The following is a 288,358-nucleotide window of genomic DNA, read 5'->3' on the forward strand; positions in this document are numbered from 1 at the left end:
CTGATGGAGGTCTGTATAGATGGATTAATAGAACAAGTCCCACACACAGCTAGAAGCCCAATATTTTTTCAGAGGTAGATGCAGAAAAAAATATATTCAGTTTGCAACCTGATGGAGGTCTGTATAGATGGATTAATAGAACAAGTCCCACACACAGCTAGAAGCCCAATATTTTTTCAGAGGTAGATGCAGAAAAAAATATATTCAGTTTGCAACCTGATGGAGGTCTGTATAGATGGATTAATAGAACAAGTCCCACACACAGCTAGAAGCCCAATATTTTTTCAGAGGTAGATGCAGAAAAAAATATATTCAGTTTGCAACCTGATGGAGGTCTGTATAGATGGATTAATAGAACAAGTCCCACACACAGCTAGAAGCCCTATATTTTTTCAGAGGTAGATGTAGAAAAAAATATATTCAGTTTGCAACCTGATGGAGGTCTGTATAGATGGATTAATAGAACAAGTCCCACACACAGCTAGAAGTCCAATATTTTTTCAGAGCTAGATGCAGAAAAAAATTATATTCAATTTGCAACCTGATGGAGGTCAGTATAGATGGACTAATAGAATGATGCTATGCCCAAAAGATTTTACTTCACTAGGTGCAGTAAAAAAATTGGTATTCTATACACAGGTGGTATATCTTGCAACACAGATAGGCTACTCCACTGACTAACACACTCTGCAATAGGCCAAAAAGGATTAGCTTTGCTAGATTCAGCCAAATGCTGTGAAAAAAACTTGCACAGCACTGGCACAGACCTGCCTGGCAAAAACTGATAGGAACTGATGTAACCTAGTCCTGAAAAGGACTCCAATTACAATTAGTCTTTACTCCCACAATCTATCTATTTAAGAGCACAGACCTGCCTGATAAAAGTCGTAGGAAATGCTGTAACCTAGTCCTTAAAAGGACTGCAATCACAACTATTCCCTACTCCCAAGCTATCTGTAGATTTGTGCGAAAATTGGCTTGAAATTAACAAGGTATAGCGCACACAGCAACAGCGCTGCCGTCTAACACGCAGCTGCAGCAGTGAGAAAATGGTGGCGACGGGGAAAATGGCTTGGTCTTATAGGGCAAGGACATGTGACATACACTGCCAATGACACATGCCCTTGCTTGTGTGAAAAAAAGCACTTCGCTCCGTGTGTGCGCTGCTGATAGGCTGACAGATTGCACCTCCCCACTGCAAATGCGGGAAAGAGAAAAAAAAATGGAGATCTTCATTGTTCCTGCAGAGATCCATCCCCTGCCCCTCCCCCCACCCCGCTGTACACTCAAACTGCGTATTAACATTAATTTTCATCATTACTGAGAAAAAATCCAGTTATGATTTTGGTGCACGAACAGTTATCGAACATAACCTCGAACAGCCGAATTTTTCTCAAATTGTTCGTGTTCGCCGAACGGCTCGAACACCGCCCAAAACAGCTCGAATTTGAGATTGGCGAACAGTTCGAGTAGAACAACGCTCATCTCTACTCACCACAGGAAGAGTGTAGCTTCAGGGCAGTGCGGGTGGATGATGGTGGTTGTAGTGCAGGGAGTCAGTAATGAACACAGAGTCCATGTGATGCAGTCCCAAGATCTTTACTCACAGTTGTTGCAGTCCAGATTACAGGTACCAGAGCAATCTCACCCGTCGTGCTGTGCGTACTCAGTGAGGGGCTAAGTCCACCCCCAGATAGCTCCAGAGTACTTAGCAGGACCTCCTTCTGTGTATCCTTTCTCAGGCCTTCTCCCTGCACCTCACACCCAGTGACACTTCTATCCGGTATCCTCGGGCCTTGGCGGGCGACTTGTGTTCCGTCCCCTTGGTCCTATGTGGCTACCTTCTTAGTGAGACTGGTGTGGACTTTTGCCTGCAGTACATGAAATGCTGCAGCCTCCGGTTTCTAGTTGAGCCTTGCTGTTTCTCCTCTAGTTGAGTGACCGGTTCCCCTTATCTGGCCTGACCTCTCTACCTCCTGGTAGCAGCGGGATTACGGGTGGCCTTCAGCACATCCCATAGCCCTAGGGTCCCTTCGGTTCCTGGAGCCTTCCTGCTCCCACTCCTCTCTTCTCTCCTTCAGTCCTGGGCCTCCCAGGCTTGGCCCGCCACCGGAGCAGAGCTCATGCCGAGCCTCTGCTCCAGTCACTTTTCCTCCTCTGACTGGCTTGCTCTTTCTAAGATGGCTTCCTATTTATACTCTCCCTGTCATGTGCTCCCCTAAGCTGCTCCCCTAAGCACCCACTACATAGGACCCTCCCGCCAGCTAGGGACCTGGGACTGTGCGCTCCCTTAGGAGCAATCTCGCCCTACCCCCACTGCGGGTATGTGTTGGATGCAGTTGTTAGGGTCCCGAGCCATACGCCTTCCTTACCTGAGGGTGAGATACCACACCTCTGTGTGAGATGCAGTAACTCTGTGGCGACTGAACCCTCAGGGGCGCCACACACCCTTCTGCACAGTTTTGAAATGGCGACGAAGATGTTTATTACTGATGACGATGCCATTATCAGCATGACTATTCTGGTGATTTACATGCTGTAGCACACATTAAACAGAATTCAGAGTCAGGTGGTGGGACAAGAGGAGGTAGAGGAAGTAGAGGAGGAGTCGTATGCGGAAGGGATAACATCTCCAAGGTCCAGACGGTTGGCAGCAGCAAGGCGGCAGGCATGGGAGGGTGGGGGAGAGGGATTAACCAGGGCGCATGGTAGCAGCCAAACTGTTGAGGAAGGTGCAGGAGCCGAGGAAGAAGTGGAGGATGAACTGGCGATGGGCATGGAAGACTCATCTGATGAGGGAGACCTTGATCACATTTCTGTTGTGCGAGGTTGGGGGGAGAGGGCAGAGGAAGGAAGCATGATTCTTACCTCGCTACCAACACAACAAGGACTTGGTCCTCCTGGATGCGCAAGACACATGAGTGCCTTCTTGCTGCACTACCTGCAACATGACCCTCAGATTGCAGAATTCGAAGTAATCCCGACTACTGGGTTGCCACACTCTTAGATCCCCGGTAGAAAAGTAAATTTGCCAAAATAATTCCTGCCATAAAAAGGGATTGACGCATGCAGGAGTATCTGCAGACGCTGTTGCAGAATCTTACATGTGCTTCTCCACAAAACACCAGTGGTGCACGAAGTGAATCTCACAGTTCTAACTTGCCAACCGTGGGACTGTCGAGTCTTCATCACTCAAACCGTAACAGTAACACAGTATCTGCTGGTAACAGCAATTTTGTGGAATCGTTTCACCACTTTTTTAGACCATCCTTTGCAAGGTCACAGGAGACAAGAAGTCTGACACATAGTCAATGCCTAGAGAGGATGGTGCAGGAGTATCTCCAAGTGAACATCGAAGCCATGACTGTGTCACTGGACCCTTGCTCATTTTGGTATTACAATCTGGAAAAATGGCTGGAGCTCGCCACTCACGCCTTGGAGATCTTGTCATGCCCTGCAGCCAGTGTTCTCTCTGAACGTGTGTTCAGCGCTGCTGATGGTGTGCTGACAGATAAGCACACGCGGCTGTCCACTGAGAATGTAGACAGACTCACGTTCATAAAGATGAACAAATCATGGATTCGCAAGGACTTTTCTACCCCTGTGTTATCCTTGGGAGACTAAAAGCTTGAGGATTTGGTAATATCACCTCACCAACCGTTTTAAGCAACTGTGGGGCAATTGATGCCACTTAACCCTAGAATGCATGACCATAAAAATCTACACTTTCATATACCTGGGGCCTTTTAGGCCCGTGTGCAAATAACATGGAATAACTCAAACTCAATTGACAAACAACTATATACATGAAGAATACCTAGAGTTTCAAAATTCTAACTAAAGTAATCTTGCAGAAAATAGAAAACACTTAACAGGGCGGGACTGCGAGGCCTCAGGTATGCGTTCTAGGGTTAAGTGGTGTCTGTGCCACAATTTTGGGAAAAAATGGAGACTCTTTTTGGAGTCCCCTTGCTGTGTCTTACATGAAGTTGGCCTCGTCAATTCCAGGTGGGTTGGGTCGCTCCCCCCCCCCTTTTAACTGTAAGAAGCTACATACACTATGACTTGGGGTAACACAGATGGTTGAGTCTGAAGAGCTGTTTACTCAGAGGTCTGCTCCAAATCTTCAGTGTCTGCTAGTCAGCGTAGAATTTTTAACTGCATCTAGCCTAGGCAATACTGTGGGCGTAGTAGCCCAGCTGCGAAGCAAGCTGCACCGCCTGTGTATCTAATAAGAATTTTTTAATGCATCTAGCCTAGGCAGACTGTGGGGACCCCCAACCAAACCCAGACGCTCAGCCCCCCCTACCGCTCCCCTTTCCTTGACAATACAATAATGTAACTCTTACAACTGGATGGTTGAGGATTGGTCACAGCTTTATTAACTCTTTAAGCTCATTCCATTAGAAAGGCATTTTATTTCTAAAATAATTCAGCTTGTTGCAGCATGCCCTGGGTCTCCACTCCGGCAACTTGGCCAACAAGTGTAACTCTCCAACATGTCCTTTCTATTTCCAGGCCACGGAGGATCCTGCGTACTCGTATGCAGGACTCTGACCCCCACCCATCACTCTTAACGCTTGTTCCACTCCATCCTGGAGTCCTGACAGGAATATGTCCAGTCCAATAACCATTAAGTGAACACCGTCGGGCAGTATGAGGCCTGCTTTATCTCCTTCCAGTTGTCGGTGTCGTACCACTACACCGCCTCTGTCTCTTCTAAATTTTGCCATGCGAATATTTATTACCCGCCTTGTCCGTTCGATGGGCGTGATGTCTCGCGCACCTTGCCATACCGCTATCGGCACAATCTCTGACCATACTATAGCTATTTTTGTGAAAAATTCTCTGAAACGCTCAGTGTCTAGTTTCATTATTGCTATTAGTTATGCGCTCTTGTGATGACCTAGGTTGTTTCCCCCGGCCTGTATAACTAAGATGACCGGACATCTTTCCTCTCTCCCTACCTTGATTACCTCCATTAGTACCTGTGGCCATAGCAGGCCTCTAATACCTCTCCAGTTGAAATATGTGTTATGAAACTCTGATTTCCTCCCGCCTGGGTGGACTTTCGCCCTTTTTTCTGCCCAATATATATACGAGTGGCCTATCACCCACACTGTTGGCTTAGCATCACCTGTAAAAGAAACAAACCACGTTAGGATAACCAGTCCGGTCTTATGTATCTTGCCAAACACGTGGATCGCCATCTCCCTATCCTCTGAACTTCCGTTTCTGACAGTCCTGCTCTTGCTGCTTCCGTGGCCGCACCTATGCGGAATGAGTGTGTCCCGTAATCCTTGGGGTGGTTCCCTGCCGATGTTATGCATTTATTAAATATAGCTTGGAACTGGTATTTTGATAATGGCTTTCCATCAATGTGTGATAGGAAGAAATTACTTTGTGATCTGATGGTTATGTTTTTACTATTGTTACCCGACTCAGGGTACCGTTTGTGGGTTGTAGAAGTACCCAAGTGCCCCTGCCCGCTGGAACCGTTTTCGATTTGTGTATGCGTAGACGTATTGCATTATTGGCTATGACTACATCCTTGTGTAATAAGCCTCCACTGGTGGTAATTTTGGATTGAGGGACTAATTCACTTATGCATAGCGCCCCGAAGAAGGCGATCACAAATGCAATAGACAGTAGTGTTGCTTCAAATTGTGAGTGTCATGTTAATGGTGTTCGGGATATGATGTGAGAAATCAGTTTAGTGACACGGGACGGGACGTCTACACTCCTGACTTGGCTGACCCCTTTTCCACCCTTTTATGGATTGTCTGATGATGAATCTTTGTCACATCTCCCCAATTCAGTAGTTGGAAGTGAAATGCTACTCCGGTCAGACACCGCTGCGCTGACGCCCCTGATATGCCCCTCATCATTAGCTGGTGGAGAAATTCTATGGTGACTTGTGATCTGGCTTGTTCACATTGGTCAACCCGTCTGCCTGCTACTAGTCGTGTCCACTCTTACCATGCCTTACCGTATGCTTGCCACGTCGACGGGGCAACTAACGCTCTGATTAATGGCATCAACTATTCGCCACTAGATCCCATAGGGAAGGTGGGCAACTGTTGCCCGATGGGTGGGCGTTGTGGAAGAGATCTGTGAAAATCTGCCAATTGAATTGTTCTAAAGCATTAGCAGTAGCTTTAGACCCCTCAGCATAGTGGCTAGCGCGGACCCATACATTGTGTTTTAGGCACAGGAATGCTAGCCTGGGAAGCAGGCCTAGCACTGGGAGAGACGTTGATGCCATCTTATTAATGCAGTGCGCTAGGCTGGTGTTTTTTGTTATGAAGCGTATATTTTTTGTAAGCCAGGAGCGCGCCCCATATTTATATTGCTACCACTATTGGGAAGAAAAATTATTTTCAGGGCTAGACGCAGCTAAAAATTATTATTAATTTAAAAGCTGGTGGAGCTTGGTATAGATGGCCTTAAACAATGAGTCCCACACACAGCTAGAAGCCCGAATATTTTTTCAGAGCTAGATGCAGACAAAAAATTATTTTGAATTTGCAACCTGATGGAGGTCAGTATAGATGGACTAATAGAACAAGTCCCACACACTGCTAGAAGTCCAAATATTTTTTCAGAGCTAGATGCAGAAAAATATTATATTCAATTTGCAACCTGATGGAGGTCAGTATAGATGGACTAATAGAACAAGTGCAACACACAGCTAGAAGCCCAAATATTTTTTCAGAGGTAGATGCAGAAAAAAATTATATTCAATTTGCAACCTGGTGGAGGTCAGAATAGATGGCCTAATAGAACAAGTCCCACACACTGCTAGAAGGCCAAATATTTTTTCAGAGCTAGATGCAGAAAAAAATTATATTCAATTTGCAACCTGAAGGAGGTCAGTATAGATGGACTAATAGAACACGTCCCACACACTGCTAGAAGGCCAAATATTTTTTCAGATCTAGATGCAGAAAAAAATTATATTCAATTTGCAACCTGATGGAGGTCAGTATAGATGGACTAATAGAACAAGTCCCACACACTGCTAAAAGGCCAAATATTTTTTCTGAGCTAGATGCAGAAAAAAATTATATTCAATTTGCAACCTGATGGAGGTCAGTATTGATGGACTAATAGAACAAGTCCCACACACAGCTAGAAGCCCAAATATTTTTTCAGAGCTAGAAGCAGAAAAATATTATATTCAATTTGCAACCTGATGGAGGTCAGTATAGATGGACTAATAGAACAAGTCCCACGCACTGCTAGAAGGCCAAATATTTTTTCAGAGCTAGATGCAGACAAAAAATTATTTTGAATTTGCAACCTGATGGAGGTCAGTATAGAAGGACTAATAGAACACGTCCCACACACTGCTAGAAGGCCAAATATTTTTTCAGATCTAGATGCAGAAAAAAATTATATTCAATTTGCAACCTGATGGAGGTCAGTATAGATGGACTAATAGAACAAGTCCCACACACTGCTAAAAGGCCAAATATTTTTTCTGAGCTAGATGCAGAAAAAAATTATATTCAATTTGCAACCTGATGGAGGTCAGTATAGATGGACTAATAGAACAAGTCCCACACACTGCTAAAAGGCCAAATATTTTTTCTGAGCTAGATGCAGAAAAAAATTATATTCAATTTGCAACCTGATGGAGGTCAGTATTGATGGACTAATAGAACAAGTCCCACACACAGCTAGAAGCCCAAATATTTTTTCAGAGCTAGAAGCAGAAAAATATTATATTCAATTTTCAACCTGATGGAGGTCAGTATAGATGGACTAATAGAACAAGTCCCACGCACTGCTAGAAGGCCAAATATTTTTTCAGAGCTAGATGCAGACAAAAAATTATTTTGAATTTGCAACCTGATGGAGGTCAGTATAGAAGGACTAATAGAACACGTCCCACACACTGCTAGAAGGCCAAATATTTTTTCAGATCTAGATGCAGAAAAAAATTATATTCAATTTGCAACCTGATGGAGGTCAGTATAGATGGACAAATAGAACAAGTCCCACACACTGCTAAAAGGCCAAATATTTTTTCTGAGCTAGATGCAGAAAAAAATTATATTCAATTTGCAACCTGATGGAGGTCAGTATAGATGGACTAATAGAACAAGTCCCACACACAGCTAGAAGCCCAAATATTTTTTCAGAGCTAGAAGCAGAAAATAATTATATTCAATTTGCAACCTGATGGAGGTCAGTATAGAAGGACTAATAGAACAAGTCCCACACACAGCTAGAAGCCCAAATATTTTTTCAGAGGTAGATGCAGAAAAAAATTATATTCAATTTGCAACCTTATGGAGGTCAGTATAGATGGACTAATAGAATGATGCTATGCCCAAAAGGTTTTACTTCACTAGGTGCAGTAAAAAAATTGATATTCTATACACAGGTGGTGTAGCTTGCAACACAGATAGGCTACTTCACTGACTAACACACTCTGCAATAGGCCAAAAAGCATTAGCTTTGCTAGATTTAGCCAAATGCTGTGAAAAAAACTTGCACAGCATTGGCACAGACCTGCCTGGCAAAAACTGATAGGAACTGATGTAACTTAGTCATGAAAAGGACTGCAATTACAATTAGTCTTTACTCCCAACCTATCTATTTAAGAGCACAGACCTGCCTGATAAAAGTCGTAGGAAATGATGTAACCTAGTCCTTAAAAAGACTGCAATCACAACTATTCCCTACTCACAAGCTATCTGTAGATTTGTGCGAAAATTGGCTTGAAATTAACAAGGTATAGCACACACAGCAACAGCGGTGCCGTCTAACACGCAGCTGCAGCAGTGAGAAAATAGTGGCGATGGGGAAAATGGCTGGGTCTTATAGGACAAGGACATGTGACATACACTGCCAATGACACATGCCCTTGCTTGTGTGAAAAAAAGCACTTCGCTCCGTGTGCGCTGCTGATAGGCTGACAGATTGCACCTCCCCACTGTAAATGCGGGAAAGAGAAAAAAAAATGGAGATCTTCATTATTCCTGCAGAGATCCATCCCCTGCCCCGCCCCCCGCCCCGCTGTACACTCAAACTGCGTATTAACATTAATTTTCATCATTACTGAGAAAAAATCCAGTTATGATTTTGGTGCACGAACAGTTATCGAACATAACCTCGAACAGCCAAATTTTTTTCAAATCGTTCGTGTTCACCGAACGGCTCGAACACCACCCAAAACAGCTCGAATTTGAGATTGGCGAACAGTTCAAGTCGAACACCGCTCATCTCTACCTATGAGTCTTCATATAGCCTGCAGTACAAATATGGTGGTAGTAAAGGGTATCTTCCCAGTATTTACTTATTTATAATATTCTTACCACCTACATGTGTATTATTTTTATTTTTGAGTTCTTTGTTTGTTAATGTGATAGTGCAAGATATAGTAGCCATCTTTCTAATATTTTGTGGGTGAAATTCAGTTGTATGCACAGTAAATAAAATATATTTTTCTGCTGCTAGCCAGACTATAAAAAATAGTTTTTAAAAGCCACCTACTACTTTAGTGGCGTTGAACTTCAGTTGTATTCAGAGTAAAAAAAAATATTTTTTCCGTTGCTAGCCAGACTACAAAAATATTTTTTTCTGTCGCAAACGTGATACACTCTGCTAAAAACCACCTACTATTATTTTTTCTGCTGCTAGTAGTGATGAGCGAATATATTTGAAATCCGATCTCAAAAGTTAAATTCGGCAAGAATGTGGCACGTTCGGATTCGTGATCGGAAAGCCGAGCATTTTTACTTAAATTCGGGAAATTCTGCAATGGTCGGCGAATAAGTGCGGGAACATGATTGCGGGGCAGCTACAGCATTTTTAACAGTTTGGCTAGCATAGTGCTTGTGTATGATGAGCGGGGGGACGTGATAGATGAGTGAAGTGGCTGGGGAGAGCTCAGAAGAGGTCAGAGCTGTGACAGGCTTGTAATTTTTTTTTTCCTGTAACATTAAGCGAGGAAAGCACGTTTAGCCAATCAGAGCGCAGAAAGCATCCAGACACAAGGGCTCTGCCATTGGCTGCTGAAATAACATGTCCTCTTTATTTAAAAACTGGCCATGTTCCCTGAACGTCATTTTATGGATGTCACTGGTCACAGACGCTGCTCCTGCACCCAGCTCCTGTTTAATGAGAGATATTAGTTAGATAGCTGGGCGGTTGTTTGGAAGTCAGATAGTGTAGATAAGTCCTGTTCTGTGTACCTGTTCAATCGACCTTGCAGCACATTTTTTTTCTTGTGCAATTACTGGGATTCAGACAGAAACAGCAGGGCCCATGCAAATGTGTTGTGTACTGCTTGTATTGTGCTGTATGCACTAGTATCCATTCAATCTATTTTTTTCACTTGCTAATGTGATAAAGCAAGCAAGCCCTTGTAACCCACCTTTTGATTTTGTGGGGTTGTAATTCAGCTGTATGCAGACTCTTCAGAGCTTCTCAGTGAAAAGCACAAAAACCTTTTCTTTTTCATTTGTTAATGTGATAGTGCTAGCTATAGTCACCCACTTTGTCATTTTTTGCTGGTGAAATTCAGATGTATGCACAGTAAGGAAATACATTTTTTCTGTTGCTAAGCAGATTCCACAAATATATTTTTTTGTGCGTCAAACGTGATACACTCTACTATAAGACCCCTACTATTTTAGTGGCGGTGAACTTCAGCTGTTTTCAGAGTAAAAAAAAAATTTTTTCTGCTGCTAGCAATACAAAAAAAAATATTTTTATCTGGCGCAAACGTGATACACTCTGCTAAAAGCCACCTACTATTTAGGTTTTGGTCCCCATTATACTACTTCTAATCTAGTGAAATTGATGCCACTTCGGTGGTGTTAGGCCCTAATTTAAGGACATGTGAACACTCCTGGTTAGGTCTCCATCTCCTGGGTTGACTGTACTGGAAGAGGTGTGGGTCTTATTTACACTATTTCTTCTGTACTGAAATTGATGCCACTTTGCTGGTTTCTGCCCCTAATTTTTTGAAATGTGCAGACTCCTTGTTGGGTCTTCATCCAGTGTGTTTCCTGTAGTGGAAGGGGTGTCGGTCCCCATTATACGATTTGTACTCTGATGAAATTGAAGCCACTTTTGTGGTGTCTGCCCCTAATTTTTGGAAATGTTTGGACTCCAAGTTGAGTCTTCTTCATGTGTGTTGCCTGAAGCAGTAGGGCTCCCAGACCGGCAGGCCCGCACTTACTTTGTCAACTACCTGTGTTACTACCATTACATTTTTCTAGCAATAGTAGTCTACAAAACTGATATTTGTGCCACCTGAGTGTGGATGAGCAGAAAAGCAGCATGAGTTGTTGCATGAGGTATCAGGACTCCCAGCGCAGCAGGTCTACACCAATTCCTCACTCATCTAATCTTAATTTGAAGTTTAATTTAAAGCTGTAAATGCAGGCCCAGACCCTGATACCTCATGCATGGCCCATTGTTGACTGCTGCTGTGTCATTATAAAATTTGTACTGTGGGTCAATTGATGTCACTTTTCCTTGTATCTGCCCCTAATTTGAGCTGTTTTGGCAGATTTTGGACCCCTTTGAAGGTGTTGTGTATGTGTTTGGTTTTGCCTCCCATTGAATGCAATGGGGTTTGGATATGTTCGGCGAACATTGGGAAATTTGCTGGTCTGAACCTAATCGAAGCTTGAAAGGTTCGCTCATCTCATCTAGGCAGTCGCTTCTCCCCTCTCCCCGGTTCTAACCTGCAGGCCCTCATCACCTAGCAAGTTGGTGCTTACTGCAGTCTTGTAGTTTGTGAGCACTTAACATTACAGATCCCATTTCCTGTCAACATACTGCCGAGTGAGAGAAGAGACAAGGTGGTGACAGGATCACAGGATTTAATGGCCACCAACAATGTTCAGGCAGACTGCATTTTTAAAACTAAACAAAAGAATCAGCTTTATGAAAGAAAAGAAAGAACACTAACTGGAGAGTTGACATTGCATTACCTCTATAAACTCTACTTTTTTTTTACCCCACATTGTGCAAATATAAAAGCTGCCACAATTTTGGAGATATGAGGAAAAATTTAGTTAGCATTTTTCTAACCTTTAGAAGCACATTTATAGACCATGCTCACCATATGTCATCAATTTCTGAATTAATTAATTTTTTCAAATGAAATTGAAAAATGTCTAAGTTTCACCTTCTGATGTGAGTGCTATGTTCCGATGTACCATTGTGAATAAAATAAGGAATAAGACATTTCCAAATCATTCCATTCTTTTTCCTTTACATTTTATACAGCCAATTTTCTGGAATCGGGACTAGTAGACAACCCCTTTAAGGAAGGCTCGCATTGATGTAGCACAGTGTACAGTGACCCCCAGAAGAAGGCTTCATATGCCGAAATCATCTATAATTTTCTTCTCTTGGATTAGAGTGCACAATGCACTTGTACACTATGGTGTTTGCTAAAATACTCATGGTCATGTGTATGAGGCTTAACCCCTTCACGACATATGACATATAAATATGACATATGTTCTGTCTTTCCCTTTGATGAGTGCTCTGTTGCTGAACAAGAATCTTTTCCTGTACATGACAGCTGATATGAGCAGCTGTCATGTGCCTTTAACAGTTGCAGGTGGAATCGCGATCCACCTGAGGCTGTTAACCAGTTAATGCCGCTGTCAGTCTGTGACAGCGGCATATAACTCGCGCAAACAGGATGTGCGTCACTAACTCCGCCCATCGGGGCCCCTATTATATGATCACAGGGTGCCAATGGGTTGGCATGACAACCCAGGGTCTGCAGGAGACCCCTGTGGTTGTCATTGCTGATTTGCTATGAGTGCTGCCCCATGACCGTCGTTCATAGGAGATGATGATTTCTGCTACACATAGCAGGGCAGAAGCCCTGCTATGTATAGCACCAGTGATCGGATGATCGCAGCTTCTAGTCTCCTAAGGAGACTATTGAAGCTTATAAAAAGTAAAAAAAAATGTTTTTAATAATATAAAAAAATATATATATATATGAATGTTCAAATCACCCCCCTTTTGCCCCATTCAAAATAAAACAATAAAAATACACATATTTGGAATTGCCACATTCAGAAATGTCCGATCTATCAATATATAAAAATACTTAATCTGATCGGTAAAAGGCGTAATGAAAAAAAAGCAAATCTCCACAATTATGTTTTTTTGGTTGCCGCAACATTGCATTAAAATGCAATAATGGGTGATCAAAACATCGTATCTACCCCAAAATGGTGTCATTAAAAACATCCTCTCGGTGCACAAAAAATAAGCCCTCACCTGGCCCCAGATCCCAAAAAATGGTGACATTTATTTTTTTTTGTAAAGTTTGGATTTTTTTCACCACTTAAAAAAGAACCTATACATATTTGCTATGTACGAACTTGTAATGATCTGGAGAATAATATTGCCAGGTCAGTTTTAGCATTTAGCGAACAGGGTAAATAAAAAAAAAAAACAAAGAATTGTGGAATTGCACTTTGTTTGCAATTTCACCGCATTTGGATTTTTTTCCCATTTTCCAGTACATTATCTGGCACAATCAATGGTGTTTTTAAAAAGTACAACTCATTCCACAAAAAACAAGCCCTCAAATGACCATATTGATCAAAAAATAATAAAGTTATGGCTCTGGGAAAAAGGGGAGCAAAAAACGAAGACGCAAAAACCGGAAAATGACCCGGGGGTGAAAGGGTTAAAATAAAAAAAAAATATTATGTATAATATTTTAATATAGAGTGGGTCCATAGAATCAATTCCACTGGTGATCATTAGCACTCCAGTCTGACATTCTTTTTTGTTGTAAATACTGGAAACGTTGCCTTCAACAAAACTGACTTCAAAAGCATTGGACATGATGAACTCTTCCCAATGTATTTGATAACATAGTTGATACATCTTTCCCAATGATGACTGTTGTGTGTGAGATAACCACTATCAATAAATTGGTTGCTTCCTAATTGTTCAAAAAAACATAGCTAATCTCAGATATGACATCTTGACTTAAAATGTTAAATGCACTACCATCTGCCTAAGATTTTGCTCCATTGGTTCAGTAGCAATTGGAAATTTTTAATTCTAATTGACCAAATCAGGAATATGTTTGTTCTTTTTCAGATGTTTATGAAATAGTCAGGAAAATCAACCTTTGGCCTAGTCTACCGAATGGATCCACCATTGCAGAGACCTAATGTAATCAGGCAGTGACCAATAGTTGGACATTAGTTGAATTTTAGCAGTGATCAACCATATAAGACTTTTTAATGTTAATATTTGCTATAGGTTGATACTATGAATTGTTCCCACTTCTAGATAACCTCTTTTTAAATATTCATAATATACATAGAGTATTGTGATTGAATATTAATGCATGTTATATTTCATGTTTAATACTAAATGATATGCAATTCCATGTTCTTTTTTAAGAAACTATGAGCAGAAGACTGAGAAACATTTTTAATACATTAATCAAAGTAATTAATCTTCTATTAAACTACCTACTTGAAATGAATTTGCTAAATTTTGATAGTAGCTTTTCATGTTAATAGGAGTTACTGACCTCCATATACTGGAATTTCTTTTAAAAACAGCTCTTACCGTGTCCCCAGCTCACATTTTGGCTATGTTACATGCATCACGGACATTTTTTTTCTATTGAACCTTGAAGTCTTAGCTAAAAATTATTCTTGTCCAATAGAAAGAGGTTACTTTGTAACTTCTACCAAAATGATACTGTAAGGTGCCCCAGCGAAGTAGTCGTGGGCGAGCTGTAGCCCCTGCTCGCTTTGACACCCTACAGACAATTTGTGTCCTCCCTCTCATGTGTGGCTGGGTATGTGACATTCTTCACTTACTTCAAACCATCCGATCACGGCTGTCTACAGGCATTTCTCTTCTGGGACCAGGGCAGCAATAAATTCAGAGGACGCTGAGTTCTTAACCATAACTGGGATTTTACTTGAGGGAGAGGAGTATGTACAGTATTTACAGTCAGGTTCATTGGATAAGGTCCAACAGGTTTTCATCTCCCATACAGGTGCTAGAAACATCTTCAGCTCTGGTGCCCTCTTTAGGTGAAGCATCTCTCTAATTCTATTCTCTGTCCCAAGAGACGTTTCCTCACCAGCGACGGTGTGTCTGGATCCTATATCTCCCTCACAGTTTAACGTAGAGTCCTATCTTCCTTTGCTATCTGCAGACTAGAAGTGCCCCGGGGTCATCAATACCTCTGTTGAGTTTCTCCGGCCAGCTAATGGGACTCTTGCGTATGGAGATATTTACACTGCTTATCCACTGTCTGAGGGTAGGGAGCCCCAGTCTACCCTAGCAACCAACTTCCCTGGCTGTTCGCCCGTAAGGCTTCCTATCACAACTCTGACAGGACTCCAACTGACACTTTCTGGAAAATTCTCCAGACGTTACCTAGGATGCCCCACCCTCTGCGGCTGTTAATTCCTCGCTGTCATTCTTGTAGCAGGCTGTCACTAATAGATGCTCCCGACTGTGGCATTTTGTGGCCAATTAAAAGTACTACAGCCCCATAAGGAAATATGTCAAACTAAACCCCAGATTGTCACGGGTGTGTCGCCACGAAGATCGTCATGAGTACACAGCCTGACTTCTCGCAGCTGACTTGTTGGTGCTTTGTGTTTTTCGGCAGTAAGGGAGTTAATTCTCTCTCTCCAGCCTCGCCCAGCTGCAATCAATACTGCTGTAGTGAGACTCCTTCAAATGCCTGCTGGTCTGTTTGGGAAGTGTCGGTGAAAGCATTTCATTCAGACTAACAGAGTGGATCGTGGTGTTTGGAGTTTCTGAGATAAGTGTATTTGGAGTGTTTTTTCCCTTCCTCGCTTTATCATTTATCTCCTTTCCCGTTGGTGTTCCCTCTGTTGTAGTTGTGTAGTTGTTGTATGCAAGGTGGTTTTGGTTTTTCCCTTGTACTGTCTCGTTCGTCTAAGTACTGTGTGTGGGCATATTATTACTTGTCCCCTTTTGTTGTGATCGGGGTCCTTCTCAGGACTAGATTACTTAGGTGCAGGGATCCTCAGGAGGTAGGGGTTACGCTGGCGGCCTGGACCTCTGTACCTTTAACAGTACCTCCAGGTTGAGGGACTAGTCAGGGCCCCAGCTTAGGGTCAGCTTAGGCCCCCTACCTCCAGTATACAGAGACAGCGTGACATTTTCACCGACCCACTTAGTTTTTCTCCAGCTACCATGGATCCAGTAGCCGGTCTAGCTCGGCAGTTGCAGAGTTTGTCCATGGAGCGGGCGGACGTTAGGTCCAAGGTTTTGCATCCTCAGGAGCAAGCCGGACCAGAACCTAAAGTAGCTCTCCCTGACAGGTTCACTGGGGGGCGGGACAAGTTTTTTGTTTTCCGGGAGGCATGCAAGTTGTACTTTCGGCTGCGGCCTCGGTCATTGGGGAGTGAAGAACAAAGGGTGGGAATTGTCATCTCGCTCCTTCAAGGGGACCCACAATCTTGGGCGTTCTCTCTTCCCCCGGGCTCCCCGGCTCTCCAGTCAGTGGATAGGTTTTTCGCTGCTCTGGGACTCGTATATGATGACCCAGATCGGATCTCCCTTGCTGAGTCTAAGTTACGTAGGATCCAGCAGGGAGATCGTCCGGCGGAGGAATTCTGTTCGGAGTTCCGTAGGTGGGCCACGGACACCCAGTGGAATGTCCCGGTTCTTAGGAGCCAGTTTTGTCATGGTTTATCCGACAAATTACAGGATGTGTTGGCACAGTATGACTCTCCCGCGTCACTGGAAGCCGCTATGGCCCTTGCTATTCGCGTTGACAGACGGCTTCGGGAGAGGTGCGGGATAACTCTACCCCCTGTGATGACTCCACCTCCTACAAGGTCCCCTCATATGGTGGTTCCCCTGGTCAGTCCAGAGGAGCCTATGCAATTAGGAGGGACATCATTTCGGGGGAGGGGACCGGTGGTGCGCCATAAGACAGGAAGGTGTTTCTTCTGCGGGAGAAAGGGACATTTTATTGGGGGGTGTCCATCCCGTCCCTTGCAGAGTGAAGAGTCGTCGGAAAACTGTTGATCCCAGGTTGTGTGGTGGACGGCAATCTGGGAGTAGGTATTTCGTCCCTAGGTTCGTCTCAGTTTCTCGTACCGGCGGAGGTGGTGGTGGGTACGAGAACTGAGAGGATATCTGTTCTTCTGGATAGTGGGGCCGGGGCTAATCTGGTTGATGCTCGGTTTGCCCGGGTTCAAGGTATGCGATTGAGTGAGTTGGCTAAACCCATCCCCATATTCTCGATCGATGCCAGGCCTCTCAGTCAGGGAAGTTTTTTGCAAGCTGTGCATGACGTAAAACTTCAAGTGGGGGCGATACATAAAGAACTGTTGTCTTGCTACGTGTTGGAGGGTCTTCCCACTCCTATAGTGTTGGGCCTTCCTTGGTTAGCTAAGCATAACCCGGTTATTAATTGGCAAACCAGAGAGATAAGCCAATGGAGTAAATTCTGTAATAAAAACTGCATGAACACGGTCATCGGTGCGGTTACTCCTTGGGTCTTACCTCCATTTCTGGTGGACTTTGAGGATGTATTCTCGGAGAAAGGGTGTCAGGAACTACCTCCTCATCGCGAGTATGACTGTTCTGTAAAACTGCTCCCTGAGGCCAAGTTACCTAAAGCTAGGTTGTATAACCTTTCTGGTCCTGAGAGGCAGGCCATGAAGGATTATATTTCAGAAAGTCTGACTAAGGGGCATATTAGACCTTCATCTTCACCGGTGGCTGCGGGGTTCTTCTTTGTTAAGAAGAAAGATGGAGGCCTACGCCCTTGCCTGGATTTCCGTGAACTTAATCGGATTACGGTCCGAGATCCGTATCCGCTCCCACTTATTCCCGATCTCTTTAATCAGATCGTGGGCGCCAAATGGTTCTCTAAGTTGGATCTCAGGGGGGCGTACAATCTGATTAGGATGAAGGAGGGGGATGAGTGGAAGACGGCGTTTAACACTCCGGAGGGGCATTATGAGAACCTTGTCATGCCATTCGGTCTGACTAATGCCCCGGCGGTGTTCCAACACTTTGTTAATGACATTTTTCGCTGCCTGGTGGGACAGTTTGTTGTCATATATCTGGATGATATCTTAATTTACTCGCCGGATCTGGTGTCTCATCAGGAGCACGTTAGGCAGGTGTTACAGATCTTGCGGGATAATAAACTGTATGCCAAATGGGAAAAGTGTGTGTTCGCCGTACAGGAACTCCAGTTTTTAGGCTTCCTGGTTTCAGCGTCCGGTTTTCGTATGGACCCTGGGAAAGTGCGGGCAGTTCTTGAGTGGGATCGGCCAGAGAATCTTAAGGCACTACAACGTTTCCTGGGGTTTGCTAATTATTACCGGAAGTTCATTCGTAATTTCTCGTCCATGGTTAAGCCTCTCACAGACATGACTAAAAAGGGGACGGATTTTTCTAGGTGGTCTGACAAGGCTTGTCAAGCATTCTCCTCCTTGAAAAAATGTTTTGCCTCGGCACCCATACTCATTCAACCTGATGCGTCACAGCCATTCATTGTAGAGGTAGACGCTTCCGAGGTAGGGGTGGGAGCAGTATTGTCACAGGGTTCGTCCCCTGGTAAGTGGCATCCATGCGCCTTTTTCTCTAAAAAATTGTCGTCCGCTGAGAGGAATTACGATGTCGGCAATAGGGAACTCTTGGCCATTAAGTTAGCTTTTGAGGAGTGGCGCCATTTTTTGGAGGGGGCAGTCCATCCGGTCACCGTCATCACCGATCACAAGAACCTGCTATATCTGGAGTCCGCGAAACGTCTGAATCCCAGACAAGCTAGGTGGTCATTGTTTTTTACCAGGTTTAATTTTGTCGTTACATATCGTCCTGGGTCAAAAAATGTAAAGGCGGATGCCTTATCTCGTAGTTTCCCTGGGGCCGGGAATACGGACGACCCGATTCCTATCCTTCAGGAGGGGGTGGTGGTTTCGGCAGTATGCTCTGAGCTGGAGGAGGAGGTATTGGAGGCTCAGGGGGACGCCCCTGTTGGACCTCCTGGGAGACTGTTTGTTCCAGATCAGTTGCGACAAAAGGTGATCGAGGCACACCATAACTCAGTTTTTGCAGGACACCCGGGGAGTAAAGCAACTGTGGATCTCCTCTCGCGTCGGTTTTGGTGGCCTAACTTACATAAGGAGGTGGTAACTTTTGTCGCGTCCTGTGGGGTTTGTGCGCGCTCTAAGACCTCACATACCCGTCCGTCTGGGGCCCTCTTACCTTTGAAGATCCCGGAGCGTCCTTGGACTCATCTGTCTATGGACTTTATTACGGACCTCCCTCCGTCTTCGGGTAAAACGGTCATACTCGTTGTAGTGGACAGGTTCAGCAAGATGGCACATTTTATCGCTCTTCCGGCTCTCCCTAATGCTAAAACTCTTGCGCAGGTGTTCATTGGGGAGATTGTGAGGCTTCACGGGGTACCCTCCGAGGTGGTGTCTGATCGGGGGTCTCAGTTTGTGTCCAAGTTCTGGAAGGCGTTTTGTGCACGGCGGGGGATGCATTTGTCATTCTCATCGGCTTTTCATCCTCAGACCAATGGTCAGACGGAACGTATGAACCAGAGCTTGGAGACATATCTCCGGTGTTTTGTGTCAGAGAACCAGGAGGACTGGGCTTCTTTCTTACCTCTGGCAGAGTTTGCTCTTAATAATAGGCGGAGCGAGTCCACTGGTAAGTCCCCGTTTTTTGGGGCATATGGTTTTCACCCCCAGTTTTGTACTTTCAGTAGGGGGGGCTCTTCGGGGGTTCCTGAGGAGGAACGATTTTCCTCATCACTCGCTTCAGTATGGAGAGGGGTGCTGAAGAATCTGAATACTATGGGGAACCGATACTAACGTATGGCTGATAGGAGGAGAGTGTCTGGTCCGGACCTAAGTGTGAACGATCGGGTATGGTTGTCTACCAGGATTATTAAACTTAAGATTCCCTCCTGGAAACTGGGTCCCAGGTTCATCGGGCCGTACAGAATCAGTTCTATTATTAATCCGGTGGCATTCCGTCTTGACCTCCCCCCTACGTTTAAAATTCACAACGTGTTCCACAGATCGTTGCTTAAGAGGTATGTGGCGCCGGTGGTACCGTCACCTTTACCTCCCCCTCCAGTGGTGGTCAATGGTAACTTGGAGTTCCAGGTATCGAGGGTCATCGATTCATGCTTTTATCGCCGGTCCCTTCAGTACCTGGTTCATTGGAAAGGGTATAGTCCTGAGGAGAGGATGTGGGTTCCTGCGTCGGATATTAACGCAGACCGATTAGTTCGGGCCTTCCACACGACTCACCCGGATAAACCTGGCCCTGAGGGTCCGGAGGCCCCTCGTAGAAGGGGGGGTACTGTCACGGGTGTGTCGCCACGAAGATCGTCACGAGTACACAGCCTGACTTCTCGCAGCTGACTTGTTGGTGCTTTGTGTTTTTCGGCAGTGAGGGAGTTAATTCTCTATCTCTCTGTGCTAGACGAGGTCCAGCCTCGCCCAGCTGCAATCAATACTGCTGTAGTGAGACTCCTTCAAATGCCTGCTGGTCTGTTTGGGAAGTGTCGGTGAAAGCATTTCATTCAGACTAACAGAGCGGATCGTGGTGTTTGGAGTTTCTGAGATAAGTGTATTTGGAGTGTTTTTTCCCTTCCTCGCTTTATCATTTATCTCCTTTCCCGTTGGTGTTCCCTCTGTTGTAGTTGTGTAGTTGTTGTATGCAAGGTGGTTTTGGTTTTTCCCTTGTACTGTCTCGTTCGTCTAAGTACTGTGTGTGGGCATATTATTACTTGTCCCCTTTTGTTGTGATCGGGGTCCTTCTCAGGACTAGATTACTTAGGTGCAGGGATCCTCAGGAGGTAGGGGTTACGCTGGTGGCCTGGACCTCTGTACCTTTAACAGTACCTCCAGGTTGAGGGACTAGTCAGGGCCCCAGCTTAGGGTCAGCTTAGGCCCCCTACCTCCAGTATACAGAGACAGCGTGACACAGATATACTCAACAGCTGACTGAGACACTGCGTTCCCCCCTCTACTCTACTGACCATACCACTGAAGGTAACCCCTTGCCTTGACCTAACAGCAGTTCAGAGAGACCTAACTAGGGGAACATGTTATTCTAACTACTTTAGTACCAAAGGAAGGTTACACCCTTCTTCACTATTACAATACAAGCCTTTTTAATAGATAGACATCCTCCTGTATTTTACCCATGCAGATGACATCCAAATATCCTCTTGACTATGGTGCACATGCTCATCACAGCTGCAGCCAATCGCTGATCTCAATGACTCTGCGAATGAAGACAGCACAAGCTACTGAGTCCAGCGACTACCTGTAGTGGTCAAGTGCTCTGTAGTCGCTGAAGTCTATAAACAAAGTTTGAAGCATTGGTGGAGAGGCATTGGTTGACCTAAGAGAGCATCAATATTGCTTTAGACATGTTCAAGCCTTTATATTAAAATGTGTATTCCCAGACAACTCTTTTAATACATTTAGTACCTATGGGCAGGGGCATAAATAGATACCATGAGCTGCAAATCAAAAGTCCAAATTGGGCATCACCCCTCTCCTCACACTTAAAAAAAAAAAACTATTCCATGAAGTAGACAGGGTCATACCTCCTAACTTTTAATAATTAAAATAGGGACATATATTGTGCCTCGTATGCAGCAATTATAACCCTTCAGAAGCTCCTTGGTGGTCTATCCCACTATAATACCCCTTTTTTTTTATCCTTAAAGAGTATAATGTCCCAAAAAATGACTCCCACATACAGTATGATATCCCCACCGTGAATTCTCACCTGCAATTTTCCACTACAGTCCAGAATATAATGACACCACAGTGCCATCAGCAAAGTATGATTCTTCCACAGTGCCCCCCATACATTATGTGGATGATGTCATAGTGCCTCTAACATAGTATGATATCCCCATAGTGACCCTTAACACCATATAATACTCTTCACAGCATGTGACCTTACACAGAGTGATGTTCCCATAGTTCTTCTACACATCATGGCCCCCACCGCCCCATAGTATGATAACTCCCAAACAGTATGATGGCCCCTACAGATTGCCACTTAGTAGTATGGCCCTACAGCATAATGTACCCAAGAGCCACTACAAGTACTGACATTACCCAAAGCACTGATTCACTCTGTGCAGCATGTGTGAACTGAGGCTCCACAAAGCAGGCATGATCTAGTGATGTCATTATACCTGCTGTGCTAATTCTCAGATGCACAGACTGAAGACCATTTAATTCAACAGTATCTGATTTATGCACAGTTAAATATTTCAGAAAAATACCTGCCAGGAACTCCACAGGGACGACACTGGGGAGATCATGCAATATCTCGCCGTTGCCATCACGCTGTCATGGATTTTGTCCGGAATCGCAAGCACACGATCCAGACTACTCACTCCTTAGGTATCGGCAAGTGACCAGTGAGAGTATGGCGTCACACCTCTGGATTCCAAAGCATGGAATCCGTGTTTACGCTCCCATTCTGTCACTGTCAGCTTCACGATAGCCCGATTAATAATAATATTCTCTGCCACCACCATCCAGATTTGAAATATAATACAGGCCTGGGTGGACGCCTGTGTTTTGGTAGCATATATGGCTTTGGGGAATGGAACAATTACAGTACAAAAGAAACAGAATTATTCAATTTTATATTTAATCCAAAAGGGAGGCAGTGTTTAGGAAAAATATATACAAGGATGTTACAAAGGAGAGATTAAAATACATAAGCAGTTACACAAAATAATAAAGATTAAGGAAGAAACTTACACTATCAAGATCGCTGCGATGATTCAATATAGATGTAGGGGAGACGCTCCGTTTGCTGTTATCGAACAGGGTCCTCTGCTATGATAGACATATACTCCCGGACAACGAACATGGCTCCAGCCTCAGCAAATTATCTTATGCTGAAGGGAGAGACCCCCCTGTGATGACATGCTTGTATTAAAAACCTGTTTTTTGGGATAACTTATCACGCGTTGATCCCAGAAGCCCAAAAGTGATACCAAATTTTCTATTATGATTTTACCTTCATTTAGAGACCACGCATGATGTATTTGCGACCCATCATTCCAGTGCTTCTGCGCTATAGCTTGACGGAGGGTTTTTTGGCTACGAAAAAAATGAGCATATTGCTCCTTGGCTGATCCTGCCACTAAAAATATAGGTCCCATTATTATCGGAGTTATGAAACTTACAATATTCCAAATTCCGTATCGGAGTCGGCATGTCAATAGATTTTCTTTTAAAGCTTGGGATGCAGCCTCAACAGTTTCACGCAAATTATTGCAATCCTGCGTTTGCCAGGGACAAGATGCTCACATTTAAAGTAGTTTGGCAGCACCTCTTGGCTGCCAGCGTTTATTTAAGGCCTTGCTCATGACTGTGTTAAGCGGGTTTTTGTGCTGAGATTTACATGGAGACAGCTTTTGTGCTGACTAAAAGGGGAATAAGGGAGGGGGTGAAGAGAGGCTTGGGAGAAATGGTCAATATCTATGACAGGGGGAGGAAGAATATTTTCAATATTCCTCAATATTTCCCTGACACTACCCATAAAGAGTAATAAATCTATAAACATTATTTAGGTAAAACTGTACTGCAGTTTCTTGAAGAAAATCAATTTGATAATTGTAGTCACTAAAATTATGGGCACTCTGTCTCATTATGATAACCAGAATTGCTACCTTAATAGTGAACTTAATATAACATGAGAGGATGAGTCTATTTAAAATAATATATTATTATAATATGTCATTTGTCATGGCATTTCACACAATTCACACAATTGGCTTATCAGTGTTACTAATAGTAGCTGTACATAAATTCTAAGTCCAAGAACAGCCTATTTGTCAAAAATCTCACACAAGGAAAAACATTTTTGCCTATCTTTAAGGCATAACCAGTGCAAAGCTTCCAGTTATGGGGAAAATACAGGACTTAAGATGACTGTCTAAAATCATTCCAGAGTCAGCCACAGACTAATTGCTGGTACCTGAAGCACTTTTGGAAAGGAAGAATCATGTGTAAAACCAGTCAGAAACACTAAAGTTAACAACTTGAGTTTCTCCTTACTAAGGAAGATATAATATAGAATTACACAATTATTTAAAATGCACACCCCATTACACTTATTTAAGATGAGATTTGGAAGTATATCAAATTGTCCTAATTCTGCAGCTACAAATACCAATTTGTTACATGTGCTGTTACTATGTCGTAACAATAACTATCAAGTCATGTTGCTACCATACGGGGATAGTAGAAAAAGGATTTTAGTGCTAGAAAAACTGGAAATGTATTTAGAATATGTTTTTTGGTATTGGGAAAAGAATTTTCACCCCTTAACGACCTTGGATGTATGAGTAGGTCCAAGGTCGCATCACCCTCTTTGGTGTGGGCTCGGGCGCTGAGCTCGCACCTTTCTGGACACATGACAGCTGATCTGATCAGCTGTCAAGTGCCCCTAACAGCTGCAGGTGGAATAGCAATCCACCCGCGGCTGTTAACATGTTAAATGCTGCTGTCAATCTCAGACTAATCTCGCCCCTGATACATGACCGCAGGTTGGCATGGTAACCCGGGGTCTGCAGGAGATCCCTGCGGTTATCATTGCCGGGATGCTATGAGCACCGCCCAATGGTCGGCGCTCATAGCAAGTGAGCACTTTAGCTACACACAGCAGAGCTGAAGACCTGCTGGGTGTAGCACTGGCAATCAAATGATTGCAGCTTTTAGTCTCCTATGGAGACTATTGAAGCTAGTGAAAAGTTAAAAAAAAGTTTTTAAAAATATTAAAAAAATAAAAAAAATATGAAAATTCAAATCACCCCCCTTTCACCCCATTCAAAATAAAACAATAAAAAAAATCAAATATTCGCATAATTGGTATCTCCGCATTCAGAATCGCCCGATCTACCAATATATAAAAATAATGAATCCAATCAGTATACGGCGTATTGAAAAAAAATATCAAAACGTCAGAATTACATCTTTTTGGTCCTGCAACATTGCAATAAAATGCAATAACAGACGATCAAAAGATAAAATAAAGATAAAATAAGCCGTCATCTGGTCCCAGATCACAAAAAATGGAGACACTACGGGTCTCGGAAAATGGCGCCTTTTTTATTTACATACTTTGAATTTTTTTTCACCACTTAAAGAAAAAAGAACCTATACAGGTTTGATATCTCCGAACTCGTAATTGACCTGAGGAATCATAATGGAAGGTCAGTTTTATCATTTACTGAACATGGTAAAACAAAAAAAAAAGCAATTGTGGAATTACACTTTTTTTTTGCAATTTCACCACACTTTGAAATTTTCTCCTGTTTTCCAGTACATGATATTGTAAAACCAATGGTGTCATTCAAAAGTACAACTTGTCCCACAAAAAACAAACCCTTACATGGCTTTACTGACAGAAAAATAAAAAAGTTATGGCTCTGGGAAGAAGGGGAGCCAAAAACGAAAATGCAAAACGGAAGAAATAATAATAATAATAATAATTTTTATTTCTATAGCGCCAACATATTCCTTTACATTTTAGAGGGAAAACCCAAGGTAGTGAAAGGTTAAGGGAAGTTGTGAAAAATAGTTGAAGTCTAACTGTCATTTTAATTTTTAGTTCATAAGTCATCAGTACATGTGAAAATAAGAAACTTTGTAATATATCTATTAATGAAATCTGCTTCATTCTCCTATTGAAGGATAATTTATTTTCAAAATTCTCAATTCTTAGGTAAAATATGTCTTCAGTGAATACAGATTTTCCCACTACTGAGACAGGAAATGAAAGTCGCTACTGAAAAACACCACCTAGATGGGAGAGGGTGGTAAGGTAGAGGAGCTATGGCTCTTGCTCCTCCCTGTTCCTCTCCCCTACATAGAATTTCATCAGTAGCAGCTGCCATCTCCTATCTCAGTAATAGGAATGTCTGTATTCACTGAAGACACATTTTACCCATGAATTGAGAATGTTGAAAATAAATGATCAGTCCTAGAGGAGAAAGAAGCAGATTTATTTCATAGATATATTACAGAGTTTCTTATTTTCATGTGTAGCATTGCTTTATCAAATAAAAATTAAAATTATGGTTACTCTTTAAATAAAGAATCTCTGGTATGGTGGGCATTTGTTCTAACATTTGTGCTACTATTTTTCTCTGTATAGCTACAAGTTGGGAGAGGCGCTGGATAAAATGGCTGAAGTTAAAGGGACAAGGGAAATTGGAGGTTGAAGCAAATCTGTGAGGTTTAATAGTTCTGGTATTTTTTGAAAGTGGTAAATAAATAATAAAAAAAAAACATTAAAATGTAAAAAAAAGAGATACAATCGGATGGTGCCTAAATTATTGCATGATTCATTTAATGCTGAAATAAACTGCAATAGATAATAGTTGAAGTATATACAAACTGTCCTTGGGGTGGAAAACACAGGAGACATAAGGCAGGCTGTTTTATAGAAAATGAGAGCTTTAGTTCCCTTGCTTCTCATTACTAGACAATGTGTTTGGTAGGGTCTTTGGGATGTGAATTACCAACCTGCTGATATCCTGGTATGAATTATAGCATTAGAAGTGTTGGTTTTGCTTTATTTCTTGTATGTGATTTTTTATACAGTGTGTTGAAAACAATCACAAAGTAAGCTCAGTCCTTCTGCTGCTATTTACAATTTCAATTGTCACCATCCCTAAAAATGTTCTCTGTGGTATAGGAGCTTCATTTGCTGAATATAAATTATTAAATAAAACGAAATCTAGGCATGTCTTACCGTAATTTAAAATGCAGCATTTTCTTTATGGAATTGAGAATCATGCAACCACAGGATAAGGTTAGGAAAACAATTTTCTTGTTATCTCTAAACTATCTCTCAAGTCTATAATCCACTAGGTATTAGAATAGAATAAACTGATATCTATGGTTTACTGTTAGTGTGCTGGAACTGCTGCATTTTATGACTGTTTGGGCTTGTGCACATGACCGATTATATCAGACGAGTGTAGTGGTTTTCACGAATAACACTCATACCCATGATACTCTATGGGGCTGTTCACATGTCTGATTTTTTCCTCTCAGACATGTCTGATTTTGATCCGAGTGTTGGGTCAATATTGGCAATGCAAGTCTACAGGTCCGTGAAAAATATCGGACTGCACTCGGGTGACTCAGACTGACAGAATGGAGAAAAAATTTTTTTCTCCACCTCCAAGAAAAACTGATGCGACTTTGATCAAACTCTGATCAGAGTCTGATTAGAATAATCGAACCGTTCTTCTTGGATGGAGATAAAATGGCTGTGTGCATCTACCCTTTAGGCATACTATGGACCTGGTCTTTGCAAAGCTCTGCTTAGTATATGACTAACTTCCCTTTCCCACTTTCTAACCACAGCCTTCTTTCTCTGTCAAGAACTGTCACCCCACTCGGGACCCACTCACTTACCACACATACAGAAATCTATATGCCATCAATGCCCAGCAGTTTGTCAACAATCTACACCCATCTTTAACTCTCATCTCCTCCCTCTCATGTCCAGACTTAGCATTGTCACATTATAATAAGACATTGGAAAGTGCCCTGGAAGAAGCAGCACCAGCTACACGCAGAACAACCCAACACAGACAACAGCAACCCTGGCACATGCTGCAAACACGTTTCAGGTGTGCTGAGCGTCAGGGGAGAAGTTCACTTTCAGCAGAAGACTTCATCCACACTATAAGTTCATGCTCAAAACTTATAATGCTGCTCTCCATCTGGCAAAACAAGTCTACTTCACCTCCTTTATCACATCACTAGCTGAAAATCCAAAAGAACTCTTTAAAACTTTATTCCCCTTCCTGAGCACTAAATTACAGGACATCAGGACATTTTCTCCCAATTCATCCAGGGCTTGGATCCCCTTCCCTCCTGCACCTCAATATACAGGTGCATATCACTAAATTAGAATATAATCAAAACGTTTATTTATTTCAGTTCTTTAATACAAAAAGTGAAACTCATATATTACATATAGTCATTACAAACAGAGTGATCTATTTCAAGTGTTTATTCCTGTTAATGTTGATGATTATGGCTTACAGCCAATGAAAACACAAACATCATTAACTCAGTAAATTAACATAATTAGCAAAAAACACCTGCAAAGTCTTCCTAAGTGTTTAAAAAGGTCCCTTAGTCTGTTTAAGTAGGCTCCACAATCATGGGGAAGACTGCTGACTTGACAGATGTCCAGAAGGCAGTCATTGACACTAAGTATTTGCAAAGTAAATTTTGCATTTCATTTGGAAATCAAGGTCCCAGAGTTTGGAGGAAGAGTGGAGAGACACACAATCCAAACTGCTTGAGGTCTAGTGTGACGTTTCCACAATCAGTGATGGTTTGGGGAGCCATGTCATCTGCTGGTGTAGATCCACTGTGTTTTATCAAGACCAGAGTCAGCCCAGCCATCTACCAGGAAATTTTAGAGCACTTTATGCTTCCCACTGCCGACAAGCTTTTTGGAGATAGAAATTTCATTCCCCAGCAGGACTTGGCCCCTGTCCACACTGCCAAAAGTACCAATGCCTGGTTTAAAAACAACAGTATCACTATGCTTGATTGGCCAGCAAACTCGCCTGACCTTAACCCCATAGAGAATCTATAGGGTATTGTCAAGAGGAAGATGAGAGACACCAGACCCAACAATGCAGACGAGCTGAAGGGGAGAAGTCCTGAGGAGATAATTTGCATATTCCCACTGCATTTTGGGGTAAGTGAAGAGTCTCCACGAGCTCAAAGAACACTAGATTTTGGCTGTTGGAGCTGAAAAGAGGACATCAGTAAACCAGGGGTGAAGTCCTGAGGAGATAATTTGCATATTCCCACTGCATTTTGGGGTAAGTGAAGTGTCTCCGCGAGCTCAAAGAACACTGGATTTTGGCTGTTGGAGCTGAAAAGAGGACATCGGTAAACCAGGGGAGGAGTCCTGAGGAGATAATTTGCATATTCCCACTGCATTTTGGGGTAAGTGAAGAGTCTCCGCGAGCTCAAAGAACACTGGATTTTGGCTGTTGGAGCTGAACAGAGGACATCGGTAAACCAGGGGAGGAGTCCTGAGGAGATAATTTGCATATTCCCACTGCATTTTGGGGTAAGTGAAGAGTCTCCGCGAGCTCAAAGAACACTGGATTTTGGCTGTTGGAGCTGAAAAGAGGACATCGGTAAACCAGGGGAGAAGTCCTGAGGAGATAATTTGCATATTCCCACTGCATTTTGGGGTAAGTGAAGAGTCTCCGCGAGCTCAAAGAACACTGGATTTTGGCTGTTGGAGCTGAAAAGAGGACATCAGTAAACCAGGGGAGGAGTCCTGAGGAGATAATTTGCATATTCCCACTGCATTTTGGGGAAGTGAAGAGTCTCCGCGAGCTCAAAGAACACTGGATTTTGGCTGTTGGAGCTGAAAAGAGGACATCGGTAAACCAGGGGAGAAGTCCTGAGGAGATAATTTGCATATTCCCACTGCATTTTGGGGTAAGTGAAGAGTCTCCGCGAGCTCAAAGAACACTGGATTTTGGCTGTTGGAGCTGAAAAGAGGACATCGGTAAACCGCGCGCCTACCGGCGCACGCATTTTGAAGCTTTTTTTTTAAGCTTTTTTCACTGTTTTCAGAACATTAACAATAAGAACATGGAAGAGTCCAGGAGCCATTTGGTGAACTGCATATCCTGCTACATGTTCACAGACTTGCCAGTGGAAAAGCCAAACTTCACATGCCAGAAATGCAAGCTTGTGTCCCTGTTGGAGGAAAAGTTGCGAAATCTAGAAGAGAGGTTAACTACCTTGAAAATCATTAAGGAAGGTGAAGAGTTCTTAGACAGAGCAGAATTATCTCTTCATGATTCAGAAAGAGAAGAAATTCGAACTGCACCTGAGGAAACAGAGGAATGGAAGCATGTGACCCACAGAAGCAGGAGGATCGAGAGGCAGTCAGCACCCATACTGCTCAGGAACCAGTACCAGGCTCTCACGCAGGAGAACCATGAAGAAATACAGCAAAATAAGACTTTGCCAGCAATGAATAACCTTGTAAGCCCTCAAAATCCTCCTGGATGGAGAAAGAAGAATGTTGTGAAGAAAAAACGGAGAGTGGTGGTCATGGGGGATTCCCTGTTAAGAGGAACAGAGGCCGCTATCTGCAGACCAGACATAACCTCAAGAGAAATGTGCTGTCTTCCAGGAGCAAAAATTAAAGATGTGTCTGACAGGATATCAAGACTCTTCAGACCTACAGATCACTACCCATTCCTGCTAATACATGTGGGGACAAATGACACCGCAAGAAAGGACCTGGAAACCATCTGCAGTGACTTTGAAGACTTAGGCAAGAAAGTGAAAGAATTGGGAGCGCAGGTGGTCTTCTCATCCATCCTCCCAGTGGATGGCCATGAAACAATGAGGTGGAATAAGATTCTACAGGTGAACAACTGGCTACGTCGATGGTGCCGTCAACAAGGATTTGGATTTCTGGATCACGGAATAAATTACCTATACGATGGACTACTTGCTAGAGATGGGGTGCACCTTACGAAGACTGGAAAACATGTATTTGGAAGTCGCCTTGCTACACTCATCAGTAGAGCTTTAAACTAGAACAATGTGGGAAGGGAAGCAAAAGGCCAGAAAAAGCCATACAACTGACAAATACTATTGAGATCTCTGCTACTGGAAGTGGAAAGGAAGAACAAAGACAAAACAATTTAAATAATAAAAATATGGGAGGAAGAGAAACCAATCACAAACTAAAATGTTTTTATACAAATGCACAAAGCATGGGCAACAAACAAGGAGAATTGGAACTACTAATGCAGGAAAAGGAATATGATGTCATTGGAATCACTGAAACTTGGTGGGACGATACACATGATTGGAATAAAAGGCTAAAAGGATACAACTTATTTGCAAGAAACAGACTTGATAAACGAGAAGGAGGTGTTGCATTGTATGTTAGAAAAGCGTATATCTGCACAGAGATTGAAGCATCAGAGACTGGGAGTTCTGTGGAAACTGTTTGGGTAAGAATACAAGGAGAGAACAACGGAAAGGACACCATTGTAGGCATTTACTACAGGCCACCTGGGCAAGCTGAAGATATGGATGAACTCTTTATGTATCAAATGACCAAGTTCTCCAAAAAATATGACGTAGTGGTCATGGGAGATTTCAACTATCCAGACATTTGTTGGGAATCTCTCTCAAGTAAAACTAACAGGTCAAGCAAATTCTTATCCTCTCTTGCTGACAACTTTATCTTCCAAAAGGTAGGGGAGAAAACAAGGGGATCTGCTACTTTGGATCTAATCCTTATAAACAGGGAGGAAATGGTTGAGGAGGTAAAGGTGGCTGGGACCCTAGGAGGCAGTGATCATGCTATTATAGAATTTTGGATAACTAGAGGAGGAAGACATGTGAAGACTCAAACTTCAAGGTTAGATTTTAGAAAGGCAGATTTTAAGAGACTCAGAAAGAGAATAGGAGGGATCCAATGGCTGGATGTCCTTAAGGACAAAAATGTCCAGGAAGGATGGGAAATTTTTAAAAATGAGATTCTCAAAGCACAATCGTTAACAATCCCGAAAAGTAGGAAGAATGGGAAGCATTTAAGGAAACCAGGATGGATGAACACAGAACTTAAACACATGCTAAAAAGAAAGAAAGAAATGTTTATTAAATGGAAAGAGGGAGGCATATCTAAAGAAGATTATAATGCAGTCTGCAGATCCTGCAGGGCACGTATCAGGTTAGCTAAAGCTGACAATGAATTAAGGCTTGCAAGAGATGTCAAAAGCAATAAAAAAGGATTTTGGGGGTATGTCAAAAGTAAAAGAAAAGTCAAAGATGCTATAGGATTTTTACAGGATGAAAATGGAGAAATGGTAAGAGAGGATGTTGAGAAGGCCGAACTTTTTAATTCCTATTTTGCATCTGTTTTCTCTCAGAAACAAAATGTAACATCAACTGATCTTCACTGTCCTTTTAAAGGAATAGAGGAATCCAAGTTATCTGTAAACAGAAAGATTGTGAGGGAATTTTTAGCTAACATAAATGAGTTCAAGTCTCCAGGTCCAGATGAATTACACCCCAGAGTACTGAAGGAGATCGTAGAAGAAATTTTAGAACCACTCTCCATAATCTTTGAAAATTCTTGGAGAACAGGAGAAGTCCCAGAAGACTGGAGAAGAGCAAATGTTGTTCCTATCTTCAAAAAGGGGAAGAAGGTGGACCCAGGGAACTATAGGCCGGTGAGTCTGACTTCTATACCAGGAAAGATCTTTGAACAAATTATTAAACAACATGTATGTAAGTACATGGATAAGAATGAAGTGATTAACCAGAGTCAGCATGGGTTTGTAACTAACAAGTCATGTCAGACTAACTTAATTTCCTTCTATGACAGAATCACTGACTGGGTGGATCAGGGAAATGCTGTAGATATAGTATATCTTGACTTCAGCAAAGCATTTGACAAAGTATCTCACACCATCCTTATTGAAAAAATGACCAAGTATGCAATGGACCAGGCAACTGTTAGGTGGATTCATAACTGGCTTAGTGATCGGACTCAAAGGGTGGTTGTAAATGGCTTCACATCCAGCTGGATGAATGTCTCAAGTGGGGTACCACAGGGCTCCGTCCTGGGACCTGTATTGTTCAACATCTTTATCAATGATTTAGATGAAGGAATTGAGGGTAAACTGATTAAATTTGCTGATGACACAAAGCTAGGAGGGATAGCTAATACTAGAGAAGAGAGAGAGAGGATTCAAAAAGACCTAAATAAACTGGAGCAGTGGGCAGCAACCAACAGAATGGTTTTTAACAGGGAAAAATGCAAAGTACTACATCTGGGCAATAAAAATGAAAAAAGCATATACAGAATGGGAGGAATAGAGCTAAGCAACAGTACATGTGAAAAAGACTTAGGTATACTAATAGATCATAGACTGAACATGAGTCAACAGTGTGATGCAGCAGCAAAAAAGGCAAATACAATTCTGGGATGTATTAACAGAAGCATACAGTCTAGATCACGTGAAGTCATTATCGGTCTTTACTCCTCTTTGGTCAGACCTCATCTGGAATACTGTGTACAGTTTTGGGCACCACATTTTAAAAAAGACATAGACAAACTGGAGCAAGTTCAGAGAAGAGCGACCAGAATGGTGACTGGTCTGCAAACCATGTCCTATGAGGAACGGTTGCAGGATTTGGGAATGTTTAGCTTGCAAAAAAGAAGACTGAGAGGAGACTTAATAGCTGTCTACAAATATGTCAAGGGCTGTCACATTGTAGAAGGATCATCTTTATTCTCATTTGCACAAGGAAAGACTAGAAGCAATGGGATGAAACTAAATGGGAGGAGACACAGATTAGATATTAGAAAAAACTTTTTGACAGTTAGGGTGATTAATGAGTGGAACAGGCTGCCACGAGAGGTGGTGAGTTCCCCTTCAATGGACGTCTTCAAACAGAGGCTGGACAGACATCTGTCTGAGATGATCTAGTGAATCCTGCTTTGAGCAGGGGGTTGGACCAGATGACCCAGGAGGTCCCTTCCAACTCTACCATTCTATGATTCTATGATTCTAAGGCTGCTATCAAAGCATCCTGGGCTTCCATAACACCTCAGCAGTGCAACAGGGTGATAGTCTCCATGCCACACCGCATTGATGCAGTAATTGATGCAAAAGGAGCCCCAACCAAGTATTGAGTGCATTTACTGAACATACATATCAGTAGGCTAACATTTTGGATTTTAAAATCATTTTTCAAGCTGTTGTTATAAAGTATTCTAATTTACTGAGATAATGACTTTTGCGTTTTCATTGCCTGTAAGCCATAATCATCAACATTAATAGAAATAAACACTTGAAATAGATCACTCTGTAATGATTCTATATAATATATAATAAATTATCTTTTTGATGATATTCTAATTTAGTGAGATGCACCTGTAACTTCCCACCTTTGAGTTACCAGTCTCCTCATTTCTTATTGCACTATAATCTGCACCATTGACCCTATTCCCTCACATCTTCTTTAGTCCCTCTCCCAGGCTGTCACTGCCCACCTAACTAAAATATTTAACCTTTCTCTTTCTTCTGATATCATTCCCTCTTCATTCAAACATGCCTTCATAACCACTTTACTAATAAAAAACATCCCTCGACCTGAACTGAACTCCTAACCACAACCTGTCTCTAATCTCCCATTCATCTCTAAACCCCTGTAACACTGGATCCACTCTAATCTAATCTGCTATCTTTCAGATAACTCTCTTCTTGACCCTTTAGCATCCGGTTTCCGCTCATTTCACTCTACTGAAACTGCCCTTACTAAAGTCTCTAATGATTTACTAACAACTAAATCTAATGGTCACTACTCCCTGCTGGATGCATCATTTGACACTGTGAAAATGAAAGAGATTGTCTGTCTGCTGCCTTTAACTTGGAAGAAGCAAAGAATATTACCGGCTCACCTTCCTATGGCTTCAGTCAGCGCAGAAATATGGATAGTAATATTCCCGTGCTCTCCCCGCTTTCTTCTACAGCATGGATTACAGTCCTCTGCTTTTGTAACTATGTCCCAGAGTTACTGGCTTTTTATCATGGATTTGAAATAAACAAACTTTTTTACTATAATGTGGTGTCCCAGGATCTGGATCATTTCTTCTTCTTGCTGTCTTTAACATCATGTCCTGCCTCTGTCTGAAGCTGAATCTCTTCAAAACTGAACTTCTTGTGTTTCCTCCCTCTACTAACCTACTTATAACCAATATTGCAATTGCTTTCGGTGGTTCAACTATAACTCTCAAACTGCAGGCTCACTGTCTTGGGGTCATATTTGACAAGAACTTTCCTTTATTCCCTATATCCAATCACTCACTCGCTCATATTACTTGCATCTTAAAAACATCTCCAGAATCTGACCTGTACCAAAATTTCTCCTCTCCAATTCATCCTCAATGCAGCAGCCATGGTTTACCCAATACCCCCCAGTCTTTACCTTGTGCGGGTAATCGCACTGGTTATCCATTCGCTATAGAATAAAATGCAAACTTAACTCTCTCACCTACAAAGTTGTCCACAGTTCTGCTACGCCCTACATCTCCTCCTTAATCTTTGTCTTTCACCCTACCCTTGCTCTCCATTCTGTAATTAATCTAAGATGTACATCCTCCATAATCTGAACCTCCTATGTCTGTCTCCAAGACTTCTCTTGTGCTGCAACAGTTTTTTGTAATGCACTACCCCGGACAATCCAATTAATACCTAGCCCCCACATTTTTAAGCGTTCTTTAAAAATAAATTTCTTTAGACAGGCCTATCACAACACTTCACTAATTTAACTCTTCCTTGCTCCCCTTTCAAAATTTTCCTCAGAATCTGTTCCCTTCAATTCATCTGTCTCCACATCCTCCATGCATCCAATAGGTAACCAATAAGTAACTGTATAGACAGACACTGGCTGATGACCGGATCATGCAGCTTATTAGAAATGCCCTATTTATTATTATGATGACTAACCAAATATGACAAGTGCTTTATTATTACCTATTGTGTCCCCTCTCTCCTACTGTAACTGATGAACTATGTGTTACTTTGTAATGTCTTTATTGTCTGTACATGTCCCCACTTAATTATAAAGTGCTGTGGAATATGTGGGCGCTATATAAATAAAATAATAATTATTATTAATATTATACTCGCAAACTCTCTTGAAAGATCTGGAAGTCTCTCGAAAAAAAAGAGGATCCCTCCGAGAGAGTTGGCAAATCTCCCAGGCTTGGAGAAAAAGGCTTCTCAGGTATGGTGGAGTCTGTCATCCAAAAGTATGTTAATGGGCATGCCCAAGACATGAAAGGCATGACAGAAAGGTGTGGATAAAGTAATTGGGCCAAAATTTCAGCGCACCTACACAATTTAGTTTCCAAAGAACTTAAAGAAAAGTTAGCAAGTATGTTTCATACATGCATGGGATTCCACTTGCCCTTCATGTTGCAGTTAATACAGTCAAACATTATCATATAACACATGATAATTCCTTCAATATGCAATGAAACTGTGCTCCCATGTGGAATTATGAACTGTTACATGGTATCTGACCCAATATGCTGTATACTGAAAAATTACCTATACGTGTAGGAATTATCCATGCAGAAAATCAAGTGTAGACACTGCCATAAAATAAAATTGACTCCATATGCAGCACAGTAGCTCATTAGCTCTTTAGCTTAACAGTGCTGGGGTTCTGGAGTTAAATCCCACCAAGGACAGCATCTCAAAGGAGTTTGTATGTTCTCCATGTGTTTGTGTGGGTTTCTATCCACACTCCAAAGACATACTGATAGGGAATTTAGATTGTGAGCCACATTGGGGACAGTGTTGATGATCTCTATAAAGTGCTAGGAATATGATTGTGCTTTATAAGTGAATAAAATAAATATTCTCTCATCTAAAATGTAGTTGAAGTCTTAATTTTTTGTGCAACAAATTCAATACAGTATTGTGACATGCTGGCAAATCCTTTTATAGGCTGCAACACACATGATGACCACTAGGTGGCCATTGGCCACACATAGAAACATAGCACTGACATACTGTGCTAAACTTTGTATTTGAAAAACTGGTAATCTATTGCCACACATTTTCAGATGTTTTTGCCAAGAGAAAAAGTAAGGAATTTTCATCTGTATAGTATGTGAAAGCTTTCCATTACAGGTATTCATCAGCCCACTCCTGACATATACCTCTGATGTAAGACTTTGATATGATGTAAGATGGACCACAGCAGTATGTCAGGACGTCAAATGATTAGCTAGTTTAAGGCTTATCTTCCTTACATTTCTCAATGATTTTTTTTGCATCTCATTGCGTCTCATTGTGATTGCTATACTTGAAAGTTTGTTTCAATAGTCTTTTATACTGTGTATATATATATATATATATATATATATATATATATATATATAGTACAGACCAAAAGTTTGGACACACCTTCTCATTTAAAGATTTTTCTGTATTTTCATGACTATGAAAATTGTACATTCACACTGAAGGCATCAAAACTATGAATTAACACATGTGGAATTATATACTTAACAAAAATGTGTGAAACAACTGAAAATATGTCTTATATTCTAGGTTCTTCAAAGTAGCCACCTTTTGCTTTGATGACTGCTTTGCACACTCTTGGCATTCTTTTGATGAGCTTCAAGAGGTAGTCACCGGAAATGGTCTTCCAACAATCTTGAAGGAGTTCCCTGAGATGCTTAGCACTTGTTGGCCCTTTTGCCTTCATTCTGCGGTCCAGCTCACCCCAAAGCATCTCAATTGGGTTCAGGTCTGGTGACTGTGGAGGCCAGGTCATCTGGTGTAGCACCCCATCACTCTCCTTCTTGGTCAAATAGCCCTTACACAGCCTGGAGGTGTGTTTGGGGTCATTGTCCTGTTTAAAAATAAATGATGGTCCAACTAAATGCAAACCGGATGGAATAGCATGCCGCAGCAAGATGCTGTGGTAGCCATGCTGGCTCAGTATGCCTTCAATTTTGAATAAATCCCCAACAGTGTCACCAGCAAAGCACCCCACACCATCACACCTCCTCCTTCATGCTTCACGGTGGGAACCAGGCATGTAGAGTCCATCCGTTCACCTTATCCTCAGAAGCAGAGGTGACTCTTTGTCTTTCTTTCCTGGGGCGGTCCTCATGCGAGCCAGTTTCTTTGTAGCGCTTGATGGTTTTTGCAACTGCACTTGGGGACACTTTCAAAGTTTGCCCAATTTTTCGGACTGACTGACCTTCATTTCTTAAAGTAATAATGGCCACTCATTTTTCTTTACTTAGCTGCTTTACTTCTTGCCATAATACAAATTCTAACAGTCTATTCAGTAGAACTATCAGCTGTGTATCCACCTGACTTCTGCACAACAAAACTGATGGTCCCAACCCCATTCATAAGGCAAGAAATCCCACTTATTAAACCTGACAGGGCACACATGTGAAGTGAAAACCATTTCCGGTGACTACCTCTTGAAGCTCATCAAGTGAATGCCAAGAGTGTGCAAAGCAGTCATCAAAGCAAAAGGTGGCTACTTTGAAGAACCTAGAATATAAGACTAGTTTTGAGCGAGCATGGTCGACACTGCTCGTTACTCGCCCGAGCATCACGCTATTCGGGATGTTCGGCGAGCACCGAGCATTTCTGGGTTACTCGGGCGGGAGCTTGGGTCTCCGCCCTGCACGTTTGTCGCTCTTTACAGAGCCAATGAACATGCAGGGATTGCCAGCCAGTCACTGTAGTGATTGGCTGGCTGCACAGCATCACCTCGAGTATTTAAAACCGGGTGCCACCATCTTGGACTCAGTCGCTCCGGATCTGCCAGTGTAGGGTCAGTGCTGCTGAGTTAGGGAGAGATACAGTATATAGTGCGAAAGAGGTAGTGTAGGTTCTCTAAAGGCTGCCAAATCAAACAAACAGTCCTTCTCAGGACTAATATCCATCCCAGATAACAGGCAGGCAGGCAGGCTGTATAGGAGACACAGCGGTTATACCAGCAAACACTGCATTACAGTCCTGTGTGCTCCTGTTGGTCAAATTGCTCGACTTATCACCCTGGTCTCCGGGGCCAGTAAAATTTTTTTTTTTTTTCATCTAAATCCTGCTTTTTTTTTTCCTCAGTCAGAATGTACAAATACCAGTCTTATTAACCTTTTGGTATTTTTCCCCCTCCCCCAAAAAATTGAGTATGTCTGTAACTGTTCAGACACAAATATATCTGTTTAAAAGAGTCTGGTGTAGGCCAGAAAAATAGAACTGTGGTTTTGCATTTCCACGGGTCAAATCTCTGTATTATCCTGTTTTTGGCATTTTTTGCCGTAAAAAAACTGTAATAGTGTCTCCCTGACTGGTCAGACACCAATATATCTGTTTAAAAAAGTCTGGTGTAGGCCAGAAAAATAGAACTGTGGTTTTGCAGTTCCACGGGTCAAATCTCTGTATTATCCTGTTTTTGGCATTTTTTGCCGTAAAAAAAAACTGTAATAGTGTCTCCCTGACTTGTCAGACACCAATATATCTGTTGAAAAGAGTCTGGTGTAGGGCAGAAAAATAGAACTGTGGTTTTGCAGTTCCACGGGTCAAATCTCTGTATTATCCTGTTTTTGGCTTTTTTTGCCGTAAAAAAAGCTGTAATAGTGTCTCCCTGACTGGTCAGACACCAATATATCTGTTTAAAAGAGTCTGGTGTACGCCACATAACTATAACTGTGGTTTTCCTCTTCCACGGTTCTAATCTTCTTTTTGTTACCCTTTTTCCATTAATAGTGCGAATGTAAGCTATTTTACTTCATTTACAATGGGCAAGGCGCATGGCAAGGGACGTGGAACTGGACTTTCTGGTGATGGTGCGTGTAGAGGACGGGGCAGTGGCCAAGGTGAAAATGTGCTACAACCAACAGCCACATCTTCTCGCTCCCACTTCTTGACCGAATTACTAGGGAAGCACACTACAACACCAGTATTGCGAACTGATCAGTGTGAACAGGTTATTAATTGGATAGTAGATAATACTTACAGTTACCTGGACACCACCACCTCCGGTCTGTCTTCCACACGGTCTAGTTTTAGTAGCTGTGAGTCTCGACTGCATACTCCTCCTCACCCTCATGCTCCTTCCTCCCACCATGCCGAGTATAGTCAGACAGCAACTGATCCCACACTTGGACACTCTGAATAGCTGTTCACTGGTCCATTTCCATATTTGTGCCCCTCGCCTGCTCCACTTGAAGTGGTGGAGGAGGAGATCCCATGTAGCGATGCCCTAATATTTGAACAGCCATGGCCAGATGAAGTTGACGCTGGCAATTTTTCACAAGAGGTGGATGATGACGAGACACAATTGCCACGAAATGAAGAGGAGGATCGTGGTGCGCAAGTGGAAGAGGAGGAGGCGGTGGACGATCTAGTAATTGACCCAACATGGCAGGAGGACACGCAGAGCGAGGCCAGCAGCACACAGGGGGAGGGAGGCTGAGTACCCCAACAGGCAGGAAGAAGCAGTGTGGTGGCAACGCACAGAAGGCGGGCAACAGATCCCCGTAACCCCAACACGAGGGACGTTGCCAGTACAACCGGTAAGTCTTCCAGAGTCTGGAATTTTTTTAAAGACTCTGCTGATAACCCCAAAAAGGCCATTTGTAACACCTGCCATGCCAGCATCAGCAGGGGTGACAAAACTACCAGCCTGACCACCACCAGCATGATCAGGCACATGGCAGCAAAGCACCCGACTTTGTGGGGAGAACCCCAGAGTCCAGGACCAGTGTCAGCGGGTGTCACCACTGCTTCTTCCGCTGTTGTGCGTGTAATTGAACCCCCTGTTGTGCGTGCAAGGCAGTCCCCTGTCCATACTGCATGCAAAGATGCCCCCTCCTCTCAGTCTTCACTTGTTATGGCAGTTTCTCAAGAAACAGCATCAACGTCCACATCCATGTCCCACCGCAGCGATCAATTGTCCATATCCCAGAGCTTTGAACGAAAGCGCAAATTCGCAGCCAACGCCCCACAGGCCACAGTCCTAAATTCGCACATTTCACAACTGCTTGCGTTGAAAATGCTGCCTTTTAGGCTGGTGGAGACTAAATCCTTCCACAACTTTATGGCGGTGGCCATCCCTCGGTACTCTGTCCCCAGCCAACACTATTTTGCCCGGTGTGCCATCCCAGCACTACACAAGCACGTGTCCCAAAACATCTGCCGTGCCCTCAACAACGCAGTTACTGATAGAGTCCACCTGACAACGGAGACGTGGACAAGTGCTTGTGGCCAGGGACGGTACATCTCCCTGACGGCACACTGTGTAAGCATAGTGGAAGCTGGGACCCAGTCGGACCTTGGGACGGAACACATCCTCCCCACACCAAGGATTGCGGGCCCTATGTCAGTCAGAGTTGCCCCCACAGTGTACAGCTCCTTCGCATCAACCTCCTCCTCCTCATGTTCAGCCTCCATCTCAGATATCACCACATCAGTTACAAGCTGGAAGCACTGCAGTACTGCCTCTGCCAAGCGGCAACAGGCTGTGCTGAAACTCATAAGCTTAGGTGATAAACCTCACACTGCTTGTGAGTTGTGGACAGCTATGAAAGAGCAGGCAGATCTGTGACTGAGACCGCTGAACCTACATCCAGGCATGGTCGTGTGTGACAATGGCCGTAACCTGGTGGCGGCTCTGAGGTGAGGCGAGATCACACTTGTACCATGCCTGGCTCATGTGCTTAACCTTGTGGTTCAGTGTTTTCTTAAATCGTACCCCGAGTTGCCAGATCTGCTCGTCAAAGTACGCCGCCTGTCAGCTCATTTTTGCAAGTCGGCTACAGCTTCCGCCGCCCTTGCTGTTTTGCAGCAGCGTTTGCAGCTTCCGGCACACCGACTGGTGTGTGATGTCCCCACACGTTGGAACTCTACCCTCCACATGTTGCAAAGGATTTGTGAGCAGAAGAGAGCAGTTGTGGAGTACCAGCTGCAACAAGGCCATCGATATTCAGGTCAGACTCCATACATAAGACCTCAGGAGTGGGCCTGGATGTCTGACATATGTACCATCTTGACAAACTTTGAGGAGTCCACCAAGATGGTGAGTGGCGATGATGCCATAATTAGCGTCTGCATTCCTCTTGTGAGGGAGAGGAGGAAGAGGAGGAAGAACAGGATCTGGTATCATGCGCTGTAGACGGTAGTACCTGTACAACTGTCATACAGTCGGTTCAGTGTGGGTGGCCTGAGGACAGGGGGGAGGAGGAGGAGGAGGAAAGCATGGTCTGTCGTCATCTTGGTGAGGACACGGAAGTCTTGCCCGTTACCAGTCTGGCACACATGGCTGACTTTATGTTACGCTGTCTTAACCATGACCCTCACATTGCCAAAATGTTGGGTGACAGTCATTACTGGTTGGTGACACTTTTAGACCCCCGCTACAAGGAGAACTTTCACTCTCTAATTCCTGAGGTGGAGAGGTCTACAAAAATGGGGCAGTACCAGAAGGTCATTGCTGCAGAACTGTTAAAAAAATTCCCATCTGAACACGCTAGCGACAGAGGTTACAGTTCGTTGACCAACCAAGGCGTACAGGCAAGAGAGACGCAACTCCAATCCAGCAGAGGCAGGGTAACACTGTCATCATTCTGGGACAGTTTTCTCAGACCCGTCCAGCTTACAGGCCCTGAGGCGCAGGGTACTCTCACAAGGAGGGGAATGTTTCAAAAAATGGTGAGGGAGTACCTTGCTGACCGTACCAGCGTCCTCCGTGATTCCTCTGTGCCTTTTAATTATTGGGTATCCAAGCTGGACACTTGGAATGAACTTGCACTGTACGCCTTGGAGGTCCTGGCCTGCCCTGCCGCTAGCGTGTTATCGGACCGTGTTTTTAGTGCCGCTGGGGGAATTATAACTGCTAAGCGCACTCGCCTGTCAACTGACAATGCTGACAAGCTGATCCTTATCAAAATGAACAAGGGCTGGATTGGGCCAAACTTCTCATCACCACCAAATGACAACAGAGTAACATAAAGTCAAATCCACTGTGTTATTTCGGGAGGTGTATTCCCATGCTCCACTTCACACCCACACATGGGTATACGCTTCCTCAATACGACTTTTTTTTTCTCTTCTCCTTATCCTCAGCCTCCACCACCACTATACCACCAGTGTGACCGTGGTCCGTGGTGCCAGCATTGCAAGTTCCTCCGTCCTAATTTTTGGCTGCTTTTGCTTGGAAGGCATAGGCAAAGACTATGGGAGACCCACTCCCCAATAATGGGAATAATGTTTTTAATATGCTGTACTGCATGGCTCTTGTAAGGGGCATTAAAACCTTCTTGTTAAACCACTCTGACCTCCACGTCTCTTCCAAGGGGCATTTAAACTGTCTTGTTAAGCTACTGCAACCTCCACGTCTCTTCCAAGGGGCATTAAAACCATCTTGTTAAGCTAATGCGACCTCCACCACTTTTCCAAGGGCCATTAAAACCGTCTTGTTAAGCTACTGCGACCTCCACGTCTCTTCCAAGGGACATTTAAACCATCTTGTTAAGCTACTGCTACCTCCACGTCTCTTCCAAGGGGCATTAAAACAGCCTTGTTAAGCTAATGCGACCTCCACCACTTTTCCAAGGGGCATTAAAACCATCTTGTTAAGCTACTACGACCTCCACCACTTTACCCAGGGGCATTAAAGCTGTCTTGTTAAGCTACTGAAACCTCCACCACCCTTCCAAGGGGCATTTAAACCATCTTGTTAAGCTACTGCAACCTCCACGTCTCTTCCAAGGGGCATTAAAACCGTCTTGTTAAGCTAATGCGACCTCCACCACTTTTCCCAGGGGCATTGATACTGTCTATTTATTCCACTGTGACCTCCACGTTTCTTCAAAGGGGAATTAAAACCGTCTTGTTAAGCTACTGTGACCTCCACCACTCTTTCAAGGGGCATTAAAACCATCTTTTTAAGCTACTGCGACCTCCACCACTTTTCCCAGGGGCATTGATATTGTCTTTTTATTCCACTGCGACCTCCACCACTTTTCCAAGGGTCATTAAAACCGTCTTGTTAAGCTACTGCAACCTCCACCACTTTTTTAAGGGGCATTGATATTGACTTATTATTCCACTGCGAACTCCACCATTCTTCCAACGGGCATTGCATTTCCTCCTAATTTTAGTCAGCTTTTGCTTTTCAATGCATAGGTGAACACTAAGGGAGACCCACTCCCCAATAATGGGTAGAAAGTTTTTAGTATGCTGTAATCCACGTCTGTTTCAAGGGGCATTGCAGTTCCTCATAATTTTTGGAAAGCCTTCCATTCACTGCTTAGGCCAACAGTGCACAGGAGACCCAGTTGCTATAAATGGAAAAAACGGTTTAGTTAAGGCCCTCTGACCTCCATGTCACTTCAAAGGGGCATTGCAGCGCCTCTAAGTTTTTGGTAGGCATTGCACTCACCTGGGGGCGGCCGGGGACCGTTTGTGGACACCCGGCCGCGGGGCGGCTGGGGACCGAGTATGGACACCCGGCCGCCCCCTGGCAGCTGAAGACCGAGCGTAGACACCCGGCCGCCGGGCGGCTGGGGACTGAGTATGGATACCTCGCTGCCGAAGCAGACATGAGGTAGTGGCCAGCTTCGGCCTCCTCCAAACTAAAAGGCCCCATTTCAAGTGTATGCAAGCTAGCAGTATGGTATTGCAGCCTGGGGGTGGGTGGGTGGCAGGTTGCACACTTACGCTTGCATTCCAAGAAAACAAAGCAGATGCTAACTTCTATCATCATCATGCTCCTCACCTTGGCACTCTCAACTCCCCTGATGGAGAAGCCAGGGCCCACCGGAGGAGTCTGGTTCTCTGGTGGGCTCGTCCAATGCTGCCCTAAAGCAGGCCGGGCTAAGAAAGTGTGTGGGGGGATGTTCCAAGAAGAAATAGGGGCGGCTGGGGACAGTTTATGGACAGCCGGCCGCGGGGTGGCTGGGGACCGAGTATGGACACCCGGCCGCCTCCTGGTGGCTGGGCACTGAGCGTGGACTGAGTATGGATACCTCGCTGCCGAAGCAGCCATGAGGTTGTGACCAGCTTGGGCCTCCTCCAAGCTAAAAGGCCCCATTTCAAGTGCAAGCAAGCTAGCAGTATGCTATTGCAGCCTGGGGGTGGGTGGGTGGCAGGCTGCATACTTGGTACAATTGAACACTGCCCTGGGACAAGGACTTGCACGTGGATAGTTGCAAGTCTGCATCTTCTGATGCGGAAAGGATCACTTCTGATGGGCACACTTTTAGACAGTGACCTAGGTGTCAGAGATGCTTCCAGAGGTCTGTATGCTTGTGTCACACAGCACATGGCCAGATAAGATTGTAAAATGTTAAAATGACATTTCCCGGTGAATGCGTTTGTCATGGTTGAAAGCAATACAAAAGTGGAAAAATGCATAAAAAATGCTACTTGTGAACATAGCCCAAGGTGTGGAGGAGTATTTTTGTTTTTGGTTATTTATTTTACCTTATACACAAGTATTTACCCTGGAAATGAAGTTCCTTAACATATTTCACAGGAGACGCCATGCGCTCTCACACAGAGATGCTGTGCCGGCAGAGTCACTGCTCCCCACGCCTGGACTGTGTGCTTGGGGAGCAGTGACCATTGATTCTCTAATAGCGTGCACATTGTACCACAGCGTGGCTCCTGCAGCAGCCAGCGGTCAACGTGCCCACTATTAAAGTTCATGAATATTCACTACAACCCACTCCCATGGGAGTGGTGAATATTCATGGCCTTTAATAAGCAGGTACGCTGACCACCGGCTGCTGCAGGAGCCGCGCTGTGATACAGTATGTATGCTGGTTGTGGGGTGGTCTGAGTGATCAGCGTACATGGGGTCTATATATGGGAAATGCCGCCTGTCTCTGCTGTACATGTGGTGATCTATACTCTGTGTTCCAAATTATTATGCAAATAATAATTTCTCAGATTTTCCCAAATTACCTATATGATTTGCAGTCATTGTAATTTTCCAGTCAAATAACTATTAGAGTACAATTGAAAGGTTTTTGTACAAACTGCCTATGATAACATTATATTTTAAAAAAAATAAAAACTCAAACTGCACTCAAAATGCATGTTCCAAATTATTATGCACAGCAGAGTTTTCAACCTTTTCATTTTAATAAAGAACAAAAAAATGGTCATTTTTCAAATTATAAGCATTAGCAGGTTATTAGAAACTGAAATCAAACAGTTTTCAACTCAAAACTTTATTCTAGGTGATGTTACATTTGCACATAGGACCCCTTGTTCGAAAGGAGCTTCTGAACTCTCTCGTCCATTGAATTTGTCAGGTTGTGGATGGTTTCTGCTTTAATTGTTTTGCATGAGGACAGAATACCCTCCCAGAGCTGTTGCTTAGATGTGAACTGCCTCCCGCCATCATAGACACTCCTTTTGATGATGCTCCAGACGTTCTGAATGGGGTTGAGGTCAGGGGAGCATTGGTGTCACACCATAAGTTTGTCCCCTTTTTTGCCCATAACAGCCAGAGATGCAGATGTGTTATGTGCAGCATGAGACGGGGCATTATCATGCATGAAATGATCTCGATGGTCCAGATGGATGGAGTGGAGGATGGCTGGTTGATGGACACCCCATGCAAACACAGCTACGGCGCTAACAAGGAGGAGGTGGAGTAATGTTTTGGGCTGGAATCATGGGGAGAGAGATTGTCGGCCCTTTTAGGATCCCTGAAGGGGTAAAGATGAACTCCATAATGTATGTTGATTTTCTCAAACAGCACTTCCTTCCATGGTTCAAGAAGAAGAACCGTGCATTCCGCAACAAGATCATTTTCATGCATGATAATGCCCCGTCTCATTAGGTAATTTGGGAAAATCTGAGAAAATATTATTTGCATAATAATTTGGAACACCCTGTATAGGAGTATATGTATTTAATCTCTATTGTCACGTGTGGCCATGACACCATAAAATAGTACTCCCCATTTTTGATCAGGACACTGGGAAATGCTGGTCTGTCTGCAGCTTTTTTTTAACTGGCTTTTTGTCACGCATGCCAAGAGCAGGACCAAGGGGCAATCAGTTTATTAAAGACCATGAATATTCTCTACAACCCACTCCCATGAAAAATAGTGAATATTTATGGACTTTAATGGAGGGCTCACTGACTGCCTGGAGCCGTGCTGCGGTGCAATGTGCCGGCTATTAAGGAAAATTAATGTTCAGTGCTCCCCACGCCCATGGGCATTGGGGAGTAGTGAATACTCATATTCTTTAGTAGTGGGCACAGCATAGGCTGCAGCAGGCGGCTCCTGCCTCCTGCGCCAGCTCCAATGCCACTGCCGCTCCCCCACACCACCCACAGCCACCATATATACACTATATTTATGAGTATACATTCGGACTATAAGACGCACCCCCCACTTTCCTCCAAAATTTTGTCTTATAGTCCGAAAAATACGGTATATATATATATATATATATATATATGTGTGTGTATATATATATATATATATATACACACATGGATACTCACACATATATATATGTATATATCTATGTGTCAACAACACTTCAGTGAAATCTACCTGTCCAGTTATGAAGCAACACTGATTGTGAATCAATTTCTCCTGCTGTTGTGCAAATGGAACAGACAACTGGTAGAAATGATAGGCAAGCAAGATACCCCCTATAAAGGAGTGGTTCTGCAGGTGGTGACCACAGACCATTTCTCTGTTCTCATCCTTTTTGGCTGTTGTTTTGGTCACTTTTTCATTTTGCCATTGCTCTCACCCCTAGAGGTACAGTAGCATGAAGCGGTGTCTACAGTACAACCCACAGAAGTTGCTCAGGTAGTTCAGTTCATCCAGGATGGCACATCAGTGCGAGCTGTGGCAAGAAGGGTAGCTGTGTCTGTCAGCACAGTGTCCAGAGCATGGAGCAGATACCAGGAGATGTGGAGGGAGCCATAAGAGGGCAACAACCCAGCAGCAGGACCGTTGCCTCCTCCTTTGTGCAAGTAGGAACAGGAGGAGCACTGCCAAAGCCCTGCAAAATGACCTCCAGCAGGCCACAAGTGTGCATGTGTCTGCACAAACGGTTAGAGACTGACTCCATGAGGGTGGTATGAGGGCCCGACGTCCACAGATGGGGGTTGTGCTCACAGCCAAACACCATGCAGGACGCTTGGCATCTGCCACAGAACACAAGCATTGGCAAAGTCGTCACTGGCGCCATGTGCTCTTCACAGATAAAAGTAGGTTCACACTGAACACATGTGACAGACACCTGGAGAAGTCTGGAGACGCCGTTGAGAGCGATCTGCTGCCTGCAACATCCTTCAGCATGACTGGTTTGGCAGTGGGTTAGTAATGGTGTGGGGTGGCATTCTTTTGGAGGGCCGCACAGCCCTCCATGTGCTCGACAGAGATAGCCTGACTGTCATTAGGTACCGAGATGAGATCCTCAGACCCCTTGTGAGACCATATGCTGGTGCGGTTGGCCCTGGGTTCCTCCTAATGCAGGACAATGCCAGACCTCATGTGGCTGGAGTGTGTCAGCAGTTCCTGCAAGATGAAGGCATTGAAGCTATGGACTGGCCTGCCATTTCCTGAGACCTGAATCCGAATTAGCACATCTGGGACATCATGTCTCGCTCCATCCACAAACGTCATGTTACAACATAGACTGTCCACACACACAATACTGAGCCTCATTTTGACTTGTTATAAGGACATTACATCAAAGTTCGATCAGCCTGTAGTGTGTTTTTCCACTTTAATTTTGGGGTTGACTACAAATGCAGGCCTTCATTGGTTAATAAATTTGATTTCCATTGATGATTTTCGTGTGATTTTGTTGTCAGTACTTTCAACTTTGTACAGAACAAAGTATTCAATGAGAATACTTCATTCATTCAGATCTAGGATGTGTTATTTGATTGTTCCCTTTAATTTTTGAGCAGTGTATACATATATACTGTATATATATATATATATATATATATATATATATATATATATATATATACAGTTAGGTCCATATATATTTGGACACAGACAAGATTTTTCTAATTTTGGTTCTAGACGTTACCACAATGAATTTTAAACAAAACAATTCAGATGCAGTTGAGGTTCAGACTTTCAGCCTTCATTTGAGGGTTTCCACACTAAAATTGGATGAAGGGTTTAGGAGTTTCAGCTCCTTAACATGTGCCACCCTGTTTTTAAAGGGACCAAAAGTAATTGGACAATTGACTCCAAGGCTATTTCATGGACAGGTGTGGGCAATCCCTTCATTATGTCATTCTCAATTAAGCAGATAAAAGTCCTGGAGTTGATTTGAGGTGTGGTGCTTGCATTTGGAAGGTTTTGCTGTGAAGTAAACATGCGGTCAAAGGAGCTCTCCATGCAGGTGAAACAAGCCATCCTTAAGCTGCAAAAAACAGAAAAAACCCATCCGAGAAATTGCTACAATATTAGGAGTGGCAAAATCTACAGTTTGGTATATCCTGAGAAAGAAAGAGAGCACTGGTGAACTCATCAATGCAAAAAGACCTGGACGCCCACGGAAGACAACAGGAGCGGATGATCGCAGAATAATCTCCATGGTGAAGAGAAACCCCTTCACAACAGCCAACCAAGTGAAAAACACTCTCCAGGAGGTAAGCGTATCAATATCCAAATCTACCATAAAGAGAAGACTGCATGAAAGTAAATACAGAGGGTTCACTGAATGGTGCAAGCCACTCATAAGCATCAAGAATTAAAAGTCTAAACAGGACTTTGCTAAAAAACATCTAAAAAAGCCAGCACAGTTCTGGAAGAACATTCTTTGGACAGATGAAACCAAGATCAACCTCTACCAGAATGATGGAAAGAGAAAAGTATGGCGAAGGCGTGTTACAGCTCATGATCCAAAGCATACCACATCATCTGTAAAACACGGTGGAGGCAGTGTGATGGTTTGGGCATGCATGGCTGCCAGTGGCACTGGGTCACTAGTGTTTATTGATGATGTGACACAGGACAGAAGCAGCCGAATGAATTCTGATGTATTCAGAGCCATACTGTGTGCTCAGATCCAGCCAAATGCAGCCAAACTGTTGGGTCGTCGTTTCATACAACAGATGGACAATGACCCAAAACATAAAGCCAAAGCAACTTAGGGGTTTATTAAAGCAAAGAAGTGGAATATTCTTAAATGGCCAAGTCAGTCACCTGATCTCAACCCAATTGAGCATGCATTTCACTTGTTAGAGACTAAACTTCAGACAGAAAGGCCCACAAACAAATAGCAACTGAAAACCACTGCAGTGAAGGCCTGGCAGAGCATCAAAAAGGAGGAAACACAGAGTCTGGTGATGTCCATGAGTTCAAGACTTCAGGCAGTCATTGCCAACAAAGGGTTTTCAACCAAGTACTAGAAATGAACATTTTATTTACAATTATTTAATCTGTCCAATTACTTTTGGTACCTTTAAAAACAGGGTGGCACATGTTAAGGATCTGAAACTCCTAAACCCTTCATCCAATTTTAATATGGATGCCCTCAAATGAAAGCTGAAAGTCTGAACTTCAACTGCATCTGAATTGTTTTGTTTAAAATTCATTGTGGTAATGTCTAGAAGCAAAATTAGAAAAATGTTGTCTCTGTCCAAATATTTATGGACCTAACTGTATAAAAATAAATATACATATACAGCCCCTGGCAAAAATTATAGAATCACCGGGCTCGGAGGATGTTCATTCAGTTGTTTAATGTTGTTGAAAAAAAGAAGATCACTGACATGGCACAAAACTAAAGTCATTTCAAATGGCAACTTTAGGGCTTTAAGAAACACTAAAAGAAATCAATAGTGATGAGCGAGCACTAAAATGCTCGGGTATTCGTTGCTCGGGTTAAGCAAATTGGAATACTTGGATGCTCGACCCGAGCAACGAGCGCAGAGTAAATCTATGGGAAACGCAAGCATTTTTCAGGCGGTTCCCCTCGGCGGTCTGCAGAGGGCATAAAAATTGTCCAAATCGATGGGAACAGTGCTCAAATGACATGGCAACAGCATGGGGAAGACCCCTGGAAGCATCTCTGACTCCAAGATCACTGCTGTCAGCAACGTGGTCAGAGTATTAAGCCACTTTTACGGACTCACAATAAAACATACAAAAACTAAACCAAAATGGATTTTCCTGGGAAATATGTTAAGGAACATCCTTTCCAGGGTAATGACTTGTATATAAGGCAAAATAAATGACCACAAACAAAAATACTCTTCCACAACTTGGGCTATGTTCACACGTAGCGTTTTTGATGCGTTTTTGCACTTTTGCATTGCTTTCAACCAAGACAAATGCATTCACCAGGAAATGTCATTTTAACATTTTACAACCTTATCTGGCCATGTGGTGTGTGACACATCATCAGACACATGCATACAGTGCTGAAAAAACATGGGAACAGCATGGGGAAGACCTCTGGAAGCATCTCTGACTCCCAGGTCACTGCCTAAAAGTGTGCCCATCATAAGTGATCCTTGGCGCATGCCAAGATGCCTCCCGCCATGCACCTGTCGTTGCAGACTTGCAACAATCACCATCCATGTCCTTGTCCCACTGCAGTGTTCAGTTGTCCCTACCCCATTCCTTGGAATGCAAGCACAAGTATGCATGCAGCCAGCCACCCACCCACAGGCTGCAATACTATACTGCCAAATTTTTGACAGCTGCTTGCCCTGGAAATGTGGCCTTTTAGGCTTGTGGAAGTGGAAGCTATTCATAACCTCATGCCGGCGGCGGCCGGGTGTCCATACTCGGTTCCCAGCCGCCACTATATTTCCCGGTATCGCCTCCGCCTTCCACAAGCACGGGTCCCACAACATTACCCGTGCCCTCCCTAGTGCACTCACTGGGAAGGACCGCCTAACCACAAACACGTGGACAGGTGAATGTGGCCAGGGACGGTACGGAGCCAGTCCACAACTTTTTTTGCTGAGAGTTGAATTTAGCTCGGTGAAAGGACTGGCATAGAGGGAAACAGTATCTACCCTGCGTGTCATTTCTCCCAGGAAGTCCTGTAATTGAGCTTGTTGCAGAAGCAATGGCAGGCCGTCCAACATCAACTCGCACTTGTCGGTGGTGCTTTGACACACACACATCTTTCTTTGCGCATTTAATGTCTTGAATACAGAGTTGGACAATGGCCTGATCTGTAATGCATTTTGAGAAATATCATGCACAAGCATGGCCGATCCACATTAAAAAAGCAGCCATAGAGTGTCTGGGAACCTTCCCCCACTTTTCTTAGCCAGGGCTGCTTTTCGGCAGGGTTGGACGGGCCCACCAGAGAACCGGAGACTCCTCCGGCGGGCCCTGGCGTCTCCTTCAGGAGAGTTCATAGTGCCGAGGTAAGGCCATGATGATGATAGAGGCCACCATCTGCTTAGTTTTCTGTTACTTGGAATGCAAGTGCAAGAATGCAACCAGCCACCCACCCACCCACAGGCCGCAACACTAAACTGCCAGATTTCTGGGCTGCTCTTTGCACTTGAAATATGGCCTTTTAAGCTCGTGGAGGCGGAAGCTTTTCACAACCTCATGCCGGCGGCGGCCGGGTATCCATACTCGGTCCCCAGCTGCCACTATATTTCCCGCTATCGCCTCCACCTTTCACAAGCACGGGTCCCACAACATTACCAGTGCCCTCCCCAGTGCACTTACTGGGAAGGACCGCCTAACCACAAACACATGGACTGGTGAATGTGAACAGGGACGGTATGGAGCCAGTCCACAACTTTTTTTGCTGAGAGTTGTACTTAGCTCAGTGAAAGTACTGGCATAGAGGGAAACCGTATCTACCCTGTGTGTCATTTCTCCCAGGAAGTCCTCTAAAGCTGCTTGCACTTGAAATGTGGCCTGAACATTACTGCTGGTACTTTTCTGTGGGAATTTGCTTGCCTCCTACTAGCCTGGAATATTTCCAGCAAAATATGGTACAATGCCATGGTATTAGCACTGCCCCCAGTACCAGTAGCGAAGCCATCCCCAATTTCTTTCTCAGGAATTTTATTTGGTAGACTGAGTGGCTGCCCAAATATATTTTCTCACAAAGGAGCTGATGATAGAGTGGCAGTAGGTGCAAGTTTCTCCATCCTGTTAGATATTAGAGGGTGAACGGCAGCACATTGGATCAGTGGTTAGCACTGAAGCCTTGCAGCGCTGGGATCCTGGGTTCAAATCCCAGCAAGGACAACATCTGCAAGGAGTTTGTATGTTCTCCCAGAGATTGCGTGTGTTTCCTCCTCAGTAAAAATAGAGTGTCTGGGAACCTTCCCCCATACTTTTCATAGCAAGGACTGCTTCTCGGCAGGGTTGAACGGTCCCACCAGAGAATCCTCGGGTGTGCCTTGGCTTCTACCTCAGGAGAGTTCATGATAGTGCTAACTTTGCAGCTGCTATGGGGCTCTTGAGCGGGTGAGAAAGGTTAGCCCTCAGAATCAAATCCTCTGGTGGGCACAATGTTTTTCAATCTACAACAGCTTCTCAGTGGGAGTTGTATTTCACCACAGCCATATTCTTTAGCTCGGTGAAAGGACTGGCATAGAGGGAAACCGCATCTACCCCGGCTGTCATTTCTCCATCACCAGGATCCACCCATTGTCACACACTACCATTCCTGACTGCATGCAGTGAGAGCCACAGATCAGGCTGCTGTGTTACAGCTTTCAGCAACTCTGCAGCGCTGGGCGGTTTGTCAATTAAACATTAAGCATGTTATCTTCAGCACAGCCTGTTGCCGCTTGGCCAAGGCAGTGCTGCAGTGCTGTCAACTTGTGACTGATGTAGTCATTTCGGAGACGGAGGAGGAGGTGCATGAGATGAACAATGTGATTACATTGAGGTTAAATTGGTGACGCTGTTTTTTATACAAAAGAAAGATCCTATTGTTTTGGTTTTTTTACATTATTTTTTAAGACAAATGCATTCACCGGGAAATGTCATTTTAACATTTTACAACCTTATCTGGCAATGTGGTGTGTGACACATCATCACACACATCCTGTTTAATTTATGACGGAGGGACTCTGAAAGTCATAAAACCTATTTTTATAGGGCCATCAGACGGCCCTTACTATTCTTAAAAGGCCAGCAGTCGGCCCTCCCTATTGTTAGAGAGCCATCAGCCGGCTATGCTTTGATGTTCCCATTATTAACAAGTGGGTCTCCTATAATGTTATTGCGTATCCAGTGACTGCAAGGGCTGCCAAAAATTTGGACGCAACCCAATACCCCTTTGAAGAGACATAGAGAAGTGTCTCAGTAAAAAAATGTTCCCATTATAAAGGAGCGGGTCTCCTATAGTGGTAATGCCCATGCTGTGACTGCAAGGGCTGCCAAAATTTGTGAAAAATCTCACTAAGAATTTAATGACACATGGAACAGGGCCACAGTAACAAGTATGACATGTTCCCATTAGAAAGGAGAGGGTCTGCTATACAGTTATAGGGTATGCAGTGAGTCCAACGACTGACCAATTTTAGGTAAAACCCCAGTAAGAATTTAAAGACACATAGAGCAGGGCCACAGTAACGACAAATTGCCATTAAAATTTGGAGGCACTTCGATGACCCTTGGAAGAGACGTGGAGGAGGGCCTCATAAAAAAATGTTCCCATTAGAAAGGAGTGGGCCTCCTATACTTGTAATGCCCATGCGCAAAGTGTATGGGCTGACAAACATTTACCCCTGGGGGGTATACATGAACATGCTGTATAAAAATTTTTTTTTACGGGCATCATAAACACCCTTTAAAAAAATTATGTGGGTGTTGCATCACGGACCACGGTCACCCTGGTGATATGGTGGTGGAGGATGAGGAGAAGGAGGAGTACAAGAACAAGTAGCCAAAATCAGGAAGCGTATACCCATGTGTGTGTGTGAAAAGGTGCATGGGACTACACCTCCCAAGAAAAGACACTCAATTTGAGTTTATGTTATGCTGCTATCATTCGGTGGTTTTGAGAAGTCTGGCCGAATCCAGCCCTTGTTCATTTTTATAAGTGTCAGCCTGTCAGCATTTTCAGTTGACAGGCGGATGCGCTTATCATTTATAATTCCACCAGCGGCACTAAAAAACCCGCTCTGATAAAACCCTGACGGCAGGGCAGGCCAGGACCTCCAAGGCATAGACAGCCAGTTCATTCCACGTATCCAGCTTAGATACCCAATAATTATAAGGCACAGCGGATTTACGGAGGATGTTGGTATGGTCGGCAATGTACTCCCTCAGCATCTTCCCAAACTTTGCACTCCTTGTGAGAGTACCCCGCGCCTCAGGGCCTGTGCGATGGGAGGGTCTGAGAAAACTTTCCCAGAACTTTGACAGTCTTCCCCTGCCTCTGCTGGATTGAAGTTGTGTCTCTCTCGCCTGTACTCCTTGGTTGTCCAACGAAGTGTGCCCTCTGCCACAAGCGTTTTCAGATGGGAATTTTTTTAATAGTTCCGCAACAAGGGCCTTCTGGTACAGCCCCATTTTTGTAGACCTGTCCGCCTCAGGAATAAGTGATATAAAGTTCTCCTTGTAGCGTGGGTCTAGAAGTGTCACCAACCAGTAATGACTGTCACCCAAAAGTTTGAGAACGCAAGGGTCATGGGAAAGGCAGTGGAACATAAACTCAGCCATGTGTGCCAGACTGCTAACAGGCAAGACTCCGGTGTCCTCACCAAGAGGATGACTGACCATGCTCTGCTCCTCCTCCTCCTCTCTGTCCTCTGGCCATCAACACTGAACAGACGGTATGACAGCTGTGCAGGTAGTATTGTCTATAGTGCATGAAACTAGCTCCTGTCCTTCCTCCTCCTCCTCCTCTTCCTCATTGTCACCCAATCAATATTGGGATGAGATGAGGCTGGGCTGTGTGTAATCACCATGTATGGTTCCTTGCTCCATCTAATCGTGCTCCGCCTGCAATGCATCCTGTTTGATTGTGAGCAGAGAGTGTTTCAGAAAACAGAGAAGTGGAATAGTGATGCTAATTATGGCGTCATTGCCGCTCACCATATTGGTGGAGTCCTCAAAGTTTTGGAGGATGGTACATATGTCTGACATCCATGTCCACTCCTGAGGTCTTATGTGTGGAGTCTGAACTGAATACCGACGTCCTTATTGATGCTGGTACTCAACAACTGCCCTCTTCTGCTCACAAATCCTTTCCAACATCTGCAGTGTAGAGTTCCAATGCGTGGGGACATCACACACCAGTCTGTGAGCCAGAAGCTGCAAATGCTGCTGAAGCACGGCAAGGGCGGCGGAAGCTGGATGTGACTTTCTAAAATGGGCACACAGGCGGCATACTTTAACAAGCAGATCCGGCAGTTCCGGGTAGGATTTGAGAAACCGCTGAACCACGATGTTAAGCACATGGGCCAGACATGGTACGTGTGTGAGCTCGCATCACCTCAGAGCCGCCACCAGGTTCCGGCCATTGTCACACATGACCATGACTGGCTGTAGGTTCAGCGGTGTGAGCCACAGATCTGCCTGCTCTTTCAGAGCTGTCCACAACTCTTCAGCATTGTGCGGTTTTTCAGTTAAGCATATTAGCTTCAGCACAGCCTGTTGCCACTTGGCCGAGGCAGTACTGCAATGCTTCCAGCTTGACTGATGTGGTCATTTCGAGATGGAGGCTGAAGAGGAGGAGGAGGCTGAGGAAGATGAGGAGCAGGAGCTGTAGACTGTGGGGGCAACCCTGATTGACCTAGGGCCCGCAATCCTTGGCGTCGGGAGGACGTGTTCCGTCCCAAGGTCCGACTGGGTCCTGGCTTTCACTATGTTAACCCAGTGTGCCGTCACCGAGATGTATCGTCCCTGCCCACAAGCACTTGTCCACGTGTCCGTGGTTAGGTGGACTTTCCGGTATCTGCATTGTTGAGAGCACGGCTAATGTTTTGGGACACGTGCTTGTGTAATGCTGGGACGACACACCTGGAGAAATAATGGCGGCTGGGGACCGAGTACCGAAGGACCGCTGCCGCCATCAGGTTGCGGAATGCTTCGGTCTCCACGAGGCAAAAAGGCAACATGCAAATGGCCGTTTTGGAGTTATCGGCAGAGTCTTTAAAAAACAACCAGACTCGGGAAGACCTTACAGTTGTACTGGCAACTTCCTTCATGTTAGTATTACGGGGAACAAATGGCTGCCTTCTTTCTGCGGCCACCACACTGCTTCTTCCTGCCTGTTGGGGTGCTCTGCATCCCTCCCCCTGTGTGCTGCTGTCGTCGCTCTGCATGTCCTTCTGCCAGGTTGGGTCAGTTACTATATCATCTACCACCTCGTCTTCCACTTCTGCACCCTTGTCCTCCTCCTGACTTTCTGGCAATTGTGTCTCATCATCATCCACCTCTTGTGACACTTTCTCACTGTCACTTTTGTGTGACTGTGGCTGCTCAAATATTTGGACATCGCTACACGCGATCTCCTCTAACCCGCTTCAAGTGGACCAGGCGAGAGGCCCGAATCTATAAGTGGAAAAGTGAACAGCTCTTCAGAGTGTCCAAGTGTGGGATCAGTTGTCTCTGGGTACTCGGCATGGTGGGAGGAAGGAGGATCAAGGTGAAGACTATGCGGTCCAGATTCACGGCTACTGAGACTTGACCGTGTGGAAGACAGGGTGGTGGTGGTGGTGGCTAAGTGACTGGAAGCATTATCCGCTATCCAACCAACAACCTTTTGACACTGCTGTGGGTTCAATAGTGGTGTGCTGCGGTCCCCTAGAAATTGGGACAGGAAGGTCAGGCAAGAAGATGTGGGTGTTTGTTGTGGCACAATTTCAGCTTGCCCACGGCCTTGTCCTGGGCCTCTACGTGCACCATTACCATCACGTCCAGTTCCCCATCCCTTGCCACATGCCTTGCCCATTTTAAATGGAGGACAGTATCTTCCACGCTCACTACAAATGACTGAGTTTGGAGAGAACTTATATGTGATCCGTGTGACGGAGGAAACAGAGTTTTAAATACCAGGCCTGTAGGTAAGTAGTTTGAACAGCAAACTGCTGTGAATTGCTTCAATGACAAACTATAGGAAATTTTTAATGGAGGCCAGAAATGGCAGTATTTTCTGACAACGTATATGTGATCTGTTTGACGGAGAAAACAGAGTTTTAAATAGATGGATTTCTAGCTCTCTAATATGGAAAGGACATGACTGTATTCTGTAGTGCCAACAAGCAAATGGCACAGAAAAAAAGGTATTCCCTGGATTGCTTTTTAAGCAAATAATGAGAATTAAGATCCAAAGAAAAGTATTCCTGGCTCCTGGGACCTGAGCCTTTGTATAGAAATATCTAACAGCAGCAGTAGGCAGAATTGGAATGGAGCCTCTTGTGCTATATGCACTGCAGTCTGCTATATACACTGCCTGCCTATACACCCTGCCTGCCTGATATCTCTGCAGATGGATTAGTCCTCAGAAGGACTGTTTGTTAAGTTGGATATCTGTAATGTACGCTTTTTCTCCCTACACTACCTAATACACAATCAAATCTGTCCCTGACGCAGCAGCAGCTGTCTCTACACTGTCTGATCCGGAGTGACTGTGACGAGCACCGAGCAGTAGCGAGCATGCTTGCTCATCACTAGAAATCAAGATTAAAAATGTGGTACTCAGTAAGGGTAATATTTTTCAGACCAAGCAGAGGGAAAAAATTATAGAATCACTCAATTCTGAGGAAAAATTATGGAATCACCCTGTAAATTTTCATTTCCAAAACTAACACCTGCATCAAATTAGATCGGCTTGTTAGTCTGCATCTAAAAAGGAGTGATCACACCTTGGAGAGCTGTTGCACCAAGTGGACTGACATGAATCATGGCTCCAACATGAGAGATGTCAAGTGAAACAAAGGAGAGGATTATCAAACTCTTAAAAGAAGGTAAATCATCACGCAATGTTGCAAAAGATGTTGGTTGTTCACAGTTAGCTGTGTCTAAAATCTGGACTAAATACAAACAACATGTGAAGGTTGTTAAAGGCAAACATACTGGTAGACCAAGGAAGACATAAAAGCTTCAAGACTGGAAACTTAAAGCAATATGTCTCCAAAACAGGAAATGCACAACAAAACAAATGAGGAACGAATGGGAGGAATCTGGAGAAAATGTCTGTGACTGAACTGTAAGAAACCGCCTAAAGGAAATGGGATTTACATACAGAAAAACTAAACATAAGCCATTATTAACACCTAAACAGAAAAAAACAAGGTTACAATGGGCTAAGGAAAAGCAATCGTGGACTGTGGATGACTGGTTGACAGTTGTATTCAGTGATGAATCGTGAATCTGCATTGGGCAAGGTGATGATGCTGTAACTTTTGTTTGGTGCTGTTCCAATGAGATTTATAAAGATGACTGCATGAAGAGAACATGCAAATAGTGTTTCTTAAAGCCCTAAAGTTGTCATTTGAAATGACTTTAGTTTTGTGTCATGTCTGTGATCTGCTTTTTTTCAACAACATTAAACTGAATGAACATCCTCCGAGCCTGGTGATTCCATAATTTTTGCCAGGGGTTGTATATGTTCTGTTTTTTTTAAGTGGTATTGGTCCTGTAGTTCGGACTTGGACTTGCTACTTTCCATAAATGTATTACTTCTAGAAGTTTCATTGTATAAACTGCATTAAGTCTCTTTTCTGCAAACTGATGGCCAGACTGTCTTCTACTAATCTCTTGTGTTTTTCATATACTTGATTATTGGATTTACACTATATACTTTAGATTTATACTTTAATGTTTATCAATATTTGTTTGCAACCAGATTATGTATTGGCTTTTATTTGTGAAGAAAAATTGAACTTACATGTAGATTAACATAAATGAAATATAATGTCACTTTTTCAAAAGGATTAAGTCTGAGGTTTAAAATCTTACCTGGAAACATCACAATTATTGATTTAAACCATATGTACATATTCCTTTTATTTCTTAAGGAAAAAAGAAAAAAATATATATTTTTGATACATATAGCTGCTGAACGTGTCAACAGTACTGCGTATTATGTGATATATTGTATAAACAGTATATACCACAAGAGGTATATCTCTGTAAAAGATTTAGGCAGGTGTGGAATAATGCCACATAGTAAGAATGCTTTAAAAAAAGAAATGGTAGTACTTTATTTTTATCAATTAACAAAATGCCAAAGTAAAATAAATCCAAATCAAAACAATATTTGGTGAACCACCAAACACCATCAATTTTTCTAGGCACACTTACACAGCTTTTGAAGGAATTTCGCAGTGAGGTTTTCCAAACATCTTGGAGAACCAACCACAGATGTTCTGTGGATGTAGGCTTCTGCAAATCCTTCTTTCTCTAATTTTATACCAGACAGGTGCAATAATGTTGAGATCAGGGTTCTTTCGGGCCATATCATCACATCCAGGGCTCCTTGTTCTTCTTTACGCTGAAGATAGTTCTTAATGACATTGTATGTATGCTTGGGTCATTGTCCTGCTGCTGTGTAAGTTTGGAGTCAGTCAGACACCTCCCTGATGGTACTGCAAGATGGATAATTATCTGCCTGTATTTCTCTGCATTGAGGACACAATTAATCTTGACCAAATCCCCAACTCAAGGAAGGATCCTCCATCCTTCTTCACTATTCCTGCAAACATTCACAATTGTTCAGCTCTCTTTGGGAAACAAAATGCCTTCTGTATTTTCACATTTTGACTCATTGGTCCAGAGAACCTGCTGCCGTTTCTCTGCATCCTGGTTCCTAGGTTTTCATGCATAGTTGAGGCGCTTGGCCCGGCTTCCATGTCGAACGTATGATTCTTTGGCCACAATTCTTCTATGAAGACTTCTGGCAAGACTTCTTGGAGCAGAAAACGGGTATAGCTGATTCCCATTAGTTGGTGCCAGTTTTGAGCTGATGGCACTGCTGGAGATCTTGCAATTTCAAAGAGAAGTACGCATGCTGTGTTTCTATTTTGTTAATTCGCTTTGCATCTTATTAATTGATAAAAAATAAACTATTAACACTTCTATTTATGAAAGCTTTTTTATTTTTCAGCATTTTTTTGCACAACTGGCTGAAATTTTTCTACAGTATGATCTGTTTTTAAGTATATTACTTTACATAAAGTGTGTATTCCTACATAGTATGTAGTATATGTATACATAGTATATAGTAACTATAAGAACTACATGTACTTGCACAGATTTCTATTTTAGTATAGACCTTATTCGCAGTGGGACTCAAGGCACTTTCATATCCAAGAGTGAATTTGTTTGCGGCAGATTTGATGCATACATTTCTGCTCCTGTCCTATTAGACTGAACGTGGTTTGGGTTTGCAGAAATTCATGTGCTTGCTGCCTAAAAAAACTCATTAACAACCCCATTAACATCAATGTGATTGATTCACAGAAATTGCTGCAACAAGTAATACTTTCTATTTTATAACCTTTGATCAAAATGTTGCAAAAATAGGAAACTGCTTGCACCTAATGTTTATGGGTCCAGCCCATGCACAATCGTTTTTAAATAATCAATCTGCATAGACCGACTTGGATAATTTGTAGCTCTTGACTGCTCCTATTTTTTAATGACAGAGCTTTCAGATGTTAATCTGTCTTGTGATTAACTAGGAGAAATGTTTGCGCACTCATAAAATGTCTGATGAAAGCAATCATTGCTAATTGTTAAATGCAATTTGTATTATCATTTGCACAGCTAAAGTAAGAATATGAACAGTATTGATCTCAGAATCACAGGTTAAAACAGAAAATTAAACTTTAAAAATTTAGACCGGTTGTCTTGACCTTATAGAATTGCTAGATTTATTCTGTACCACTTTCTGTAGAATCAATGTAATTTTTCCATTTTCCTGTGTGTGGAAAAATAAAGAAATTGACTGAAATAAAAATTAATTATTAAGCTTTTAAATCCCTTGAGGAGTTCAGAATGATTATTAAATTATCCATGATTCTCCTGGCTTATTCCTCTGCATTTAAATTAATTTAATGCCTTGCTCTTATTTGCATTTTAATATCGTCTACCATTTAACAGGAAACAAACATGCGTCTTTTCAGAGTTCTTGTTTTGCTGTTTTCTTGGTAAAATGTCTGACCTTGAAAACATTTAAGTTTAACCTAAATAAGGCTAAACTTCTGTGCCATGGAAAATATCGCTAATATTAAGCGAACTTCCTGCAATTCGTTTCAGGTTCAATTAGTCGAGAAAATTCAATTAGTCACGAAACAAAAGTGCTCCAAAGCCTTCAGTTGCTCTGAAATGTTGTATATAATACTATGAGGCCTCCTGAGTTGGATACCGTCATATCCAACCCATTTCAGACCTTTTAATGCAAAGATAACTTTAATAATGCCAAGGTGACCTCAACATATGTGGTTATAGGTAAACAAATGGCAACCAGTGGTAATAAACAGACTGTTTAAAACATACACTGTCAGACTTTTTATGCTTTAAAAATGTCAAAACAGTCCAAAAAATGTTTTTTGGGGCATAGAGTAAGGTGCCTGTTGGTGTTTATACATATACAGAGGTATAAGAAAAAGCAATGGCTTTATAACAAGTGGTGCCAACATTATCCTTACTGGGGAGTACAAACAGGTTTGGTGTTTAGAAAGTGAAAAAGCAATGGCATCAATTTAAAAAAAGTATTCCTTTCTTTGGAGGACTTTCAGGTTTCTTATACTTACTCTGTGTAGGGTTCAGATCCCAGCAGTAGAAGTACAGTATGGAATCTAAGAGTATGTGCCCACGATCAAGAGACGCTGACGCTGGCCCTGACGCTGGCCCTGACGCTGGCCCTGACGCTGCAGAATAGCCGCAACCCTCCACCCTCATTATTCAAATGAGCGGCCGTGAATTTTTTTTTTGTTCACATGCAAACTTTCCTCATTGATGCAAGTCTATGGGGAAAGTCCACATGTGGACCTGCAAGAGAAATTGACATGCTGCGGTTCTGAAAGACGTACCGCATGTCAGTTTCCGCGGCGATCAGCTGACTCACATGCACGCAGAGTGGACATGAGATTTCTAGAAATCCCATCCACTATGCTGTAACACCTGGACACTGAGAGTTTGACGCTGCATAAATACGCAGCTTCAAACCCGCAACATTTCCTGATCATGGGAACATACCCTAATAGGCAGGAGTACCAGCAGGACCATGAAGAAACAATCAGTCCCTTTAAGGGTAGGTTCACACGAACATTTAAAAAATCATTCAAAGTTTCAGCTAGAAAACTCAGGTGATTTTTTGCTCACTTTTCATAAATATGCAGTCCATTTTTTACAGCAGCAGCTATTAATCATTTACAAGATTATTTACATTTTCCTATGTTACAGAATTGCAATGTATCCATAAAAATCTTAAGCTATACTGTGGCTCCTTATGAGATTGGAATTTTTTTATGCACCCATAGACTTGAATAGGGGAGTCTCATCCAATTTACGGAAGAAATTAGTGCATGCTACCATTTTTTTCACACGCAGATTCAGTCAGTAAAAAAAATTGCTCATCTGCACTTCCAAATTGAATAACATCTGTCTGAGCGATATCTGTTTTTTTCATTGACAGCACTTGAACCAAAAATATGGTCATGTGCTGTAAATTCAGGTTTGTTGTCCCATTTTTGCTGTGTAGGGAAGGCTTTCAGTATTGCATCAACAAGACAGTATGGACAATCCAGAAGCAATGGCTTATTTTAGAAATGAAAAGCCATGTATTATATTTGGTTCATTTTCCCTGTGTGAGGTAGGTACTACAACCCCTGGCAAAAATTATAGAATCACCGGGCTCGGAGGATGTTCATTCAGTTGTTTAATGTTGTTGAAAGGTCCCCCATCCAGGTCCCCATATTGCAGACATGTCCCCCATCCAGGTCCCCATATTGCAGACATGTCCCCCATCCAGGTCCCCCATATTGCAGACATGTCCCCCATCCAGGTCCCCCATATTGCAGACATGTCCCCCGTCCAGTTCCCTCATATTGCAGACATGTCCCTCATCCAGGTCCCCCATATTGCAGACATGGTCCCCCACATTGCATACATGACCCCATCCAGGTCCCCATATTACAGACATGTCTCCCATCCAGGTCCCCATATTGCAGACATGTTTCCCATCCAGGTCCCCATGTTGCAGACATGTCCCCCATCCAGGTTCCCCATATTGCAGACATGTCCCCCATCCAGGTCCCCCCTATTTCAGACATGGTCCACATATTGCAGACATGTCCCTCATCCAGGTCCCCCATATTGCAGACATGGTCCCCCATCCAGGTTCCCCATATTGCAGACATGTCCCCCATCCAGGTCCCCATGTTGCAAACATGTCCCCCATTTAGGTCCCCCATATTGCAGACATGGTCACCATATTGCAGACATGTCCCCCATGCTGGTCCCCATATTGCAGACATGTCCCCCATCGAGGTCCACATGTTGCAAACATGTCCCCCATCCAGGCCCCCCCCTACTGCACACAGGGTCCCCCCCTTACTGCGCACAGGGTCCCCCCCCATACTGCGCACAGGGTCCTTCCCATACTGCGCACAGGGTCGTCCCCCCACACTGCGCACAGGTCCCTTTTGCTGTATTTCACATAGACATGACAGAGAGAAAAAAAAAGATTATTCTCACCTGTCCTCCGTTCCCTCCGCGTCCTTTCTGCACCTGTGGCCCGCAGGCACATAGACCCCGTAATGATCGCGGCTTTCTCCAGCAGCCGTAGATATCAGCGCTGTAGTGCAGTGTATTGCTGGGCAGAGACCGGCTCTCTGCACAGCAATACCAGTGCCAGCCGCCGGCCTATCAGCGGCCAGCAGCTGACATCTGCGCATGTCAGTGACGTCATACGCCGCTGCACAGGGACGCGGGTGGGAACTGGTAGGCCGGCGGCTGGCACTGGTATTGCTGTGCAGAGAGCAAAATATATTGCACAAAAATTTTCAGTAACATAAAGTACAATGTGTCACAAAACACAATCTCAGACTCACTTGGATATGTTGAAATATTCTAAAGTTATTACCACATAAAGAAAAACAGGAACTTCCTTATCAACTTATCAAAGTATAGTTTGTTAAGGACTTCAGAAATTCCTGTTTTGTGGCCTAAATTCATGCAAAATGATAGGAAAGTTTGGTAGTGAGTAGTGATGAGCGGACATCTCACTGCTCGAGATGCTCTGCACTCGCCGAGTATTTGCGGGGTTGCTCGGGTCCTTCCCTGCATGTTTGGCGCTCTTTACTGAGCCAATGAACATGCTGGGATTGTCTGCCACTCACTGTAATGCCGCAGCCATATTGGTTGTGGCATTACAGTGAGTGCCTGGCTGCACAGCATCATCAGATCTATATCCGACCTGGCGCCACTATGCTCGTCACAGTCACACCGGAATCAGACAGTGTAGGGAGAGGTGCTGCTGAGCTAGGGAGAAATTTGTTTGTTTCTAGTTAGTGTAGGTGTACCAAACTATATTAGAGACACATAACCATCTCAACAAACAGTCCTTCTGAGGACTAATCCATCTGCTGAGATATCAGGCAGGTGTATATAGGCAGGCAGGCAGTGTATATATCAGACTGCAGTGCATATAGCACAAGAGGCTCCATTCCAGTTTTGTCTGCTGCTGCTGTTTGATATTTCTAGACATAGGCCCATGTCTCAGGGGCCAGGAATAATTTTTTTTTGGATCTTAATCCTCATTATTTGCTTAAAAAGCAATCCAGAAAACACCGTTTTTCTGTGCCATTGCTTGTTGGCACTGCAGAATACAGCCAGGTCCTTTCCATATTACAGAGCTAAAAATCCAGCTATTTAAAACTGTGGTTTGTCCGTCACACGGATCACATATAATTTTTCAGAAAATACTGCAATTTCTGGCCTCCATTAAAAATTTGTTTCAGTGTGTCAGTGAAGTTATTGACACCAGTTTGCTGTTAAAAATAGTTACCTACAGGCCAGCTATTTAAAACTGTGGTTTGTCCGTCACACGGATCAAATATAAGTTTACTCCAAATTCAGCCATTTGTAATGAGCGCAGAAGATATTGTCCTCCATTTAAAATGGGCAATACACGTGACAAGGGATGGAGAACTGAACGCGATGGTGATGGTGCATGCAGAGGCTGAGGCCGTGGACAAGCTGAAATTGTGCCACAACAAACACCCACATCTTCTCACTCGACCTTCCTGTCCCAATTAATAGGGGACCGCAGAACACCACTATTGAACACAGAGCAGTGTGAAAATGTTATTGGTTGGAAAGCAGATAATGCTTCTAGTCACTTAGCCACCACCATCACCACCATGTCTTCCACACGGTCAGGTCTCAGTAGCCGTGAGTCTGGACCGCATATTACTCACCCTGAACCTCCTTCCTCCCATCATGTTGACTGCCCAGAGACAATTGATCCCACACTTGGACACTCCGAAGAGCTATTCACTTTACCATTTTTATATTCGGGCCTCTCGCCCTGTCCACTTGAAACGGGGCAAGAGGAGATCGCATGTAGCAATGCCCAAATATTTGAGCAGCCACAGTCACACAAAGGCGACAGTGGGAAAGTGTCACAAGAAGTGGACGATGATGAGACACAAAGTCAGACAAAAGAAAGTCAGGAAGAGGACCAGGGTGCGGAAGTTGAAGATGAGGTGGTGGATGATATAGTAAATAACCCGACCTGGCAGGAGGACATGTAGAATGAGGAGAGCAGCACACAGGGGGAGGGAGGCAGAGCACCCCAACATGCAGGAAGAAGCAATGTGGTGCCTGCAGACAGAAGGCAGGCAACCGCTCCCCATAACACCAACACTAAGGAAGTTGCCAGTACAAATGTTAGGTCTTCCCGAGTCTGGTTGTCTTTTGAAGACTCTGCCGATAACCCCAAAAAGGCCGTTTGCACCAACTGCCAGGCCAGCATTATCAGGGGTGGCAAAACTACCAGCCTGACCACCACCAGCATGATCAGGCACATGGCAGCAAAGCCTGACTTTGTGGGCTGAACCCCAGGGTCCAGGAACAGTGTCTGCGGGTGGCACCAATGTTTCTTCCACTGTTGTGCATTCAAGCCAATCCCGGGTCCATGGTGCATGCAAAGATGCCTCCTGCCCTGTACCTGTCATTGCACACTCTCAAGTAGCAGCATCATCAGGAAGCACGTCCACGTCCTTGTCCCAGCGCAGCGTTCAGTTGTCTATATCCCAGTCCTTGGAACGCAAGCGCAAATACTCAACCAACGCCCCACAGGCCACACTACTAAATTGCCACATTTTGCGACTGCTTGCGCTCGAAATGTTGCCTTTTAGGCTCGTGGAGACGGAAGCATTCCGCTACCTGATGGCGGCGGACATCCCTCGGTACTTGGTCGCCAGCTGTCACTATTTTTCCTGGCGTGCCGTCCCCGCATTACACAAGCACGTGTCCCAAAACATTAGCCATGCCCCCAACAACGCAGTTACTAGGAAAGTCCACCTAACCAAGGACACGTGGACAAGTGCTTTTGGGCAGGGATGGTACATCTCACTGACGGCACACTAGGTTAACATAGTGGAAGCCGTGACCCAGTTGGATCTTGGGATGGAGCACGTCCTCCCGACGCCAAGGATTACAGGCTCTTGGTCAATCAGGGTTGCCCCCACAGTCTACAGCTCCTTCACCTCATCCTCCTCAGCCTCCTCCTCCTCTTCAGCCTCCATCTCTGAAATGACCACGTCAATCACAAGCTGGAGGCACTGCAGCACTGCCTCGACCAAGCGGCAACAGGCTGTACTGAAGCTAATATGCTTAGGTGACAAACCGCACAATGCTGAAGAGTTGTCGACAGCTCTGAAAGAGCAGGAAGATCTGTGGCTAACACAGCTGAACCTACAGCCAGGCATGGTCCTGTGTGACAATGGCCGGAACCTGATCATGGCTCTGAGGCGAGGTGAGCTCACACATGTACCATGCCTGGCCCATGTGCTTAAGCTCGTGGTTCAGCGGTTTCTCAAATCATACCCGGAGCTTCCGGATCTGTTTGTTAAAGTACGCCACCTGTTTGCCTTTTAGAAAGTCACCTACAGCTTCCGTCGCCCTTGCCATGTTTCAGCAGTGTTTGAAGCTTCCGGCTCACAGACTGGTGTGTGATGTCCCCAGGCGTTGGAACTCTACACTGTACCATCCTCCAAAACTCTGAGGACTCCACCAAGATGGTGAACGGTGATTACGCCATAATTAGCATCACCATCCCACTTCTCTGTCTTCTGAAACGCTCTCTGCTCACAATTAAAGAGGATGCATTGCAGACAGAGCATGATGAGATGGAGCAAGGTACCATACATGGTGATTACACACAGCCCAGCCTGATCTCATCCCAACGTGGATTGGGTGACAATCAGGAAGAGGAGGAGGAAGAACAGGAGCTAGTTTCATGCGCTATAGACAGTACTACCTGCACAACTGTCATGCCGTCTGTCCAGCATGGATGGCCTGAGGACAGAGAGGAGTAAGAGGAGGAGAGCATGGTCACTCATCCTCTTGGTGAGGACATGGAAGTCTTGCCTGTTAGCAGTCTGGCACGCATGGCTGAGTTTATGTTACGCTGCCTTTCCCATGACCCTCACGTTCTCAAAATTTTGGGTGACAGTCATTATTGGTTGGTGACACTTCTAGACCCACGCTGCAAGGAGAACTTTATATCTCTTATTCCTAAGGCGGACAGGTCTACAACAATGGGGCAGTACCAGAAGGCCCTTGTTGCGGAACTATTAAAAAAAATTCCATCTGAAAACGCTGGCGGCAGACGTCACAGTTCGTTGGACAACCAAATATTAGAGGCGAGAGAGACACAACTCCAATCCAGCAGAGGCAGGGAAACACTGTCAAAGTTCTGGGAGAATTTTCTCAGCCCCTTCCATGGCACAGGCCCTGAGGCGCGGGGTACTCCCACAAGGGAAAATGTTGAGAGAGTACCTTGCCGACCTAACCAGCATCCTTCTAGATTCCTCTGTTCCTTATAATTATTGAGTATCCAATAATGGCTCTCTACACCTTGGAGGTCCTGGGCTGCCCTGGCGCTAGCATATTATCAGAGCGGGTTTTTAGTGCCGCTGGTGGAATTATAACTGATAAGCGCATCCGCCTGTCAACTCAAAATGCTGACAGGCTGACTCTTATAAAAATGAACAAGGACCAGATTGGGCCAGACTTCTCAACACCACCGAATGATAGCAGCGTAAATTCAGTTTTTTTGGGGGGGATGTGTATTCCCATGCACCTCTTCTCTCCCACACATGGGTATACGTTTCCTGATTTTGGCTATTTGCTATTTGCTCTTGTCCTCCTCCTTCTCCTCATCATCATCCTCCACCACCATATCACCAGGGTGACCATGGTCCGTGATGCAACATCCACATAATTTTTTTAAAGGGTGTTTATGATGCCCGTAAAAAAATGTTTTTATACAGTATGTTCATGTATACCCCCCAGGGGTAAATGTTTGTCAGCCGATACACTTAGTGCATGGGCATTACAAGTATAGGAGACCCGCTCTATTCTAATGGGAACATTTTTTTATGAGGCCCTCCTTCACGTCTCTTCCAAGGGGCATTGGAGTGCCTCCCCATTTTTGGCAACACTTGCATTCACTGCATAGGCAAACACAATGGAGACCCACTTCCTAATAATGGGAATATTGTATTCAGGAGGCCCCCCTCTAAGTCTCTTCAAAGGGGTATTGGGGTGCATCCAAATTTTCAAAGGGGTATTGGGATGCATCCAAATTTTGGGCAGACCTGTCTCTCACTGCATACGCAATAACAGTATAGGAGACCCAATCTTTAGTAATGGGAACAACAAAGCATAGCCGGCTGATGGCTCTCTAAGAATAGCGAGGGCCGACTGCTCGCCCTTTAAGAATAGTAAAGGTCACCTGATGGCCCTATAAAAATAGGCTTTGTGACTTTCAGAGTCCCTCCTTCATCAATGAAACAGGATGTGTCTGATCATGTCTCACACACCACATGGCCAGATAAGGTTGTAAAATGTTAAAATGACATTTCCCTGGAGTGAATAGAATCATAGAATCATAGAATGGTAGAGTTGGAAGGGACCTCCTGGGTCATCTGGTCCAACCCCCTGCTCAAAGCAGGATTCACTAGATCATCTCAGACAGATGTCTGTCCAGCCTCTGTTTGAAGACGTCCATTGAAGGGGAACTCACCACCTCTCGTGGCAGCCTGTTCCACTCATTAATCACCCTAACTGTCAAAAAGTTTTTTCTAATATCTAATCTGTGTCTCCTCCCATTTAGTTTCATCCCATTGCTTCTAGTCTTTCCTTGTGCAAATGAGAATAAAGATGATCCTTCTACAATGTGACAGCCCTTGACATATTTGTAGACAGCTATTAAGTCTCCTCTCAGTCTTCTTTTTTGCAAGCTAAACATTCCCAAATCCTGCAACCGTTCCTCATAGGACATGGTTTGCAGACCAGTCACCATTCTGGTCGCTCTTCTCTGAACTTGATCCAGTTTGTCTATGTCTTTTTTAAAATGTGGTGCCCAAAACTGTACACAGTATTCGAGATGAGGTCTGACCAAAGAGGAGTAAAGACCGATAATGACTTCACGTGATCTATACATTCAATACATTTGTCATGGTTGAAAGCAATGCAAAAGTGCAAAAATGCATCAAAAACGCTATTTGTAAACATAGCCCAAGGTGTGGAGGAGTATTTTTGTTTTTGGTTATGTATTTTGCCTTATATGCAAGTCATTACCCTGGAAAGGATGTTGCTTAACATATTTCCCAGGAAAATCCATTTTGGTTTTGTTTTAGTATGTTTTATTGTGAGTCCGTAAAATTGGCGTAATAGCTCTGACAACATTGTTGACATCAGTGACCTGAGAGTCAGAAATGTTTCCAGGGGTCTTCCCCATGCTGTTCTCATGCCATTTGAGCACTGTTCTCATCGATTTGGGCAATTTTTAGGCCCTCTGCAGACCGCGGGAGGGAGTCGCCAGAAAAATGCTTGAGTTTCCCATAGACTTACATTGGGCTCGTTGCTCGGATCGAGCACCCGAGTATTCCAATGTGCTCGACCTGAGCAATGAGAACCGGAGCATTTTAGTGCTCGCCCATCACTAGTAGTGAGGCCTGTCATTCCCTTCTTGGCCTAGCTTTCTAGGTGCTGGATTCATTTATTACTGGGTTTAGAAAGGGGAGCAATATTCATTATATTTGAGGGAAAAGCTGTCTAAATAGACAGAAGGTATCAGCTCAAATAACTCTGTCACTGAGGTCTCCTAGCCTTTAGTTGTTCCTATTGATCTGAGGCAACACACACCATTTTTGTTTCTTCTTTGTGTGGTTGGTCATAAATCACCTGTAGAGTCATCTAAACTAATGTTTAGACCGAACAGGTGCCATTGAAGGCACCTGTTTGGTGCTGAAATTTACATCCTTAATAAAGTAATCATTCCTCTACCTATGTGCCCTCATCTGGTTCAGCAGTGACCACTCGTTCCTCCTTTTTCTTGCTATTGTATATAACTAGCGCAAAAAGGAGCAGTAGCTGGTCTACTCTTCAAAAGTTTTCGGACTGAGTTGAGCCTGTTATAAGCACATCTTGCTTAAGCGAGCAGTTCTGTTTACTCTTAGAGTTACTTTATTTAACCAAAACCTCTACACTTTGGAGCTCCATTTTTTTTTTTATTTAAACGTTAGTGCTCAACCCAGCAGGGTTTAATGTTTGTTTTTGCCTGGATGTAAATATATTAGTATTGCAGCGTCTCATTCAAGTGGACGATACCGCACACAATCTCTGGACAAATGTGGCAATGTTTTTGTAAGAATGTAGTTATGTTTTTCTAACATTGGAAAACCTACTTATTTACTTTTATTTATTTATTTTACTGACTTATATAGCATCATCATATTCCACAGCACTTTACAGAAATCATAACTGTCCACATTGGGGCTCACAATCTACATTCCTTATCATTATGTCTTTGGAGTGTGGGGGAAACCAGAGAACCCGGAAGAAACTAAACTCCTTGCAGATGTTGTTCTTTGGTTGGATTTGAACCCAGGACCCCAGCGCTGCAAATCTGCAGTGCTAACCACTGAGCCACCATACTGCCCTCAGGATGCGACTGTGCATTCACAAAGCTCTTTTTTTTACCTATAGGCATAACGCTGAGCTAATAAAGAACAATAGTATTAGGATATGTACTATTTTGAAAGCAGACTCAATTGACATGGTGATCTCTAATTTCCAGTTGTCTGTGCTAATGTATGGATTCTACCTGCTATGATAACTCCCATATACTGTATTCTGAGATATTCTTGCTTTTCTATTTCTTTGTAGCTCAAGATCAGAAGCATTTTCCATGTCAGTACTGAGCAGTGCATCTTTGAATCTATCTCTCGGGTGAGGATAAACACTTACTAGAAAGTATAAGCATCAGTTTGTCTCTCTGCCTCTCCCTCTGCTCCTCCTCCCTCTGGTCTCTACATAGATCTCAATAGGCGATTATATCCGGATTCCCCAGTGAGCTGGCTACCTATTCTGCTTTGAGCAGAATTAATTTTATCAGTTTTTTTCAGGTGTAGAAATGGCTCATTAAATGGAAAAGTATTTGTTTGGTAAAATAGATTATAAAGTATTTTCTTATATTCGTGGGTATTATTGATTCATGCAGTTTGTTAAAACAAGTGACTATTTAATAGGGCAATAGATAGTTGAATTATACAAGCTAATCGTTTATTATTTTCATCATAAAGGCTTTGATAAGTTAATATTAAGAACTCAGAATAATTTCTTTCCATATAGTTAATATTGTTGTCAATTGACTTTAACCCCCTTTGAAGCTAAATATATGCACTTGAAAGGTTCTCTTGCTTTTCGAGCATTGAACTTGTAGCTATATGCACATTAGGAGAGTGGCCGATGCTTTCGGATTATAACTGTCATGTTATCTCTCATCTTTCAGTAAATCGGCGTTCTCTTTCTTCGGAGGAGAAATGAAGGGATTGTTGTGAGAAGGAGGGATGCCTGTTGCCTGGTGACTGCTCTGAGATGGTCACGACACAGAATTGTTGCAGTTATTTACAAGCTTTCATTTCTTCACCTTGATAGGAAATGTACTACAGAATGTGGAAGATCTAATAATGTTGTCAAGAGATTGTGTGACACTTTGGTAAGACTTTTGGCAAGTATACTATTAGGAAGTTGCAATTATGAACCAGAAATGTCTGTCATCCAGGACAAAAAACTTATTTGAGGACGTGTTAACGGAATATATGTGTTAAGAGAAGATATTCAGTAGGAGTCACATAATCTTTCTGTGTTTTGTGTTGATTTCTATTCTGTGTGTTGGGTAATGACTTGTGAAACCATTACCTGTAAGATGAGCAAATTTATTTGAGTTGAATTGAATTCTCGAATTTAGCAAAAATCCTAAATTCTAAAATGCGGATTCGCTCCTTGTGAATTCAGCAAAATGGCAGCTAGTTGCGGCCACCATTTTGCTAAGCCATAGAGGTCCAGGTAAGTGGTTAAAAAAAACCTCCCTGTTCATCAGTCCTGCCATCTCCGCAGCCTGCAATTTGATCCTTGGTGCATCTTCTTTTCCTTTTTGCTCATTGTGTGTGTATTCTCTTCGGTCTATTCAGTCCAGGCCAGGACTACCACTTCAACCAGGCCTCAGACGTCACTGCACGTCACAACCTTACGATGAATGTTGCCTGAGTGACGACATAGAGTAGAGGTACCGTTAAGCAGATGGAAAGCTGTGGGGATGGTGGGAAAGGTAAATGTCAAGGTAAGTATTCATTTTTTTTTTATATTCTAATTTTATTTTGCTCTAGGGTCTTGTGAGACCCCAGAGCATAATAAGAAAATTTAAATTCACAGAGAATACTTTTGCTAGGATTTGAATTGCCCTGTAAAATCCACACAATTTGGCAAATTAGAATCTTGGCAGGTTTAATCATCTATTATTAGCAGGGATATTTATCATGCTGACATGTCCAACATTGGTGCAGGTGCTATAGTGATAGATCAAATTTCTTAACTTTGGTTGATTTGGAGGCCTTCCCTAAATGCAGGCTCTGCTTATTTCTAGATCAAGGCTGTGTCTACTCTCCGTACATATGATGTAGGGAATATTAAGCAATACTTAAATTTTTCAATATCTGCTAGAGCAGTAACTCTGCATAGGACAAGGGTCAAACTGATCCACCTGACTACAAAAGATTTATTGGCTGACACAATAATGGACGTCTAATTTAAAATGACCTCAAAGTATCATTAGAAGGTTCTTTATTCTCTGATGTAAAAGTAAGGTTGCAATGTGTGTGCAAACACTCTACATAAATAAATTGGTTATATTTGTCATTAGAGTCGAGAGTCCCCTATATATACTAGAGTGTTGGATTATCCCGTCATCATCGACTGACTGTAGACTAAAGTGCATGGGGGGGCCTTAATGAGTTTTTCCCAAGAACAAAGTTCATAAAGTTTCAAAATTGGATGTATTTAAAAAAAATGTCCCTGTACTGAAATAATCTTATAAATGTGCCCCTGCTGTGTACTGTGTAATGGCCGTGTCTGACCATACAGTAACATGGTCTGTACATACCAATGCTCCTGGGGAGAGGAGGAAGAAAAAGAGAGTATACAGACAGGACAGTATGGGATCGAAGCTGATTCTTTTGTGAGGTAAAACATTTCCCTACCTGTTATTAAGAAAAGTTTTACGTTAATGAAAGGTTCATTTGAAATCCCGTGCTGTAATGTCTGCATACTCTTTTGCTTCCTCCCCTGCCCAGGAGCTGTGGTATGATCAGACCATGTTACTGCATGGTGAGACACGGCCATTACACAGTACACATCAGGGGCACATTTATAAGATTATCTCAGCACAAGGACATTATTTTTAAATGCATCCAATTGTGGAAGTTATTATTATTCAAAGATAAATTGATTTAAAATGAACTTTGTTCTTGAGAAAGCCCCTTTAACATAATCATACAGCCACTACTACATCAATAAAAGGAATCCTTCTGGACCTACACTGTAGGATTTTAGGAACTTTATGGACTTTTTAACTTTATAAGCTAGTTTATATTAGTATATCTATTAAGACTATGCCTCTTAAAAGTTTAAAAATACTATTATACTTAGTAGCCGATAATTGGCTTTGAATAGTATTATTTAGTTGATGGCCTTTGATAGTTTTTGGTGAATGAAGTTCGCATATACATACATTTATATTTATCCACATTGAATTTCGTTTGAGTTACAAATGCCTGAAATGTGTCCAGGTCAATATGTTGAGGTCAGCTTGCAACTGAAACAGTGAATTTATTAAAGGGGGTGCATATATTGGCATATAGGCCATAATTCATTGATTTTTTGGTGTAAATGATTAGACAAGTCACACAATTTTTGAGCAACTCAAGATTGTGCAAAAAAATTGCAACTTTTGCCATTATCACGCCAGTTTTGCCCAGCTCTGCCTTAATTGGGGTGGCTGGGGAGGAGAGGAGGTGCAATGGAGGAGTGATGCCATAGCTTGTCCAATTCATGACAAGCTGTGGCATATCTTAAGCAAGAAATCTTGCTCCAGTTTTCGAGTGGAGTAAGGTTTGTGGAAAGACGCATTGAGGTGCTGGAATTATTAAGAAGCAAGTAACTCTTAATGGATCAGAAGTATCTGACTCTATCATGTTCCTTCATCAACACTGGTGGTGTTCACGCCGGTCTTGATAAATCTGGGCCACAATATCTGTTTATAACAATTTTTTACTATCACAGGTGAATAGGTAGACGAGAACTGGTTGAATAGCCAAATGGTCACTTTTTCTTTTGAGGAGTTATCAAAGATTAGGTCTATTCAAGGAAACGATGCCCAGTTCATAACATGATTATGATTCAACTAGATGGTGGCCCGATTCTAACGCATCGGGTATTCTAGAATATGTATGTAGTTTATTCTGTCATCCTTTTTGGTGTATTTTCACTTACGACCCATTGGAAGACAGGAAGCGTAAATCGAGATAGCGTACAGTAAAGAAGTATCTGTTCAGCGCGCTGTGACTGACAGAACGTTTCCAGTAAACTTGAGTGAACTATGTCGCACTGTGACTGACAGAACGTGTTCAGTAAACGTGACTGAACTACGTGGCACTGTGACTGACAGAATTTGTTCAGTAAACGTGAGTGAACTATATGGCACTGTGACTGACAGAACTTGTCCTGTAAACGTGACTGAACTACGTGGCACTGTGACTGACAGAACTTGTTCAGTAAACGTGAGTGAACTACGTGGCACTGTGACTGACAGAACTTGTTCAGTAAATGTGAGTGAACTACGTGGCACTGTGACTGACAGAACGTGTTCAGTAAACGTGACTGAACTATGTGGCACTGTGACTGACAGAACTTGTTCAGTAAACGTGACTGAACTACGTGGCACTGTGACTGACAGAACTTGTTCAGTAAACGTGACTGAATCATGTGGCACTGTGACTGACAGAACTTGTTCAGTAAACGTGAGTGAACTATGTCGCACTGTGACTGGGGGTTAAATTCCACGCCAATATCTCTGATTGGTCGAGGCCGGCCGGGCGCGACCAATCCGCGAAGCGGAGTTTAAATTGTGCACCAAAATCGCTGATCGGTCGCGGCCGGCCGGGCGCAACCAATCAGCAAAGCTGGGTTTAAAGGGGTTGTCCACTACTCTAAATTAACCCCCCAATGTATCCCCCCGGGGCCCTTAATGAATTTCATAAATACCTCATGTTGCCAATACTGCCTGTGCGCGGCGCTATCGCTGACCACGCACAGGCAGCATGTGACCTCCGGCTGCAGCCGGCTCTTGCTTCCACTTACATCACGACTATTTGCGGCTGCAGCCAGGGGTCTCCTGTTCCGCGTTCCATGATGAGTGACAGGTTGTGGGCGGGGTTATCCCCCATCGCGTCACACCCGGCATCCACCGCGCGCCCATTCATTGAGAGAGCGCGCGGTGGATGCCGGGTGTGACGCGACGCGGGATTTCCGTTACAGACAAACAGAATTAGACGATTATATATACAGATGATTATTTAAACTACATACCTACGTCTGGACTCCACCATGTGTATTTATTTTTTTTTTAAAAAGTGGTTAAAAAGTGATTCACAGATCAAAAACGGACAAATTAATCTATGCAAAATGCATTTTTCCATTTTGTAAACTAATTTGCAATCCACTTGTCATTATGATAAAATGAATAATTGGAGAATAAGATAAGACAATTGTTTAATTCTACTCTTATTATTTATAAAAAGTCATATAAAAAAATTAAAGGGCTTTAGCAAGAAAAAAGTGTAAAGAAACTATCTTGAGCTATGAACAGAGGGAATTGTACTTTAGTGATATTTTACAATGAACATCTTTACATCTTGCTGGTAATTACCTGAGTCACATAGTACGGTGTAATTTCATCTTTCCAATTTTATAATTAGACAATGCTTTATATTCTCTTTACAGCTCAGCTCTGTACAGTCACACAATAACAAGTAGGACGACCAGAAAATTGAAAGCAATTAATCCTAATGATAATTCAGTTAACAGCTTTAAATTCCAGCGTCAGCAGATCTTTGTATATTTAATCGTCTAAGTGTTTGTAGCCAAACTAGCAAAGATATTTCAATATCACATTTAAAATGCTTTGAGAATGAATTATGGCTAAAATTAATTCTAATCTACCTTTTATTAAGGGAATTGAATGAAAAAAAAGCGAAATGCTAAAAGTTAACATAATGCTCTGTACTAAAGATTTTAATTGTCATGCTTTGTAGTACATTGGGGTCACTGCAATAAAAGGGGCTCACAATGTTTAATTTCAAGGGCACTTTTGCTATTAAAGACAGAAGGACTTTCTTTTTATAAGACATTACATAAAGTGAAGAGTTGTTAAGTAATTCCCTATATCTCAGAGGTATTTTATTCTTGACTGTACAAAGCTCAGTGAAACCAAAGTTTATTTTGTGTCAGGAGTAAATGATATTTTAATGCATTTCAAAAAACAAAGAAAGAACACAGACTGTGTCACAGATAATTAAAATATCTAAAATATACAGTTTTCAAAACATAATATTATCAAGATTATTACTGACATTATGGTATCAAAATTATGATAAGCTAATAGGCAAAAAAGTCTACTCTGTAATACAAACCATGGAACAAACATACCTATTTTCAACAGAGACATCCTAATCTCCATGCAAACTAATGATACCATACAACCAAGCCAGGCAACCAGCAGGTTATGTACTGTAACCAAAAAGAGATAGTATTTGGCCAGCTAAAATGATTGGGCATATTTTATATTGTTTAACACTTTTAATAAAGAACCAGTCAAAAATTTGTAGACACTTGTTCATGCAATTATTTTCTTGTTCTCATTGGAAAGTGCACATGGTAGACGCAGACTGAATGCAGCAAAATTACAAAGGAACACACAAGTGAATAAGGGGTAGAGAAACACATAGAAGCAAAATAGAATATGTGTTAAACCTTAAATATCTCAAAATACCCTCCGTTTACTCTAATGACAGCATTTCACACCCTTGACATTCACTTGGAATGGCTATGAACAGGTACAGTAGGGAAAACAAGTATTTGATCCACTGCCGATTTTGCTAATTTTCCCACCTACAAAGAATGTAGAGATCTGTAATTTTTATCGCAGGTACACTTTAACTGTGAGAGACAGAATCTAAAACTAAAAAAAACAGAAAATCACATTGCATGATTTTTAAATAATTAAATTGCATTTTATTGCATGAAATAAGTATTTGATCACCTACCAACTAGCAAGAATTCTGGCTCTCAGAGACCTGCAAGCTTTTCTTTAAGAAGACCTCCTACTCTGTGCTCATTACCTGTATTAATTGCACCTGTTTGAACTTGTTACCTGTATAAAAGACTCCTGTCCACACACTCAATCAATCACACTCCAACCTCTCCACCATAGCCAAGAAAAAAGAGCTGTGTAATGACACCAGGGACAAAATTGTAGACCTGCATAAGGCTGGGATGGACTATAGGACAATATGCAAGCAGCTTGGTGAGAAGGCAACAACTGTTGGCACAATTATTAGAAAATGGAAGAAAGACAAGATGACTGCTAATCTTCCTCAGTCTGGGACTCCATGCAAGGTCTCACCTCATAGATAAGGATGATCTTGAGAAAGGTCAGGAATCAGCCCAGAACTACATAAGAGGATCTGGTTAATGACGTGAAGAGAGCTGGGACCACAGTCGCAGACATTACATCTAGTAACACAATACGCCGTCATGGATTCAAATCCTGCAGGACACGCAAGGTCCCCTGCTCACGCCAGCACATGTCCAGGCCCATTTGAAGTTTAACATCCAGCTGATCCAAGGAGGAATGGCAGAAGGAATGGCAGAAGGTCATGTGGTCAGATGAGACTAAAATAGAACTTTATGGTATCAACTCCACTCGCCATGTTAGGAGGAAGAAAAAGGATGAGTACAACAACCCAAGAAAAATGTACCAACCATGAATCATGGTGGGGGAAACATCATACTTTGGTGGTGCTTTTCTGCAAAGAGGACAGGACAACTTCAATGTTTTGAAGGGAGGATGGATGTCGTCATGTATCGCGACATTTTGGCCAACAACCTTCTTCCCTCAGTAAGAGAATTGAAGATGGGTCGTGGCTGGGTCTTCCAGCATGACAATGACCCAAAACATACAGCCAGGGCAACTGAGTAGTGGCTCCGTAAGAAGCATTTCAAGGTGCAGGAGTTGCCTAGTCAGTCTCCAGACCTGAACCCAATAGAAAATCTTTTGGAGTGAGCTCAAACTCCATGTTGCCCAGCCACAGCCCCAAAACTGTATGGCTGAGTATGCCAAGATCCCTGCTGCAGTGTGTGCAATCTTGGTCAAGAACTACAGAAAATGTCTGACCTGGGTAATTGCCAACAAAGGTTTCTGTACCAAATATTAAGTTCTGTTTTTCTATTGTATCAAATACTTATTTCATGCAATAAATGCAAATGAATTATGTAAAAATCATCAATGTGATTTTCTGGATTTTTTTTAAGTTTCTTTCTCTCTTAATTGAAGTATACAATAAAAATGACAGACGTCTCCATTCTTTGTAGGTGGGAAAATACTTATTTTCCCCAGTGTATATCTATTCTAAAGGTAGTTTGTGGGACCATCGTCATTAAGAAAATGTTTGCAACCATCTAGTGTGTTTTGCAGAGGCAGTGTTGGTATACAGTTGCATACAGTGCTAAGCCACATTCCACAACTTTTTTAAGCAAAAATATTACAAGAACAACTCAACTATGTAAAGAAAAATTACATACCATCATTACTTTAAGACATGAGAAATGACAGTCCATCACTACTTTAAGACATGAAGGTTAGTGAATATGGAAAATTGCTAGAACTGTGAAGAAATCCTCAAGTGAAGTTCTAATAATCAACAAATGCTGTGATGAAACTAGTTCTTATGAGGCCTGCCACAGGAAAAGAAGACCAAGAATTACCTCTGCTGCAGAGTATAAGTTCATCAGCGTTGCCAGCCTCATAATGCACAAATTGACAGCACCTCAGATAAAAGCCCTCATAAATGATGAATAGACATCAAGTAACAGACATATCTCAATGTCAACTACCCAGAGGAGACTGCGATAAGCATGTCCTTATGGTTGAGTTTCTGTATAAAATCTACCACTGAGGGCCACAAATAAGAAGAGACTTATATCTCACGAAAATTCAGTGAACTGTTTTTTGTCATTGGGTAATTAACCTGAATAACAGCATTGATGACATCTTTGGAATTTAAAAGCAGTAAAAAGGTCCACAAGACATTCATAAAACCCAATGAAAGTACCCATCAGGGTTATATTGTTGAGACTTATCTTTACACTGCAGTTGGTATAGACCAACAATATGGTACTGGGAGCAGCTAGACAATAGCTTGCTTGGAGGCCTGCAATATAGATAATTGGTGGAAAGTTGTTTGATTAGCAATGGATAAACTAAAGGTTTTTTTTATTATCTTTTTTTGGCAAATGACTTAGGACAAATAAGAGATGTATCCAAGAAATATTTTCAATAAGCTTATATGTCTTAGCCTAAGGGGTAAGAGATACTAAAGTTTAAGAGTCCTCACAGTAGAAAAAATTAGGAGCTTCAAACTAAATTGAGCATATTGTTTTACCTCATAATTTACCATGACACGTTAATACTTTTTTTAGTAGCTTGGGCATTAGTAGTGCAACCAAAGATGCATAAGGCACATTCAGGGTAGACAATGGAAATTCTTAAACTGTTCTCAGTTGTTTCCTTTAGTCTTATAGGCAATGAATGAAGTGGCAATGAATGAAGTGACAAATGCTTGTCGATTGCTTTATGCAGCTGGAAAACAAGAGACTGAGGCCACTAGTTCTAGCAATCATTGGGGGTCCCAGTATTTAACTCACCCTTGATCTATAATTTATCAATTTAATGTTTAACATAGTATGACCTAAATTTGTCTGCTGTCATGTAAATATAACTTTGTTAAAGAGTAAGTAAACTTTATTTTTTAATTTTTAAACTTAAAATGTAATTTTGATATATTTTATAATAGGAGCAATTTCCTTATTTTGTTGACTTTTTACAGAAAATAGTTGTTAAATGTGTTTTACTAGGTAGATAGATCTGTACACCGTAGCCTGAGTATAGATCTCCCAACTATGAGTGTGGTGGAATGGGAGTTTCCAAGGTGTGCACGTTTTGTATTTTTACATAGAAGCCATAGTGAGAGAAGTGCAGAAGCTGGGTCTGTGTTACATGCTCTCAATGATTGCAACATTTCCTTCTCTATGCATCTTTATATAGACAAGAACACAGTACACTCTTGCACGTCACCAGGCATAGACTGCCTGTCTACTTTTCTCACATATTTAAGAGAGTACTTTGTAGGAGTGGGAGAAGAGCATGCTGCAGTCACAGTGAGAACTCTGTGCATATGAAGCTCCTGCACTTCTCTATATACAAACAGAATGAGCACATACTATGAAGTCTCTGACCTCCTCCCACACCTAACACTAGATGACAATATATTTTTTCTTAGAAATCAACAATAAATAACTGCTGTCAGTATTACCATACTTCTTACCAACAACTCTCATTTTTGCCCCCCCCAGCATAAATGAATCTGTAACTATTTCCTTTTTTGTTTTTAGATTTTTTATTTCTTTTTCTGTAAATGTCATAATAATTTCCTAATTTCTTATTTTCTTAAGTTTATAAATTGCACCTAGAGATTTTTGTACTGGTGACTATTTACACTTCTCTGACCTTTAAATAGATTGGAGTAAAAACAATAAAATGGTGGTGTTTTTGGACTTATTATTCAATTTATTGTGGTGATAGAAAAAAAAATGCAGGAATATTATTTCTTCATGTGTGCGAAATGTAACAGCGTATATAGCATTGGTGTGAGCCATATTTGCTTTTACATGTGTTAGAAAAATGCTACTACAGAGGGGTTAAGGTAAATGTTATTATAAATTGCTGTGGACTGCAATCATGTATCACAAATCTCCGTGCATTATTCACTAAACTCTGAATTCCAATTGCACTTAGTAATTATTTATGGATTTTCATCTATTGCCGAGACTTTACGGTCAATCTTTCCTTTTTATTTTTTGAAAATCACTATTTGCTACTGTATAAAAGTGGTTTGATAACTTAAGTGGCTTAATTAGGAAAATTCAGCTTTTCACCCGGAGGAAATAATTTTCTTTTGAGTCAAAGACTGGTGGTCGCACCCAGACATCACATAAACCTCTGTACCATTTAACATGATTAATGGTCTCTGCTCAGAGACTTATGAGGTGTTTTACAGGGTAGAATGAACCAATTTCACACAATGTTAATGAAATAATTGAATGCTGAATGGCTTTAAATTTTATACAGGCACATATTAGGGTGGGCTATCTGTGTATATATGTAATATAGTTTATCTGTATTTTCCAAAAAAAAGTGCATGTACTGTCAATTTCTAAAATGATCTAAAATTAGATATGACTTACAATTAATATAATAATAAGGTCATACTAAGAAAAATTATCTGGAGTGGCAGATAATGGAATAGGTAAGCAATTATTATTTTTTCATTGTAACTCAGTTGCAAGTTTTAGCCATTTTTTAAAACATCTGGACTAGAGATGAGCGGTGTTCGACTAGAACTGTTCGCCAATCTCAAATTCGAGCTGTTTTGGGCGGTGTTCGAGTTGTTCGACGAACCCGAACGATTTGCAAAAAATTCGGCTGTTCGAGGTTATGTTCGATAACTGTTCGTGCACCAAAAGCGTGTCCTGCATGTCTGGCGCTATTTAGAGCACCAATCATGCAGGGATTGTCTGCCACTCACTGTAATGCCACAGCCATGGTGGTTGTGGTGACGCGCCCCCTGGGCCATATTCTTTAGGGGAATACCCGGAGCCGGATCAGATGGGGGTTGTAGTCTCCGAGTGGCTGTGACCCGGTCCGTGCCCAGGGTGTCAAACTCAGTTGTATGTGGCAGTCCTACAGATGTTACTAAGTTCTTAATGTCGACTACGCCACCCGTTGTATTGCGGTCACTGTGGCCGCCGCTGCAGCAGGGTCCGCTGAGGCTGGTGGTGTAGGTGCAGCTTTGGTGATATAACCCCCAACGGGTGGGGTATAGCCTCAGGGGATCAGGTGCAGAGGATGGGGGTTGTGGTGGTGCAGCATAGATGGTAATGAGGCCAGAGTCGGGTTATGCAGTTTAGGATGTTTACTCACTGCTGATGTTCTGGTCACTCCAGCTTCGAGTGACCTCCCGAGCCGTGCTGCGTCCACCAGGTTCTGGATCCAGCCAACACCCAAATAAGTCCGGAGCGTGACCCTGAGCTCTCCTTCTGTCCTTTCTCTGGCCGTCCCCACTATTGATCCACCCAGGTCCAGCTCCCTCAGGCCTTCTGTTGGGAGACCCTTGGCCTTGGGTTCCCTGACCCTCCTCGTGGTATGCCTTCGTGGTGGATGTGGTGGGTGACCGTGACAAACGCTGCCCACGGTCTCCGGTCTCTGGCTGGGGAGTGTTTTTGCCCCCACCAGCTTGGGTTCCGGTACCCGGTGCCGACTCTTCACCCGGGGATTTAAGTTGGGTTCTTGGAGTCCTTTTCTTCTGTTTCCCCCTCTGGGTCTCTCTTTCTCCTCTCTCACTCTGGGTCTCTCTTCTCCTCCGCTCGCTGACTTTCTCTCTGCAACTGACCCTGTTCTTAGTTGGTGCCCACCTTATATACACCCTCTATGTGTGAGCTCAGGTGACCAGCACCCAATGAGCTCCTATCTTTACCCAGGCTGCTCCCCCTATCTGCCCCTACACTACTTGGGATGTACCACCCCCCTCCCACTCCAGCCAGGAACAGACTCGGTCGTACCTGCACATTTCTAAGTGGGAGTACCGTCGGTCTGCTCCTCGGAAATGGGATGTGTGTAGTGCATGCAGCCTACCGAGCTCAGGTCCACACTCCATCCTTACCCGGGAGTGGAATATCACACCTCTGGGTTGAGGTGCAATACCCCTGTAGCAGCCGAATCCTCAGGGTGCTACAGTGGCATTACAGTGATTGCCCAAATCGATGGGAACAGTGCTCACAGTGAAACATGAAAAGCCGGCAATTCAGCAGCGGCATACACCGGTACCCGACAATTTAGAACCGAAAGAATAGAGCATCACAAATAGATTAGATAGATAGAAACATGTCAGTCACATATATATGAAGTACAGTGACAGTGTTGATTACTGTACTTGTCATTTAGTGTAAAGGATTTATAAAAAAAAATATTAGTGTTTTCATGCACCGTCTCTTTAAAAAAGCCGGCCGGCAATTCAGCAGCGGTACCCGACAATTTAGAATGGAAGCAATAGAGCATCACACATAGATTAGATAGATAGAAACATGTCAGTCACATAAATATGAAGTACAGTGACAGTGTTGATTACTGTACTTGTCATTTAGTGTTAAAATAAAGGATTTATTTTAAAAAAAATTGGCGTGGGATCCCCCATAATTTTAGTCTCTAGCGGAGGTTAAGCAGACGGCTGGGGCAGATGTTTGAAGCCTGGGAAGGGGTAATACCCACGGAGCTTCCCAGGCTACTAATATCAGCCCCCAGCTGAATGCCTAGCCTTTACTAGCTATTAAAATGGGGGACCCCCCAAAAAATTGACGTGGGGTCCCCCCTATTTTAATAGCTAGCAAAGGCTAGGCAGACAGCTGGGGGCTGATATTAATAGCCCAGGAAGGGAGCCATGAATATTGGCCCCCTCCCAGGCTAGAAACACCAGCCGTCAGCCGCCCCAGAAATGGCACATCCATAGGATGCGCCAATTCTGGCACTTAGCCTCGCTCTTCCCACTGCCCTGTAGCGGTGGCAGTGGGGTAATAGGGCTGGGGTTGATGTCAGCTTATAATGCCAGCTGACATTAAGCCCAGGTTAGTAATGGAGAGGCGTCTATAAGACACCCCCATTACTAACCCCATAGTCAAAGTTAAAAAAACACACAAACACCCAGAATAAAGTCCTTTAATTGAAATAAAGACACAATTATTTATTGTTCTAAATTAAACTCTACTTACCATCACGCCCATTCCAGCTGAAGCCAACGATCCCCTGCAATAAAAGAAAAATAATAAAGCAACATAATCCTTACCTTCCCATGGTTCCCACGACAGCTTCAGCTCTGCTACATCGAGATGACAGGCTGGACCGCAGCAGAAAGCTGCCATCCAGCCTGTCATCCCGCAGACACTGAGAAGCGCAGGCATGCTTGCGCTCCTCAGCGTCTCTCTGTGACGGCATCCAGATGAGCCGAGTTCATGTCCAATGAACTCGGCTCACCTCATGCACGTCACTGACAGCGTGGGAAAATTCTCACGCTGAAGCGCTGAGTGCAGGAGAATTCTCCCACGCTGTCAGTGACGTGCATAAGGTGAGCTCATGTCCAATGAACTCAGCTCACCTCCTGCACGTCACTGACAGCGTGGGAGAATTCTCCTGCACTCAGCGCTTCAGCATGAGAATTCTCCCACGCTGAAGTGCTGAGTGCAGGAGAATTTTCCCACGCTGTCAGTGACGTCCATAAGGTGAGCTCATGTCCAATGAACTCAGCTCACCTCCTGCACGTCACTGACAGCATGGGAGAATTCTCCTGCACTCAGCGCTTCAGTGTGAGAATTCTCCCACGCAGAAGCGCTGAGTGCAGGAGAATTTTCCCACGCTCTCAGTGACGTGCATGAGGTGAGCCGAGTTCATTGGACATTAACTCGGCTCATCTGGATGCCCTCACAGAGAGACACTGTGGAGCGCAAGCAAGCCTGCGCTTCTCAGTGTCTGCGGGATGACAGGCTGGATGGCAGCGTTCTGCTGCGGTCCAGCCTGTCATCTCGATGTAGCAGAGCTGAAGCTGTCATGGGAACCATGGAAAGGTAAGGATGATGTTGCTTTATTATTTTTCTTTTATTTCAGGAGATCGTTGGCTTCAGCTGGAATGGGCGTGACGGTAAGTATGGTTTAATTTAGAACAATAAAGAATTGTGTGTTTATTTCAATTAAAGGACTTTTTTCTGGGTGTTGTGTTTTTTTTAAATACTTTACTAGAAATTCATGGTGGTCATGTCTAATATTGGTGTGACCACATGAATTTTGGGCTTAGGGCCAGCTGATAATGCCAAGCTGGCCCTAACCCCTTTATTACCCAGTTAGCCACCGCATCAGGGCCCTGGATGAGTTGGGTACAGCGCCAGAAGATGGCGCTTCTATGAACGCGCCATTTTCCGGGGTGGCTGCAGACTGCAATTTGCAGCGGGGTGGCCCAGAAAGCTTGGGCCTCCCTGCGCTGCGGATTCCAGCCCCCAGCTGCCTAGTTGTACCTGGCTGGACACAAAAACAGGGCGAAGCCCTACGTCAATTTTCTTTAAATTATTTCATGAAATAATTAAGAAAAAAAGGGCTTCCCTATATTGTTGGGTCCGGCCAGGTACAAAAAGGCAGCTGGTGGTTGGGGGCAGCCCGTTCCTGCCTGCTGCACCTGACTGGACACAAATATAGTGCGAAGCCCCACGTCAATTTTTTTTTAATTATTTCATGAATTTCCTGAAATAATTTAAAAAAATTGAAGTGGGGCTTCGCACTATATTTGTGTCCAGCCAGGTACAGCAGGCAGGAACGGGCTGCCCCCAACCACCAGCTGCCTATTTGTACCTGGCCGGACACAACAATATAGGGAAGGCCTTTTTTTCTTAATTATTTCATGAATTTCATGAAATAATTAAAAAAAATTGAAGTGGGGCTTCGCACTATATTTGTGTCCAGCCAGGTACAGCAGGCAGGAACGGGCTGCCCCCAACCACCAGCTGACTATTTGTACCTGGCCGGACACAACAATATAGGGAAGGGCTTTTTTTCTTAATTATTTCATGAATTTCATGAAATAATTAAAAAAAAAATACGTGGGGCTTCGCCCTATTTTTGTGTCCAGCCAGGTACAACTAGGCAGCTGGGGGCTGGAATCTGCAGCGCAGGGAGGCCCAAGCTTTCTGGGCCCCCCCCGCTGCAAATTGCAGTCCGCAGCCACCCCGGAAAATGGCGCGTTCATAGAAGTGCCATCTTCTGGCGCTGTACCCAACTCATCCAGGGCCCTGGTGCGGTGGCTCACTGGGTAATAAAGGGGTTAGGGCCAGCTTGGTATTATCAGCTGGCCCCAAGCCCAAAATTCATGGGGTCACGCCAGTATTAGACATGACCGCCATGAATTTCTAGTAAAGTATTTAAAAAAAACACAACACCCAGAATAAAGTCCTTTAATTGAAATAAACACACAATTCTTTATTGTTCTAAATTAAACTATACTTACCATCACGCCCATTCCAGCTGAAGCCAACGATCTCCTGCAATAAAAGAAAAATAATAAACCAACCTCATCCTTACCTTTCCATGGTTCCCACGACAGCTTCAGCTCTGCTACATCGAGATGACAGGCTGGACCGCAGCAGAACGCCGCCATCCAGCCTGTCATGCCGCAGACACTGAGAAGAGCAGGCATGCTTGCGCTCTGCAGTGTCTGGCTGTGACGGCATCCAGATGAGCCGAGGTCATGTCCAATGAACTCGGCTCACCTCATGCACGTCACTGACAGCGTGGGAAAATTCTCACGCTGAAGTGCTGAGTGCAGGAGAATTCTCCCACGCTGTCAGTGACGTGCATGAGGTGAGCTCATGTCCAATGAACCCACGCCAATTTTTATTTTAATAAATCCTTTATTTTAACACTAAATGACAAGTACAGTAACCAACACTGTCACTGTACTTATTATAAATGTAACTGACATGTTTCTATCTATCTAATCTATGTGTGATGCTCTATCTTTCTGTTCTAAATTGTCGGGTACCGCTGCTGAATTGCCGGCCGGCTTTTTTAAAGAGACAGTGCATGAAAACACTATTATTTTTTTAAATAAATCCTTTACACTAAATGACAAGTACAGTAAGCAACACTGTCACTGTACTTATTATATATGTGACTGACATGTTTCTATCTATCTAATCTATGTGTGAAGCTCTATTCTTTCTGTTCTAAATTGTCGGGTACAGATGCTGAATTGCCGGCCGGCTTTTTTAAAGAGACGGTGCATGAAAACACTAATATTTTTTTTAATAAATCCTTTACACTAAATGACAAGTGCAGTAACCAACACTGTCACTGTGCTTCTTATATGTGTGACTGACATGTTTCTATCTATCTAATCTATGTGTGATGCTCTATTCCTTCTTGTCTAAATTGTCGGGTACCGGTGTATGCCGCTGCTGAATTTGCCGGCTGGCTTTTTTAAAGAGAGTGTCTTCTGAGCAGTTTGTCAGCTTTTGGACACCTTTGCAGGTGTTTTCTATGTGTTTCTATGTGTTTTTGTTTGCCTGCCATTGGTTTTAACGGTGTTCGACGGTGTTCTAAGGTGTTCTACGAACAGTTCGACGAACAGTTCCTCGAACATCCCGGTGTTCGACGAACCGAACCGAACCCGAACACAACGGGGGTGGCTCAACACTAATCTGGACATCTCCTTTAACCCTCTAACAAGGGTTGGCCAGTACTTAGATAATGATGACCTTAGGATAAGTCATTAATATCAGATTGGTGCAATTCCGACACCCCGACTGATCAGCTGTTTGTAGCTTCTGTATTGGCCATATGTATTAGTGTAAAGAATAGGAACAGGATAGGTGTGTACCCTTTGTAAAGGATGTTCTCAAGTACAGCAGCTCAGCCCCTATTCATGCCTAAGACCAGGTCCATGCGCTGAACTCGCAGGTACACTGACATCACTAAAAAAGGATTATCATTACATAATAATTATGGTACTTACAGCGGGCTGTTATTTTACCATAACCTATAAAAAAAGAGAAAAATTATAGCTTTGCTGCCCTCATCCCCTACAAGCTAAAAATTTTTTGCTGCACATACCAGTCTAATATGTCCAGGAACTTTCACAATTCTTATGCTCTGTAATTTGCCTTCTACCTTTTTACAATGAGTTCCTTTTCATCTGATTTTGTTCCACTATAGGTGCCAGATCTACCTTTCCCTCACTTCTCAGTATATGTTATGCTAGAAATTGTCCAATCGTTTGTATGCCTACACCTAAAGAGACAAGTAATGGGCAGCACTTTGGAGTGATTTATCTATGATAAGTCAACATAATTTTTAAATAAAGTCACTTGTCGATTGTCCAAGTGAGCATTTTTGTTGTTAGCCATGTTCTACAAAGACTATCATAGAATTAAAGGGAATCTGTCAGCAGTTTTTTTGCTATATAACCTGAGAGCAGCATAATATAGGGCAAGAAAGCCTGATTCCAGGGATGTACTGAGTTCTTTAGTGCAGTTTTCATTGAATATCTGTTTTTTTCTGATGTAGATGTAAGAGAGCTAAGTCTTGTGATCTGTGCATAACCCTGTCCACACCACTGACTCGCAGCTTCCTGTGTATACTATGCATTGTGAGCAAGCAGCCAATCACTGGTGAAGGCGGGGTTATATAGATTAACCTGACTGCTCTGCACATGAGCTGTAGTCCTGGCAGTATTAATCTCCTGCTGATAAAACACTGTTTTCAAGGAATATACAACACATAAGCTAATAAGTGATACATCTCTGCAATCGGGGTCTCGTGCTCTATATTATGCTACTCTCAGATTAAATACCAAAAGCCTACTGACAGATTCCCCTTAACTAGCATAGAGCTTGTAAAAGAAAAACACCTGAAAAGTAAACTTAGAGTCTGACAAAGGTCACAGCCCCAGTATTTGGTCAGTTTTTAGTCAGTATTTTTTCTCAGGAGTGGGAGACAAAACCAGGTGAGGAACAATCTGAGAAAAGGTATAATAGAAACAAGTCACCAATTCTGCATTTATCACCCACTCCTGGTTTTGGCTCCCACTCCTGAGAAAAAATACTGACCAAATACTGATAGTGGGGCCGTGGCCAAATACTTGCTGTTGTAAGGAAAGTAATGCACACTTGAATGCCAGCTCAACTGACAAAAAATCAACATTCATTGTAGGTACTAGAATATATACTACAGACAAATGAGGGGAAATGAGTAATACATGGCCTGCTACCTAGTATTCAGCAAATGCAATGAAGTGTTAAAATAGATCTAATACCATAAGAAACACCATCATTTACCATACACACTAATGAATGTAAAAATATTCCAACACAATTATACAATTTGTCATTCTCTCTTTACATGAGGAACCTAGCCCTGAATACACAGTATTCTCCATTTATCAAGAGCTGACATTATTACAGACAATAGACACAGATTCGATGATGGCAGAGCTGCAATTAGACCTTATGGACCTGACGATAAATTGCTGAGCAACAATATGCTATTATCTACATTATTAAGTTGCAATTATCTCTTCAATATTCCTGAAACTTGACTATTATAATACCTAGTTCTCCACTGTTTTTTCTCATCTTCCGTCTGCATCACATGTGATTATAGTCTTTATTATATATTAGATAATATTACCATTCAAGAAAAGTATTCCTGAAAAGAACTGCTTTAAACCATCACATTCTTACTGAACCACAGTTCTCAGGATAGTCCTATATTGACCAAGCACCACCTATTTTTCTTGACTGTCAGCTGATTTCTCACACTTCTTCACTCCCTACTATTTTTTCTACATGCAATTGGCAAAAATGGAAGCTGAAACATGTGGAGAAACAGAAAAGCAGCGCCATTGAGATATGGGTAATAGCCCAAGGAAAAATTGCAATTTTTACGCAATTTTCTTGGTCTATTACCCATATCTCAATTGCGCTGCTTTTCTGTTTCTCCACACATCACAGCAATCCATCTGATGAAGGTCGATGTTAGTGACCGAAACGTTACTTGATTTGGATTGCCTAACTAAATAAACATTCATTCTATATTCTTCATATAAGAGTGCCAGATTTAGTTTTCTATATATTTAAGGAGTGGAATCCTATCTGAGCACCTTGGGAATAACGGAGTGATGTGTATCCACATTTGTTAATGGCCTCTTTTTACTTCCACATCCCTGACAACTCTAGTGGTAGATCAATATATTCACTATGAGTGCATCTCTCTACCCATAAAGTGAAGAGTTGGAAAGTTCCAACTGTCTATATTCACAGACACCTGTCTTATTATTATTCTAGGAAGGCTCCACCAGTGTAACCAGATAATGGCTAATTTAAGTCTGTGAGTGATTACCTCCTAGACAAAACAAGTTTTTAATAAGGCGATAAAGGAATTTATTTATAATAACTAGTGATGAGCGAACGTGCTCGCCACTGCTCGGTACTCGCCCGAGCATCTCATTGCTCGACAAGCTCGACGCTCTGCAAGTATTTCCTTTTTGCTCTGGTGGGAGCTCGGGTCTCCTCCCTGCATGTTTGGCGCTCTTTAGAGAGACAATGAACATGCAGGGATTGCCTGCCACTCACTGTAATGCCGTAGCCATGTTGGTTGTGGCATTTCAGTGATTGGCTGGCCGCACAGCGTCATCAGGTCATCACCATGCTCGTCACAGTCACTCCAGAATCAGACAGTGTAGGGAGGGGTGCTGCTGCATCAGGGAGAGATTTGCTACATTATAGCTAGTATAGGTATTCCACAACATATATATATATCAAACTGAACTAACAGTCCTTCTGAGGACTAATCCAGCTGCATATACTCAGTGGTGATAACAAGAATTAGGCAGGCAAGCAGTGTATGTGGTAGACTGCAGTGCATATAGCACAAGAGGGCCTATTGAACGTCCTGTTAGTCTAGGTATTCCACAACGCATATATATATATATATATGTAGCGCCCCGAGGGTTCGGCCGCTACAGGGGTATTGCACCTCTGCCAGAGGTGTGATATTCCACTCCCGGGTAAGGATGGAGTGTGGACCAGGGCTCAGTTAGCTGCATGCATCACACACACCCCAATTCCGGGGGACAGCTCAACGGTGCTCCCATTTATACAGTAATGCAGGCACGACAGACCATGTCCCTGGCTGGAGTGGGGAGGGGGGAGGAAAACCCAGTGATGTAGGAGCTGAAGGGGATGGTTTCTGGAGCATAGGAAGGAGCTCATTGGTTGCAGGTCACCTGAGCTCAGACACAGTGAAGCAGATAAAAGGTGGGGGCCATCTTAGGAGGGAGTTCAGTGTTCTGTGAGAGGAGAAGGCAGGGAGCAGAGCTGCTGCATGGGCTCTGCTCCCTGGGCAGGCCTAGCACAGAGGCCGGAGCCAGAAGGGAGAAGAGGAGAAGGAGAAGGAAGAAAGGTGGAGAGACAGAGGAGTAGAAGGGCTCCAGAAACAAGGAGGCAGAAGGGACCCTAAGGACCCAGGAGATTACGAGTGACGGGTCAGGCAAGAAAAGGGTACCGGATCCCAAGTTGGTGGAGGCAAATAATCCTCAGCCAAGAACTGGAGGTCGTGATCATCACTTGGTGCGACACCCTGCTAAACCTTGCTAGGAAGGCACCATATAGGATAGCGGGAAACGGGGCCCACGTTTACCTGCATAGAACCGCGGCAGCTGGACAAAAAGTTTGGTCACTGGTGGGGCACGAGCCACAGGAAGGATAGAAGGGAGTCCTGTGCCATACTCCTGAATGGCCTGGGGGTTGACCGAGCCCCTCACCTGGTGGACGCAGCACGGCTCGGGCGGTCATTACCGGCGGAAGTGACTTGGAGTATACGAACTGTGAGTAAAAGACCCTGGACTGCACACGTTGTCTTTGTGCTTCTTACTTCGCCAGCACTAACGGTACTGGGACTCCCAGCACCATCTCCCCCACCATCTACTACACTGCCCTGGGGCTACACTCTTCCCGTGGGGAGTTATACGATCTCAGCTGCACACACCATCAGCCTCGGGGAACTGCCTTGCAGCGGCGGTTCATAATAGCCGCAATCCACGGGTGGCGTAGTCGGACATTACCTAAAACATATAAAAGGCTGCCACTGGTCTGACCACCCTGAGCCACGGGACGGGGTCGCCACTACTACTCCCAGCATTGCCCTGAAGCCCAGTCCCGAGTGCCCCACGACCCAGGGGGCGAGTCATATACACTGTGTTCCAAATTATTATGCAAATAATATTTTCTCAGATTTTCCCAAATTACCTATATGAATTGCAGTCATTGTATTTTTCCAGTCAAATAACTATTAGAGTACAATTGAAAGGTTTTTGTACAAACTGCCTATGATAACAGTATATTTTCAAAAAAATAAAAAACTCAAACTGCACTCAAAATGCATGTTCCAAATTATTATGCACAGCAGAGTTTTCAACCTTTTCATTTTAATAAAGAACAAAAAAATGGTCATTTTTGAAATTATAATCATTAGCAGGTTATTACAAACTGAAATCAAACAGTTTTCAACTCAAAACTTTATTCTAGGTGATGTTACATTTGCACATAGGACCCCTTGTTCAAAAGGAGCTTCTGAACTCTCTCGTCCATTGAATTTGTCAGGTTTTGGATGGTTTCTGCTTTAACTGTTTTGCATGAGGACAGAATACCCTCGCAGAGCTGTTGCTTAGATGTGAACTGCCTCCTGCCATCATAGACACTCCTTTTGATGATGCTCCAGAGGTTCTGAATGGGGTTGAGGTCAGGGGAGCATGGGTGCCACACCATAAGTTTGTCCCCTTTTATGCCCATAGCAGCCAGAGATGCAGATGTGTTTTGTGCAGCATGAGACGGGGCATTATCGCTGTGAAAAATAGTAACCTACAAGCCAGCTATTTAAAACTGTGGTTTTCCGTCACACGTATCACATATAAGTTTGCTCCAAATTCAGCCATTTCTGGCCTCCATTTAAATTTTGTTGCAGTGTGTCAGTGAAGTTATTGACATGAGATCGCTGTGAAAAATAGTAACCTACTGGCCAGCTACTTAAAACTGTTTTTCCGTCACACGTATCACATATCACTGCGTTTCAAATCCAGCCACTTGTAGTGAATGTGGAAAATATTGTCCTCCATTTAAAATGGGCAAGATGCGTGGCAAGGGACGGGGAAGTGGACGTGATGGTGATGATGGTGCATGCAGAGGACGAGGCCGAGGCCGTGTGCAAGCTGAAATTGTGCCACAACAAACACCCACATCTTCTCGCTCGACATTCCTGTCCCAATTAATAGGGGACCGCAAAACACCACTATTGAACACAGAGCAGTGTGAAAATGTTTTGGTTGGATAGCAGATAATGCTTTCAGTCACATAGTCACCACCACCACCACCATGTCTTCCACACAGTCAAGTCTCAGTAGCCGTGAGTCTGGACCGCATACTCCTCACCCTGAACCTCCTTCCTCCCACCAGGAGACAACTGATCCCACACTTGGACACTCAGTAGAGCTGTTCACTTTTCCATTTATAGATTCTGGTCTCTCGCCCGGTCCACTTAAAGCGGGGCAAGAGGAGATTGCATGTAGCGATGCCCAAATATTTGAGCAGCCACAGTCACATGAAGGTGACGGTGGGAAACTGTCACAAGAAGTGGATGATGATGAGACACAATTGCCAGAAAGTCAGGAGGAATACCAGGGTGCGAAAGTACAAGATGTGGTGGTAGACGATGAAGTCACTGACCCAACCTGAAAAGGTGACATGTACGGCTAGGACAGCAGCACACAGGGGGAGGGAGGCTTAGCACCACAACAGACAAGAGCAAGCAGTGTGGTTGCCACAGACAGAAGGCGCGAAGCAGTTACCTGTAACATCAACACGACGGTAGTTGCCAGAACAACTGTTAGGTCTTCCTGAGTCTAGTTATTTTTTAAAGACTCTGCCGATAGCCCAGAAATGGCCATTTGCACCAACTGCCAGGCCAGCATCAGCAGGGGTAGCAAAACTAGCAGCCTCACCACCACCAGCATGATCAGAAACATGACAGCAAAGCCCCCGACTAAGTGGGCTGAACTCCAGGGTCCAGCAACAGTGTCTGCAGGTGGCATCACTTCTTATTCCACTGTTGTGCGTGCACACCAATGCCCTGTCCATGGCACATGCCAAGATGCCTCCCGCCCTGCGCCTGTCGCTGAACACTCTCAGCTAGCACCATCAGCAAGCACGTCCACATCCTTGTCCCAGAGCAGCGTTCAGTTGTCCATACCCCAGTCCTTGGAACGCAAGCACAAATACGCAGCTAATGCCCCACAGGCCACACTACTAAATTTACACATTTTGCAAATGCTTGGGCTCGAAATATTGCCTTTCAGGCTTGTGAAGACAGAAGCTTTCCGCAACCTGATGGCGACGGTCATCCCTCGGTACTCGGTCCCCAGCCGCCACTATTTCTCCCGGTGTGCCATCCCCACATTATACAAGCACTATTCCCACAACATTAGCCGTGCCCTCAACAACGCAGTTACTGGGAAAGTCCACCTAACCACGGACACGTGGACAAGTGCTTGTGGGCAGGGATGGTACATCTCAATGACGACACACTTGGTGAATATAGTGGAAGCTGGGTCCCAGTCAGACTTTGGGACGGAACTCTTCCTCCCAAAGCCGAGGATTGCTGGCCCTGGGTCAATCAGAGTTGCCTCACATTCTACAGCTCCTGTACTTCCTCCTCCTCTTCAGCATCCATCTCTGAAATGACCACATCAATAACAAGCTGTAAGCACTGCAGCACTGCCTCGGCCAAGTGACAACAGGCTGTGCTGAACCTAATATGCTTAGGTGACAAATCGCACAATGCTGAAGAGTTGTGGACAGCTCTGAAAGAGCAGGCAGATCAGTGGCTCACACCGCTGAACCTATTGCCAGGCATGGTCATATGTGACAATGGCCGGAACCTGGTGGCGGCTCTCAGGCAAGGCGAGCTCACACAGGTACCATGCCTGGCCAATATGCTTAACCTCGTGGTTCAGCGGTTTCTCAAAACCTACTCGGATCTGTCAGATCTGCTTGCCTGTGTGCCCATTTTAGAAAGTCAGCTACAGCTTCCGCTGCCTTTGCCGTGCTTCAGCAGCGTTTGCAGCTTCCGGCTCACCGACTGGTGTGTGATGTCCCCACGTGTTGGAACTCTACATTTCAGATGTTGGGAAGGATTTGCGAGCAGAACAGGGCAGTTGTTGACTAACTGCATCAACAAGGCCGTCGGTATTCAAGTCAGACTCCACACATAAGACCTCAGGAGTGGACATGGATGTCAGACATCTGTACCATCCTCCAAAACTTTGAGGACTCCACCAAGATGGTGAGCGGCGATGACGCCATAATTAGCATCACCATCCCATTTCTCTGTCTTATGAAATGCTCTCTGCTATCAATTAAAGAGGATGCATTGCAGGCGGAGCACGATGAGGTGGAGCAAGCACCATACATGGTGATTACACACAGCCCAGCCTCATCTCATCCCAACGTGGATTGGGTGACAATGAGGAAGAGGAGGAGGAGGAAGAACAGAAGATAGTTTCCTGCGCTATAGACGGTACTACCTGCACAACTGCCATACAGTCTGTTCAGTGTGGATGGCCTGAGGACAGGGAGGAGGAGGAAGAGGAGGAGGATGAGAAGGAGAGCATGGTCAGTCGTCTTCTTGATGAGGACACCGAAGTCTTGCCTCTTTGCAGTCTGGCACACATGGCTGAGTTTATGTTACGCTGCCTTTCCCGTGACCCTTGCGTTGTCCAAATTTTGGGTGACAGTCATTACTGGTTGGTGACGCTTCTAGAAACACGCTACAGGGAGAACTTTGTCTCTTTTTCCTTTGCAGGACAGGCCTAATAAAATGGGGCAGTACTAGAAGGCCCTTGTAGCAGAATTAGTGAAAAAATTACCACCTGAAAACTCTGGGGGCAGAGATCACAATTCGTTGGACAACCAAGCAGTACAGGCAAGAGAGCCACAAATGCAATCCAGCAGAGGCAGGGGAACACTGTCAAAGTTCTGGGACAGTTTTCTCAGACCCTCCTATCGCACAGGCCCTGAGGCGAGGGGTACTCTTACAAAGAGTGCAAAGTTTTGGAAGATGGTGAGGGAGTACCTTGCCGACCGTACCAATGTCCTCCGTGATTCCTCTGTGCCTAATAATTATTGGGTATCCAAGCTGAACACGTATCATGAACTGTCTCTCTACGCCTTGGAGGTCTTGGCCTGCCCTGCTGCTAGCGTTTTGTCAGAGTGGTTTTTTAGTGCCGCCGATGGAATTATAACCGATATGCGCATTCGCCTGACAACTGAAAATGCTGACAGGCTGACTCTTGTAAAAATGAACAGAGGCTGGATTGGGCCAGACTTCTCAATACCACCGAATGATAGCAGCTTAACATAAACTCAAATACAATGTCTTTTTTTTGGGAGGTTTAACTCTATTCCCATGCACCTCTTTCTTCACACTCAGACATTGGTATACACTTCCTGATTTTGTCCATTTTCTCTTGTACTCCTCCTTCTCCGCATCCTCATCCTCCACCACCATATCACCACCATATGTACCATATCAACGTATCTACGTCTCTGGTAAGGGACAGTGGAGTTCCTCCAAATTTTTGGCAGCCGTTGCTTCACTGCATAGGCAAACACTTTGGTAGACCCACTTCCTAATAATGGGAACATTGTTTTTAGGAGGCTCTCTGACCTCTACGTCTCTTGTTAGGGGCATTGGAGTTCCTCCAAATTTTTTGCAGCCATTGCTTTACTGCATAGGCAAACACTATGGTAGACCCCCTTCCTAATAATGGGAACATTGTTTTTAGGAGGCTCTCTGACCTCAACGTCTCTTGCAAGGGGCATTGGAGTGCCTCCAAATTTTTGGCAGCCCTTGCAGTCACTGCATACGCAATAACAGTATAGGAGACACACTCATTAATAATGGGAACAACAAAGCATAGCCGGCTGATGGCTCTTTAACAATAGCGAAAGCCGACTGCTGGCCCTTTTAGAATAGTAAGGGCCACCTGATGGCCTTATAAAAATAGGTTTTGTGACTTTCAGAGTCCCCCCATCATAAATGAAACAGGATGTGTCTGATGATGTGTCACACACCACATGGCCAGATAAGATAGTAAAATGTTAAAATGACATTTCCTGGTGAATGCATTTGTCTTGGTTGAAAGCAATGCAAAAGTGCAAAAACACATCAAAAACGTTACGTGTGAACATAGCCAAAGGTGTGGAGGAGTATTTTTGATTTTGGTTATTTATTTTGCCTTATATACAAGTCATTACCCTGGAAAGGATGTTCCTTAACATATTTCCCAGGAAAATCCATTTTGGTTTTGTTTTAGTATGTTTTATTGTGAGTCTGTAAAAGTGGCGTAATACCTCTGACAATGTTCTTGACATCAGTGACCTACCTGGGAGTCAGAAATGCTTCCAGGGGTCTTCCCTATGCTGTTCCCATGTCATTTGAGCACTGTTCCTGTCGATATGGGCAATTTTTCGGACCTCTGCAAACCCCGTGGGGAGCCTCCAGAAAAATGCTTAAGTTTCCTAAAGACTTACATTCGGCTCGTTACTCGGACCGAGCTGTCGAGCATTCCAATTTGCTTGACCCGAGCAACGAGCACCCGAGCATTTTAGTGTTCGCTCATCACTAATAATAACTTATTTTAATTTAGATTTTTTAATTCTAAGAGAACCCCCTTAAGTAATATCTTGCAGATACTAAATAATGTTAGGTCAGCTTCATTTTTTTTTGACAATTGCACACATGTTGTGAGTGTTTGAATATGCTAATTGCCAATCCCTCTCAATCCAATTCCACTGAAGAAAATGTCTAGCACTCTGAGGATGTGAGGACCTACTTTACATATTTTAACAATTTGCATGTGCATGGTTTCTATAATTTCCCACTGCTACAGTAGGTCTGTATATTTTTTATCTACTACAATAGGTGTCCTTTCTTTTACGCCACCAGCATGCACATCTTTCTAACTTAGCCCAAGCAGGTTTGTCAATGTAAATTGTAAATGTAATCTAATTTACTTCAACACAGATGACATAGCATTTATTGGCCCAGCATGTACCAACATTCTGACCATCGGAAGGGCAAAAAGAATAAAGCATTCAGCTGTTCTTTCTTTTTTTTCCAGCTGATATATTAACCTGTAAGAAAGTCTTATATTTGCCATGGCTGAATATGCTATTTTATATTCTGAAAGCTAATTATACATTTTGTATTTTTTATTTTGTGTATTATTTTACTATTATTTTATTGTTCTACTTATAAATGTTTTGCTATTTTCATAGTGTACAGTTGGCCTAATATTTCAATAGTTCCCTCAGTAAGCAAGTGGAAATTTTCCCAGTAACAAGCAAGCAGATTCTGGCTTTTTATGCAAAAACTATCATAACATATCCTCACCACCACCAATGGCCATACACCACCCCTAGAAGCAGGCATGCAAGCCGGCGTCAGCACCCGGCGCACCCGGGCAAATTCCGGGGCCCTGAGCAGGCATGGGGGGCCCCTCACCATCAGCGCCCGCTCCCCTCGCTTGCTCAGGGTCCCGGCACCCGGCACAATACTTGCCTCTCCCCGTGCCTCCGCAGCAGCTCCTGCATCCTCCGCGGCTGCTGCACTGTGACATCTCAGGTCAGAGGGCGCGGTGACATCTTTACACCGCGCTCTCTTCTAAGCAGTCACAGCGCAGAGCGGGATGAGGCCGGCGACGCTGGAGCCCAGAACAGCACCAGCAGGTGAGAAGTGAGGTGAGTATTTGATTTTTTTTTTATTGTATAGAGGCCTGTGGCAGTATAAGGGAGGTGGGTGAGGTGGGGGTGTGTGACATCCTGCATGGGGCATTATAAGGGAGGGGGTGTGTGTGACATCCCATCCTGCATGGGGTATTATAAGGGGGTGTGTGACATCCTGCATGGGGCATTATAAGGGGGGTGACATCCTGCATGGGGCATTATAAGGGGGGGTGACATCCTGCATGGGGCATTATAAGGGAGGGGGTGTGTGTGACATCCTGCATGGGGCATTATAAGGGGGGGTGACATCCTGCATGGGGCATTATAAGGGGGATGACATCCTGCATGGGGCATTATAAGGGGGGGTGACATCCTGCATGGGGCATTATAAGGGGGGGTGACATCATGCATGGGGCATTATAAGGGAGGTGGGGTGTGACATCCTGCATGGAGCATTATAAGGAAGGGGGAGTGTCATCCTGCATGGTGCATTATAAGGTGGGGTGACATCCTACATGGGGCATTATATGGGGGGGAACAGCCTGAATGGGGCATTATGTGGGGGGAACAGCCTGCATGGGGCATTATGTGGGGGGAGCAGCCTGCGTGGGGCATTATGTGGGGGGGAGCAGCCTGCGTGAGGCATTATGTGGGGGAGAACAGCCTGTATTGAGTGTTATATGGGGGCCAGTATTTTGTATGGAACGTTATATGGGGGCCAGTATTCTGTATGGAGCATTATATTGGGGCCAGTATCCTGCATGGAGCATTATATGAGGGCCAGTATCCTGCATGGAGCGTTATATGGGGTCAAGTATCCTGTATGGAGTGTTATATGGGGGCCAGTATTCCATATGGAGCGTTATATGGGGGCCAGTATCCTGTATGGGGTGTTGTATGGGGGCCAGTATTCCGTATGGAGCGTTATATGGGGGCCAGTATTCTGTATGGAGCATTTTATATGGGCCTGTATTCTGTATGGAGCATTATATGGGGGCCAGTATCCTGTATGGAGCGTTACATGGGGGCCAGTATTCTATTTGGAGCGTTATATGGGGGCCAGTATTCTGTATGGAGCATTATATGGGGGCCAGTATCCTGTATGGAGCGTTATATGGGGGCCAGTATTCTGTCTGGAGCGTTATATGGGGGCACGTATTCTGTATGTAGCGTTATATGGGGGCCAGTATCCTGCATGGAGCGTTATATGGGGGCCAGTATCCTGCATGGAGTGTTATATGGGGGCCAGTATTCTGTATGGAGCGTTATATGGGGGCCAGTATCCTGTATGGAGCATTATTTGGGAGCCAGTAATCTGTATGGAGTGTTATATGGGGACCAGTATCCAGTATGGGCATTTTATGGCGGCCAGTATACTGTGTGGAGCGATTCGCTGGTTTCTGAGCTATTGTGGAATTTACAATAGATATCACTCATGTAATGTAGGAAGTGAAATCTTTGCATTGTACTATATATATATTTCTCTTCGGTATCTGTGACCATGGCTTGCCCCCCCCTAGTTTTGATCCGGGGTACGCCCATGCCACCATCCTTAATTACCTAGGTTTTTTCTCCCCTCTAATAGAAGATTTATATGGTATGCTCCTCTGGGGACATTGGCTGATGCACATTTTTACAGTTTGCTTCAACAAAATAAGGTGCTGCAAGTGATGAACCTTAAGTCATAGAATTATAAAATGTTAGGGTTGGAAGGGACCTCCGAGGTCATTGTCTCCAACCCCCTGCTCAATGCAGGATTCTCTATACCATCTCAGACAGATGTCTGTCCAGCCTCTGTTTGAAGACTACCATTAAAGGAGAACTCACCACCTTTTGTGGCAGCCTGTTCCACTCATTGATCACCCTCACTGTCAAAGTTTTTTCTAACATCTAACCTGTATCTTCACCCTTTCAGTTGAATTCCATTGCTCCTCAAGTTTCCATATGCAAATGAGAAAAAGGATGATCTCTCTATACTGTGACATCTCTTCAGATATTTGTAGACAGCTATTAAGTTTCCTCTCAGTCTTCTTTTTTGCAAGCTAAACATTCCCAGATCCTTTAACCGTTCCTCGTAGGACATAGTTTGCTGTCCGCTCACCATCCTGGTAGCTCTTCTCTGAACTTGCTCCAGTTGCATTGGTGCAACCTGTGCAGCTGCACATGGGCTCACACACAGTTCGTGCATAAGGACCCTCTACTCTCTACATCCATCCCTATGTGCTGCCATATAAGCGAAAGGACTGTGAAAGCCAGTTGAACCATAGTAGAGTGCTTTTGAGAAGAGGCTGTCCCAAAAGGTCTTCTATTTGGAAACTTTCAAAGAAATATCACAGAAGTCATGACTCAAAAACATTTTAAAATAATTAAATATCAAAGATATTAATAGAGTGTCAAAGCTTCACACTTTATCCAAACAAAAACATGTAAATGGTGTTTTTTCTAATTATAATTCTAAAAGTAAGGCTAAAACTTGTCCATTTAGAAGTTCTATTTATGTGTTCTGGGAGCAGAGGTACTCCATTGTATATTATTGGTCCATTTGGTTTTTGGAAGAATTTTTGCATGCTGGGCTTTTCTTCTGGTCTAAAAAGAGGCACATAAAAGAAACCAGACAGACTTAATAAATAATATTAAACAATGGGAGCCATCTGCTTCCATTTTTATCAGTAAGAAAATAGATCCATTTTGGGTAAGACGAATTCTATTTGTCTGTCCCTAAAATGGATCAGACAAATGGAACTCTCAAATGTACATGTAAAAAGAGCATAAATTAGGATGTGTGGTGCCCGTGTCTATAACACCACAAAATGACTGCATGTGTAATATAATTTTATATGTATTGCCAGCTATGGTGAGGGCTGGCTCTTTGCTATCATAATTGCATTTAAACATTGTTACCCAATCCCTTACTGAAGGACTGTGCACTTTTGCCTAAACCAGGAAGTTGTGCATGATCCCTGAGAGAGGGGAGGAGGTGCTTTTGAAGTGTAGTCTTAGGATGATGGAGCATCATGGAGGTGCAGGGGAGAGCAGTGTGCTCTCTGCAAGTACAAGCTGCACAAGGTGGGGTATCAGTCCCTAGAGTACAGAGACTTCCAGAGTCTGTGCAAAACTGAAAGACTGCTCTGTCTTTATAACTAGCTGAAGAGTGCTTTTGCCCAGGGGCGCAGCAGCCGTATAGAATCAAGAACACTGTTGCAAGAGAAAGTAGGTTTTGAGCTGCCTGCTCCCTGGAAGAGATCACACATCCAGAGACTGTTTACCTTGGACCGCTTAGGATCTAAAGAATCGTTTATCAGAAGTATAATTAGCAGGAAGGCTACATTACCTTACAGCAGAGAAACTGAGCTCTCATCATGGAACTGTTTGCAAAACTTCAGTAAAAGGTACAAACTGGTTATTACCCCATCTAATGCCGATTATTTTCTGCTGAGCCATTCCTGCTCCAACTTCCCTGGGAGCCAGTCCTGGTTGGGAAGGGTTGTCATCTGACACTGCTCATCACCATCTAACTCCCACGGTACTTCATCAGTGCCCAGCCATACCAGGCCAAACATCCCAACTGGCCTCACAAACCTTTTGATCATTTTATTATTAACCCCCACATTTAACAAAGACTGTCGCACACCCCAGGTCGGGCCAGCCCAGCACTTGGACTGCCGTGCACCAGTACTGTGACCGCAGCAGCCGGCAGGGGCGGAACAGATGCAAGAATTATCCACCAATGACATAATAGTACATCATGGGGACTATGTAAATATGCCTAAGCCATCATTTCAAAGTGTCAGCTGTACCATACAGATGAAAGAGCACTTAATCTAATCAGGATCAGAGAAAAGTCTAATTGCAGAAATTCAAGCCATTAGTCAAAGAAAGCTGGACATACAGGTGCTTCTCACAAAATTAGAATATCTTCAAAAAGTTAATTTATTTCAGTTCTTCAATACAAAAAGTGAAACTCATATAGTATATAGAGTCATTACAAACAGAGTAATCTATTTCAAGTGTTTATTTCTGTTAATGTTGATGATTATGGCTTACAGCCAATGAAAATACAAAAGTCATTATATCAGTAAATTAGAATACTTTATAACAACAGCTTGAAAAATGTTTTTAAAATCCGAAATGTTGGCCTACTGAATGGTATGTTCAGCAAATGCACTCAATATTTGGTCGGGCTCCTTTTGCTTCAATTACTGCATCAATGTGGCGTGGCATGGAGACGATCAGCCTGTGGCACTGCTGAGGTTTTATGGAAGCCTAGGTTGCTTCGATAGCAGCCTTCATCTCGTCTGCATTGTTGAATCTGGTGTCTCTCATCTTCCTCTTGACAATACCCCATAGATTCTCTAGGGGGTTAAGGTCAGGTGAGTTTGCTGGCCAATCAAGCATAGTGATACTGTTGTTTTTAAACCCAGTATTGGTACTTTTGGCAGTGTAGACAGGTGCCTAGTCCTGCTGGAGAATGAAATTTCCATCTCCAAAAAGCTTTTTGGCAGAAGGAAGCATGAAGTGCTCTAAAATTTCCTGGTAGACGGCTGCGCTGACTTTGGTCTTGATAAAACACAGTGGACCTATGCCAGCAGATGACATTGCTCCCCAAACCATCACTGATTGTGGAAACTTCACACTAGACCTCAAGCAGCTTGGATTGTTTGCCTCTCCACTCTTCCCAGACTCTGGGAACTTGATTTCCAAATGAAAATTGGAACTCTGGGACCTTGTGAAGTGTGCCAATGACTGCCTTCTGGACATCAGTGAAGTCAGCAGTCTTCCCCGTGATTGTGGAGCCTGCTGAAACAGACTAAGGGACCTTTTTAAATGCTTAGGAAGCCTTTGCAGGTGTTTTTTGCTAATTATTTTAATTTACTGAGTTAATGACTTTTGTGTTTTCATTGGCTGTAAGCCATAATCATCAACATTAACAGAAATAAACACTTGAAATAGATCACACTGTAATGACTCTATATAATATATGAGTTTCACTTTTTGTATTGACGAACTGAAATAAATTAACTTTTTGATGATATTCTAATTTAGTGAGATGCACCTGTATGTAGATATTTATTAGGGCCTGACAGATTTTAAGTAACAGGTATAATACTCTGAATTCCAGAATGCACACAATTTAAGCTAAAAATGCTTTTTGTAAATACTCCCTTAACACACACAACATTTTAAATGCAGCAAATCAAAAACAAGTTTGTTTGTTTTTTAAAAAAAGTATTTTTATTGTGTAAAAATGGAAAAATAAAAAAATATGTAAAAATGGTGAACAACCTATATATGAGAATTGAGAAACTGCCACTTTATCAAAATCAGTCCACACATAAACAATCCCTCCTAATCGTGGGTGACAGTTCCGTTGTAGCCCAGCAACATTAAACAATTGGAAAAAAAAAGAATTGACGGCATAACCACTGAAAATACAAAAGCTTTGCTTCTTTACTAGAAATCCATTAAAAGGGTATAAATACGCAATCACCATTGTACTAATACCAATGGTGATTACATTTTTTATACCCTTTTGATGGATTTTCAATAAACAAGAAGCAACGCTTTTGTATTTCAGTCAATTCCAAGACTTAAAAGATAATAGAGAAATTAATGGAATACGAGTACAATAAATTGAATGCACCCTAAAATGGTATTAAAGTACATTTTGTCATGATAAAAAGGAAGAAAAAGAAGGAAAAAAATTGCTGAATTTCAAAATGTTAAAAATATAGGGCGTTTTCTTATAGAGTTAAAATTGTAATTGATGAATAACAACACTTAAGTACCTAAAACCTGGCTGATAAGTACAAAGATAAGGGCAATCGAGGAACAATACAGCAATTTTTTCACATGTTCAATCTATAGCACTAGACGTTTGTGCGACAAGACCAAGCACTTTTACAATCTCTATGTTACTATTCATCCTTCCTAAATTCTGCAAAAGATGTGCAATGAAGTACCATTTACAGTATTTTAATTCCCCACATGTATTTCTTTGTACAGTTGATAAAAGGAAATGATTGTGCAAACGGAGGCTGCAGGGGCTTGTCCTTGAAACCTTTCTTTGAATAATTTCCATACAACTATAAAAGAGATCAAACATACATACAATTGTGGGTGACAAGACAGCCCATGCCGCCACTCCCACCTGCCACCAGCAATCTATCAGATGAGCTGTTTGAGATGGAACATGTTTGTGTTATGTAATGCTCCAACAGCCTGAACATGAATCCATTTTGGTCATCAAAGCACTGGCTCAATTTCTAGATTAGTTCATATTTTCCAAAACCTTGGCTTAAAAAAACCACTTGTATCTGTAATTAAAAACAGGTCGCCAACCGAGGCACATTATTGTTTATTATAGGAGTGTAAAGGAATGAAGTGTCAAATGATGTCATTATAATTAGATACATTTCAATATGACTTCAGACATGGCATACACATTTATGCTACAAGTGGCAATATTAAGCAAAACTGAAAAAAATATTTAAAAAAATCATTATTAGTGATCAAGATTAGTGTTGAGCGAATTTGTTCAGCATTTCAAATTCGGGTTCGTGTTCGGGGTTCCGGCTTGTTGGCGCCAAAAAATCGGCTCCGCCCACGAACAAGCCGGAACCCCGAACACAAACTCGAATTTGAAATGTCGAACAAATTCGCTTAACACTAATCAAGATTGCCAAAATTAGTTTTTCATAGAGCACAAATTTCTCCAAATAGTGCACCAAACTGTGCGAATGTTCCTAGTAAAAAGACTCTGCAATGAAGTCACATGTTTGGTGTGGGGTATTGAGCAGAACCTGGAGCTCAGTCAGCTCCATGCCCTGCAGGTTCTGGCTGTATTATTTGAGGGGAATCTCTTAGCAGGTCTTGAGAGCAGGATGATGTAGGGACAGAGAGGCTGATTCCATTGATGTATTACTTACTGGACAGCTTGGTGCAGTTTTGATAGAATCCTCATTTTCTCTTTTGCAGATGTAGCAGTGGTCAGAAAGCTGAACTGTGTAGAACTCACCCACACCTCTGATTGGCGGTTTCCTGTGTACACTGTGCATCATCCACAAGCTACTAATCAGTGGTGGGGGCGGAGCTACACAGATTAGCTGGACTGACCTACATGTGAGACCTAGTCCTGTAGTGATAATTTCCTACTGATAAAACACTGATTGTTTTGAAACTACAACACACAGCCTAAAAGGTGACATATACATGGAATCAGGGTCTCTTGCCCCATATTATGCTGCTCTCAGATTAAATAGCAAAAACTTGATGATAGATTCTCTTTAGGAGATTAGTTCATGAGGATCAGATGCCTTGTTGTTGGGAAATCAGCTTTTATCACTTTATTTTTAAATAAGTTCTTCCAGGCTATGGGGAGGACTCTACCCAGAAGATAACTCTGCCTCTGTACTTCATTATCATGTGAATTGCCTCCCACAGCATCACTGTGTGCCTGTGACATCACATTTTTGTCCTGTAATCTCGCGCCTGTGCAGTCCCTGTGCCATCATTCCTCTTCAGAGTTCCACCCTTCTCTGGGCATTGGCTTCACGCTCCTACTGCACAAGTGCCAGTGAGTCACTTGTACTTCCGCACCCAGTGTTTCTGCATGCTGGAAAACACTGAGAGTGGAAGTACCAGTGTCTCGCCTGCGCCTGCACAATAGGAATGGGAAGTCAATACCCAGAGAAGGGAGGAACACTATAGAGAAATGATGGCACAGGGACTGGGAGGTCCGGGATTACAGGACGAAAACACAACATCACTGGCACACAGTGATTTACATGATAATGAAGTACAGAGGCAGAGTTATCTTCCGGGCAGTGTCCTCCCCAGAGCCTGGAAGAGGTCATTTACACAATGCATCTGATATGGGGCATACAGATAGGACTTTTTTCAGCAGTCTATAACCTGTATGCCCATAATAAAAATTTAGATAGCTCAAAAGTGGTAACATATATCCTTTAATTATATATAATATGAGATTTGTGATGCAAAATTACCATTTTCTTTTTTTACACATGATTTTGCAATATATATTCTATATGTGTCCATGTGTAATCACCATTTACCTGTCATATAAATTGCAACCTGTCATGGCTTTGCTAGTGAAATTATGGTATTGCATCTAATTGTTATATAGCAGGAATACTTTCACCACCATTTAAGTTTTTTACAATTATTGTCAGTATAGAAAAAATAAACCCTGCATTTTTCCTTGACAGGAGATTTGGACACCCACACTATCTCCTTATCAAGCCATTGCTCTTTACATTTTTTATTTATTAATATCCTGTTCTGAAATCTTGTATGAAATTGAAGCAGAGCAATGTCAGGGGGCAGTCCAAATAATTTACTAATGCACCCTACGGAGATGAACTAACGATATGTACAATATACTTTACTAGAACTAAAGGGTAATCACTCGATTTGATGCAAATCTATATTGTTTCGAATTTAATGTGATTCACAGTTTGAGATTCGATTTCTGTCGCCCCCAAAAATATTTAAGGCCATTAAACAAATTGTTGAAGATGGCATCAGCCAGAGAAAACACATGAACTCAGGTGCAAGCTACCCCATAATGCCTTGCAGCTATCACATTACATTAGTGCAGACAATCAGGGGGAGCTATCAGAGCCACTATAAAAACCGAGGCAGGGAATGCAACAGCCATTTTAATTTGTTTCAGGCTATTCAGAGGAGAGAGATATGGATAGCATTAAAGATAGGAATGAAAAGGGCTAAAACATTGAACAACTACTCTAGTCAGTGTTTTGGAGTATTATTCTGTGAATAATGCATGGATTTCATTCATAGTGAATGAAAGCAAGAGGAGAGGTGCAAAAAGCAGCACAGAAGTGTGATTGATCAGTGATATAATCAAGGAAGGTGTTAGGCGTCGGTCTGGTGCTGGATTTGAAATGGGTCCAGGACCTTCTGTAGTCTCCCATTTTAGTCCAGCCAGGGCTGGTGCTACTCAGCATCGCTGTCAGCCTCAACACCTAGCTGGTTCATGAGCACTGTTTAATGCCCAGGTAGTTGTGCCTAGAAATGTTAAGCCTGGGTTGCAGCGCTTGTGGAATATAAGTCCAGGATTTGCCAAACTGAGCATGTCCGTGACATAGCAGATCATGATTGGTGGGTTGGCACCCACCTGACCCGGTGACCTGGCACCGCCTGATTGGTCCACGGGTAACGTCACCAATGGCGCGTCGGTGGGCAGGGCTTAGTCTTTAAAAGGCCCGCCCACAAACATGGCGACGCGCTCAGATAATTTTGCAAGTGTTGCCCTTGTGTAGACGAGTGTATTCCACGTGCTCTCTAGCTGCTCTCTCCGTGACCTGCCGATGCCAGAGTTAGCTCAGCTAATTAGCACAGGTCACTCAGGCAGGCTTAGATTCGCTTAGGCAGGTAGCTACGTCTTGCAGCCTGGCTCAGCCAAAGGGGTCGCCTAACACCTCGAGCAGTCTGCAGACACCCTGTCCACGGCTATCGCCTGTCAGCCACGTGGAGTAGTACCCTTCAGTCCGGTGGCACGCCGGCTGGAGGCACGTGTACCCGTCGAGTAGTCACACACGCATCTTAGCGCCAATCCCTACAGCGTAGCGCCTGTATCGAAGACAGGTCTACTGCTTTCCCTCCGGTCGCACGTCTCCCTGTGGTTCTTGGAGATTGTGTGAACCGCTGAAACCCGCTCCGTGTGCATTAACTCGGAGTGGTTCTTCAGTTAAGTAGGTGCTATCCCGGTCACTCTTCTCCTGTGCAGTTAACGGAGATAGAGCGAACCGCTATACCCATTCCTGTGTGCTGAAACACGGAAGGGTTTAACATTTAAGTTGGTTACTTTACTTTCCACCTGGAAAGTGTTCGGCAGCAGCCCTCCAGGCTGCATCGCGGACCCCGGGGTCGGTTGCGTTCCATTTTAATAAAGTTGTCTGCAACCGCCCTCCTAACAGAAGGCTTGGATCTAGTCTTGCAGCTTTTAATTTGCACTAAAAAACAATGAGCCAATGCAAGGTATTAGCCCAGCTTTTTTCTGCTCAAGAAAAAAAAATTATGACTATATGATGACTTTTTGGTTAATTTTTTACTCAGCATATTTTCGAAAAAATGCATGTAACCTATTTTACATAATAGATGCAGAAATGGTGCAGAAAATTTGCAACATCAAAAACTCTCCAAAAGCTCATTGTGGGAACATAGCCTAAATGAATGCTATTCAGAAGAATTGTGCTTGCTTGCAACAAGCACAGTAACTGTTTTGCGTTTATGCATTTCTTTTGTAATCTGTAAAAGAAAGTTCCCAATACTTCAGATATTGAAATACAGCTGTCTACATCACAAAATGTGTGTGTTGCAAAAACAGTTTTTATTTTTGCATATTTGTTTTACTAGTTAAATTTCATATCTGTATACACCATAGCAATATTGTGTCCTGTTGCATGTACGGCTTTTGAGATGTGTATTTCCCTAGCATTTCTTGTTATGTCTTTTTTTGGAAAAATGAGCTGAATCTATGCATAGTAACTAGAGATGAGCGTTGTTCTACTCGAACTGTTCGCCAATCTCAAATTCGAGCTGTTTTGGGCGGTGTTCGAGCCGTTCGGCGAACACGAACAATTTGAGAAAAATTCGGCTGTTCGAGGTTATGTTCGATAACTGTTCGTGCACCAAAATCATAACTGGATTTTTTCTCAGTAATGATGAAAATTAATGTTAATACGCAGTTTGAGTGTACAGCGGGGTGGGGGGAGGGGCAGGGGATGGATCTCTGCAGGAACAATGAAGATCTCCATTTTTTTTCCTCTTTCCCGCATTTACAGTGGGGAGGTGCAATCTGTCAGCCTATCAGCAGCGCACACACGGAGCGAAGTGCTTTTTTTCACACAAGCAAGGGCATGTGTCATTGGCAGTGTATGTCACATGTCCTTGCCCTATAAGACCAAGCCATTTTCCCCGTCGCCACCATTTTCTCACTGCTGCAGCTGCGTGTTAGACGGCACCGCTGTTGCTGTGTGCGCTATACCTTGATAATTTCAAGCCAATTTTCGCACAAATCTACAGATAGCTTGGGAGTAGGGAATAGTTGTGATTGCAGTCCTTTTAAGGACTAGGTTACAGCATTTCCTACGACTTTTATCAGGCAGGTCTGTGCTCTTAAATAGATAGATTGTGGGAGTAAAGACTAATTGTAATTGGAGTCCTTTTCAGGACTAGGTTACATCAGTTCCTATCAGTTTTTGCCAGGCAGGTCTGTGACAGTGCTGTGCAAGTTTTTTTCACAGCATTTGGCTGAATCTAGCAAAGCTAATCCTTTTTGGCCTATTGCAGAGTGTGTTAGTCAGTGGAGTAGCCTATCTGTGTTGCAAGATATACCACCTGTGTATAGAATACCAATTTTTTTACTGCACCTAGTGAAGTAAAATCTTTTGGGCATAGCATCATTCTATTAGTCCATCTATACTGACCTCCATCAGGTTGCAAATTGAATATAATTTTTTTCTGCATCTAGCTCTGAAAAAATATTGGGCTTCTAGCTGTGTGTGGGACTTGTTCTATTAATCCATCTATACAGACCTCCATCAGGTTGCAAACTGAATATATTTTTTCTGCATCTACCTCTGAAAAAATATTGGGCTTTTAGCTGTGTGTGGGACTTGTATTAGTCCATCTATACTGACCTCCATCAGGTTGCAAACTGAATATATTTTTTTCTGCATCTACCTCTGAAAAAATATTGGGCTTCTAGCTGTGTGTGGGACTTGTTCTATTAATCCATCTATACAGACCTCCATCAGGTTGCAAACTGAATATATTTTTTTCTGCATCTACCTCTGAAAAAATATTGGGCTTCTAGCTGTGTGTGGGACTTGTTGTATTAGTCCATCTATACTGACCTCCATCAGGTCGCAAACTGAATATATTTTTTTCTGCATCTACCTCTGAAAAAATATTGGGCTTCTAGCTGTGTGTGGGACTTGTTCTATTAATCCATCTATACAGACCTCCATCAGGTTGCAAATTGAATATATTTTTTTCTGCATCTACCTCTGAAAAAATATTGGGCTTCTAGCTGTGTGTGGGACTTGTTGTATTAGTCCATCTATACTGACCTCCATCAGGTTGCAAACTGAATATATTTTTTTCTACAGCTACCTCTGAAAAAATATTGGGCTCCTAGCTGTGTGTGGGACTTGTTGTATTAGTCCATCTATACAGACCTCCATCAGGTTGCAAACTGAATATATTTTTTTCTACATCTACCTCTGAAAAAATATTGGGCTTCTAGCTGTGTGTGGGACTTGTTCTATTAGTCCATCTATACTGACCTCCATCAGGTTGCAAACTGAATATATTTTTTTCTGCATCTACCTCTGAAAAAATATTGGGCTTCAAGCTGTGTGTGGGACTTGTTCTATTAATCCATCTATACAGACCTCCATCAGGTTGCAAACTGAATATATTTTTTTCTGCATCTACCTCTGAAAAAATATTGGGCTTCTAGCTGTGTGTGGGACTTGTTGTATTAGTCCATCTATACTGACCTCCATCAGGTTGCAAACTGAATATATTTTTTTCTGCATCTACCTCTGAAAAAATATTGGGCTTCTAGCTGTGTGTGGGACTTGTTCTATTAATCCATCTATACAGACCTCCATCAGGTTGCAAACTGAATATATTTTTTTCTGCATCTAGCTCTGAAAAAATATTTGGCCTTCTAGCAGTGTGTGGGACTTTCTCTATTAGTCCATCTATACTGACCTCCATCAGGTTGCAAATTGAATATAATTTTTTTCTGCATCTAACCCAGCCAATAGTTTTGGCCTAATACCACAGTTTGGCCACTCAGCTCTGCTCGGTTCCCATCCATTGTTTTTTTGTCCAAACAACTCCAGAGTTCTTAATTAGTTAACCACCAAAATGAGTGGAAAAAGGCCTGCTGCTGGTGGAAAGGGGAATAGGCGTGTTGGGAAGGGGAAAAAAGGTTGTGTCCGTGGGGTAGGTGTTAAAGCAACAGTAACATCTGCAGAAGAAAGACCATCTTCCAGCCAAACTAAAATGCCTACTTCTTTTAGCAGACAATGTGATAAGATCCCTTTCTTATGGCCACGCCAATCGCTACAAATTCCAGATGAGGCACAAAAACAGCAGGTGCTTCAACGGATATCAAGTGCTCCATTAAGTGGGCTCTCCTCCTCATCAACTTCAACATCACAAATACTCCAGTCCTCAAAGGTGTCACCCCAATCGCACTTGCTTCCTCACAGCTCCCAAATCTCCAGCTGCCCGTCTGAGTATGAGGTAGAACAGATGGTTGAGTCTGCAGAGCTGTTTACTCATACTATAGCCTGGGAATCAGAGGTCGACTCCAGCGCTTCTGTGAATCCAGACGAGGAAATGATCTGCACTGATGCCCAGAATCTTTATGAGTCGGATCCAGGACCAGACGCAGAAGGTTCTGACCATAATGTAGACCCTCATTCCCAAACTGTAACTCCTGTTGGTGGAGACAATGAGGAAGACGATGATAAGACTCAAATACCTGATTGGAGCGACAACTTTAGTTTTTTGTCAGGGCAGGAACAGGTTGGCTCTGAGGACGACGGGTGTGATAACGCACAGGGTGATGATGATGAGGTTGGAGATCCCACTTACTGTCAACCCACAGTCAGCCAAGAGATGAGGTCAGCAGAGGAGGTGGAGGAAGATGCTAGTGACGAAGAGGTCAGGTTGCACCTTCCTGGACAGAGACGTAGTACTGGAAGCACGTCAACAACTGCATCCTCAAACACAACTCTGCCTCTCACCACAAGTCGTGGTGGCTCTTCAGGTCGCATGGGTGCTAAGCCTTGCATAGCCTGGGCATTTTTTCAGATCGATAAAGATGACCCAACTCGTGTTATCTGTAACATTTGTCAGCAAAAGCTAAGTAGAGGCCAAAAAATACATAGTTTGAGTACTTCATGCATGAACCGGCACATGGACATGAAGCATAAGTTGCAGTGGGAAGCTCAGTGTGCTACAATGCGGCCTATCCGGACGGGCCAACCACCGTCTGCCATATCTTGTGCATCCGCGGCCTCTTCATCCTCTGTGACTGGGGGAACAGCAGTCACACCTGTTTTGGGACGCAGACCTGCCACCTCTTTACCCGCAACAGCCAGCGTGATTGGCAGGTCATCATTTTCTTTGGAGGTGGTAACACCAGCTGGTGTTGAGCGCTGTCCGACATTGATAGCACCACCTTTGGATCAAGGCAACCTAACATGTCCGCCTGCATCTTCCTCACAGACCGGCAGTTTGCCGGGGACACCCTTATCAACCCCGTCTAAGCACAATAGCCAGCCCTCGGTCCCTCAGATGTGGACAAGTAAAAGACCATTTCCTCCTAGCCATGAGAAAGCTAAGAGGTTGAATTTCACCATCTGCAAGTTCTTGGCTACAGAAATGCTGCCTTTCCGCCTGGTGGACACAGAGGATTTTCGAGACCTTATGTCCGTCGCAATGCCCCAGTACCAGATGCCCAGTCGGCACTACTTCTCAAAGAAAGGTGTGCCTGCGCTCCACCAGCATGTCGCACACAACATCACCGCTTCTTTGAGAAACTCTGTGTGTGACAGGGTGCATTTCACCACAGACACTTGGACGAGTAGGCATGGACAGGGGCGTTACATGTCGCTGACTGGGCACTGGGTAACTATGGTGACAGCAGGACAAGGGGCTGCTGTCCAAGTCTTGCCGTCCCCACGAGTTGTGCGTCAATCCTCTTTATGTCAAAGTTCCTCCACTGCTTCTGCCTCCTCAACCTCCTCTCGGTCTTCCACCTGCACCCAAAGCCTGTCTGGTCATGCCACAAGCTTTCTAACTGCGCAGAAGGGATCCTGCACACCTCCTTACTATGCTGGCAGTAGGGCTCAACGTCATCAGGCGGTTTTTACATTGAAATGTCTGGGAAATGTGAGTCACACAGCTGAGGAGTTGTGGTCAGCTCTGAAGAACCAATTTCATGAATGGTTGTCTCCACTGGACCTGAAACCTGGGAAGGCCGTGTGCGACAATGCTGCAAACCTGGGTGCGGCCCTTCGCCGGGGCAATGTCACACACGTGCCTTGTATGGCTCACGTGTTGAACCTGGTTGTCCAGCAATTTTTAGCCCACTATCCCAGACTAGATGGCCTTCTGCAGAGGGCACGGTCGCTGTGTGCTCACTTTCGCCGTTCGCATCCCGCAGCTCAGCGACTTACATCTCTACAGAAGTCATTGGGCCTGCCACTTCACCGGCTAAAATGCGATGTGCCTACCCGGTGGAATTCAACTCTGCACATGTTGCAGCGACTGTGGCAGCACCGACAAGCCCTGGTGCAATACGTTCTGACGTATAGCCTGGGCCAACGAGATCCAGAGGTGGGGCAAATCACGCTGGAGGAGTGGTCTCAGATCAGGGACCTATGCACCCTTCTGCACAGTTTTGAAATGGCGACGAAGATGTTTAGTGCTGACGATGCCATTATCAGCATGACTATTCCGCTGATGTACATGCTGGAGCACATGTTAAACAGAATTCGGAGTCAGGTGGTGGCACAAGAGGAGGTGGAGGAAGTAGAGGAGGAGGAGTTGTATGCGGAAGGGCTAACATCTGCAAGGTCCAGACGGTCGGCAGCACCAAGGCGGCAGGCATGTGAGGGTGGGGGAGATGGTTTTACCAGGGCGCATGGTAGCAGCCAAACTAGTGAGGAAGGTGCAGGAGCCCAGTAAGAAGTGGAGGACGAACTGATGGAAGACTCATCAGATGAGGGAGACCTTGATCACATTTCTGTTGTGCGAGGTTGGGGGGAGAGGACAGAGGAAGGAAGCATGATTGTTACCTCGCCAATAACACAACAGGGACTTGGTGCTCCTGGATGCGCAACACACATGAGTGCCTTCTTGCTGCACTACCTGCAGCATGACCCTCGAATTGTGAGAATTAGAAATAATCCTGACTACTGGGTTGCCACACTGTTAGATCCCCGGTACAAAAGTAAATTTGCAGAAATTATTCCTGCCATAGAAAGGGATGCACGCATGCAGGAGTATCAGCAGAGACTGTTGCAGAATCTTACATGTGCTTTTCCACAAAATACCAGTGGTGCACGTAGTGAATCTCACAGTTCCAACTTGCCAACCGTGGGACCGTCAAGTGTTCAGCACTCAAACCGTAACAGAACCACAGTATCTGCTGGTAACATCAATTTTGCGGAATCATTTCACCACTTTTTTAGCCCATCCTTTGCAAGGCCACAGGAGACAAGAAGTCTGACACATAGTCAACGCCTAGAGACGATGGTACAGGAGTATCTCCAAGTAAACATTGAAGCCATGACTGTGTCACTGGACCCTTGCTCTTTTTGGGCTTCCAATCTGGATAAATGGCCAGAGCTAGCCACTTACGCCTTGGAGATCTTGTCATGCCCCGCAGCCAGCGTTCTGTCTGAACGTGTGTTCAGCGCTGCTGGTGGTGTGCTGACAGATAAGCGCACGCGGCTCTCCACTGATAATGTAGACAGACTCACGTTCATAAAGATGAACAAGTCATGGATCCGAAACGACTTTTCTACCCCTCTGTCATCCTGGGGAGAGTAAAAGCTTGATGATTGGTTAAAATCACCCTACCAACCGTTTTAAGCTTTCAAATTACTAATCATGTTTATCTGTATCTTGGCTGGAAAATAATTTGGGCTTTGTAGCAGTGTGCAGCACTGATTCTATTAGGCCATCTATAATAGGCTCCACAAGATTTAAAATTACTAATCATGTTTATCTGTATCTTGACTGGAAAATAATTTGGGCTTTGTAGCAGTGTGCAGCACTGATCCTATTAGGCCATCTATACTAAAGCTTCACCAGATTTAAAATTAATAATAATTTTTAGCTGCATCTAGCCCGGAAAATAATTTTGGGGCTCCGAGATGCGCAAGACACATAAGTGCCTTCTTGCTGCACTACCTGCAGCATGACCCTCATATTGTCAGAATTCGAAGTAATCATGACTACTGGGTTGCCACACTCTTAGATCCCCCAAACTTTTCGATCAACCTTTTCATTCTAATAAAGACCAAAAAAATGGTCATTTTTGAAATTATAAGCATTAGCAGGTTGTTAGAAACTGAAATCAAACAGTTTTCAACTCAAAACTTTATTCTAGGTGATGTTACATTTTCACATAGGACCCCTTGTTCGAAAGGAGCTTCTGAACTCTCTCGTCCATTGAATTTGTCAGGTTTTGGATGGTTTCTGCTTCAATTGTTTTGCATGAGGACAGAATACCCTCCCAGAGCTGTTGCTTAGATGTGAACTGCCTCCCGCCATCATAGACACTCCTTTTAATGATGCTCCAAAGGTTCTGAATGGGGTAGAGGTCAGGGGAGCATTGGGGTCACACCATAAGTTTGTCCCCTTTTATGCCCATATCAGCCAGAGATGCAGATGTTTTATGTGCAGCATGAGATGGTGCATTATCATGCAGAAAAAAGATCTTGCTGTGAAATACACGGTTCTTCTTCTTGAACCATGGCAGGAAGTGCTGTTTGAGAAAATCCACATACATTATGGAGTTCATCTTCAGCGCCTTCAGGGATCCTAAAGGGGCCGACAATCTCTCTCCCCATGATTCCAGCCCAAAACATTACTCCACCTCCTCCTTGTTGGCGCTGTAGCCGTGTTTGCGTGGGGTGTCCATCAACCAGCCATCCTCCACTCCATCCATCTGGACCATCGAGCGCTGCACGGCACTCATCCGTGAACAAAACAGTTTTGAAATCAGTCTTCATGTAATGTTTGGCCCACTGGAGCCGTTTCTGCTTGTGTGAAGTGGATAGAGGAGGTCGACAGGATGGCGTATGCACAGCTGCAAACCTCTGAAGGACCCTGCATCTTGTTGTTCGGGGGACGTTGGAGGCACAAGCAGCTTCAAAAACTTGTCTGCTGCTATGACAAGGCTTTTTTGCCGCTGCTCTTTCAACCTGACGCAATTGCCTGTAGGAAAGAGTCCTCAATTTGCCCTTATCAGCACGCACACGTGTGTACTGTGAATCAGCTACATACTTCTTGATTGCCAAGACACTTCATCCTGATCATCGCACAATGTTGATTGTAGTCATGCCTTGACCTAAACACTCCACAATTTGTTGCTTCTCAGCAGCCGACACATCCTTTTTCTTTCCCATTTTGGCAGAAAATGTAGGCTGCTTAATAATGTGAGACAGCCTTCTTAAGTAGTCTTGCCTTTCATTGGACACACCTGCCAAACTAATTAGCACAGGTGTCTGCAATTGCTTACAGTGATATAAAGAGCCCTGACACACATCACCATCAATGAGTTTAACTGACAAACAAACAAATTCTTCCCTTATCACTCCTAAACACTTTTTGCATAATAATTTGGAACACAGTGTACATGTGCTTTTCCACAAAACACCAGTGGTTCACGTAGTGAATCTTACAGTTCTAACTTGCCAACCGTGGTCTGTATGGAGTTGTTCAATAAAGGGCCCAAAATTAAGCTAACATAGATGGGAGAGGTCTCTATGAATAGGAATTCCTAAGTATTTGATACCCTGTGAGGGCCAGGCAAAGGGAAAGTTGGACTGGATGGAATCCTATATGGATTTGGGGAGGGAGAAATCGAGGGCCTCAGACTTCGCTGCATTGATTTTAAAATTTAACCATGTAACAAAGTGATCTATTTCAGCCATAACAGCATGGATGGATATATGTGATTGAGTGATATATACTAGGACATCATCAGCAAATAGAGAGCACTTGTACTCGGTGCCTTCCACCTCAATCCACCTAATATTGGGGTTATGGCGAATTGATGAGAGCAGGTGCTCCGTCACTAGGATGTATAAGAGAGGGGACAGAGAACATCCCTGCCTTGTCCCATTGGTGATTGTGAAAGGTGATGAAAATGTTCTGACGCGCCCCCTGGGCCTTGGGACACCCGGAGCCAGACCCTTTTTGGTGGATGCTGGTGGTTGTAGTCTCCGTGGCGGCGACCCGGTTCCGTGGCTCAGGGCGGTCAAACCAGTGGCGGAACTATTTATGTGGTTTTGATGTTTAAATGTCCGACTACGCCACCCGTGGATTGCGGTCAGAGTGAACCGCCGGTAAAGGGCAGACCGCTGAGGCTGGTGTTGTGGGTGCAGCAGAGCGTAGCATAACTCCCCACGGGAGGAGTATAGCCTCAGGGCAGTGTATGCGGAAGATGGGGGTGATGGTGCAGGGCAGCAGCAGTAATGACACGCAGTCAGTGATGCAGTCCAGGGCCTTTACTCACAGTTCTTATTATCCAGACCACGTCTGCAGGTAACGGCTGCCCACGTCGTACTGTGCTCACCAGGTGAGGGGCTCAGACAACTCCCAGATAACTTTGGAGTGCTTCACAGGACCCCCTTTGTGTGTCCTTTGTCTGGCCTTTCTTACCAACCCTTCTGTCCGGCTGCCTCGGGCCTCCTCTTGGTAAACTTGGCGCCAGTTTCCCTGACCCTATGTGGTGCCTTCCTAGCGGGTGTAGCGAGGGGCTGCACCACATAAAATGTCACAGCCTCCTGTTTCTAGCTGAGGGTCCTTTCCTGCCTCCACTAGTTTCGGGGACCGGTCTCCCCCTTTGGCCTGACCCCTCCACGCAGGTGGATTCGGGCGTGCGGTGGTGACTCACCCGTCCGCACCCTGAGATCCCTTCGTTCCTCGTTCCTGGAGCCTTCTCCGCTCCTCTTCCTTCCTTCTCCCTCTTCCAGGCCTGGGCCTCTGTTACTAGGCCCGCCTCCGGAGCAGAGCTCATGCAGAGCCCCTGCTCCCTGCCACTTCTGCTCAGACTTCTCTGCACTGAACTAAGATGGTGCCCACCTTTTATACTCCCTTCTCAATGCACCCAGGAACTGCTTCCTCCCTGCTCCTGCACTACAGGGTTCCGCTTCCTCAGTGTTCCCTCCCCCCACTCCAGCCAGGGACAGGGACTGTCGTGCCCATCTCAGGGGCATATTGGTCGCCCTGCCCCACGGCAATGTGGTGTAATGCATGCAGGTGTCGGGTCCTGATCCACACTACATCCTTACCTGAGAGTGAGATATCACACCTCTGGGTGAGGTGCAATACCTCTGTAGCAACCGAGCCCTCAGGGTGCTACAGTTCCATTTATCTTCAGCCTAGGTGACGTATTGCGATACAGGGCCGTGATTTTGGCTATAAAAGGGTCCCCTAGACCCCTACCCCAAGCTTTTTAAGAGAATCATATATGGCGTGCCAGGAGACTCTATGGAATGCTTTCTCAGCATCCAACGAGAGTATCTAATTACAAATTTTTAACTGCATCTAGCCCAGGAAATACTTTGTGCCTAGTAGCAGTGTCTGCTAGTCAGCGGATTATCCCGGCTGTTAAGCAAGCTACACCACCTGTAGTTTGGACACTTAATTTTTTCAAAGGAAATGCTTCGGGACCACGGGATACTCAGTGAAGAGCATCAGGAGGCACCCCAAGGCATAGGGGCTCGGACTGGCAGTAGGATGCCTTGCGGTGGACAGCCGAGCTCGATCCTTATAAAAGCTTTTTAACTGCAGCAGCTTTAGTGGACGCTACTGGAGCTGAAATTACGCGGCTGCTGGCATGAGACTTGCCCTCCAATAGATCCTTGTAAATGGATTTAAAGTGTATTTATTCAAATTAGAGAGACAATTTAAATTAAAAAGCTTAGAGCAGCCTCCACCACAGGGGGGCTCGCTCGACCCACCAGCGGACAGGCACCAGTATTGGGAGAGGGGGGCTGGCCGTCAGGGTTCACCGCGGCTCTGGCACAAACCCGGCGACACGGAGGTGGCATGGGCAGGAGCGGACTGGCCGTGTCGGCTTCTCACTTTTTGGATTTTAGAAGGGCATTACATGCCTATATCTGTGTCTCCCCCTTCTTTTACTCCTCCACCTCTTTTCTTTTCGCATGACTATATGTACTTGTCACTTTTCCATGTGTTAGTTGTGTCTTCTGAGCAGTTTGTCAGCTTTTGTACACCTTTGAAGGTGTTTTCTATGTGTTTCTATGTGTTTTTGTTTGCCTGCCATTGGTTTTAACGGTGTTCGAAGGTGTTCGACGAACAGTTCGACGAACAGTTCGGCGAACACACGGGTGTTCGACGAACCGAACCGAACTCGAACACTACGGGGGTGGCTCAACACTAATAGTAACAGAAAAAAAATAAAAAAATTATATAAATTCATCATTTTGCGTACACATTTCACTAATCTAATTCACCTACTGTACACACACAATAATACTGCCGTCTATTGCTACATTTTGCTGTAACCCCTTTACCCCTGGTGGTGGTTTGCGCGTCAATAACCAGGCTAATTTTTACAATTCTGACCACTGTCACTTTATGAGGTAATAACTGAGGAATGCTTCAACGGATCCCGTTGATTCTGAGACAATTTTTCGTGATATATTTTCTTCATGATAGTGATAACATTTATTTTATCTGACTTGCGTTTATTTGTGAAAAAAATGGAAATTTGGTGAAAATTTTGAAAATTTGGCAATTTTCAAAATTTTAATTCTTATGCCCATAAATCCTTAAATCTGAGATATGTCACACAAAATAGTTAATAAATAACATTTACCACATGTCTACTTTACATCAGCATAATTTTGAAAGCAATTTATTTTGTTAGGAAGTTATATGGGTTAAAAATTGACCAGTGATTTCTCATTTTTCCAACAAAATTTACAAAAGCATTTTTTTAGGGACCACATCACATTTGAAGTGACTTTGAGTGGTCTGTATGACAGAAAATACCCCAAAGTGTCACCATTCTTAAAACTGTACCCCTCAAGGTACTTAAAATCACATTCAAGGAGTTTAAAAACCCTTAAGGTGCTTTACTGGAGTTTTTGGAATGTTAAAGAAAAAAATTAACATTTTTCAAAAATGTATTACTTTAGACCCAAATGTTTTTATTTTTGCAAGAGTACCAAGCGAAAATGGACCCCAAAAATTTGTTGTGCAATTTCTCCTGAGCATGCAGATGCCCCATATTTGGAAGAAAAACATTGTTTGGGCACACGGCAGGGCTCGGAAGGGAAGGAGCGCCATTTGACTTTTTTGAATGCAAAATTTGCTGGAATAATTATCAGACACCATGATGCATTTGGAGAGCCCCTGATGTGTCTAAACAGTGGAAACCCCCACAAGTGATACCATTCTGGAAACTTGACCCCTCAAGGAATTTATCTTGATGTGTGGTGAGTACCTTGAACCTACAGGTGCTTCACAGAATTTTACAACGTTGATCTGTGAAAATGAAAAAATATATATTTCCCACAAAAATGTTGTTCTAGCCCTCAATTTTGTAATTTTCACATTTTAGCAGGAGAAAATGGACCCCACGATTTGTGGTACAATTTCTTCTGATTCGCCAATACCCCATATGTGGTAAAAAACTACTTTTGAAGCATAGGGGAAAGTTCAAAAGGGAAGGAGCACCATATTGGAGTTCATATTTTGCTTGACTGGTTTGACAATGCCATGTCACATTGGCAGAGCCCCTAAGGCGCCAGAACAGCAAAACCCCCCAAAAGAGATCACATTTTAGACCTCTCAATTAATTTATCTAGGTGTGCAGTGAGCCTGTTGACACCACATGTGCCTCACAGAGTTATGCACAATTGGGCGGTTAAGAAAGAATAATTACATTTTTGCCACCAAAGTTTTGTTTTAGCCACAGACTTTACATTTTCACACTGGGAAATGTGTACAAATGGCATCAAAATTTGTCACACAATTTCTGCTGAAAGTAGAGATTCCCTATATGCGGCTGTACAGTACTGCTTAGCCATACAGCGAGACTCGGGAGTGACAGAGTGCTATTTGCCTCCGGGAGCGCAGATTTTTCTAGATTAGTTTGCGGTCTCCATATACAGAACCCCTAAGTGCTAGAAGAGCAGAATCCTCCCTCAAGTGATCCCACTTTGGAAATTATACCTCTTTGTGAATTTATGTACATTTGTGATGAGGATTTCAACTACATGTGTGTTTTCAGTGGATGTTGCTAAGTCAAAATTGCAAACTGTCATTGTTGTGACCAGTGCATTGTAATGACCAGTACGTTAGGCCCAGCGTATTCTTCTGGAAACATGCACCCATAAATTAGGCGGGCTCTCATCGCTACAAAAATGCCAAACATGTGTGCGCTAACCTTGGTATAAACACAATGTGGCTCTCAGAAGGCAGAGGGGAATTAAAATTTGGGAACACAGAATTTGCTGAACTGCTTTTGGGAGGCAAGGGCGATTAAGCTTTTCCAGAGCCTTTGTGCTACCAGTAATGTGGAAACCCCCTATATTTCCATTAACAGATGACGGACCTGAGTGGGGACTTGCTATTTTTGTGGACTGAGTCAAAGCTTTTATTGTGATCCAAAATGTTATGTAAAATGTTCCCATTTATCCTGTGCTCTATGCTGAGTACTGATATCAGGGTTTCCATTTAAATCTCTGAGTGATGTAATTCAGATGAAACCCCCAAGGGAACCTTTTACTATAGTGTGGCAGCAGAGTTACTCTGGACTCCATCTGGCATCTGTTCAGAGTTGTCTTTTTTTAGAGGTGGTCAAAACTGTGACCGACAGCACTTTTATGCACGCCTAAAAAAGATGGGCACCGAAGGATCACAGGGCAGACGGTGTCCACATTGCCTCCATCTACCTCAGGAAATCTTCCACCGGGGGTTTCATCTGAATCGCGTATTTCAGAGATTTACAGAAAAACCAAACTGTAAGCGCTCAACGCAGAGCGCAGGATGAATGTGAGTCGAGCCTTACTGCAATCTTTGGGAGGCAGAATAAACAAATCATCAGCAGGTGAAGAATTGGTTTTATTTATTTTTTTTTATGCCGTTACTCATGTGGTATAAGTGATTAGACGACTTTATTCTTCGGATTAGTGCGATTACAGTGATATCAGATTAATATTGGGTTTTTATGCTTGGTTCCTGTCTCACACTAAAAGAGGTGTTTTTTTTTTTGCAAAAAATAATTTTTGCATCACCATATTTTGAGAGCTAGAATTTTTACATATTTCTGCCGAGTCATGTGAGGGCTTGTTTTTTGCGGGACGCATTAATATTTTTATTGGTGCCATTTTCGAGCACATGACATTTTTTGATTGCTTCCTATTCCATTTTTTGGTAGGCAAAATAAACAAAAACCAACAATTCAGGAATTGTTTTTTTTTTTTATGCCGTCCCGCATATGATAAAATTGGTAAGACAGCTTACCACATTTATATATTTTTTTATGTTTTAGCGCTTTTACACAATAAAAACTATTTTGTATAAAAAATAATTATTTTTGCATCGCTTTATTCTGAGAGCTATAACTTTTTTCATTTTTCCGCTGACGGAGCTGTATAGAAGCTTGTTTTTGCGGGACAATACCATTTTTATTTACATTTGTATTTTTTTTTCCTTTTTATGGTGTTCAGTAAAGGGGTTAATTAGTAAGACAATTTTAAAGGTCGGGTAATTACACACTCTGCGATACCAAATATGTGTACTTTTATTGTTTTTGTTTTTGTTTCATAATAATTTTTATTTATGGGTACAATATACACTGCTCAAAAAATTAAGGGAACACTCAAATAAAACATCTTAGATTTGAATGAATGAAATATTCTCATTAAATACTTAAGTTGAATGTGCTGACAACAAAATTTCACAAAAATCATCAATGGAAATCAAATGTATTAACCATTTGAGGCCTGGATTTGGAGTCACCCTCAAAATTAAAGTGTTAAAACACACTACAGGATGATCCAACTTTCATGTAATGGCCTTAAAACAAGTCAAAATGAGGCTCAGTATTGTGTGTAGCCTCCACGTGCCAGTACAACCTCCTTACAACGCCTGGGCATGCTCCTGATGAGGTTACGGATGGTGTCCTGTGAGATCTCCTCCCAGGCCTGGATTAAAGCATCCTCCAACTCCTGGACAGTCTGTGGTGCAACGTGACGTTGGTGGATGGAGCGAGACATGATGTCCCAGATGTGCTCAATCGGATTCAGGTCTGGGGAATGGGTGGGCCAGTCCATAGCTTTAATGCCTTCATTTTGCAGGAACTGCTGACACATTCCAGCCACATGAGGTCTGGCCTTGTCCTGCATTAGGAGGAACCCAGGGCCAACCGCATAGGGTCTCACAAGGGGTCTGAGGATCTCATTTCGGTACCTAATGGCAGTCAGGCTACCTCTGGCGAGCACATGGAGGGCTGTGCGGCCCTCCAAAGAAATGCCACCCCACACCATTATTGACCCACTGCCAAACCGGTCATGCTGAAGGATGTTGCAGGCAGAAGATCTCTCTCCACGGCGTCTCCAGACTCTGTCATGTCTGTCACATGTGCTCAGTGTGAATCTGCTTTCATTTGTGAAGAGCACAGTGCACCAGTGACGACTTTGCCAATCCTGGTGTTCTGTGACAAATGCCAAGCGTCCTGCACGGTGTTGGGCTGTGAGCACAACACCCATCTGTGGACGTCACACCCTCATACCACCCTCATGGAGTCGGTTTCTAACCGTTTGTGCAGACACATGCACATTTATGGCCTGCTGGAGGTCATTTTGCAGGGCTCTGGCAGGGCTCCTCCTGTTCTTCCTTGCACAAAGGTGGAGGTAGCGGTCCTGCTGCAGGGTTGTTGGCTTCCTACAGCCCCCTCCACGTCTCCTTTTGTACTGGCCTGTCTCCAGGTAGCGCCTCCAGCCTCTGGACACTACGCTGACAGACACAGCAAACCTTCTTGCCACAGCTCGCATTGATGTGCCATCCTAGATGAGCTGCACTACCTGAGCAACTTCTGTGGATTGTAGAGTCAACCAACATTCAAAAGTGTCCAAAACATCAGCCAGAAAGCATTGGTACTGATATGTGGTCTGTGGTCCCCACCTGCAGAACCACTCCTTTATTGAGGGTGTCTTGATAATTGCCAATAATTTCCATCTATTGTCTATTCCATTTGCACAACAGCATGTGAAATTGATTGTCAATCAGTGTTGCTTCCTAAGTGGACAGTTTGATTTCACAGAAGTTTGATTTACTTGGTGATATATTCTGTTGTTTAAGTGTTCCGTTTATTTTTTTGAGCAGTGTATATATATGTTGTTGAATACCTATACTAACACAACTTTCAATGGACCCTCTTGTGCTGTATCAATTCTCTGCAGTCTGCCACATACCCTGCCTGCCTGCCTAACTCCTGCTATCACCACTGAATATATGCAGCTGGTTTAGTCCTCTGAAGGACTGTTAGTTCAGATAGATATATACTGTATATATGTTGTGGAATACCTATACTAACTATGAAGAAGCAAATCTCTCCGTGACGCAGCAGCACCTCTCCCTACTCTGCCTGATTCCGGGGTAGACTGTGACGAACATGGCGGCGCTCGGTCTTATATACAGCTGATGATGCTGTGCGGCCAGCTAATCACTGTAATGCCCACAACCAACATGGCTATGGCAATTACAGTGTTAGGCAGGCAATCCCTGCATGTTCATTGTCTCTCTAAAGAGCACCAAACATACAGGGAGGGGACCCGAGTTCCCACCCGAGCAATCCGGAAATACTCGCCGAGCTTGTCGAGCACCGTGTGGCTCGGGCGAGTACCGAGCAGTGGCGAGCACGTTCGCTCATCACTAGTGTTAACGCATTCAATGTAGTATCTGAATATAAAGTGTACTTACATTTATATTTGCAAGTATCATTCCAGGTGACTTATGCCAAGATGTTAAATGCACACAATAGCTGTATGTCATAAATCTATTTAATATTTTGTGTTATGATAACATAGCTGGCATAGTTATGATTCATTAAATTAGAAGGAGAAAGAACAGCACACTGTCCTAATAAAAAATGGTGTGCTTGAGGATGGGACTCATGGTCCAGACTTGTTGAGGAACAAACCTCAGTACCACTATTGATAATGAGACTGTAAGTCTTGCTGCAGTGATAGTTTATTTTAATCCAGCAAGGAATTAAAAACAGATATGGTCCAAAGCTTCGACCGGGAGCGGTCTTTGTCAAGGACATCTGAAGTGCGTGAAATTACAAAATAGATACATATTATACAGTGTAGAAAATTATATATACAAAATTATATACAAATATATAAAAATATGTACAAAAATTATACAAACTATGATCTAACAAGAATATGCAAAACTAAATATATAGACATGGACCAAATGGGGGGGGGGGAGCAATGAGCAAGAGGTCCAGTGGAGACTTAGTCACTATCACCTGTGTGGGTGCAGGTAGACAGAAATCTAGTAGAGCTATAACGAAAATCATAAGATCTCTTTCATATAATGAAGTACAGTCAGTAATCTGTGTAATACACATCATATGAAGGAGGGAGTATCTGAAGTAGAAATAGTAAATCTCAAAACCCGGATAGAGGGAGCTAAAGCAAAAGAAAAGAAGGGGGGAAGGGGTGAAGCAGAAAGATATCTTGAGCAGGGTTCTCCAACTTCAGTCCTCAATGCCCACCAACAGGCCATGTTTTCAGGATTTCCTTAGTATTGCTCAGGTGATAATTGCATCACCTGCACAGGCAATAATTCCATCACCTGTGTAATACTAAGGAAATCCTGAAAACATGATCTGTTGGTGGGCCTTGAGGACTGGAGTTGGGGAACCCTGATCTAGAGGATTGGTAGACAAGCACTGCTTCAAAAATAATATATATTTCATTAAATGGCTTATCCAGTACTTTTCTATTGATGGCCTATCATATTTGTGGGGATGTCGTATTCAGTACTTTCATTCATTAGCTGTTCCTGGTGCTGGATGTGTTCAGTCGCAGAGCTGCACAGCACAGGTCCGTCAACACTTTCCGGGTTAAAAGGAAAGCGACAAACTTAAATGTTAAACCCTTCCGTGTTTCGGCACACAGGAACAGGTATAGCGGTTCGCTCTATCTCCGTTAACTGCACGGGAGAAGAGCGTCCGAGATAGCAGCTACTTAACTGATAAACCACTCCGTGTTAAAGCACACGGAGTGGGATTCAGCGGTTCACACAATCTCCAAGAGCCGCAGGGAGACGTGCGACCGGGGGAACAGCAGTAGCCCTGTCTTCGATACAGGCGCTACACAATAGGAGTTGGCGCTAAGATGCATGTGTGACTCACGCCGACGGGTACGTGCCCTCTGCCGGCGTGCTACCGGACAGAGGAGTATTTCTCTACGTGGTCCACAGGTGCCTACAGGAAGTAGGATGTCTGCAGGCTGCTCGGGGTGTAAGGCGACCCCCTCTGACAGAGCCAGACTACACGGCGAAGCTACCTGCTTCTATGGAGCTAACCTGCCTCTATGGAGCTAACCTGCCTAGCAAAAACTACACGTGGAGCACAGATGTCCACACAACAGCATCATGCTCAATGATCCAAGCGCGCCGCCATGTTTGTGGGCGGGCCTTTTAAATACTAAGCCCTGCCCACCGACGCGCCATTGGTGCCGTTACCCGTGGACCAATCAGGCGGTGCCAGGGCACCGGGTCAGGTGGGTGCCAAACCACCAATCACGATCCGCCAGGTCACAGGCATGCTCAGTACGGCGAATCCTGGACTTAAACTCCAAGCACCCTGTCTCCCTCTGCAACCTATGCTTAACTTTGCTAGGTGCCAATACATGGTAGACAATCTGTATGTCTCGTGGACCAGCGAGGCATTGGGGCTGATGGTGATGCTGAGTAGCATCAGCCCTGGCTGGATTGAAATGGGAGACCCCAGAAGGTCCTGGACCCATTTCGAATCCAGAACCAGACAGACGCCTAGCACAATGCCTTTAACAATAATAAATGAATTAATGAAATTACTTACGATCATAACATAGCAGATTGTACACTTCTTATATGACACCAAACAGTGAAATCACCAATAAAAAGTATTTACTTAATCACTTGTGTACCATGATTAATTAAGTGTTTCTGCAATCAGAGCTCCTAAGAGATTGGAAATTTTCCTCTCCTGATGCTAATTACAACTAAAGTTCAATTAGGGAGGATGTAACAGTGATTATATCTGAGGAGAGCTAGATGGAATTCCTTTAAAAACAGATTGCTGAGAATTCTACTAAATGCCAAGATTATACAGACAATGAAAATTCTGTACTACTAGAAAGCCATTTTTCCAAAAATTGTCATGTGATTACCTCACTTTGCTCCAGTAGCCACTAACATGATGACATCCGGATCACCAGGCACTAGCAAGGTAGTTAGATCATGGCCAGCGAATGATCTAATTAACTTATGTCTGCACGGTTAACAGCTATAAGGCATAGGAGTGATCCTGCATTGCTATGCATTATAACTGCGATCCGACTTCAGAATGTAAAAGTCACATAGTGGGACAAATTAAAAAAAAGAAAAAAGTTGTACAAATATTTTTAAAAAAATCACAAAATAATAAAAAAATATATATATACTGCTCAAAAAAATAAAGGGAACACGCAAATAACACATCCTAGATCTGAATGAATGAAATATTCTCATTGAATATTTTTTTCTGTACAAAGTTGAATGTGCTGACAACAAAACCTTTCAAAAATCATCAATGGAAATCAAATTTATTAACTAATGGAGACCTGGATTTGGAGTTAACCCCAAAATTAAAGTGGAAAAACACACTACAGGCTGATCTAACTTTGATGTAATGTCCTTAAAATAAATCAAAATGAGGCTCAGTATTGTGTGGCCTCCACGTGCCTGTACGACCTCCCTACAACACCTGGGCATGCTCCTGATGAGGTTGCGGATGGTCTCCTCTGGGATCTCCTCCCAGACCTGGACTAAAGCATCTGACAACTCCTGGACAGTCTGAGGTGCAACATGACGTTGGTGGATGGAGCGAGACATGATGTCCCAGATGTGCTCAATCGGATTCAGGTCTGGGGAAAGGGGGGGGCGGGCCAGTCCATAGCTTTAATGCCTTCATCTTGCAGGAACTGCTGACACACTCCAGCCACATGAGGTCTGGCATTGTCCTGCATTAGGAGGAACCCAGGGCCAACCACACCAGCATATGGTCTCACAAGGGGTCTGAGAATCTCATCTTGGTACCTAATGGCAGTCAGGCTACCTCTGGCGAGCACATGGAGGGCTGTGCGGCCCTCCAAAGATATGCCACCCCACACTATTACTGACCCACTGCCAAACCGGTCATGCTGAAGGATGTTGCTGGCAGCAGATCGCTCTCCATGGCATCTGCAGACTTTCTGTCACATCTGTCACATGTGCTCAGTGTGAACCTGCTTTCATCTGGGAAGAGCACAGGGCGCCAGTGGCGACTTTGCCAATCCTGGTGTTCTGTGGCAAATGCCAAGCATCCTGCACGGTGTTGGGCTGTGAGCACAACCCCCATCTGTGGACGTCGGACCCTCATACCTCCCTCATGGAGTCGTTTTCTAACCGTTTGTGCAGACACATGAACATTTGTGGCCTGCTGGAGGTCATTTTGCAGGGCTCTGGCAGTGCTCCTCCTGTTCCTCCTTGCACAAAAGTGGAGGTAGCGGTCCTGCTGTTGGGTTGTTGTTCTCCTATGGTCCCCTCCACATCTCCTGGTGTACTGGCTCCAAAACATCAGCCAGAAAGCATTGGTACTGATATGTGGTCTGTGGTCCCCACCTGCAGAACCACTCCTTTATTGAGGGTGTCTTGATAATTGCCAATAATTTCCATCTGTTGTCTATTCCATTTGCACAACAGCATGTGAAATTGATTGTCAATCAGACTTGCTTCCTAAGTGGACAGTTTGATTTCACAGAAGTTTGATTTACTTGGAGTTATACTCTGTTGTTTAAGTGTTCCCTTTATTTTTTTGAGCAGTGTGTATATACACTATTATTATATATATATAAATATATATATATACGGTATATATATACATATATATATATCCCTCTGAACTAACAGTCCGTCTGAGGACTAGTGTTGAGCCACCACCGTAGTGTTCAAGTTCAGTTCGGTTCGTCGAACACCCGTGTGTTCGCCGAACTGTTCATCGAACTGTTCGTCCAACACCTTCGAACACCATTAAAACCAATGGCAGGCAAACAAAAACACATAGAAACACATAGAAAACACCTTCAAAGGTGTCCAAAAGCTGACAAACTGCTCAGAAGACATAACTAACACATGGAAAAGTGACAAGTACATATAGTCATGCGAAAAGAAAAGAGGTGGAGGAGTAAAAGGAGGGTTAGACACAGATATAGGCATGTCATGCCCTTCTAAAATCCAAAAAGTGAGAAGCCGACACGGCCAGTCCGTTACTGCCTGTGCCACCTCCGTGTCGCCGGGTTTGTGCCAGAGCCGCGGTGGACCCTGACGGCCGGCCCCCCTCTCCCAATACTGGTGCCTGTCCGCTGGTGGGTCGAGCGAGCCCCCCTGTGGTGGAGGCACCTCAAAGCTTTTTAATTTTAATTGTCTCTCTAATTTGAATGAATACACTTTAAATCCTTTTACAAGGATCTATTGGAGGGCAAGTCTCATGCCAGCAGCCGCGTAATTCCAGCTCCAGTAGCGTCCACTAAAGCTGCTGCAGTTAAAAAGCTTTTATAAGGATCGAGCTCGGCTGTCCATCGCAAGGCATCCTACCGCCAGTCCCAGCCCCTATGCATTGGGGTGCCTCCTGATGCTCTTCACTGAGTATCCCGTGGTCCCGAAGCATTTCCTTTGAAAAAATTACGTGTCAAAACTACAGGTGGTGTAGCTTGCTTAACAGCCGGGATAATCCGCTGACTAGCAGACACTGCTACTAGGCACAAAGTATTTCCTGGGCTAGATGCAGTTAAAAATTTGTAATTAGATACTCTCGTTGGATGCTGAGAAAGCATTCCATAGAGTCTCCTGGCATGCCATGTATTATTCTCTTAAAAAGCTTGGGGTAGGGGTCTAGGGGACCCTTTTATAGCCAAAATCACGGCCCTGTATCGCAATACGTCACCTAGGCTGAAGATAAATGGAACTGTAGCACCCTGAGGGCTCGGTTGCTACAGAGGTATTGCATCTCACCCAGAGGTGTGATATCTCACTCTCAGGTAAGGATGGAGTGTGGATCAGGACCCGACACCTGCATGCATTACACCACATTGCCATGGGGCAGGGCGACCAATATGCCCCTGAGATGGACACAACAGTCCCTGTCTCTGGCTGGAGTCGGGGAAGGGAACACTGAGGAAGGGGAACCCTGTAGTGCAGGAGCAGGGAGGAAGCAGTTCCTGGGTGCATTGAGAAGGGAGTATAAAAGGTGGGCACCATCTTAGTTCAGTGCAGAGAAGTCTGAGCAGAAGTGACAGGGAGCAGGGGCTCTGCATGAGCTCTGCTCCGGAGGCGGGCCTAGTAATAGAGGCCCAGGCCTGGAAAAGGGAGAAGGAAGGAAGAGGAGTGGAGAAGGCTCCAGGAACAAGGAACGAAGGGATCCCAGGGGTGCGGACGGGCGAGTCGCCACTGCACGCCAGAATCCACCTGCGTGGAGGGGTCAGGCCAAAGGGGGAGACCGGTCCCCGAAACTAGTGGAGACGGGAAATGACCCTCAGCTAGAAACCGGAGGCTGTGACATTTTATGTGGCGCAGCCCCTCGCTACAACCGCTAGGAAGGCACTACATAGGGTCAGGGAAACTGGCGCCAAGTTTACCAAGAGGAGGCCCGAGGCAGCCGGACAGAAGGGTTGGTAAGAAAGGCCAGACAAAGGACACACAAAAGGGGTCCTGTGAAGCGCTCCAAAGTTATCTGAGAGTTGTCTGAGCCCCTCACCTGGTGAGCACAGTACGACGTGGGCCGCCGTTACCTGCAGAAGTGGTCTGGATAATAGGAACTGTGAGTAAAGGCCTTGGACTGCATCACTGACTCCGTGTCGTTACTGCTGCTGCCCTGCACCATCACCCCCATCCTCCGCATACACTGCCCTGAGGCTATACTCCTCCCGTGGGGAGTTATGCTACGCTCTGCTGCACCCACAACACCAGCCTCAGCGGTCTGCCCTGCAGCGGCGGTTCACTCTGACCGCAATCCACGGGTGGCGTAGTCGGACGTTTAAACATCAAAACCACATAAATAGTTCCGCCACTGGTTTGACCGCCCTGAGCCACGGAACCGGGTCGCCGCCACAGAGACTACAACCACCAGCATCCACCAAAAAGGGTCTGGCTCCGGATGTCCCAAGGCCCAGGGGGCGCGTCAGAACATTTTCATCACCTTTCATAATCACCAATGGGACAAGGCAGGGATGTCCTCTGTCCCCTCTCTTATACATCCTAGTGACGGAGCACCTGCTCTCATCAATTCGCCATAACCCCAATATTAGGTGGATTGAGGTGGGAGGCACCGAGTACAAGTGCTCTCTATTTGCTGATGATGTCCTAGTATATATCACTCAATCACATAAATCCATCCCTGCTGTTATGGCTTAAATAGATCACTTTGTTACATGGTCAAATTTTAAAATCAATGCAGCGAAGTCTAAGGCCCTCAATGTCTCCCTCCCAAAATCCATACAGGATTCCATCCAGTCCAACTTTCCCTTTGCCTGGCCCTCACAGGGTATCAAATACTTAGGAATTCGTATTCATAGAGACCTCTCCCGTCTATGTTATCATAATTTTGGGCCCTTTATTGAACAACTCCATACAGACCACAGTTGGCAAGTTAGAACTGTAAGATTCACTACATGAACCACTGGTGTTTTGTGGAAATGCACATGTACACTGTGTTCCAAATTATTATGCAAAAAGTGTTTAGGAGTGATAAGGGAAGAATTTGTTTGTTTGTCAGTTAAACTCATTGATGGTGATGTGGGTCAGGGCTCTTTATATCACTGTAAGCAATTGCAGACACCTGTGCTAATTAGTTTGGCAGGTGTGTCCAATGAAAGGCAAGACTACTTAAGAAGGCTGTCCCACATTATTAAGCAGCCTACATTTTCTGCCAAAATGGGAAAGAAAAAGGATGTGTCGGCTGCTGAGAAGCAACAAATTGTGGAGTGTTTAGGTCAAGGCATGACTACAATCAACATTGTGCGATGATCAGGATGAAGTGTCTTGGCAATCAAGAAGTATGTAGCTGATTCACAGTACACACGTGTGCGTGCTCATAAGGGCAAATTGAGGACTCTTTCCTACAGGCAATTACGTCAGGTTAAAAGAGCAGCACCAAAAAAGCCTTGTCATTGCAGCAGACAAGTTTTTGAAGCTGCTGGTGCCTCCAACGTCCCCCGAACAACAAGATGCAGGGTCCTTCAGAGGTTTGCAGCTGTGCGTATGCCATCCTGTCGACCTCCTCTATCCACTGCACACAAGCAGAAATGGCTCCAGTGGGCCAAACAATACATGAAGACTGATTTCAAAACTGTTTTGTTCACGGATGAGTGAAGGGGTAAAGATGAACTCCATAATGTATGTGGAGTTTCTCAAACAGCACTTCCTGCCATGGTTCAAGAAGAAGAACCGTGTATTCCACAGCAAGATCATTTTCATGCATGATAATGCACCGTCTCATGCTGCACATAACACATCTGCATCTCTGACTGATATGGGCATAAAAGGGGACAAACTTATGGTGTGACCCCCATGCTTCCCTGACCTCTACCCCATTCACAACCTCTGGAGCATCATCAAAAGGAGTGTCTATGATGGCGGCAGGCAGTTCACATCTAAGCAACAGCTCTGGGAGGGTGTTCTGTCCTCATGCAAAACAATTGAAGCAGAAACCATCCAAAACCTGACAAATTCAATGGACGAGAGAGTTCAGAAGCTCCTTTCGAACAAGGGGTCCTATGTGCAAATGTATCATCACCTAGAATAAAGTTTTGAGTTGAAAACTGTTTGATTTCAGTTTCTAATAACCTGCTAATGCTTATAATTTCAAAAATGACCATTTTTTTGGTCTTTATTAAATTAAAAAGGTTGATCGAAGAGTGTGGGGGATCTAAGAGTGTGGCAACCCAGTAGTCAGGATTACTTCGAATTCTGACAATCTGAGGGTCATGTTGCAGGTAGTGCAGCAAGAAGGCACTTATGTGTCTTGTGCATCTCGGAGCCCCAAAATTATTTTCCGGGCTAGATGCAGCTAAAAATTATTATTAATTTTAAATCTGGTGGAGCTTAGTATAGATGGCCTAATAGAATCAGTACTGCACACTGCTACAAAGCCCAAATTATTTTCCAGCCAAGATATAGATAAACATGATTAGTAATTTTAAATCTGGTGGAGCTTAGTATAGATGGCCTAATAGAATCAGTGCTGCACACTGCTACAAAGCCCAAATTATTTTCCAGCCAAGATACAGATAAACATGATTAGTAATTTTAAATCTGGTGGAGCTTAGTATAGATGGCCTAATAGAATCAGTACCTCACACTTCTACAAAACCCAAATTATTTTCCAACCAAGATACAGATAAACATGATTAGTAATTTTAAACCTGGTGGAGCTTAGTATAGATGGCCTAATAGAATCAGTACTGCACACTGCTACAAAGCCCAAATTATTTTCCAGCCAAGATACAGATAAACATGATCAGTAATTTGAAAGCTTAAAACGGTTGGTGAGGTGATTTTAACCAATCATCAAGCTTTTACTCTCCCCAGGATGACACAGGGGTAGAAAAGTAGTTTCGGATCCATGATTTGTTCATCTTTATGAATGTGAGTCTGTCTACATTATCAGTGGAGAGCCGCGTGCGCTTATCTGTCAGCACACCACCAGCAGCGCTGAACACACATTCAGACAGAACGCTGGCTGCGGAGCATGACAAGATCTCCAAGGCGTAAGTGGCTAGCTCCGGCCATTTATCCAGATTGGAAGCCCAAAAAGAGCAAGGGTCCAGTGACACAGTCATGGCTTCAATGTTTACTTGGAGATACTCCTGTACCATCGTCTCTAGGCGTTGACTATGTGTCAGACTTCTTGTCTCCTGTGGCCTTGCAAAGGATGAGCTAAAAAAGTGGTGAAATGATTCCACAAAATTGATGTTACCAGCAGATACTGTGTTTCTGTTACAGTTTGAGTGCTGAACATTCGACGGTCCCACGGTTGGCAAGTTGGAACTGTGAGATTCACTACGTGCACCACTGGTGTTTTGTGGAAAAGCACATGTAAGATTCTGCAACAGTCTCTGATGATACTCCTGCATGCGTGCATCCCTTTCTATGGCAGGAATAATTTCTGCAAATTTACTTTTGTACCGGGGATTTTACAGTGTGGCAACCCAGTAGTCAGGATTATTTCTAATCTCACAATTCGAGGGTCATGTTGCAGGTAGTGCAGCAAGAAGGCACTCATGTGTCTTGCGCATCCTGAAGCACCAAGTCCCTGTTGTGTTGGTGGCGAGGTAACAATCATGCTTCCTTCCTCTGTCCTCTCCCCCCAACCTCGCACAACAGAAATGTGATCAAGGTCTCCCTCATCTGATGAGTCTTCCATCAGTTCGTCCTCCACTTCTTCCTGGGCTCCTGCACCTTCCTCACTAGTTTGGCTGCTACCATGCGCCCTGGTAAAACCATCTCCCCCACCCTCACATGCCTGCCGCCTTGGTGCTGCCGACCGTCTGGACCTTGCAGATGTTAGCCCTTCCGCATACATCTCCTCCTCCTCTACTTCCTCCACCTCCTCTTTTGCCACCACCTGACTCCGAATTCTGTTTAACATGTGCTCCAGCATGTAAATCACCGGAATAGTCATGCTGATCAGAACGTATTGCACCAGGGCTTGTCGTTGCTGCCACAGTCGCTGCAACATGTGCAGAGTTGAATTCCACCGGGAAGGCACATCGCATTTTAGCCGGTGAAGTGGCAGGTCCAACGACTTCTGTAGAGATGTAAGTCGCTGAGCTGCGGGATGCGAACGGCGGAAGTGAGCACACAGCGACCGTGCCTTCTGCAGAAGGCCATCTAGTCCGGGATAGTGGGCTAAAAATTTCTGGACAACCAGGTTCAACACGTGAGCCATACAAGGCACGTGTGTGACATTGCCCCGGCGAAGGGCCGCACCCAGGTTTTCAGCATTGTCGCACACGGCCTTCCCTGGTTTCAGGTCCAGTGGAGACAACCATTCATGAAATTGGTTCTCCAGAGCTGACCACAACTGCTCAGCTGTGTGACTCACATTTCCCAGACATTTCAAAGTAAAAACCGCCTGATGACGTTGAGCCCTACTGCCAGCATAGTAAGGAGGTGTGCAGGATCTCTTCTGCGCAGTTAGAAAGCAGGTGGCATGACCAGACAGGCTTTGGGTGCAGGTGGAGGACCGAGAGGAGGATGAGGAGGCAGAAGCAGTGGAGGAACTTTGAGATAAAGAGGATTGACGCACAACTCGTTGGGACGGCAAGACTTGGACAGCAGCAGCCCTTGTCCTGCTGTCACCATAGTTACCCAGTGCCCAGTCAGCGACATGTAACGCCCCTGTCCATGCCTACTCGTCCAAGTGTCTGTGGTGAAATGCACCCTGTCTCAAAGAAGTGGTGATGTGTGCGACATGCTGGTGGAGCGCAGGCACACCTTTCTTTGAGAAGTAGTGCCGACTGGGCATCTGGTACTGGGGCACTGCGACGGACATAAGGTCTCGAAAATCCTCTGTGTCCACCAGGCGGAAAGGCAGCATTTCTGTAGCCAAGAGCTTGCAGATGGTGAAATTCAACCTCTTAGCTTTCTCATGGCTAGGAGGAAATGGTCTTTTGCTTGTCTACATCTGAGGGACCGAGGGCTGGCTGTTGTGCTTAGACGGGGTTGAGAAGGGTGTCCCCGGCAAACTACCGGTCTGTGAGGAAGATGCAGGCGGACATGTTAGGTTGCCTTGATCCAATGGTGGTGCTATCGATGTCGGACAGCGCTCAACATCAGCTGGTGTTACCACCTCCAAAGAAAATGATGACCTGCCAATCACGCTGGCTGTTGCGGGTAAAGGGGTGGCAGGTCTGCGTCCCAAAACAGGTGTGACTGCTGTCCCCCTAGTCACAGAGGATGAAGAGGCCGCGGATGCACAAGATGTGGCAGACGGTGGTTGGCCCGGCCGGCTAGGCCGCATTGTAGCACAGTGAGCTTCCCACTGCAACTTATGCTTCATGTCCATGTGCCGGTTCATGCATGAAGTACTCAAACTATGTATTTTTTGGCCTCTACTTATCTTTTGCTGACAAATGTTACAGATAACACGAGTTGGGTCATCATTATCTATCTGAAAAAATGCCCAGGCTATGCAAGGCTTAGCACCCATGCGACCTGAAGAGCCACCACAACTTGTGGTGAGAGGCTGAGTTGTGTTTGAGGATGCAGTTGTTGACTTGCTTCCAGTACTACGTCTCTGTCCAGGAAGGCGCAACCTGACCTCGTCGTCACTAGCATTCTCCTCCACCTCCTATGCTGACCTCATCTCTTGGCTGACTGTGGGTTGACAGTAAGTGGGATCTCCAACCTCATCATCATCACCCTGTGTGCTATCACACCCGTCGTCCTCAGAGCCAGCCTGTTCCTGCCCTGACAAAAAACTAAAGTTGTCGCTCCAATCAGGTATTTGAGTCTCATCATTGTCTTCCTCATTGTCTCCATCAACAGGAGTTACAGTTTGGGAATGAGGGTTTACATTATGGTCAGAACCTTCTGCGTCTGGTCCTGGATCCGACTCATAAAGATTCTGGGCATCAGTGCAGATCATTTCCTCATCTGGATTCACAGAAGCGCTGGAGCCGACCTCTGATTCCCAGGCTATAGTATGAGTAAACAGCTCTGCAGACTCAACCATCTGTTCTACCTCATACTCAGACGGGCAGCTGGAGATTTGGGAGCTGTGAGGAAGCAAGTGCGATTGGGGTGACACCTCTGAGGACTGGAGTATTTGTGATGTTGAAGTTGATATGGAGGAGAGCCCACTTAAAGGAGCACTTGATATCCGTTGAAGCACCTGCTGTTTTTGTGCGTCATCTGGAATTTGTAGCGATTGGCGTGGCCGTAAAAAAGGGATCTTATCACATTGTCCGCTAAAAGAAGTAGACATTTTAGTTTGGCTGTAAGATGGTCTTTCTTCTGCAGATGTTACTGTTGATTTAACACCTACCCCACGGACACAACCTTTATTCCCCTTCCCAACACGCCTATTCCCCTTTCCACCAGCAGCAGGCCTTTTTCCACTCATTTTGTTGGTTAACTAATTCACAACTCTGGAGTTGTTTGCACAAAAAAACAATGGATGGGAACCGAGCAGAGCTGAGTGGCCAAACTGTGGTATTAGGCCAAAACTATTGGCTGGGTTAGATGCAGAAAAAAATTATATTCAATTTGCAACCTGATGTAGGTCAGAATAGATGGACTAATAGACCAAGTCCCACACACTGCTAGAAGCCCAAATATTTTTTCAGAGCTAGATGCAGAAAAAAATTATATTCAATTTGCAACCTGATGGAGGTCAGTATAGATGGACTAGTAGATCAAGTCCCACACACTGCTAGAAGCCCAAATATTTTTTCAGAGCTAGATGCAGAAAAAAATTATATTCAATTTGCAACCTGATGGAGGTCAGTATAGATGGACTAATAGACCAAGTCCCACACACTGCTAGAAGCCTAAATATTTTTTCAGAGCTAGATGCAGATAAAAATTATTTTTAATTTGAAACCTGATGGAGGTCAGTATAGATGGACTAATAGAACAAGTCCCACACACTGCTAGAAGCCCAAATATTTTTTCAGAGCTAGATGCAGAAAAAAATTATATTCAATTTGCAACCTGATGGAGGTCTGTATAGATGGAATAATAGAACAAGTCCCACACACTGCTAGAAGCCCAAATATTTTTTCAGCACTAGATGCAGATGAAAATTATTTTTAATTTGCAACCTAATGGAGGTCAGTATAGATGGACTAATAGAACAAGTCCCACACACTGCTAGAAGCCCAAATATTTTTTCAGAGCTAGATACAGATAAAAATTATTTTTAATTTGCAACCTGATGGATGTCAGTATAGATGGACTAATAGACCAAGTCCCACACTGCTAGAAGCCCAAATATTTTTTCAGAGCTAGATGCAGAAAAAAATTATATTCAATTTGCAACCTGGTGGAGGTCAGTATAGATGGACTAATAGAACAAGTCCCACACACTGCTAGAAGCCCAAATATTTTTTCAGAGCTAGATGCAGAAAAAAATTATATTGAATTTGCAACCTGATGGAGATCAGTATAGATGGACTAATAGAACAAGTCCCACACACTGCTAGAAGCCCAAATATTTTTTCAGAGCTAGATACAGATAAAAATTATTTTTAATTTGCAACCTGATGGAGGTCATTATAGATGGACTAATAGAACAAGTCCCACACACTGCTAGAAGCCCAAATATTTTTTCAGAGCTAGATGCAGAAAAAAATTATATTCAATTTGCAACCTGGTGGAGGTCAGTATAGATGGACTAATAGAACAAGTCCCACACACTGCCAGAAGCCCAAATATTTTTTCAGAGCTAGATGCAGATAAAAATTATTTTTAATTTGCAACCTGATGGAGGTCAGTATTAATGGACTAATAGACCAAGTCCCACACACTGCTAGAAGCCCAAGTATTTTTTCGGAGCTGGTTGCAGAAAAAAATTATTTTTAATTTGCAACCTGATGGAGGTCAGTATAGATGGACTAATAGACCAAGTCCCACACACTGATAGAAGCCCAAATATTTTTTCAGAGCTAAATGCAGATAAAAATTATTTTTAATTTGCAACCTGATGGAGGTCAGTATAGATGGACTAATAGACCACACACTGCTAGAAGGCCAAATATTTTTTCAGAGCTAGATGCAGATAAAAATTATTTTTAATTTGCAACCTGATGGAGATCAGTATAGATGGACTAATAGACCAAGTCCCACACACTGATAGAAGCCCAAATATTTTTTCAGAGCTAGATGCAGATAAAAAATATTTCTAATTTGCAACCTGATGGAGGTCAGTATAGATGGACTAATAGAACAAGTCCCACACACTGCTAGAAGCCCAAATATTTTTTCAGAGCTAGATGCAGATAAAAATTATTTTTAATTTGCAACCTGATGGAGGTCAGTATAGATGGACTAATAGACCAAGTCCCACACACTGCTAGAAGCCCAAATATTTTTTCAGAGCTAGATGCAGAAAAAAATTATATTCAATTTGCAACCTTATGGAGGTCAGTATAGATTGACTAATAGACCAAGTCCCACACACTGCTAGAAGTCCAAATATTTTTTCAGAGCTAGATGCAGATAAAAATTATTTTTAATTTGCAACCTGATGGAGGTCAGTATTGATGGACTAATAGACCGAGTGCCACACACTGCTAGAAGCCCAAATATTTTTCCAGAGCTAGATGCAGAAAAAAATATATTCAATTTGCAACCTGATGGAGGTCAGTATAGATGGTCTAATAGACCTAGTCCCACACACTGCTAGAAGCCCAAATATTTTTTCAGAGCTAGTTGCAGATAAAAATTATTTTTAATTTGCAACCTGATAGAGGTCAGTATAGATGGACTAATAGACCAAGTCCCACACACTGCTAGAAGCCCAAATATTTTTTCAGAGCTAGATACAGATAAAAATTATTTTTAATTTGCAACCTGATGGAGGTCAGTATAGATGGACTAATAGACCACACACTGCTAGAAGGCCAAATATTTTTTCAGAGCTAGATGCAGATAAAAATTATTTTTAATTTGCAACCTGATGGAGATCAGTATAGATGGACTAATAGACCAAGTCCCACACACTGATAGAAGCCCAAATATTTTTTCAGAGCTAGATGCAGATAAAAAATATTTCTTATTTGCAACCTGATGGAGGTCAGTATAGATGGACTAATAGAACAAGTCCCACACACTGCTAGAAGCCCAAATATTTTTTCAGAGCTAGATGCAGATAAAAATTATTTTTAATTTGCAACCCGATGGAGGTCAGTATAGATGGACTAATAGACCAAGTCCCACACACTGCTAGAAGCCCAAATATTTTTTCAGAGCTAGATGCAGAAAAAAATTATATTCAATTTGCAACCTTATGGAGGTCAGTATAGATTGACTAATAGACCAAGTCCCACACACTGCTAGAAGTCCAAATATTTTTTCAGAGCTAGATGCAGATAAAAATTATTTTTAATTTGCAACCTGATGGAGGTCAGTATTGATGGACTAATAGACCAAGTGCCACACACTGCTAGAAGCCCAAATATTTTTTCAGAGCTAGATGCAGAAAAAAATATATTCAATTTGCAACCTGATGGAGGTCAGTATAGATGGTCTAATAGACCTAGTCCCACACACTGCTAGAAGGCCAAATATTTTTTCAGAGCTAGATGCAGATAAAAATTATTTTTAATTTGCAACCTGATGGAGATCAGTATAGATGGACTAATAGACCAAGTCCCACACACTGATAGAAGCCCAAATATTTTTTCAGAGCTAGATGCAGATAAAAATTATTTTTAATTTGCAACCTGATGGAGGTCAGTATAGATGGACTAATAGAACAAGTCCCACACACTGCTTGAAGCCCAAATATTTTTTCAGAGCTAGATGCAGAAAAAAATTATATTCAATTTGCAACCTGGTGAAGGCCAGTATAGATGGACTAATAGAACAAGTCCCACACACTGCTAGAAGCCCAAATATTTTTTCAGAGCTAGATGCAGATAAAAAATATTTTTAATTTACACCTGATGGAGGTCAGTATAGATGGACTAATAGACCAAGTCCCACACACTGCTAGAAGCCCAAATATTTTTTCAGAGCTAGATGCAGAAAAAAATTATATTCAATTTGCAACCTTATGGAGGTCAGTATAGATTGACTAATAGACCAAGTCCCACACACTGCTAGAAGTCCAAATATTTTTTCAGAGCTAGATGCAGATGAAAATTATTTTTAATTTGCAACCTGATGGAGGTCAGTATTGATGGACTAATAGACCAAGTGCCACACACTGCTAGAAGCCCAAATATTTTTTCAGAGCTAGATGCAGAAAAAAATATATTCAATTTGAAACCTGATGGAGGTCAGTATAAATGGTCTAATAGACCTAGTCCCACACACTGCTAGAAGCCCAAATATTTTTTCAGAGCTAGTTGCAGATAAAAATTATTTTTAATTTGCAACCTGATAGAGGTCAGTATAGATGTACTAATAGACCAAGTCCCACACACTGCTAGAAGCCCAAATATTTTTTCAGAGCTAGATGCAGATAAAAATTATTTTTAATTTGAAACCTGATGGAGGGCAGTATAGATGGACTAATAGACCACACACTGCTAGAAGGCCAAATATTTTTTCAGAGCTAGATGCAGATAAAAATTATTTTTAATTTGCAACCTGATGGAGATCAGTATAGATGGACTAATAGACCAAGTCCCACACACTGATAGAAGCCCAAATATTTTTTCAGAGCTAGATGCAGATAAAAAATATTTCTTATTTGCAACCTGATGGAGGTCAGTATAGATGGACTAATAGAACAAGTCCCACACACTGCTAGAAGCCCAAATATTTTTTCAGAGCTAGATGCAGATAAAAATTATTTTAAATTTGCAACCTGATGGAGGTCAGTATAGATGGACTAATAGACCAAGTCCCACACACTGCTAGAAGCCCAAATATTTTTTCAGAGCTAGATGCAGAAAAAAATTATATTCAATTTGCAACCTTATGGAGGTCAGTATAGATGGACTAATAGACCAAGTCCCACACACTGATAGAAGCCCAAATATTTTTTCAGAGCTAGATGCAGATAAAAAATATTTCTAATTTGCAACCTGATGGAGGTCAGTATAGATGGACTAATAGAACAAGTCCCACACACTGCTAGAAGCCCAAATATTTTTTCAGAGCTAGATGCAGATAAAAATTATTTTTAATTTGCAACCTGATGGAGGTCAGTATAGATGGACTAATAGACCAAGTCCCACACACTGCTAGAAGCCCAAATATTTTTTCAGAGCTAGATGCAGAAAAAAATTATATTCAATTTGCAACCTTATGGAGGTCAGTATAGATTGACTAATAGACCAAGTCCCACACACTGCTAGAAGTCCAAATATTTTTTCAGAGCTAGATGCAGATAAAAATTATTTTTAATTTGCAACCTGATGGAGGTCAGTATTGATGGACTAATAGACCAAGTGCCACACACTGCTAGAAGCCCAAATATTTTTTCAGAGCTAGATGCAGAAAAAAATATATTCAATTTGCAACCTGATGGAGGTCAGTATAGATGGTCTAATAGACCTAGTCCCACACACTGCTAGAAGGCCAAATATTTTTTCAGAGCTAGATGCAGATAAAAATTATTTTTAATTTGCAACCTGATGGAGATCAGTATAGATGGACTAATAGACCAAGTCCCACACACTGATAGAAGCCCAAATATTTTTTCAGAGCTAGATGCAGATAAAAATTATTTTTAATTTGCAACCTGATGGAGGTCAGTATAGATGGACTAATAGAACAAGTCCCACACACTGCTTGAAGCCCAAATATTTTTTCAGAGCTAGATGCAGAAAAAAATTATATTCAATTTGCAACCTGGTGATGGCCAGTATAGATGGACTAATAGAACAAGTCCCACACACTGCTAGAAGCCCAAATATTTTTTCAGAGCTAGATGCAGATAAAAAATATTTTTAATTTTACACCTGATGGAGGTCAGTATAGATGGACTAATAGACCAAGTCCCACACACTGCTAGAAGCCCAAATATTTTTTCAGAGCTAGATGCAGAAAAAAATTATATTCAATTTGCAACCTTATGGAGGTCAGTATAGATTGACTAATAGACCAAGTCCCACACACTGCTAGAAGTCCAAATATTTTTTCAGAGCTAGATGCAGATAAAAATTATTTTTAATTTGCAACCTGATGGAGGTCAGTATTGATGGACTAATAGACCAAGTGCCACACACTGCTAGAAGCCCAAATATTTTTTCAGAGCTAGATGCAGAAAAAAATATATTCAATTTGAAACCTGATGGAGGTCAGTATAGATGGTCTAATAGACCTAGTCCCACACACTGCTAGAAGCCCAAATATTTTTTCAGAGCTAGTTGCAGATAAAAATTATTTTTAATTTGCAACCTGATAGAGGTCAGTATAGATGTACTAATAGACCAAGTCCCACACACTGCTAGAAGCCCAAATATTTTTTCAGAGCTAGATGCAGATAAAAATTATTTTTAATTTGCAACCTGATGGAGGGCAGTATAGATGGACTAATAGACCACACACTGCTAGAAGGCCAAATATTTTTTCAGAGCTAGATGCAGATAAAAATTATTTTTAATTTGCAACCTGATGGAGATCAGTATAGATGGACTAATAGACCAAGTCCCACACACTGATAGAAGCCCAAATATTTTTTCAGAGCTAGATGCAGATAAAAAATATTTCTTATTTGCAACCTGATGGAGGTCAGTATAGATGGACTAATAGAACAAGTCCCACACACTGCTAGAAGCCCAAATATTTTTTCAGAGCTAGATGCAGATAAAAATTATTTTAAATTTGCAACCTGATGGAGGTCAGTATAGATGGACTAATAGATCAAGTCCCACACACTGCTAGAAGCCCAAATATTTTTTCAGAGCTAGATGCAGAAAAAAATTATATTCAATTTGCAACCTTATGGAGGTCAGTATAGATTGACTAATAGACCAAGTCCCACACACTGATAGAAGCCCAAATATTTTTTCAGAGCTAGATGCAGATAAAAAATATTTCTAATTTGCAACCTGATGGAGGTCAGTATAGATGGACTAATAGAACAAGTCCCACACACTGCTAGAAGCCCAAATATTTTTTCAGAGCTAGATGCAGATAAAAATTATTTTTAATTTGCAACCTGATGGAGGTCAGTATAGATGGACTAATAGACCAAGTCCCACACACTGCTAGAAGCCCAAATATTTTTTCAGAGCTAGATGCAGAAAAAAATTATATTCAATTTGCAACCTTATGGAGGTCAGTATAGATTGACTAATAGACCAAGTCCCACACACTGCTAGAAGTCCAAATATTTTTTCAGAGCTAGATGCAGATAAAAATTATTTTTAATTTGCAACCTGATGGAGGTCAGTATTGATGGACTAATAGACCAAGTGCCACACACTGCTAGAAGCCCAAATATTTTTTCAGAGCTAGATGCAGAAAAAAATATATTCAATTTGCAACCTGATGGAGGTCAGTATAGATGGTCTAATAGACCTAGTCCCACACACTGCTAGAAGGCCAAATATTTTTTCAGAGCTAGATGCAGATAAAAATTATTTTTAATTTGCAACCTGATGGAGATCAGTATAGATGGACTAATAGACCAAGTCCCACACACTGATAGAAGCCCAAATATTTTTTCAGAGCTAGATGCAGATAAAAATTATTTTTAATTTGCAACCTGATGGAGGTCAGTATAGATGGACTAATAGAACAAGTCCCACACACTGCTTGAAGCCCAAATATTTTTTCAGAGCTAGATGCAGAAAAAAATTATATTCAATTTGCAACCTGGTGATGGCCAGTATAGATGGACTAATAGAACAAGTCCCACACACTGCTAGAAGCCCAAATATTTTTTCAGAGCTAGATGCAGATAAAAAATATTTTTAATTTTACACCTGATGGAGGTCAGTATAGATGGACTAATAGACCAAGTCCCACACACTGCTAGAAGCCCAAATATTTTTTCAGAGCTAGATGCAGAAAAAAATTATATTCAATTTGCAACCTTATGGAGGTCAGTATAGATTGACTAATAGACCAAGTCCCACACACTGCTAGAAGTCCAAATATTTTTTCAGAGCTAGATGCAGATAAAAATTATTTTTAATTTGCAACCTGATGGAGGTCAGTATTGATGGACTAATAGACCAAGTGCCACACACTGCTAGAAGCCCAAATATTTTTTCAGAGCTAGATGCAGAAAAAAATATATTCAATTTGAAACCTGATGGAGGTCAGTATAGATGGTCTAATAGACCTAGTCCCACACACTGCTAGAAGCCCAAATATTTTTTCAGAGCTAGTTGCAGATAAAAATTATTTTTAATTTGCAACCTGATAGAGGTCAGTATAGATGTACTAATAGACCAAGTCCCACACACTGCTAGAAGCCCAAATATTTTTTCAGAGCTAGATGCAGATAAAAATTATTTTTAATTTGCAACCTGATGGAGGGCAGTATAGATGGACTAATAGACCACACACTGCTAGAAGGCCAAATATTTTTTCAGAGCTAGATGCAGATAAAAATTATTTTTAATTTGCAACCTGATGGAGATCAGTATAGATGGACTAATAGACCAAGTCCCACACACTGATAGAAGCCCAAATATTTTTTCAGAGCTAGATGCAGATAAAAAATATTTCTTATTTGCAACCTGATGGAGGTCAGTATAGATGGACTAATAGAACAAGTCCCACACACTGCTAGAAGCCCAAATATTTTTTCAGAGCTAGATGCAGATAAAAATTATTTTAAATTTGCAACCTGATGGAGGTCAGTATAGATGGACTAATAGATCAAGTCCCACACACTGCTAGAAGCCCAAATATTTTTTCAGAGCTAGATGCAGAAAAAAATTATATTCAATTTGCAACCTTATGGAGGTCAGTATAGATTGACTAATAGACCAAGTCCCACACACTGCTAGAAGTCCAAATATTTTTTCAGAGCTAGATGCAGATAATAATTATTTTTAATTTGCAACCTGATGGAGGTCAGTATTGATGGACTAATAGACCAAGTGCCACACACTGCTAGAAGCCCAAATATTTTTTCAGAGCTAGATGCAGAAAATAATATATTCAATTTGCAACCTGATGGAGGTCAGTATAGATGGTCTAATAGACCTAGTCCCACACACTGCTAGAAGGCCAAATATTTTTTCAGAGCTAGATGCAGATAAAAATTATTTTTAATTTGCAACCTGATGGAGATCAGTATAGATGGACTAATAGACCAAGTCCCACACACTGATAGAAGCCCAAATATTTTTTCAGAGCTAGATGCAGATAAAAATTATTTTTAATTTGCAACCTGATGGAGGTCAGTATAGATGGACTAATAGAACAAGTCCCACACACTGCTTGAAGCCCAAATATTTTTTCAGAGCTAGATGCAGAAAAAAATTATATTCAATTTGCAACCTGGTGGAGGTCAGTATAGATGGACTAATAGAACAAGTCCCACACACTGCTAGAAGCCCAAATATTTTTTCAGAGCTAGATGCAGAAAAAAATTATATTGAATTTGCAACCTGATGGAGGTCAGTATAGATGGACTAATAGAACAAGTCCCACACACTGCTAGAAGCCCAAATATTTTTTCAGAGCTAGATACAGATAAAAATTATTTTTAATTTGCAACCTGATGGAGGTCATTATAGATGGACTAATAGAACAAGTCCCACACACTGCTAGAAGCCCAAATATTTTTTCAGAGCTAGATGCAGAAAAAAATTATATTGAATTTGCAACCTGGTGGAGGTCAGTATAGATGGACTAATAGAACAAGTCCCACACACTGCCAGAAGCCCAAATATTTTTTCAGAGCTAGATGCAGATAAAAATTATTTTTAATTTGCAACCTGATGGAGGTCAGTATTAATGGACTAATAGACCAAGTCCCACACACTGCTAGAAGCCCAAGTATTTTTTCGGAGCTGGTTGCAGAAAAAAATTATTTTTAATTTGCAACCTGATGGAGGTCAGTATAGATGGACTAATAGTCCAAGTCCCACACACTGATAGAAGCCCAAATATTTTTTCAGAGCTAAATGCAGATAAAAATTATTTTTAATTTGCAACCCGATGGAGGTCAGTATAGATGCACTAATAGACCAAGTCCCACACACTGCTAGAAGCCCAAATATTTTTTCAGAGCTAGATGCAGAAAAAAATTATATTGAATTTGCAACCTGATGGAGGTCAGTATAGATGGACTAATAGACCAAGTCCCACACACTGCTAGAAGCCCAAATATTTTTTCAGAGCTAGATGCAGAAAAAAATTATATTCAATTTGCAACCTGGTGGAGGTCAGTATAGATGGACTAATAGAACAAGTCCCACACACTGCTAGAAGCCCAAATATTTTTTCAGAGCTAGATGCAGATAAAAAATATTTTTAATTTACACCTGATGGAGGTCAGTATAGATGGACTAATAGACCAAGTCCCACACACTGCTAGAAGCCCAAATATTTTTTCAGAGCTAGATGCAGAAAAAAATTATATTCAATTTGCAACCTTATGGAGGTCAGTATAGATTGACTAATAGACCAAGTCCCACACACTGCTAGAAGTCCAAATATTTTTTCAGAGCTAGATGCAGATAAAAATTATTTTTAATTTGCAACCTGATGGAGGTCAGTATTGATGGACTAATAGACCAAGTGCCACACACTGCTAGAAGCCCAAATATTTTTTCAGAGCTAGATGCAGAAAAAAATATATTCAATTTGAAACCTGATGGAGGTCAGTATAGATGGTCTAATAGACCTAGTCCCACACACTGCTAGAAGCCCAAATATTTTTTCAGAGCTAGTTGCAGATAAAAATTATTTTTAATTTGCAACCTGATAGAGGTCAGTATAGATGTACTAATAGACCAAGTCCCACACACTGCTAGAAGCCCAAATATTTTTTCAGAGCTAGATGCAGATAAAAATTATTTTTAATTTGCAACCTGATGGAGGGCAGTATAGATGGACTAATAGACCACACACTGCTAGAAGGCCAAATATTTTTTCAGAGCTAGATGCAGATAAAAATTATTTTTAATTTGCAACCTGATGGAGATCAGTATAGATGGACTAATAGACCAAGTCCCACACACTGATAGAAGCCCAAATATTTTTTCAGAGCTAGATGCAGATAAAAAATATTTCTTATTTGCAACCTGATGGAGGTCAGTATAGATGGACTAATAGAACAAGTCCCACACACTGCTAGAAGCCCAAATATTTTTTCAGAGCTAGATGCAGATAAAAATTATTTTAAATTTGCAACCTGATGGAGGTCAGTATAGATGGACTAATAGACCAAGTCCCACACACTGCTAGAAGCCCAAATATTTTTTCAGAGCTAGATGCAGAAAAAAATTATATTCAATTTGCAACCTTATGGAGGTCAGTATAGATTGACTAATAGACCAAGTCCCACACACTGCTAGAAGTCCAAATATTTTTTCAGAGCTAGATGCAGATAATAATTATTTTTAATTTGCAACCTGATGGAGGTCAGTATTGATGGACTAATAGACCAAGTGCCACACACTGCTAGAAGCCCAAATATTTTTTCAGAGCTAGATGCAGAAAATAATATATTCAATTTGCAACCTGATGGAGGTCAGTATAGATGGTCTAATAGACCTAGTCCCACACACTGCTAGAAGGCCAAATATTTTTTCAGAGCTAGATGCAGATAAAAATTATTTTTAATTTGCAACCTGATGGAGATCAGTATAGATGGACTAATAGACCAAGTCCCACACACTGATAGAAGCCCAAATATTTTTTCAGAGCTAGATGCAGATAAAAATTATTTTTAATTTGCAACCTGATGGAGGTCAGTATAGATGGACTAATAGAACAAGTCCCACACACTGCTTGAAGCCCAAATATTTTTTCAGAGCTAGATGCAGAAAAAAATTATATTCAATTTGCAACCTGGTGGAGGTCAGTATAGATGGACTAATAGAACAAGTCCCACACACTGCTAGAAGCCCAAATATTTTTTCAGAGCTAGATGCAGAAAAAAATTATATTGAATTTGCAACCTGATGGAGATCAGTATAGATGGACTAATAGAACAAGTCCCACACACTGCTAGAAGCCCAAATATTTTTTCAGAGCTAGATACAGATAAAAATTATTTTTAATTTGCAACCTGATGGAGGTCATTATAGATGGACTAATAGAACAAGTCCCACACACTGCTAGAAGCCCAAATATTTTTTCAGAGCTAGATGCAGAAAAAAATTATATTCAATTTGCAACCTGGTGGAGGTCAGTATAGATGGACTAATAGAACAAGTCCCACACACTGCCAGAAGCCCAAATATTTTTTCAGAGCTAGATGCAGATAAAAATTATTTTTAATTTGCAACCTGATGGAGGTCAGTATTAATGGACTAATAGACCAAGTCCCACACACTGCTAGAAGCCCAAGTATTTTTTCGGAGCTGGTTGCAGAAAAAAATTATTTTTAATTTGCAACCTGATGGAGGTCAGTATAGATGGACTAATAGTCCAAGTCCCACACACTGATAGAAGCCCAAATATTTTTTCAGAGCTAAATGCAGATAAAAATTATTTTTAATTTGCAACCTGATGGAGGTCAGTATAGATGCACTAATAGACCAAGTCCCACACACTGCTAGAAGCCCAAATATTTTTTCAGAGCTAGATGCAGAAAAAAATTATATTGAATTTGCAACCTGATGGAGGTCAGTATAGATGGACTAATAGACCAAGTCCCACACACTGCTAGAAGCCCAAATATTTTTTCAGAGCTAGATGCAGAAAAAAATTATATTCAATTTGCAACCTGGTGGAGGTCAGTATAGATGGACTAATAGAACAAGTCCCACACACTGCTAGAAGCCCAAATATTTTTTCAGAGCTAGATACAGATAAAAATTATTTTGAATTTGCAACCTGATGGAGGTCAGTATAGATGGACTAATAGACCAAGTTCCACACACTGCTAGAAGCCCAAATATTTTTTCAGAGTTATATGAAGATAAAAATTATTTTTAATTTGCAACCTGATGGAGATCAGTATAGATGGACTAATAGACCAAGTCCAACACACTGATAGAAGCCCAAATATTTTTTCAGAGCTAGATGCAGATAAAAAATTTTTTTAATTTGCAACCTGATGGAGGTCAGTATAGATGGACTAATAGACCATGTCCCACACACTGCTAGAAGCCCAAATATTTTTTCAGAGCTAGATGCAGAAAAAAATTATATTGAATTTGCAACCTGATGGAGGTCAGTATAGATGGACTAATAGAACAAGTCCCACACACTGCTAGAAGCCCAAATATTTTTTCAGAGTTAGATGCAGAAAAAAATTATATTCAATTTGCAACCTGCTGGTGGTCAGTATAGATGGACTAATAGAACAAGTCCCACACACTGCTAGAAGCCCAAATATTTTTTCAGAGCTAGATGCAGATAAAAAATATTTTTAATTTGCAACCTGATGGAGGTCAGTATAGATGGACTAATAGAACAAGTCCCACACACTGCTAGAAGCCCAAATATTTTTTCAGAGCTAGATGCAGATAAAAAATATTTTTAATTTGCAACCTGATGGAGGTCAGTATAGATGGACTAATAGAACAAGTCCCACACACTGCTAGAAGCCCAAATATTTTTTCAGAGCTAGATGCAGAAAAAAATTATATTCAGTTTGCAACCATGTGAAGGTCAGTATAGATGGACTAATAGAACAAGTCCCACACACTGCTAGAAGCCCAAATATTTTTTCAGAGCTAGATGCAGTTAAAAATTATTTTTAATTTGCAACCTTATGGAGGTCAGTATAGATTGACTAATAGACCAAGTCCCACACACTGCTAGAAGTCCAAATATTTTTTCAGAGCTAGATGCAGATAAAAATTATTTTTAATTTGCAACCTGATGGAGGTCAGTATTGATGGACTAATAGACCAAGAGCCACACACTGCTAGAAGCCCAAATATTTTTTCAGAACTAGATGCAGAAAAAAATATATTCAATTTGCAACCTGATGGAGGTCAGTATAGATGGTCTAATAGACCTAGTCCCACACACTGCTAGAAGCCCAAATATTTTTTCAGAGCTAGTTGCAGATAAAAATTATTTTTAATTTGCAACCTGATAGAGGTCACTATAGATGGACTAATAGATCAAGTCCCACACACTGCTAGAAGCCCAAATATTTTTTCAGAGCTAGATGCAGATAAAAATTATTTTTAATTTGCAACCTGATGGAGGTCAGTATAGATGGACTAATAGACCACACACTGCTAGAAGGCCAAATATTTTTTCAGAGCTAGATGCAGATAAAAATTATTTTTAATTTGCAACCTGATGGAGATCAGTATAGATGGACTAATAGACCAAGTCCCACACACTGATAGAAGCCCAAATATTTTTTCAGAGCTAGATGCAGAAAAAAATTATATTGAATTTGCAACCTGATGGAGATCAGTATAGATGGACTAATAGAACAAGTCCCACACACTGCTAGAAGCCCAAATATTTTTTCAGAGCTAGATACAGATAAAAATTATTTTTAATTTGCAACCTGATGGAGGTCATTATAGATGGACTAATAGAACAAGTCCCACACACTGCTAGAAGCCCAAATATTTTTTCAGAGCTAGATGCAGAAAAAAATTATATTGAATTTGCAACCTGGTGGAGGTCAGTATAGATGGACTAATAGAACAAGTCCCACACACTGCCAGAAGCCCAAATATTTTTTCAGAGCTAGATGCAGATAAAAATTATTTTTAATTTGCAACCTGATGGAGGTCAGTATTAATGGACTAATAGACCAAGTCCCACACACTGCTAGAAGCCCAAGTATTTTTTCGGAGCTGGTTGCAGAAAAAAATTATTTTTAATTTGCAACCTGATGGAGGTCAGTATAGATGGACTAATAGTCCAAGTCCCACACACTGATAGAAGCCCAAATATTTTTTCAGAGCTAAATGCAGATAAAAATTATTTTTAATTTGCAACCCGATGGAGGTCAGTATAGATGCACTAATAGACCAAGTCCCACACACTGCTAGAAGCCCAAATATTTTTTCAGAGCTAGATGCAGAAAAAAATTATATTGAATTTGCAACCTGATGGAGGTCAGTATAGATGGACTAATAGACCAAGTCCCACACACTGCTAGAAGCCCAAATATTTTTTCAGAGCTAGATGCAGAAAAAAATTATATTCAATTTGCAACCTGGTGGAGGTCAGTATAGATGGACTAATAGAACAAGTCCCACACACTGCTAGAAGCCCAAATATTTTTTCAGAGCTAGATGCAGATAAAAAATATTTTTAATTTACACCTGATGGAGGTCAGTATAGATGGACTAATAGACCAAGTCCCACACACTGCTAGAAGCCCAAATATTTTTTCAGAGCTAGATGCAGAAAAAAATTATATTCAATTTGCAACCTTATGGAGGTCAGTATAGATTGACTAATAGACCAAGTCCCACACACTGCTAGAAGTCCAAATATTTTTTCAGAGCTAGATGCAGATAAAAATTATTTTTAATTTGCAACCTGATGGAGGTCAGTATTGATGGACTAATAGACCAAGTGCCACACACTGCTAGAAGCCCAAATATTTTTTCAGAGCTAGATGCAGAAAAAAATATATTCAATTTGAAACCTGATGGAGGTCAGTATAGATGGTCTAATAGACCTAGTCCCACACACTGCTAGAAGCCCAAATATTTTTTCAGAGCTATTTGCAGATAAAAATTATTTTTAATTTGCAACCTGATAGAGGTCAGTATAGATGTACTAATAGACCAAGTCCCACACACTGCTAGAAGCCCAAATATTTTTTCAGAGCTAGATGCAGATAAAAATTATTTTTAATTTGCAACCTGATGGAGGGCAGTATAGATGGACTAATAGACCACACACTGCTAGAAGGCCAAATATTTTTTCAGAGCTAGATGCAGATAAAAATTATTTTTAATTTGCAACCTGATGGAGATCAGTATAGATGGACTAATAGACCAAGTCCCACACACTGATAGAAGCCCAAATATTTTTTCAGAGCTAGATGCAGATAAAAAATATTTCTTATTTGCAACCTGATGGAGGTCAGTATAGATGGACTAATAGAACAAGTCCCACACACTGCTAGAAGCCCAAATATTTTTTCAGAGCTAGATGCAGATAAAAATTATTTTAAATTTGCAACCTGATGGAGGTCAGTATAGATGGACTAATAGACCAAGTCCCACACACTGCTAGAAGCCCAAATATTTTTTCAGAGCTAGATGCAGAAAAAAATTATATTCAATTTGCAACCTTATGGAGGTCAGTATAGATTGACTAATAGACCAAGTCCCACACACTGCTAGAAGTCCAAATATTTTTTCAGAGCTAGATGCAGATAATAATTATTTTTAATTTGCAACCTGATGGAGGTCAGTATTGATGGACTAATAGACCAAGTGCCACACACTGCTAGAAGCCCAAATATTTTTTCAGAGCTAGATGCAGAAAATAATATATTCAATTTGCAACCTGATGGAGGTCAGTATAGATGGTCTAATAGACCTAGTCCCACACACTGCTAGAAGGCCAAATATTTTTTCAGAGCTAGATGCAGATAAAAATTATTTTTAATTTGCAACCTGATGGAGATCAGTATAGATGGACTAATAGACCAAGTCCCACACACTGATAGAAGCCCAAATATTTTTTCAGAGCTAGATGCAGATAAAAATTATTTTTAATTTGCAACCTGATGGAGGTCAGTATAGATGGACTAATAGAACAAGTCCCACACACTGCTTGAAGCCCAAATATTTTTTCAGAGCTAGATGCAGAAAAAAATTATATTCAATTTGCAACCTGGTGGAGGTCAGTATAGATGGACTAATAGAACAAGTCCCACACACTGCTAGAAGCCCAAATATTTTTTCAGAGCTAGATGCAGAAAAAAATTATATTGAATTTGCAACCTGATGGAGATCAGTATAGATGGACTAATAGAACAAGTCCCACACACTGCTAGAAGCCCAAATATTTTTTCAGAGCTAGATACAGATAAAAATTATTTTTAATTTGCAACCTGATGGAGGTCATTATAGATGGACTAATAGAACAAGTCCCACACACTGCTAGAAGCCCAAATATTTTTTCAGAGCTAGATGCAGAAAAAAATTATATTCAATTTGCAACCTGGTGGAGGTCAGTATAGATGGACTAATAGAACAAGTCCCACACACTGCCAGAAGCCCAAATATTTTTTCAGAGCTAGATGCAGATAAAAATTATTTTTAATTTGCAACCTGATGGAGGTCAGTATTAATGGACTAATAGACCAAGTCCCACACACTGCTAGAAGCCCAAGTATTTTTTCGGAGCTGGTTGCAGAAAAAAATTATTTTTAATTTGCAACCTGATGGAGGTCAGTATAGATGGACTAATAGTCCAAGTCCCACACACTGATAGAAGCCCAAATATTTTTTCAGAGCTAAATGCAGATAAAAATTATTTTTAATTTGCAACCTGATGGAGGTCAGTATAGATGCACTAATAGACCAAGTCCCACACACTGCTAGAAGCCCAAATATTTTTTCAGAGCTAGATGCAGAAAAAAATTATATTGAATTTGCAACCTGATGGAGGTCAGTATAGATGGACTAATAGACCAAGTCCCACACACTGCTAGAAGCCCAAATATTTTTTCAGAGCTAGATGCAGAAAAAAATTATATTCAATTTGCAACCTGGTGGAGGTCAGTATAGATGGACTAATAGAACAAGTCCCACACACTGCTAGAAGCCCAAATATTTTTTCAGAGCTAGATACAGATAAAAATTATTTTGAATTTGCAACCTGATGGAGGTCAGTATAGATGGACTAATAGAACAAGTCCCACACACTGCTAGAAGCCCAAATATTTTTTCAGAGTTATATGAAGATAAAAATTATTTTTAATTTGCAACCTGATGGAGATCAGTATAGATGGACTAATAGACCAAGTCCAACACACTGATAGAAGCCCAAATATTTTTTCAGAGCTAGATGCAGATAAAAATTTTTTTTAATTTGCAACCTGATGGAGGTCAGTATAGATGGACTAATAGACCATGTCCCACACACTGCTAGAAGCCCAAATATTTTTTCAGAGCTAGATGCAGAAAAAAATTATATTGAATTTGCAACCTGATGGAGGTCAGTATAGATGGACTAATAGAACAAGTCCCACACACTGCTAGAAGCCCAAATATTTTTTCAGAGTTAGATGCAGAAAAAAATTATATTCAATTTGCAACCTGCTGGTGGTCAGTATAGATGGACTAATAGAACAAGTCCCACACACTGCTAGAAGCCCAAATATTTTTTCAGAGCTAGATGCAGATAAAAAATATTTTTAATTTGCAACCTGATGGAGGTCAGTATAGATGGACTAATAGAACAAGTCCCACACACTGCTAGAAGCCCAAATATTTTTTCAGAGCTAGATGCAGAAAAAAATTATATTCAATTTGCAACCATGTGAAGGTCAGTATAGATGGACTAATAGAACAAGTCCCACACACTGCTAGAAGCCCAAATATTTTTTCAGAGCTAGATGCAGTTAAAAATTATTTTTAATTTGCAACCTTATGGAGGTCAGTATAGATTGACTAATAGACCAAGTCCCACACACTGCTAGAAGTCCAAATATTTTTTCAGAGCTAGATGCAGATAAAAATTATTTTTAATTTGCAACCTGATGGAGGTCAGTATTGATGGACTAATAGACCAAGAGCCACACACTGCTAGAAGCCCAAATATTTTTTCAGAACTAGATGCAGAAAAAAATATATTCAATTTGCAACCTGATGGAGGTCAGTATAGATGGTCTAATAGACCTAGTCCCACACACTGCTAGAAGCCCAAATATTTTTTCAGAGCTAGTTGCAGATAAAAATTATTTTTAATTTGCAACCTGATAGAGGTCAGTATAGATGGACTAATAGATCAAGTCCCACACACTGCTAGAAGCCCAAATATTTTTTCAGAGCTAGATGCAGATAAAAATTATTTTTAATTTGCAACCTGATGGAGGTCAGTATAGATGGACTAATAGACCACACACTGCTAGAAGGCCAAATATTTTTTCAGAGCTAGATGCAGATAAAAATTATTTTTAATTTGCAACCTGATGGAGATCAGTATAGATGGACTAATAGACCAAGTCCCACACACTGATAGAAGCCCAAATATTTTTTCAGAGCTAGATGCAGATAAAAAATATTTCTAATTTGCAACCTGATGGAGGTCAGTATAGATGGACTAATAGAACAAGTCCCACACACTGCTAGAAGCCCAAATATTTTTTCAGAGCTAGATGCAGATAAAAATTATTTTTAATTTGCAACCTGATGGAGGTCAGTATAGATGGACTAATAGACCAAGTCCCACACACTGCTAGAAGCCCAAATATTTTTTCAGAGCTAGATGCAGAAAAAAATTATATTCAATTTGCAACCTTATGGAGGTCAGTATAGATTGACTAATAGACCAAGTCCCACACACTGCTAGAAGTCCAAATATTTTTTCAGAGCTAGATGCAGATAAAAATTATTTTTAATTTGCAACCTGATGGAGGTCAGTATTGATGGACTAATAGACCGAGTGCCACACACTGCTAGAAGCCCAAATATTTTTTCAGAGCTAGATGCAGAAAAAAATATATTCAATTTGCAACCTGATGGAGGTCAGTATAGATGGTCTAATAGACCTAGTCCCACACACTGCTAGAAGCCCAAATATTTTTTCAGAGCTAGTTGCAGATAAAAATTATTTTTAATTTGCAACCTGATAGAGGTCAGTATAGATGGACTAATAGACCAAGTCCCACACACTGCTAGAAGCCCAAATATTTTTTCAGAGCTAGATGCAGATAAAAATTATTTTTAATTTGCAACCTGATGGAGGTCAGTATAGATGGACTAATAGACCACACACTGCTAGAAGGCCAAATATTTTTTCAGAGCTAGATGCAGATAAAAATTATTTTTAATTTGCAACCTGATGGAGATCAGTATAGATGGACTAATAGACCAAGTCCCACACACTGATAGAAGCCCAAATATTTTTTCAGAGCTAGATGCAGATAAAAATTATTTTTAATTTGCAACCTGATGGAGGTCAGTATAGATGGACTAATAGACCAAGTCCCACACACTGCTAGAAGCCCAAATATTTTTTCAGAGCTAGATGCAGAAAAAAATTATATTCAATTTGCAACCTTATGGAGGTCAGTATAGATGGACTAATAGACCAAGTCCCACACACTGATAGAAGCCCAAATATTTTTTCAGAGCTAGATGCAGATAAAAAATATTTCTAATTTGCAACCTGATGGAGGTCAGTATAGATGGACTAATAGAACAAGTCCCACACACTGCTAGAAGCCCAAATATTTTTTCAGAGCTAGATGCAGATAAAAATTATTTTTAATTTGCAACCTGATGGAGGTCAGTATAGATGGACTAATAGACCAAGTCCCACACACTGCTAGAAGCCCAAATATTTTTTCAGAGCTAGATGCAGAAAAAAATTATATTCAATTTGCAACCTTATGGAGGTCAGTATAGATTGACTAATAGACCAAGTCCCACACACTGCTAGAAGTCCAAATATTTTTTCAGAGCTAGATGCAGATAAAAATTATTTTTAATTTGCAACCTGATGGAGGTCAGTATTGATGGACTAATAGACCAAGTGCCACACACTGCTAGAAGCCCAAATATTTTTTCAGAGCTAGATGCAGAAAAAAATATATTCAATTTGCAACCTGATGGAGGTCAGTATAGATGGTCTAATAGACCTAGTCCCACACACTGCTAGAAGGCCAAATATTTTTTCAGAGCTAGATGCAGATAAAAATTATTTTTAATTTGCAACCTGATGGAGATCAGTATAGATGGACTAATAGACCAAGTCCCACACACTGATAGAAGCCCAAATATTTTTTCAGACCTAGATGCAGATAAAAATTATTTTTAATTTGCAACCTGATGGAGGTCAGTATAGATGGACTAATAGAACAAGTCCCACACACTGCTTGAAGCCCAAATATTTTTTCAGAGCTAGAGGCAGAAAAAAATTATATTCAATTTGCAACCTGGTGAAGGCCAGTATAGATGGACTAATAGAACAAGTCCCACACACTGCTAGGAGCCCAAATATTTTTTCAGAGCTAGATGCAGATAAAAAATATTTTTAATTTGCAACCTGATGGAGGTCAGTATAGATGGACTAATAGACCAAGTCCCACACACTGCTAGAAGCCCAAATATTTTTTCAGAGCTAGATGCAGAAAAAAATTATATTCAATTTGCAACCTTATGGAGGTCAGTATAGATTGACTAATAGACCAAGTCCCACACACTGCTAGAAGTCCAAATATTTTTTCAGAGCTAGATGCAGATAAAAATTATTTTTAATTTGCAACCTGATGGAGGTCAGTATTGATGGACTAATAGACCAAGTGCCACACACTGCTAGAAGCCCAAATATTTTTTCAGAGCTAGATGCAGAAAAAAATATATTCAATTTGCCACCTGATGGAGGTCAGTATAGATGGTCTAATAGACCTAGTCCCACACACTGCTAGAAGCCCAAATATTTTTTCAGAGCTAGTTGCAGATAAAAATTATTTTTAATTTGCAACCTGATAGAGGTCAGTATAGATGGAGTAATAGACCAAGTCCCACACACTGCTAGAAGCCCAAATATTTTTTCAGAGCTAGATGCAGATAAAAATTATTTTTAATTTGCAACCTGATGGAGGGCAGTATAGATGGACTAATAGACCACACACTGCTAGAAGGCCAAATATTTTTTCAGAGCTAGATGCAGATAAAAATTATTTTTAATTTGCAACCTGATGGAGATCAGTATAGATGGACTAATAGACCAAGTCCCACACACTGATAGAAGCCCAAATATTTTTTCAGAGCTAGATGCAGATAAAAAATATTTCTTATTTGCAACCTGATGGAGGTCAGTATAGATGGACTAATAGAACAAGTCCCACACACTGCTAGAAGCCCAAATATTTTTTCAGAGCTAGATGCAGATAAAAATTATTTTAAATTTGCAACCTGATGGAGGTCAGTATAGATGGACTAATAGACCAAGTCCCACACACTGCTAGAAGCCCAAATATTTTTTCAGAGCTAGATGCAGAAAAAAATTATATTCAATTTGCAACCTTATGGAGGTCAGTATAGATTGACTAATAGACCAAGTCCCACACACTGCTAGAAGTCCAAATATTTTTTCAGAGCTAGATGCAGATAATAATTATTTTTAATTTGCAACCTGATGGAGGTCAGTATTGATGGACTAATAGACCAAGTGCCACACACGGCTAGAAGCCCAAATATTTTTTCAGAGCTAGATGCAGAAAATAATATATTCAATTTGCAACCTGATGGAGGTCAGTATAGATGGTCTAATAGACCTAGTCCCACACACTGCTAGAAGGCCAAATATTTTTTCAGAGCTAGATGCAGATAAAAATTATTTTTAATTTGCAACCTGATGGAGATCAGTATAGATGGACTAATAGACCAAGTCCCACACACTGATAGAAGCCCAAATATTTTTTCAGAGCTAGATGCAGATAAAAATTATTTTTAATTTGCAACCTGATGGAGGTCAGTATAGATGGACTAATAGAACAAGTCCCACACACTGCTTGAAGCCCAAATATTTTTTCAGAGCTAGATGCAGAAAAAAATTATATTCAATTTGCAACCTGGTGAAGGCCAGTATAGATTGACTAATAGAACAAGTCCCACACACTGCTAGAAGCCCAAATATTTTTTCAGAGCTAGATGCAGATAAAAAATATTTTTAATTTGCACCTGATGGAGGTCAGTATAGATGGACTAATAGAACAAGTCCCACACACTGCTAGAAGCCCAAATATTTTTTCAGAGCCAGACGCAGATAAAAATTATTTTTAATTTGCAACCTGATGGAGGTCAGTATAGATGCACTAATAGACCAAGTCCCACACACTGCTAGAAGCCCAAATATTTTTTCAGAGCTAGATGCAGAAAAAAATTATATTGAATTTGCAACCTGATGGAGGTCAGTATAGATGGACTAATAGACCAAGTCCCATACTGTTAGAAGCCCAAATATTTTTTCAGAGCTAGATGCAGAAAAAAATTATATTCAATTTGCAACCTGGTGGAGGTCAGTATAGATGGACTAATAGAACAAGTCCCACACACTGCTAGAAGCCCAAATATTTTTTCAGAGCTAGATACAGATAAAAATTATTTTTAATTTGCAACCTGATGGAGGTCATTATAGATGGACTAATAGAACAAGTCCCACACACTGCTAGAAGCCCAAATATTTTTTCAGAGCTAGATGCAAAAAAAAATTATATTCAATTTGCAACCTGGTGGAGGTCAGTATAGATGGACTAATAGAACAAGTCCCACACACTGCTAGAAGCCCAAATATTTTTTCAGAGCTAGATGCAGATAAAAATTATTTTTAATTTGCAACCTGATGGAGGTCATTATAGATGGACTAATAGAACAAGTCCCACACACTGCTAGAAGCCCAAATATTTTTTCAGAGCTAGATGCAAAAAAAAATTATATTCAATTTGCAACCTGATGGAGGTCATTATAGATGGACTAATAGAACAAGTCCCACACACTGCTAGAAGCCCAAATATTTTTTCAGAGCTAGATGCAGATAAAAATTATTTTTAATTTGCAACCTGATGGAGGTCAGTATAGATGGACTAGTAGACCAAGCCCCACACACTGCTAGAAGCCCAAATATTTTTTCAGAGCTAGATGCAGATAAAATATATTTTTAATTTGCAACCTGATGGAGGTCAGTATAGATGGACTAATAGACCAAGTCCCACACACTGCTAGAAGCCCAAATATTTTTTCAGAGTTAGATGCAGAAAAAAATTATATTCAATTTGCAACCTGCTGGTGGTCAGTATAGATGGACTAATAGAACAAGTCCCACACACTGCTAGAAGCCCAAATATTTTTTCAGAGCTAGATGCAGAAAAAAATTATATTTAATTTGCAACCTGCTGGTGGTCAGTATAGATGGACTAATAGAACAAGTCCCACACACTGCTAGAAGCCCAAATATTTTTTCAGAGCTAGATGCAGATAAAAAATATTTTTAATTTGCAACCTGATGGAGGTCAGTATAGATGGACTAATAGAACAAGTCCCACACACTGCTAGAAGCCCAAATATTTTTTCAGAGCTAGATGCAGAAAAAAATTATATTCAATTTGCAACCTGGTGAAGGTCAGTATAGATGGACTAATAGAACAAGTCCCACACACTGCTAGAAGCCCAAATATTTTTTCAGAGCTAGATGCAGATAAAAAATATTTTTAATTTGCAACCTAATGGAGGTCAGTATAGATGGACTAATAGAACAAGTCCCACACACTGCTAGAAGCCCAAATATTTTTTCAGAGCTAGATGCAGATAAAAATTATTTTTAATTTGCAACCTGATGGAGGTCAGTATAGATTGACTAATAGACCAAGTCCCACACACTGCTAGAAGTCCAAATATTTTTTCAGAGCTAGATGCAGATAAAAATTATTTTTAATTTGCAACCTGATGGAGGTCAGTATTGATGGACTAATAGACCAAGTGCCACACACTGCTAGAAGCCCAAATATTTTTTCAGAGCTAGGTGCAGAAAAAAATATATTCAATTTGCAACCTGATGGAGTTCAGTATAGATGGTCTAATAGACCAAGTCCCACACACTGCTAGAAGCCCAAATATTTTTTCAGAGCTAGATGCAGAAAAAAATTATATTCAATTTGCAACCTTATGGAGGTCAGTATAGATTGACTAATAGACCAAGTCCCACACACTGCTAGAAGTCCAAATATTTTTTCAGAGCTAGATGCAGATAAAAATTATTTTTAATTTGCAACCTGATGGAGGTCAGTATTGATGGACTAATAGACCAAGTCCCACACACTGATAGAAGCCCAAATATTTTTTCAGAGCTAGATGCAGATAAAAATTATTTTTAATTTGCAACCTGATGGAGGTCAGTATAGATGGACTAATAGAACAAGTCCCACACACTGCTTGAAGCCCAAATATTTTTTCAGAGCTAGATGCAGAAAAAAATTATATTCAATTTGCAACCTGGTGAAGACCAGTATAGATGGACTAATAGAACAAGACCCACACACTGCTAGATGCCCAAATATTTTTTCAGAGCTAGATGCAGATAAAAAATATTTTTAATTTGCAACCTGATGGAGGTCAGTATAGATGGACTAATAGAACAAGTCCCACACACTGCTAGAAGCCCAAATATTTTTTCAGAGCTAGATGCAGAAAAAAATTATATTCAATTTGCAACCTGGTGGAGGTCAGTATAGATGGACTAATAGAACAAGTCCCACACACTGCTAGAAGTCCAAATATTTTTTCAGAGCTAGATACAGATAAAAATTATTTTTAATTTGCAACCTGATGGAGGTCAGTATAGATGGACTAATAGACCAAGTCCCACACTGCTAGAAGCCCAAATATTTTTTCAGAGCTACATGCAGAAAAAAATTATATTCAATTTGCAACCTGGTGGAGGTCAGTATAGATGGACTAATAGAACAAGTCCCACACACTGCTAGAAGCCCAAATATTTTTTCAGAGCTAGATGCAGAAAAAAATTATATTCAATTTGCAACCTGGTGGAGGTCAGTATAGATGGACTAATAGAACAAGTCCCACACACTGCTAGAAGCCCAAATATTTTTTCAGAGCTAGATACAGATAAAAATTATTTTTAATTTGCAACCTGATGGAGGTCAGTATAGATGGACTAATAGACCAAGTCCCACACACTGCTAGAAGCCCAAATATTTTTTCAGAGCTAGATACAGATAAAAATTATTTTTAATTTGCAACCTGATGGAGGTCAGTATAGATGGACTAATAGACCACACACTGCTAGAAGGCCAAATATTTTTTCAGAGCTAGATGCAGAAAAAAATTATTTTTAATTTGCAACCTGATGGAGATCAGTATAGATGGACTAATAGAACAAGTCCCACACACTGATAGAAGCCCAAATATTTTTTCAGAGCTAGATGCAGATAAAAATTATTTTTAATTTGCAACCTGATGGAGGTCAGTATAGATGGACTAATAGAACAAGTCCCACACACTGCTTGAAGCCCAAATATTTTTTCAGAGCTAGATGCAGAAAAAAATTATATTCAATTTGCAACCTGGTGAAGACCAGTATAGATGGACTAATAGAACAAGACCCACACACTGCTAGAAGCCCAAATATTTTTTCAGAGCTAGATACAGATAAAAATTATTTTTAATTTGCAACCTGATGGAGGTCAGTATAGATGGACTAATAGACCAAATCCCACACTGCTAGAAGCCCAAATATTTTTTCAGAGCTACATGCAGAAAAAAATTATATTCAATTTGCAACCTGGTGGAGGTCAGTATAGATGGACTAATAGAACAAGTCCCACACACTGCTAGAAGCCCAAATATTTTTTCAGAGCTAGTTGCAGATAAAAATTATTTTTAATTTGCAACCTGATGGAGGTCAGTATAGATGGACTAATAGACCAAGTCCCACACACTGCTAGAAGCCCAAATATTTTTTCAGAGATAGATGCAGATAAAAATTATTTTTAATTTGCAACCTGATGGAGATCAGTATAGATGGACTAATAGACCAAGTCCAACACACTGATTGAAGCCCAAATATTTTTTCAGAGCTAGATGCAGATAAAAAAAATTTTTAATTTGCAACCTGATGGAGGTCAGTATAGATGGACTAATAGACCAAGTCCCACACACTGCTAGAAGCCCAAATATTTTTTCAGAGCTAGATGCAGAAAAAAATTATATTGAACTTGCAACCTGATGGAGGTCAGTATAGATAGACTAATAGAACAAGTCCCACACACTGCTAGAAGCCCAAATATTTTTTCAGAGCTAGATGCAGAAAAAAATTATATTCAATTTGCAACCTGGTGAAGGTCAGTATAGATGGACTAATAGAACAAGTCCCACACACTGCTAGAAGCCCAAATATTTTTTCAGAGCTAGATGCAGATAAAAAATATTTTTAATTTGCAACCTGATGGAGGTCAGTATAGATGGACTAATAGAACAAGTCCCACACACTGCTAGAAGCCCAAATATTTTTTCAGAGCTAGATGCAGATAAAAAAAAAATTTAATTTGCAACCTGATGGAGGTCAGTATAGATGGACTAATAGACCAAGTCCCACACACTGCTAGAAGCCCAAATATTTTTTCAGAGCTAGATGCAGAAAAAAATTATATTCAATTTGCAACCTTATGGAGGTCAGTATAGATTGACTAATAGACCAAGTCCCACACACTGCTAGAAGTCCAAATATTTTTTCAGAGCTAGATGCAGATAAAAATTATTTTTAATTTGCAACCTGATGGAGGTCAGTATTGATGGACTAATAGACCAAGTCCCACACACTGATAGAAGCCCAAATATTTTTTCAGAGCTAGATGCAGATAAAAATTATTTTTAATTTGCAACCTGATGGAGGTCAGTATAGATGGACTAATAGAACAAGTCCCACACACTGCTTGAAGCCCAAATATTTTTTCAGAGCTAGATGCAGAAAAAAATTATATTCAATTTGCAACCTGGTGAAGACCAGTATAGATGGACTAATAGAACAAGACCCACACACTGCTAGATGCCCAAATATTTTTTCAGAGCTAGATGCAGATAAAAAATATTTTTAATTTGCAACCTGATGGAGGTCAGTATAGATGGACTAATAGAACAAGTCCCACACACTGCTAGAAGCCCAAATATTTTTTCAGAGCTAGATGCAGAAAAAAATTATATTCAATTTGCAACCTGGTGGAGGTCAGTATAGATGGACTAATAGAACAAGTCCCACACACTGCTAGAAGCCCAAATATTTTTTCAGAGCTAGATACAGATAAAAATTATTTTTAATTTGCAACCTGATGGAGGTCAGTATAGATGGACTAATAGACCAAGTCCCACACTGCTAGAAGCCCAAATATTTTTTCAGAGCTACATGCAGAAAAAAATTATATTCAATTTGCAACCTGGTGGAGGTCAGTATAGATGGACTAATAGAACAAGTCCCACACACTGCTAGAAGCCCAAATATTTTTTCAGAGCTAGTTGCAGATAAAAATTATTTTTAATTTGCAACCTGATGGAGGTCAGTATAGATGGACTAATAGACCAAGTCCCACACACTGCTAGAAGCCCAAATATTTTTTCAGAGATAGATGCAGATAAAAATTATTTTTAATTTGCAACCTGATGGAGATCAGTATAGATGGACTAATAGACCAAGTCCAACACACTGATTGAAGCCCAGATATTTTTTCAGAGCTAGATGCAGATAAAAAAAAATTTTAATTTGCAACCTGATGGAGGTCAGTATAGATGGACTAATAGACCAAGTCCCACACACTGCTAGAAGCCAAAATATTTTTTCAGAGCTAGATGCAGAAAAAAATTATATTGAACTTGCAACCTGATGGAGGTCAGTATAGATGGACTAATAGAACAAGTCCCACACACTGCTAGAAGCCCAAATATTTTTTCAGAGCTAGATGCAGAAAAAAATTATATTCAATTTGCAACCTGGTGAAGGTCAGTATAGTTGGACTAATAGAACAAGTCCCACACACTGCTAGAAGCCCAAATATTTTTTCAGAGCTAGATGCAGATAAAAAATATTTTTAATTTGCAACCTGATGGAGGTGAGTATAGATGGACTAATAGAGCAAGTCCCACACACTGCTAGAAGCCCAAATATTTTTTCAGAGCTAGATGCAGATAAAAAAAAAATTTAATTTGCAACCTGATGGAGGTCAGTATAGATGGACTAATAGACCAAGTCCCACACACTGCTAGAAGCCCAAATATTTTTTCAGAGCTAGATGCAGAAAAAAATTATATTCAATTTGCAACCTGATGGAGGTCAGTATAGATGGACTAATAGAACAAGACCCACACACTGCTAGATGCCCAAATATTTTTTTAGAGCTAGATGCAGATAAAAAATATTTTTAATTTGCAACCTGATGGAGGTCAGTATAGATGGACTAATAGAACAAGTCCCACACACTGCTAGAAGCCCAAATATTTTTTCAGAGCTAGATGCAGAAAAAAATTATATTCAATTTGCAACCTGGTGGAGGTCAGTATAGATGGACTAATAGAACAAGTCCCACACACTGCTAGAAGCCCAAATATTTTTTCAGAGCTAGATACAGATAAACATTATTTTTAATTTGCAACCTGATGGATGTCAGTATAGATGGACTAATAGACCAAGTCCCACACTGCTAGAAGCCCAAATATTTTTTCAGAGCTACATGCAGAAAAAAATTATATTCAATTTGCAACCTGGTGGAGGTCAGTATAGATGGACTAATAGAACAAGTCCCACACACTGCTAGAAGCCCAAATATTTTTTCAGAGCTAGTTGCAGATAAAAATTATTTTTAATTTGCAACCTGATGGAGGTCAGTATAGATGGACTAATAGACCAAGTCCCACACACTGCTAGAAGCCCAAATATTTTTTCAGAGATAGATGCAGATAAAAATTATTTTTAATTTGCAACCTGATGGAGATCAGTATAGATGGACTAATAGACCAAGTCCAACACACTGATTGAAGCCCAAATATTTTTTCAGAGCTAGATGCAGATAAAAAAAATTTTTAATTTGCAACCTGATGGAGGTCAGTATAGATGGACTAATAGACCAAGTCCCACACACTGCTAGAAGCCAAAATATTTTTTCAGAGCTAGATGCAGAAAAAAATTATATTGAACTTGCAACCTGATGGAGGTCAGTATAGATGGACTAATAGAACAAGTCCCACACACTGCTAGAAGCCCAAATATTTTTTCAGAGCTAGATGCAGAAAAAAATTATATTCAATTTGCAACCTGGTGAAGGTCAGTATAGATGGACTAATAGAACAAGTCCCACACACTGCTAGAAGCCCAAATATTTTTTCAGAGCTAGATGCAGATAAAAAATATTTTTAATTTGCAACCTGATGGAGGTCAGTATAGATGGACTAATAGAGCAAGTCCCACACACTGCTAGAAGCCCAAATATTTTTTCAGAGCTAGATGCAGATAAAAAAAAAATTTAATTTGCAACCTGATGGAGGTCAGTATAGATGGACTAATAGACCAAGTCCCACACACTGCTAGAAGCCCAAATATTTTTTCAGAGCTAGATGCAGAAAAAAATTATATTCAATTTGCAACCTTATGGAGGTCAGTATAGATTGACTAATAGACCAAGTCCCACACACTGCTAGAAGTCCAAATATTTTTTCAGAGCTAGATGCAGATAAAAATTATTTTTAATTTGCAACCTGATGGAGGTCAGTATTGATGGACTAATAGACCAAGTGCCACACTCTGCTAGAAGCCGAAATATTTTTTCAGATCTAGATGCAGAAAAAAATATATTCAATTTGCAACCTGATGGAGGTCAGTATAGATGGTCTAATAGACCAAGTCCCACACACTGCTAGAAGCCCAAATATTTTTTCAGAGCTAGTTGCAGATAAAAATTATTTTTAATTTGCAACCTGATAGAGGTCAGTATAGATGGACTAATAGACCAAGTCCCACACACTGCTAGAAGCCCAAATATTTTTTCAGAGCTAGATGCAGATAAAAATTATTTTTAATTTGCAACCTGATGGAGGTCAGTATAGATGGACTAACAGACCACACACTGCTAGAAGGCCAAATATTTTTTCAGAGCTAGATGCAGATAAAAATTATTTTTTATTTGCAACCTGATGGAGGTCAGTATTGATGGACTAATAGACCAAGTCCCACACACTGATAGAAGCCCAAATATTTTTTCAGAGCTAGATGCAGATAAAAATTATTTTTAATTTGCAACCTGATGGAGGTCAGTATAGATGGACTAATAGAACAAGTCCCACACACTGCTTGAAGCCCAAATATTTTTTCAGAGCTAGATGCAGAAAAAAATTATATTCAATTTGCAACCTGGTGAAGACCAGTATAGATGGACTAATAGAACAAGACCCACACACTGCTAGATGCCCAAATATTTTTTCAGAGCTAGATGCAGATAAAAAATATTTTTAATTTGCAACCTGATGGAGGTCAGTATAGATGGACTAATAGAACAAGTCCCACACACTGCTAGAAGCCCAAATATTTTTTCAGAGCTAGATGCAGAAAAAAATTATATTCAATTTGCAACCTGGTGGAGGTCAGTATAGATGGACTAATAGAACAAGTCCCACACACTGCTAGAAGCCCAAATATTTTTTCAGAGCTAGATACAGATAAAAATTATTTTTAATTTGCAACCTGATGGAGGTCAGTATAGATGGACTAATAGACCAAGTACCACACTGCTAGAAGCCCAAATATTTTTTCAGAGCTACATGCAGAAAAAAATTATATTCAATTTGCAACCTGGTGGAGGTCAGTATAGATGGACTAATAGAACAAGTCCCACACACTGCTAGAAGCCCAAATATTTTTTCAGAGCTAGTTGCAGATAAAAATTATTTTTAATTTGCAACCTGATGGAGGTCAGTATAGATGGACTAATAGACCAAGTCCCACACACTGCTAGAAGCCCAAATATTTTTTCAGAGATAGATGCAGATAAAAATTATTTTTAATTTGCAACCTGATGGAGATCAGTATAGATGGACTAATAGACCAAGTCCAACACACTGATTGAAGCCCAAATATTTTTTCAGAGCTAGATGCAGATAAAAAAAAAATTTAATTTGCAACCTGATGGAGGTCAGTATAGATGGACTAATAGACCAAGTCCCACACACTGCTAGAAGCCAAAATATTTTTTCAGAGCTAGATGCAGAAAAAAATTATATTGAACTTGCAACCTGATGGAGGTCAGTATAGATGGACTAATAGAACAAGTCCCACACACTGCTAGAAGCCCAAATATTTTTTCAGAGCTAGATGCAGAAAAAAATTATATTCAATTTGCAACCTGGTGAAGGTCAGTATAGATGGACTAATAGAACAAGTCCCACACACTGCTAGAAGCCCAAATATTTTTTCAGAGCTAGATGCAGATAAAAAATATTTTTAATTTGCAACCTGATGGAGGTCAGTATAGATGAACTAATAGAGCAAGTCCCACACACTGCTAGAAGCCCAAATATTTTTTCAGAGCTAGATGCAGATAAAAAAAAAATTTAATTTGCAACCTGATGGAGGTCAGTATAGATGGACTAATAGACCAAGTCCCACACACTGCTAGAAGCCCAAATATTTTTTCAGAGCTAGATGCAGAAAAAAATTATATTCAATTTGCAACCTGATGGAGGTCAGTATAGATTGACTAATAGACCAAGTCCCACACACTGCTAGAAGTCCAAATATTTTTTCAGAGCTAGATGCAGATAAAAATTATTTTTAATTTGCAACCTGATGGAGGTCAGTATTGATGGACTAATAGACCAAGTGCCACACACTGCTAGAAGCCGAAATATTTTTTCAGATCTAGATGCAGAAAAAAATATATTCAATTTGCAACCTGATGGAGGTCAGTATAGATGGTCTAATAGACCAAGTCCCACACACTGCTAGAAGCCCAAATATTTTTTCAGAGCTAGTTGCAGATAAAAATTATTTTTAATTTGCAACCTGATAGAGGTCAGTATAGATGGACTAATAGACCAAGTCCCACACACTGCTAGAAGCCCAAATATTTTTTCAGAGCTAGATGCAGATAAAAATTATTTTTAATTTGCAACCTGATGGAGGTCAGTATAGATGGACTAACAGACCACACACTGCTAGAAGGCCAAATATTTTTTCAGAGCTAGATGCAGATAAAAATTATTTTTAATTTGCAACCTGATGCAGATCAGTATAGATGGACTAATAGACCAAGTCCCACACACTGATAGAAGCCGAAATATTTTTTCAGATCTAGATGCAGAAAAAAATATATTCAATTTGCAACCTGATGGAGGTCAGTATAGATGGACTAATAGAACAAGTCCCACACACTGCTTGAAGCCCAAATATTTTTTCAGAGCTAGATGCATAAAAAAATTATATTCAATTTGCAACCTGGTGAAGGCCAGTATAGATTGACTAATAGAACAAGTCCCACACACTGCTAGAAGCCCAAATATTTTTTCAGAGCTAGATGCAGATAAAAAATATTTTTAATTTGCAACCTGATTTAGGTCAGTATAGATGGACTAATAGAACAAGTCCCACACACTGCTAGAAGCCCAAATATTTTTTCAGAGCCAGATGCAGAAAAAAATTATATTCAATTTGCAACCTGATGTAGGTCAGTATAGATGGATTAATAGACCAAGTCCCACACACTGATAGAAGCCGAAATATTTTTTCAGATCTAGATGCAGAAAAAAATATATTCAATTTGCAACCTGATGGAGGTCAGTATAGATGGACTAATAGAACAAGTCCCACACACTGCTTGAAGCCCAAATATTTTTTCAGAGCTAGATGCATAAAAAAATTATATTCAATTTGCAACCTGGTGAAGGCCAGTATAGATTGACTAATAGAACAAGTCCCACACACTGCTAGAAGCCCAAATATTTTTTCAGAGCTAGATGCAGATAAAAAATATTTTTAATTTGCAACCTGATTTAGGTCAGTATAGATGGACTAATAGAACAAGTCCCACACACTGCTAGAAGCCCAAATATTTTTTCAGAGCCAGATGCAGAAAAAAATTATATTCAATTTGCAACCTGATGTAGGTCAGTATAGATGGACTAATAGAACAAGTCCCACACACTGCTAGAAGCCCAAATATTTTTTCAGAGCTAGATGCAGAAAAAAATTATATTCAATTTGCAACCTGGTGGAGGTCAGTATAGATGGACTAATAGACCAAGTCCCACACACTGCCAGAAGCCCAAATATTTTTTCAGAGCTAGATGCAGATAAAAATTATTTTTAATTTGCAACCTGATGGAGGTCAGTATAGATGGACTAATAGACCAAGTCCCACACACTGCTAGAAGCCCAAATATTTTTTCAGAGCTAGTTGCAGATAAAAATTATTTTTAATTTGCAACCTGATAGAGGTCAGTATAGATGGACTAATAGACCAAGTCCCACACACTGCTAGAAGCCCAAATATTTTTTCAGAGCTAGATGCAGATAAAAATTATTTTTAATTTGCAACCTGATGGAGGTCAGTATAGATGGACTAACAGACCACACACTGCTAGAAGGCCAAATATTTTTTCAGAGCTAGATGCAGATAAAAATTATTTTTTATTTGCAACCTGATGGAGGTCAGTATTGATGGACTAATAGACCAAGTCCCACACACTGATAGAAGCCCAAATATTTTTTCAGAGCTAGATGCAGATAAAAATTATTTTTAATTTGCAACCTGATGGAGGTCAGTATAGATGGACTAATAGAACAAGTCCCACACACTGCTTGAAGCCCAAATATTTTTTCAGAGCTAGATGCAGAAAAAAATTATATTCAATTTGCAACCTGGTGAAGACCAGTATAGATGGACTAATAGAACAAGACCCACACACTGCTAGATGCCCAAATATTTTTTCAGAGCTAGATGCAGATAAAAAATATTTTTAATTTGCAACCTGATGGAGGTCAGTATAGATGGACTAATAGAACAAGTCCCACACACTGCTAGAAGCCCAAATATTTTTTCAGAGCTAGATGCAGAAAAAAATTATATTCAATTTGCAACCTGGTGGAGGTCAGTATAGATGGACTAATAGAACAAGTCCCACACACTGCTAGAAGCCCAAATATTTTTTCAGAGCTAGATACAGATAAAAATTATTTTTAATTTGCAACCTGATGGAGGTCAGTATAGATGGACTAATAGACCAAGTCCCACACTGCTAGAAGCCCAAATATTTTTTCAGAGCTACATGCAGAAAAAAATTATATTCAATTTGCAACCTGGTGGAGGTCAGTATAGATGGACTAATAGAACAAGTCCCACACACTGCTAGAAGCCCAAATATTTTTTCAGAGCTAGTTGCAGATAAAAATTATTTTTAATTTGCAACCTGATGGAGGTCAGTATAGATGGACTAATAGACCAAGTCCCACACACTGCTAGAAGCCCAAATATTTTTTCAGAGATAGATGCAGATAAAAATTATTTTTAATTTGCAACCTGATGGAGATCAGTATAGATGGACTAATAGACCAAGTCCAACACACTGATTGAAGCCCAAATATTTTTTCAGAGCTAGATGCAGATAAAAAAAATTTTTAATTTGCAACCTGATGGAGGTCAGTATAGATGGACTAATAGACCAAGTCCCACACACTGCTAGAAGCCAAAATATTTTTTCAGAGCTAGATGCAGAAAAAAATTATATTGAACTTGCAACCTGATGGAGGTCAGTATAGATGGACTAATAGAACAAGTCCCACACACTGCTAGAAGCCCAAATATTTTTTCAGAGCTAGATGCAGAAAAAAATTATATTCAATTTGCAACCTGGTGAAGGTCAGTATAGATGGACTAATAGAACAAGTCCCACACACTGCTAGAAGCCCAAATATTTTTTCAGAGCTAGATGCAGATAAAAAATATTTTTAATTTGCAACCTGATGGAGGTCAGTATAGATGGACTAATAGAGCAAGTCCCACACACTGCTAGAAGCCCAAATATTTTTTCAGAGCTAGATGCAGATAAAAAAAAAATTTAATTTGCAACCTGATGGAGGTCAGTATAGATGGACTAATAGACCAAGTCCCACACACTGCTAGAAGCCCAAATATTTTTTCAGAGCTAGATGCAGAAAAAAATTATATTCAATTTGCAACCTTATGGAGGTCAGTATAGATTGACTAATAGACCAAGTCCCACACACTGCTAGAAGTCCAAATATTTTTTCAGAGCTAGATGCAGATAAAAATTATTTTTAATTTGCAACCTGATGGAGGTCAGTATTGATGGACTAATAGACCAAGTGCCACACTCTGCTAGAAGCCGAAATATTTTTTCAGATCTAGATGCAGAAAAAAATATATTCAATTTGCAACCTGATGGAGGTCAGTATAGATGGTCTAATAGACCAAGTCCCACACACTGCTAGAAGCCCAAATATTTTTTCAGAGCTAGTTGCAGATAAAAATTATTTTTAATTTGCAACCTGATAGAGGTCAGTATAGATGGACTAATAGACCAAGTCCCACACACTGCTAGAAGCCCAAATATTTTTTCAGAGCTAGATGCAGATAAAAATTATTTTTAATTTGCAACCTGATGGAGGTCAGTATAGATGGACTAACAGACCACACACTGCTAGAAGGCCAAATATTTTTTCAGAGCTAGATGCAGATAAAAATTATTTTTTATTTGCAACCTGATGGAGGTCAGTATTGATGGACTAATAGACCAAGTCCCACACACTGATAGAAGCCCAAATATTTTTTCAGAGCTAGATGCAGATAAAAATTATTTTTAATTTGCAACCTGATGGAGGTCAGTATAGATGGACTAATAGAACAAGTCCCACACACTGCTTGAAGCCCAAATATTTTTTCAGAGCTAGATGCAGAAAAAAATTATATTCAATTTGCAACCTGGTGAAGACCAGTATAGATGGACTAATAGAACAAGACCCACACACTGCTAGATGCCCAAATATTTTTTCAGAGCTAGATGCAGATAAAAAATATTTTTAATTTGCAACCTGATGGAGGTCAGTATAGATGGACTAATAGAACAAGTCCCACACACTGCTAGAAGCCCAAATATTTTTTCAGAGCTAGATGCAGAAAAAAATTATATTCAATTTGCAACCTGGTGGAGGTCAGTATAGATGGACTAATAGAACAAGTCCCACACACTGCTAGAAGCCCAAATATTTTTTCAGAGCTAGATACAGATAAAAATTATTTTTAATTTGCAACCTGATGGAGGTCAGTATAGATGGACTAATAGACCAAGTACCACACTGCTAGAAGCCCAAATATTTTTTCAGAGCTACATGCAGAAAAAAATTATATTCAATTTGCAACCTGGTGGAGGTCAGTATAGATGGACTAATAGAACAAGTCCCACACACTGCTAGAAGCCCAAATATTTTTTCAGAGCTAGTTGCAGATAAAAATTATTTTTAATTTGCAACCTGATGGAGGTCAGTATAGATGGACTAATAGACCAAGTCCCACACACTGCTAGAAGCACAAATATTTTTTCAGAGATAGATGCAGATAAAAATTATTTTTAATTTGCAACCTGATGGAGATCAGTATAGATGGACTAATAGACCAAGTCCAACACACTGATTGAAGCCCAAATATTTTTTCAGAGCTAGATGCAGATAAAAAAAAAATTTAATTTGCAACCTGATGGAGGTCAGTATAGATGGACTAATAGACCAAGTCCCACACACTGCTAGAAGCCAAAATATTTTTTCAGAGCTAGATGCAGAAAAAAATTATATTGAACTTGCAACCTGATGGAGGTCAGTATAGATGGACTAATAGAACAAGTCCCACACACTGCTAGAAGCCCAAATATTTTTTCAGAGCTAGATGCAGAAAAAAATGATATTCAATTTGCAACCTGGTGAAGGTCAGTATAGATGGACTAATAGAACAAGTCCCACACACTGCTAGAAGCCCAAATATTTTTTCAGAGCTAGATGCAGATAAAAAATATTTTTAATTTGCAACCTGATGGAGGTCAGTATAGATGGACTAATAGAGCAAGTCCCACACACTGCTAGAAGCCCAAATATTTTTTCAGAGCTAGATGCAGATAAAAAAAAAATTTAATTTGCAACCTGATGGAGGTCAGTATAGATGGACTAATAGACCAAGTCCCACACACTGCTAGAAGCCCAAATATTTTTTCAGAGCTAGATGCAGAAAAAAATTATATTCAATTTGCAACCTGATGGAGGTCAGTATAGATTGACTAATAGACCAAGTCCCACACACTGCTAGAAGTCCAAATATTTTTTCAGAGCTAGATGCAGATAAAAATTATTTTTAATTTGCAACCTGATGGAGGTCAGTATTGATGGACTAATAGACCAAGTGCCACACACTGCTAGAAGCCGAAATATTTTTTCAGATCTAGATGCAGAAAAAAATATATTCAATTTGCAACCTGATGGAGGTCAGTATAGATGGTCTAATAGACCAAGTCCCACACACTGCTAGAAGCCCAAATATTTTTTCAGAGCTAGTTGCAGATAAAAATTATTTTTAATTTGCAACCTGATAGAGGTCAGTATAGATGGACTAATAGACCAAGTCCCACACACTGCTAGAAGCCCAAATATTTTTTCAGAGCTAGATGCAGATAAAAATTATTTTTAATTTGCAACCTGATGGAGGTCAGTATAGATGGACTAACAGACCACACACTGCTAGAAGGCCAAATATTTTTTCAGAGCTAGATGCAGATAAAAATTATTTTTAATTTGCAACCTGATGCAGATCAGTATAGATGGACTAATAGACCAAGTCCCACACACTGATAGAAGCCGAAATATTTTTTCAGATCTAGATGCAGAAAAAAATATATTCAATTTGCAACCTGATGGAGGTCAGTATAGATGGACTAATAGAACAAGTCCCACACACTGCTTGAAGCCCAAATATTTTTTCAGAGCTAGATGCATAAAAAAATTATATTCAATTTGCAACCTGGTGAAGGCCAGTATAGATTGACTAATAGAACAAGTCCCACACACTGCTAGAAGCCTAAATATTTTTTCAGAGCTAGATGCAGATAAAAAATATTTTTAATTTGCAACCTGATTTAGGTCAGTATAGATGGACTAATAGAACAAGTCCCACACACTGCTAGAAGCCCAAATATTTTTTCAGAGCCAGATGCAGAAAAAAATTATATTCAATTTGCAACCTGATGTATGTCAGTATAGATGGACTAATAGACCAAGTCCCACACACTGATAGAAGCCGAAATATTTTTTCAGATCTAGATGCAGAAAAAAATATATTCAATTTGCAACCTGATGGAGGTCAGTATAGATGGACTAATAGAACAAGTCCCACACACTGCTTGAAGCCCAAATATTTTTTCAGAGCTAGATGCATAAAAAAATTATATTCAATTTGCAACCTGGTGAAGGCCAGTATAGATTGACTAATAGAACAAGTCCCACACACTGCTAGAAGCCCAAATATTTTTTCAGAGCTAGATGCAGATAAAAAATATTTTTAATTTGCAACCTGATTTAGGTCAGTATAGATGGACTAATAGAACAAGTCCCACACACTGCTAGAAGCCCAAATATTTTTTCAGAGCCAGATGCAGAAAAAAATTATATTCAATTTGCAACCTGATGTAGGTCAGTATAGATGGACTAATAGAACAAGTCCCACACACTGCTAGAAGCCCAAATATTTTTTCAGAGCTAGATGCAGAAAAAAATTATATTCAATTTGCAACCTGGTGGAGGTCAGTATAGATGGACTAATAGACCAAGTCCCACACACTGCCAGAAGCCCAAATATTTTTTCAGAGCTAGATGCAGATAAAAATTATTTTTAATTTGCAACCTGATGGAGGTCAGTATAGATGGACTAATAGACCAAGTCCCACACACTGCTAGAAGCCCAAATATTTTTTCAGAGCTAGTTGCAGATAAAAATTATTTTTAATTTGCAACCTGATAGAGGTCAGTATAGATGGACTAATAGACCAAGTCCCACACACTGCTAGAAGCCCAAATATTTTTTCAGAGCTAGATGCAGATAAAAATTATTTTTAATTTGCAACCTGATGGAGGTCAGTATAGATGGACTAACAGACCACACACTGCTAGAAGGCCAAATATTTTTTCAGAGCTAGATGCAGATAAAAATTATTTTTTATTTGCAACCTGATGGAGGTCAGTATTGATGGACTAATAGACCAAGTCCCACACACTGATAGAAGCCCAAATATTTTTTCAGAGCGAGATGCAGATAAAAATTATTTTTAATTTGCAACCTGATGGAGGTCAGTATAGATGGACTAATAGAACAAGTCCCACACACTGCTTGAAGCCCAAATATTTTTTCAGAGCTAGATGCAGAAAAAAATTATATTCAATTTGCAACCTGGTGAAGACCAGTATAGATGGACTAATAGAACAAGACCCACACACTGCTAGATGCCCAAATATTTTTTCAGAGCTAGATGCAGATAAAAAATATTTTTAATTTGCAACCTGATGGAGGTCAGTATAGATGGACTAATAGAACAAGTCCCACACACTGCTAGAAGCCCAAATATTTTTTCAGAGCTAGATGCAGAAAAAAATTATATTCAATTTGCAACCTGGTGGAGGTCAGTATAGATGGACTAATAGAACAAGTCCCACACACTGCTAGAAGCCCAAATATTTTTTCAGAGCTAGATACAGATAAAAATTATTTTTAATTTGCAACCTGATGGAGGTCAGTATAGATGGACTAATAGACCAAGTACCACACTGCTAGAAGCCCAAATATTTTTTCAGAGCTACATGCAGAAAAAAATTATATTCAATTTGCAACCTGGTGGAGGTCAGTATAGATGGACTAATAGAACAAGTCCCACACACTGCTAGAAGCCCAAATATTTTTTCAGAGCTAGTTGCAGATAAAAATTATTTTTAATTTGCAACCTGATGGAGGTCAGTATAGATGGACTAATAGACCAAGTCCCACACACTGCTAGAAGCCCAAATATTTTTTCAGAGATAGATGCAGATAAAAATTATTTTTAATTTGCAACCTGATGGAGATCAGTATAGATGGACTAATAGACCAAGTCCAACACACTGATTGAAGCCCAAATATTTTTTCAGAGCTAGATGCAGATAAAAAAAAAATTTAATTTGCAACCTGATGGAGGTCAGTATAGATGGACTAATAGACCAAGTCCCACACACTGCTAGAAGCCAAAATATTTTTTCAGAGCTAGATGCAGAAAAAAATTATATTGAACTTGCAACCTGATGGAGGTCAGTATAGATGGACTAATAGAACAAGTCCCACACACTGCTAGAAGCCCAAATATTTTTTCAGAGCTAGATGCAGAAAAAAATTATATTCAATTTGCAACCTGGTGAAGGTCAGTATAGATGGACTAATAGAACAAGTCCCACACACTGCTAGAAGCCCAAATATTTTTTCAGAGCTAGATGCAGATAAAAAATATTTTTAATTTGCAACCTGATGGAGGTCAGTATAGATGGACTAATAGAGCAAGTCCCACACACTGCTAGAAGCCCAAATATTTTTTCAGAGCTAGATGCAGATAAAAAAAAAATTTAATTTGCAACCTGATGGAGGTCAGTATAGATGGACTAATAGACCAAGTCCCACACACTGCTAGAAGCCCAAATATTTTTTCAGAGCTAGATGCAGAAAAAAATTATATTCAATTTGCAACCTGATGGAGGTCAGTATAGATTGACTAATAGACCAAGTCCCACACACTGCTAGAAGTCCAAATATTTTTTCAGAGCTAGATGCAGATAAAAATTATTTTTAATTTGCAACCTGATGGAGGTCAGTATTGATGGACTAATAGACCAAGTGCCACACACTGCTAGAAGCCGAAATATTTTTTCAGATCTAGATGCAGAAAAAAATATATTCAATTTGCAACCTGATGGAGGTCAGTATAGATGGTCTAATAGACCAAGTCCCACACACTGCTAGAAGCCCAAATATTTTTTCAGAGCTAGTTGCAGATAAAAATTATTTTTAATTTGCAACCTGATAGAGGTCAGTATAGATGGACTAATAGACCAAGTCCCACACACTGCTAGAAGCCCAAATATTTTTTCAGAGCTAGATGCAGATAAAAATTATTTTTAATTTGCAACCTGATGGAGGTCAGTATAGATGGACTAACAGACCACACACTGCTAGAAGGCCAAATATTTTTTCAGAGCTAGATGCAGATAAAAATTATTTTTAATTTGCAACCTGATGCAGATCAGTATAGATGGACTAATAGACCAAGTCCCACACACTGATAGAAGCCGAAATATTTTTTCAGATCTAGATGCAGAAAAAAATATATTCAATTTGCAACCTGATGGAGGTCAGTATAGATGGACTAATAGAACAAGTCCCACACACTGCTTGAAGCCCAAATATTTTTTCAGAGCTAGATGCATAAAAAAATTATATTCAATTTGCAACCTGGTGAAGGCCAGTATAGATTGACTAATAGAACAAGTCCCACACACTGCTAGAAGCCCAAATATTTTTTCAGAGCTAGATGCAGATAAAAAATATTTTTAATTTGCAACCTGATTTAGGTCAGTATAGATGGACTAATAGAACAAGTCCCACACACTGCTAGAAGCCCAAATATTTTTTCAGAGCCAGATGCAGAAAAAAATTATATTCAATTTGCAACCTGATGTAGGTCAGTATAGATGGACTAATAGACCAAGTCCCACACACTGATAGAAGCCGAAATATTTTTTCAGATCTAGATGCAGAAAAAAATATATTCAATTTGCAACCTGATGGAGGTCAGTATAGATGGACTAATAGAACAAGTCCCACACACTGCTTGAAGCCCAAATATTTTTTCAGAGCTAGATGCATAAAAAAATTATATTCAATTTGCAACCTGGTGAAGGCCAGTATAGATTGACTAATAGAACAAGTCCCACACACTGCTAGAAGCCCAAATATTTTTTCAGAGCTAGATGCAGATAAAAAATATTTTTAATTTGCAACCTGATTTAGGTCAGTATAGATGGACTAATAGAACAAGTCCCACACACTGCTAGAAGCCCAAATATTTTTTCAGAGCCAGATGCAGAAAAAAATTATATTCAATTTGCAACCTGATGTAGGTCAGTATAGATGGACTAATAGAACAAGTCCCACACACTGCTAGAAGCCCAAATATTTTTTCAGAGCTAGATGCAGAAAAAAATTATATTCAATTTGCAACCTGGTGGAGGTCAGTATAGATGGACTAATAGACCAAGTCCCACACACTGCCAGAAGCCCAAATATTTTTTCAGAGCTAGATGCAGATAAAAATTATTTTTAATTTGCAACCTGATGGAGGTCAGTATAGATGGACTAATAGACCAAGTCCCACACACTGCTAGAAGCCCAAATATTTTTTCAGAGCTAGATGCAGATAAAAATTATTTTTAATTTGAAACCTGATGGAGGTCAGTATTGATGGACTAATAGACCAAGTCCCACACACTGCTAGAAGCCCAAATATTTTTTCAGAGCTAGATGCAGATAAAAAAATTTTTTAATTTGCAACCTGATGGAGGTCAGTATAGATGGACTAATAGAACAAGTCCCACACACTGCTAGAAGCCCAAATATTTTTTCAGAGCTAGATGCAGATAAAAAATATTTTTAATTTGCAACCTGATGGAGGTCAGTATAAATGGACTAGTAGACCAAGTCCCACACACTGCTAGAAGCCCAAATATTTTTTCAGAGCTAGATGCAGAAAAAAATTATATTGAATTTGCAACCTGATGGAGGTCAGTATAGATGGACTAATAGACCAAGTCCCACACACTGCTAGAAGCCCAAATGTTTTTTCAGAGCTAGATGCAGAAAAAAATTATATTCAGTTTGCAACCTGGTTGAGGTCAGTACAGATGGACTAATAGAACAAGTCCCACACACTGCTAGAAGCCCAAATGTTTTTTCAGAGCTAGATGCAGAAAAAAATTATATTCAATTTGCAACCTGATGGAGGTCAGTATAGATGGACTAATAGAATGATGCTATGCCCAAAAGGTTTTACTTCACTAGGTGCAGTAAAAAAATTGGTATTCTATACACAGGTGGTGTAGCTTGCAACACAGGTAGGCTACTCCACTGACTAACACACTCTGCAATAGGCCAAAAAGGATTAGCTTTGCTAGATTTAGCCAAACGCTGTGAAAAAAACTTGCACAGCACTGGCACAGACCTGCCTGGCAAAAACTGGTAGGAACTGATGTAACTTAGTCCTGAAAAGGACTGCAATTACCATTAGTCTTTACTCCCAACCTATCTAGTTAAGAGCACAGACCTGCCTGATAAAAGTCGTAGGAAATGCTGTAACCTAGTCCTTAAAAGGACTGCAATCACAACTATTCCCTACTCCCAAGAAATTAACAAGGTATAGTGCACACAGCAACAGCGGTGCCGTCTAACACGCAGCTGCAGCAGTGAGAAAATGGTGGCGACGGGGAAAATGGCTTGGTCTTATAGGGCAAGGACATGTGACATTCACTGCCAATGACACATGCCCTTGCTTGTGTGAAAAAAAGCACTTCGCTCCGTGTGTGCGCTGCTGATAGGCTGACAGATTGCACGTCCCCACTGTAAATGCGGGAAAGAGAAAAAAAAATGGAGATCTTCATTATTCCTGCAGAGATCCATCCCCTGCCCCTCCCCCCGCCCCGCTGTACTCTCAAACTGTGTGTTAACATTAATTTTCATCATTACTGAGAAAAAATCCAGTTATGATTTTGGTGCACGAACAGTTATCGTACATAACCTTGAACAGCCGAATTTTTTTCAAATGGTTCGTGTTCCCTGAACGGCTCGAACACCGCCCAAAACAGCTCGAATTTGAGATTGGCGAACAGTTCGAGTCGAACAACGCTCATCTCTACTGAGGACTAATCCAGCTGCATATATTCAGTGGTGATAGCTGGAATTAGGCAGGCAGGCAGTGTATGTGGCAGACTGCAGTGCATATAGTGCAAGAGGGTCCATTGAACGTTCCTGCTGCTGTTCTTACAGATATTTGTAGACAAAGCCCCAGATATCAGGAGCCAGGGAAAACAATTTTTTATCTTAAACCTGGTTATTTGGTTAAAAAGCAATCCAGAGTACACCATATTTTTTGCTTCATTTGCTTGTTCTCAGTGCAGAATAAAGCCAGATCTGTTCCATATTTCTGCGATAAAAATCCAGAAATTTAAACTGAATGTGGAAAATATTGGCCTCCTTTTCCATTCTGTTGCAGTGTGTCGGTCAAGCTATTCACACTAGGTGTCTGAGAAGGATAGTATATTAGCAAATAGCAGGTCTTCTATTTAAAACTGTGGTACTCTGTCAGGCATAACACCTATAAGAGTGTTCCAAAATCAGACATTTCTTCCATTTTCATTCCGTTGCAGTGTGTCGGTCAAGCTATTCACTCTAGGTGTCTGTGAAGGATAGTATTAGCAAATAAAAGGCCTGCTATTTAAAACCGTGGATCTCTGGCAGACATAACAGCTATAAGAGTGGACCAAAATTAGACATTTATTCCATTTTCATTCCGTTGCAGTATGTCGGTCACGCTATTCACACTAGGTGTCTGTGAAGGATAGTTTTAGCAAATAACAGGCCTACTATTTAAAACCGTTGTTCTCTGTCAGACATAACAACTATAAGAGTGTTCCTAAATCAGAAATTTCTTCCATTTTCATTCCATTGCAATTAGAGATGAGCGTTGTTCTACTCGAACTGTTCGCCAATCTCAAATTCGAGCTGTTTTGGGCGGTGTTCGAGCCGTTCGGCGAACACGAACAATTTGAGAAAAATTCGGCTGTTCGAGGTTATGTTCGATAACTGTTCGTGCACCAAAATCATAACTGGATTTTTTCTCAGTAATGATGAAAATTAATGTTAATACGCAGTTTGAGTGTACAGCGGGGTGGGGGGAGGGGCAGGGGATGAATCTCTGCAGGAACAATGAAGATCTCCATTTTTTTTTCTCTTTCCCGCATTTACAGTGGGGAGGTGCAATCTGTCAGCCTATCAGCAGCGCACACACGGAGCGAAGTGCTTTTTTTCACACAAGCAAGGGCATGTGTCATTGGCAGTGTATGTCACATGTCCTTGCCCTATAAGACCAAGCCATTTTCCCCGTCGCCACCATTTTCTCACTGCTGCAGCTGCGTGTTAGACGGCACCGCTGTTGCTGTGTGCGCTATACTTTGTTAATTTCAAGCCAATTTTCGCACAAATATGCAGATAGCTTGGGAGTAGGGAATAGTTGTGATTGCAGTCCTTTTAAGGACTAGGTTACAGCATTTCCTACGACTTTTATCAGGCAGGTCTGTGCTCTTAAATAGATAGGTTGTGGGAGTAAAGACTAATTGTAATTGGAGTCCTTTTCAGGACTAGGTTACATCAGTTCCTATCAGTTTTTGCCAGGCAGGTCTGTGCCAGTGCTGTGCAAGTTTTTTTCACAGCATTTGGCTGAATCTAGCAAAGCTAATCCTTTTTGGCCTATTGCAGAGTGTGTTAGTCAGTGGAGTAGCCTATCTGTGTTGCAAGATATACCACCTGTGTATAGAATACCAATTTTTTTACTGCACCTAGTGAAGTAAAATCTTTTGGGCATAGCATCATTCTATTAGTCCATCTATACTGACCTCCATCAGGTTGCAAACTGAATCTAATTTTTTTCTGCATCTAGCTCTGAAAAAATATTTGGCCTTCTAGCAGTGTGTGGGACTTGTTCTATTAGTCCACCTATACTGACCTCCATCAGGTTGCAAACTGAATATATTTTTTTCTGCATCTACCTCTGAAAAAATATTGGGCTTCTAGCTGTGTGTGGGTCTTTTTCTATTAATCCATCTATACAGACCTCCATCAGGTTGCAAACTGAATATATTTTTTTTCTGCATCTAGCTCTGAAAAAATATTTGGCCTTCTAGTAGTGTGTGGGACTTTCTCTGTTAGTCCATCTATACTGACCTCCATCAGGTTGCAAACTGAATATATTTTTTTCTGCATCTACCTCTGAAAAAATATTGGGCTTCTAGCTGTGTGTGGGTCTTTTTCTATTAATCCATCTATACAGACCTCCATCAGGTTGCAAACTGAATATAATTTTTTTCTGCATCTACCTCTGAAAAAATATTGGGCTTCTAGCTGTGTGTGGGACTTGTTGTATTAGTCCATCTATACTGACCTCCATCAGGTTGCAAACTGAATATATTTTTTTCTGCATCTACCTCTGAAAAAATATTGGGCTTCTAGCTGTGTGTGGGTCTTGTTCTATTAATCCATCTATACAGACCTCCATCAGGTTGCAAACTGAATATAATTTTTTTCTGCATCTAGCTCTGAAAAAATATTTGGCCTTCTAGTAGTGTGTGGGACTTTCTCTGTTAGTCCATCTATACTGACCTCCATCAGGTTGCAAACTGAATATATTTTTTTCTGCATCTACCTCTGAAAAAATATTGGGCTTCTAGCTGTGTGTGGGTCTTGTTCTATTAATCCATCTATACTGACCTCCATCAGGTTGCAAACTGAATATAATTTTTTCTGCATCTAGCTCTGAAAAAATATTTGGCCTTCTAGTAGTGTGTCGGACTTTATCTATTAGTCCATCTATACTGACCTCCATCAGGTTGCGAATTAAAAATAATTTTTATCTGCATCTACAGTACCTCTGAAAAAATATTTGGGCTTCTAGCTGTGTGTGGGACTTGTTGTATTAGTCCATCTATACTGACCTCCATCAGGTTGCAAACTGAATATATTTTTTTCTGCATCTACCTCTGAAAAAATATTGGGCTTCTAGCTGTGTGTGGGACTTGTTGTATTAGTCCATCTATACTGACCTCCATCAGGTTGCAAACTGAATATATTTTTTTCTGCATCTACCTCTGAAAAAATATTGGGCTTCTAGCTGTGTGTGGGTCTTGTTCTATTAATCCATCTATACAGACCTCCATCAGGTTGCAAACTGAATATATTTTTTTCTGCATCTAGCTCTGAAAAAATATTTGGCCTTCTAGCAGTGTGTGGGACTTGTTCTATTAGTCCACCTATACTGACCTCCATCAGGTTGCAAATTAAAAATAATTTTTTGTATGCATCTAGCTCTGAAAAAATATTTGGCCTTCTAGCAGTGTGTGGGACTTTCTCTGTTAGTCCATCTATACTGACCTCCATCAGGTTGCAAACTGAATCTAATTTTTTTCTGCATCTAACTCTGAAAAAATATTTGGTCTTCTAGCAGTGTGTCGGACTTTCTCTATTAGTCCATCTATACTGACCTCCATCAGGTTGCAAATTAAAAATAATTTTTATCTGCATCTACAGTACCTCTGAAAAAATATTTGGGCTTCTAGCTGTGTGTGGGACTTGTTGTATTAGTCCATCTATACTGACCTCCATCAGGTTGCAAACTGAATATATTTTTTTCTGCATCTACCTCTGAAAAAATATTGGGCTTATAGCTGTGTGTGGGTCTTGTTCTATTAATCCATCTATACAGACCTCCATCAGTTTGCAAACTGAATATAATTTTTTTCTGCATCTACCTCTGAAAAAATATTGGGCTTCTAGCTGTGTGTGGGACTTGTTGTATTAGTCCATCTATACTGACCTCCATCAGGTTGCAAACTGAATATATTTTTTTCTGCATCTACCTCTGAAAAAATATTGGGCTTCTAGCAGTGTGTGGGTCTTGTTCTATTAATCCATCTATACAGACCTCCATCAGGTTGCAAACTGAATATAATTTTTTTCTGCATCTAGCTCTGAAAAAATATTTTGCCTTCTAGCAGTTTGTGGGACTTGTTCTATTAGTCCACCTATACTGACCTCCATCAGGTTGCAAATTCAAAATAATTTTTTGTATGCATCTAGCTCTGAAAAAATATTTGGCCTTCTAGCAGTGTGTGGGACTTTCTCTGTTAGTCCATCTATACTGACCTCCATCAGGTTGCAAACTGTATCTAATTTTTTTCTGCATTTAGCTCTGAAAAAATATTTGGCCTTCTAGCAGTGTGTTGGACTTTCTCTATTAGTCCATCTATACTGACCTCCATCAGGTTGCAAATTAAAAATAATTTTTATCTGCATCTACAGTACCTCTGAAAAAATATTTGGGCTTCTAGCTGTGTGTGGGACTTGTTGTATTAGTCCATCTATACTGACCTCCATCAGGTTGCAAACTGAATATATTTTTTTCTGCATCTACCTCTGAAAAAATATTGGGCTTCTAGCTGTGTGTGGGACTTGTTCTATTAATCCATCTATACAGACCTCCATCAGGTTGCAAACTGAATATATTTTTTTCTGCATCTACCTCTGAAAAAATATTAGGCTTCTAGCTGTGTGTGGGACTTGTTGTATTAGTCCATCTATACTGACCTCCATCAGGTTGCAAATTGAATATAATTTTTTTCTGCATCTAACCCAGCCAATAGTTTTGGCCTAATACCACAGTTTGGCCACTCAGCTCTGCTCGGTTACCATCCATTGTTTTTTTGTTCAAACAACTCCAGAGTTGTGAATTAGTTAACCACCAAAATGAGTGGAAAAAGGCCTGCTGCTGGTGGAAAGGGGAATAGGCGTGTTGGGAAGGGGAAAAAAGGTTGTGTCCGTGGGGTAGGTGTTAAAGCAACAGTAACATCTGCAGAAGAAAGACCATCTTCCAGCCAAACTAAAATGTCTACTTCTTTTAGCGGACAATGTGATAAGATCCCTTTCTTACGGCCACGCCAATCGCTACAAATTCCAGATGAGGCACAAAAACAGCAGGTGCTTCAACGGATATCAAGTGCTCCTTTAAGTGGGCTCTCCTCCACATCAACTTCAACATCACAAATACTCCAGTCCTCAAAGGTGTCACCCAAATCGCACTTGCTTCCTCACAGCTCCCAAATCTCCAGCTGCCCGTCTGAGTATGAGGTAGAACAGATGGTTGAGTCTGCAGAGCTGTTTACTCATACTATAGCCTGGGAATCAGAGGTCGACTCCAGCGCTTCTGTGAATCCAGACGAGGAAATGATCTGCACTGATGCCCAGAATCTTTATGAGTCGGATCCAGGACCAGACGCAGAAGGTTCTGACCATAATGTAGACCCTCATTCCCAAACTGTAACTCCTGTTGGTGGAGACAATGAGGAAGACGATGATAAGACTCAAATACCTGATTGGAGCGACAACTTTAGTTTTTTGTCAGGGCAGGAACAGGTTGGCTCTGAGGACGACGGGTGTGATAACACACAGGGTGATGATGATGAGGTTGGAGATCCCACTTACTGTCAACCCACAGTCAGCCAAGAGATGAGGTCAGCAGAGGAGGTGGAGGAAGATGCTAGTGACGACGAGGTCAGGTTGCGCCTTCCTGGACAGAGATGTAGTACTGGAAGCACGTCAAGAACTGCATCCTCAAACACAATTCTGCCTCTCACCACAAGTCGTGGTGGCTCTTCAGGTCGCATGGGTGCTAAGCCTTGCATAGCCTGGGCATTTTTTCAGATCGATAAAGATGACCCAACTCGTGTTATCTGTAACATTTGTCAGCAAAAGCTAAGTAGAGGCCAAAAAATACATAGTTTGAGTACTTCATGCATGAACCGGCACATGGACATGAAGCATAAGTTGCAGTGGGAAGCTCAGTGTGCTACAATGCGGCCTAGCCGGCCGGGCCAACCACCGTCTGCCATATCTTGTGCATCCGCGGCCTCTTCATCCTCTGTGACTGGGGGGACAGCAGTCACACCTGTTTTGGGGCGCAGACCTGCCACCTCTTTACCCGCAACAGCCAGCGTGATTGGCAGGTCATCATTTTCTTTGGAGGTGGTAACACCAGCTGGTGTTGAGCGCTGTCCGACATCGATAGCACCACCTTTGGATCAAGGCAACCTAACATGTCCGCCTGCATCTTCCTCACAGACCGGCAGTTTGCCGGGGACACCCTTATCAACCCCGTCTAAGCACAATAGCCAGCCCTTGGTCCCTCAGATGTGGACAAGTAAAAGACCATTTCCTCCTAGCCATGAGAAAGCTAAGAGGTTGAATTTCACCTTCTGCAAGCTCTTGGCTACAGAAATGCTGCCTTTCCGCCTGGTGGACACAGAGGATTTTCGAGACCTTATGTCCGTCGCAGTGCCCCAGTACCAGATGCCCAGTCGGCACTACTTCTCAAAGAAAGGTGTGCCTGCGCTCCACCAGCATGTCGCACACAACATCACCGCTTCTTTGAGAAACTCTGTGTGTGACAGGGTGCATTTCACCACAGACACTTGGACGAGTAGGCATGGACAGGGGCGTTACATGTCGCTGACTGGGCACTGGGTGACTATGGTGACAGCAGGACAAGGGGCTGCTGTCCAAGTCTTGCCGTCCCCACGAGTTGTGCGTCAATCCTCTTTATGTCAAGGTTCCTCCACTGCTTCTGCCTCTTCAACCTCCTCTCGGTCTTCCACCTGCACCCAAAGCCTGTCTGGTCATGCCACAAGCTTTCTAACTGCGCAGAAGGGATCCTGCACACCTCCTTACTATGCTGGCAGTAGGGCTCAACGTCATCAGGCGGTTTTTACTTTGAAATGTCTGGGAAATGTGAGTCACACAGCTGAGGAGTTGTGGTCATCTCTGGAGAACCAATTTCATGAATGGCTGTCTCCACTGGACCTGAAACCAGGGAAGGCCGTGTGCGACAATGCTGCAAACCTGGGTGCGGCCCTTCGCTGGGGCAATGTCACACACGTGCCTTGTATGGCTCACGTGTTGAACCTGGTTGTCCAGCAATTTTTAGCCCACTATCCCAGACTAGATGGCCTTCTGCAGAGGGCACGGTCGCTGTGTGCTCACTTCCGCCGTTCGCATCCCGCAGCTCAGAGACTTACATCTCTACAGAAGTCGTTGGGCCTGCCACTTCACCGGCTAAAATGCGATGTGCCTACCCGGTGGAATTCAACTCTGCACATGTTGCAGCGACTGTGGCAGCACCGACAAGCCCTGGTGCAATACGTTCTGACGTATAGCCTGGGCCAACGAGATCCAGAGGTGGGGCAAATCACGCTGGAGGAGTGGTCTCAGATCAGGGACCTATGCACCCTTCTGCACAGTTTTGAAATGGCGACGAAGATGTTTAGTGCTGATGATGCCATTATCAGCATGACTATTCCGGTGATTTACATGCTGGAGCACATGTTAAACAGAATTCGGAGTCAGGTGGTGGCACAAGAGGAGGTGGAGGAAGTAGAGGAGGAGGAGTTGTATGCGGAAGGGCTAACATCTGCAAGGTCCAGACGGTCGGCAGCACCAAGGCGGCAGGCATGTGAGGCTGGGGGAGATGGTTTTACCAGGGCGCATGGTAGCAGCCAAACTAGTGAGGAAGGTGCAGGAGCCCAGGAAGAAGTGGAGGACGAACTGATGGAAGACTCATCAGATGAGGGAGACCTTGATCACATTTCTGTTGTGCGAGGTTGGGGGGAGAGGACAGAGGAAGGAAGCATGATTGTTACCTCGCCACCAACACAACAGGGACTTGGTGCTCCTGGATGCGCAACACACATGAGTGCCTTCTTGCTGCACTACCTGCAACATGACCCTCGAATTGTGAGAATTAGAAATAATCCTGACTACTGGGTTGCCACACTGTTAGATCCCCGGTACAAAAGTAAATTTGCAGAAATTATTCCTGCCATAGAAAGGGATGCACGCATGCAGGAGTATCAGCAGAGACTGTTGCAGAATCTTACATGTGCTTTTCCACAAAACACCAGTGGTGCACGTAGTGAATCTCACAGTTCCAACTTGCCAACCGTGGGACCGACAAGTGTTCAGCACTCAAACCGTAACAGAACCACAGTATCTGCTGGTAACATCAATTTTGCGGAATCATTTCACCACTTTTTTAGCCCATCCTTTGCAAGGCCACAGGAGACAAGAAGTCTGACACATAGTCAACGCCTAGAGACGATGGTACAGGAGTATCTCCAAGTAAACATTGAAGCCACGACTGTGTCACTGGACCCTTGCTCTTTTTGGGCTTCCAATCTGGATAAATGGCCGGAGCTAGCCACTTATGCCTTGGAGATCTTGTCATGCCCCGCAGCCAGCGTTCTGTCTGAACGTGTGTTCAGCGCTGCTGGTGGTGTGCTGACAGATAAGCGCACGCGGCTCTCCACTGATAATGTAGACAGACTCACGTTCATAAAGATGAACAAATCATGGATCCGAAACGACTTTTCTACCCCTGTGTCATCCTGGGGAGAGTAAAAGCTTGATGATTGGTTAAAATCACCCTACCAACCATTTTAAGCTTTCAAATTACTAATCATGTTTATCTGTATCTTGACTGGAAAATAATTTGGGCTTTGTAGCAGTGTGCAGCACTGATCCTATTAGGCCATCTATAATAAGCTCCACCAGATTTAAAATTAAATATAATTTTTAGCTGCATCTAGCCCGGAAAATAATTTTGGGGCTCCGAGATGCGCAAGACATATAAGTGCCTTCTTGCTGCACTACCTGCAGCATGACCCTCATATTGTCAGAATTCGAAGTAATCATGACTACTGGGTTGCCACACTCTTAGATCCCCCAAACTTTTCGATCAACCTTTTCATTTTAATAAAGACCAAAAAAATGGTCATTTTTGAAATTATAAGCATTAGCAGGTTGTTAGAAACTGAAATCAAACAGTTTTCAACTCAAAACTTTATTCTAGGTGATGTTACATTTTCACATAGGACCCCTTGTTCGAAAGGAGCTTCTGAACTCTCTCGTCCATTGAATTTGTCAGGTTTTGGATGGTTTCTGCTTCAATTGTTTTGCATGAGGACAGAATACCCTCCCAGAGCTGTTGCTTAGATGTGAACTGCCTCCCGCCATCATAGACACTCCTTTTAATGATGCTCCAAAGGTTCTGAATGGGGTAGAGGTCAGGGGAGCATGGGGGTCACACCATAAGTTTGTCCCCTTTTATGCCCATATCAGCCAGAGATGCAGATGTTTTATGTGCAGCATGAGATGGTGCATTATCATGCAGAAAAATGATCTTGCTGTGAAATACACGGTTCTTCTTCTTGAACCATGGCAGGAAGTGCTGTTTGAGAAAATCCACATACATTATGGAGTTCATCTTTAGCGCCTTCAGGGATCCTAAAGGGGCCAACAATCTCTCTCCCCATGATTCCAGCCCAAAACATTACTCCACCTCCTCCTTGTTGGCGCTGTAGCCGTGTTTGCGTGGGGTGTCCATCAACCAGCCATCCTCCACTCCATCCATCTGGACCATCGAGCGCTGCACGGCACTCATCCGTGAACAAAACAGTTTTGAAATCAGTCTTCATGTAATGTTTGGCCCACTGGAGCCGTTTCTGCTTGTGTGAAGTGGATAGAGGAGGTCGACAGGATGGCGTATGCACAGCTGCAAACCTCTGAAGGACCCTGCATCTTGTTGTTCGGGGGACGTTGGAGGCACAAGCAGCTTCAAAAACTTGTCTGCTGCTATGACAAGGCTTTTTTGCCGCTGCTCTTTCAACCTGACGTAATTGCCTGTAGGAAAGAGTCCTCAATTTGCCCTTATCAGCACGCACACGTGTGTACTGTGAAACAGCTACATACTTCTTGATTGCCAAGACACTTCATCCTGATCATCGCACAATGTTGATTGTAGTCATGCCTTGACCTAAACACTCCACAATTTGTTGCTTCTCAGCAGCCGACACATCCTTTTTCTTTCCCATTTTGGCAGAAAATGTAGGCTGCTTAATAATGTGAGAGAGCCTTCTTAAGTAGTCTTGCCTTTCATTGGACACACCTGCCAAACTAATTAGCACAGGTGTCTGCAATTGCTTACAGTGATATAAAGAGCCCTGACACACATCACCATCAATGAGTTTAACTGACAAACAAACAAATTCTTCCCTTATCACTCCTAAACACTTTTTGCATAATAATTTGGAACGCAGTGTACATGTGCTTTTCCACAAAACACCAGTGGTTCACGTAGTGAATCTTACAGTTCTAACTTGCCAACCGTGGTCTGTATGGAATTGTTCAATAAAGGGCCCAAAATTAAGATAACATAGATGGGAGAGGTCTCTATGAATAGGAATTCCCAAGTATTTGATACCCTGTGAGGGCCAGGCAAAGGGAAAGTTGGACTGGATGGAATCCTATATGGGTTTGGGGAGGGAGACATTGAGGGCCTCAGACTTCGCTGCATTGATTTTAAAATTTTACCATGTAACAAAGTGATCTATTTCAGCCATAACAGCAGGGATGGATATATGTGATTGAGTGATATATACTAGGACATCATCAGCAAATAGAGAGCACTTGTACTCGGTGCCTCCCACCTCAATCCACTTAATATTGGGGTTATGGCGAATTGATGAGAGCAGGTGCTCCGTCACTAGGATGTATAAGAGAGGGGACAGAGGACATCCCTGCCTTGTCCCATTGGTGATTGTGAAAGGTGATGAAAATGTTCTGACGCACCCCCTGGGCCTTGGGACACCCGGAGCCGGACCCTTTTTGGTGGATGCTGGTGGTTGTAGTCTTCGTGGCGGCGACCCGGTTCCATGGCTCAGGGCGGTCAAACCAGTGGCGGAACTATTTATGTGGTTTTGATGTTTAAATGTCCGACTACGCCACCCGTGGATTGCGGTCAGAGTGAACCGCCGCTACAGGGCAGACCGCTGAGGCTGGTGTTGTGGGTGCAGCAGAGCGTAGCATAACTCCCCACGGGAGGAGTATAGCCTCAGGGCAGTGTATACGGAGGATGGGGGTGATGGTGCAGGGCAGCAGCAGTAACGACACGGAGTCAGTGATGCAGTCCAGGGCCTTTACTCACAGTTCTTATTATCCAGACCACGTCTGCAGGTAACGGCTGCCCACGTCGTACTGTGCTCACCAGGTAAGGGGCTCAGACAACTCCCAGATAACTTTGGAGCACTTCACAGGACCCCCTTTGTGTGTCCTTTGTCTGGCCTTTCTTACCAACACTTCTGTCCGGCTGCCTCGGGCCTCCTCTTGGTAAACTTGGCGCCAGTTTCCCTGACCCTATGTGGTGCCTTCCTAGCGGGTGTAGCGAGGGGCTGCGCCACATAAAATGTCAGAGCCTCCGGTTTCTAGCTGAGGGTCGTTTCCTGCCTCCACTAGTTCGGGGACCGGTCTCCCCCTTTGGCCTGACCCCTCCACGCAGGTGGATTCGGGCGTGCGGTGGCGACTCGCCCGTCCGCACCCCTGGGATCCCTTTATTCCTCGTTCCTGGAGCCTTCTCCGCTCCTCTTCCTTCCTTCTCCCTCTTCCAGGCCTGGGCCTCTGTTACTAGGCCCGCCTCTGGAGCAGAGCTCATGCAGAGCCCCTGCTCCCTGCCACTTCTGCTCAGACTTCTCTGCACTGAACTAAGATGGTGCCCACCTTTTATACTCCCTTCTCAATGCACCCAGGAACTGCTTCCTCCCTGCTCCTGCACTACAGGGTTCCCCTTCCTCAGTGTTCCCTCCCCCCACTCCAGCCAGGGACAGGGACTGTCGTGCCCATCTCAGGGGCATATTGGTCGCCCTGCCCCACGGCAATGTGGTGTAATGCATGCAGGTGTCGGGTCCTGATCCACACTCCATCCTTACCTGAGAGTGAGATATCACACCTCTGGGTGAGGTGCAATACGTCTGTAGCAAGCGAGCCCTCAGGGTGCTACAGTTCCATTTATCTTCAGCCTAGGTGACGTATTGCGATACAGGGCCGTGATTTTGGCTATAAAAGGGTCCCCTAGACCCCTACCCCAAGCTTTTTAAGAGAATCATATATGGCGTGCCAGGAGACTCTATGGAATGCTTTCTCAGCATCCAACGAGAGTATCTAATTACAAATTTTTAACTGCATCTAGCCCAGGAAATACTTTGTGCCTAGTAGCAGTGTCTGCTAGTCAGCGGATTATCCCGGCTGTTAAGCAAGCTACACCACCTGTAGTTTAGACACTTAATTTTTTCAAAGGAAATGCTTCGGGACCATGGGATACTTAGTGAAGAGCATCAGGAGGCACCCCAAGGCATAGGGGCTGGGACTGGCAGTAGGATGCCTTGCGGTGGACAGCCGAGCTCGATCCTTATAAAAGCTTTTTAACTGCAGCAGCTTTAGTGGACGCTACTGGAGCTGGAATTACCGCGGCTGCTGGCATGAGACTTGACCTCCAATAGATCCTTGTAAATGGATTTAAAGTGTATTCATTCAAATTAGAGAGACAATTTAAATTAAAAAGCTTAGAGCTGCCTCCACCACAGGGGGGCTCGCTTGACCCACCAGCGGACAGGCACCAGTATTGGGAGAGGGGGGCTGGCCGTCAGGGTTCACCGCGGCTCTGGCACAAACCCGGTGACACGGAGGTGGCACGGGCAGGAGCGGACTGGCCGTGTCGGCTTCTCACTTTTTGGATTTTAGAAGGGCATGACATGCCTATATCTGTGTCTCCCCCTCCTTTTACTCCTCCACCTCTTTTATTTTCGCATGACTATATGTACTTGTCACTTTTCCATGTGTTAGTTATGTCTTCTGAGCAGTTTGTCAGCTTTTGGACACCTTTGAAGGTGTTTTCTATGTGTTTCTATGTGTTTTTGTTTGCCTGCCATTGGTTTTAACGGTGTTCGAAAGTGTTCGACGAACAGTTCGACGAACAGTTCGGCGAACACACGGGTGTTCGACGAACCGAACCGAACTCGAACACTACGGGGGTGGCTCAACACTAATTGCAATGTGTCGGTCAAGCTTTTCACACTAAGTGTCTCTGAAGGATAGTATTAGCAAATTACAGGCCTGCTATTTAAAACCATGGTTCTCTGTCAGACTTATCACATATAACTGCATTCCAAAATCAGCCATTTTTCGTGAACGTGGAAAATATTGTCCTCCATTAAAAATGGGCAAGATGCGTGGCAAGGGACGGGGAAATGGATGTGATGGTGATGATGCATGCAGAAGCCGAGGACGTGGCCGTGGGCAAGTTGAAATTGTGCCACAACAAACACCCACATCTTGTCACTCGACCTTCCTGTCCCAATTAATAGGGGACCGCAGAACACCAGTATTGAACACAGAGCAGTGTGAAAAGGTTATTGGTTGGATAGCAGATAATTCTTACGGTCACTTAGCCACCACCACCACCTCCCTTGTCTTCCACACGGTCAAGTCTCAATAGCCGTGAGTCTGGACCGCATATTCCTCACCCTGATCCTCCTTCCTCCCACCATGCCGAGTGCCTGGAGACAACTGATCCCACACTTGGACACTCAGAAGAGCTGTTCACTTTTCCATTTGTAGATTCAGGCCTCTCGCCCGGCCAGCTTCAAGCGATTCAAGAGGAGAACGCGTGTAGCAAAGCCCAAATATTTGAGCAGCCAAGGTCACATGAAGGTGACGGTGGGAATGTGCAATTACTGTCGCAAGAGGTGGATGATGATGATGAGACACAATTGCCAGAAAGTCAGGAGGAGGACCAGGGTGCGGAAGTGGAAGTCGAGGTCGTGGATGATATAGTAACTGATCCAACCTGGCAGGGGAACATACAGAGCGAGGACAGCAGCACACAGGGGGAGTGAGGTGTAGCACCACAACAGGCAGGAAGAAGCCGCAGACACAAGGTGGGAAAGCGTTCCTCGTAATGCCAACATGACGGGAGTTGCTAGTACAACTGTTAGGTCTGATTATTTTTTAAAGACTGTGCAGATAACCCCAAAAAGACCATTTGCACCACCGACAGGCCAGCATCAGCAGGGGTAGCAAAACTACCATCCTGACCACCACCAGCATGATCAGGCTCATGGAAGCTAAGCACCCAACTTTGTGGGCTGAACCCCAGGGTCCAGTAACAGTGTCTACGGGTGGCACCACTGCTTCTTACACTGTTGTGCATGCAAGCCAATCCCCTGTCCATAGTGCATGCGAATATACCTCTTGCCCTACACCTGTCGTTGCACACTCTCAACTAGCACCACCTGCAAGCACGTCCACATCCTTTTCCCAGTGTAGCATTCAGTAGTCCCTACCCCAGTCCTTGGAATGCAAGCACAAATACGCAGCCAACGCCCCACAGGCCACACCACTAAATTAACACATTTCACGAAAGCTTGCACTCGAAATGTTGCCTTTTAGGCACGTGGAGATGAAAGCTTTCCGCAACCTGATGGCGGCGGCCATCCCTCAGTACTCGGTCCCCAGCCGCCACTATTTCTCCCTGTGTGCCTTCCCCACATTACACGAGCACATGTTCCACAACATTAGACGTGCCGTCAACAATGCAGTTACTGGTAAAGTTCACCTAACCACGGACACGTGGACACGTGCTTGTGGGCAGGGACAGTACATCTCACTGATGGCACACTGGGTTAACATAGTGGAAGCCGAGACATAGTCGGACCTTGGGATGGAACATGTCCTCCCGACACTGAGGATTGCGGGCCCCCACATTGTACAGCTCCTGCACCTCCTCCTCCTCTTCAGCCTCCATCTCCGAAATGACCACATCAGTCACAGGCTGGAAGCACTGCAGCACTGCCTCGGCTAAGCGGCAACAGGCTCTGCTGAAGCTAATATGCTTAGGTGACAAATAGCACAATGCTGAAGAGTTGTGGACAGCTCTGAAAGAGCAGGCAGACAATGGCAAGTACCTGGTGGCGGCTCTGAGGCGAGGCAAGCTCACACACGTACCATGCCAGGCCCATGTGCTTAACCTCGTGGTTCAGCGGTTTCTCAAAACCTACCCGCATCTGTCGGATCTGCTTGTCAAAGTACGCCGCCTTTGTGCCCATTATAGAAAGTCAGCTACAGCTTCCGCCACCTTTGCCGTGAGCATTTGCAGCTTCCAGCTCACCGACTGATCTGCGATGTCCCGAAGCTTTGGAACTCTACACTGCAGATGTTGGGAAGGATTTGTGAGCAGAAGAGGTCAGTTGTTGACTACCAGCATCAACAAGGCCGTCGGTATTCACCTCAGACTCCATACATAAAACCTCAGGAGTGGACATGGATCTCAGACATTTGTACCATCCTCTAAAACTTTGAGAACTCCACCAAAATGGTGAGCGGCGATGACACCATAATTAGCATCACCATCCCGCTTCTTTGTCTTCTGAAACGCTCTCTGCTCACAATTAAAGAGGATGCATTGTAGGCGGAGCATGATGAGATGGAGCAAGGAATAATACAGGCTGATTACACACTGCCCAGCCTCATCTCATCCCAACGTGGACTGGGTGACAATGAGGAGGAGGAAGTACTGGAGCTAGTTTTCTGCGCTATAGACTGTACTACCTACACAACTGTCATACCGTCTGTTCAGCGTGGATGGCCTGAGGACAGGGAGGAGGAGGAAGAGGAGTAGGGTGAGGAGGAGGAGAGCATGGTCAGTCGTCCTCTTGGTGAGGACACGGAAGTCTTGCCTCTTTGCAGTCTGGCAAACATGGCTGAGCTTATTTTACGCTTCCTTTCCTGTGACCCTCACGTTGTCCAAATTTTGGGCGACAGTCATTATTGGTTGGTGACATTTCTAGACCCATGCTACAAGGAGAACTTTCTGTCTCTTTTTCCCTTGCAGGACAGGTCTAATAAATGGGGCATTACGAGAAGACCCTTGTTGCTTAATTATCTAAAAAATTCCCATCTGAAAACGCTGGCAGCAGAGGTCACAGTTCGTTGGACAACCAAGGAGTACAGGCAAGAGAGACACAAATGCAATCCAGCAGAGGCAGGGGAACACTGTCAAAGTTATGGGACAGTTTTCTCAGACCCTCCCATCGCATAGGCCCTGAGGCGCGGGGTATTCTCCCAAGGAAGGAAAATTTTCGGGATGTTGAGGGAGTACCTTGCCGACCGTACCAATGTCATAGAATCATAGAATCATAGAATGGTAGAGATGGAAGGGACCTCCTGGGTCATCTGGTCAAACCCCCTGCTCAAAGCAGGATTCACTAAATCATCTCAGACAGATGTCTGTCCAGCCTCTTTTTGAAGACGTCCATTGAAGGGGAACTCACCACCTCTCGTGGCAGCCTGTTCCACTCATTGATCACCCTAACTGTCAAAAAGTTTTTTCTAATATCTAATCTATGTCTCCTCCCATTCAGTTTCATCCCATTGCTTCTAGTCTTTCCTTGTGCAAATGAAAATAAAGATGATTCTTCTTCAATGTGACAGCCCTTGACATATTTGTAGACAGCTATTAAGTCTCCTCTCAGTCTTCTTTTTTGCATACTAAACATTCCCAAATCCTGTAACCGTTCCTCATAGGACATGGTTTGCAGACCGGTCACCATTCTGGTCGCTCTTCTCTGAACTTACTCCAGTTTGTCGATGTCTTTTTTAAAATGTGGTGCCCAAAACTGGACGCAGTATTCCAGATGTGGTCTGACCAAAAAGGAGTAAAGTCCGATAACGACTTCACGTGATCCGTGATTCCTCTGTGCCTTATAATTATTGAGTATCCAAGCTGGACAGGTGGCATGAACTGGCTCTCTACGCCTTGGAGGTTCTTGCCTGCCCTGCCGCTAGCATTTTGTCAGAGCGGGATTTTAGTGCCACTGGTGAAATTATAACCAATAGGCGCATCCGCCTGTCAACTGAAAATGCTGACATGCTGACTCTTATAAAAATGAACAAGAGCTGGATTGGGCTAGACTTCTCAACAACACCGAATGATAGCAGTGTAATGCAGCGTAACATAAGCTCAAATACGGTGTCTTTTTTTTGGGAGGTCTAACTCTATTGGGGAGGTCTAACACCTCTGTCTTCAAACCCAGACATGGGTATATGCTTTCTGATTTTGTCTATTTGCTCTTGTCCTCCTCCTTCTCTGCATCCTCATCCTCCACCGTAGTCGTTGCTTCACTGCATAGGCAAACATTATGGGAGACACACTTCCTAATAATGGGATCATTTTTTGCAGGAGGCCCTTCGACCTGTACGTCTCTTGCAAGGGGCATTGGAGTTCCTCCAAATTTTTGTCAGCCGTTGCTTCACTACACAGGCAAACAGTATGGGAGAACACTTCCTAATAATGGAAACATTGTTTTCAGTAGGCCCTCCGACCTCTACGTCTTTTGCAAGGGGCATTGGAGCTCCTCCAAATTTTTGGCAGCTATTGCTTCACTGCATAGGCAAACAGTATGGGAGACACACTTCCTAATAATGGGAACATTGTTTTCAGGAGGCCCTCTGACTTCTACATCTCTTGCAAGGGGCATTGGAGTTCCTCCAAATTTTTGGCAGCCGTTGCTTTATAGGGAAAAAGTATGGGAGACACACTTCCTAATACTGGGAGCATTTTTTGCAGTAGGCCTTCCGACCTCTATGTCTCTTGCAAGGGGCATTGGAGTTCCTCCAAATTTTTGGCAGCCATTGCAGTCAATACATATGCAGTAACAGTATAGGAGACCCACTCGTTAGTAATGGGAACAACAAAATATAGCCGACTGCTGGTCCTTTAAGAATTGTAGGGGCCTCCTGATGGCCCTTTAAAAATAGTCTTTGTGACTTTCAGAGTCCCTCCATCATAAATGAAACAGGATGTGTCTGATGATGTGTCACGCACCACATGGTCAGATAAGGTAGTAAAATGTTAAAATGACATTGACTGGTAAATGTTTTTTCACCGTTGAAAATGATGCAAAAGTGCAAAAATGCATCAAAAACGCTACATGTGAACATAGCCCAAGTTGTGGAGGAGCATTTTTGTTTTTGGTTATTTATTTTGCCTTATATACAAGTCATTACCCTGGAAAGGATTTTCCTTAACATATTTCCCAGGAAGATCCATTTTGGTTTAGTTTTTGTATATTTTATTGTGAGTCCGTTAAAGTTGCGTGATACTTCTGACAACATTGTTGACAGCAGTAACCTGGGAGTCAGAATTGCTTCCAGGGGTCTTCCCCATGATGTTACCATGTCATTTGAGCACTGTTCCAATCATTTTGGGCAAGTTTTCGTCACTCTGCAGACCGCCGGCGGGAGCTGCTGTAAAAATGCTCGAGTTTCCCATAGACTTACATTGGGCTCATTGCTCGGGTCGAGCACTCGAGCATTCCAATTTGCTCGATGCAAACAATGAATAGCCAAGCAATTAAGTGCTTGCTCATCACTAGTTAACACCTTCAATCTGAGCGATGTACAGTAGAGACCAAAAGTTTGGACATAACTTCTCATTTAAAGATTTTTCTGTATTTTCATGACTTTGAAAATTGTACATTCACACTGAAGGCATCAAAACTATGAATTAACACTTGTGGAATTATATAGTTAACAAAAAAGTGTGAAAAAACTGAAAATATGTCTTATATTCTAGGTTCTTCAAAGTAGCCACCTTTTGCTTTGATGACTGCTTTGCACACTCTTGGCATTCTCTTGATGAGCTTCAAGAGGTAGTCACTGGAAATGGACTTCCAACAATCTTGAAGGAGTTCCCAGAGATGCTTAGCACTTGCTGGCCATTTTGCCTTTTTTTTTGATGACTTCAGTGTGAATGTACAATTTTCAAAGTCATGAAAATGCAGAAAAATCTTTAAAAGAAAAGGTGTGTCCAAACTTTTGGTCTGTAATGTAACTAAATTCTTAAAACAGTAACTAAAGTAGTCATCAGGAATAAATCTGAACATTAAATTCTGGATAAGTATATAGCTGCACCAAAATTAAACAAAATAACATATCTTTATTAAAGAGGTTGTTCATTGTTTGGACATCAATGAGATTGGATGGAGAGCATCTGTGAACAGCAATTTTCAAGTCTTGCCGCAGATTCCCAATGGGATTTAGTTCTGTATTTTGCCTGGGCTATACACACACATGAATATGATTTGATCTAAACCATTCTATTGTAGCTCTGGCAGTATGCTCAGGGTCGTTGTCCTTCTGGAAGGTGAACCCATGTCTCAACTCTTTTGCAGCCTTGCTACAAATTTTCCTCCAGGATTGCCCTGTGTTTAGCTCCATCCATCTTCCAATGAACTCTGACCAGCTTCCATGTCCCTGCTGAAAGAAAAGCCTCCCGACAGCATGATGCTGCCACCACCATGTTTGAAGGTGGGGATGGTGTTTTTAGGGTGATGTGCAGTGATAGTTTTCCACCACACATAGCATTTTACATTTAGCCCAAAAAGTTCTACTTTGGTCTCATCTGATCAGAGCACCTTCTACTACACACTAGCTCTGTCCCCTAAATGGCCTTTTGAAAACTGCAAATGGAAGTTCTTATGGTTTACTTTCACAAATGTCTTTCCTCTTGCCACTATTCTATAAAGGCCAGAGTTATGGAGTATATGACTAACAGTTGTCCTGTAGATTCATTCTCGTTCCTGAGCTGTGGATCTCTTCAGCTCCTCCAGAGTGGCCATGAGCCTCTCAGTGCCCTCCTTGTTTGGTATGTCAGCTTAGATGTGCATTCACGTCTTGGTAGGTTTGCAGTTGTGCCACACTCCTTCCATTTTTTGAAAATGAATTGAACAGTGCACCATGAGATATTTTAAACTTGGGCTAGTTTATCATAACCTAAACCTCCTTTACTCTTCTCCACAACTTTATCCCTGACCTGTCTGGTGTGTTCCTTGGTTTTTATGATCCTGTTGGATCCCTTATGTTCTCAAACAAACCTCTTAGGCCTTCATAGAACAGCTGTAGTTATGCTGAGAATAAATTACCCACAGGTGGACTCAATTTACTAAATACTAGTGTTGAGCGAGTATGTTCTGTTCCGAGTATGCTCGGGCCGAGCTCCGAGTATTTACAGCTGCTCGGTGATGTGTTTGAATCACTCCCGTGTGCATGATTTGCAACTGTTTGACAGCTTTATTACATGTGAGGAATGTGTAAGAAATAGACATTCCCCACATGTAATAAAACTGTCAAACAGTTGCAAATCAAGCACACGGGAGCGAATCAAACACATCACCAAGCAGCTGTAAATACTTGTAGCTCTGCCCGAGCATACTCGGCGAAAGGGTTAATAGAACATACTCGCTCAACACTACTAAATACGTGCCTTCTGGAGGCAATTGGTCATGCAGGATTTTGATTTACTTTAGGGGTAACAAACTATAGGACACTTAATACTAATGCAAGTTAAATTTTTCAAATTTATTTTTTTTAAATAATTACAAAACCATATTTTATTCCTTTACACTGCACAAATACTTGCTAATTGTGTTGCTATATCACATGTATCAACTATGATTAACATCATTTGATCCGGGGGTTTATGCTAATTTTACATTAGTGGTTGGCACATCAATATTGTTTACATGGGTAGACTTTAGTTTTTCTGTACACTTGTATATTGCTTCTGATTGGTTACTGCTCAAAGTTATGTGTGTTTGAAAATATTACATATAGTGACTATCTCCATATTACATTATGCTACATTTGTCCATCTGTCATTGTTTATTTATAATGTCTACGTTTTTACATGTGCACATAAAATGTCTGTATCCAGCCATTTGGCAAAATCAATAAAAAATAAAGATACGTTATTTTGAATAATTTTGGTGTAGCTTGTTCCTTATTTGGATTAGTGTAGGCGCTTAATGCATTGAAGAAGTACAGCTGTATACACAGATCTAGCAAAGATTAACTTGACTGGAATATCACCACACAAAAAGTGCACTGCAACACCTAATTTGACATCTGTCAATGGCTCGTGCAATGTTAACTCCTTAATAACAGGCCGATATTTATTGTTTTTTCCTCTCCAGTTTTCATCAGCCATAGCTTTAAAATTTTCCCACTAACCTTGTTTTACATGGAAAAAAATGTATTACTTTTTAGCACTGTTCTGTTGTACATATAAATTATTATGTAATTCATAGAAATATAAGGAAAAAGCTATAATAGCTTAATTTAATTTCATTTGATTTTTTTTTGTTTACGGTATAACTTTTACTGTTCACATTTCATATCAAGTAACCTTTTGAAAAAAACTGTTCAGGTTATTATGGCAATATGGAAAGAGAGAGATAAGATAAAATCCAGTAGTAGGACTAACTAAACTAATGTTTATATTGTCTGTACATGTCCCTACTTAATTGTAAAGTGCTGCCGAATATGTTGGCGCTATATAAATAAAAATTATTATTATTATTATATTAATGCCTTGCTAAAATACATTTTCTTTGCTTGTACACCAGTAAAAGAACTCTGAATCAATAATACAAAAGTTAAAAGTCTCAAACACATTTCAGAGCTATGTCCTTAATCATGCATATACTCTTTCTAAGGCCACAGCCCCACTGTCAGTATTTGGTCAGTATTCGGTCAGTATTTTTTCTCAGGAGTGGGAGCCAAAACAAGGAGAGGAACAATCAGATAAAAGGTATAATAGAAACAAGTCACCAATTCTGCATTTATCACCCACTCCTGGTTTTGTCTCCGACTCCTGAGAAAAAATACTGACAAATACTGACCAAATACTGATAGTGGGGCCGTGGCCTAACAGGAATATACTGAGTGGGAAAAATCCACAACTTTTAAAACAGTATGATGAAGAAGCGGCATTATATTCTTAATGTGGCATACAAATTTGAAAAGAATAAAAGCAGCATTTTCAAAACTACTGTATTTTTTGGATAATATGCACTTTTCTCCCCTCAAATTTGGAAGGAAAATGGGGGTCTGTCTTATAATCCAAATGTAGCTGTGGTTGTGGTGCATTTTCCTGGTCAGTACGATTCTGCAGCTATCAAATATGTATAGCTATTTATTTAAGTGGTCAAAAAAATTTTAATAATTTTTGATGTCTGTCTTTTATTTTTTTTCTCGTTACGCCATTTACACATCAGATTAATTTATTTTTTATTAATTATACTAAATATGTGTATTTCTTTTAATTATTTTATTTTTAATGGGGCAAAAGGGAGGCGATTTCAATTAGTGAGGTTTTTTAATATTTTTATACTTTTAAAACCTTTATTTTAACTTTTTACTTTATTTAATTGTTCTCTTAGGGGACTTGAAGCTGCGATCATTCGATCACCTGTACTATACATAGCAGTGCCTTAGCACTATTACAGTGACTTGTAAAAGTATTCACCTCCTTGACCTTTTTTGTGTTTTGCTACCTCACAATCTGGAATTTCACAGGTTTTTTTTGAGATTTGCATGAGGTCATGTAAAGATCATGCATACAACTGTAAACATTTGTTTTTCTTTTTTTTATGAAGCAAACAACAAATAAGACAAAATAACTGAAAACTTCATTGTGCATAACTATATACCCCCCTAAAGTCAGTACTTTGTAGAGCCTTGTTTTGCGGCAATTAAAGCTGCAAGTCGCTTTGGATAAGTCTGTATGATCTTCCCACATCTTTCCACTAGGATTTTTGCCCATTCCTCAAGGCAAAACTGTTCCAGCTCCCTCAAGTTAGATGGTTTCCTCTGGTGAAAAGCAATCTTCAAGTCTGACCACAGATTCTCAATTGGATTAAGGTCTGGGTTTGAGTAGGCCACCTCAAAATATTTACATGTTTCCCCTTAAACCACTCCAGTGCTGCTTTAGTAATACGCTTTGGGTCATTGTCTTGTTGGAAGGTGAATCTCCGTCCCAGTCTCAAATAACTAACACACTGAAACATGTTTTGCTCAAGAATATCCCTCTATTTCACAGAATCCTTGTTCCGCTTGGCTCGAACCATTTTCCCTGTCCCTGCTGCTGAAAAACATTCCAACAGCATGATGCTGTCACCACCATGTTTCACTGTGGGGATGCTGTTCTTGGGGGATTGAGTATGTTGGTTAGGTGCCAGACATAGCGTTTACCTTGGTGGCCAAAAAGTAAAATTTTGGTCTCATTTTACCACTGCATCTTCCTCCATACATTTGGGGAGTCTCCTACTTGTCTTTTGTTAAATTCAAAACAAATCTTACAATTTTTGTGTGTAAGTAAAGGCTTTTTTCGGCCCATTCTTCCATAAAGGCCACCTCTATGAAGTGTATGGCTTATTGTGGCCATATGGACAGATACTTAGGTCTCAGTTTGGGAACTCTGCAGCTTCTTCAGGGTTACATTTGGTCTCTGTGCTATCTCTCTGATTAATGCCCTCCTTGCCTGAGGCGAGAGTTTTGGTGGTCGATCCTCTTTTGGCAGATTTGTTGTGGTACCATTTTCTTTCCATTTGATTATCATGGATTTGATGGTTCTCCGGGGGTCAGAGATTGAAGTATTTTTTTATAACCCAACCCTGTCTTGCACGTCCCAACAACTTTGTTCCTGAATTGTTTGGAGATCTCCTTGGTCTTCATGGTATTGTTTGCTTAGTGTTGCCTCTTGCTTAATGGTGTTGCAGCCTCTGTGGCCTTTCAGAAAAGGTGTGTATATACCGACAGATCATGTGACACTTAGATTGCACACAGGGGGGACTTCCTTTCAATAAGCATGTGACTTATGAAGGTAATTGCTTGCACCAGAAATTTTTAGGGGCTTCATAGCAAAAGGGGTTAATGCACAAGAACATGCCAATTTTTAGCTATTTGATCCAATAAATTTAATTTTGGCCTATATTTTTCTCACTTCACTTTACCAACATAGATTATTTAGTGCTGATGCATCACACATAAAATAGACTATAAAAATATTTAAACACAGATTGCAATGTAACAAAATAGGTAAAAAGCCAAAGGGGTGAATTCTTTCACAAGCCACTGTATGTTTCACAATCTCCTATGAATAACAGCTACAGGCTGGCTTTCACAGGAAAATCGTCATGAGTCATGACAAGCATGGAGGTCTTCAGCAGACCTTGGTTTGTCGTGGTGCCCCTGATGATGTGCCCCCCTGCCAAAGCAGGTTAATTGTCAGAGATTGATATTAGCATTTACTAGGTTAACAGTCGCGGGGAGAGTTCCGACCTACCTGCGGCTGTCAAAGCCTCATGATATGCCCGCATCAAAGGCAGGGACACGACAAATGATGTACATGTATGTCATATGTCATGAAGGGGTTCTAAAGACTGTCCTATTTTGGGCCCCTAAGACAAAGCATTTTTTTTAATTGTCTCACTACAGTAGCAATAATAGTTTTATTTTTTTTATCAAAGTAGTTGTATTAGATCTTGTTATTTGTGGTATGAATTGTACTTGTCAATGGTACCATACTTTACTGCATAGAAGATATTGACTCAGACTATGTGCCCACGATGCAGAAATGCTCAGGATTTTTTCCTGAGCGTTTCTGCATCTCCCTGGCAGAAAAAAACGCATGTGGACTGTACATGTGGACTGTACATGCGTTTTCCTGCCAGGGACATGCGGAAGAGAAGCTTTCTTCACTTGCATTTCCGCATGCGGGTTGACAAGCGCTTTCCAAGCGACTTCAGCATCACTTGGAAAGTGCTTGTCAACTTGGTCACACTATATAAATCCATGCAAACGGCGTGGATTTATATAGTGTGACCCGAGAGAATGTAAAAAGATAAAAAAATAAATATATACTTACCCTCTGATGGCCCCCACAGTCTTGCTTCACCGTCCCGGCTGCCAGCAGCAGTACACTGAAGGACCTGCCGACGTCAGCGTCACGTTACCCGTCACATGACTATGACGTCAGAGCAGGTCCTTCAGTCCATTGCAAACTGCCGGCAAGCAAGGAGGAGTGCACCGCGGGCCGCCAGAAGGTAAGTATATATTTATTTTTTATTTTATTCTTTTTTTTTACAGTTTTCTATGGTACCTACAGTACAGACCAAAAGTTTGGACACGCCTTCTCATTTAAAGATTTTTCTGTATTTTCATGACTATGAAAATTGTACATTCACACTGAAGGCATCAAAACTATGAATTAACACATGTGGAATTATATACTTAACAAAAAATTGTGAAACAACTGAAAATACGTCTTATATTCTAGGTTCTTCAAAGTAGCCGACCTTTTGCTTTAATGACTGCTTTGCACACTCTTGATGAGCTTCAAAAGGTAGTCACCGGAAATGGTCTTCCAACAATCTTGAAGGCGTTCCCAGAGATGCTTAGCACTTGTTGGCCCTTTTGCCTTCACTCTGCGGTCCAGCTCACCCCAAACCATCTCGATTGGGTTCAGGTCTGGTGACTGTGGAGGCCAGGTCATCTGGCGTAGCACCCCATCACTCTCCTTCTCGGTCAAATAGCCCTTAAACAGCCTGGAGGTGTGTATGAGGTCATTGTCCTGTTGAACAATAAATGATGGTCCAACTAAACGCAAACCGGATGGAATAGCATGCCGCTGCAAGTTGCTGTGGTAGCCATGCTGGTTCAGTATGCCTTCAATTTTGAATAAATCCCCAACAGTGTCACCAACAAAGCACCCCCACACCATCACACCTCCTCCTCCATGCTTCATGGTGGGAACCAGGCATGTAGAGTCTATCCGTTCACCTTTTCTGTGTCGCACAAAGACACGGTGGTTGGAACCAAAGATCTCAAATTTGGACTCATCAGACCAAAGCACAGATTTCCACTGGTCTAATGTCCATTCCTTGTGTTCTTTAGCCCAAACAAGTCTCTTCTGCTTGTTGCCTGTCCTTAGCAGTGGTTTCCTAGCAGCTATTTTACCATGAAGGCCTGCTGCACAAAGTCTCCTCTTAACAGTTGTTGTAGAGATGTGTCTGCTGCTAGAACTCTGTGTGGCATTGACCTGGTCTCTAATCTGAGCTGCTGTTAACCTGCAATTTCTGAGGCTGATGACTTGGATAAACTTATCCTCAGAAGCAGAGGTGACTCTTGGTCTTCCTTTCCTGGGGCCTTCCTCATGTGAGCAAGTTTCTTTGTAGTGCTTGATCGTTTTTGCAACTGCACTTGGGGACACATTCAATGTTTTCCCAATTTTTCGCACTGACTGACCTTCATTTCTTAAAGTAATGATGGCCACTCGTTTTTCTTTACTTAACTGCTTTTTTTCTGGCCATAATACAAATTCTAACAGTCTATTCAGTAGGAATATCAGCTGTGTATCCACTTGACTTCTGCACAACACAACTGATGGTCCCAACCCCATTTATAAAGCAAGAAATCCCACTTATTAAACCTGACAGGGCACACCTGTGAAGTGAAAACCATTTCGGGTGACTACCTCTTGAAGCTCATCAAGAGAATGCCAAGAGTGTGCAAAGCAGTCATCAAAGCAAAAGGTGGCTACTTTGAAGAACCTAGAATATAAGACATATTTTCAGTTGTTTCACACTTTTTTGTTAAGTATATAATTCCACATGTGTTAATTCATAGTTTTGATGCCTTCAGTGTGAATGTACAATTTTCATAGTCATGAAAATACAGAAAAATCTTTAAATGAGAAGGTGTGTCCAAACTTTTGGTCTGTACTATAGGTCCGGAGGATAGTCTCCTCTCCTCTAGACCTGGATACCATCCGCACATTAGAACGCATGGAATGCGCATCTACATATACAGTGATGCGTAATCCATGCAATCTAATGCAAGTCAATGGCGGCGAAAATGCAGCACTTCTGCAAAATAATTGGTAGTGCTGCGTTTTTTTCCTCAATGCTAATCCGCAAAGTAAATTTCCGCAGCATGTGCACAGCACATGCGGATTATCATTGTGGAACATGGCAGGCCTTCTACCATGCATTTTTTTAAGCGGTTCTGCAGCATTCTTGCCGCTGTGGAATTGCTTAAAAAACGCATCTTGGGCACACAGCCTAACTTTTATTAACACTTTATAAAGGAGAAATTTTTAAAAAATTCCACTGTTCATTTGCTGCACACACTTTATTCTGAGGGTCAATACAATCATGACAATACTAAATTCATATAATTTATTTTTGCTTCATTACTTTTGTCTCCATATTCTGATAGACATATGTTTTACAATTTTGTGTAAATCAAGCTTATTTTTGCAAGTGGGGTGAGTTGAGGGAAAAACATACAGGGTATAGGATTACAGCTGGACAGGTCCTCAAGGGGAGATATGTGTCGCCGACATGCTTAGCCTCTGTTATGAAAAGACTGAAAAAGCAGACTCCAGCACAAGTAGTGCTGAGAGGGTTAATAGGGCATAGCAAGGATTCGGTTTTTAGGAACAGTCAGAAAGAGAGGGGAGGGACTAGCTGCTCCCATTTCGCCACCTTTGAATGTGGTATGGCCTATATACATTGACAAGCAAAAGGGTAACAATGTTTTGAACTTTTGACTTTCAGGTACCATATCTCACCATCCACTACTGCTTTGAATGTGAGACTAAGATTATTTTATAGACAATTATCTTAGCCATCTCATACATAAATTTGACTTGCAACTATTTAGCATGTGATTAATTATGAAGATTCTTGTCATGTCACTGCATTGTTATTGTTTGGCTCTTAAAAATCTAAATTTAAATTTTTATTATTTTGTCAGTATTTTGTAAATCTACCTTTGTATTTCAACACTGCTTGAATCCTTGTGGGCATGCGCTCAATCAGATTCAAACATGTCTTGACTGAAATTTGATTCCAGGTCTCTTGTACATGTTCCCAAAGTTGGTTGACTCACTTGGGTATGTATACAGTTTTTTCTTCAACTCTACCCTCAAGTGTTTGATTGTGTTGGAGTCTGGGGACTGTGGGGGCCAATCCAGCACCTCTTCTTCATTGTACTCGAGTGTACGAAGTAACTCATCTTGTAGGATACTCACATATAGCTCAGCATTGAGACCACCATTGATCCTTGTCAAGTATTCAAAGCCTTCTGCTGTAAAACAACCCCATATCATCAGGCTTTCTCCACCGAACTTGACAGTTCCTTCAATTTCTCAATCCGTTGTCCCCTTTTTAACTTGTTTCTTTCAGACCCATTTGCACCCATCAGAGCCTAGTCTATTGACTTTTGTCTCATCGCTCCAAATCACCCGTTTCCAATCTTCTACTGTCCGCTGTAGCGCCGGCGTCCCTGCCCTCTGCTAGGCAGGGACGCTGTTCCCCTCACCTCCCTGCTCCGTGCGCTCCTTCCCGGCCACTGTGCTTAGGGCGCGCGCGCTCTCCCTCCCTCTTAAAGGGGCCGCGCGCGCCGTCCTAAGGAGTCCCCGGCCAATGGCCGGAGGACTTCACCATATATAAGGCACCTCCTCCAAAATGGAGGTGCCCGAGCAATGTTGTTGCACTGTTCACTACTCTGCTGCAGCCCTCAGGTCCAGTTGCCAGTTACCTGCCAGATACCTGCCAGATTCCTGCCAGCCTGCTGTCTTTTCCTGCCTGATATTCCGCTACCTGCCTGCTAGCCTGAGGTCCGACGGTCTGCCTTACAACTCCTGTCAGTCTGTCTAAGGACCTGCTTGCCCGCTCACCTGGGAGCGCACTTCAGCTACCTGCCTGCTTGCCTGAGGTCCGACGGTCTGCCTTCCAACTCCTGTCAGTCTGTCTATGGACCAGCTTGCCCGCTCACCTGGGAGCGCACATCTGCTACCTGCCTGCTAGCCTACCTGGAGGCTCCGCCGTCACGTGCTGTGACCACCTGCCTGTCCAGTGACTCCTGTCTGCTCACCTGGGAGCGCTCATCTGCTGCCTGTCCGTTAGCCTACCTGGAGGCTCTGCCGTCACGTGCTGTGACCACCCGCTTATCCAGAGACTCTCGCCCGCTCATCTGGGAGCGCTCATCTGCCGCCTGTCTGTTGGTCTTCCTGGAGGCTCCGCCGTCACATGCTGTGACCACCCGTTTATCCAGAGACTCTCGCCTGCTCACCTGGGAGCTCAAGTCTACCATCAGCCGCCACAGGTCGTACCAACCCTTTACCCAGAGACTGCCCCGGTCACTTGCCGTGACCATCTGCCCGTTCACCCAGAGACTGTCCCGGTCACTTGCCGTGATCATCTGCCCGTTCACCCAGAGACTGCCCTAGTCACTTGCCGTGATCTCCTGCCCGTTCTTCCAGAGACTGTCCCGGTCACTTGCCGTGACCATCTGCCCGTTCACCCAGAGACTGTCCCGGTCACCTGCTGTGACTGCCTGCCTGGTCGCCACCCGCTCCCTTACAAGGACCGCCCCCTTGTATAGTAGCTCAGAGGTTCCGCCTCCCAGACCCGTTACAGTTTGCTCGGGCCATGGAACCCGGTGGCACCCAAGCTCCCTCGCTCTCGGACCTCTGTCATGAACTGTCCCGTCAGAGGTCCCAACAGGAGTCCATCCTGGGTCACCTGCGGAATGTCAATTCTCGCCTGGACACTCTGACTGCTCCACCAGCAACCACCGCCAGTGCCATGACTCGCAACCCGGCAGCTCCGCTGCCCACCAATATCATGGTATCCTACCCCGGACCCCGGCTTTCTGCACCTCTTCGCTTTGGAGGCGACTCCGCCCAGGCTCGGGGCTTCATTAATCAGTGCACCCTGCACTTTGAACTATTGTCCCACCAGTTTAACTCCGACCGGGCCAAAATTGCCTTCATCATGTCCCATCTCACCGGGGAGGCCCTGGCCTGGCTAAATCCTCTTTGGGAGAGAGGAGACCCCCTGGTGTCCGACTTGCCTGCCTTCCTCACGGCTTTCCGGAAAGTCTTCGACGAACCCGGACGGAAGACCTCATCCGCATCATCTCTGCTACTCCTCCGTCAGGGAAGTTTCACCGTGGGCCAATATGCCATACGGTTCCGTACCCTTGCCTCGGAGCTGGCCTCGGATAACGACGCTCTGGTATCCGTCTTCTGGGAGGGTCTGTCCGGCCGTATTAAAGATGAACTTGCCGGTCGGGACGTTCCTACCACTCTCGATGACCTAATAACTCTTGCCACCCGGATTGACCTACGGTTCCAGGAGCGTGCCAAAGAGGTCACCCGTGAGAGGAGGTTTCCACGTCTAGCTCCTACTTTTCAGAAACCCGTCACTCCCTCCGTCTCTCCCCAGGTACACTCTCCTGAGCCTATGCAGGTCGACCAGACCAAGATGGTCAAAACCCGTCAGGACTTACGCCGTGCCGAGGGGAGCTGCTTCTACTGTGGCAGTAAGGAGCACCGGATCCGTGCCTGCCCAGAGAGGTTGGGAAACGCCTGTGTCTAGGTTCGCTCAATGAGGTCGACCTAGACAAGAATAAATCCTCTCCATCTCTGCTGCTGTCAGTTTCAATTGTCTGCGGGGAGAACCGTTATTTTGAACTAGCCCAACTGGACTCTGGAGCAGCCGGGAATCTTATTTCACAGTCCCTGGTAGAGAGATACCGCATCCCCACCAAACCTCTGGCTGTACCCTTGTCTGTTGCTGCCGTGGATGGAGGTCTCTTACCACGCCCCATCCAACTCATCACCGAATCCATTACTCTGCAGGTGGGAATGCTGCATTCTGAGAGTATCTCCTTTCATGTTCTGCCTGGACTCTCTCACGCCCTCCTGCTAGGTCTACCTTGGCTCCAGAGACATGCACCCGTGCTTGACTGGCAGACCGGAGAAGTCCTTCGCTGGGGACAGGACTGCCATAAGACCTGTCTGGTTCCCGTCCATCCCGTCCGTCCTTCTCCTACCCAAGCTAATCTACCTGGACTTCCGATTCCTTATTGGTCTTATGCTGATGTCTTTAATAAAAAGGAAGCAGAGACACTACCCCCTCATAGACCATACGACTGCCCTATCGACTTGTTACCCGGTACTACTCCTCCCCGTGGGCGTATTTATCCATTATCCGCTGCTGAGACCCGGTCGATGTCCGAATATATTGAGGAGAATCTGGCCAGGGGATTCATCCGGAAATCTACCTCCCCGGCGGGAGCAGGCTTCTTCTTCGTAAAAAATAAGGACGGCTCTCTCCGTCCCTGTATAGACTATAGAGGTCTTAACCAGATCACGGTGAAGAATAAGTACCCCCTTCCGCTCATTCCGGAGTTATTTGATCGTCTGAGAGGGGCTAGAATCTTCACCAAACTGGACCTCCGTGGGGCGTACAACCTGGTTCGTATCCGTCAGGGGGATGAATGGAAGACGGCATTCAACACCCGGGACGGCCACTATGAATATCTGGTAATGCCCTTTGGTCTCTGTAACGCTCCTGCCGTCTTTCAAGAGTTGGTCAATGACATCTTCCGGGACCTTCTCTACTCCTGCGTAGTGGTGTACCTGGATGACATCTTGGTCTTCTCTCCGGATCTCCAGACTCACCGGAGGGACGTTCGTCAGGTCCTGCTCAGGCTCAGGCAGAATCACCTCTTCGCTAAATACGAGAAGTGCCTCTTTGAGCAGACCTCGCTTCCGTTTTTGGGCTACATTATTTCTCAGACCGGCCTACGAATGGATCCAGAGAAATTGTCTGCCATCGAGAAATGGCCTCGACCGGAGGGGTTGAAGGCCATTCAGCGGTTCCTGGGCTTCACCAACTACTACCGCCTCTTCATACCACACTTCTCTTCCCGGACTGCCCCAATTTCCGCGCTCACCCGTAAGGGTACTAATCCCAAAGAGTGGCCGCCCGAAGCAGAGGAGGCCTTTCTTTCCTTAAAACAGGCCTTCTCTTCCGCCCCGGTGCTGCATCGCCCGGACGGCAACAAGCAGTTCTTCCTGGAAGTTGACGCCTCCTCCTCTGGAGCCGGAGCGGTACTTACTCAAAAATCATCTTCCGGGAGGATGGTAACTTGTGGCTTCTTCTCTAAACTCTTCTCCTCCTCTGAACGCAATTATTCCATAGGAGACCGAGAGTTATTGGCCATCAAACTGGCATTGGAGGAGTGGCGTTACCTGCTCGAGGGGGCTCTTCACCCGGTAATAATTTACACTGACCACAAGAACTTGGCTTACCTCCAGCATGCCCAGAGACTTAACCCGCGCCAAGCCCGGTGGTCCTTGTTTTTTGCTCGCTTTGATTTTGTTCTTCATTTTCGCCCGGCTGACAAAAACGTCAAGGCGGACGCCTTGTCTCGATCCTTTCTGGTGTCTGATCTCGAGGAAGATCTGAAACACATCATCGATCCCGCCAGAGTAATGCAGGTGGCTCCCGTGAGTCTAAATCGTCTCCCTCCCAGAAAGACGTTCGTATCAGTACCTGATCGGGAGAAGATCCTTCACTGGGGTCACTCGTCTAAACTAGCTGGCCATGCCGGTCAGAAAAAGACCCTCCAGCTTATTACCCGGCACTACTGGTGGCCTACCCTGCACAAGGACGTAATAGATTTTGTTTCTGCCTGTGTGTCCTGCGCCCGCAACAAGGTTCCGAGACATCTGCCAGCCGGTCGCCTCCTTCCGCTCCCAGTACCTGCTGCCCCCTGGCAGCATATAGCAATGGACTTTATAACAGACCTCCCAGTCTCTGCCGGTTGTACGGTCATTTGGGTGGTCGCTGACCGCTTCTCCAAGATGGCTCATTTCGTTCCCCTGCCAGGCCTCCCGTCTGCACCCGAGCTAGCTAAAGACTTTATTCATCACATCTTTCGTCTTCATGGCCTGCCCCTCCACATCGTGTCGGATCGTGGGGTACAGTTCACCTCACGCTTCTGGAGAGCCACTTGTAAACTGCTAGATGTCACCCTGGACTTCTCTTCCGCTTACCACCCACAGTCCAATGGTCAAGTGGAGCGGATCAATCAGAACCTGACCAGTTACCTCCGACACTTCGTTAATGCCCATCATTCTGACTGGGTGGATCTCCTACCATGGGCCGAGTTCTCTTATAATAATCACGAGAGTGAATCCTCCTCCAAATCCCCGTTTTTTGTAGTCTTCGGTCAGCATCCTCGGATTCCTTTTCCTGTCTCCACCTCTGTGGACAACCCGGCTGCGGAATCTCTAGTTAGCAAATTTTCTTCCATTTGGGAGAGTACCCGATCCGCACTCCTTCAGTCGTCCGAACGGATGAAAAGACACGCTGACAAAAAACGCCTGGATCCTCCACAATTTCGTCCCGGAGATAAAGTCTGGCTCTCATCTAAATATGTCTGACTCAAGATACCTTCTTACAAGTTAGGGCCTCGGTTCATCGGTCCCCTGGAGGTCATCAGTCAGATCAACCCGGTGGCCTATAAATTGAAACTCCCGGCCAATTTACGGATCCCTAACTCCTTCCATGTATCTCTCCTCAAACCTGTGGTACTTAACTCTTTTTCCAAGTCTACAGGTACGCCTCCTGCTCCGGTTTCTGCTGAGGACGAGTTTGAGGTAGAGAACATTCTTGCCACCAAAAGGGTAAGAGGAAAGACCTTTTTTCTAGTAGATTGGAAGGGGTTTGGTCCTGAGGAGAGAACGTGGGAGCCCCGGGAGAACATCCATGCCCCTCTCATCCTAGCTAAATTTCTGTCTGGCCTAAAAAAGGGGGGGCCTAAAGGGCGGGGTACTGTAGCGCCGGCGTCCCTGCCCTCTGCTAGGCAGGGACGCTGTTCCCCTCACCTCCCTGCTCCGTGCCCGGCGTCCTCCTCCCGCTCTGCTGGCAGCGCGCGCTCCTTCCCGGCCACTGTGCTTAGGGCGCGCGCGCGCGCTCTCCCTCCCTCTTAAAGGGGCCGCGCGCGCCGTCCTAAGGAGTCCCCGGCCAATGGCCGGAGGACTTCACCATATATAAGGCACCTCCTCCAAAATGGAGGTGCCCGAGCAATGTTGTTGCACTGTTCACTACTCTGCTTCAGCCCTCAGGTCCCGTTGCCAGTTACCTGCCAGATACCTGCCAGATTCCTGCCAGCCTGCTGTCTTTTCCTGCCTGATATTCCGCTACCTGCCTGCTAGCCTGAGGTCCGACGGTCTGCCTTACAACTCCTGTCAGTCTGTCTAAGGACCTGCTTGCCCGCTCACCTGGGAGCGCACTTCAGCTACCTGCCTGCTTGCCTGAGGTCCGACGGTCTGCCTTCCAACTCCTGTCAGTCTGTCTATGGACCAGCTTGCCCGCTCACCTGGGAGCGCACATCTGCTACCTGCCTGCTAGCCTACCTGGAGGCTCCGCCGTCACGTGCTGTGACCACCTGCCTGTCCAGTGACTCCTGTCCGCTCACCTGGGAGCGCTCATCTGCTGCCTGTCCGTTAGCCTACCTGGAGGCTCTGCCGTCACGTGCTGTGACCACCCGCTTATCCAGAGACTCTCGCCCGCTCATCTGGGAGCGCTCATCTGCCGCCTGTCTGTTGGTCTTCCTGGAGGCTCCGCCGTCACATGCTGTGACCACCCGTTTATCCAGAGACTCTCGCCTGCTCACCTGGGAGCTCAAGTCTACCATCAGCCGCCACAGGTCGTACCAACCCTTTACCCAGAGACTGCCCCGGTCACTTGCCGTGACCATCTGCCCGTTCACCCAGAGACTGTCCCGGTCACTTGCCGTGATCATCTGCCCATTCACCCAGAGACTGCCCCAGTCACTTGCCGTGATCTCCTGCCCGTTCTTCCAGAGACTGTCCCGGTCACTTGCCGTGACCATCTGCCCGTTCACCCAGAGACTGTCCCGGTCACCTGCTGTGACTGCCTGCCTGGTCGCCACCCGCTCCCTTACAAGGACCGCCCCCTTGTATAGTAGCTCAGAGGTTCCGCCTCCCAGACCCGTTACATCCGCTCTTCGTACTTTCTTGCAATCTCAAGCCGACGCTTCTTATGACGATATTGAAGTTGAAGTTTCTTCACCTGTTTTCAGGCTACCATTCCAGACTTATGTAATGTATGTAAAATGTTGCTTGCATGGATGTCTGTGATCTCACTATTACGAAGCGTATGAGCCACCTCCACTGCCGTGTTTGTCGCGCCGGAACTGATAGACCTTATGACCTTACTTGTTAACTCCGATATTTTGCATGGACGTCCACCTCTTGGCTTTTGAATGGATGGACAGACTTTATTTCGTATTCTTACAACTATCATAGCACTCACATGATGCAGTTTGGCAATTTTCTTGGCTGAGAGACCGCTATCAATGAGCTGGATGATGCTGTTATTCTTTTCTTGGGAAATCATCTTCATGGCTGCTTCTCGATTTGAACCAGTGACCTTTCACTTGGGAATCAACCTAATAACACACTGAACTATTAGGGAATGTGAGAACAGGTTGTAATTTGTAGTATACAGGAAGATATGATTTTTTCCACCAACAGGAGCAAAAAAAGTAACGATGCAGTGACATGACAAGAATCTGCATAGCTAATCAAAGACAAAATAGTTGCTAGTCAAACTTTTGTACAAGATAGCCAAGATGATTGTCTCAAGTTTGAAGCAGTAGTGGATGGGAGACATGGAGCCTGAAAGTTATAAGGTAAAAATATTGTTACCCTTTAGCTTGTCAGTGTAAAGTAGCCAGGCTGTCTCATCGGGTCTGTGTGTGCAAGATGAAAAGACCTTGCCTGTGTGTCTCAGTTTCTGCTAGAGGGTGAGTGAAGGATTGAAATCTAAAGGGGTGAGCTGGTGCAATATATCGGCTCTTTATTTTTTATTTTGATTCTGTTATACCTTTTGTGCCAAGAAGAGGCTGTTTTGTTGGGACTTTGCCTGGAAGTTTATGTGTTGTCAAGGAGTTTGAGGTCCTCAAAGGTTTTGATTTCAACTTCCTATTCAGACAGTGTCATATCCAGCAGTGTAAGAGAATTTTTTCTGCAAAAGATCTAAATACTTATTCTTCATCTTTACAGGCACAGTATACTGATCTCTATGTACTTGTTCAATAGAGGTTAAAAACAGTCAAATTAGTCAGAATTTTTTTTATATAAAGCTAGTAAAAATAATTATAATAACTATAAATTAAAGTATAATAATCACATTTATGTTCTACGCTTTTCAGCAAATCACAAACTAGTAAATAACGTGGACATATTTTATGTATGGTGATGTATGGTGATATGCAAATAGCACTGACTAGGCTTTGAGTGGTGAACTTTATGATATTGTGATGTGACGATGTGCATTGTGATGGTAGAGGATAAGCAATAATTTATTACAAAAGTACAAGAGGATAAAAAAGCAAATTCTCTTACATACAAGATGGCCCTTTGGTTAGCAAATGAACTAGTTTGTTTACACTCTTCACGCACTTTTGTAATAAATCTTTTTGTAATTTTTTCACAATCCAAGCGGTGACGCTGGACATTTCTTTGAAGGGCCACACAGCTCTCCATGTGCTCGCCAGAGGTAGCCTGACTGCCATTAGGTGCCGAGATGAGATCCTCAGACCCCTTGTGAGACCATATGCTGGTGCAGTTGGCCCTGGGTTCCTCCTAATGCAGGACAATGCCAGACCTCATGTGATTGGAGTGTGTCAGCAGTTCCTGAAAGATGAAGGCATTGAAGCTATGGACTGGCCCACCTGTTCCCCAGACCTGAATCCGATTGAGCACATCTGGGACATCATGTCTCGCTCCATCCACCAATATCACGTTGCACCACAGACTGTCCAGGAGTTGGCGGATGCTTTAGTCGAGGTCTGGGAGGAGATCCCACAGGAGACCATCCTCAACCTCATCAGGAGCATGCCCATGCATTGTAGGGAGGTCATACAGGCACATGGAGGCCACACACAATACTGAGCCTCAAGTTGACTTGTTTTGAGGACATTACATCAAAGTGGGATCAGCCTGTAGTATGTTTTTCCACTTTAATTTTGGGGGTGACTCCAAATCCAGGTCTCGATTAGTTAATAAATTTGTTTCCATTGATGATTTTTGTGTGATTTTGTGGTCAGCACATTCAACTTTGTACAGAACAAAGTATTCAATGAGAATGTTTCATTCATTCAGATCTAGGATGTGTTATTTGAGTGTTCCCTTTATTTTTTTGAGCAGTGTATTAGCTACAGGGTTGTTACAATGGGACAAAGCCATCAAGAAAGATTCTTGCTGATTCTGTATAATGACAGTAGGAGGTTGAAAAAAATCAAAGGTTATGGTCACATCCAGTGATTTTGCAGCTTTTTTTGCAGCGTTTCTTTAAGCAAATAATAAGCTGTGTTTTGTAGTGCCAGCAAGAGCTATGAAATTTCATAAATCTCATGCACACGCTTGTTTTTTTTCCTGACTGAATTTAAAAACTGCAGTGTTTTTGATATCTGCAGCATGTCACTTTATTATTGCTTTTGCAACATTTTTGTATCCATAATATGCAAAGAGAAACTGCGACAACACTGCAAAAACCACAGCAAACATGTTTTGCTGCTTTTTTGCTGCATTTGTGGTGAATAAAACTAACTTTATTAAACATGTACTGTAGAAAAATCACACATGTAATCTGCACCAAAAGATGCAGCTGAAAAAACACCACGCAAAAAAATGCTGCAAAAATGCAGCAGAACCTTCATTTTGAATGCAGTGTTTGTACTACCAAAAGAACAGATTTTGGCTGCTGAAAAAAAAATGCTGCAAAAAAGCTGCTTCTGAATATAGTCTAAAGCTCATTAGAGATGAAGGATTATTTACAGAGTGGTCAAGTTCATGAATGGTGAGTTAATTAATGGGATGATTAAAATATAAATATTATAGAAGAAGGATGAATTTGCAGTTGAATACAGCAGATAAGTAAAGGTGAGTTAAACTCAAGAGTTATGTAAAATTAATGTGACAGATACATTGTGTCAATAGGGTGTGAGCATCATTTTTTTTCATGTTCCTATTAAAAAAGTGTTGTACTGGACAATGACTCTAACGTATAAGGTTATAAATTAAATGATGGAAGATGTAGGATAGACGTCAAGAGTTTTATCATCATTTCCAACGATCCTTAACCACTACTTTTTCCGAAAAAGAAATAATGAGGTTTTTGACATCTGACTTCTAGTGACAATGTTACAGCTCAGATCTGATCTCAGCTATGTGTTTTGCTATATGCATGACAATAGCAGATATTTACAGCATAAATGAGTTGAACCTAACAGAACTTTAAAGGGGTTGTCAGGTCAAAAGTGATAAGTCTGCAGTCGCTCTGTGACTCACTGTGTGCTGCGGGGATTCGCCGGTATGAGACTCGGTAACGAAAGGTATATATGTGTTATACATACCCCCGGCCAGTGGGCGCAGCCTCGCTCTCCATTCACTGCTATTGAGTGAGGCCGCGTCTTCTAGTCGGACATGCCCACTGGCCGTCTATGTCACTAGACGGGGCATGGCCTTGTTCCATACAAGTGGCGCTGAATGGCCGAGGGTATGTATAATGTATACTGTCATAAAAATATTAAGGAAATATTAAAAATTTCTCTCTCCCAGTCTCCTCTTCTTCCCCCCTCCCCTATAGTATTTGTCAAAGGAGAAGAGCTGACACTTGGCCTGCAGCTCCATGCAAATTACCCCACACAGCAGAAGTAGCTTGTAAGCAAATGCTAGCACAAAAGGTGCTACTGACCCAATTAACATGTGAGGGTAGTTTCCAGTGGCACAGACCTGCGACAATTTACATCTAGCTGAGGAAGATTAATCCCGAGCTTCAAAAGAATTCAACAGAAATCTGCAGCCAGGCTGGTGCCAACACGAAATATGGAATATCTGGAGTTCTATACTTCCGATAATAATGGGACACATATTTTTAGTGGCAGGGTCAGCTATGGAACAATATGCTTATTTTCCATAGTTGTAAGCCCCTTTGGTGAGCTGTGGCACAAAAATACCAAAATAACGGACCACAGCTGTATCATGTGTGGTCTCTGGAGAAAGGTAAATTCATAATGGAAAATATCATATAACTTTCAGGCTTCTGCGATCAACCTGTGATACGTTATCACAGAAGCCAGATATTTTAATAAAAATATGAAGGTTGGAGCCCAGCCCACATGATGTCATAACAGGTTGTGTGGCCAGGTCTCCCCGTTCGGCATGAAAGACACAGTCAAAGGGGGGTCAGTGTTCATTGTAAGGGGGTATAGATTCTATAAGCAAAGGATCACGTTTGATAACAGTCAAATTGGAGCGCGCCCCCTCCAGCTATACTGAATCATCTCTGCGATCTCTATAGTAAGTCTTCTTTAATCCCTGTTTATTTGTGTAACTGTATATTCTGTACTGTAAATGACTCCTTGTGTAAAACCTTTTGTATATTTTTCATAAACACTGCCTCTCTTTTTCTCTCTAATCATTCCTCCCCCAAAGCCATATATGCTACCAGAAAGCAGGTGCCCAACCAGGCCTGTATTATATTTCAAAGCAGGTCAGTGGTGGCAGTGAATAATATTAATTGGGCTATCGTGAAGCTGGCAGTGACCATACGGGGCATATGCACATATTCCATGCGTTGGGATTCAGAGGCCATATGCTCACTGCACGCTTGCTGATACCTATGTAGTGAGTAATCAGGATCATGTGTTTGTGAATCCCTGCTCAATCCCGACAGCGTGACGGCAGAGGTGGGATATTGTGTGATTTCCCCAGTATCATCTCTGTCCGTTTCTGACAAACTGGTGGCAGCAGTGGGATATTGTGTGATCTCCCTGGTGTCATCCCTGACGGTCCTGACAACTTGGTGGCAGCGGTGGGGTATTGTTCGATCTCCCCGGTGTCGTCACTGTCGTTCCCTGACAAATTGGTGGCAGCGGTGAGATATTGTGTGATTTCCTCAGTGTCGTCCATGACGTCCCTGACATATACATAGCCTCTGGTTCCGGGTCAATAGCAGCAAATCCCCGCAGCGCACAGTGCCTGCGCTGGGGGGATTCACAGGTCTGCAATCACACAGAGTGACTGCAGACTTATCACTTTTGACCAGACAACCCCTTTAATCTTAGTATATTTACCATATTTTAGCAAATTGAGGACATTAAGTGTGCTCTTTGGCCTATCAACCCATTCTCAGTGAGGTAATGTTTTTCATGCTTTAGAAGATGCTGAGAAATGAGGCAGATCTTGTATCTCATCAAGGTCATGTAATACTTATGTATGCCAAACCATTGGTAGTTTTTCAGCCAAGAACCATTCAAGCCGTCTGGGAAAAATAAGTTATGTTAGATAGCTGGCAATTGGTATATACCTACGCATCTATAGAAAAAACAATTTTGGCACTATCATATTCGACTGAACTTGAGGATTACTGCTAAAACACAGTAAAACTAAATCATTTTCCTTAAAGAAACATTGAAATTGTGAACTCATTTTTGAAATGTGAAGCTGTTTTTATATTACCATGTCTCCTACGCTAAGTGTTAATTTAATAGGAGGCACATTGCACGAAGTTGCCAGAGATCATCATAATGACTCTGCATGCTTCTCAACTACAGTTTTCAAAGAACTGTACAATTTGATTTTTAAAGGGAGAAGTTCTTATGTAGAGAACATTTTAAGTTCCGGAAAGATGTTTTTTTAGCTTGCAGAAATATTTGCTTTTGATCATGATTTGGAGCATGACCTCAAACAAAATTTGACAGTACAGAAGTGTCATACTTTCCACTAGATTTTTACTATTGAACTTTAGGTATTATTTTAGCTTAGAGAAGATAAAATGTTATTGTATTACAAAGGCCATTTAGAGGAGTAAACACATTTATGAACTATACTTGGTTGAAAAAAATATGGGCCAAATCTATCAACACAAAAATGAGGAAATCCGTTAAGTCAAAGCATTTGTGAACAGACTTTACACCAGCCACTCTGCTTAATAAGTCCACAGTAGCACCCTTTAACCTTTCTGCAGTAATGTGGCCTTTCCTACGGGGGACCTTGGATTGTAGGAGTAGCTTCTGGCGAAAGAAGCAACCAGAGGAAAAGTCATGGATGAAAGCGTTGGCACCTTTGAAATTGTTCAAGAGAATGAAGTATTTCTCCCAGAAAATTAATGCAATTACAGTACACATGTTTTGTTATACACATGTTTATTTCATTTTTGTGTATTGGAACAACACAACAAAAACAGAGAAGAAAAGGCAAATTGAACAAAATTTCACGCAAAACCAAAAAATGGGCCGGACAAAATTGTTGGCACCCTCAATTTAATATTTGGTTGCACACCGTTTGGAATAAATAACTGCAATCATTTGCTTTCTATAATTATCAACAAGCTTCTTACACCGCTTAACTGGAATTTTGGAAGACCCTTGTTTTGCAAACTGCTCCAGGTCTCTCATATTTGTTTCCATCCATTTCTGGGTGCTTCTCGAAGTATGTTTGGGGTCATTGTCCTGATGGAAGACCCATGACCTAGGACGCAAATGCAGCTTTCTAACACTGGGCATTACATTGCGACCCCAAATCCTTTGATAATCTTCAGATTTCATGATGCCTTGCACACAGTCAAGATACCCAGTGCCAGAGGCAGCAAAACAAGCCTAAAATATCTTTGAACCCCCATCATATTTCATTGTAGATACTGTTCATCACTTTGTAGACCTTATTACGTTTTCAGTAAATAGCAGAATGATGTGCTCTATGAAAAAAGCGTTATCTTGGTCTTATCTGTCCACAAGAAACTTTCCCAGAAGGATTTTAGCTTTCTCAATTACATTTAGGCGCACTGCAGTCTACCTTTTTTATGTCTCTGTGTCAGCAGTGGAGTCCTTCTGGGTCTCCTGCCATAGCGTTTCATTTCATTCAATTGTCGATGGATAGTTCATGTTTGCACTAATGAACCCTGAGCCTGCAGGATGAATTTCTTTGGAACTTGATTGGGACTGCTTATCCACCATCCGGACTACCCTGCAACCTTTCATAAATTTTTCTCTTACTTCCATAAATTTTTCTCTGCTGTAGATTAGCTACAGTTCCATGGGTTGTAAACTTCTTGATTATGTTGCGCACTTTAGCAAATTTTTACACTGTCTGCCTCATCCCCTTTCTATGCTTGGTATAACTCAATGTCCCACCCCACTTCCACCTACTGCTGTTGCTCCACCTACTCCTCCTCCAAATCCTGCAACATGGGTTCCTAACAGCCATAGGGCAGCAATGAATATTTAGAATTTGAAGTTCTTCCTCCATCCCCTTTTGCATCCTCGTAAACATTTTTTCCAAGAGAAATATGAGTGAATTACATTGTTGATGCCACAGTTGTCCCTACTGACAAATTTAGTAGCCTTTTAAAAATGATTCATGAGGTAACACATATCCCTCATCAGCTGCCAATGGCAGATCTCAATGTAACCCACACTCCAGTTTGGCTACTGCATGCTATAGTCTGTCACCACTTTGTGCTGCTCATACAGATTCTTTAACATATGCAACATTGGATTCCAACAATGATGTTGCAAGTCAGGTGCTGCTCTGGCATAACCATTCTGTTTTTGAAAACCAAGAGGTTGACCTTTACTACATAACAATAGTGAAATGAGCTATCACTTTCCTGGCCATAGTCACCAAATTTCCCAATTAGGTGTAATGTTTCAAGAAATTTTGCACAATTAACCCGATCATGACCTGTGACGTATATTTATGTCAAAGGTTGTGTCCCTGTCTGGGATATGGGCTTTCCCCACACATGATGACTGATTTAATCAGTTATCATGTGATTTTCACAGCAGTAGGTGATTGACAACGGGATTTAACACGCGCCGGCATTCATCCCGCCCATTGGCACCATAGTCACATGATCGTGGGACGCCCATGGGTTGTCACGACAGATGGGGGTCTGCGGATGACCTCTGTGCCTGTCATTAGGATTTTCCTGTGAATACCGACTTGTGGCTGGCGTTCACAGGAGATCGTGATTTCTGCTATTTATAGCAGATATACATATGCGATTGGATGATCGTAGCTTCAAGTGTTTGGAAAATTGCAATCCTAAATGAACTATTAAATAAAGTAAAAAATAAAAAATGTCACAAAATGACCAGTTGCAGTTGACAGGGAGCCATTTATTGTGAAATTTGTGTCTTGACCCACAGTTAGAGGTCATCAACTTTATAGATTTGTCCCCCATGCTTTCAAACGTAAAACCTCTTGGCAGCGCTATACCTTGCATAAATAAAAAGAATGATGGCTTGGAATCAACACTGTGCCCTATGTCTGTATGAGATAATGTATTAGGAGACAGATAATTTACAGATAATGTACAAAGACACAGGTAACCGATGCATGGCAGTGGAAACAGATGTAGCTCCCAGTAGTGCAGGCTTCACCGCTGGTCCTAATTGTATTGGTGCATCACTGCCACTCAAAATGTTCACCCAGTGGGACATAAAACTCATGCATTGTCTCTGCCCAGAGTTGCTGCTTCAGGTGCAAACAATGCAGTGCACTTTGCAGCTGAAAGACAAGTCGAGAGAATGATGCCTACTTGGCACATGGTAAGTTGAGTCACTAGAGTTAAAGATCAATCTGATTGGGTACAACTTGTAATAGTGGGAAGGATTTTACGCATTTTTGATACAAAAAACTGTGTTTTTTACATGTGTTACTATTTATATTTTTACTGGAGTTTGCCAACAAATTATTGACCCGATTCCTCAAGACTGTTGTTGTTCACACTATAACAGTTTTGATATATCGGGCCCTTTGTTTTTATTATGGGTTTTGTTTCTTGATGGCCACAGTGTACATGTGTACTTTCATATTGCAATCATACTAACAAGTGTGTCGGCCCTTGTTTTTGCTTCAGTTTCATGTACTCAGTACATCTTGGTTAGTGTCCCCCCTCCCGATGTGCACCAATATATACTCAGTTTTTAACAGTGAGGACCCAACACAGTCAAGCACTGGTCCGGCTCTGCCCTTGAGTCCTGTTTGGCACATAGCACAGTAAGTCACTAGGGTTAGGAACCATCCTGATTGGGTACACTTTGTCTTGGTACGAAACTGAGAGAAAGGACTGTGTTCTCCTGCAAATGACACCCCTTTCTGTGAGAAATAATGGCAGCTGTGTATCTTTCAGAGTGACTGAGCATTTCGACCTCATTTGTAGGTGGTACGGCAGCCACTGCAACGCTGGCGACTTGGTCAAGTGAATGTTTAGTTGGTAAATAAGTGGTTGACTGAGAGCATTTGCCTGTTTACGCTACATAAACAGGTATGATGGTGAAGGAGGATGAAGAGTACTCAGAGTACAATAAACAATAGTGGTGGATGACGATGATGGTGAGAATGACATCGTCCAGGTACTAGTTGAGGATGTGGACTGGCTGACAGAAAGACAAAATTTAAGAAGGGGTAGGAGGATAATTTGAGGTTTTCTCTGATTGCTGGCTGCCTTTCTGTTCTTATTTTCCTCCTGCAGAACTTGAAGGGGAGGTGGCCAAAGACCAAAACAGACGACAAAATGGTATTATAAAAATGCTTTATTAAACATGCATATACATTGAAATGGAAAAAATGCAAAGGCTAAATGCAACACTATAAAAACAAAACCAAAAAAGGCCACCCATTGCGGAGGCACAATGTAATGGGATCACATCAATCATAGGTGGATCACTTACTCAACCACAGTGTAAGAGGTGGGTATTACTAAATTAATCATAATACACTGCATATGCCCATAAATACAAGTAAACCCATTTCATACCTCCAAGAGCACTTCCTATATCCAGGCCACCGCACTGAGGCCGTACCATTTTGTCGTCTATTTTGGTCTTTGGCCACTTTCCCTTGCTATTGTGTATGACAACTGGTTGTCTATCAGTGAGCTCTTTGAGCAGCAATATGAATTTAATTAAACTATTCCTAATGAATATATATTTGATTAACATATGGTTGCTGTTGTGTTCTTCTAGTTCTATTTCTCCTGCAGAACTTGCAGACTGCCAAAGATTTGTCTGTCTGCAACATGCAAAAAAACCTCCATAACTATAGATGCCCACTTGTATGTCTCGCCTTAAGCATAAACAGAGCTTTCAAGTGCTGTTGAGCCTCTTCTACCAGGAGCACAAATGGTATAATCTGCTCCTGAGATGACGGCAGATTTTCATTGAAGGACATTTTAGCAGGATTTTACCTGCACTGTGTATCCCTGAGGCCAATACCCTCCTACTCTGAAGACATCATCTCCTCAGCATCTCTATCTGGTTCTCAAATCTTGTCTATCACATCATCATTACCCTTGACCCAGCTAACAGTTGCCTCTATGTGTAAAAAGTCCTGGGCAGAGATGACAGGATGTGATGAGATTTTACGGGGGAACTTTCAAAGAGACCCCAGAGCATAATAACCATAAGATGGAGAAAAAAAGTAAAAAAAATCAATACTCACCTCACCAGTCACCTCCTCTGTTCACTGTCACCTATATGGTCCTCGGTGCCTCCTTTGACCACTGCTGCTTGCAGGCATCATGACACTAGACCTGGAATTAAGGCCTCAATTAGCCCCGGGATGTCCCTGTGCATGAATAGTGACGTCCTAGGCTTAGTCAAGGCAGAAGTCCCAGTCTAGAGTGCCCGTCATAAGTTTGTGGCATATGTACTGAAGTCAAGATATCATCGCGGTTGTAAGTCATGGTATAGTGCGAAGAGGTCCTGGATTTCAGTATTCAGTGGTGGAAAGAAGAGGCGACAAGTACTCTACAGAGAGAGCGTGCAGCAGAGGTGGCTGGGAGAAGACTGGTGAGATATGAATTTTTTTTTTTCTTTTTAACCTTTTGCCAACTGACTTAGCATGGAATGAATTAAAAAAAAAATCTGCACTCTAGAGAATATGGATTTTTGTAAAATTCAAGTAGAACGAAATTGCACTTAAATAAATTTGCCCAACTGTAGTCCTAAGCTCCTTTACCTTCCCCACCTAATTCTCACCTTCGCACTAACTCTGAGTGCCACTACAACTGTGTGTGCCCCTACAATCATGGCTGGCAGAGCTAGCAACACTGCTAGGTATTTAAATCGTTTCCTCTATCTCTTCCAGTCCCAAGTTGTCTGAGTACAAAGGCTGCCTGTTCATCATTTACGATAAATGAATTGGAAGAAGTTATTCTGATGAACTACCTTCTTTATCCTCCAGGGTGTTGTGGGTTAGAGAACTAAAGGGCAAATCACATACAAGTGTCATTGTTGAACTTGAAATTATGATACATAAAACTTTAAATGTTACCCTACATTTTGAACACTGGTGTAAAGTTTACAAAAATGTGGAAAAATATGGAATGAACAGAAATGCTACATAGGGTGTAAGTGATGGCCAAAAATACTAATGCAAATACTGGATACCCTGTGCTGTATCGTGTATGTGTCTCCAATAGGCAAACTTAAATTTGATCTAGTGTATTTTATTTTTAGATATTTTACTATGCAAATCTGGCCAAAATGGATGACCTTATAACAAATGCCATGGCTTCCTAAAGTGGTAAAAAAAACACACCGTACATTTGTAGAAGTATATGGTTGCCAAAATGGGGTAGTTAAACAGATGTGCAAATATCTTAATGTGTGTATGTATTATTATTCACAGACAGAGACCACTCCTATTTTCTATGTTCAGTGCAGCAGTAGTATACCACACCTTGTTTTAGACTTTTCTATCCCTTTCTCTAATGAGAAAGCAGCAGGTGATGTTTTCAGGATTTCCTTAGTATTGTACAAGTGATGCAATTATTGCTTGTGCAGGTGATGCAATTATTGCCTGTGCAGGAGATGGAATTTTTGCCTGTGCAGGTGATGGAATTATTGCCTGTGCAATTCTAAGGAAATCCAGAAGACATGACCTGTTCGTGGCTCTTTAGGACTGGAGTTGGGGAACACTGCTCTAAGGTATCATTCAGATGTCAGTTTATTTCTCATTCGCAATAAATGATCTAAGTTTCATCAGTAGTTTTGATCAGAGGTTTAGCAGAGTTTGATCAATTTTATCATCAGAGTTTGGTAAAAACTTTCAACAGTTCTTCGATGATGAAGAATAAAATGATGGAGATTTCTCAACCTTCTCATATCAAACAGTCCATGAAAAATGGACAGCACAGTAATGGACCCAAGTGGTGTCTCATTTTTTCACGGATCCATAGACTTGAATTGGTGAGATTGATCCAAGACTCAGATCAAACCTCTGTGATTTTTTGGGATCACTCAGTCAAAGAAAATACATGGATATGTGAACAGATCTGTAGACTTTAATAGATAGTAGTTTTATCAGCAAATAAGATAGAGAGAACATATACATGAAAAATTGATGTCTGAATGAGCTCTACTTATGAACTGTGTTATGACTGTTAACTCTAAATTGGCGGCTGCTTTTACTATATCAATTTTTCTAGTGGGTGTGATAGTTCCCCCTTATTGGCTATACTAGACTATGTGCTAGACCATGTGATATCATAGCTTCAAGGCATTTTGGAGAAGCCCACGTGGCCATGTGAGCCTGTTTTCTGGCTGATGCCATTTTAGGGAATGTAAACTTGAAGGAGTAGTGGATATAAAAAAACGCTACCAAAGGTCCAAAGTACGATGAGAGATAGAAATGGTGTAGATGCGGTTTTTATTTGGCAACGCGTATCGAGCTGCTCATACCTCTTCATCAGGACAAACCACAAGAATGCGGTTACATAGGAAAGTGCTACGTAGCGCAGGGCATTTTTTTCAGCTACAGTATCTGCAAATTGTTTGATCTCAACGAGAGCTACAAATTTCATAAAATTTGACTTGAATTCGATTTGCAGTGGATCGATCTGATCATCTCTAATGACTGGTTCAATATCTTTATGTAGCGCCCCGAGGGTTCGGCCGCTACAGGGGTATTGCACCTCAGACCAGAGGTGTGATATTCCACTCCCAGGTAAGGATGGAGTGTGGACCAGGGCTCAGTTAGCTGCATGCAGCACACACACCCCATTTCCGAGGGACAGCTCAACGGTGCTCCCACTAGACAGAAGTGCAGGCACGACCGACTATGTCCCTGCCTGGAGTGGGGAGGGGGGTGGAACATCCAGTGCTGTAGGGGCAGATAGGGGTTGGTTCCTGAGCGTAGATAGGAGCCCATTGGTTGCTGGTCACCTGGGCTCATGGCTAGAGGGAGGTATAAAATGTGGGCACCATCTTAGATCTAGGTTCGTTCAGTCAGAGGAGAAGACCGGGAGTGGAGGCTCTGTAGGAGCTCCACTCAGGAGCGGGCCTAGAGAGAGGCCGCAGAAGAGAGAGAGAGGAGGTGAAAGGGAGCTTTCCACGAGAAAGGAACAGAAAGGAATAGAGAAAGAGAAGAAGAGACAGAGAAACAGAGGGGCTCAGGAACAAGAAGGTGGAAGGGACCCTAAGAACCCACGAGAATCCAGGGTGAAGGGTCAGGCAGATTAAGGGTACCGGATCCCAAGTTGGTGGAGGAGAAATAACCCTCAGCCAAAGACCGGAGGCTGTGACCATTTATTGGTGCAGCACCTCATCAAACCTGCTAGGAAGGCACCATAAAGGACAGCGGGGAACGGGGCCCACGTTTACCTGTGCAGGTCCGCGGCGACCGGACAAAAGTGGGTCACTGGTGAGGCAGGCCAGAGAAAGGATTAAAGGGGGTCCTGTGCCATGCTCCTGAACTGCCTGGGAGTTGACCGAGCCCCACACCTGGTGGACGCAGCACGGCTTGGGCGGTCACTGCTGACAGAAGTGACCCGGAACAAATGAACTGTGAGTAAAGACCCTGGACTGTAACTTGTTGACTGTGTTCTCCTTCGCGCCTCCAGCACTACCGGTACTGGGACTCTCACCACCATCACTCCCAACATCCATTATACTGCCCTGGGGCCGCACTCTTCCCGTGGGGAGTCACACTACCCTAGCTGCACACCTCATCAGCCCCAGCGGTCTGCATGCAGCGGCGGTTCCTAATAACCGCAATCCACGGGTGGCGTAGTCGAATATTATCTGAAGCACGTAGCAGACTACCATTGGTCTGACCACCCTGAGCCGCGGGACCGGGCCGCCACTACTACTCCCATCGTTCCCCTATCGCCCGGATCCGCGTGCCCCACGGCCCAGGGGGCGAGTCATTTACACCTAAAGATCTTTTCATCCCAACCAAAGTTCGAAAATTTGTTCAAATGTTTATAGCTTTTTCTATTGTTGATCTGCAAGTTGTTTTTTATTTTATTTTGCAGAACAGTAAAAAAAAAAACTATTTGATATATTTATTATTTTTTATCCATATTTTTCCATGTTTAATCTTTGTCACTTTGTCAACTAAACATTTATACATAATTGACCAAAGGTTACAAAGTTCTTCATCTTAGCGGCTGCAAATTATCAGAAGAATGCTTAGTGAAGGACATTACTCCAGGTGAACTATGACATTTATAAAATACTGGTTCAATTTGCAAGGTGACACCCTGGCGATTCCTGTACATTCTCTCTCTGCTATAATAAAATGTTGTGATGATCAAATATGAAACTTGGATCGTAGAATAAAAATATAATCAGTATCTGGACACCATGACAACGATTTCTTTCTCGGATTCTACGGAACAGTATTTCATAAATTAAAGATAACTTCGCTCTAAGACTTTCAATTTTTACATAAATGTGTAGAAGTTCATTAGATTTGTTGAAATGGGATTTTGAATCGATGTGGAAACAAGTTAGCTAACGTTAGTGTTCTACATCAAATAATGTTACAGTTATTTTGTCTATTCCATCGCAGATAAAGATCCATGTTATTTTTACAGTTTGGAATGGCTCCACAATAAACTTGGTGCAGCCTGCTATTAGACCTTTATTACCTTTTAATAAGCATGTATCTCGCAAGGTCACTACCCCACGGGGATTGTTTTAAACGCATTTATGAATGATCTTATAGAGGGACAGCACAATAAAATATCAATATTTGCAGATAATACTAAACCGAATATAGTAACTATCACATAAGAAGATATTATATTACAAGACGATTTATAGGGTATCTGACAGCAGCATGATGTAGGGACAGAGAACCCGATTCCAGCGTTGTATCACTTAGTTTACTGGCAGCAGCAGTTGTGATATAATCACAGTTTTCTCTACAGCAGATTGGAAAGTTGAGCTGGGTATAACCTCGCCACATCACTGATCGGCAACTTCTTGTCTACAGTCGATAGAGACAGAAGCTGATAATCAATGCTGGGGCGTGGTTGGACCAGAAGGAACGGGGCAGCTAGTCCTGTAGTGGTAATCTCCTGCTGATAAAACACGTATTTTATTGAAACAGAAAAACACAGCCTAGTAAGAGGCATATCATTGGAATCAGGGTCTCTGTCCCTAATTCATTCTACTCTCAGATTATGTAACAAAAATCCTCTGACAGATTCCCTTTAAGATAAGATGGAAGATATGGTGCATTTCTAGCGCCCCGAGGGTTCGGCCGCTACAGGGGTATTGCACCCCTGCCAGAGGTGTGGTATTCCACAACCGGGTAAGGATGGAGTATGGACCAGGGCTCAGTTAGCTGCACACATTTACACTCCTCATTTCCGGGGGACAGCTCTACGGTGCTCCCATTAGTATGCAGGCACGACCGACTATGTCCCTGGCTGGAGTGGAGAGGGGGGGGACCCTAGTGATGTGGGAGCAGATAGGGGTTGGTTCCTGGGCATACGAAGGAGCTCATTGGTTGCAGGTCACCTGGGCTCAGACAGAGAGGAGGAGGTATATAAGGTGGGCACCATCTTAGTTCAGAGAGGAGAGAGGAGAGAAGTTCAGTCTGTGAGGAGGAAGTGAGAGTGGAGGAGGAGGGGAGCAGAGGCTCCGCTGGAGTTCTGCTCCAGAGCGAGGCCTAGGGACACGGGCCGGGCGGGAAGGAGAGAAGGAAAGGAACGGAACAGTAAGAGAAAGGAACCAAAGAGAAAGGCCCAGGAACACGAAGGAAGAAGGGACCCTAAGGACCCAGGAAATTACGGGTGACGGGTCAGGCAAGGAAAGGGTAACGAATCCCAAGTTGGTGGAGGCAAATAATCCTCAGCCAAGAACCGGAGGTCGTGATCATATATTGGTGCGACCCCTCGCTAAACCTGCTAGGAAGACACCATATAGGATAGCGGGAAACGGGGCCCACGTTTGCCCGCATAAATCCGCGGCAGCTGGACAGAAGTTTGGTCACTGGTGGGGCCCGAGCCAGAGAAAGGACAGAAGGGGGTCCTGTACCATGCTACTGAATTGCCTGGGAGTTGACCGAGCCCCTCACCTGGTGGACGCAGCACGGCTTGGGCAGTCACTACCTGTACAGAAGTGGCTCGGAGTATACGAACTGTGAGTAAAAGACCCTGGACTGCAACACAATGTCTTTGTGCTTCTTACTTCGCCAGCACTAACGGTACTGGGACTCCCTGCACCACAACCGCCACCATCCACCCCTCGCTGCCCTGAGGCTACACTCCTCTCGTGCGGAGTCGTACTATTTCCTACTGCACCCACAACACCTGCCTCAGTGGTCTGCACTGCAGCGGCGGTTAGCCCTGACCGCAATCCATGGGTGGCGTAGTCGGACATTACAAAGCACATAGTAGACTACCACTGGCCTGACCACCCTGAGCCACGGACCGGGTTGCCACTACTACCCCCATCATCACACTGAAGCCCGGTTCCGAGTGCCCCAAGGCCCAGGGGGCGAGTCACATTTACCCTGGCAAATTAATCTCAGTGATTGACTGTGACGCGCCCCCTGGGCCAGTGTTGTTGGGGATACCCGGAGCCGGATCAGATGGGGGTTGTAGTCTCCGAGTGGCTGTGACCCGGTCCGTGCCCAGGGTGTCAAGCTCAGTGTGTGGCAGTCCTTATGATGTTACTAGATGTTCTTTTGTGTCGACTACGCCACCCGTTGAATTGCGGTCAATACGGCCGCCGCTGCAGCAGGGTCCGCTGAGGCTGGTGATGTATGTGCAGCTCAGGTAGTATAACCCCCAACGGGAGGGGTATAGCCTCAGGGGGTCAGTTGCAGAGGATGGGGGTTGTGGTGGGGCAGCGGGGATGGAAATGAGACTCAGAGTCGGGCTGTGCAGTTCAGGGTTTGTTTACTTACTGCAGTTGTTCTGGTCACTCCGGCCTTAAGTGACCACCCGAGCCGTGCTGCGTCCACCAGGTCCTGGACTCGGCCAACCCCCAGGTGATTCTGGAGCGTGGTCCTGAGCTCCCTTTCTGTCCTGTCCTCTTCTCTGGCCTTCCCCACCAGGGATCCACCTATGTCCGGCTCCCTCGGACCTTTTGGTGGTAAACCCTTGTCTCTGGGTTCCCTGACCCTATTCGTGGTCTGCCTTCCGGGTGGATTTAGTGGGTGATCGTGGCAGATCCTGCCCACGACCTCCAGTTCCTGGCTAAGGTGTGCTGTAGCCTCTGCCAGCTTGGGATCCGGTACCCTGTTGCCAACTCTTCACCCTCTGGTCTAATTTGGGCTCTTGGAGTTCCTTCTTTCTCCCCCTCTGGGTCTTTCTTTCTCCTCTCTCTCTCTCTCTTGGCCTTGGAGCTGCTCTTCTCCTCTGCTCTGACAGACTGACCTCACTCTGCAAAAGACTGACCTCTCACAGACTGACGACTGACTGACTGACCCTGATCTAAGATGGTTCCCACCTTATATACTCCCTCTATGTGTGAGCTCAGGTGACCAGCACCCAATGAGCTCCTAGCACTACCCAGACTGCTCCCCCTATCTGCCCCTACACTACTGGGATGTTCCACCCCCCTCCCACTCCAGCCAGGAACAGACTCTGTCGTACCTGCACATTTCTCTAGTGGGAGTACCATCGGTCTGTTCCCCGGAAATGGGATGTGTGTAGTGCATGCAGCCTACTGAGCTCAGTTCCACACTCCATCCTTACCCGTGAGTGGAATACCACACCTCTGGCTTGAGGTGCAATACCCCTGTAGCAGCCGAATCCTCAGGGTGCTACATTCCCCCCTGGTAAATCACAGCACGTCCTCGGGCTGTAAGATACAAACATCCACAAACATACATTTTTTCATAAACATAAACATATAAAACATATAAAACATCATCAGCAGCAATAAACTTTTCATATAAACATTCTTGTTTCTGGTTCCTCCGGTCACGGTGCAACTTGTGACCGGGTAAAGTGCGACAGTCTCTCTTGGAATAAAACAGTTTCCTATAAAACCGGTAGGGGGCGCTTTAGGAAGCGCAACTATATACAAAGGGGTAGTGGCCGCTCTCAGTCCTCGGCCAGGTATTAGGAACTAGGGACACACGGGGTTAACAGTTCACTCTTGGCTGGTCCCAACGGGGAACATATTTTAAATAAGTAACAGTTCTTGGTACCCCGACGGGCAACTTTATACAGTCTCTCTCTACCGTACTTCAACGACGGCGTCCTCCTGCTCCTTCTTTAGATTCTTCAGACCCGTCCGGGTCCTCTTGCTCCTCCTCACACCGCAGCTCCTCCTCCGTCAGGCGATGCACATGGAGGGCGTAGGGTCCTTTGGCACACTTGTGCCGGGTGAAGGTGACCTCGTCCCCTACATACAGGTCACGACCTCTGTGTCCCTCCGGTAGGTGGGACTCAACGTCTCTCCTGGTCACGAAGACGTCGCCTGGGGTGCGGTGATCCCTGATGAAACCCCACCCATGCTGCAGATTGAACTTTATCACAGTCCCGATGGTACGGGGACCATGCGCTGCACGGGGGTCTCTCCTGGTCCGGCTCTTCTGCTCCGCGCTCCTTATTTGGGCTTGTTGTTCCCGGACCCGCCTCTCTCTCCGCTCCCTCTCGAAGACCTCGAGCTGCTGCCGGCAGCACTCTGCACGCTCCGCTGCGGCTGCCCGAGTCTCCTGAGTGAACCCCATGAGGTCTTCTCCTGTGGGATCCCACTCAAACTGGGTCTCTTCTAGCGGGGGCGAGATCCTCTTCATGGGCTTTGGAGCCGGGATCAGGGGTTCGCACATGGCCCTTGCTTTTTGCAGCTCCAGATGGATGTATTCCTGGGGCCATACGAAGGGCTGCCCATCCGGGCACGTATGCTGGGCGAACAGGTCCTCACCCAGGTGCGGTACTTTAGGTGTTATGGGCGCCGTGGTGGTAGCGGCGCCCGGGTTAACCAGGCCTTGCGACCAGGCCTGGGGCACCTTGAAAGTAAAGGGCACCGTAAGAACGGCGGCGCCCGTGGTTACTCGGCCCTGCGGCCAGGCCGGTGGCTCCACGGAGGTAGGGGGCGCTGTTGGTATTGCGGCGCCCGGGGGTACTAGGCCTTGCGACCAGGCCGGTGGTATTTCCTGCTTGGCCACGCTCGGGGTCGAGCCGTGTGACGTCACAGGGGTCGCGGCTTCCGTTTGAGGCCTAGTCTGCGGCGGTGACGTTGCAGCGACGGGCACGGCAGGGGGTACTTCGGGCTCTGCGACGGGGAGCTGGGGCAGGCACGCGGTTTCCCGGCTCGGGGTAGTGACGTCCCCTTTACCTGCCTCCATTCATTCGGCTCCCTTCTCGGCGCCGTCTCCGGCCTTCAGTCCTCCTGCGCCATCCTCAGAGGCGGTCTGTCTCCTCGTCTCGGGTGGCGTGCTCCGCTGACGAGTCTCGGTCTGCTGGGCCATCTCTCGGCTCCACTCCGCCAACGTCTCTCGCTGCACCCGGGCCAACCTCTGTGCGAGGCCCTCCAGCACAGTCTGTGCACACTCCCGATCTCGGGGGAGCTGTGTTAGGATCTCCAGCAGGCCTTCTGGAGTGGCGACCTGCAACAGGCTCCTGACCACTGGGTCGGTGCTGCCTGGAGTGGCGGCCCGCATCAGGCTCCTGACCACTGGGTCGGTGCTGCCTGGCTCTCCCTCCATCTCCCGGTGTGCTTTCTCTGGACTCTCTTCCAGACGTCTTGTCTCCGGGTGCGCTCTCTCCAGACTGCTCCAGGCGACACCCATCTTTGTTCTCTTCTTCTGTCTCCGCCCACATCGAGGGTGGTCCCGGGGCAACTTAGTGATTGTCAGTTCCAGGGGCAGTTCTCTTACGCTGATGGACACTTCCAGCATCACAGTCTCTGTTGGTGGGCGCGGTTTCAGCTTTTGGCGCCATTCTTCGACCTGGCCCACGATGGGAGGTGGCCTCTTGCCACCCTCTGGCACGCCCATAATGGCGTCCGCTCCCCCAAGGCGGGAAATCTTCAGAAATGGCGGGAATCGTCTCCCAGTGGCGGGAAACTCCATGGATGGCGGGAAAAAGCTGCAAATGGCGGACAACCGGCGGGAAACGACCTGTGATGGGGCCCGATGGTGGGGACCCTCCGGAACCGGCAGGAGACTTCTTTTTAAGGTAACGGTGTACTTTTCTTCAGGCACGCAGTACCCGGTTGTTGCGGGCACGTAATCCTGCCGACTACGCCAAAGTTGACGCGCCCCCTGGGCCAGTGTTGTTGGGGATACCCGGAGCCGGATCAGATGGGGGTTGTAGTCTCCGAGTGGCTGTGACCCGGTCCGTGCCCAGGGTGTCAAGCTCAGTGTGTGGCAGTCCTTATGATGTTCTTTTGTGTCGACTACGCCACCCGTTGAATTGCGGTCAATACGGCCGCCGCTGCAGCAGGGTCCGCTGAGGCTGGTGATGTATGTGCAGCTCAGGTAGTATAACCCCCAACGGGAGGGGTATAGCCTCAGGGGGTCAGTTGCAGAGGATGGGGGTTGTGGTGGGGCAGCGGGGATGGAAATGAGACTCAGAGTCGGGCTGTGCAGTTCAGGGTTTGTTTACTTACTGCAGTTGTTCTGGTCACTCCGGCCTTAAGTGACCACCCGAGCCGTGCTGCGTCCACCAGGTCCTGGACTCGGCCAACCCCCAGGTGATTCTGGAGCGTGGTCCTGAGCTCCCTTTCTGTCCTGTCCTCTTCTCTGGCCTTCCCCACCAGGGATCCACCTATGTCCGGCTCCCTCGGGCCTTTTGGTGGTAAACCCTTGTCTCTGGGTTCCCTGACCCTATTCGTGGTCTGCCTTCCGGGTGGATTTAGTGGGTGATCGTGGCAGATCCTGCCCACGACCTCCGGTTCCTGGCTAAGGTGTGCTGTAGCCTCTGCCAGCTTGGGATCCGGTACCCTGTTGCCAACTCTTCACCCTCTGGTCTAATTTGGGCTCTTGGAGTTCCTTCTTTCTCCCCCTCTGGGTCTTTCTTTCTCCTCTCTCTCTCTCTCTTGGCCTTGGAGCTGCTCTTCTCCTCTGCTCTGACAGACTGACCTCACTCTGCAAAAGACTGACCTCTCACAGACTGATGACTGACTGACTGACCATGATCTAAGATGGTTCCCACCTTATATACTCCCTCTATGTGTGAGCTCAGGTGACCAGCACCCAATGAGCTCCTAGCACTACCCAGACTGCTCCCCCTATCTGCCCCTACACTACTGGGATGTTCCACCCCCCTCCCACTCCAGCCAGGAACAGACTCTGTCGTACCTGCACATTTCTCTAGTGGGAGTACCATCGGTCTGTTCCCCGGAAATGGGATGTGTGTAGTGCATGCAGCCTACTGAGCTCAGTTCCACACTCCATCCTTACCCGGGAGTGGAATACCACACCTCTGGCTTGAGGTGCAATACCCCTGTAGCAGCCGAATCCTCAGGGTGCTACAACTGCATCGGTGATGTGAACAGTCGACATGACGTCTCAGCTAGAGACAAAAGCAAAGGATTTTGTTAATTTTGCTTGAGGTTCACTTTTATGAAAGTGGAAAACACCTGTAAGTATTCGTTTACATGACTGTATAACATGGCAGAGTGCTATCTAATGTTTTATCAGATAGCACTTGGACCACTGTTATACTATGGGGCAGTGCAGACCTGCGATTTTTTTCTCATGCTAATTCGGCTTGAGAAAACAATCGTATCATACTGCGAATGCATCCGATAATCTGATCGCTCTCACCCATTCAAGTCTATGGGTGCGTGTGAAACATTGGACTGCACTCGGACGTCATCCGAGTGCAGTCGGATGTATGTGAACAGAGACAATAGAGAAGATGGAAAAATTAATTTCTCCATCTTCTCCACACATGTGATACAATTGTCACATGCAAGAGAATCTAATCACACTGACAAGACACTCGGATGAAAGTCTGACAAAGTTTGATCAGAGTGACATTAGCATCATATGCTTGATTCTCTAGCACAAGAGAACATATGCTCGTGTGACCCCTGCCTAAGTGTAATAATAGTTCATGTTATGGGTATTAGATATAGAAATGGGTCTTTGATCCACGAGTTCATTTCTATGTATTTTGTCCTAGATATTTGTATAAAAGGCAAAATTTAGGCCGCCTTCCATGTGATTCTATGTCACTTTAGCATGACATCATTTTATTTGCCTTGGAAATAGCTGCTTGGCAATGTTTGTGAAAGTTAATATCAGCTAATATCTCAAAAAAACATTTTCACTGTCAGTTTTAGATGGTGAGTTATAATTTAATATGCAACTGTAAAATTTGTTTTCTCTTCATAACCTCCATAACCATTCTAGCATACCTGAAGTGGATTGCGCCACTAGAGGGCGGTATTAACCCCTCAGTTTCCTGTGGTTCTAAACTAGTAGCTACCCGGATCTGAATGAAGCGGGAGGTCACAAATTAGCATTATTGCTATATTTAAATCTATAGTGCCTTCAAAGATAGTGAAGATCAGCTAACAACACCATTTTCAGCAACTTTGTACAATCTCTTAGATAAATCACTCACTGTGATGATCGGTGGTGGGGTGACTCACGCAGTGATTTCAAAATGATTACTTGTCATTGGATAGGTGAATGTACAGTGGGTACGGAACGTATTCAGACCCCTTTAAATTTTTCATTTTTCTTTGTTTCATTGCAGCCATTTGGTAAATTCTAAAAAGTTCATTTTTTTTCACATTAAATTATACTCTTCACCCCATCTTGACTGAAAAAAAACAGAAATGCAGAAATTGTTGCAAATTTACTAAAAAAGAAAAACTGAAATATCACATGGTCATAAGTATTCAGATCCTTTGCTCAGACACTCGTATTTAAGTCACATGCTGTCCATTTCCTTGTGATCCTCCTTGAGATGGCTCTACTCCTTCTTTGGAGTCCAGCTGTGTTTAATTAAACTGATAGGACTTGATTTGGAAAGGCACACACCTGTCTATATAAGACCTCACAGCTCCCAGTGCATGTCAGACCAAATGAGAATCATGAGCTCAAAGGAACTGCCCAAGGAGCTCAGAGACAAAATTGTGGCAAGGCACAGATCTGGCCAAGGTTACAAAAGAATTTCTGCATTACTCAAGGTTCCTAAGAGCACAGTGGCCTCCATAATCCTTAAATGGAAGAAGTTTTGGCCCACCAGAAGTCTTCCTAGACCAGGCCGTCCAGCCAAACTAAGCAATCGTGGGAGAAGAGCCTTGGTGAGAGAGGTAAAGAAGAACCCCAAGATCACTGTGCCTGAGCTCCAGAGATGCAGTAGGGAGATGGGAGAAAGTTCATCAAAGTCAACTATCACTGCAGCCCTCCACTAGTCGGGCCTTTATGACAGAGTGGCCCGACGGAAGTCTGTCCTCAGTGCAATACATATGAAAGCCAGCATAGAGTTTGCGCAAAAACACATGAAAGACTCCCAGACTATGAGAAATAAGATTCTTTGGCCTGATGAGATGAATATAGAACTTTTGGTGATAATGCTGAGCGGTATGTGTGGAGAAAACCAAGCACTGCTCATCACCTGCCCAATACAATCCCAACAGTGAAACATGGTGGTGGCAGCATCATGTTATGGGGGTGTTTTTCAGCTGCAGGGACAGGAAGACTGGTTGCAATTGAAGGAAACATGAATGCGACCAAGTACAGAGATATCCTGGATGAAAACCTTCTCTAGCGTGCTCTGAACCTCAGACTTGGCCAAAGGTTCACCTTCCAACAAGACAATGACCCTAAGCACACACCTAAAACAACAAAGTAGTGGCTTCAGAACAAATCTGTGACCATTCTTGAATGGTCCAGCCAGAGCCCTGACCTAAACCCAATTGAGCATCTCTGGAGAGACCTGAAAATGGCTGTCCACCAACGTTCTCCATCCAACCTGACGAAACTGGAGAGGATCTGCAAGTAAGAATGGCAGATGATCCCCGAATCCAGGTGATAAAAATGTGTTGCATCATTCCCAAGAAGACTCATGGCAGTATTAGCACAAAAGGGTGCTTCTACTCAATACAGAGAAAAGGGTCTGAATACTTATGACCCTGTGATATTTCAGTTTTTCTTTTTTATTAAATTTGCAAAAATTTCTACATTTCTGTTTTTTTCAGACAAGATGGAGTGCAGAGTGTGCATTAATGAGAAAAAAAATGAACTTTTTAGAATTTACCAAATGGCTGCAATGAAACAAAGAGTGAAAAATGTGAAGGGTTCTGAATAATTTCCGTACCCACTGTATGTACAGTATATATTTACTTATCCACTGGACAGGTGATAATTTGATAAATATACAGCATATGTACTGTATATTTGCAGATATTTCTCCAAAGTGTCCTAAGAGCTGTTTTTCAACAATTGCAAAGGGGGCTGCCAACAGTGAATCTTGATGATTTGTGTGCCCGTATGCATTCAGCGTGGCAGAGCATTCTTCAGATAATCATTAATAGTCTCATTGATAGCTGTCAAGGCATGTAAATGTGTGCATTTTCCCAAGTGTTTTTCTCAATATCTGACATGAAATCAGAATAAACCTTTCCCGTTTTATGTCAATTAGGATTACCATAATTTTTAATATTTGCCAAATGCCAGAATAATGAGAGAGAGGATGTTTCAAGGCATTTTTATTACTTACTGGTTCTGGACATACAGTACATGTGTAAGGCCATGGCACACATTGTGTAGTTGTGACCTTTCATGGCCTTGCACAGACTCTTGGGGGTTAATCTTTCTCCTCGGTGATAAGAAAATAACGAGAGGACAGAACGGGTGATGGTGAGGAGCAAAGGGGCCAGAAAGGTAAAGTGAGTATAAGAATTTTTTTATGTTTTACATTTATTTGTTTAATATGATCTGCAGTCTTCTTTGCAAATTGAATTTCCCATAAATGTCCACGCAAATTGTAATTTTGCCTGATCCTGACCAGCTAATTTTTAATAGGCTTGTTGATGATAAGCAAATGATGAAAAAATGGAAGTTTAAATTGTCAAAAATCTCCATTTATTCAGTTTTAAGTATGAATGACATGAAAACCGTGAACTTACATGCTTTAACATGTTATCACTGAGCGTATTAATGGCTGTCTGAGGAATGTTCTGTCACTCTGAATGCACTTGAGCACAAAAATCATCAAGAACCAATGCTGGCAGCTACCTATGTAATCGCCGACCAATGACGTCTAAGTTGTGCTCAACGGGATACAAGTTCAGAGACGCTGCAGGCTATGTTAGCTCATATAAGACAAGCAGGCCTGCTCATAGTGCTCATACTCAATACTGAATAAATTGAGATATTTATAACATTTTGTTTTCATTTTTTCACCATTTACATATCATTAACATGTTTAACCATCCCGTGATTTCCATAATTCTACAACTTTCCTTCTTGGTGTTGCAATTCCAATACCAAGGAAAAGAGATGGGTGAAATTAGTCAAGTGACATTGAATTCTACTCTAATTTTATATAAAAAAAAAAACTCATTTGGAGATAATCCGCTAATGTGCGAATTAAGCAATTGCTATATAGTTGATATAGTTCTTCATCTTGCTAAATATTGGAAGGCAAAGAAAAGGTTAAGAAAAACCTCACTGCTCCCGTCTCCGGCTGTCCCCTCTGCTGTCTTCCCACTGTACGGTCCTCTGCATCTCCATCCCATTGCATCTTCTGTCCGGTGTTCACTCTCAGCTAAGGCTTTGAGGCACAAGCAGGCTCTGCAGGTCACTGTGCTTCTCCAGGGACTATTTGTGGAATTCCTTGCCTAGGGTGAACATGGAGCCAAAGATGCGAAGCAGTGGCGGAACAGACAACTGAAGAGCAGGCAAGGAGCAGCAGAAGTGGCCCAATAGGTGAACAGTGAGATAAGTATGGTTTTTTTTAACCTTATACCTGCCACTTCTCTGGCCACCCACTCTGTGCCCGGCTTTCGGTCCTCCGTGCCTCTGTTGCATCACATCTCCTGCCCGATGTTTACTCAAGACCAGGGATTCACTGATCATGCTCTTTGCCCTACTTGTGGACGGAAGTTCTAGCCGAAAGTGATCAACAGGCAACAACCTTTGGCCGCAGGTCTCAGAAGTCACTGCTTACTCATAGTTAATCCCAGAACGTGCTTGCAGCTGGGAGCCCTGGTCTAATATGAACATTGAACCACAGATGCAACATGACCAAGGTGCGAGGACTGGACAGCGGGCGGGGAGCAGCATGAGCAACTGGAGAAGATGGGTGAGGTGGGTAGTATTTTTTTTTTATTTTTTTTCCTTATGATTAATATGCTCCAGGGTCTGGAGAGATCCTAGTACAAAATAATGAACATTCAGTTTGAGGGGAATAACTTCTTTGCAAATCAAACTTCTCAGTATAATCTACGTGAACAGGTGAATTTGAATTTTGCCCAATATGCACATGTCTACTGATGAGTATAGATGGGTATACTTTACTGTAAGAGCAGTATGACTGTGGAACTTTCTGCCGTATTATGTCATTATTGATTCACTGAACATGTTCATGAATTGCCTGGATACCATTCTCGAAATGTTATAGGCACCAGATTTCTAAAGATGAGTTGTTGATTCAGGGATTAATTCTGCCATATACAGGTGCATCTCACTAAATTAGAATATCATCAAAAAGTTAATTTATTTCAGTTCTTCAATACAAAAAGTGAAACTCGTATATTATATAGAGTCATTACAAACAAAGTGATCTATTGCAAGTGTTTGTTTCTGTTAATGTTGATGATTATGACTTACAGCCAATGAAAACACAAAAGTCATTATCTCAGTAAATTAGAATACTTTACTACAACAGCTTGAAAAATGTTTTTAAAATCCGAAATGTTGGCCTACTGAAATGTATGTTCAGTAAATGCCCTCAATACTTGGTTGGGGCTCCTTTTGCATCAATTACTGCATCAATGCAGCGTGGTATGGAGGCGATCAGCCTGTGGCACTGCAGAGGTGTTATGGAAGCCCAGGTTGCTTTGATAGCAGCCTTCAGCTCATCTGCATTGTTGGGTCTGGTGTCTCTCATCTTCCTCTTGACAATACACCATAGATTCTCTATGGGGTTAAGGTCAGGCGAGTTTGCTGGCCAATCAAGCACAGTGATACTGTTGTTTATAAACCAGGTATTGGTACTTTTGGCAGTGTGGACAGGTGCCAAGTCCTGCTGGAGAATGAAATTTCCATCTCCAAAAAGTTTGTGGGCAGAGGGAAGCCTGAAGTGCTCTAAAATTTCCTGGTAGACAACTGCGCCGACTTTGGTCTTGATAAAACACAGTGGACCTACACCAACAGATGACATGGCTCACCAAACCATCACTGATTGTGGAAACTTCACACTAGACCTCAAGCAGCTTGGATTGTGGCCTCTCCACTCTTCCTCCAGACTCTGGGACCTTAATTTCCAAATGAAAATTGGAACTCTGGGACCTTGTGCAGTGTGTCAATGACTGCCTTCTGGACATATGTCAAGTCAGCAGTCTTCCCCATGATTGTGGAGCCTACAGAAACAGACTAAGGGACCTTTTTAAATGCTTAGGAAGCCTTCGCAGGTGATTTTTGTTAATTATTCTAATTTACTGAGATAATGACTTTTGTGTTTTCATTGGCTGTAAGCCATAATCATCAACATTAACAGAAATAAACACTTGAAATAGATCTCTCTGTTTGTAATGACTCTATACAATATAGGAGTTTCACTTTTTCTATTGAAGAACTGAAATAAATTAATTTTTTGATGATATTCTAATTTAGTGAGATGCACCTGTATAGTGAAGAAATGTTTTTTTCTCCTAATATGGAGCAATTAGCATCTGTTTTTTTAAGTGTTTGCCTTCCACTGGATCAACACATTAGGATATAGATTAGACTTGATGATCCTTTATTTTCTTTTAACCTTAACAACTAATTCACTATCACTATGTCCCATGAGATTAATATTTGATTATGTAATTTCCCTTAAAATATTTCAGGATTACTAAATTACTTCATTAAGCTTTGTTTGAAAGCTTGAGGGGGTTTACCACTTTAAGAAAAGTGAAACCCAAATGCTCTTTTATACCTAGCAACCTATCACTGAGCAGGTATTCAGCTTCCACAGTTTTTCTTTGCAGCTCCAGTCTTATTGTTTTGGTGCGGGGGTGACATCACTTTGACAGCTCACAGCTCTGCGGCTGCCAATCACTGAGCTGAGGATTTCATGCCATCTAGCTCAGCCAATCTGCTGAGCTCGGTGACTGGCTGCAGCGGTGATGTGGGCTGTCAATGTTATGTTACCAATGTAGCTAAAACACTGAGACCAGAGCAGTGAAGGGGGTTCATTTTTCTTAAAATGGAAAACCCCTTTTACTCTCTAAATTGATTGAATCACGAAACACTGTAGTAACAATATAGTACAGTAAAATACTATATTGTTTCGCTTCCTACCAATGTCACAAATTAGTACCATTAGTAAGGTGTTCATGACACGTTATTATTAGAACTAAAAATGCTCACATTTAATTTCATCTGTGAAATTATGCATTAAATGAGATCTCAGATAAACATAAAAAGACTATAACACAAGTCAGAAGTGGCTTCAGGTGCTCTGGCAGAAGAAACATTTTATTGTTTATTGAAGAAATTACAAGTGTTTCAATGAATGTGTGGAATTGCTATCTTGTATAATTCATTAAATCATTTAATGGCACAGCTGTTGCTGTGGAGATGTTCATTTGGCAGAAAAAATGGCTAATTAATTTGTACAAGTTTCATCTGTTTGGAGACGCAAAGATGTAAAATGAATATATATATATGAGCTGTATTGAGGGAATTTCAAGGATATACACAGTACATTAATAAACATGATTTTTAGTTTCAAACTACTGTATAAACATACAGAAGACTCAAATTTGGCTTCTGTCATAAGCAGCACTGCCTGAAATCCTTCTTAGAAAATGTATCTAGATTTTTAAGAATTTTTAATAATACGATAATTATCTTTTTTGATACAGCAACTACAAGGAGCAACAAAAATATGCAGGAACTAATCACATAAACACCATTTTTCTTGAAAGAGCATACACTATATCAACAAAAGTATCAAGACCCACCTCTTCATCCTTGAATTCAGTTTTTATATTCAGCCCCATAGCTGTGCAGTCTGACTTTACAAACAATTGTGTAAGAATGGGTCATTTTAGGGAGCTCAATAAATTTGATCCTGGTACTGTGATAGGATGCTTCCATTGTAACTAGGGATGAACGGACCCGTGGAAATTGGGGTTCACTGGGTTCGACCGAACTTTAGCCTAAAGTTTGGTTCTGGTACCAGAACTGTACCCGAACTTGAAATTGAACCTGAACCATGTAGAAATAAGTGCGGACCCGAACTTTGTATCTCTCTCTCCCCCTGACTCTCGAACTGTAAAACGGACTTCCAGGATAAGTCCATGTTTGGAGTTCAACTTTACAGTTCGGGTTCGCTTATCTCTAGTTGTAACAAGTCAGCTTATGAGGTTTCTTCTCTTCCTATAAATTGTAAGTGGTATAATCAAAACATGGAAATGGGTAGGAACCAAACCAACTCTAAGACCACATCAATTTGATGAGCTGAACGCAGAGTATTGAGACACTAAGTGCATCAAAGTCGCCAACTCTTTAAGAATGTAGACTGTAGAGCTTCCTCTTTTGGCATTACCATCAGCACTGTGTAGTCACAGCTTCATGGCATGGGTTTCCACAGCCGAGCAGCATCAAATGTGCCTTACATGGCAAGCATAAGATGGAGTGAGGTAAAGTACACTGCTACTAAACTGTGGTAGACTCAAAACATTCTTTGGTGTGACAAATCACACTTCTCTATTTTCCAGAATGGTGAACCCGTCTAGATTGGTGAATACTAGTAGTACATTCCGACATTCCCAAAAGAACAATTTATAATATTATTAATTTTTCTGTAAGCTTTACATTTAACATAATGCAGTGAAGCAGGTAGTGAATGACCAAGACATTTTGGACAATTGTATGCTTCCAACTTTGTAGAAACAGTTTGGGGAAGGCCCTTTTCAAAAGGTGGAAGCTGTTATAGTTGAAATTCAAATAAATGCCTTTGAATTTAGTATAGGGTTTCTTAAAAGCTCAATCCCATTATTTGTATATATATAGTGTATCAAATTCATAAAAAAAAAATTAAAACACTCATGAAGAAGAGCACCAATAAATGTGCACTTGATGCTGCTCGTAATAGACCATACATGTTCCTGATATCTTTTGCTATATTGTCTTAACTGCAGTATGTAAAAATAGTCACAGTCACAAACAAATGCATATGCTACATAACAAGTTTAGCATGTAAAGAAATGTGGAAAAATTAGCTAGCAAAATGCAAGCATCTATCTAAAATTAAACTATCACATTTACATTGACAGCATACTATGTGTAGTTAATTATTCCGCAGGAGACCTCCGCTAGTTTCCTTTAATCAGTTCTCTTCAATTATAATGGACCAAGTTTGAATCACAGGATGGGACACATTTTTGTACACACTGCGTTCCAAATTATTCTAAGTCACAGAAGTAAATCCAGCTTACCACCTGCAGTTCCACACTGGAGCATGGAAAGCACCTGGGCAGGGCGCAACATCCAATAGAGAAAGCAGAAAAATTCAGCTCACAGATAAAGTCCAAAAAAGTGTATTTTATTTTCCAAGGTACATGAAGCAAAGATTAAAATTGTGTGTTCACAAAAAAGAGAATTCAGGCATCTTTCGACGCGTTTCAAGCGGCAAGTGCTCTTTCTTGACAAAGAGTGCTTGCCGCTCGAAACGCGTCGAAAGATGCCTGTATTCTCTTTTTTGTGAACACACAATTTTAATCTTTGCTTCATGTACCTTGGAAAATAAAATGCAATTTTTTGGACTTTATCTGTGAGCTGGATTTTTCTGCGTTCCAAATTATTATGCAAATTGGATTTAATACATAACTGTTGTTTTAAATTTTATTTCATAAATCAATAATACACGTGAAAATAAACAACTTTGTAATTTATCTTATCAGAAAAAATTGCTTCTTTTTCTGTCAGAATTGATCAGGCATTTTCAAAATTCTCAATTATGAGATAAAATTTGTATTCAGTGAAGACAGACTTTCCCATTAATGAGATAGGAGATGGCAGTTGTTATTGATAAACTTTTATGTAAAAGAGGGGAGGGAGGAGCTAGAGACAGAGCTCCTCTCTTTTTTGGTCTACATAGAATCCCATCAGTAGCAGCTGCCATCTTCTATTTCAGTAATAGGGGAGTCTGCCTTCAATGAATACAAATTTTGCCTCAGAACTGAGAATATTGAAAATGACTAAACAATTCTGGCAGAGAAAGGAGATTATTTTTCTAATAGGATGCATTACAAAGTTGTTTATTTTTATGTGTACTATTGATTTATGAAATAGAAATTAAAACGAAGGTCACTCTTTAAGTGACATGAAGATTTACCTCGCACCTTTTGAATCAATGAAATTAATCTCAAATATCTGTAATAATTAGTTTGCCAGGTGAGCCCAATTAAAGGAAAACTACTTAAGATGGACATTCCACAATATTAAAGGGGTTGTCCACTACTAGGACAACCCCTTCTTGATCTGAATATTTGGCTCCGATAAAATAAAAAAGCTTATACCCACCTCCCGTGGCGGCGCCATTCCTGTGGTGTCGGCACTCGCGGTTCTGGGGCTCTCGTGCGGTTGTTGTGACAAGTGAGCCCGGCACCCCATCAGTGCTGGCATCACTGTTCACGCCTTTGCACATATTGAACTTGAAGAGGAAGTCCGGGCTGCAGCTGATCTCTGACTTCCTCTACATGTTCAATTTGTACGAAGGTGGGAACAGTAACACCATCGCTGATTGGGCACCAGGTTCACGTGTCATAACAACAGCACAGGAGCCCCAGGACAGCGAGTTCCAAAACTGCTGGAACTGCACCGGAGGTGAGTATGAGCTTTTTTATTTTATTAAGGCCCCTCAAGGTATGAAAAGGACATTGGCTAAGTATATAGAGTTCTTGACTGACCACTCTTTCATGTTGCAAAAAGAAGAACCATGCCATCCATAGAAAAATTATCTTCATGCATGACAATGCACAATATCATGCTGCAAAAAATACCTGATTGGCTGCTATGGGCATAAAAGGAGAGAAGCTCATGGTGTAGTAACCATCTTCCCCTAGTCTCAACCCTATTGAGAACATTTCGAGTATCCCCAACCAAAAGATCTATGAGGGTGGCAGGCAGTTCACATGAAAACAGCAGCTCTGGGAGGCTATTCTGACATTCTGCAAAGAAATTCAAGCAGAAACTACCCAAAAACTTACAAGTTCAATGAATATGTGGCGCCCCTGCGGGTCCAGTCACGACAGAGGTATTGCATCTCAGCCAGAGGTGTGGTACCCCACTTTCGGGTAAGGAGGCAGCACTACCCGGGACCTATACACCCACATCCAACACCACATCACTCCAGTAGGGAAGGGCGAGATTGCTCCTGAGGGAGAGCACAGCCCCTGTCCCTGTCTAGAGGAGGGAACTAGGTAGAGGAGGTGGGTGGAGGAAGTAGTTTAGGGGAGCACTGAAGGAAGGACTGAAGGCAGAGGGTACCACGTAGAGTGACAGTTAGTGATGTGGGTCACATGACAGGTAGTATAAAAGGAAAGGTAGAAAGATCTAGAAAGTCAGTTAGTCAGTCAGAGCAGTTGATTATAGGAGTCTGTCACAGGGAGTGAAGAGAGAAGAGAGTGAGGACCATTGAGGAGTAGGGTCCAGACAGAAACAGCGCCCAGTCAGAGGGGCCCAGTAGGAGAGAGTACGAGAGGAGCGAGGGAGTCAGAAAAGGGCTCCAAAGACAGAGAAGGGATCCTAGGAGCGCTGGGAAGTGCGGAGTCCACCCGTGCGCCTGAATTCACACTGACCGTAGTCGGGAGAAGGGATTAGGTTGCAGAAGAGGACCAGCCCCAGACTAGTGGAGGACTGCAAGACTCAGCTAGCAAACCGGAGGCTGCGGTATCTCTAAGTGCCGTAGTCAAAACCACACACATTCGCTGAAAAGGAGGCCATATAGGACCAAGGGGACAGAGAGGATGTCGCCCAACAAGGCCTGCGGCCACTGGCTCAGGACACTGTGTGTGAGGTGCAGGGCAGGAGGGCGAGAGCAAGCGCAGAGAGAGACGGCCCGGGAAAGGTACACAAAAAGGGGGTCCCGATCAAGTTCACCCAAGTTATCTGAGAGTTGGCTGGATCTCTTCCCCGGAGGACATAGGACTCGGTGGTCTGTTATAACCTGCTGGCAGTTGTAACTTGGAACGTCATAAGAACTGTGAGTAAAAACTTGAAGACTGCGCCCTGCCGTGTTCTTGACTTAATTGCTGCGTCGCCTGCCTTGCACTACACCAACAACAAAGCTATCACTTTAACTGCCCTGGGGCCTAGCTCTACCAGTGGAAAGCTGAACCATCTCTACTGCGTCACCAAAAGCCCCAGTGGATCTGAACAGCAGCGGCGGCCACATATAGCCACATACCATGGGTGGCGTCACGAAACTTTTTCTCCAAAACTTTATTCACCTCTGTTATTGACCGCCCGGAGCCACAGACCGGGTCACACACCGTGACAATCCTAAAAGAACCGACCGGACCAGCGCCGAGTACTCCACGGCCCCAGGGGGCACGTCAAATGCAATAATTGTGAAGGTGATATCAAAGAAAGATTCCTATGATCAAATATAACTTGGCCTTTTAAGATGTTTCTGATTGAAAAAGCTTCTGATTTCAATAAATTTGAACTTTTAATGCTGCAAATTCAACAAATTACCATTTTCATTTATTTGCAACCTATAAAATGTTTGGAAACTCTGTTCTGCATAATAATTTGGAACAGTGCATTTTGAGTTTTTTTTTTTTTAAATACTGTTATAAATTTTATTTATACTGTAATGGTTGATGATTTGAACATTATACTGACTCATTTGCATCAACCATTTAGGAAAATCAGAGAAAAATAGTATTTTCATAATGATTTGAAATGCAGTATATAGTTGTAAATATTAAATACTATATCTGTATATTTTAAGTGAAACATAATACAGGTTACAATTTACTAATCATACTCTATTTTCCCATCTTCACAACATTCCTTTCCTGCTTGTAAATATATAATTTACAGTCAGCGGTGTACACTTAGTTTGAAAATTAGTCAGCATGGTGGCTCAATGGTTAGCACTGCTTTTTTGCAAGGAGTTTGAATGTTCTCCCCATATTTGCGTGGGTTTCCTCCAGGAACTCCAGTTTTCTCCCACACTCTAAATACATGCATACAGGGAATTTAGATAAATAGGAACAGTGATAATGTTTGTAAAGCATTGCAGAATATGATGGAGATACTCTACATAAGCAAAATAATTAAATTATTCTTTATTCTGTTTATTAATTTAAAGGTATACAACAAAATATGGAAAACAACACCTTATGAATGAATAAAACATAATGTTTATTGAATCAATAGTATAAAAACTGACACATGGCCAGATAAAAACATACATAAAACTAGTGAAAAGGAACAGGAAAAATCACAGGGAAACGTATTACAAAGTGGGTATCATGGATTGGTATAAATAATGCAATAATATACTAGCAGAGTGGATCATAGGCCATAAATATATAAAAAATGTATATTCAACAGACCAGTATATGATATGTTAAATACCATAGTAGTCATTGGACAAAAGGCAAATATACATGCTATAGTAAATAGTCATAGATATTTCACATTGATAAAAATGATGGAATAGAAAAGTATAATACCAGATTGTAGCAGCCCAATTGCTCCAACGTACGTTTCGCCAGGTGGCTTTCTCAAGGAGTGAGACCAACAACCTCAGTTTTTTCTCTGTTTAGCACCACCACAGATCAATATGAATTACTGATCTCTAGTCCATTTGAAATAATCTAATCTTTTGACATTTGAATTCGCCAGTTTTGAAGACATTTTCAAAAAAATTCAAATATGACGCACCATACTCAAATTCTCATAAAAAGATATATAAAAAACTCTGAGGTCTTCTAGGACTGTATCTAACCCATTTCAGTCCTAGTTACCTGACGATCAAACAGAATGGTAAGCTGATAGTGACAAACAGCTAATTAATTAACACAGAGTCCTGACAGACTTTTCATGATTCACATGATACTGATTTCGTTTTTTTTTTATTCTCTGTAAAAACTATTGTTCTATTTTGCTTCTGCTTTTTAGTGCATTAAAAATGAAAAAAAAGTGTAACTGAAACAGAAATGCAGCAGGAAAGATGTTGGCTATACCATATCAATCATACTTGTACTTCCAAATCTCTGTATTATTCGCCGATTACTATTCACATCATCTTCACTACTGCAGTTATTCAACTTATCACTGTGTGAAGTCTTTGATCATTGTTTAGGATTTTATTTTCCTATATTTATTGCTGAACTGTGAGCTCTGACTTACCCTTAGTATCTGTGACATGAAGAAGTAGTGCTGTTGCTTCAAAAGCAACCAGCAACTATTAGAAGTAACACAAGCACAGGAGAAAGGAAGTTTCGTGCTCAAGAAGCATCCAGCAACTAGAGGGGTTAACACAGTCACAGGAGACAGGGAGTGTTTTAGCAGAGCCCCAGGGAAATTGTGTGGAAGTTGCTTACAGTCTGGCTGGAGCTGAATCGAAAGGTGGTGTGTGATTTGTATCTCATAGAAGGTAAGGGAACAGAATTCAGGTTAGAAGGGAAGCTAAACACAGGTCAGATAGACCCCCTGAACTAACAGAGCAGAGTGTTATCGGGCAGAAAGATAAGGACTGAAAGGAATCGCGTCATAGGGATCTTCTCCTTCATCAAACCCTTCCCCCCTCCATCTTCATGCAGGATAAAGAATGCTCTTGTCAGATGTGTCTGATCAGCAAATGAGTTCATCGGGTGCCTGAGAGAAGCTGTAACCTATGGTCGCCCTGATTAACGGTTCCCCCAGGATTCCAAAGAATTCGTTTAACCTGTCTCGCCCCTATCTGAACTTAGGCGGCGTGCGTGTAACATTGGAGCCCCGTATGGAGAATTCCGAGCGGGAATTACCGTTTAGAGGGAGAAGAGGAAAAGTGTCTGGAAAAACACAGCAGCACAGCACCTCAATTCAACTCTGCTTCACCAGTTAAAGGGGATAAGCCCTAAAGAAAAATCACTAGAGGCAATGGATGTGGAAATACAAATGGACAGAATTAGTAAGCTGCTTCTTCAGTTAACCTGTGAAGAATTGAGAACAGTAGCAGAACATATAAAGATGTCAGAAGAACAGATTTCTAAAGCACACAACAACAGGCAACTGTTAGCTGCCATTAATGCAAAAATGGATGAGCTGGGGGAGAAAAAAGTTGAAGATGTCATGGGGACGTTCCTCCAGGAGCTTACACAGTTTCTAACCAGGTTGAAGTTGGAGGATGGAGGGACGGCACCAATTACCAAAAGCGGGAATCTCCGTCCGCAGACAGAACTACAGGAATTGAAAGAACAATTCAAATGTTATGATCTGCTACAGGGACTAAGGAAAGACAGGAGAATTGTCCCTACAATAGAACTAAACTAGATCCCTACGATGTAACGGGGAACCTGATCCTGCGATCAGACCCGCTAAAGTCCTCGGCTAGTCTGAACAAAGACCTATAGATGTGAGGGAGGGATCCCTACAAGAACTAGGGACTGGGATAAGTTGGACACCTCCTAGCAGAAATAGTAGCAGTCAAAGACAAACACACAACAAAAAGCATAGAGGTCAGAAGACCTAGCAAAACTTACAGAGAACGGCAACAGAGCACCAAGCTAGCTCAAGAGTAGTAACTACAATGAAGTCCAGCAAGACCAGGAGAGCGGAGCCGGATTAAATAGGCAAAAATGGTCATGTGACCAGCAAACTAAAAAAAACCTAACAGGAGAGTTCTAACATCAAAGCCCTAACAACAGCCCTGCAGGAAATGACCAAAACCTCTGAACGGGTGACAGACTCAGACAGAACCTTTACCCTGCTTGGGTTAGATAAATCAGGAAGACAGTCCTCTCTAACACCACAAATCAACGTAAGGAAATAATTCAAGAGAAACTGTCTTATATAAACTTGTTGCACCAGATCAATGTAGACTTACAGAAAGGCTACCAGCCAGATGAGATCGTTGAGGGGGTGGTGAAAGCGATCAACCCAGGACTGAACCTCTGTAGTATGCTAGAAATGAAGAGTCAATTGACCTTGCAACAGCTAAAGATGATTTTAAAAGGGCACTATAAAGAAGAGAGTACTTCAGAATTGTTCCACTGTCTCATTATCCTCTCCCAGAAAAATAATGAATCACCCCTAAGTTTCTTGTTCACAGCAATTGAACTGAAGGATAGACTGTTGTTTGCATCCAGAGATGTAGAAGCAGAAGAGAAGTTTGATGCTGGACGAATCCAGAAGAAGTTCTTGAGATCATTGGAATCGGGTTAATCAGCAAAGACATCAAGTTGGAGCTGGAACATTACCTAGAAGATCCTAGCATTCTGGACGAAGTCCCTATTGAAAAATTGAATGAGGCACCTAGTTTGGAGTCAGAGAGCAAACAGAAGTTAAAGAAAGGCTCTGCTCCTAAAATCACCAAAATGAGTCAGCTGAAGTTGGAAACCCCCAGTGGCCAGTCGGAAGATCATCATTGAGACCTTCCAATGCCACCTCCGAGAGGGAACCTTAAATCACCGACAAAAGAGAGGACCACCAGCGCTGACTGGGAGGAAGTAGTAGAAGAACTGCGAGCTGAGTTGATTGAGGTGAAAAAGTTGATTTGATCCAGGCCAGAACCTGTATCCCTCAGACCTATGAGTGGGTTCCAAAACAGAAGATACCCGGCTTGTAAAGCTTACCATTCATCAAATCAGAGTACGGTGTGTGTCCACTGTCTAAGATGTGGTGAGGAAGGACATTATGCCAAGGAATGCCAATGGTCATGGTTGTTTGAGTTAAAAGACAGGAGGATGCCAGTGCAGGACGACTGGTAACCGTGACACAGAGGAGGCCTCAGAAGCAAATCCAAATCTCACCAAACCCCAGAATGGGGCATGAGGTAAAATGGCTGCTTCAGTACTATCCCCAAGTGTGTTCCTGTCTACAACAGCCGCAAGAGAGACAAGGGCATCAGTTACTTAATGCCCAGTGCGGAGGTCAAACGATATACTCCTGGGAGGAGGATTCCTCAGTCAGTAAATATAGCTTCATCAGCCTAATCGGTGAAAGGTGCTTTATACAGTGCTATCTAGATGGACTCCAGGTAAAAGCACTGTGGGACACAGCAGCCCAAGCAAGCCTTTTAAATTAAGAATGGAGAAAGCGCTACCTGCCACATACCTGCCTTCAGTTGCTAAAAGAACTCTTAGGACCAGTGGAACTCCAAGGCAAAGCTGTCAACCAGATCGAAATCCCTTTCATAGGCTGGGTGAAAGTGAGTTTCCAACTGATTGCCACGAAGAACAGCAACACGATTGAGCTTTTGGTACCTTTTCTAGTGATCAGTGATCAGAACGTGGCAGAGGATCCTATCCTGGGTTATAATGTAATCAGTGAGGTCATCACAAAACACAAGTCAGGGATGCTGGCGGTGGATGCAATGGCCACATCACTTGCCATACCCAGTGCCATGGCAGAAAATGTGATTCATAGAGTAATGAAATCACAGAATACAATGGACCTAAAAGAAGTCAAGGTAGGCTGGCGTCCAACCATCATCCCTGCAAACCAAATGGTGGGGGTGAGGTGTGGAGTCTGGGTAGAACTGGGAAGAAAAGTCCAGAAAAGACTGTTCGTGCCAAAAGACTCCGCAGAACTTCCGGAAGGCCTACTTCAAGGTGAGACTGTGCTTACGATTCCTACTGGTGGGTTTGCTCGAGTGACAGTACCGGTGATGAATACTACGAAACACAAAATTAGACTGGATCCAAAGACTGTGTTAGGTCACATTGAAACTGTTAAAATGGTATATCCAGTCAGTGCGAGACCCGCCCAGGGGTCTACCGTGAATTCAGTCTCCCCACCAAGGAACAGGAGTTGTCCAGGGGATTAAATTGCATGACCCACCTCAGGGTCCTGAGATCCCCCAGTATCCCTGGAACACTCGTGTGATGAATATATAGCAATAGCAAAACAGATGCTGAGAGAAGAGTGTCATGCATTCTCCAAAGATGACTCTGATATAGGCTGTATCCCGTCGTTTCAATTGAAAATCAATTTAAAAGACACGACCCCAGTAGCCAGAGGTTGCATGTCTGTGCCATAGCCATTTCACTGTGAAGTGAAAGAGTATTTACAAGATCTAATTAACAGAGGTAGGGTCCAAAAGTCAAAGTCGTCTTATTCCTCTCCTATTGTTTGTGTTAGGAAGAAGGACGGTACGTTGAGACTCTGCTGTTATTACCAGGAACTAAATTGAGAGCACTACCTAAGCAGTACAAGCTTATCAGGAGTAAGACACACCATTGTGGTGTCCGTTGACAGTGGAAACCAGTGTAAAACCGAGAGAACAAGATCACCCCTTGTACATTCAACAACTATCAAAAGAAAAAATCCATAGAGCACAACGGGAAGATCAGATAATTGATAGAATACTTCTTTATGTGGACCAAAATTGATTTCCAAGTAAACGGGAGAGAGATAATAAGTCACCAGCAATATCTGTTTTAGTTAAAGAATGGACGAAGCTCTACCTCAGTGAAGACAGTATCCTGTAAAGGAGGACAAAACCGGCAGTTGGTACTCCCAGAGTTTTCCATAGGTTGGTCTTCAAAGAACTCCATGAAAACATGGGATACCCGGGAGTGGAAAGGACAACCAACTTGATCCGTGAATGTTTATTCTGGCAGTACTTACGGAGAGATATTGAGAGACACGTGACCAGGGAGTGTGGGTGTCTGAAAGATAAACGTCTCAACACATCAACCCGGGCACCTATGGGCAACATCCAAACTATGTATCCATTTGAGATGGTCTCAATAGACTTTCTACATCTCAAGACGGGCAAGGGTGGTTACGAATACATATTGGTGGTGATGGACCATTTTACTCGATTTGCCAAAGCATATGCCACCACCAGTAAAGCTGCTTGAACAGCGGCAGAGAAGATATTCAATGATTTTGCTTTGAGGTTTGGGTTCCCTACGAGGTTACACCACGACCAAGGAAGAGAATTTGAGAACCAGCTCTTTGCCAAGCTAGGAAAGTACTGTAGAATTCATAGATCCCACACTGCACCCTATCACCCAGAGGGTAATGGACAAGTGGAACGTTTTACCCGGACATTATTGTTGATGTTGCGCACTTTAACAGCTGATGATAAGAAAGACTGGAAGAGTTCTCTGTCAAAAGTGGTACATGCTTATAACTGCACAAAGAGCGATGCAACGGGTTACTCACCCTTCTTCCTATTGTATGGACGATCGCCAAGACTGCCAATCGACATCATGTTCGATACTCCGGTGTCAGAGACTTACAGAATGTATCCAGGGAGCGTTTGGAAATAGAAGGAACGGGTGGAAGAGGCATACAACATAGTGTCCAAAGTGGTTAAGCAAGGACAGAGCATGACTAAGGAGTACTATGATCGAAAATGTTATGAAGCAGAATTATCACCGAGAAGCCGGGTGCTAGTCAAGAACGTACATGAGAAAGGTGGTCCAGGAAAACTTCGTTCATACTGGGAAGACAAGGTGTATGTGGTCGTAAGGAGGAAAGCCAATGACAGTCCGATGTATGAAATCCGATTGTAAAGAGGGGACAAGAAAACCAGAATAGTCCATTGGAATTTATTACTACCCTGTAATTATCTCCCACCACAACAAGACTTCCCAGAAGCAGACTAAGATCAATTAAGAGACAACCACAGATTGAAGCTCCGGTGGTGGATAATGAACTTGAAAGTTCCGACGAGGAAGAGCACACCGTTTCATTTCTTGAACGGGCAAGGAGAGGGATGTACCATCCTCAGGAGAGTGGACTAAGTCCCGAGGCTCCAGAGTTTGTACCAAGGAGTACAGATGAAGTCCAATTCAGATCGGATGATTGAATACCGATCACTGAAGAGACCGATCGACACTCAGGAGGAGCGGAATTACCAGACCATGTGAAAACAGGCGATTCAGGAGAAGTACAGGAACTTACAGAGGCAGATCCAAGAGCATCTGAGGAAGCACGGGAAATTAATGTGGTGGAAAAAACTCCTGGAACCGAAGAATCCGTGGTCTCTGAGGAACAACCCACCAGGAGGATGTCGACTCGAGAAGTGAGGAGGCCCGTGATGCTGACGTATGAGACACTTGGTGATCTGAGTCAAGTGCCAAGGACTGTTGACTGGAAACAGGTATCTCTGCCTACGGACCAGGTAAGCCCACTGGAGTGGTATTCACCACCGAGAGGCAGTATGGAAGATGTTGCCTGGTGGAAAGACTTGTTTTCATGCTTTGATTTTCCCTAAAAGACTTTGTAGAAACAAAGAACTGTTATAGCCTAGTGAGAGAGAGCTGGTTGAAGACGTACAAAAAACTCCAGCTGAAGAGATGCTGATTGTTTTAATTGTGTTAATTGCTTATTTCTTACAGGTGTCCTACAAGAAAAAGGTCGCAAGAATAGGTCGTTATCAATGTTTATGAACGTTATACCAATTTGACAATGCCAATTTGTATATAAAGCTATTCAACTTTCACCACTGTCTCAGAAGTGGTCACATTGACCAATTAAGATGAATGTTGAGGACGACATTCAAAGCGGAGGGAAGAGTGTGACATGCAGAAGTAGTGCTGTTGCTTCAAAAGCATCCAGCAACTATTAGTAGTAACACAAGCACAAGAGACAGGAAGTGTTGTGCTCCAGAAGCATGCAGCAACTAGAGCGGTTAACACAGTCGCAGGAAACAGGGAGGGATTTAGAAGAGCCCCAGGTGGATTGTGGGGAAGTTGGTTACTGTCTGGCTGGAGCCAAAGAGAAAGGTGGTATGTGATCTGTATCTCACAGGAAGCAAGGGATCAGAATTCCGGTCAAGAGGGAAGCTAAACACAGGTCAGATAGACCCCCTGAACTAACAGTGCAGAGTATTATTAGGCAGAGAGATAAGGACTGGAAGGAATCATGTCATAGGGATCTTCTCCCTCATCAAACCCTCTCCCCTCCATCTCCATGCAGGATAAAGAATGCTGTGTACTACTGTGTCCTTGTGAAGGAAAATCCCGTGGTTGTGTATGCATAGAAGTGAGCTGCTAAGAGATCTAATCTGTGCTGAACTGTGCTATTTAAGAGATTGCCGCTACTGTACCTGCTTTAATAGACTGTACTGTTGAGAAGCCTGTTGCTTCCAAAGAGTTAAATGGTACTGGCCATACTTGATTAAACTCCACTGTTCAACTGTTTATGAAGACTCTTGTCAGATATATCTGATCAGCAAGTGAGTTCATCGGGCGCCTGAGAGAAGCTGTAGCCTATGGTCTCCCTGATTAACGGTTCCCCCAGGATTCAAAAGAATTAATGTAACCTGTATCGCCCCTATCTGAACTTAGGCGACTTGAGTGTAACATATCCTGCAATCATCCTAAAATGTCTGCTGCATTCCTTACTTAGGCTTTTATATTGACTCTGATGGTTCCTCCTGATTAACTGGGCCATATCATGTGATGTGATATCTGCAAGGCATTATGGGGAAGCATAATAATTTTATTTATATAGCACTAGCATATTCCTAACGTCATGTCAGGCTTCTGTGACTGATGCAAAGTTCGGAAATTTGTAAAATCTAGAGAAGGCCTAGTTCTTGGCATGCTGTGTACTAGAGTTTGTCCAGCTACTGTTTCTACCATAATTCACAGTCAACAGTAAGTAGGAACTAAGGTCATACATAGAGCGACCTTGAGATTTGATTGTTGCCTGTACTAAGCCTTCTATTAACTGTTCATTCTGTGAAAACCTTAAGTCTAGAAGTTTCAGATAATGATGAGGTAAAAGATAAAAGAAATAATAGACCAATGTTATCACTTTGAATTATAGCAATATCATAAGAATACACAGTATATCTGTAATGTTTGAAAAGTTTCCCAGAAATAGATAACAAAATAAAGAAAACTAAATTCATAATGTAAAAATCCCAAAGTACCTTTAATTAGCAAATCACATTAATTTTGTCAATTTTTGCTCAAAAAAAAATAAAGGGAACTCTCAAATAACACATCCTAGATCTGAATGAATTAAATATTCTCATTGAATATTTTGTTCTGTGCAAAGTTGAATGTGTTGACAACAAAATCACACAAAAATCATCAATGGAAATCAAATTTATTAACCAATGGAGGCCTGGATTTGGAGTTACCCCCAAAATTTAAGTGGAAATACACACTTCAGGCTGAACCAACCTGAAGTGTTGTTCTTAAAACAAGTCAAAATGAGGCTCAGTATTGTGTGTGGCCTCCATGTGCCTGTATGACCTCCCCACAACGCCTGGGCATGCTCCTGATGAGGATACAGATGGTCTCCTGTGGGATCTCCTTCCAGACCTGGAATAAAAGCTTCTGCCAACTCCTGGACAGTCGTGGTGCAGCGTGATATTGGTGGATGGAGCGAGACATGATGTCCCAGATGTGCTCATTCGGATTCAGGTCTGGGGAACGGGCGAGCCAGTCCATAGCTTCAATGCCTTCATCTTGCAGGAGCTGCTGACACACTCCAGCCACATGAGGTCTGGCATTGTCCTGCATTAGGAGGAACCCAGGGCCAACCGCACCAGCATATGGTCTCACAAGGGGTCTGAGGATCTCATCTCGGTAACTAATGGCACTCAGGCTACCTCTGGCAAGCACATGGAGGGCTGTGCGGCCCTCAAAAGAAATGCCATCCCACACCATTATTGACTCACTGCCAAACCGGTCATGCTGAAGGATGTTGTAGGCAGCAGATCGCTCTCCATGGCGTCTCCAGACTCTGTCACGTCTGTCACATGTGCTCAGTGTGAACCTGCTTTCATCTGTGAAGAGCACGGGGCGTCAATGGCGACATTACCAATCCTGGTGTTCTGGGGCAAATGCCAAGCGTCCTGCACGGTGTTGGGCTGTGAGCACAACCCCCATCTGTGGATGTCGGGCCCTTATACCATACTTATGGAGTCGGTTTCGAACCGTTTGTGCAGACATATGCACATTTGTGGCCTGCTGGAGGTCATTTTGCAGGGCTCTGGAAGTGCTCCACCTGTTCCTCCTTGCACAAAGGCGGAGGTAGCGGTCCAGCTGCTGGGTTGTTGCCCTCCTACGGCCCCCTCCACATCTCCTGGTGCACTGGCCTGTCTCCTGGTAGTGCCTCCAGCCTCTGGACACTATGCTGACAGACACAGCAAACCTTGTTGCCACAGCTGTCCTTGATGTGCCATCCTGGATGAGCTGCACTACCTGAGCAACTTCTGTGGGTTGTAGAGTCTGTCTCATGCTACCACGAGTGTGAAAGCACAACCAACATTCAAAAGTGACCAAAGCATCAGCCAGAAAGCATTGGTACTGAGATGTGGTCTGTGGTCCCCACCTGCAGAAAACCTCCTTAATTGAGGGTATCTTGATAATTGCCAATAATTTCCATCTATTGTCTACTTCATTTGCACAACAGCATGTGAAATTGATTGTCAATCAGTGTTGCTTTCTAAGTAGTGTTGAGCCACCCCCATAGTGTTCGGGTTCGGTTCGTCGAACACCGGGATGTTCGAGGAACTGTACGTCGAACTGTTCGTCGAACACCTTAGAACACCGTCGAACACCGTTAACACCAATGGCAGGCAAACAAAAACACATAGAAAACACCTTCAAAGGTGTCCAAAAGCTGACAAACTGCTCAGAAGACACTCTCTTTAAAAAAGCCGGCCGGCAAATTCAGCAGCGGCATACACCGGTACCCGACAATTTAGACAAGAAGGAATAGAGCATCACACATAGATTAGATAGATAGAAACATGTCAGTCACACATATAAGAAGCACAGTAACAGTGTTGGTTACTGCACTTGTCATTTAGTGTAAAGGATTTATTAAAAAAAATATTAGTGTTTTCATGCACCGTCTCTTTAAAAAAGCCGGCCGGCAATTCAGCAGTGGTACCCGACAATTTAGAACAGAAAGAATAGAGCTTCACACATAGATTAGATAGATAGAAACGTGTCAGTCACATATATAATAAGTACAGTGACAGTGTTGCTTACTGTACTTGTCATTTAGTGTAAAGGATTTATTTAAAAAAATAATAGTGTTTTCATGCACCGTCTCTTTAAAAAAGCCGGCCGGCAATTCAGCATCTGTACTCGACAATTTAGAACAGAAAGATAGAGCATCACACATAGATTAGATAGATAGAAACATGTCAGTCAGATATATAATAAGTACAGTGATAGTGTTGATTACTGTACTTGTCATTTAGTGTTAAAATAAAGGATTTAGTAAAAAAAAATTAGCGTGGGGTTCCCCGTAATTTTAGTCTCTAGCGGAGGTTAAGCAGACGGCTGGGGCAGATGTTTGAAGCCTGGGAAGGGGGTAATACCCACGGAGCTTCCCAGGCTACTAATATCAGCCCCCAGCTGAATACCTAGCCTTTACTAGCTATTAAAATGGGGGACCCCCCAAAAAAATGACGTGGGGTCCCCCCTATTTTAATAGCTAGCAAAGGCTAGGCAGACAGCTGGGGGCTGATATTAATAGCTCAGGATGGGTGCCATGAATATTGGCCCCCTCCCAGGCTAGAAACACCAGCCGTCAGCAGCCCCAGAAATGGCGCATCCATAGGATGCGCCAATTCTGGCACTTAGCCTCGCTCTTCCCACTGCCCTGTAGCGGTGGCAGTGGGGTAATAGGGCTGGGGTTGATGTCAGCTTATAATGCCAGCTGACATCAAGCCCAGGTTAGTAATAGAGAGGTGTTTATAAGACACCCCCATTACTAACCCCATAGTGAAAGTTAAAAAAAATACAAACACCCAGAATAAAGTCCTTTAATTGAAATAAACACAAAATTCTTTATTGTTCTAAATTAAACCATACTTACCGTCACGCCCATTCCAGGTGAAGCCAATGATCTCCTGCAATAAAAATAAAATAATAAACCAACATCATCCTTACCTTTCGATGGTTCCCAGGACAGCTCCAGCTCTGCTACATCGAGATGACAGGCTGGACCGCAGCAGAACGCTGCCATCCAGCCTGTCAACCTGCAGACACTGAGAAGAGCAGGCTTGCTTCGCTCCTCAGTGTTCTCGCTGTGAGGGCATCCAGATGAGCCGAGGTCATGTCCAATGAACTCGGCTCACCTCATGCACGTCACTGACAGCGTGGGAAAATTCTCCTGCACTCAGCGCTTCAGCGTGGGAGAATTCTCACGCTGAAGCGCTGAGTGCAGGAGAATTTTCCCACGCTGTCAGTGACGTGCATGAGGTGAGCTGAGATCATTGGACATGAACTCACTTCATGCACGTCACTGACAGCGTGGGAAAATTCTCACGCTGAAGCGCTGAGTGCAGGAGAATTCTCCCACGCTGTCAGTGACGTGCATGAGGTGAGCTCATGTCCAATGAACTCAGTTCACCTCATGCACGTCACTGACAGCGTGGGAGAATTCTCCTGCACTCAGCGCTTCAGCGTGAGAATTTTCCCACGCTGTCAGTGACATGCATGAGGTGTGCCGAGTTCATTGGACATGAACTCGGCTCATCTGGATGCCGTCACAGAGAGACGCTGAGGAGCGCAAGCATGCCTGCGCTTCTCCGTGTCTGCGGGATGACAGGCCGGATGGCAGCTTTCTGCTGCGGTCCAGCCTGTCATCTCGATGTAGCAGAGCTGAAGCTGTCATGGGAACCATGGAAAGGTAAGGATTATGTTGCTTTATTATTTTTCTTTTATTGCAGGGGATCGTTGGCTTCAGCTGGAATGGGCGTGATTGTAAGTATGGTTTAATTTAGAACAATAAAGAATTGTGTGTTTATTTCAATTAAAGGACTTTATTCTGGGTGTTTGTGTTTTTTTTTACTTTGACTACGGGGTTAGTAATGGGGGTGTCTTATAGATGATTCTCCATTACTAACCTGGGCTTGATGTCAGCTGGCATTATAAGCTGACCTCAACCCCAGCCCTATTACCCCACTGCCACTGCTACAGGGCAGTGGGAAGAGCGAGGCTAAGTGCCAGAATTGGCGCATCCTATGGATGTGCCATTTCTGGGGCGGCTGACGGCTGGTGTTTCTAGCCAGGGAGGAGGCCAATATTCATGGCACCCTTCCTGGGCTATTAATAACAGCCCCCAACTGTCTGCCTAGCCTTTGCTAGCTATTAAAATAGGGGGGACCCCATGTCAATTTTTTGGGGGGTCCCCCATTTTAATAGCTAGTAAAGGCTAGGCATTCAGCTGGGGGCTGATATTAGTAGCCTGGGAAGCTCCGTGGGTATTACCCCTTCCCAGGCTTCAAACATCTGCCCCAGCTGTCTGCTTAACCTCCGCTAGAGCCTAAAATTACGGGGAACCCCACGCCAATTTTTTTTTAAATAAATCCTTTATTTTAACACTAAATGACAAGTACAGTAATCAACACTGTCACTGTACTTCATATATATGTGACTGACATGTTTCTATCTATCTAATCTATGTGTGATGCTCTATTCCTTCCATTCTAAATTGTCGGGTACCCTGCTGAATTGCCGGCCGGCTTTTTTAAAGAGACGGTGCATGAAAACACTAATATTTTTTTTAATAAATCCTTTACACTAAATGGCAAGTACAGTAATCAACACTGTCACTGTACTTCTTATATGTGTGACTGACATGTTTCTATCTATCTAATCTATGTGTGATTCTCTATTCCTTCCATTCTAAATTGTCGGGTACCGCTGCTGAATTGCCGGCCGGCTTTTTTAAAGAGACGGTGCATGAAAACACTAATATATTTTTTTAATAAATCCTTTACACTAAATGACAAGTACAGTAAGCAACACTGTCACTGTACTTCTTATATATGTGACTGACATGTTTCTATCTATCTAATCTATGTGTGAAGCTCTATTCTTTCGGTTCTAAATTGTCGGGTACCGGTGTACGCCGCTGCTGAATTGCCGGCTTTTCATGTTTCACTGTGAGCACAGTTCCCATCGATTTGGGCAATCACTCTAATGCCACAACCACCATGGCTGTGGCATTACAGTGAGTGGCAGACAATCCCTGCATGATTGGTGCTCTAAATAGCGCCAGACATGCAGGACACGCTTTTGGTGCACGAACAGTTATCGAACATAACCTCGAACAGCCAAATTTTTTGCAAATCGTTCGGGTTCGTCGAACAACTCGAACACCGCCCAAAACAGCTCGAATTTGAGATTGGCGAACAGTTCTAGTCGAACACCGCTCATCTCTATTCCTAAGTGTACAGTTTGATTTCACAGATGTTTGATTTACTTGGAGTTATATTCTGTTGTTTAAGTGTTCCCTTTATTTTTTTGAGCAGTGTAGAATACTATAGCACAGTATATTGATGCCCTCCCGATCTTGCAATTTTCCATTTTCTTGTTTCCCCCTCCCCTGCTTCCAAGAGCCATAACTTTTTTAGTTTTCAATATAGCCATATGAAGGCTTGTTTATTGTGGGACAAGTTGTACTTTTGAATTACATCATCCATTTTATGATGTGATACCATGTAAAGCGGAAAGAAAAATTCCAAGTACGTTGAAATAGCAAAAAAAAGTGCAATTGTTTTTTGGGTTTTTTATTTACCATTTCCACTATATGGTAAAACTGACTGGGCAATATGATTTTCCAGGTCAGTACGAGTACACAGATACTAAACATGTATAGTTTTTTTTTTAAGTGATGAAACAAATTTCAGAAATTTGTAAGAAAAGCTAATTTTGCTTGTTGTAGCCATTTTCCGAGACCCGTAACAATTTGATTTTTCGGGATATGAGGTTGTGTGGTGGCTTATTTTTTGTGCCCTAAGCAGATGTTTCCACTGATACCATTTTGGGTTAGATACAATGTTTTGATTGCCTCTTATTGCATTTTATTGCAATGTTGCGGTGGCCCAAAAAGTAATTATAGCGTTTTGATGTTTTTTTCATTATGCCATATACTAAACTGATTCATTTATTTTATATTTTGATAGATCAAATTTTTCCAAATGCAAAAATACCAAATATGTGTATTTTTAATTTTTTTAATTGTTTTATTTTTAATGGGGGTGATTTCTATTGTTGCGTTTTTTTATTTTTTTCATATTTTAAAAGCCTTTTTTTCACTATTTATTGGATTCAATAGTGCCCATAGTGGACTTGAAACTGTGATTTTTCGATGGCTCATACTATACATAGCAATGAATCAGCACTGTAATTTACAGCTAAAATCACGATCTCCTAAGAAGGCCAGCCACGAGCTGGCTTTCACAGGAGTATCATAAAGACAGGCATGGGGGTCTTCAGTAGACCCTTGGCTGTCATGACAAATCAGCCTTCATGTGAGGGGAAAGATGTGGGCTCAGCTTGCGAGCCTGCATCAAAGGCAGGGACACAACTTTTGACGTACAAGTATGTCAAAGGTTGTGAATGGATTTTTAAAATAACCACTGTCTACCCTATACTGACAGAAATCTATTCTAGAATGTGAGGAGGCTGCTGTGTCCTGGAGACAACCTATACCACACCCTGTCAAAACGTCACAGCAGCAAAGCCTCCTAATGCACCTGATCATAGGCAGCTGACCCGTCCTAACATTGTAGGACAGGTTTCCATCAGTATAATTAGACGACTGCCATTTCAATGTTCTAGAATGATTACAGTAACTCCCTAGATAGAACGATTGGGATTTTTTAATTAAAGGTATTTAGGGATTTATTAATGACTTCTTCTTTCTATGTTTTTACTATTCCTGGATAATCCATAAAATGTGCTGTAGAATCAGTGGAAAATTATCCAGGAAAAACAAATGCAAAATGATTCTAAAAGAACAAGCCTGGGTAAAATTACCTTATCGGTTTTTGAATTTGCTTCAGAAAGAAATAATTTTTACAAGTTAGTCACACAAATACCATTCCACCATGCACAGTAAACAACCATAAAAATCAATTATTTGTAAAGTGTTTTTAATTTAACTTTTCATATGCTTAAGAAAACTAAAACCATAATAACAGACAATACAAAATTCAGATTAAAACTGTATGCAGAATGACTTTTGCTAGCCATGGCATTTCCCTAGGACTTAATTAAGATCTCAAAAAATTACAAGTACTGGGGTCCTGTGCCGCCTAGCAAATGGAAGGAGAGCTGAGAGAATCAGGTATGTATTCACATGATACTCTTCATAATACTTTATAGCTAGTTACTTATTTATATAGAAGACTATGGAGATGGTGTAATTTGTGCTAGTGCTGTTAATGTACCAATCAATACACTTAAAGCACGGCTGCAGCATTTTTTTTTAAGTGGTGCTTTAAATGTAATTCCCCTGCCCCCTGTCTCATGCTCACCTGCCACTGCCTTCATCATTTTCTAGCATCGCTCCCATCGTTTTCCAGCGAGAAGTGACCCGCCTACAGCACCAGTGTATCATGGAGCTGAGCGGAGGTCACTTTTCAATACAAGTCTTTGAGATCCTCGTTCTGGCCTAGTTCTGGCTCTCATAGACTTGATTGAGAGCTTGTGACGTAGTTTGTGACTTTTGGCCAGTCAGAAGCTGCACTCACAAGATGGTGTCGCGGGACGGGAGCCGTGTCGAAAAACGAGGGGGGGCTTACTTTTAATGTGACACTCCTGTGCTGAAAAAAAAGAAAACGCTGGAGTGGAGCTTTAAGTAACTGAATGCATATACAGTGCAAGCTAAGTTAATGTAAATGTGAAAAAGGTTCATGCCCAAGTAAATGATACCCAAAAGTTCTGAAATAGCTAAGTTCAACCAAAAGGGTTATCCAAGATTAGAAAAAAAAGCATTGTTTTTAAAAAATATTTTACTTATTTTACTCATCATGGAAAGTAGGGGTGAACCTAATGGGGGTTGACAGATTTACTATAATTTTTGCTATAAAAGTGATATAAATTATGGCAGAAATGTCAATCACACACTATAAGCTGAATGATTCACCTTTTGAATGAATTTGGTGCATCTTGCTACAATAGAACCTGTGGAAAGCCAGGCTTATAGAACACCATTTTTTTTTAAATGCACATACAATATTATTTAACCCCTTTACAACCCAAGGTGGTTTGCATATTAATGACCAGGCCAATTTTTTCAATTCTGACCACTGTCACTTTATGAGGTAATTACTCTGGAACACTTCAACGGATCCCGGTGATTCTGAGACTGTTTTTTCGTGACATATTGTACTTCATGATAGTGGTAAAATTTCTTCGATATCACTTGCATTTATTTGTGAAAAAAACGGAAATTTGGCAAAAATTTTGAAATTTTCAAAATTTGAATTTTTATCCCCTTAAATCAGAGAGATATATCACACAAAATAATTAATAAATAACATTTCCCACATGTCTACTTTACATCAGCACAATTTTGGAACCAACATTTTTTTTTATTGGGGAGCTATAAGGGTTAAAAGTTGACAAGTGATTTATCATTTTTCCAACAAAATTTACAAAACCATTTTTTTAGGGACCACATCATATTTAAAGTCACTTTGAGGGGTCTTTATGACAGAAAATACCCAAAAGTGACACCATTCTAAAAACTGCACCCCTCAAGGTGCTCAAAACCACATACAAGAACTTTATTAACCCTTCAGGTGCTTCACAGGAATTTTTGGAATGTGGAAGAAAAAAAATGAACATTTAACTTTTTTCACAAAAATGTAACTTTAGGCTATGTGCCCGCGATGCAGAAATGAAGCAGAAAATTTCTGCAGCATTTCTGCATCTCCCTGGCAGAAAAACGCTTGCAGATTGTGCATGCGTTTTTCCTGCAGAATACATGCGGATCCACATGCGGATTCACATGCGTTTCCGCATGCAGATTGACAAGCGCTTTCCAGGCGATAGCATCACTTGGAAAGTGCTTGACAACTAGGTCACGCTGTATAAATCCATGCAAACAGCATGGATTTATACAGTGTGAACCGTAAAAATTAAAACAAATAAAGCTATACTCACCCCGAGGCCCCGGTGTGTGCTGCAGCGCTCGTTCTTGTCTGGTTCCCGGCTGCCGGCATATCGCGAGACAGAGCGGTGAAGGGCCTGCGGTCACATGACTGTGACGTCACCGCAGGTCTTCAAGCGATGCCGGCATTCAGAGAGAAGACACCGAACAGGTGAATATACCTTTATTTGTTATTTTATTCTTTTTTTACAGGTACAATGGTACCCAGGTCTGGATGAGAGTCTCCTCTCCTCCAGAACTGGGTACCATCCGCACATAGAAATGCATAGAAGCCGCTTGTAGAAATGTACAGTCACGGTTTCTATGCGTTTCAATGCAAGTCAATGGCGGGAGTTCCGCTGCGCTACCGCAAAATTAAATGACATGCTGCGGATTTTTGTACGCAGCATAAACGCTGCGGAAAAATCCGCAGCATGTGCATAGAACATGCGGAATCCCCTTGGGGACCATGGGGTGCGGATTACCTAGTGTTTCACAAGCGTTTACGCTGCTGAAATTCCGCAGCATAAACGCTTGAAAAACGCTACGTGGGCACCCAGCCTTAGACCCAATTTTTTTTATTTTTGCAGGGATACCAGGAAAAATGGACCCCAAAATTTGTTGTGCATTTTCCCCTGTACACGCAGATACCCGATATGTGGGGAAAAAACACTGTTTGGGTGCACGGCAGGGTTCGGAAGGGAAGGAGCGCAATTTGACTTTTTAAATGTAAAATTTGCTTGAATAATTAGCGGACGCCATGTTGCATTTGGGGAGCCCCTGATGTGCCTAAACAGTGGAAACCCACCACAAGTCACACCATTTTGGAAAATAGACCCATCAGGGAACTTATCTAGATGTGTGGTGAGCACCTTGAACCCCCAGGTGCTTCACAGAAGTTTATAACATTGAGCCATAAAAATAAAATTTTCACATTTTTCCCACAAAAATGTTTTTCAGCCCCCACTTTTGCATTTTCATAAGGGTAACAGGAGAAATTGCACCAAGCAGTTTGTTGTGCAATTTCTCCTGAGTAAGAAGATACCCCATATGTGGGGGAAAACCACGGTTTGGGTGCACGGCAGGGTTCGGAATGGAAGGAGCGTCATTTGAATGTTTAAATGCAAAATTTGCTTGAATAATTAGGGGACACCATGTTGCATTTGGGGAGCCCCTGATGTGCCTAAACAGTGGAAACCCCCCACGCGTGACACCATTTTGGAAACTAGACCCATCAGGGAACTTATCTAGATGTGTGGTGAGCAACGTTAACCCCCAGGTGCTTCACAGAAGTTTATAACATTGAGCCATAAAAATAAAATTTTCACATTTTTCCCACAAAAATGTTTTTCAGCCCCCACTTTTGCATTTTCATAAGGGTAACAGGAGAAATTGCACCAAGCAGTTTGTTGTGCAATTTTTCCTGAGTAAGAAGATACCCCATATGTGGGGGAAAACCACGGTTTGGGTGCACGGCAGGGTTCGGAAGGGAAGGAGCGCCATTTGAATGTTTAAATGCAAAATTTGCTTGAATAATTAGGGGACACCATGTTGCATTTGGGGAGCCCCTGATGTGCCTAAACAGTGGAAACCCCCCACGCGTGACACCATTTTGGAAACTAGACCCATCAGGGAACTTATCTAGATGTGTGGTGAGCACCGTTAACCCCCAGGTGCTTCACTGAAGTTTATAACATTGAGCCGTAAAAATAAAATTTTCACATTTTTCCCACAAAAATGTTTTTCAGCCCCCACTTTTGCATTTTCATAAGGGTAACAGGAGAAATTGCACCAAGCAGTTTGTTGTGCAATTTCTCCTGAGTAAGCAGATACCCCATATGTGGGGGAAAACCAATGTTTGGGCGCACGACAGGGTTCGGAATGGAAGGAGCGCCATTTGACTTTTTAAATGTAAAATTTGCTTGAATAATTAGCGGACACCTTGTTGCATTTGGGGAGCCCCTGATGTGCCTAAACAGTGGAAACCCCCCACAAGTGACACCATTTTGGAAACTAGACCTCTCAGGGAACTTATCTAGATGTGTGGTGAGCACCTTGAACCCCCAAGTCCTTTACAGAAGTTTATAACATGGAGCCATGAAAATAAAAAAATCAAACTTTTTCCACAACAATGATGTTTTTGCCCCAATTTTTTTTATTTTCACAAGGGTAAGAGGAGAAAATGGACCCCAAAAACTTTTGTGCAATTTCTCCTGAGTACGACAATACCCCATATGTGGGGAAATACAGTTTTTGGGCGCACAGCAGAGTTCAGAAGGGAAGGAGCACTGTGTGACTTTTTGAATGCAAAATCAGCTGGAATTGAGAGCGGACGCCATGTCGCGTTTGGAGAGCCCCTGATGTTCCTAAATAGTGGAAACCCCCCACAAGTGACCCCATTTTGGAAACAACACCCCTCAAGGATTTTATCAAGGGGTATAGTGAACATTTTGAACCCAGAGGTACGACACAGAATTTGATAACATTAGGTCATCATATTGATTAAGTTGTCATTAGTCTTGAGCACAAGTGCTCTCTACTTGAGTTTGCATCGGGTACTCAGGTATGCACCATGTATCACGGGTGCTCAAGTGAAATGCTCAAGTCCCTGCCCGCATGTTTCATGGTTATTAGACACCCCAAAAAGAACATGCGGGGATCGCTCGTGCATGGCAGGCAATCCCTGCAAGACTTTTTTGGCCACGAAACATATGGGGTGGAGACTTGAGCACCCGCGATACTCAGTGCATACCCGAGCACCCGATGCAAACTCAAGTAGCGAGAACTTGCGTTCAACACTAGTTGCCATATCGTCATGTTTTTTTTTATTTTTTTTTTTTACTTTTGAAAAAAAAAACAACCCTAACTCCAACCTTAACCCTACCCTAGCCCAACCCTAACCCCAACCCTAACATTAGCACAACCCTAACCCCAACCCCAGCCCTAGTGTTAATTTTTTACGCCGTTCCTAGTGCGGTATAGGTGATTAGACGACTTTATTCTTCGGGTCGGTGCGACGACAGAGATACCAGAATCATATCAGGTTTTTATGATTGACAGCTGTCACACACTAAAAGACACATATTTTGTAAAATCTAGTTTTTGCACCGCCATATTTTGATTGCTATAATTTTTCCATATTTTGGCCGACAGAGTCATGTGACAGCTTGTTTTTTGTGGGATAAATTGACGTTTTTATTGGTGCCATTTTCAGGCATATGACATTTTTTGATCGCTTTCTATTCCAGCTTTTGGGAGGCAGAATAAACAAAAACCAACAATTCAGGAATTGTTTTTTTTTTTTATTTTTTTATTCTACTCCACGTGTGGTAAAATTGATAACGTAGCTTTATTCTTCGGGTCAGTACGTTTACAGCGGTACCACATTTATATAGTTTTTCTATGTTTTGGCGCTTTTACACAATAAAAGCTATATTATAGAAAAAATTATTTTTTTGCATTGCTTTATTCTGAGAGCTATAACTTTTTGATTTTTCAGATGATGGAGCTGTATGGCAGCTTGTTTTTTGCGGGACAAGATGACGTTTTCAGTGGTACCATTTTTATTTAAATTTGTCATTTTTATCGCGTGTTATTCCATTTTTTGTTTGGCAGTATGATGATAAAGCATTGTTTTTTGCTTCGTTTTTTATTTATTTTTTTTTACTGTGTTCACTGAAGGGGTTAACTAGTGGGACAATTTTATTGGTCAGGTTGTTTCGGATGCGACGATACCAAATATGTGTACTTTTATTGTTTGTTTGTTTTTTTTCATAATAATATTTATTGATGGGTACATTATATTCTTATTTTTTGCTGATTATTTTTTTTATTTTTTTTTATATTTTTACAATTTTTTAAAAAAAAGTTTTTCACTTTCCGACAGTTTTTTTATTTTTTTACTTTGTCCCACTATGGGACTTTCACTTTTTTTATTCTGATCGCCTGCATAGCATAGGGATGGAGCACCATCCCTGTGCTATGCAGGCTGTCAGCGCTGCACAGTGAGAAGACAGTTTGGTCATGTACTGCGTATGACCAAAAAATCTTCCTGCTGTCTGGTGACCTGGATGTTGTCATGACGACATCGGGTCATCATGGCAACATCCGGGAAGCCGCGGCAGACAGCGCTGGAGGCCAGAAGAGGAGGTGAGTATACTGATCACCTCCCCTTAGCCACCGCAATGCTGCGATCGACCTCGATCGCAGCATTGCAGGGGTTAATTTGCCGGGAGCGGTGCGAGACCGCTCTCTGCACATAATATTGGGTGTCAGCTGTGACAATCAGCTGACACCCGGCGGCGATCGCGCCCGCACAGCCTGTGTGCGCGCCATCGCCATGATGTACTAATACCGGTCAGGCTCTTATAGCCCAGGGCACTGACGCGTATTATATGTCATGGGCTTTAAAGGGGTTAAATATAAATTTAACTACTTCTTCATTGCCCATAGACTTTATTTGTGTGGGAGGTCCACATATTACCGTGCACTGAGGTTCTAAAAATCAATACAGTCTAAGCAGCTTTCACAAGATCGTGAAGCTGGGGCGGTGGGGAGCTGCTGTCATACACAGCCAGACTACTCACAGAGAAGAAAAAAATGACTAATTACCATGTTTGCCTTCTCCATCTCTGTATACTCAGTGCTGAACAAGTGCTTGTGTATGCCGAATAAGAAGCTATAGCACTAGCCGTGCTTCCTACAACTGGACTCAGAAGCTGCTAGGAAACCCAGCTCAGCTATCCAACTAGAAGGCTGAAACTTCCTGTAGCTTGAGATAATATATCAGCCCCAGCTACAAGGAAAAATCAAAAAGCAGCAAAAATTTTTTTATTAATATGTTGAAATGCCTCCCCATGGACTTTTAAGACCTTCTGGGCAGCACAGAGTATAAAATAAATAAAAATCAAAAATAGCTAAAATAAAATAGCAAAAAAGCCTACATAAAAAAAACAAAACTAAAAAAAAGAGCCACTGCCAGCCAAAATTGCTGCTCCTAGCCCCAACTCATTAAAATGTCCAATATATAAAAATAATTTCAAAAGAAAGGGGAATGCAATTTAAACTGTTCTTAGCGGTGCTTTGTGGTAGTAAAAAAAAATATGAACAATAGACAAGTATTTCTTATTTTTCTTTACATTTCTCCCCATATTAGAAAACAAAGTAATATAAAAATTGCATAAAAATTAATCTCTATATGTCGAGAAAAAAAGAGGCAAAAATTATTTGAATATCTGAATGAGGTGAACATCATAGAGCCATTAAAAGCGTAGATATGATAAGAAATGAAAAAAATATGCCTGGTCAGGAAGGGGTTGAAATGACCAAGTCATAAACTGTTTAAAGATGATAAAAAAAGGAGAAAAGAACATTTCTCTGACTTAACATCAATCTGTATGATGATATAATTTAGGGAAAAATGTACCAAATTTTAGGATATTTCTAGTGTCACAGTGTCACAGCTATAAATTCCTGCATTTCTTCAACAAACAAGATACTACATGTTAAAGTAATATAGACTAATGGCCATACAGTATGTTAATATTAGTTTTGTATACTTTAAGATTGCATGAACAAAACATTATCATTTTTTGTTATATGCCAGAATCAGTCTACACACCGTGCAATCCTTTATATAATAAAATGAAATAATGCGTTAAATGATAAAAGTGCAATAAATTCCAAATATAAGTAAAGTATATATTACAATACCTGCATTACTTTTAAAAATCCAAGGGGTAGTCAGGTGAAAAGGGTCCAAATCATGAACATCCGTTGGCAAAACCTTCCAGCTCTAAGTGTATATTTGAAAGCCCAATTTGAATGTATTTCCTTGTCAAAGAAATAGACCTAGTAAGCCGATCACATGTAATCCATTCCCCGATAAGAGACATGGAGCATCGGCACAAAGGAAGACTGCTGTTTGACAGTATCCTTATGTATCCTACTGAAAGCTTAACTGCAGCAGACTATTACTTCAAAGCCTAGGCAACTAAAAGTTCTTTCCCAAGCTGAGAGCATTCACATCTGCATTACAAAGAAAAGCATTACAAAGAATACGAGGCCATTGTGTTTAGGCCTTTAATTTCCGCAGCTTAATAATTAATGAATCACACCTTTGATGCATAGTGTAATATACAGTAGATGTTCGGTTTGCTATTTCCTTAGACCACAAATATGCGATTCCTATGCTTCTTTTCATTTTTCTTTTTATTTATGTGACATTAGCCTACTGTGTTTTACTCTTTTTCCTCGCAACTAGATAAAGAAGGATTTTCTGATATCCTATGGCATGTAACCTGGCTCTTCATAAATAATTACTTATCACAAGAGCACATAAAGTTAAAAGGTTGAATAAGGTAACAAAAACCCTCAGTTACACCTAATATATATTTGAAAATGCTATTAGTTATATTATTAATATATTAGGAAATGTTACAATATAATAAAATTATATACTCTGGAAAAATAAAAAGAACAAGCAAATATAATAAAATTAGTAACATATCTTATCAGGAAAACATGCTTCTTTTACCAATAATGAGCCAGTTCTCTCACTTTAACATCGGATCATTTGCTCTGAAAAAACTGATAAAATATGTCTTAATCAAATTAAGAATTACTGCCAGGTAACTGAGGTATCAGATTACAGCTCCTGTTCAACTATGTTGAAATGGAAGGGCAAAAGGAAAGGGAGGAGCGGAGTGACAACAGGATAGAACAAGTGAGCCAAAGACATGCAAAGACTCCTACTGCTGTTTTCTAGTCAGTGTTTTTCACACCATACTGAAGGATTCACAGCTTCAGTGCTCAGTACTTCAGTATAATGTTTGCCATATTTATGTTGCTTCTGAACATATGCTATATGGAGACAGGAGAGCAGAAATCCCTCATGCATCAGTGTAACATATATTGGGGACATCATAGTAACTTGACTCCACTCACTTGCTGTGAGACGAATGCAAATGTGAGATCAAGCCTACAGAGAGTAAAAGTGTTAAATAATTAAGGATAAAGTCATATACTGGATAGAATTTTTGTTACTCATTTTTAATGAGCTTACTCCTTCCTGAAATAGGGCATAATGGTATATCCTATGTTGGGTACGTGTGTAGGAGCAGGCTCATAAGATGACCCCACTATATACCCGGCAGGTGCCAATTTAACAAAATATTGAATGCCGAAAAAGAAGATAAAAGGAATCATAGGGCACCCCCCTTCTTTGCAAACAATTAATTTCAGCAATGTTCTCACTCCTTAAGAAGATAAAATTTTCTAGCAAAGAGAAAAATTATGTCTAAAGCAATTGATAGTTTCAACTGGAGTTATGTTACTCTGCTGGACTTTGGTCTTGATAGGTACCTAAAGCCCATTAGAGATTTTTCATAGAATAGAATAGAATCAGTAGGTATAGCACCCGCATTTCTTGCGGAATGTTGACAAATGGGGCATGTGCCCTCTGTGGCCAGGCTTAAGGGTAAAATGAGTACCAGATGCCTCTACATGGTGAATTCTCCTTTGCTTATAAGCTCTTCTGTTGCCTTACCTATTGCAGTAGTTCTCCCCTCTGTGCTACATGCTCCTCACCTTCATGTTTGAAGAAGATCTCTTCCCCTTTTGTGATGATCAGTGATCACCAATACACTGATGACCACCTCTTCTCATTACTGCAGTCTTGGCCAGTTTAGAAGCTTCCCACTTCTTTGTCTCACCTACACTGAGTCACTTGAGATATCCGATTTTACCATAAACATTCCTAATTAATCAAGTGTTTATGTTTCTTTTAATGGGGAGGGGTAAAATAGCATCTTCTCTTTATGATCTGTGCACAACATATTGGTAGAAGAAGGCTCTAGTAATTAAATGATAAATATTACTATATTAGCTATAATACTTTCACATTATGACATAGGAATAAATTCCAAGTTTTCCCCTTGTATCTATATTAAAAAAAACATTCATTCATGGTAGCAGCAGGATTCCCACACATTAATCAATAGTATGTAATAAAGTCTCTTTCTCCATAACATAACACAGGCTGGAAGTAAATCAATGAAATCAATAGATTTTGTTAAGATGAACATAAAAAGCTTGCACGTTTTCCTGTAGAATAATTGTCCAACTTTTGTAGGAGCCCATTCAGAATTATTGACTGCTGCAACGAGACTTCATTTCAATGAACACATATTGTTTTTTTTGTTCATTACAGATCATGTAGGTACTGCACGTATCTGGAATTCTCTACCTTGTAATTGTAGTATTTCCGATCACAAAACAGTGATTGTTATAAGAAAACAAAGAATATTTTGAAAATGACAGTTGCTCAAGCTGCCACAAATAAAAAGTTCATTTCTGCTGGATTCACATACCCAGCACACCGAGTGAAAATATTTATGCTGAATTTTAATATTGTAAGTGTATGCCTGACATTATTTGAAGAAAGGCACTAAGGTTTTGTTTGATGGCCTGTCTAAAGCTTGTGTTCAAAATAACAGTGACTACCAATATTAGTTGGTCATTTTTATTTCTACAAAGTTACATTGGATGTGTAATTATTAGTGTTGAGCGAGCATGCTCGACACTACTTGGTACTCGCCCGAGCATCACGCTACTCGGGATGTTCGGCGAGCACCGAGCATTTCCGGGTTACTCAGGCGGGAGCTCGGGTCTCCGCCCTGCTTGTTTGGCGCTCTTTACAGAGCCAATGAACATGCAGGGATTGCCAGCCAGTCACTGTAATGCCACAGCCATGTTGTTTGTGGGCATTACAGTGATTGGCTGGCCGCACAGCGTCACCTCGAGTATTTAAAACCGGGCGCCACAGTCGCTCCAGATTAGACAGTGTAGGGACAGCACTGCTGAGCTAGGGAGAGATTTTTCCTGCGAAATAGTTAGTGTAGGGTCTGTAAAGGCTGCCAGAACAAACAAACAGTCCTTCTCAGGACTAATATCCATCCCAGATATCAGGCAGGCAGGCAGGCTGTATAGGAGACACAGTGGTTATACCAGCAAACGCTGCATTACAGTCCTGTGTGGTCCTGTTTCTGAAATTGCTGGACTTAGCTCCAGATCTCGGGGGCCAGTAAAAATCCTTTTTTTTCATCTAAATCCTCTTTTTTTTCCTCCTTCACACTGTACAAATACCCGTCTTATTAACCTATTGGTGTCCCCCCCCCCAAAAAAAAAAAAGTGTGTCTCTGATTTTTCAGACACAAATATAACTGTTGAAAAGAGTCTGGTATAGGCCACAGAAACAGAAGTGTGGTTTTGCAGTTCCACGGGTCAAATCTCTGTAGTGTCCAGTTTTGGGCCTTTTGTATCTAAAAAAAAACAGTTGATTGTGTCGCTCACTGTTCAGCCGCAAATCTATATATTTAAAAAAGTCTGGTATAAACACCAGTAAATTAATACTGTGTTTTTGCTGTTCCACGGTAAAAAATCTCTATTATCCTGTCTTTCGCATTTTTTGCCTTAAAAAAAAACAGTAGTGTCTCCTGACTGTTCTGACACAAAAATATATCTGTTGAAAATAGTCTGTTGTAGGCCCAACAAATCCCAGTGTGGTTTTGCAGTTCCATGGGTAAAATCTCTGTAGTATCCAGTTTTGGGCCTTTTGTATCTAAAAAAAACCGTTTGAGTGTGTCGCTCACTGTTCAGCCGCAAATCTATATATTTAAAAAAGTCTGGTATACACCAGTAAATTAAAACTGTGGTTTTGCTGTTCCACGGTAAAAAATCTCTATTATCCTGGTTTTCGCTTTTTTTGCCTTAAAAAAAAACAGTAGTGTCTCCTGACTGTTCTGACACAAAAATATATCTGTTGAAAATAGTCTGTTGTAGGCCCGACAAATCCCTGTGTGGTTTAGCAGTTCCACGGGTAAAATGTCTGTAGTATCCAGTTTTGAGCCTTTTGTATCTAAAAAAACAAAAAACTGAGTGTATTGCTCACTGTTCAGCCGCAAATCTATATATTTAAAAAAGTCTGGTATACACCAGTAAATTAAAAATGTGGTTTTGCTGTTCCACGGTAAAAAATCTCTATTATCCTGCTTTTCACATTTTTTGCCTTTAAAAAAAACAGTAGTGTCTCCTGACTGTTCTGACACCAAAATATATCTGTTGAAAATAGTCTGTTGCAGGCCCGACAAATCCCAGTGTGGTTTTGCAGTTCCACGGGTCAAATCTCTGTAGTATCCAGTTTTGGGCCTTTTGTATCTAAAAAAAACAGTTTGAGTGTGTCGCTCACTGTTCAGCCGCAAACCTATATATATAAAAAAGTCTGGTATACACCAGTAAATTAAAACTGTGGTTTTGCCATTCCACGGTAAAAAATCTCTATTATCCTGGTTTTCGCTTTTTTTGCCTTAAAAAAAACAGTAGTGTCTCCTGACTGTTCTGGCACAAAAATATATCTGTTGAAAATAGTCTGTTGTAGGCCCGACAAATCCCAGTGTGGTTTTGCAATTCCACGGGTCAAATCTCTGTAGTATCCAGTTTTGGGCCTTTTGTATCTAAAAAAAACAGTTTGAGTGTGTCGCTCACTGTTCAGCCGCAAATATATATATTTAAAATTTTATGGTATACCCCAGTAAACAATAACTGTGGTTTTGCCATTCCACGGTAAAAAATCTCTATTATTCAGGTTTTGGTATTTTTTCCGTAAAGAAAAACAGTAATAGTTTATCCCTGATTGTTCTGATTGTTTAAAAGAGTCGGGTGTAGGCCAGAGAAATAGAACTGTGGTTTTCCTCTTCCACGGTTGTAATCTCCTTTTTACTACCCTTTTTCCATTGATAGTGCGAGTGTAAGCTATTTTACTTCCTTTACAAAGGGCAAGGCGCGTGGCAAGGGACGTGGGAGTGGACGTTCTGGTGATGGTGTGTGCAGAGGACGGGGCCGTGGCCAAGGTGAAAATCTGCCACAACCAACAGCCACATCTTCTCGCTCCCACTTCTTGACCGAATTACTAGGGAAGCACAGAACAACACCAGTATTGCGAACTGATCAGTGTGAACAGGTTATTAATTGGATAGCAGATAATACTTCCAGTTACCTGAGCACCACCACCTCCGGTCTGTCTTCCACACGGTCAAATGTTAATAGCCATGAGTCTCGACCGCATACTCCTCCACACCCTCATGCTCCTTCCTCCCACCATGCCGAGTGTCGTCAGACAGCAACTGATCCCACACTTGGACACTCTGAATAGCTGTTAACTGGTCCATTTCCATATTTGTGCCCCTCGCCTGCTCCGCTTGAAGTGGTGGAAGAGGAGATCCCATGTAGCGATGCTCAAATATTTGAACAGCCACGGTGACAGGAAGTCGACGCTGGCAATTTGTCACAAGAGGTGGACGATGACGAGACACAATTGCCAGGAAGTGAGCAGGAGGATCGTGGTGCGCAAGTGGAAGAGGAGGAGGTGGTGGATGATCTAGTAACTGGCCCAACGTGGCAGGAGGACATGCAGAGTGAGGCCAGCAGCACACAGGGGGAGGGAGGCAGGTGACCCCAACAGGCAGGAAGAAGCAGTGTGTAGGCCGCAGACAGAAGGCGGCCAACCGTTCCCCTTAACACCAACATGAGGGACGTTGCCAGTACAAGCGGAAGGTCTTCCAGAGCCTGGAATTTTTTTAAAGACTCTGCTGATAACCCCAAAAAGGCCATTTGTACCACCTGCCATGCCAGCATCAGCAGGGGTGACAAAACTACCAGCCTGACCACCACCAGCATGATCAGGCACATGGCAGCAAAGCACCCGACTTTGTGGGGCAAACCCCAGGGTCCACGACCAGTGTCAGCGGGTGTCACCACTGCTTCTTCCGCTGTTGTGTGTGCAATAGAACCCACTGTTGTGTGTGCTAGGCAATCCCCTGTCCATTCTACATGTAAAGATGCCCCCTCCTCTCAGTCTTCACTTGTTATGGCAGTTTCTCAAGAAACAGCATCCACGACCACGTCCCACCGTAGCGTTCATTTGCCCATATCCCTGACCTTTGAACAAAAGCAGAAATTCGCAGCTAACGCCCCACAGGCCACAGTCCTAAATTCGCACATTTCACCACTGCTTGCGTTGGAAATGCTGCCTTTTAGGCTGGTGGAGACGGAATCCTTCCGCAACCTTATGGCGGTGGCTGTCCCTCGGTACTCGGTCCCCAGCCAAAACTATTTTGCCCGGTGTGCCATCCCCGCACTACACAAGCACTTGTCCCAAAACATCTGCCGTGCCCTCAACAACGCTGTTACTGGGAGAGTCCACCTGACAACGGACATGTGGACAAGTGCTTGTGGCCAGGGACGGTACATCTCCCTGACAGCACACTGGGTAAACATAGTGGAAGCCGGGACCCATTCGAACCTTGGGACGGAACACATCCTCCCCACACCGAGGATTGCGGACCCTATGTCAGTCAGAGTTGCCCCCATAGTGTACAGCTCCTGCGCATCGTCGTCCTCCTCCTCATGCTCAGCCTCCATCTCAGATATCACCACATCAGTTACAAGCTGGAAGCACTGCAGTACTGCCTCCGCCAAGCGGCAACAGGCTGTGCTGAAACTCATAAGCTTAGGTGATAAACCTCACACTGCTTGTGAGTTGTGGACAGCTGTGAAAGAGCAGGCAGATCTGTGGCTGAGACCGCTGAACCTACATCCAGGCATGGTCGTGTGTGACAATGGCCGTAACCTGGTGGCGGCTCTGAGGCGAGGCAAGATCACACATGTACCATGCCTGGCTCATGCGCTTAACCTCAAGGATCAGCGGTTTCTTAAATCGTACCCCGAGGTGCCAGATCTGTTCGTGAAAGTACGCCACCTGTCAGCTCATTTTCGCAAGTTGGCTACAGCTTCCGCCGCCCTTGCTGTGTTGCAGCAGCGTTTGCAGCTTCCGGCACACCGACTGGTATGTGATGTCCCCACACGTTGGAACTCTACCCTCCACATGTTGCTATGGATTTGTGAGCAGAAAAGAACAGTTTTGGAGTACCAGCTGCAACAAGGCCGTCGATATTCAGGTCAGACTCCACACATAAGACGTCAGGAAAGGACTTGGATGTCTGACATACGTACCATCCTGACAAACTTTGAGGAGGCCACCAAGATGGTGAGTGGCGATGACGCCATCATTAGTGTCAGCATCCCACTTGTCTGTCTTTTGCAATGCTCTCTGCAGAGAATTAAAGAGGAGGCATTGCAGCCAGAGTATGATGAGATGGATCAAGAAGCCGTAGCGGGTGATTACACACAGCCCATCCTCATCTCATCCCAATGTGGATTGGGGGACAACGAGAGAGAGGAGGAGGAGGAGGAAGAACAGGAGCTGGTATCATGCGCTGTAGACGGTAGTACCTCTACAACTGTCATACCATCGGTTCAGCGTGGGTGGCCTGAGGACAGGGGGGGAAGGAGGAGGAGGAGAGCATGGTCAGTCGTCATCTTGGTGAGGACATAGAAATCTTGCCCGTTACCAGTCTGGCACGCATGGCTGACTTTATGTTACGCTGCCTTAACCGTGACCTTCGCGTTGTCAAAATGTTGGGTGACAGTCATTACTGGTTGGTGACACTTGTAGACCCCCGCTACAAGGAGAACTTTCACTCTCTTATTCTTGAGGTGGAGAGGTCTACAAAAATGGGACAGTACCAGAAGGCCCTTGCTGCAGAACTGTTAAAAAAATTCCCATCTGAACACGCTAGCGGCAGAGGTAACAGTTCGTTGTTGCCCAACCAAGGCATACATGCGAGAGAGACGCAACTCCAATCCAGCAGAGGCAGGGGAATACTGTCAACGTTCTGGGACAGTTTTCTCAGACCCTCCCTTCGGACAGACCCTGAGGCGCGGGGTACTCTCACAAGGAGTGGAAAGTTTCAAAAGATGGTGAGGGAGTACCTTGCCGACCGTACCAGCATCCTCCGTGATTCCTCTGTGCCTTTTAATTATTGGGTATCCAAGCTGGACACTTAGAATGAACTCGCTCTGTACGCCTTGGAAGTCCTGGCCTGCCCTGCCGCTAGCGTGTTATCGGACCGTGTTTTTAGTGCCGCTGGGGGAATTATAACTGATAAGCGCACTCGCCTGTCAACTGACAATGCTGACAAGTTGACCCTTATCAAAATGAACAAGGGCTGGATTGGGCCAGACTTCTCATCACCACCAAATGACAGCAGAGTAACATAAAGTCAAATCCACTGTGTTATTTCTGGAGGTGTATTCACATGCACCTCTTCACACCCACACATGGGTATACGCGTCCTCATTTCGGCTGTTTTATGTTCTTCTCCTTATCCTCAGCCTCCACCACCACAATACCACAAGGGTGACCGTTGTCCGTGTTGCCATTATTGAAAGTTCCTCCATCCTAATTTTTGTCAGCTTTTGCTTGGAAAGCATAAGCAAAGACTGTGGGAGACCCACTCCCCAATAATGGGAATAATATTTTTAAGATGCTGTACTGTATGGCTCTTCCAAGGGGCATTAAAACCGTCTTGTTATACCACTCTGACGTCCACATATCTTCTGAGGGGCATTAAAAACGTCTTGTTATACCACTCTGACCTCCACGTCTCATCTGAGGGGCATTAAAAGCGTCTTGTTATACCACTCTGACCTCCACGTCTCTTCTGAGGGGCATTAAAAGCGTCTTGTTATACCACGATGACCTCCACGTCTCTTGTAAGGGGCATTAAAACTGTCTTGTTATACCACTCTGACCTCCACATCTCTTGCAAGGGGCATTAAAACAGTCTTGTTATACCACTCTGACCTCCACGTCTCTTGTAAGAGGCATTAAAAGCATCTTGTTATACCACTCTGACCTCCACGTCTCTTTTGAGGGGCATTAAAAGCGTCTTATTATACCACTCTGACCTCCACGTCTCTTGTAAGGGGCATTAAAAGTAGAGATGAGCGTTGTTCGACTCGAACTGTTCGCCAATCTCAAATTCGAGCTGTTTTGGGCGGTGTTCGAGCCGTTCGGCGAACATGAACGATTTGAGAAAAATTCGGCTGTTCGAGGTTATGTTCGATAACTGTTCGTGCACCAAAATCATAACTGGATTTTTTCTCAGTAATGATGAAAATTAATGTTAATACGCAGTTTGAGTGTACAGCGGGGTGGGGGGAGGGGCAGGGGATGGATCTCTGCAGGAATAATGAAGATCTCCATTTTTTTTTCTCTTTCCCGCATTTACAGTGGGGAGGTGCAATCTGTCAGCCTATCAGCAGCGAACACACGGAGCGAAGTGCTTTTTTTCACACAAGCAAGGGCATGTGTCATTGGCAGTGTATGTCACATGTCCTTGCCCTATAAGACCAAGCCATTTTCCAAGTCGCCACCATTTTCTCACTGCTGCAGCTGCGTGTTAGACGGCACCGCTGTTGCTGTGTGCGCTATTCCTTGTTAATTTCAAGCCAATTTTCGCACAAATATACAGATAGCTTGGGAGTAGGGAATAGTTGTGATTGCAGTCCTTTTAAGGACTAGGTTATAGCATTTCCTACGACTTTTATCAGGCAGGTCTGTGCTCTTAAATAGATAGATTGTGGGAGTAAAGACTAATTGTATTTGCAGTCCTTTTCAGGACTAGGTTACATCAGTTCCTATCAGTTTTTTCCAGGCAGGTCTGTGCCAGTGCTGTGCAAGTTTTTTTCACAGCATTTGGCTGAATCTAGCAAAGCTAAACCTTTTTGGCCTATTGCAGAGTGTGTTAGCCAGTGGAGTAGCCTATCTGTGTTGCAAGATATACCACCTGTGTATAGAATACCAATTTTTTTTACTGCACCTAGTGAAGTAAAATCTTTTGGGCATAGCATCATTCTATTAGTCCATCTATACTGACCTCCATCAGGTTGCAAATTGAATATAATTTTTTTCTGCATCTAGCTCTGAAAAAATATTTGGGCTTCTAGCAGTGTGTGGGACTTGTTCTATTAGTCCATCTATACTGACCTCCATCAGGTTGCAAACTGAATATAATTTTTTTCTGCATCTAGCTCTGAAAAAATATTTGGCCTTCTAGCAGTGTGTGGGACTTGTTCTATTAGTCCATCTATACTGACCTCCATCACGCTGCAAATTCAAAATAATTTTTTGTCTGCATCTAGCTCTGAAAAAATATTTGGCCTTCTAGCAGTGTGTGGGACTTTCTCTATTAGTCCATCTATACTGACCTCCATCAGGTTGCAAATTAAAAATAATTTTTATCTGCATCTACCTCTGAAAAAATATTTGGGCTTCTAGCTGTGTGTGGGACTTGTTTTATTAGTCCATCTATACTGACCTCCATCAGGTTGCAAACTGAATATAATTTTTTTCTGCATCTAGCTCTGAAAAAATATTTGGCCTTCTAGCAGTGTGTGGGACTTTCTCTATTAGTCCATCTATACTGACCTCCATCAGGTTGCAAATTAAAAATAATTTTTATCTGCATCTAGCTCTGAAAAAATATTTGGCCTTCTAGCAGTGTGTGGGACTTTCTCTATAAGTCCATCTATACTGACCTCCATCAGGTTGCAAATTAAAAATAAATTTTTGTCTGCATCTAGCTCTGAAAAAATATTTGGCCTTCTAGCAGTGTGTGGGACTTTCTCTATTAGTCCATCTATACTGACCTCCATCAGGTTGCAAATTCAAAATAATTTTTTGTCTGCATCTAGCTCTGAAAAAATATTTGGCCTTCTAGCAGTGTGTGGGACTTTCTCTATTAGTCCATCTATACTGACCTCCATCAGGCTGCAAATTAAAAATAATTTTTATCTGCATCTACCTCTGAAAAAATATTTGGCCTTCTAGCTGTGTGTGGGACTTGTTCTATTAGTCCATCTATACTGACCTCCATCAGGTTGCAAACTGAATATAATTTTTTACTGCATCTAGCTCTGAAAAAATATTTGGCCTTCTAGCAGTGTGTGGGACTTTCTCTAATAGCCCATCTATACTGACCTCCATCAGGTTGCAAATTAAAAATAATTTTTATCTGCATCTAGCTCTGAAAAAATATTTGGCCTTCTAGCAGTGTATGGGACTTTCTCTATTAGTCCATCTATACTGACCTCCATCAGGTTGCAAATTAAAAATAATTTTTTGTCTGCATCTAGCTCTGAAAAAATATTTGGCCTTCTAGCAGTGTGTGGGACTTTCTCTATTAGTCCATCTATACTGACCTCCATCAGGTTGCAAACTGAATATATTTTTTTTCTGTATCTACCTCTGAAAAAATATTTGGGCTTCTAGCTGTGTGTGGGACTTGTTCTATTAGTCCATCTATACTGACCTCCATCAGGTTGCAAATTGAATATAATTTTTTTCTGCATCTAGCCCAGCCAATAGTTTTGGCCTAATACCACAGTTTGGCCACTCAGCTCTGCTTGGTTCCCATCCATTGTTTTTTTGTGCAAACAACTCCAGAGTTGTGAATTAGTTAACCACCAAAATGAGTGGAAAAAGGCCTGCTGCTGGTGGAAAGGGGAATAGGTGTGTTGGGAAGGGGAAAAAAGGTTGTGTCCGTGGGGTAGGTGTTAAAGCAACAGTAACATCTGCAGAAGAAAGACCATCTTCCAGCCAAACTAAAATGTCTACTTCTTTTAGCGGACAATGTGATAAGATCCCTTTCTTACGGCCACGCCAATCGCTACAAATTCCAGATGAGGCACAAAAACAGCAGGTGCTTCAATGGATATCAAGTGCTCCTTTAAGTGGGCTCTCCTCCACATCAACTTCAACATCACAAATACTCCAGTCCTCAAAGGTGTCACCCCAATTGCACTTGCTTCCTCACAGCTCCCAAATCTCCAGCTGCCCGTCTGAGTATGAGGTAGAACAGATGGTTGAGTCTGCAGAGCTGTTTACTCATACTATAGCCTGGGAATCAGAGGTCGACTCCAGCACTTCTGTGAATCCAGACGAGG

Source organism: Phyllobates terribilis, unplaced genomic scaffold, assembly GCF_046119375.1.
Source record: "Phyllobates terribilis strain yellow unplaced genomic scaffold, ASM4611937v1 Scaffold_5__5_contigs__length_657084704, whole genome shotgun sequence".
NCBI classification, from domain to species: domain Eukaryota; kingdom Metazoa; phylum Chordata; class Amphibia; order Anura; family Dendrobatidae; genus Phyllobates; species Phyllobates terribilis.